This window comes from Idiotropiscis lumnitzeri, unplaced genomic scaffold (genome assembly GCF_059441095.1).
Source record: "Idiotropiscis lumnitzeri isolate Australia: NSW breed Sydney's pygmy pipehorse unplaced genomic scaffold, RoL_Ilum_1.0 HiC_scaffold_38, whole genome shotgun sequence".
Taxonomy (NCBI): Eukaryota; Metazoa; Chordata; class Actinopteri; order Syngnathiformes; family Syngnathidae; genus Idiotropiscis; species Idiotropiscis lumnitzeri.
Window position 1 is genome coordinate 762042 of NW_028283576.1, and position 288358 is coordinate 1050399.

Genomic DNA, 288358 nt, shown 5'->3' on the forward strand with positions numbered 1-288358 from the left:
ACTTTCAATGGGCTCTGTCTGAGGTGGGATTCGAACCCACGCCTCCTGTGGAGACTGCGACCTGAACGCAACGCCTTAGACCGCTCCGCTATGCTTGCAACTGGTAATGCTCTCTTGACTGTGTTTGCTTTGTTCTTGCTTGGTACTTTCAATGGGCACTGTCTGAGGTGGGATTTGAACCCACGCCTCCTGGGGAGACTGCGACCTGAACGCAACGCCTTAGACCGCTCTGCCATCTTATCATCTGGTAATGCTCTCTTGACTGTGTTTGCTTTGTTCTTGCTTGGTACTTTCAATGGGCTCTGTCTGAGGTGGGATTCGAACCCACGCCTCCTGGGGAGACTGCGACCTGAACGCAACGCCTTAGACCGCTCTGCCATCTTATCATCTGGTAATGCTCTCTTGACTGTGTTTGCTTTGTTCTTGCTTGGTACTTTCAATGGGCTCTGTCTGAGGTGGGATTCGAACCCACGCCTCCTGGGGAGACTGCGACCTGAACGCAACGCCTTAGACCGCTCCGCCATCCTGGCAACTGGTAATGCTCTCTTGACCGTGTTTCCTTTGTCATTGCTTGGTACTTTCAATGGGCTCGGTTTGAGGTGGGATTCGAACCCACGCCTCCTGGGGAGACTGCGACAATGAACGCAACGCCTTCGACCGCTCCGCCATCCTTGCAGCTGGTAATGCTCTCTTGACTGTCTTTGCTTTCTTCTTGCTTGGTACTTTCATTGGGCTCTGTCTGCTGCGGGATTTGAACCCACGCCTCCTGGGGAGACTGCGACCTTAACGCAGCGCCTTAGACCGCTCTGCCATCCTGGCAACTGGTAATACTCTCTTGAATGTGTTTGCTTTCTTCTTGCTTGGTACTTTCAATGGGCACTCTCTGAGGTGGGATTCGAACCCACGCCTCCTGGGGACACTGCGACCTGAACGCAACGCCTTAGACCGCTCCGCTATGCTGGCATCTGGTAATGCTCTCTTGACTGTGTTTGCTTTGTTCTTGCTTGGTACTTTCAATGGGCTCTGTCTGAGGTGGGATTCGAACCCACGCCTCCTGGGGAGACTGCGACCTGAACGCAACACCTTAGACCGCTCCGCCATCCTGGCAACTGGTAATGCTCTCTTGACTGTGTTTGCTTTGTTCTTGCTTGGTACTTTCAATGGGCACTGTCTGAGGTGGGATTCGAACCCACGCCTCCTGGGGACACTGCGACCTGAACGCAACGCCTTAGACCGCTCCGCTATGCTGGCATCTGGTAATGCTCTCTTGACTGTGTTTGCTTTGTTCTTGCTTGGTACTTTCAATGGTCACTGTCTGAGGTGGGATTTGAGCCCACGCCTCCTGGGGAGACTGCGACCTGAACGCAACGCCTTAGACCGCTCTGCCATCTTATCATCTGGTAATGCTCTCTTGACTGTGTTTGCTTTGTTCTTGCTTGGTACTTTCAATGGGCTCTGTCTGAGGTGGGATTCGAACCCACGCCTCCTGGGGAGACTGCGACCTGAACGCAGCGCCTTAGACCGCTCTGCCATCCTGGCAACTGGTAATGCTCTCTTGACTGTGTTTGCTTTGTTCTTGCTTGGTACTTTCAATGGGCTCTGTCTGAGGCGGGATTCGAACCCACGCCACCAGGGGAGACTGCGACCTGAACGCAACGCCTTAGACCGCTCTGCCATCCTGGCAACTGGTAATGCTCTCTTGACTGTGTTTGCTTTCTTCTTGCTTGGTACTTTCAATGGGCTCTGTCTGAGGCGGGATTCGAACCCACGCCGCCAGGGGTGACTGCGACCTGAACGCAACGCCTTAGACCGCTCTGCCATCCTGGCAGCTGGTAATGCTCTCTTGACTGTGTTTCCTTTGTTCTTGCTTGGTACTTTCAACGGGCTCTGTCTGAGGTGGGATTCGAACCCACGCCTCCTGTGGAGACTGCGACCTGAACGCAACGCCTTAGACCGCTCCGCCATCCTGGCAACTGGTAATGCTCTCTTGACCGTGTTTGTTTTGTTATTGCTAGGTACTTTCAATGGGCTCTGTCTGAGGTGGGATTCAAACCCACGCCTCCTGGGGAGACTGCGACCTGAACGCAACGCCTTCGACCGCTCCGCCATCCTTGCAGCTGGTAATGCTCTCTTGACTGTCTTTGCTTTCTTCTTGCTTGGTACTTTCAATGAGCTCTGTCTGCTGCGGGATTTGAACCCACGCCTCCTGGGGAGACTGCGACCTGAACGCAACGCCTTAGACCGCTCCGCCATCCTGGCACCTGGTAATGCTCTCTTTACTGTGTTTGCTTTGTTCTTGCTTGGTACTTTCAATGGGCTCTGTCTGAGGTGGGATTCGAACCCACGCCTCCTGGGGAGACTGCGACCTGAACGCAACGCCTTAGACCGCTCCGCCATCCTGGCACCTGGTAATGCTCTCTTTACTGTGTTTGCTTTGTTCTTGCTTGGTACTTTCAATGGGCTCTGTCTGAGGTGGGATTCGAACCCACGCCTCCTGGGGTACTGTGACCTGACCGCAACGCCTTAGACCGCTCCGCCATCCTGGCAACTGGTAATGCTCTCTTGACCGTGTTTCCTTGGTTATTGCTTGGTACTTTCAATGGGCTCTGTCTGAGGTGGGATTCGAACCCACGCCTCCTGGGGAGACTGTGACCTGAACGGAACGCCTTAGACCGCTCCGCCATCCTGGCAACTGGTAATGCTCTCTTGACCGTGTTTCCTTGGTTATTGCTTGGTACTTTCAATGGGCTCTGTCTGAGGTGGGATTCGAACCCACGCCTCCTGTGGAGACTGCGACCTGAACGCAACGCCTTAGACCGCTCCGCTATGCTTGCAACTGGTAATGCTCTCTTGACTGTGTTTGCTTTGTTCTTGCTTGGTACTTTCAATGGGCACTGTCTGAGGTGGGATTTGAACCCACGCCTCCTGGGGAGACTGCGACCTGAACGCAACGCCTTAGACCGCTCTGCCATCTTATCATCTGGTAATGCTCTCTTGACTGTGTTTGCTTTGTTCTTGCTTGGTACTTTCAATGGGCTCTGTCTGAGGTGGGATTCGAACCCACGCCTCCTGGGGAGACTGCGACCTGAACGCAACGCCTTAGACCGCTCTGCCATCTTATCATCTGGTAATGCTCTCTTGACTGTGTTTGCTTTGTTCTTGCTTGGTACTTTCAATGGGCTCTGTCTGAGGTGGGATTCGAACCCACGCCTCCTGGGGAGACTGCGACCTGAACGCAACGCCTTAGACCGCTCCGCCATCCTGGCAACTGGTAATGCTCTCTTGACCGTGTTTCCTTTGTCATTGCTTGGTACTTTCAATGGGCTCGGTTTGAGGTGGGATTCGAACCCACGCCTCCTGGGGAGACTGCGACAATGAACGCAACGCCTTCGACCGCTCCGCCATCCTTGCAGCTGGTAATGCTCTCTTGACTGTCTTTGCTTTCTTCTTGCTTGGTACTTTCATTGGGCTCTGTCTGCTGCGGGATTTGAACCCACGCCTCCTGGGGAGACTGCGACCTTAACGCAGCGCCTTAGACCGCTCTGCCATCCTGGCAACTGGTAATGCTCTCTTGAATGTGTTTGCTTTGTTCTTGCTTGGTACTTTCAATGGGCTCTGTCTGAGGTGGGATTCGAACCCACGCCTCCTGGGGAGACTGCGACCTGAACGCAACACCTTAGACCGCTCCGCCATCCTGGCAACTGGTAATGCTCTCTTGACTGTGTTTGCTTTGTTCTTGCTTGGTACTTTCAATGGGCACTGTCTGAGGTGGGATTCGAACCCACGCCTCCTGGGGACACTGCGACCTGAACGCAACGCCTTAGACCGCTCCGCTATGCTGGCATCTGGTATTGCTCTCTTGACTGTGTTTGCTTTGTTCTTGCTTGGTACTTTCAATGGTCACTGTCTGAGGTGGGATTTGAACCCACGCCTCCTGGGGAGACTGCGACCTGAACGCAACGCCTTAGACCGCTCTGCCATCTTATCATCTGGTAATGCTCTCTTGACTGTGTTTGCTTAGTTCTTGCTTGGTACTTTCAATGGGCTCTGTCTGAGGTGGGATTCGAACCCACGCCTCCTGGGGAGACTGCGACCTGAACGCAACGCCTTAGACCGCTCCGCCATCCTGGCAACTGGTAATGCTTTCTTGACTGTGTTTCCTTTGTTCTTGCTTGGTACTTTCAATGGGCTCTGTCTGAGGTGGGATTCAAACCCACGCCTCCTGGGGAGACTGCGACCAGAACGCAACGCCTTAGACCGCTCCGCTATGCTGGCATCTGGTAATGCTCTCTTGACTGTGTTTGCTTTCTTCTTGCTTGGTACTTTCAATGAGCTCTGTCTGCTGCAGGATTTGAACCCACGCCTCCTGGGGAGACTGCGACCTGAACGCAGCGCCTTAGACCGCTCTGCCATCCTGGCAACTGGTAATGCTCTCTTGAATGTGTTTGCTTAGTTCTTGCTTGGTACTTTCAATGGGCTCTGTCTGAGGTGGGATTCGAACCCACGCCTCCTGGGGAGACTGCGACCTGAACGCAACGCCTTAGACCGCTCCGCCATCCTGGCAACTGGTAATGCTTTCTTGACTGTGTTTCCTTTGTTCTTGCTTGGTACTTTCAATGGGCTCTGTCTGAGGTGGGATTCGAACCCACGCCTCCTGGGGAGACTGCGACCTGAACGCAACACCTTAGACCACTCCGCCATCCTGGCAACTGGTAATGCTCTCTTGACTGTGTTTGCTTTGTTCTTGCTTGGTACTTTCAATGGGCACTGTCTGAGGTGGGATTCGAATCCACGCCTCCTGGGGACACTGCGACCTGAACGCAACGCCTTAGACCGCTCCGCTATGCTGGCATCTGGTAATGCTCTCTTGACTGTGTTTGCTTTGTTCTTGCTTGGTACTTTCAATGGGCTCTGTCTGAGGTGGGATTCGAACCCACGCCTCCTGGGGAGACTGCGACCTGAACGCAACGCCTTAGACCGCTCCGCCATCCTGGCAACTGGTAATGCTTTCTTGACTGTGTTTCCTTTGTTCTTGCTTGGTACTTTCAATGGGCTCTGTCTGAGGTGGGATTCGAACCCACGCCTCCTGTGGAGACTGCGACCTGGACGCAACGCCTTAGACCGCTCCGCCATCCTGGCAACTGGTAATGCTCTCTTGAATGTGTTTGCTTTGTTCTTGCTTGGTACTTTCAATGGGCTCTGTCTGAGGTGGGATTCGAACCCACGCCTCCTGGGGAGACTGCGACCTGAACGCAACGCCTTAGACCGCTCCGCCATCCTGGCACCTGGTAATGCTCTCTTTACTGTGTTTGCTTTGTTCTTGCTTGGTACTTTCAATGGGCTCTGTCTGAGGTGGGATTCGAACCCACGCCTCCTGGGGTACTGTCACCTGAACGCAACGCCTTAGACCGCTCCGCCATCCTGGCAACTGGTAATGCTCTCTTGACCGTGTTTCCTTTGTCATTGCTTGGTACTTTCAATGGGCTCTGTCTGAGGTGGGATTCGAACCCACGCCTCCTGGGGAGACTGCGACCTGAACGCAACGCCTTAGACCGCTCTGCCATCTTATCATCTGGTAATGCTCTCTTGACTGTGTTTGCTTTGTTCTTGCTTGGTACTTTCAATGGGCTCTGTCTGAGGCGGGATTCGAACCCACGCCTCCAGGGGAGACTGCGACCTGAACGCAAAGCCTTAGACCGCTCCGCCATCCTGGCAACTGGTAATGCTCTCTTGACTGTGTTTCCTTTGTTCTTGCTTGGTACTTTCAATGGGCTCTGTCTGAGGTGGGATTCGAACCCACGCCTCCTGGGGAGACTGCGACCTGAACGCAACGCCTTAGACCGCTCCGCCATCCTGGCACCTGGTAATGCTCTCTTTACTGTGTTTGCTTTGTTCTTGCTTGGTACTTTCAATGGGCTCTGTCTGAGGTGGGATTCGAACCCACGCCTCCTGGGGTACTGTGACCTGACCGCAACGCCTTAGACCGCTCCGCCATCCTGGCAACTGGTAATGCTCTCTTGACCGTGTTTCCTTGGTTATTGCTTGGTACTTTCAATGGGCTCTGTCTGAGGTGGGATTCGAACCCACGCCTCCTGGGGAGACTGTGACCTGAACGGAACGCCTTAGACCGCTCCGCCATCCTGGCAACTGGTAATGCTCTCTTGACCGTGTTTCCTTGGTTATTGCTTGGTACTTTCAATGGGCTCTGTCTGAGGTGGGATTCGAACCCACGCCTCCTGTGGAGACTGCGACCTGAACGCAACGCCTTAGACCGCTCCGCTATGCTTGCAACTGGTAATGCTCTCTTGACTGTGTTTGCTTTGTTCTTGCTTGGTACTTTCAATGGGCACTGTCTGAGGTGGGATTTGAACCCACGCCTCCTGGGGAGACTGCGACCTGAACGCAACGCCTTAGACCGCTCTGCCATCTTATCATCTGGTAATGCTCTCTTGACTGTGTTTGCTTTGTTCTTGCTTGGTACTTTCAATGGGCTCTGTCTGAGGTGGGATTCGAACCCACGCCTCCTGGGGAGACTGCGACCTGAACGCAACGCCTTAGACCGCTCTGCCATCTTATCATCTGGTAATGCTCTCTTGACTGTGTTTGCTTTGTTCTTGCTTGGTACTTTCAATGGGCTCTGTCTGAGGTGGGATTCGAACCCACGCCTCCTGGGGAGACTGCGACCTGAACGCAACGCCTTAGACCGCTCCGCCATCCTGGCAACTGGTAATGCTCTCTTGACCGTGTTTCCTTTGTCATTGCTTGGTACTTTCAATGGGCTCGGTCTGAGGTGGGATTCGAACCCACGCCTCCTGGGGAGACTGCTACAATGAACGCAACGCCTTCGACCGCTCCGCCATCCTTGCAGCTGGTAATGCTCTCTTGACTGTCTTTGCTTTCTTCTTGCTTGGTACTTTCATTGGGCTCTGTCTGCTGCGGGATTTGAACCCACGCCTCCTGGGGAGACTGCGACCTTAACGCAGCGCCTTAGACCGCTCTGCCATCCTGGCAACTGGTAATACTCTCTTGAATGTGTTTGCTTTGTTCTTGCTTGGTACTTTCAATGGGCTCTGTCTGAGGTGGGATTCGAACCCACGCCTCCTGGGGAGACTGCGACCTGAACGCAACACCTTAGACCGCTCCGCCATCCTGGCACCTGGTAATGCTCTCTTTACTGTGTTTGCTTTGTTCTTGCTTGGTACTTTCAATGGGCACTGTCTGAGGTGGGATTCGAATCCACGCCTCGTGGGGACACTGCGACCTGAACGCAACGCCTTAGACCGCTCCGCTATGCTGGCATCTGGTAATGCTCTCTTGACTGTGTTTGCTTTGTTCTTGCTTGGTACTTTCAATGGGCTCTGTCTGAGGTGGGATTCGAACCCACGCCTCCTGGGGTACTGTGACCTGACCGCAACGCCTTAGACCGCTCCGCCATCCTGGCAACTGGTAATGCTCTCTTGACCGTGTTTCCTTGGTTATTGCTTGGTACTTTCAATGGGCTCTGTCTGAGGTGGGATTCGAACCCACGCCTCCTGGGGAGACTGTGACCTGAACGGAACGCCTTAGACCGCTCCGCCATCCTGGCAACTGGTAATGCTCTCTTGACCGTGTTTCCTTGGTTATTGCTTGGTACTTTCAATGGGCTCTGTCTGAGGTGGGATTCGAACCCACGCCTCCTGGGGAGACTGCGACCTGAACGCAACGCCTTAGACCGCTCTGCCATCTTATCATCTGGTAATGCTCTCTTGACTGTGTTTGCTTTGTTCTTGCTTGGTACTTTCAATGGGCTCTGTCTGAGGTGGGATTCGAACCCACGCCTCCTGGGGAGACTGCGACCTGAACGCAACGCCTTAGACCGCTCCGCCATCCTGGCAACTGGTAATGCTCTCTTGACCGTGTTTCCTTTGTCATTGCTTGGTACTTTCAATGGGCTCGGTCTGAGGTGGAATTCGAACCCACGCCTCCTGGGGAGACTGCTACAATGAACGCAACGCCTTCGACCGCTCCGCCATCCTTGCAGCTGGTAATGCTCTCTTGACTGTCTTTGCTTTCTTCTTGCTTGGTACTTTCATTGGGCTCTGTCTGCTGCGGGATTTGAACCCACGCCTCCTGGGGAGACTGCGACCTTAACGCAGCGCCTTAGACCGCTCTGCCATCCTGGCAACTGGTAATACTCTCTTGAATGTGTTTGCTTTGTTCTTGCTTGGTACTTTCAATGGGCTCTGTCTGAGGTGGGATTCGAACCCACGCCTCCTGGGGAGACTGCGACCTGAACGCAACACCTTAGACCGCTCCGCCATCCTGGCAACTGGTAATGCTCTCTTGACTGTGTTTGCTTTGTTCTTGCTTGGTACTTTCAATGGGCACTGTCTGAGGTGGGATTCGAACCCACGCCTCCTGGGGACACTGCGACCTGAACGCAACGCCTTAGACCGCTCCGCTATGCTGGCATCTGGTATTGCTCTCTTGACTGTGTTTGCTTTGTTCTTGCTTGGTACTTTCAATGGTCACTGTCTGAGGTGGGATTTGAACCCACGCCTCCTGGGGAGACTGCGACCTGAACGCAACGCCTTAGACCGCTCCGCTATGCTTGCAACTGGTAATGCTCTCTTGACTGTGTTTGCTTTGTTCTTGCTTGGTACTTTCAATGGGCACTGTCTGAGGTGGGATTTGAACCCACGCCTCCTGGGGAGACTGCGACCTGAACGCAACGCCTTAGACCGCTCTGCCATCTTATCATCTGGTAATGCTCTCTTGACTGTGTTTGCTTTGTTCTTGCTTGGTACTTTCAATGGGCTCTGTCTGAGGTGGGATTCGAACCCACGCCTCCTGGGGAGACTGCGACCTGAACGCAACGCCTTAGACCGCTCTGCCATCTTATCATCTGGTAATGCTCTCTTGACTGTGTTTGCTTTGTTCTTGCTTGGTACTTTCAATGGGCTCTGTCTGAGGTGGGATTCGAACCCACGCCTCCTGGGGAGACTGCGACCTGAACGCAACGCCTTAGACCGCTCCGCCATCCTGGCAACTGGTAATGCTCTCTTGACCGTGTTTCCTTAGTCATTGCTTGGTACTTTCAATGGGCTCGGTTTGAGGTGGGATTCGAACCCACGCCTCCTGGGGAGACTGCGACAATGAACGCAACGCCTTCGACCGCTCCGCCATCCTTGCAGCTGGTAATGCTCTCTTGACTGTCTTTGCTTTCTTCTTGCTTGGTACTTTCATTGGGCTCTGTCTGCTGCGGGATTTGAACCCACGCCTCCTGGGGAGACTGCGACCTTAACGCAGCGCCTTAGACCGCTCTGCCATCCTGGCAACTGGTAATACTCTCTTGAATGTGTTTGCTTTGTTCTTGCTTGGTACTTTCAATGGGCTCTGTCTGAGGTGGGATTCGAACCCACGCCTCCTGGGGAGACTGCGACCTGAACGCAACGCCTTAGACCGCTCCGCTATGCTGGCATCTGGTATTGCTCTCTTGACTGTGTTTGCTTTGTTCTTGCTTGGTACTTTCAATGGTCACTGTCTGAGGTGGGATTTGAACCCACGCCTCCTGGGGAGACTGCGACCTGAACGCAACGCCTTAGACCGCTCTGCCATCTTATCATCTGGTAATGCTCTCTTGACTGTGTTTGCTTAGTTCTTGCTTGGTACTTTCAATGGGCTCTGTCTGAGGTGGGATTCGAACCCACGCCTCCTGGGGAGACTGCGACCTGAACGCAACGCCTTAGACCGCTCCGCCATCCTGGCAACTGGTAATGCTTTCTTGACTGTGTTTCCTTTGTTCTTGCTTGGTACTTTCAATGGGCTCTGTCTGAGGTGGGATTCAAACCCACGCCTCCTGGGGAGACTGCGACCAGAACGCAACGCCTTAGACCGCTCCGCTATGCTGGCATCTGGTAATGCTCTCTTGACTGTGTTTGCTTTCTTCTTGCTTGGTACTTTCAATGAGCTCTGTCTGCTGCGGGATTTGAACCCACGCCTCCTGGGGAGACTGCGACCTGAACGCAGCGCCTTAGACCGCTCTGCCATCCTGGCAACTGGTAATGCTCTCTTGAATGTGTTTGCTTTGTTCTTGCTTGGTACTTTCAATGGGCTCTGTCTGAGGTGGGATTCGAACCCACGCCTCCTGGGGAGACTGCGACCTGAACGCAACACCTTAGACCACTCCGCCATCCTGGCAACTGGTAATGCTCTCTTGACTGTGTTTGCTTTGTTCTTGCTTGGTACTTTCAATGGGCACTGTCTGAGGTGGGATTCGAATCCACGCCTCCTGGGGACACTGCGACCTGAACGCAACGCCTTAGACCGCTCCGCTATGCTGGCATCTGGTAATGCTCTCTTGACTGTGTTTGCTTTGTTCTTGCTTGGTACTTTCAATGGGCTCTGTCTGAGGTGGGATTCGATCCCACGCCTCCTGGGGAGACTGCGACCTGAACGCAACGCCTTAGACCGCTCCGCCATCCTGGCAACTGGTAATGCTTTCTTGACTGTGTTTCCTTTGTTCTTGCTTGGTACTTTCAATGGGCTCTGTCTGAGGTGGGATTCGAACCCACGCCTCCTGTGGAGACTGCGACCTGGACGCAACGCCTTAGACCGCTCCGCTATGCTGGCAACTGGTAATGCACTGTTGACTGTGTTTGCTTTGTTCTTGCTTGGTACTTTCAATGGGCTCTGTCTGAGGCGGGATTCCAACCCACGCCTCCAGGGGAGACTGCGACCTGAACGCAAAGCCTTAGACCGCTCCGCCATCCTGGCAACTGGTAATGCTCTCTTGACTGTGTTTCCTTTGTTCTTGCTTGGTACTTTCAATGGGCTCTGTCTGAGGTGGGATTCGAACCCACGCCTCCTGGGGAGACTGCGACCTGAACGCAACGCCTTAGACCGCTCCGCCATCCTGGCACCTGGTAATGCTCTCTTTACTGTGTTTGCTTTGTTCTTGCTTGGTACTTTCAATGGGCTCTGTCTGAGGTGGGATTCGAACCCACGCCTCCTGGGGTACTGTCACCTGAACGCAACGCCTTAGACCGCTCCGCCATCCTGGCAACTGGTAATGCTCTCTTGACCGTGTTTCCTTTGTCATTGCTTGGTACTTTCAATGGGCTCTGTCTGAGGTGGGATTCGAACCCACGCCTCCTGGGGAGACTGCGACCTGAACGCAACGCCTTAGACCGCTCTGCCATCTTATCATCTGGTAATGCTCTCTTGACTGTGTTTGCTTTGTTCTTGCTTGGTACTTTCAATGGGCTCTGTCTGAGGCGGGATTCGAACCCACGCCTCCAGGGGAGACTGCGACCTGAACGCAAAGCCTTAGACCGCTCCGCCATCCTGGCAACTGGTAATGCTCTCTTGACTGTGTTTCCTTTGTTCTTGCTTGGTACTTTCAATGGGCTCTGTCTGAGGTGGGATTCGAACCCACGCCTCCTGGGGAGACTGCGACCTGAACGCAACGCCTTAGACCGCTCCGCCATCCTGGCACCTGGTAATGCTCTCTTTACTGTGTTTGCTTTGTTCTTGCTTGGTACTTTCAATGGGCTCTGTCTGAGGTGGGATTCGAACCCACGCCTCCTGGGGTACTGTGACCTGACCGCAACGCCTTAGACCGCTCCGCCATCCTGGCAACTGGTAATGCTCTCTTGACCGTGTTTCCTTGGTTATTGCTTGGTACTTTCAATGGGCTCTGTCTGAGGTGGGATTCGAACCCACGCCTCCTGGGGAGACTGTGACCTGAACGGAACGCCTTAGACCGCTCCGCCATCCTGGCAACTGGTAATGCTCTCTTGACCGTGTTTCCTTGGTTATTGCTTGGTACTTTCAATGGGCTCTGTCTGAGGTGGGATTCGAACCCACGCCTCCTGTGGAGACTGCGACCTGAACGCAACGCCTTAGACCGCTCCGCTATGCTTGCAACTGGTAATGCTCTCTTGACTGTGTTTGCTTTGTTCTTGCTTGGTACTTTCAATGGGCACTGTCTGAGGTGGGATTTGAACCCACGCCTCCTGGGGAGACTGCGACCTGAACGCAACGCCTTAGACCGCTCTGCCATCTTATCATCTGGTAATGCTCTCTTGACTGTGTTTGCTTTGTTCTTGCTTGGTACTTTCAATGGGCTCTGTCTGAGGTGGGATTCGAACCCTCGCCTCCTGGGGAGACTGCGACCTGAACGCAACGCCTTAGACCGCTCTGCCATCTTATCATCTGGTAATGCTCTCTTGACTGTGTTTGCTTTGTTCTTGCTTGGTACTTTCAATGGGCTCTGTCTGAGGTGGGATTCGAACCCACGCCTCCTGGGGAGACTGCGACCTGAACGCAACGCCTTAGACCGCTCCGCCATCCTGGCAACTGGTAATGCTCTCTTGACCGTGTTTCCTTGGTTATTGCTTGGTACTTTCAATGGGCTCTGTCTGAGGTGGGATTCGAACCCACGCCTCCTGGGGAGACTGCGACCTGAACGCAACGCCTTAGACCGCTCTGCCATCTTATCATCTGGTAATGCTCTCTTGACTGTGTTTGCTTTGTTCTTGCTTGGTACTTTCAATGGGCTCTGTCTGAGGTGGGATTCGAACCCACGCCTCCTGGGGAGACTGCGACCTGAACGCAACGCCTTAGACCGCTCCGCCATCCTGGCAACTGGTAATGCTCTCTTGACCGTGTTTCCTTTGTCATTGCTTGGTACTTTCAATGGGCTCGGTCTGAGGTGGAATTCGAACCCACGCCTCCTGGGGAGACTGCTACAATGAACGCAACGCCTTCGACCGCTCCGCCATCCTTGCAGCTGGTAATGCTCTCTTGACTGTCTTTGCTTTCTTCTTGCTTGGTACTTTCATTGGGCTCTGTCTGCTGCGGGATTTGAACCCACGCCTCCTGGGGAGACTGCGACCTTAACGCAGCGCCTTAGACCGCTCTGCCATCCTGGCAACTGGTAATACTCTCTTGAATGTGTTTGCTTTGTTCTTGCTTGGTACTTTCAATGGGCTCTGTCTGAGGTGGGATTCGAACCCACGCCTCCTGGGGAGACTGCGACCTGAACGCAACACCTTAGACCGCTCCGCCATCCTGGCAACTGGTAATGCTCTCTTGACTGTGTTTGCTTTGTTCTTGCTTGGTACTTTCAATGGGCACTGTCTGAGGTGGGATTCGAACCCACGCCTCCTGGGGACACTGCGACCTGAACGCAACGCCTTAGACCGCTCCGCTATGCTGGCATCTGGTATTGCTCTCTTGACTGTGTTTGCTTTGTTCTTGCTTGGTACTTTCAATGGTCACTGTCTGAGGTGGGATTTGAACCCACGCCTCCTGGGGAGACTGCGACCTGAACGCAACGCCTTAGACCGCTCCGCTATGCTTGCAACTGGTAATGCTCTCTTGACTGTGTTTGCTTTGTTCTTGCTTGGTACTTTCAATGGGCACTGTCTGAGGTGGGATTTGAACCCACGCCTCCTGGGGAGACTGCGACCTGAACGCAACGCCTTAGACCGCTCTGCCATCTTATCATCTGGTAATGCTCTCTTGACTGTGTTTGCTTTGTTCTTGCTTGGTACTTTCAATGGGCTCTGTCTGAGGTGGGATTCGAACCCACGCCTCCTGGGGAGACTGCGACCTGAACGCAACGCCTTAGACCGCTCTGCCATCTTATCATCTGGTAATGCTCTCTTGACTGTGTTTGCTTTGTTCTTGCTTGGTACTTTCAATGGGCTCTGTCTGAGGTGGGATTCGAACCCACGCCTCCTGGGGAGACTGCGACCTGAACGCAACGCCTTAGACCGCTCCGCCATCCTGGCAACTGGTAATGCTCTCTTGACCGTGTTTCCTTAGTCATTGCTTGGTACTTTCAATGGGCTCGGTTTGAGGTGGGATTCGAACCCACGCCTCCTGGGGAGACTGCGACAATGAACGCAACGCCTTCGACCGCTCCGCCATCCTTGCAGCTGGTAATGCTCTCTTGACTGTCTTTGCTTTCTTCTTGCTTGGTACTTTCATTGGGCTCTGTCTGCTGCGGGATTTGAACCCACGCCTCCTGGGGAGACTGCGACCTTAACGCAGCGCCTTAGACCGCTCTGCCATCCTGGCAACTGGTAATACTCTCTTGAATGTGTTTGCTTTGTTCTTGCTTGGTACTTTCAATGGGCTCTGTCTGAGGTGGGATTCGAACCCACGCCTCCTGGGGAGACTGCGACCTGAACGCAACGCCTTAGACCGCTCCGCTATGCTGGCATCTGGTATTGCTCTCTTGACTGTGTTTGCTTTGTTCTTGCTTGGTACTTTCAATGGTCACTGTCTGAGGTGGGATTTGAACCCACGCCTCCTGGGGAGACTGCGACCTGAACGCAACGCCTTAGACCGCTCTGCCATCTTATCATCTGGTAATGCTCTCTTGACTGTGTTTGCTTAGTTCTTGCTTGGTACTTTCAATGGGCTCTGTCTGAGGTGGGATTCGAACCCACGCCTCCTGGGGAGACTGCGACCTGAACGCAACGCCTTAGACCGCTCCGCCATCCTGGCAACTGGTAATGCTTTCTTGACTGTGTTTCCTTTGTTCTTGCTTGGTACTTTCAATGGGCTCTGTCTGAGGTGGGATTCAAACCCACGCCTCCTGGGGAGACTGCGACCAGAACGCAACGCCTTAGACCGCTCCGCTATGCTGGCATCTGGTAATGCTCTCTTGACTGTGTTTGCTTTCTTCTTGCTTGGTACTTTCAATGAGCTCTGTCTGCTGCGGGATTTGAACCCACGCCTCCTGGGGAGACTGCGACCTGAACGCAGCGCCTTAGACCGCTCTGCCATCCTGGCAACTGGTAATGCTCTCTTGAATGTGTTTGCTTTGTTCTTGCTTGGTACTTTCAATGGGCTCTGTCTGAGGTGGGATTCGAACCCACGCCTCCTGGGGAGACTGCGACCTGAACGCAACACCTTAGACCACTCCGCCATCCTGGCAACTGGTAATGCTCTCTTGACTGTGTTTGCTTTGTTCTTGCTTGGTACTTTCAATGGGCACTGTCTGAGGTGGGATTCGAATCCACGCCTCCTGGGGACACTGCGACCTGAACGCAACGCCTTAGACCGCTCCGCTATGCTGGCATCTGGTAATGCTCTCTTGACTGTGTTTGCTTTGTTCTTGCTTGGTACTTTCAATGGGCTCTGTCTGAGGTGGGATTCGATCCCACGCCTCCTGGGGAGACTGCGACCTGAACGCAACGCCTTAGACCGCTCCGCCATCCTGGCAACTGGTAATGCTTTCTTGACTGTGTTTCCTTTGTTCTTGCTTGGTACTTTCAATGGGCTCTGTCTGAGGTGGGATTCGAACCCACGCCTCCTGTGGAGACTGCGACCTGGACGCAACGCCTTAGACCGCTCCGCTATGCTGGCAACTGGTAATGCACTGTTGACTGTGTTTGCTTTGTTCTTGCTTGGTACTTTCAATGGGCTCTGTCTGAGGCGGGATTCCAACCCACGCCTCCAGGGGAGACTGCGACCTGAACGCAAAGCCTTAGACCGCTCCGCCATCCTGGCAACTGGTAATGCTCTCTTGACTGTGTTTCCTTTGTTCTTGCTTGGTACTTTCAATGGGCTCTGTCTGAGGTGGGATTCGAACCCACGCCTCCTGGGGAGACTGCGACCTGAACGCAACGCCTTAGACCGCTCCGCCATCCTGGCACCTGGTAATGCTCTCTTTACTGTGTTTGCTTTGTTCTTGCTTGGTACTTTCAATGGGCTCTGTCTGAGGTGGGATTCGAACCCACGCCTCCTGGGGTACTGTCACCTGAACGCAACGCCTTAGACCGCTCCGCCATCCTGGCAACTGGTAATGCTCTCTTGACCGTGTTTCCTTTGTCATTGCTTGGTACTTTCAATGGGCTCTGTCTGAGGTGGGATTCGAACCCACGCCTCCTGGGGAGACTGCGACCTGAACGCAACGCCTTAGACCGCTCTGCCATCTTATCATCTGGTAATGCTCTCTTGACTGTGTTTGCTTTGTTCTTGCTTGGTACTTTCAATGGGCTCTGTCTGAGGCGGGATTCGAACCCACGCCTCCAGGGGAGACTGCGACCTGAACGCAAAGCCTTAGACCGCTCCGCCATCCTGGCAACTGGTAATGCTCTCTTGACTGTGTTTCCTTTGTTCTTGCTTGGTACTTTCAATGGGCTCTGTCTGAGGTGGGATTCGAACCCACGCCTCCTGGGGAGACTGCGACCTGAACGCAACGCCTTAGACCGCTCCGCCATCCTGGCACCTGGTAATGCTCTCTTTACTGTGTTTGCTTTGTTCTTGCTTGGTACTTTCAATGGGCTCTGTCTGAGGTGGGATTCGAACCCACGCCTCCTGGGGTACTGTGACCTGACCGCAACGCCTTAGACCGCTCCGCCATCCTGGCAACTGGTAATGCTCTCTTGACCGTGTTTCCTTGGTTATTGCTTGGTACTTTCAATGGGCTCTGTCTGAGGTGGGATTCGAACCCACGCCTCCTGGGGAGACTGTGACCTGAACGGAACGCCTTAGACCGCTCCGCCATCCTGGCAACTGGTAATGCTCTCTTGACCGTGTTTCCTTGGTTATTGCTTGGTACTTTCAATGGGCTCTGTCTGAGGTGGGATTCGAACCCACGCCTCCTGTGGAGACTGCGACCTGAACGCAACGCCTTAGACCGCTCCGCTATGCTTGCAACTGGTAATGCTCTCTTGACTGTGTTTGCTTTGTTCTTGCTTGGTACTTTCAATGGGCACTGTCTGAGGTGGGATTTGAACCCACGCCTCCTGGGGAGACTGCGACCTGAACGCAACGCCTTAGACCGCTCTGCCATCTTATCATCTGGTAATGCTCTCTTGACTGTGTTTGCTTTGTTCTTGCTTGGTACTTTCAATGGGCTCTGTCTGAGGTGGGATTCGAACCCTCGCCTCCTGGGGAGACTGCGACCTGAACGCAACGCCTTAGACCGCTCTGCCATCTTATCATCTGGTAATGCTCTCTTGACTGTGTTTGCTTTGTTCTTGCTTGGTACTTTCAATGGGCTCTGTCTGAGGTGGGATTCGAACCCACGCCTCCTGGGGAGACTGCGACCTGAACGCAACGCCTTAGACCGCTCCGCCATCCTGGCAACTGGTAATGCTCTCTTGACCGTGTTTCCTTTGTCATTGCTTGGTACTTTCAATGGGCTCGGTCTGAGGTGGGATTCGAACCCACGCCTCCTGGGGAGACTGCTACAATGAACGCAACGCCTTCGACCGCTCCGCCATCCTTGCAGCTGGTAATGCTCTCTTGACTGTCTTTGCTTTCTTCTTGCTTGGTACTTTCATTGGGCTCTGTCTGCTGCGGGATTTGAACCCACGCCTCCTGGGGAGACTGCGACCTTAACGCAGCGCCTTAGACCGCTCTGCCATCCTGGCAACTGGTAATACTCTCTTGAATGTGTTTGCTTTGTTCTTGCTTGGTACTTTCAATGGGCTCTGTCTGAGGTGGGATTCGAACCCACGCCTCCTGGGGAGACTGCGACCTGAACGCAACACCTTAGACCGCTCCGCCATCCTGGCACCTGGTAATGCTCTCTTTACTGTGTTTGCTTTGTTCTTGCTTGGTACTTTCAATGGGCACTGTCTGAGGTGGGATTCGAATCCACGCCTCCTGGGGACACTGCGACCTGAACGCAACGCCTTAGACCGCTCCGCTATGCTGGCATCTGGTAATGCTCTCTTGACTGTGTTTGCTTTGTTCTTGCTTGGTACTTTCAATGGGCTCTGTCTGAGGTGGGATTCGAACCCACGCCTCCTGGGGTACTGTGACCTGACCGCAACGCCTTAGACCGCTCCGCCATCCTGGCAACTGGTAATGCTCTCTTGACCGTGTTTCCTTGGTTATTGCTTGGTACTTTCAATGGGCTCTGTCTGAGGTGGGATTCGAACCCACGCCTCCTGGGGAGACTGTGACCTGAACGGAACGCCTTAGACCGCTCCGCCATCCTGGCAACTGGTAATGCTCTCTTGACCGTGTTTCCTTGGTTATTGCTTGGTACTTTCAATGGGCTCTGTCTGAGGTGGGATTCGAACCCACGCCTCCTGGGGAGACTGCGACCTGAACGCAACGCCTTAGACCGCTCTGCCATCTTATCATCTGGTAATGCTCTCTTGACTGTGTTTGCTTTGTTCTTGCTTGGTACTTTCAATGGGCACTGTCTGAGGTGGGATTTGAACCCACGCCTCCTGGGGAGACTGCGACCTGAACGCAACGCCTTAGACCGCTCTGCCATCTTATCATCTGGTAATGCTCTCTTGACTGTGTTTGCTTTGTTCTTGCTTGGTACTTTCAATGGGCTCTGTCTGAGGTGGGATTCGAACCCACGCCTCCTGGGGAGACTGCGACCTGAACGCAACGCCTTAGACCGCTCTGCCATCTTATCATCTGGTAATGCTCTCTTGACTGTGTTTGCTTTGTTCTTGCTTGGTACTTTCAATGGGCTCTGTCTGAGGTGGGATTCGAACCCACGCCTCCTGGGGAGACTGCGACCTGAACGCAACGCCTTAGACCGCTCCGCCATCCTGGCAACTGGTAATGCTCTCTTGACCGTGTTTCCTTTGTCATTGCTTGGTACTTTCAATGGGCTCGGTTTGAGGTGGGATTCGAACCCACGCCTCCTGGGGAGACTGCGACAATGAACGCAACGCCTTCGACCGCTCCGCCATCCTTGCAGCTGGTAATGCTCTCTTGACTGTCTTTGCTTTCTTCTTGCTTGGTACTTTCATTGGGCTCTGTCTGCTGCGGGATTTGAACCCACGCCTCCTGGGGAGACTGCGACCTTAACGCAGCGCCTTAGACCGCTCTGCCATCCTGGCAACTGGTAATACTCTCTTGAATGTGTTTGCTTTCTTCTTGCTTGGTACTTTCAATGGGCACTGTCTGAGGTGGGATTCGAACCCACGCCTCCTGGGGACACTGCGACCTGAACGCAACGCCTTAGACCGCTCCGCTATGCTGGCATCTGGTAATGCTCTCTTGACTGTGTTTGCTTTGTTCTTGCTTGGTACTTTCAATGGGCTCTGTCTGAGGTGGGATTCGAACCCACGCCTCCTGGGGAGACTGCGACCTGAACGCAACACCTTAGACCGCTCCGCCATCCTGGCAACTGGTAATGCTCTCTTGACTGTGTTTGCTTTGTTCTTGCTTGGTACTTTCAATGGGCACTGTCTGAGGTGGGATTCGAACCCACGCCTCCTGGGGACACTGCGACCTGAACGCAACGCCTTAGACCGCTCCGCTATGCTGGCATCTGGTAATGCTCTCTTGACTGTGTTTGCTTTGTTCTTGCTTGGTACTTTCAATGGTCACTGTCTGAGGTGGGATTTGAGCCCACGCCTCCTGGGGAGACTGCGACCTGAACGCAACGCCTTAGACCGCTCTGCCATCTTATCATCTGGTAATGCTCTCTTGACTGTGTTTGCTTTGTTCTTGCTTGGTACTTTCAATGGGCTCTGTCTGAGGTGGGATTCGAACCCACGCCTCCTGGGGAGACTGCGACCTGAACGCAGCGCCTTAGACCGCTCTGCCATCCTGGCAACTGGTAATGCTCTCTTGACTGTGTTTGCTTTGTTCTTGCTTGGTACTTTCAATGGGCTCTGTCTGAGGCGGGATTCGAACCCACGCCACCAGGGGAGACTGCGACCTGAACGCAACGCCTTAGACCGCTCTGCCATCCTGGCAACTGGTAATGCTCTCTTGACTGTGTTTGCTTTCTTCTTGCTTGGTACTTTCAATGGGCTCTGTCTGAGGCGGGATTCGAACCCACGCCGCCAGGGGTGACTGCGACCTGAACGCAACGCCTTAGACCGCTCTGCCATCCTGGCAGCTGGTAATGCTCTCTTGACTGTGTTTCCTTTGTTCTTGCTTGGTACTTTCAACGGGCTCTGTCTGAGGTGGGATTCGAACCCACGCCTCCTGTGGAGACTGCGACCTGAACGCAACGCCTTAGACCGCTCCGCCATCCTGGCAACTGGTAATGCTCTCTTGACCGTGTTTGTTTTGTTATTGCTAGGTACTTTCAATGGGCTCTGTCTGAGGTGGGATTCAAACCCACGCCTCCTGGGGAGACTGCGACCTGAACGCAACGCCTTCGACCGCTCCGCCATCCTTGCAGCTGGTAATGCTCTCTTGACTGTCTTTGCTTCCTTCTTGCTTGGTACTTTCAATGAGCTCTGTCTGCTGCGGGATTTGAACCCACGCCTCCTGGGGAGACTGCGACCTGAACGCAACGCCTTAGACCGCTCCGCCATCCTGGCACCTGGTAATGCTCTCTTTACTGTGTTTGCTTTGTTCTTGCTTGGTACTTTCAATGGGCTCTGTCTGAGGTGGGATTCGAACCCACGCCTCCTGGGGAGACTGCGACCTGAACGCAACGCCTTAGACCGCTCCGCCATCCTGGCACCTGGTAATGCTCTCTTTACTGTGTTTGCTTTGTTCTTGCTTGGTACTTTCAATGGGCTCTGTCTGAGGTGGGATTCGAACCCACGCCTCCTGGGGTACTGTGACCTGACCGCAACGCCTTAGACCGCTCCGCCATCCTGGCAACTGGTAATGCTCTCTTGACCGTGTTTCCTTGGTTATTGCTTGGTACTTTCAATGGGCTCTGTCTGAGGTGGGATTCGAACCCACGCCTCCTGGGGAGACTGTGACCTGAACGGAACGCCTTAGACCGCTCCGCCATCCTGGCAACTGGTAATGCTCTCTTGACCGTGTTTCCTTGGTTATTGCTTGGTACTTTCAATGGGCTCTGTCTGAGGTGGGATTCGAACCCACGCCTCCTGTGGAGACTGCGACCTGAACGCAACGCCTTAGACCGCTCCGCTATGCTTGCAACTGGTAATGCTCTCTTGACTGTGTTTGCTTTGTTCTTGCTTGGTACTTTCAATGGGCACTGTCTGAGGTGGGATTTGAACCCACGCCTCCTGGGGAGACTGCGACCTGAACGCAACGCCTTAGACCGCTCTGCCATCTTATCATCTGGTAATGCTCTCTTGACTGTGTTTGCTTTGTTCTTGCTTGGTACTTTCAATGGGCTCTGTCTGAGGTGGGATTCGAACCCACGCCTCCTGGGGAGACTGCGACCTGAACGCAACGCCTTAGACCGCTCTGCCATCTTATCATCTGGTAATGCTCTCTTGACTGTGTTTGCTTTGTTCTTGCTTGGTACTTTCAATGGGCTCTGTCTGAGGTGGGATTCGAACCCACGCCTCCTGGGGAGACTGCGACCTGAACGCAACGCCTTAGACCGCTCCGCCATCCTGGCAACTGGTAATGCTCTCTTGACCGTGTTTCCTTTGTCATTGCTTGGTACTTTCAATGGGCTCGGTTTGAGGTGGGATTCGAACCCACGCCTCCTGGGGAGACTGCGACAATGAACGCAACGCCTTCGACCGCTCCGCCATCCTTGCAGCTGGTAATGCTCTCTTGACTGTCTTTGCTTTCTTCTTGCTTGGTACTTTCATTGGGCTCTGTCTGCTGCGGGATTTGAACCCACGCCTCCTGGGGAGACTGCGACCTTAACGCAGCGCCTTAGACCGCTCTGCCATCCTGGCAACTGGTAATACTCTCTTGAATGTGTTTGCTTTGTTCTTGCTTGGTACTTTCAATGGGCTCTGTCTGAGGTGGGATTCGAACCCACGCCTCCTGGGGAGACTGCGACCTGAACGCAACACCTTAGACCGCTCCGCCATCCTGGCAACTGGTAATGCTCTCTTGACTGTGTTTGCTTTGTTCTTGCTTGGTACTTTCAATGGGCACTGTCTGAGGTGGGATTCGAACCCACGCCTCCTGGGGACACTGCGACCTGAACGCAACGCCTTAGACCGCTCCGCTATGCTGGCATCTGGTATTGCTCTCTTGACTGTGTTTGCTTTGTTCTTGCTTGGTACTTTCAATGGTCACTGTCTTAGGTGGGATTTGAACCCACGCCTCCTGGGGAGACTGCGACCTGAACGCAACGCCTTAGACCGCTCTGCCATCTTATCATCTGGTAATGCTCTCTTGACTGTGTTTGCTTAGTTCTTGCTTGGTACTTTCAATGGGCTCTGTCTGAGGTGGGATTCGAACCCACGCCTCCTGGGGAGACTGCGACCTGAACGCAACGCCTTAGACCGCTCCGCCATCCTGGCAACTGGTAATGCTTTCTTGACTGTGTTTCCTTTGTTCTTGCTTGGTACTTTCAATGGGCTCTGTCTGAGGTGGGATTCAAACCCACGCCTCCTGGGGAGACTGCGACCAGAACGCAACGCCTTAGACCGCTCCGCTATGCTGGCATCTGGTAATGCTCTCTTGACTGTGTTTGCTTTCTTCTTGCTTGGTACTTTCAATGAGCTCTGTCTGCTGCAGGATTTGAACCCACGCCTCCTGGGGAGACTGCGACCTGAACGCAGCGCCTTAGACCGCTCTGCCATCCTGGCAACTGGTAATGCTCTCTTGAATGTGTTTGCTTTGTTCTTGCTTGGTACTTTCAATGGGCTCTGTCTGAGGTGGGATTCGAACCCACGCCTCCTGGGGAGACTGCGACCTGAACGCAACACCTTAGACCACTCCGCCATCCTGGCAACTGGTAATGCTCTCTTGACTGTGTTTGCTTTGTTCTTGCTTGGTACTTTCAATGGGCACTGTCTGAGGTGGGATTCGAATCCACGCCTCCTGGGGACACTGCGACCTGAACGCAACGCCTTAGACCGCTCCGCTATGCTGGCATCTGGTAATGCTCTCTTGACTGTGTTTGCTTTGTTCTTGCTTGGTACTTTCAATGGGCTCTGTCTGAGGTGGGATTCGATCCCACGCCTCCTGGGGAGACTGCGACCTGAACGCAACGCCTTAGACCGCTCCGCCATCCTGGCAACTGGTAATGCTTTCTTGACTGTGTTTCCTTTGTTCTTGCTTGGTACTTTCAATGGGCTCTGTCTGAGGTGGGATTCGAACCCACGCCTCCTGTGGAGACTGCGACCTGGACGCAACGCCTTAGACCGCTCCGCTATGCTGGCAACTGGTAATGCACTGTTGACTGTGTTTGCTTTGTTCTTGCTTGGTACTTTCAATGGGCTCTGTCTGAGGCGGGATTCCAACCCACGCCTCCAGGGGAGACTGCGACCTGAACGCAAAGCCTTAGACCGCTCCGCCATCCTGGCAACTGGTAATGCTCTCTTGACTGTGTTTCCTTTGTTCTTGCTTGGTACTTTCAATGGGCTCTGTCTGAGGTGGGATTCGAACCCACGCCTCCTGGGGAGACTGCGACCTGAACGCAACGCCTTAGACCGCTCCGCCATCCTGGCACCTGGTAATGCTCTCTTTACTGTGTTTGCTTTGTTCTTGCTTGGTACTTTCAATGGGCTCTGTCTGAGGTGGGATTCGAACCCACGCCTCCTGGGGTACTGTCACCTGAACGCAACGCCTTAGACCGCTCCGCCATCCTGGCAACTGGTAATGCTCTCTTGACCGTGTTTCCTTTGTCATTGCTTGGTACTTTCAATGGGCTCTGTCTGAGGTGGGATTAGAACCCACGCCTCCTGGGGAGACTGCGACCTGAACGCAACGCCTTAGACCGCTCTGCCATCTTATCATCTGGTAATGCTCTCTTGACTGTGTTTGCTTTGTTCTTGCTTGGTACTTTCAATGGGCTCTGTCTGAGGCGGGATTCGAACCCACGCCTCCAGGGGAGACTGCGACCTGAACGCAAAGCCTTAGACCGCTCCGCCATCCTGGCAACTGGTAATGCTCTCTTGACTGTGTTTCCTTTGTTCTTGCTTGGTACTTTCAATGGGCTCTGTCTGAGGTGGGATTCGAACCCACGCCTCCTGGGGAGACTGCGACCTGAACGCAACGCCTTAGACCGCTCCGCCATCCTGGCACCTGGTAATGCTCTCTTTACTGTGTTTGCTTTGTTCTTGCTTGGTACTTTCAATGGGCTCTGTCTGAGGTGGGATTCGAACCCACGCCTCCTGGGGTACTGTGACCTGACCGCAACGCCTTAGACCGCTCCGCCATCCTGGCAACTGGTAATGCTCTCTTGACCGTGTTTCCTTGGTTATTGCTTGGTACTTTCAATGGGCTCTGTCTGAGGTGGGATTCGAACCCACGCCTCCTGGGGAGACTGTGACCTGAACGGAACGCCTTAGACCGCTCCGCCATCCTGGCAACTGGTAATGCTCTCTTGACCGTGTTTCCTTGGTTATTGCTTGGTACTTTCAATGGGCTCTGTCTGAGGTGGGATTCGAACCCACGCCTCCTGTGGAGACTGCGACCTGAACGCAACGCCTTAGACCGCTCCGCTATGCTTGCAACTGGTAATGCTCTCTTGACTGTGTTTGCTTTGTTCTTGCTTGGTACTTTCAATGGGCACTGTCTGAGGTGGGATTTGAACCCACGCCTCCTGGGGAGACTGCGACCTGAACGCAACGCCTTAGACCGCTCTGCCATCTTATCATCTGGTAATGCTCTCTTGACTGTGTTTGCTTTGTTCTTTCTTGGTACTTTCAATGGGCTCTGTCTGAGGTGGGATTCGAACCCTCGCCTCCTGGGGAGACTGCGACCTGAACGCAACGCCTTAGACCGCTCTGCCATCTTATCATCTGGTAATGCTCTCTTGACTGTGTTTGCTTTGTTCTTGCTTGGTACTTTCAATGGGCTCTGTCTGAGGTGGGATTCGAACCCACGCCTCCTGGGGAGACTGCGACCTGAACGCAACGCCTTAGACCGCTCCGCCATCCTGGCAACTGGTAATGCTCTCTTGACCGTGTTTCCTTTGTCATTGCTTGGTACTTTCAATGGGCTCGGTCTGAGGTGGGATTCGAACCCACGCCTCCTGGGGAGACTGCTACAATGAACGCAACGCCTTCGACCGCTCCGCCATCCTTGCAGCTGGTAATGCTCTCTTGACTGTCTTTGCTTTCTTCTTGCTTGGTACTTTCATTGGGCTCTGTCTGCTGCGGGATTTGAACCCACGCCTCCTGGGGAGACTGCGACCTTAACGCAGCGCCTTAGACCGCTCTGCCATCCTGGCAACTGGTAATACTCTCTTGAATGTGTTTGCTTTGTTCTTGCTTGGTACTTTCAATGGGCTCTGTCTGAGGTGGGATTCGAACCCACGCCTCCTGGGGAGACTGCGACCTGAACGCAACACCTTAGACCGCTCCGCCATCCTGGCACCTGGTAATGCTCTCTTTACTGTGTTTGCTTTGTTCTTGCTTGGTACTTTCAATGGGCACTGTCTGAGGTGGGATTCGAATCCACGCCTCCTGGGGACACTGCGACCTGAACGCAACGCCTTAGACCGCTCCGCTATGCTGGCATCTGGTAATGCTCTCTTGACTGTGTTTGCTTTGTTCTTGCTTGGTACTTTCAATGGGCTCTGTCTGAGGTGGGATTCGAACCCACGCCTCCTGGGGTACTGTGACCTGACCGCAACGCCTTAGACCGCTCCGCCATCCTGGCAACTGGTAATGCTCTCTTGACCGTGTTTCCTTGGTTATTGCTTGGTACTTTCAATGGGCTCTGTCTGAGGTGGGATTCGAACCCACGCCTCCTGGGGAGACTGTGACCTGAACGGAACGCCTTAGACCGCTCCGCCATCCTGGCAACTGGTAATGCTCTCTTGACCGTGTTTCCTTGGTTATTGCTTGGTACTTTCAATGGGCTCTGTCTGAGGTGGGATTCGAACCCACGCCTCCTGGGGAGACTGCGACCTGAACGCAACGCCTTAGACCGCTCTGCCATCTTATCATCTGGTAATGCTCTCTTGACTGTGTTTGCTTTGTTCTTGCTTGGTACTTTCAATGGGCTCTGTCTGAGGTGGGATTCGAACCCACGCCTCCTGGGGAGACTGCGACCTGAACGCAACGCCTTAGACCGCTCCGCCATCCTGGCAACTGGTAATGCTCTCTTGACCGTGTTTCCTTTGTCATTGCTTGGTACTTTCAATGGGCTCGGTCTGAGGTGGGATTCGAACCCACGCCTCCTGGGGAGACTGCTACAATGAACGCAACGCCTTCGACCGCTCCGCCATCCTTGCAGCTGGTAATGCTCTCTTGACTGTCTTTGCTTTCTTCTTGCTTGGTACTTTCATTGGGCTCTGTCTGCTGCGGGATTTGAACCCACGCCTCCTGGGGAGACTGCGACCTTAACGCAGCGCCTTAGACCGCTCTGCCATCCTGGCAACTGGTAATACTCTCTTGAATGTGTTTGCTTTGTTCTTGCTTGGTACTTTCAATGGGCTCTGTCTGAGGTGGGATTCGAACCCACGCCTCCTGGGGAGACTGCGACCTGAACGCAACACCTTAGACCGCTCCGCCATCCTGGCAACTGGTAATGCTCTCTTGACTGTGTTTGCTTTGTTCTTGCTTGGTACTTTCAATGGGCACTGTCTGAGGTGGGATTCGAACCCACGCCTCCTGGGGACACTGCGACCTGAACGCAACGCCTTAGACCGCTCCGCTATGCTGGCATCTGGTATTGCTCTCTTGACTGTGTTTGCTTTGTTCTTGCTTGGTACTTTCAATGGTCACTGTCTGAGGTGGGATTTGAACCCACGCCTCCTGGGGAGACTGCGACCTGAACGCAACGCCTTAGACCGCTCTGCCATCTTATCATCTGGTAATGCTCTCTTGACTGTGTTTGCTTAGTTCTTGCTTGGTACTTTCAATGGGCTCTGTCTGAGGTGGGATTCGAACCCACGCCTCCTGGGGAGACTGCGACCTGAACGCAACGCCTTAGACCGCTCCGCCATCCTGGCAACTGGTAATGCTTTCTTGACTGTGTTTCCTTTGTTCTTGCTTGGTACTTTCAATGGGCTCTGTCTGAGGTGGGATTCGAACCCACGCCTCCTGGGGAGACTGCGACCAGAACGCAACGCCTTAGACCGCTCCGCTATGCTGGCATCTGGTAATGCTCTCTTGACTGTGTTTGCTTTCTTCTTGCTTGGTACTTTCAATGAGCTCTGTCTGCTGCGGGATTTGAACCCACGCCTCCTGGGGAGACTGCGACCTGAACGCAGCGCCTTAGACCGCTCTGCCATCCTGGCAACTGGTAATGCTCTCTTGAATGTGTTTGCTTTGTTCTTGCTTGGTACTTTCAATGGGCTCTGTCTGAGGTGGGATTCGAACCCACGCCTCCTGGGGAGACTGCGACCTGAACGCAACACCTTAGACCACTCCGCCATCCTGGCAACTGGTAATGCTCTCTTGACTGTGTTTGCTTTGTTCTTGCTTGGTACTTTCAATGGGCACTGTCTGAGGTGGGATTCGAACCCACGCCTCCTGGGGACACTGCGACCTGAACGCAACGCCTTAGACCGCTCCGCTATGCTGGCATCTGGTAATGCTCTCTTGACTGTGTTTGCTTTGTTCTTGCTTGGTACTTTCAATGGGCTCTGTCTGAGGTGGGATTCGAACCCACGCCTCCTGGGGAGACTGCGACCTGAACGCAACGCCTTAGACCGCTCCGCCATCCTGGCAACTGGTAATGCTTTCTTGACTGTGTTTCCTTTGTTCTTGCTTGGTACTTTCAATGGGCTCTGTCTGAGGTGGGATTCGAACCCACGCCTCCTGTGGAGACTGCGACCTGGACGCAACGCCTTAGACCGCTCCGCTATGCTGGCAACTGGTAATGCTCTCTTGACTGTGTTTGCTTTGTTCTTGCTTGGTACTTTCAATGGGCTCTGTCTGAGGCGGGATTCCAACCCACGCCTCCAGGGGAGACTGCGACCTGAACGCAAAGCCTTAGACCGCTCCGCCATCCTGGCAACTGGTAATGCTCTCTTTACTGTGTTTGCTTTGTTCTTGCTTGGTACTTTCAATGGGCTCTGTCTGAGGTGGGATTCGAACCCACGCCTCCTGGGGTACTGTCACCTGAACGCAACGCCTTAGACCGCTCCGCCATCCTGGCAACTGGTAATGCTCCCTTGACCGTGTTTCCTTTGTCATTGCTTGGTACTTTCAATGGGCTCTGTCTGAGGTGGGATTCGAATCCACGCCTCCTGGGGACACTGCGACCTGAACGCAACGCCTTAGACCGCTCCGCTATGCTGGCATCTGGTAATGCTCTCTTGACTGTGTTTGCTTTGTTCTTGCTTGGTACTTTCAATGGGCTCTGTCTGAGGTGGGATTCGAACCCACGCCTCCTGGGGTACTGTGACCTGACCGCAACGCCTTAGACCGCTCCGCCATCCTGGCAACTGGTAATGCTCTCTTGACCGTGTTTCCTTGGTTATTGCTTGGTACTTTCAATGGGCTCTGTCTGAGGTGGGATTCGAACCCACGCCTCCTGGGGAGACTGTGACCTGAACGGAACGCCTTAGACCGCTCCGCCATCCTGGCAACTGGTAATGCTCTCTTGACCGTGTTTCCTTGGTTATTGCTTGGTACTTTCAATGGGCTCTGTCTGAGGTGGGATTCGAACCCACGCCTCCTGGGGAGACTGCGACCTGAACGCAACGCCTTAGACCGCTCTGCCATCTTATCATCTGGTAATGCTCTCTTGACTGTGTTTGCTTTGTTCTTGCTTGGTACTTTCAATGGGCTCTGTCTGAGGTGGGATTCGAACCCACGCCTCCTGGGGAGACTGCGACCTGAACGCAACGCCTTAGACCGCTCCGCCATCCTGGCAACTGGTAATGCTCTCTTGACCGTGTTTCCTTTGTCATTGCTTGGTACTTTCAATGGGCTCGGTCTGAGGTGGGATTCGAACCCACGCCTCCTGGGGAGACTGCTACAATGAACGCAACGCCTTCGACCGCTCCGCCATCCTTGCAGCTGGTAATGCTCTCTTGACTGTCTTTGCTTTCTTCTTGCTTGGTACTTTCATTGGGCTCTGTCTGCTGCGGGATTTGAACCCACGCCTCCTGGGGAGACTGCGACCTTAACGCAGCGCCTTAGACCGCTCTGCCATCCTGGCAACTGGTAATACTCTCTTGAATGTGTTTGCTTTGTTCTTGCTTGGTACTTTCAATGGGCTCTGTCTGAGGTGGGATTCGAACCCACGCCTCCTGGGGAGACTGCGACCTGAACGCAACACCTTAGACCGCTCCGCCATCCTGGCAACTGGTAATGCTCTCTTGACTGTGTTTGCTTTGTTCTTGCTTGGTACTTTCAATGGGCACTGTCTGAGGTGGGATTCGAACCCACGCCTCCTGGGGACACTGCGACCTGAACGCAACGCCTTAGACCGCTCCGCTATGCTGGCATCTGGTATTGCTCTCTTGACTGTGTTTGCTTTGTTCTTGCTTGGTACTTTCAATGGTCACTGTCTGAGGTGGGATTTGAACCCACGCCTCCTGGGGAGACTGCGACCTGAACGCAACGCCTTAGACCGCTCTGCCATCTTATCATCTGGTAATGCTCTCTTGACTGTGTTTGCTTAGTTCTTGCTTGGTACTTTCAATGGGCTCTGTCTGAGGTGGGATTCGAACCCACGCCTCCTGGGGAGACTGCGACCTGAACGCAACGCCTTAGACCGCTCCGCCATCCTGGCAACTGGTAATGCTTTCTTGACTGTGTTTCCTTTGTTCTTGCTTGGTACTTTCAATGGGCTCTGTCTGAGGTGGGATTCGAACCCACGCCTCCTGGGGAGACTGCGACCAGAACGCAACGCCTTAGACCGCTCCGCTATGCTGGCATCTGGTAATGCTCTCTTGACTGTGTTTGCTTTCTTCTTGCTTGGTACTTTCAATGAGCTCTGTCTGCTGCGGGATTTGAACCCACGCCTCCTGGGGAGACTGCGACCTGAACGCAGCGCCTTAGACCGCTCTGCCATCCTGGCAACTGGTAATGCTCTCTTGAATGTGTTTGCTTTGTTCTTGCTTGGTACTTTCAATGGGCTCTGTCTGAGGTGGGATTCGAACCCACGCCTCCTGGGGAGACTGCGACCTGAACGCAACACCTTAGACCACTCCGCCATCCTGGCAACTGGTAATGCTCTCTTGACTGTGTTTGCTTTGTTCTTGCTTGGTACTTTCAATGGGCACTGTCTGAGGTGGGATTCGAACCCACGCCTCCTGGGGACACTGCGACCTGAACGCAACGCCTTAGACCGCTCCGCTATGCTGGCATCTGGTAATGCTCTCTTGACTGTGTTTGCTTTGTTCTTGCTTGGTACTTTCAATGGGCTCTGTCTGAGGTGGGATTCGAACCCACGCCTCCTGGGGAGACTGCGACCTGAACGCAACGCCTTAGACCGCTCCGCCATCCTGGCAACTGGTAATGCTTTCTTGACTGTGTTTCCTTTGTTCTTGCTTGGTACTTTCAATGGGCTCTGTCTGAGGTGGGATTCGAACCCACGCCTCCTGTGGAGACTGCGACCTGGACGCAACGCCTTAGACCGCTCCGCTATGCTGGCAACTGGTAATGCTCTCTTGACTGTGTTTGCTTTGTTCTTGCTTGGTACTTTCAATGGGCTCTGTCTGAGGCGGGATTCCAACCCACGCCTCCAGGGGAGACTGCGACCTGAACGCAAAGCCTTAGACCGCTCCGCCATCCTGGCAACTGGTAATGCTCTCTTTACTGTGTTTGCTTTGTTCTTGCTTGGTACTTTCAATGGGCTCTGTCTGAGGTGGGATTCGAACCCACGCCTCCTGGGGTACTGTCACCTGAACGCAACGCCTTAGACCGCTCCGCCATCCTGGCAACTGGTAATGCTCCCTTGACCGTGTTTCCTTTGTCATTGCTTGGTACTTTCAATGGGCTCTGTCTGAGGTGGGATTCGAATCCACGCCTCCTGGGGACACTGCGACCTGAACGCAACGCCTTAGACCGCTCCGCTATGCTGGCATCTGGTAATGCTCTCTTGACTGTGTTTGCTTTGTTCTTGCTTGGTACTTTCAATGGGCTCTGTCTGAGGTGGGATTCGAACCCACGCCTCCTGGGGTACTGTGACCTGACCGCAACGCCTTAGACCGCTCCGCCATCCTGGCAACTGGTAATGCTCTCTTGACCGTGTTTCCTTGGTTATTGCTTGGTACTTTCAATGGGCTCTGTCTGAGGTGGGATTCGAACCCACGCCTCCTGGGGAGACTGTGACCTGAACGGAACGCCTTAGACCGCTCCGCCATCCTGGCAACTGGTAATGCTCTCTTGACCGTGTTTCCTTGGTTATTGCTTGGTACTTTCAATGGGCTCTGTCTGAGGTGGGATTCGAACCCACGCCTCCTGGGGAGACTGCGACCTGAACGCAACGCCTTAGACCGCTCTGCCATCTTATCATCTGGTAATGCTCTCTTGACTGTGTTTGCTTTGTTCTTGCTTGGTACTTTCAATGGGCTCTGTCTGAGGTGGGATTCGAACCCACGCCTCCTGGGGAGACTGCGACCTGAACGCAACGCCTTAGACCGCTCCGCCATCCTGGCAACTGGTAATGCTCTCTTGACCGTGTTTCCTTTGTCATTGCTTGGTACTTTCAATGGGCTCGGTCTGAGGTGGGATTCGAACCCACGCCTCCTGGGGAGACTGCTACAATGAACGCAACGCCTTCGACCGCTCCGCCATCCTTGCAGCTGGTAATGCTCTCTTGACTGTCTTTGCTTTCTTCTTGCTTGGTACTTTCATTGGGCTCTGTCTGCTGCGGGATTTGAACCCACGCCTCCTGGGGAGACTGCGACCTTAACGCAGCGCCTTAGACCGCTCTGCCATCCTGGCAACTGGTAATACTCTCTTGAATGTGTTTGCTTTGTTCTTGCTTGGTACTTTCAATGGGCTCTGTCTGAGGTGGGATTCGAACCCACGCCTCCTGGGGAGACTGCGACCTGAACGCAACACCTTAGACCGCTCCGCCATCCTGGCAACTGGTAATGCTCTCTTGACTGTGTTTGCTTTGTTCTTGCTTGGTACTTTCAATGGGCACTGTCTGAGGTGGGATTCGAACCCACGCCTCCTGGGGACACTGCGACCTGAACGCAACGCCTTAGACCGCTCCGCTATGCTGGCATCTGGTATTGCTCTCTTGACTGTGTTTGCTTTGTTCTTGCTTGGTACTTTCAATGGTCACTGTCTGAGGTGGGATTTGAACCCACGCCTCCTGGGGAGACTGCGACCTGAACGCAACGCCTTAGACCGCTCTGCCATCTTATCATCTGGTAATGCTCTCTTGACTGTGTTTGCTTAGTTCTTGCTTGGTACTTTCATTGGGCTCTGTCTGAGGTGGGATTTGAACCCACGCCTCCTGGGGAGACTGCGACCTGAACGCAACGCCTTCGACCGCTCCGCCATCCTTGCAGCTGGTAATGCTCTCTTGACTGTCTTTGCTTTCTTCTTGCTTGGTACTTTCATTGGGCTCTGTCTGCTGCGGGATTTGAACCCACGCCTCCTGGGGAGACTGCGACCTTAACGCAGCGCCTTAGACCGCTCTGCCATCCTGGCAACTGGTAATACTCTCTTGAATGTGTTTGCTTTGTTCTTGCTTGGTACTTTCAATGGGCTCTGTCTGAGGTGGGATTCGAACCCACGCCTCCTGGGGAGACTGCGACCTGAACGCAACACCTTAGACCGCTCCGCCATCCTGGCAACTGGTAATGCTCTCTTGACTGTGTTTGCTTTGTTCTTGCTTGGTACTTTCAATGGGCTCTGTCTGAGGTGGGATTCGAACCCACGCCTCCTGGGGAGACTGCGACCAGAACGCAACGCCTTAGACCGCTCCGCTATGCTGGCATCTGGTAATGCTCTCTTGACTGTGTTTGCTTTCTTCTTGCTTGGTACTTTCAATGAGCTCTGTCTGCTGCGGGATTTGAACCCACGCCTCCTGGGGAGACTGCGACCTGAACGCAGCGCCTTAGACCGCTCTGCCATCCTGGCAACTGGTAATGCTCTCTTGAATGTGTTTGCTTTGTTCTTGCTTGGTACTTTCAATGGGCTCTGTCTGAGGTGGGATTCGAACCCACGCCTCCTGGGGAGACTGCGAACTGAACGCAACACCTTAGACCACTCCGCCATCCTGGCAACTGGTAATGCTCTCTTGACTGTGTTTGCTTTGTTCTTGCTTGGTACTTTCAATGGGCACTGTCTGAGGTGGGATTCGAACCCACGCCTCCTGGGGACACTGCGACCTGAACGCAACGCCTTAGACCGCTCCGCTATGCTGGCATCTGGTAATGCTCTCTTGACTGTGTTTGCTTTGTTCTTGCTTGGTACTTTCAATGGGCTCTGTCTGAGGTGGGATTCGAACCCACGCCTCCTGGGGAGACTGCGACCTGAACGCAACGCCTTAGACCGCTCCGCCATCCTGGCAACTGGTAATGCTTTCTTGACTGTGTTTCCTTTGTTCTTGCTTGGTACTTTCAATGGGCTCTGTCTGAGGTGGGATTCGAACCCACGCCTCCTGTGGAGACTGCGACCTGGACGCAACGCCTTAGACCGCTCCGCTATGCTGGCAACTGGTAATGCTCTCTTGACTGTGTTTGCTTTGTTCTTGCTTGGTACTTTCAATGGGCTCTGTCTGAGGCGGGATTCCAACCCACGCCTCCAGGGGAGACTGCGACCTGAACGCAAAGCCTTAGACCGCTCCGCCATCCTGGCAACTGGTAATGCTCTCTTTACTGTGTTTGCTTTGTTCTTGCTTGGTACTTTCAATGGGCTCTGTCTGAGGTGGGATTCGAACCCACGCCTCCTGGGGTACTGTCACCTGAACGCAACGCCTTAGACCGCTCCGCCATCCTGGCAACTGGTAATGCTCCCTTGACCGTGTTTCCTTTGTCATTGCTTGGTACTTTCAATGGGCTCTGTCTGAGGTGGGATTCGAATCCACGCCTCCTGGGGACACTGCGACCTGAACGCAACGCCTTAGACCGCTCCGCTATGCTGGCATCTGGTAATGCTCTCTTGACTGTGTTTGCTTTGTTCTTGCTTGGTACTTTCAATGGGCTCTGTCTGAGGTGGGATTCGAACCCACGCCTCCTGGGGTACTGTGACCTGACCGCAACGCCTTAGACCGCTCCGCCATCCTGGCAACTGGTAATGCTCTCTTGACCGTGTTTCCTTGGTTATTGCTTGGTACTTTCAATGGGCTCTGTCTGAGGTGGGATTCGAACCCACGCCTCCTGGGGAGACTGTGACCTGAACGGAACGCCTTAGACCGCTCCGCCATCCTGGCAACTGGTAATGCTCTCTTGACCGTGTTTCCTTGGTTATTGCTTGGTACTTTCAATGGGCTCTGTCTGAGGTGGGATTCGAACCCACGCCTCCTGGGGAGACTGCGACCTGAACGCAACGCCTTAGACCGCTCTGCCATCTTATCATCTGGTAATGCTCTCTTGACTGTGTTTGCTTTGTTCTTGCTTGGTACTTTCAATGGGCTCTGTCTGAGGTGGGATTCGAACCCACGCCTCCTGGGGAGACTGCGACCTGAACGCAACGCCTTAGACCGCTCCGCCATCCTGGCAACTGGTAATGCTCTCTTGACCGTGTTTCCTTTGTCATTGCTTGGTACTTTCAATGGGCTCGGTCTGAGGTGGGATTCGAACCCACGCCTCCTGGGGAGACTGCTACAATGAACGCAACGCCTTCGACCGCTCCGCCATCCTTGCAGCTGGTAATGCTCTCTTGACTGTCTTTGCTTTCTTCTTGCTTGGTACTTTCATTGGGCTCTGTCTGCTGCGGGATTTGAACCCACGCCTCCTGGGGAGACTGCGACCTTAACGCAGCGCCTTAGACCGCTCTGCCATCCTGGCAACTGGTAATACTCTCTTGAATGTGTTTGCTTTGTTCTTGCTTGGTACTTTCAATGGGCTCTGTCTGAGGTGGGATTCGAACCCACGCCTCCTGGGGAGACTGCGACCTGAACGCAACACCTTAGACCGCTCCGCCATCCTGGCAACTGGTAATGCTCTCTTGACTGTGTTTGCTTTGTTCTTGCTTGGTACTTTCAATGGGCACTGTCTGAGGTGGGATTCGAACCCACGCCTCCTGGGGACACTGCGACCTGAACGCAACGCCTTAGACCGCTCCGCTATGCTGGCATCTGGTATTGCTCTCTTGACTGTGTTTGCTTTGTTCTTGCTTGGTACTTTCAATGGTCACTGTCTGAGGTGGGATTTGAACCCACGCCTCCTGGGGAGACTGCGACCTGAACGCAACGCCTTAGACCGCTCTGCCATCTTATCATCTGGTAATGCTCTCTTGACTGTGTTTGCTTAGTTCTTGCTTGGTACTTTCAATGGGCTCTGTCTGAGGTGGGATTCGAACCCACGCCTCCTGGGGAGACTGCGACCTGAACGCAACGCCTTAGACCGCTCCGCCATCCTGGCAACTGGTAATGCTTTCTTGACTGTGTTTCCTTTGTTCTTGCTTGGTACTTTCAATGGGCTCTGTCTGAGGTGGGATTCGAACCCACGCCTCCTGGGGAGACTGCGACCAGAACGCAACGCCTTAGACCGCTCCGCTATGCTGGCATCTGGTAATGCTCTCTTGACTGTGTTTGCTTTCTTCTTGCTTGGTACTTTCAATGAGCTCTGTCTGCTGCGGGATTTGAACCCACGCCTCCTGGGGAGACTGCGACCTGAACGCAGCGCCTTAGACCGCTCTGCCATCCTGGCAACTGGTAATGCTCTCTTGAATGTGTTTGCTTTGTTCTTGCTTGGTACTTTCAATGGGCTCTGTCTGAGGTGGGATTCGAACCCACGCCTCCTGGGGAGACTGCGACCTGAACGCAACACCTTAGACCACTCCGCCATCCTGGCAACTGGTAATGCTCTCTTGACTGTGTTTGCTTTGTTCTTGCTTGGTACTTTCAATGGGCACTGTCTGAGGTGGGATTCGAACCCACGCCTCCTGGGGACACTGCGACCTGAACGCAACGCCTTAGACCGCTCCGCTATGCTGGCATCTGGTAATGCTCTCTTGACTGTGTTTGCTTTGTTCTTGCTTGGTACTTTCAATGGGCTCTGTCTGAGGTGGGATTCGAACCCACGCCTCCTGGGGAGACTGCGACCTGAACGCAACGCCTTAGACCGCTCCGCCATCCTGGCAACTGGTAATGCTTTCTTGACTGTGTTTCCTTTGTTCTTGCTTGGTACTTTCAATGGGCTCTGTCTGAGGTGGGATTCGAACCCACGCCTCCTGTGGAGACTGCGACCTGGACGCAACGCCTTAGACCGCTCCGCTATGCTGGCAACTGGTAATGCTCTCTTGACTGTGTTTGCTTTGTTCTTGCTTGGTACTTTCAATGGGCTCTGTCTGAGGCGGGATTCCAACCCACGCCTCCAGGGGAGACTGCGACCTGAACGCAAAGCCTTAGACCGCTCCGCCATCCTGGCAACTGGTAATGCTCTCTTTACTGTGTTTGCTTTGTTCTTGCTTGGTACTTTCAATGGGCTCTGTCTGAGGTGGGATTCGAACCCACGCCTCCTGGGGTACTGTCACCTGAACGCAACGCCTTAGACCGCTCCGCCATCCTGGCAACTGGTAATGCTCCCTTGACCGTGTTTCCTTTGTCATTGCTTGGTACTTTCAATGGGCTCTGTCTGAGGTGGGATTCGAACCCACGCCTCCTGGGGAGACTGCGACCTGAACGCAACACCTTAGACCGCTCCGCCATCCTGGCAACTGGTAATGCTCTCTTGACTGTGTTTGCTTTGTTCTTGCTTGGTACTTTCAATGGGCACTGTCTGAGGTGGGATTCGAACCCACGCCTCCTGGGGACACTGCGACCTGAACGCAACGCCTTAGACCGCTCCGCTATGCTGGCATCTGGTAATGCTCTCTTGACTGTGTTTGCTTTGTTCTTGCTTGGTACTTTCAATGGTCACTGTCTGAGGTGGGATTTGAACCCACGCCTCCTGGGGAGACTGCGACCTGAACGCAACGCCTTAGACCGCTCTGCCATCTTATCATCTGGTAATGCTCTCTTGACTGTGTTTGCTTTGTTCTTGCTTGGTACTTTCAATGGGCTCTGTCTGAGGTGGGATTCGAACCCACGCCTCCTGGGGAGACTGCGACCTGAACGCAACGCCTTAGACCGCTCCGCCATCCTGGCAACTGGTAATGCTCTCTTGACCGTGTTTCCTTTGTCATTGCTTGGTACTTTCAATGGGCTCGGTCTGAGGTGGGATTCGAACCCACGCCTCCTGGGGAGACTGCTACAATGAACGCAACGCCTTCGACCGCTCCGCCATCCTTGCAGCTGGTAATGCTCTCTTGACTGTCTTTGCTTTCTTCTTGCTTGGTACTTTCATTGGGCTCTGTCTGCTGCGGGATTTGAACCCACGCCTCCTGGGGAGACTGCGACCTTAACGCAGCGCCTTAGACCGCTCTGCCATCCTGGCAACTGGTAATACTCTCTTGAATGTGTTTGCTTTGTTCTTGCTTGGTACTTTCAATGGGCTCTGTCTGAGGTGGGATTCGAACCCACGCCTCCTGGGGAGACTGCGACCTGAACGCAACACCTTAGACCGCTCCGCCATCCTGGCAACTGGTAATGCTCTCTTGACTGTGTTTGCTTTGTTCTTGCTTGGTACTTTCAATGGGCACTGTCTGAGGTGGGATTCGAACCCACGCCTCCTGGGGACACTGCGACCTGAACGCAACGCCTTAGACCGCTCCGCTATGCTGGCATCTGGTATTGCTCTCTTGACTGTGTTTGCTTTGTTCTTGCTTGGTACTTTCAATGGTCACTGTCTGAGGTGGGATTTGAACCCACGCCTCCTGGGGAGACTGCGACCTGAACGCAACGCCTTAGACCGCTCTGCCATCTTATCATCTGGTAATGCTCTCTTGACTGTGTTTGCTTAGTTCTTGCTTGGTACTTTCATTGGGCTCTGTCTGAGGTGGGATTTGAACCCACGCCTCCTGGGGAGACTGCGACCTGAACGCAACGCCTTAGACCGCTCCGCTATGCTGGCATCTGGTAATGCTCTCTTGACTGTGTTTGCTTTGTTCTTGCTTGGTACTTTCAATGGGCTCTGTCTGAGGTGGGATTCGAACCCACGCCTCCTGGGGTACTGTGACCTGACCGCAACGCCTTAGACCGCTCCGCCATCCTGGCAACTGGTAATGCTCTCTTGACCGTGTTTCCTTGGTTATTGCTTGGTACTTTCAATGGGCTCTGTCTGAGGTGGGATTCGAACCCACGCCTCCTGGGGAGACTGTGACCTGAACGGAACGCCTTAGACCGCTCCGCCATCCTGGCAACTGGTAATGCTCTCTTGACCGTGTTTCCTTGGTTATTGCTTGGTACTTTCAATGGGCTCTGTCTGAGGTGGGATTCGAACCCACGCCTCCTGGGGAGACTGCGACCTGAACGCAACGCCTTAGACCGCTCTGCCATCTTATCATCTGGTAATGCTCTCTTGACTGTGTTTGCTTTGTTCTTGCTTGGTACTTTCAATGGGCTCTGTCTGAGGTGGGATTCGAACCCACGCCTCCTGGGGAGACTGCGACCTGAACGCAACGCCTTAGACCGCTCCGCCATCCTGGCAACTGGTAATGCTCTCTTGACCGTGTTTCCTTTGTCATTGCTTGGTACTTTCAATGGGCTCGGTCTGAGGTGGGATTCGAACCCACGCCTCCTGGGGAGACTGCTACAATGAACGCAACGCCTTCGACCGCTCCGCCATCCTTGCAGCTGGTAATGCTCTCTTGACTGTCTTTGCTTTCTTCTTGCTTGGTACTTTCATTGGGCTCTGTCTGCTGCGGGATTTGAACCCACGCCTCCTGGGGAGACTGCGACCTTAACGCAGCGCCTTAGACCGCTCTGCCATCCTGGCAACTGGTAATACTCTCTTGAATGTGTTTGCTTTGTTCTTGCTTGGTACTTTCAATGGGCTCTGTCTGAGGTGGGATTCGAACCCACGCCTCCTGGGGAGACTGCGACCTGAACGCAACACCTTAGACCGCTCCGCCATCCTGGCAACTGGTAATGCTCTCTTGACTGTGTTTGCTTTGTTCTTGCTTGGTACTTTCAATGGGCACTGTCTGAGGTGGGATTCGAACCCACGCCTCCTGGGGACACTGCGACCTGAACGCAACGCCTTAGACCGCTCCGCTATGCTGGCATCTGGTATTGCTCTCTTGACTGTGTTTGCTTTGTTCTTGCTTGGTACTTTCAATGGTCACTGTCTGAGGTGGGATTTGAACCCACGCCTCCTGGGGAGACTGCGACCTGAACGCAACGCCTTAGACCGCTCTGCCATCTTATCATCTGGTAATGCTCTCTTGACTGTGTTTGCTTAGTTCTTGCTTGGTACTTTCAATGGGCTCTGTCTGAGGTGGGATTCGAACCCACGCCTCCTGGGGAGACTGCGACCTGAACGCAACGCCTTAGACCGCTCCGCCATCCTGGCAACTGGTAATGCTTTCTTGACTGTGTTTCCTTTGTTCTTGCTTGGTACTTTCAATGGGCTCTGTCTGAGGTGGGATTCGAACCCACGCCTCCTGGGGAGACTGCGACCAGAACGCAACGCCTTAGACCGCTCCGCTATGCTGGCATCTGGTAATGCTCTCTTGACTGTGTTTGCTTTCTTCTTGCTTGGTACTTTCAATGAGCTCTGTCTGCTGCGGGATTTGAACCCACGCCTCCTGGGGAGACTGCGACCTGAACGCAGCGCCTTAGACCGCTCTGCCATCCTGGCAACTGGTAATGCTCTCTTGAATGTGTTTGCTTTGTTCTTGCTTGGTACTTTCAATGGGCTCTGTCTGAGGTGGGATTCGAACCCACGCCTCCTGGGGAGACTGCGACCTGAACGCAACACCTTAGACCACTCCGCCATCCTGGCAACTGGTAATGCTCTCTTGACTGTGTTTGCTTTGTTCTTGCTTGGTACTTTCAATGGGCACTGTCTGAGGTGGGATTCGAACCCACGCCTCCTGGGGACACTGCGACCTGAACGCAACGCCTTAGACCGCTCCGCTATGCTGGCATCTGGTAATGCTCTCTTGACTGTGTTTGCTTTGTTCTTGCTTGGTACTTTCAATGGGCTCTGTCTGAGGTGGGATTCGAACCCACGCCTCCTGGGGAGACTGCGACCTGAACGCAACGCCTTAGACCGCTCCGCCATCCTGGCAACTGGTAATGCTTTCTTGACTGTGTTTCCTTTGTTCTTGCTTGGTACTTTCAATGGGCTCTGTCTGAGGTGGGATTCGAACCCACGCCTCCTGTGGAGACTGCGACCTGGACGCAACGCCTTAGACCGCTCCGCTATGCTGGCAACTGGTAATGCTCTCTTGACTGTGTTTGCTTTGTTCTTGCTTGGTACTTTCAATGGGCTCTGTCTGAGGCGGGATTCCAACCCACGCCTCCAGGGGAGACTGCGACCTGAACGCAAAGCCTTAGACCGCTCCGCCATCCTGGCAACTGGTAATGCTCTCTTTACTGTGTTTGCTTTGTTCTTGCTTGGTACTTTCAATGGGCTCTGTCTGAGGTGGGATTCGAACCCACGCCTCCTGGGGTACTGTCACCTGAACGCAACGCCTTAGACCGCTCCGCCATCCTGGCAACTGGTAATGCTCCCTTGACCGTGTTTCCTTTGTCATTGCTTGGTACTTTCAATGGGCTCTGTCTGAGGTGGGATTCGAACCCACGCCTCCTGGGGAGACTGCGACCTGAACGCAACACCTTAGACCGCTCCGCCATCCTGGCAACTGGTAATGCTCTCTTGACTGTGTTTGCTTTGTTCTTGCTTGGTACTTTCAATGGGCACTGTCTGAGGTGGGATTCGAACCCACGCCTCCTGGGGACACTGCGACCTGAACGCAACGCCTTAGACCGCTCCGCTATGCTGGCATCTGGTAATGCTCTCTTGACTGTGTTTGCTTTGTTCTTGCTTGGTACTTTCAATGGTCACTGTCTGAGGTGGGATTTGAACCCACGCCTCCTGGGGAGACTGCGACCTGAACGCAACGCCTTAGACCGCTCTGCCATCTTATCATCTGGTAATGCTCTCTTGACTGTGTTTGCTTTGTTCTTGCTTGGTACTTTCAATGGGCTCTGTCTGAGGTGGGATTCGAACCCACGCCTCCTGGGGAGACTGCGACCTGAACGCAACGCCTTAGACCGCTCCGCCATCCTGGCAACTGGTAATGCTTTCTTGACTGTGTTTCCTTTGTTCTTGCTTGGTACTTTCAATGGGCTCTGTCTGAGTTGGGATTCGAACCCACGCCTCCTGGGGAGACTGCGACCTGAACGCAACGCCTTAGACCGCTCCGCTATGCTGGCATCTGGTAATGCTCTCTTGACTGTGTTTGCTTTCTTCTTGCTTGGTACTTTCAATGAGCTCTGTCTGCTGCGGGATTTGAACCCACGACTCCTGGGGAGACTGCGACCTGAACGCAGCGCCTTAGACCGCTCTGCCATCCTGGCAACTGGTAATGCTCTCTTGACTGTGTTTGCTTTGTTCTTGCTTGGTACTTTCAATGGGCACTGTCTGAGGTGGGATTCGAACCCACGCCTCCTGGGGACACTGCGACCTGAACGCAACGCCTTAGACCGCTCCGCTATGCTGGCATCTGGTAATGCTCTCTTGACTGTGTTTGCTTTGTTCTTGCTTGGTACTTTCAATGGGCTCTGTCTGAGGTGGGATTCGAACCCACGCCTCCTGGGGAGACTGCGACCTGAACGCAACACCTTAGACCGCTCCGCCATCCTGGCAACTGGTAATGCTCTCTTGACTGTGTTTGCTTTGTTCTTGCTTGGTACTTTCAATGGGCACTGTCTGAGGTGGGATTCGAACCCACGCCTCCTGGGGACACTGCGACCTGAACGCAACGCCTTAGACCGCTCCGCTATGCTGGCATCTGGTAATGCTCTCTTGACTGTGTTTGCTTTGTTCTTGCTTGGTACTTTCAATGGTCACTGTCTGAGGTGGGATTTGAGCCCACGCCTCCTGGGGAGACTGCGACCTGAACGCAACGCCTTAGACCGCTCTGCCATCTTATCATCTGGTAATGCTCTCTTGACTGTGTTTGCTTTGTTCTTGCTTGGTACTTTCAATGGGCTCTGTCTGAGGTGGGATTCGAACCCACGCCTCCTGGGGAGACTGCGACCTGAACGCAGCGCCTTAGACCGCTCTGCCATCCTGGCAACTGGTAATGCTCTCTTGACTGTGTTTGCTTTGTTCTTGCTTGGTACTTTCAATGGGCTCTGTCTGAGGCGGGATTCGAACCCACGCCACCAGGGGAGACTGCGACCTGAACGCAACGCCTTAGACCGCTCTGCCATCCTGGCAACTGGTAATGCTCTCTTGACTGTGTTTGCTTTCTTCTTGCTTGGTACTTTCAATGGGCTCTGTCTGAGGCGGGATTCGAACCCACGCCGCCAGGGGTGACTGCGACCTGAACGCAACGCCTTAGACCGCTCTGCCATCCTGGCAACTGGTAATGCTCTCTTGAATGTGTTTGCTTTGTTCTTGCTTGGTACTTTCAATGGGCTCTGTCTGAGGTGGGATTCGAACCCACGCCTCCTGGGGAGACTGCGACCTGAACGCAACACCTTAGACCACTCCGCCATCCTGGCAACTGGTAATGCTCTCTTGACTGTGTTTGCTTTGTTCTTGCTTGGTACTTTCAATGGGCACTGTCTGAGGTGGGATTCGAACCCACGCCTCCTGGGGACACTGCGACCTGAACGCAACGCCTTAGACCGCTCCGCTATGCTGGCATCTGGTAATGCTCTCTTGACTGTGTTTGCTTTGTTCTTGCTTGGTACTTTCAATGGGCTCTGTCTGAGGTGGGATTCGAACCCACGCCTCCTGGGGAGACTGCGACCTGAACGCAACGCCTTAGACCGCTCCGCCATCCTGGCAACTGGTAATGCTTTCTTGACTGTATTTCCTTTGTTCTTGCTTGGTACTTTCAATGGGCTCTGTCTGAGGTGGGATTCGAACCCACGCCTCCTGTGGAGACTGCGACCTGGACGCAACGCCTTAGACCGCTCCGCTATGCTGGCAACTGGTAATGCTGTCTTGACTGTGTTTGCTTTGTTCTTGCTTGGTACTTTCAATGGGCTCTGTCTGAGGCGGGATTCCAACCCACGCCTCCAGGGGAGACTGCGACCTGAACGCAAAGCCTTAGACCGCTCCGCCATCCTGGCAACTGGTAATGCTCTCTTGACTGTGTTTCCTTAGTTCTTGCTTGGTACTTTCAATGGGCTCTGTCTGAGGTGGGATTCGAACCCACACCTCCTGGGGAGACTGCGACCTGAACGCAACGCCTTAGACCGCTCCGCCATCCTGGCACCTGGTAATGCTCTCTTTACTGTGTTTGCTTTTTTCTTGCTTGGTACTTTCAATGGGCTCTGTCTGAGGTGGGATTCGAACCCACGCCTCCTGGGGTACTGTCACCTGAACGCAACGCCTTAGACCGCTCCGCCATCCTGGCAACTGGTAATGCTCTCTTGACCGTGTTTCCTTTGTCATTGCTTGGTACTTTCAATGGGCTCTGTCTGAGGTGGGATTCGAACCCACGCCTCCTGGGGAGACTGCGACCTGAACGCAACACCTTAGACCGCTCCGCCATCCTGGCAACTGGTAATGCTCTCTTGACTGTGTTTGCTTTGTTCTTGCTTGGTACTTTCAATGGGCACTGTCTGAGGTGGGATTCGAACCCACGCCTCCTGGGGACACTGCGACCTGAACGCAACGCCTGAGACCGCTCCGCTATGCTGGCATCTGGTAATGCTCTCTTGACTGTGTTTGCTTTGTTCTTGCTTGGTACTTTCAATGGTCACTGTCTGAGGTGGGATTTGAACCCACGCCTCCTGGGGAGACTGCGACCTGAACGCAACGCCTTAGACTGCTCTGCCATCTTATCATCTGGTAATGCTCTCTTGACTGTGTTTGCTTTGTTCTTGCTTGGTACTTTCAATGGGCTCTGTCTGAGGTGGGATTCGAACCCACGCCTCCTGGGGAGACTGCGACCTGAACGCAACGCCTTAGACCGCTCCGCCATCCTGGCAACTGGTAATGCTTTCTTGACTGTGTTTCCTTTGTTCTTGCTTGGTACTTTCAATGGGCTCTGTCTGAGTTGGGATTCGAACCCACGCCTCCTGGGGAGACTGCGACCTGAACGCAACGCCTTAGACCGCTCCGCTATGCTGGCATCTGGTAATGCTCTCTTGACTGTGTTTGCTTTCTTCTTGCTTGGTACTTTCAATGAGCTCTGTCTGCTGCGGGATTTGAACCCACGACTCCTGGGGAGACTGCGACCTGAACGCAGCGCCTTAGACCGCTCTGCCATCCTGGCAACTGGTAATGCTCTCTTGACTGTGTTTGCTTTGTTCTTGCTTGGTACTTTCAATGGGCACTGTCTGAGGTGGGATTCGAACCCACGCCTCCTGGGGACACTGCGACCTGAACGCAACGCCTTAGACCGCTCCGCTATGCTGGCATCTGGTAATGCTCTCTTGACTGTGTTTGCTTTGTTCTTGCTTGGTACTTTCAATGGGCTCTGTCTGAGGTGGGATTCGAACCCACGCCTCCTGGGGAGACTGCGACCTGAACGCAACACCTTAGACCGCTCCGCCATCCTGGCAACTGGTAATGCTCTCTTGACTGTGTTTGCTTTGTTCTTGCTTGGTACTTTCAATGGGCACTGTCTGAGGTGGGATTCGAACCCACGCCTCCTGGGGACACTGCGACCTGAACGCAACGCCTTAGACCGCTCCGCTATGCTGGCATCTGGTAATGCTCTCTTGACTGTGTTTGCTTTGTTCTTGCTTGGTACTTTCAATGGTCACTGTCTGAGGTGGGATTTGAGCCCACGCCTCCTGGGGAGACTGCGACCTGAACGCAACGCCTTAGACCGCTCTGCCATCTTATCATCTGGTAATGCTCTCTTGACTGTGTTTGCTTTGTTCTTGCTTGGTACTTTCAATGGGCTCTGTCTGAGGTGGGATTCGAACCCACGCCTCCTGGGGAGACTGCGACCTGAACGCAGCGCCTTAGACCGCTCTGCCATCCTGGCAACTGGTAATGCTCTCTTGACTGTGTTTGCTTTGTTCTTGCTTGGTACTTTCAATGGGCTCTGTCTGAGGCGGGATTCGAACCCACGCCACCAGGGGAGACTGCGACCTGAACGCAACGCCTTAGACCGCTCTGCCATCCTGGCAACTGGTAATGCTCTCTTGACTGTGTTTGCTTTCTTCTTGCTTGGTACTTTCAATGGGCTCTGTCTGAGGCGGGATTCGAACCCACGCCGCCAGGGGTGACTGCGACCTGAACGCAACGCCTTAGACCGCTCTGCCATCCTGGCAACTGGTAATGCTCTCTTGAATGTGTTTGCTTTGTTCTTGCTTGGTACTTTCAATGGGCTCTGTCTGAGGTGGGATTCGAACCCACGCCTCCTGGGGAGACTGCGACCTGAACGCAACACCTTAGACCACTCCGCCATCCTGGCAACTGGTAATGCTCTCTTGACTGTGTTTGCTTTGTTCTTGCTTGGTACTTTCAATGGGCACTGTCTGAGGTGGGATTCGAACCCACGCCTCCTGGGGACACTGCGACCTGAACGCAACGCCTTAGACCGCTCCGCTATGCTGGCATCTGGTAATGCTCTCTTGACTGTGTTTGCTTTGTTCTTGCTTGGTACTTTCAATGGGCTCTGTCTGAGGTGGGATTCGAACCCACGCCTCCTGGGGAGACTGCGACCTGAACGCAACGCCTTAGACCGCTCCGCCATCCTGGCAACTGGTAATGCTTTCTTGACTGTATTTCCTTTGTTCTTGCTTGGTACTTTCAATGGGCTCTGTCTGAGGTGGGATTCGAACCCACGCCTCCTGTGGAGACTGCGACCTGGACGCAACGCCTTAGACCGCTCCGCTATGCTGGCAACTGGTAATGCTGTCTTGACTGTGTTTGCTTTGTTCTTGCTTGGTACTTTCAATGGGCTCTGTCTGAGGCGGGATTCCAACCCACGCCTCCAGGGGAGACTGCGACCTGAACGCAAAGCCTTAGACCGCTCCGCCATCCTGGCAACTGGTAATGCTCTCTTGACTGTGTTTCCTTAGTTCTTGCTTGGTACTTTCAATGGGCTCTGTCTGAGGTGGGATTCGAACCCACACCTCCTGGGGAGACTGCGACCTGAACGCAACGCCTTAGACCGCTCCGCCATCCTGGCACCTGGTAATGCTCTCTTTACTGTGTTTGCTTTTTTCTTGCTTGGTACTTTCAATGGGCTCTGTCTGAGGTGGGATTCGAACCCACGCCTCCTGGGGTACTGTCACCTGAACGCAACGCCTTAGACCGCTCCGCCATCCTGGCAACTGGTAATGCTCTCTTGACCGTGTTTCCTTTGTCATTGCTTGGTACTTTCAATGGGCTCTGTCTGAGGTGGGATTCGAACCCACGCCTCCTGGGGAGACTGCGACCTGAACGCAACACCTTAGACCGCTCCGCCATCCTGGCAACTGGTAATGCTCTCTTGACTGTGTTTGCTTTGTTCTTGCTTGGTACTTTCAATGGGCACTGTCTGAGGTGGGATTCGAACCCACGCCTCCTGGGGACACTGCGACCTGAACGCAACGCCTGAGACCGCTCCGCTATGCTGGCATCTGGTAATGCTCTCTTGACTGTGTTTGCTTTGTTCTTGCTTGGTACTTTCAATGGTCACTGTCTGAGGTGGGATTTGAACCCACGCCTCCTGGGGAGACTGCGACCTGAACGCAACGCCTTAGACTGCTCTGCCATCTTATCATCTGGTAATGCTCTCTTGACTGTGTTTGCTTTGTTCTTGCTTGGTACTTTCAATGGGCTCTGTCTGAGGTGGGATTCGAACCCACGCCTCCTGGGGAGACTGCGACCTGAACGCAACGCCTTAGACCGCTCCGCCATCCTGGCAACTGGTAATGCTTTCTTGACTGTGTTTCCTTTGTTCTTGCTTGGTACTTTCAATGGGCTCTGTCTGAGTTGGGATTCGAACCCACGCCTCCTGGGGAGACTGCGACCTGAACGCAACGCCTTAGACCGCTCCGCTATGCTGGCATCTGGTAATGCTCTCTTGACTGTGTTTGCTTTCTTCTTGCTTGGTACTTTCAATGAGCTCTGTCTGCTGCGGGATTTGAACCCACGACTCCTGGGGAGACTGCGACCTGAACGCAGCGCCTTAGACCGCTCTGCCATCCTGGCAACTGGTAATGCTCTCTTGAATGTGTTTGCTTTGTTCTTGCTTGGTACTTTCAATGGGCTCTGTCTGAGGTGGGATTCGAACCCACGCCTCCTGGGGAGACTGCGACCTGAACGCAACACCTTAGACCGCTCCGCCATCCTGGCAACTGGTAATGCTCTCTTGACTGTGTTTGCTTTGTTCTTGCTTGGTACTTTCAATGGGCACTGTCTGAGGTGGGATTCGAACCCACGCCTCCTGGGGACACTGCGACCTGAACGCAACGCCTTAGACCGCTCCGCTATGCTGGCATCTGGTAATGCTCTCTTGACTGTGTTTGCTTTGTTCTTGCTTGGTACTTTCAATGGGCTCTGTCTGAGGTGGGATTCGAACCCACGCCTCCTGGGGAGACTGCGACCTGAACGCAACACCTTAGACCGCTCCGCCATCCTGGCAACTGGTAATGCTCTCTTGACTGTGTTTGCTTTGTTCTTGCTTGGTACTTTCAATGGGCACTGTCTGAGGTGGGATTCGAACCCACGCCTCCTGGGGACACTGCGACCTGAACGCAACGCCTTAGACCGCTCCGCTATGCTGGCATCTGGTAATGCTCTCTTGACTGTGTTTGCTTTGTTCTTGCTTGGTACTTTCAATGGTCACTGTCTGAGGTGGGATTTGAGCCCACGCCTCCTGGGGAGACTGCGACCTGAACGCAACGCCTTAGACCGCTCTGCCATCTTATCATCTGGTAATGCTCTCTTGACTGTGTTTGCTTTGTTCTTGCTTGGTACTTTCAATGGGCTCTGTCTGAGGTGGGATTCGAACCCACGCCTCCTGGGGAGACTGCGACCTGAACGCAGCGCCTTAGACCGCTCTGCCATCCTGGCAACTGGTAATGCTCTCTTGACTGTGTTTGCTTTGTTCTTGCTTGGTACTTTCAATGGGCTCTGTCTGAGGCGGGATTCGAACCCACGCCACCAGGGGAGACTGCGACCTGAACGCAAAGCCTTAGACCGCTCCGCCATCCTGGCAACTGGTAATGCTCTCTTGACTGTGTTTCCTTTGTTCTTGCTTGGTACTTTCAATGGGCTCTGTCTGAGGTGGGATTCGAACCCACGCCTCCTGGGGAGACTGCGACCTGAACGCAACGCCTTAGACCGCTCCGCCATCCTGGCACCTGGTAATGCTCTCTTTACTGTGTTTGCTTTGTTCTTGCTTGGTACTTTCAATGGGCTCTGTCTGAGGTGGGATTCGAACCCACGCCTCCTGGGGTACTGTCACCTGAACGCAACGCCTTAGACCGCTCCGCCATCCTGGCAACTGGTAATGCTCTCTTGACCGTGTTTCCTTTGTCATTGCTTGGTACTTTCAATGGGCTCTGTCTGAGGTGGGATTCGAACCCACGCCTCCTGGGGAGACTGCGACCTGAACGCAACACCTTAGACCGCTCCGCCATCCTGGCAACTGGTAATGCTCTCTTGACTGTGTTTGCTTTGTTCTTGCTTGGTACTTTCAATGGGCACTGTCTGAGGTGGGATTCGAACCCACGCCTCCTGGGGACACTGCGACCTGAACGCAACGCCTTAGACCGCTCCGCTATGCTGGCATCTGGTAATGCTCTCTTGACTGTGTTTGCTTTGTTCTTGCTTGGTACTTTCAATGGTCACTGTCTGAGGTGGGATTTGAACCCACGCCTCCTGGGGAGACTGCGACCTGAACGCAACGCCTTAGACCGCTCTGCCATCTTATCATCTGGTAATGCTCTCTTGACTGTGTTTGCTTTGTTCTTGCTTGGTACTTTCAATGGGCTCTGTCTGAGGTGGGATTCGAACCCACGCCTCCTGGGGAGACTGCGACCTGAACGCAACGCCTTAGACCGCTCCGCCATCCTGGCAACTGGTAATGCTTTCTTGACTGTGTTTCCTTTGTTCTTGCTTGGTACTTTCAATGGGCTCTGTCTGAGTTGGGATTCGAACCCACGCCTCCTGGGGAGACTGCGACCTGAACGCAACGCCTTAGACCGCTCCGCTATGCTGGCATCTGGTAATGCTCTCTTGACTGTGTTTGCTTTCTTCTTGCTTGGTACTTTCAATGAGCTCTGTCTGCTGCGGGATTTGAACCCACGACTCCTGGGGAGACTGCGACCTGAACGCAGCGCCTTAGACCGCTCCGCCATCCTGGCAACTGGTAATGCTCTCTTGACCGTGTTTCCTTGGTTATTGCTTGGTACTTTCAATGGTCACTGTCTGAGGTGGGATTTGAACCCACGCCTCCTGGGGAGACTGCGACCTGAACGCAACGCCTTAGACCGCTCCGCTATGCTGGCATCTGGTAATGCTCTCTTGACTGTGTTTGCTTTGTTCTTGCTTGGTACTTTCAATGGGCTCTGTCTGAGGTGGGATTCGAACCCACGCCTCCTGGGGAGACTGCGACCTGAACGCAACGCCTTAGACCGCTCCGCCATCCTGGCAACTGGTAATGCTTTCTTGACTGTGTTTCCTTTGTTCTTGCTTGGTACTTTCAATGGGCTCTGTCTGAGGTGGGATTCGAACCCACGCCTCCTGTGGAGACTGCGACCTGGACGCAACGCCTTAGACCGCTCCGCTATGCTGGCACCTGGTAATGCTCTCTTTACTGTGTTTGCTTTGTTCTTGCTTGGTACTTTCAATGGGCTCTGTCTGAGGTGGGATTCGAACCCACGCCTCCTGGGGTACTGTCACCTGAACGCAACGCCTTAGACCGCTCCGCCATCCTGGCAACTGGTAATGCTCTCTTGACCGTGTTTCCTTTGTCATTGCTTGGTACTTTCAATGGGCTCTGTCTGAGGTGGGATTCGAACCCACGCCTCCTGGGGAGACTGCGACCTGAACGCAACACCTTAGACCGCTCCGCCATCCTGGCAACTGGTAATGCTCTCTTGACTGTGTTTGCTTTGTTCTTGCTTGGTACTTTCAATGGGCACTGTCTGAGGTGGGATTCGAACCCACGCCTCCTGGGGACACTGCGACCTGAACGCAACGCCTTAGACCGCTCCGCTATGCTGGCATCTGGTAATGCTCTCTTGACTGTGTTTGCTTTGTTCTTGCTTGGTACTTTCAATGGTCACTGTCTGAGGTGGGATTTGAACCCACGCCTCCTGGGGAGACTGCGACCTGAACGCAACGCCTTAGACCGCTCTGCCATCTTATCATCTGGTAATGCTCTCTTGACTGTGTTTGCTTTGTTCTTGCTTGGTACTTTCAATGGGCTCTGTCTGAGGTGGGATTCGAACCCACGCCTCCTGGGGAGACTGCGACCTGAACGCAACGCCTTAGACCGCTCCGCCATCCTGGCAACTGGTAATGCTTTCTTGACTGTGTTTCCTTTGTTCTTGCTTGGTACTTTCAATGGGCTCTGTCTGAGTTGGGATTCGAACCCACGCCTCCTGGGGAGACTGCGACCTGAACGCAACGCCTTAGACCGCTCCGCTATGCTGGCATCTGGTAATGCTCTCTTGACTGTGTTTGCTTTGTTCTTGCTTGGTACTTTCAATGGTCACTGTCTGAGGTGGGATTTGAACCCACGACTCCTGGGGAGACTGCGACCTGAACGCAGCGCCTTAGACCGCTCTGCCATCCTGGCAACTGGTAATGCTCTCTTGAATGTGTTTGCTTTGTTCTTGCTTGGTACTTTCAATGGGCTCTGTCTGAGGTGGGATTCGAACCCACGCCTCCTGGGGAGACTGCGACCTGAACGCAACACCTTAGACCGCTCCGCCATCCTGGCAACTGGTAATGCTCTCTTGACTGTGTTTGCTTTGTTCTTGCTTGGTACTTTCAATGGGCACTGTCTGAGGTGGGATTCGAACCCACGCCTCCTGGGGACACTGCGACCTGAACGCAACGCCTTAGACCGCTCCGCTATGCTGGCATCTGGTAATGCTCTCTTGACTGTGTTTGCTTTGTTCTTGCTTGGTACTTTCAATGGGCTCTGTCTGAGGTGGGATTCGAACCCACGCCTCCTGGGGAGACTGCGACCTGAACGCAACACCTTAGACCGCTCCGCCATCCTGGCAACTGGTAATGCTCTCTTGACTGTGTTTGCTTTGTTCTTGCTTGGTACTTTCAATGGGCACTGTCTGAGGTGGGATTCGAACCCACGCCTCCTGGGGACACTGCGACCTGAACGCAACGCCTTAGACCGCTCCGCTATGCTGGCATCTGGTAATGCTCTCTTGACTGTGTTTGCTTTGTTCTTGCTTGGTACTTTCAATGGTCACTGTCTGAGGTGGGATTTGAGCCCACGCCTCCTGGGGAGACTGCGACCTGAACGCAACGCCTTAGACCGCTCTGCCATCTTATCATCTGGTAATGCTCTCTTGACTGTGTTTGCTTTGTTCTTGCTTGGTACTTTCAATGGGCTCTGTCTGAGGTGGGATTCGAACCCACGCCTCCTGGGGAGACTGCGACCTGAACGCAGCGCCTTAGACCGCTCTGCCATCCTGGCAACTGGTAATGCTCTCTTGACTGTGTTTGCTTTGTTCTTGCTTGGTACTTTCAATGGGCTCTGTCTGAGGCGGGATTCGAACCCACGCCACCAGGGGAGACTGCGACCTGAACGCAACGCCTTAGACCGCTCTGCCATCCTGGCAACTGGTAATGCTCTCTTGACTGTGTTTGCTTTCTTCTTGCTTGGTACTTTCAATGGGCTCTGTCTGCTGCGGGATTTGAACCCACGACTCCTGGGGAGACTGCGACCTGAACGCAGCGCCTTAGACCGCTCTGCCATCCTGGCAACTGGTAATGCTCTCTTGAATGTGTTTGCTTTGTTCTTGCTTGGTACTTTCAATGGGCTCTGTCTGAGGTGGGATTCGAACCCACGCCTCCTGGGGAGACTGCGACCTGAACGCAACACCTTAGACCGCTCCGCCATCCTGGCAACTGGTAATGCTCTCTTGACTGTGTTTGCTTTGTTCTTGCTTGGTACTTTCAATGGGCACTGTCTGAGGTGGGATTCGAACCCACGCCTCCTGGGGACACTGCGACCTGAACGCAACGCCTTAGACCGCTCCGCTATGCTGGCATCTGGTAATGCTCTCTTGACTGTGTTTGCTTTGTTCTTGCTTGGTACTTTCAATGGGCTCTGTCTGAGGTGGGATTCGAACCCACGCCTCCTGGGGAGACTGCGACCTGAACGCAACACCTTAGACCGCTCCGCCATCCTGGCAACTGGTAATGCTCTCTTGACTGTGTTTGCTTTGTTCTTGCTTGGTACTTTCAATGGGCACTGTCTGAGGTGGGATTCGAACCCACGCCTCCTGGGGACACTGCGACCTGAACGCAACGCTTTAGACCGCTCCGCTATGCTGGCATCTGGTAATGCTCTCTTGACTGTGTTTGCTTTGTTCTTGCTTGGTACTTTCAATGGTCACTGTCTGAGGTGGGATTTGAGCCCACGCCTCCTGGGGAGACTGCGACCTGAACGCAATGCCTTAGACCGCTCTGCCATCTTATCATCTGGTAATGCTCTCTTGACTGTGTTTGCTTTGTTCTTGCTTGGTACTTTCAATGGGCTCTGTCTGAGGTGGGATTCGAACCCACGCCTCCTGGGGAGACTGCGACCTGAACGCAGCGCCTTAGACCGCTCTGCCATCCTGGCAACTGGTAATGCTCTCTTGACTGTGTTTGCTTTGTTCTTGCTTGGTACTTTCAATGGGCTCTGTCTGAGGCGGGATTCGAACCCACGCCACCAGGGGAGACTGCGACCTGAACGCAACGCCTTAGACCGCTCTGCCATCCTGGCAACTGGTAATGCTCTCTTGACTGTGTTTGCTTTCTTCTTGCTTGGTACTTTCAATGGGCTCTGTCTGAGGCGGGATTCGAACCCACGCCGCCAGGGGTGACTGCGACCTGAACGCAACGCCTTAGACCGCTCTTCCATCCTGGCAACTGGTAATGCTCTCTTGAATGTGTTTGCTTTGTTCTTGCTTGGTACTTTCAATGGGCTCTGTCTGAGGTGGGATTCGAACCCACGCCTCCTGGGGAGACTGCGACCTGAACGCAACACCTTAGACCACTCCGCCATCCTGGCAACTGGTAATGCTCTCTTGACTGTGTTTGCTTTGTTCTTGCTTGGTACTTTCAATGGGCTCTGTCTGAGGCGGGATTCGAACCCACGCCACCAGGGGAGACTGCGACCTGAACGCAACGCCTTAGACCGCTCTGCCATCCTGGCAACTGGTAATGCTCTCTTGACTGTGTTTGCTTTCTTCTTGCTTGGTACTTTCAATGGGCTCTGTCTGAGGCGGGATTCGAACCCACGCCGCCAGGGGTGACTGCGACCTGAACGCAACGCCTTAGACCGCTCCGCCATCCTGGCAACTGGTAATGCTTTCTTGACTGTGTTTCCTTTGTTCTTGCTTGGTACTTTCAATGGGCTCTGTCTGAGGTGGGATTCGAACCCACGCCTCCTGTGGAGACTGCGACCTGGACGCAACGCCTTAGACCGCTCCGCTATGCTGGCAACTGGTAATGCTCTCTTGACTGTGTTTGCTTTGTTCTTGCTTGGTACTTTCAATGGGCTCTGTCTGAGGCGGGATTCCAACCCACGCCTCCAGGGGAGACTGCGACCTGAACGCAAAGCCTTAGACCGCTCCGCCATCCTGGCAACTGGTAATGCTCTCTTGACTGTGTTTCCTTTGTTCTTGCTTGGTACTTTCAATGGGCTCTGTCTGAGGTGGGATTCGAACCCACGCCTCCTGGGGAGACTGCGACCTGAACGCAACGCCTTAGACCGCTCCGCCATCCTGGCACCTGGTAATGCTCTCTTTACTGTGTTTGCTTTGTTCTTGCTTGGTACTTTCAATGGGCTCTGTCTGAGGTGGGATTCGAACCCACGCCTCCTGGGGTACTGTCACCTGAACGCAACGCCTTAGACCGCTCCGCCATCCTGGCAACTGGTAATGCTCTCTTGACCGTGTTTCCTTTGTCATTGCTTGGTACTTTCAATGGGCTCTGTCTGAGGTGGGATTCGAACCCACGCCTCCTGGGGAGACTGCGACCTGAACGCAACACCTTAGACCGCTCCGCCATCCTGGCAACTGGTAATGCTCTCTTGACTGTGTTTGCTTTGTTCTTGCTTGGTACTTTCAATGGGCACTGTCTGAGGTGGGATTCGAACCCACGCCTCCTGGGGACACTGCGACCTGAACGCAACGCCTTAGACCGCTCCGCTATGCTGGCATCTGGTAATGCTCTCTTGACTGTGTTTGCTTTGTTCTTGCTTGGTACTTTCAATGGTCACTGTCTGAGGTGGGATTTGAACCCACGCCTCCTGGGGAGACTGCGACCTGAACGCAACGCCTTAGACCGCTCTGCCATCTTATCATCTGGTAATGCTCTCTTGACTGTGTTTGCTTTGTTCTTGCTTGGTACTTTCAATGGGCTCTGTCTGAGGTGGGATTCGAACCCACGCCTCCTGGGGAGACTGCGACCTGAACGCAACGCCTTAGACCGCTCCGCCATCCTGGCAACTGGTAATGCTTTCTTGACTGTGTTTCCTTTGTTCTTGCTTGGTACTTTCAATGAGCTCTGTCTGCTGCGGGATTTGAACCCACGACTCCTGGGGAGACTGCGACCTGAACGCAGCGCCTTAGACCGCTCCGCTATGCTGGCATCTGGTAATGCTCTCTTGACTGTGTTTGCTTTGTTCTTGCTTGGTACTTTCAATGGGCTCTGTCTGAGGTGGGATTCGAACCCACGCCTCCTGGGGAGACTGCGACCTGAACGCAACACCTTAGACCGCTCCGCCATCCTGGCAACTGGTAATGCTCTCTTGACTGTGTTTGCTTTGTTCTTGCTTGGTACTTTCAATGGGCACTGTCTGAGGTGGGATTCGAACCCACGCCTCCTGGGGACACTGCGACCTGAACGCAACGCCTTAGACCGCTCCGCTATGCTGGCATCTGGTAATGCTCTCTTGACTGTGTTTGCTTTGTTCTTGCTTGGTACTTTCAATGGTCACTGTCTGAGGTGGGATTTGAGCCCACGCCTCCTGGGGAGACTGCGACCTGAACGCAACGCCTTAGACCGCTCTGCCATCTTATCATCTGGTAATGCTCTCTTGACTGTGTTTGCTTTGTTCTTGCTTGGTACTTTCAATGGGCTCTGTCTGAGGTGGGATTCGAACCCACGCCTCCTGGGGAGACTGCGACCTGAACGCAGCGCCTTAGACCGCTCTGCCATCCTGGCAACTGGTAATGCTCTCTTGACTGTGTTTGCTTTGTTCTTGCTTGGTACTTTCAATGGGCTCTGTCTGAGGCGGGATTCGAACCCACGCCACCAGGGGAGATTGCGACCTGAACGCAACGCCTTAGACCGCTCTGCCATCCTGGCAACTGGTAATGCTCTCTTGACTGTGTTTGCTTTCTTCTTGCTTGGTACTTTCAATGGGCTCTGTCTGAGGCGGGATTCGAACCCACGCCGCCAGGGGTGACTGCGACCTGAACGCAACGCCTTAGACCGCTCTGCCATCCTGGCAGCTGGTAATGCTCTCTTGACTGTGTTTCCTTTGTTCTTGCTTGGTACTTTCAATGGGCTCTGTCTGAGTTGGGATTCGAACCCACGCCTCCTGGGGAGACTGCGACCTGAACGCAACGCCTTAGACCGCTCCGCTATGCTGGCATCTGGTAATGCTCTCTTGACTGTGTTTGCTTTCTTCTTGCTTGGTACTTTCAATGAGCTCTGTCTGCTGCGGGATTTGAACCCACGACTCCTGGGGAGACTGCGACCTGAACGCAGCGCCTTAGACCGCTCTGCCATCCTGGCAACTGGTAATGCTCTCTTGAATGTGTTTGCTTTGTTCTTGCTTGGTACTTTCAATGGGCTCTGTCTGAGGTGGGATTCGAACCCACGCCTCCTGGGGAGACTGCGACCTGAACGCAACACCTTAGACCGCTCCGCCATCCTGGCAACTGGTAATGCTCTCTTGACTGTGTTTGCTTTGTTCTTGCTTGGTACTTTCAATGGGCACTGTCTGAGGTGGGATTCGAACCCACGCCTCCTGGGGACACTGCGACCTGAACGCAACGCCTTAGACCGCTCCGCTATGCTGGCATCTGGTAATGCTCTCTTGACTGTGTTTGCTTTGTTCTTGCTTGGTACTTTCAATGGGCTCTGTCTGAGGTGGGATTCGAACCCACGCCTCCTGGGGAGACTGCGACCTGAACGCAACACCTTAGACCGCTCCGCCATCCTGGCAACTGGTAATGCTCTCTTGACTGTGTTTGCTTTGTTCTTGCTTGGTACTTTCAATGGGCACTGTCTGAGGTGGGATTCGAACCCACGCCTCCTGGGGACACTGCGACCTGAACGCAACGCCTTAGACCGCTCCGCTATGCTGGCATCTGGTAATGCTCTCTTGACTGTGTTTGCTTTGTTCTTGCTTGGTACTTTCAATGGTCACTGTCTGAGGTGGGATTTGAGCCCACGCCTCCTGGGGAGACTGCGACCTGAACGCAACGCCTTAGACCGCTCTGCCATCTTATCATCTGGTAATGCTCTCTTGACTGTGTTTGCTTTGTTCTTGCTTGGTACTTTCAATGGGCTCTGTCTGAGGTGGGATTCGAACCCACGCCTCCTGGGGAGACTGCGACCTGAACGCAGCGCCTTAGACCGCTCTGCCATCCTGGCAACTGGTAATGCTCTCTTGACTGTGTTTGCTTTGTTCTTGCTTGGTACTTTCAATGGGCTCTGTCTGAGGCGGGATTCGAACCCACGCCACCAGGGGAGACTGCGACCTGAACGCAAAGCCTTAGACCGCTCCGCCATCCTGGCAACTGGTAATGCTCTCTTGACTGTGTTTCCTTTGTTCTTGCTTGGTACTTTCAATGGGCTCTGTCTGAGGTGGGATTCGAACCCACGCCTCCTGGGGAGACTGCGACCTGAACGCAACGCCTTAGACCGCTCCGCCATCCTGGCACCTGGTAATGCTCTCTTTACTGTGTTTGCTTTGTTCTTGCTTGGTACTTTCAATGGGCTCTGTCTGAGGTGGGATTCGAACCCACGCCTCCTGGGGTACTGTCACCTGAACGCAACGCCTTAGACCGCTCCGCCATCCTGGCAACTGGTAATGCTCTCTTGACCGTGTTTCCTTTGTCATTGCTTGGTACTTTCAATGGGCTCTGTCTGAGGTGGGATTCGAACCCACGCCTCCTGGGGAGACTGCGACCTGAACGCAACACCTTAGACCGCTCCGCCATCCTGGCAACTGGTAATGCTCTCTTGACTGTGTTTGCTTTGTTCTTGCTTGGTACTTTCAATGGGCACTGTCTGAGGTGGGATTCGAACCCACGCCTCCTGGGGACACTGCGACCTGAACGCAACGCCTTAGACCGCTCCGCTATGCTGGCATCTGGTAATGCTCTCTTGACTGTGTTTGCTTTGTTCTTGCTTGGAACTTTCAATGGTCACTGTCTGAGGTGGGATTTGAACCCACGCCTCCTGGGGAGACTGCGACCTGAACGCAACGCCTTAGACCGCTCTGCCATCTTATCATCTGGTAATGCTCTCTTGACTGTGTTTGCTTTGTTCTTGCTTGGTACTTTCAATGGGCTCAGTCTGAGGTGGGATTCGAACCCACGCCTCCTGGGGAGACTGCGACCTGAACGCAACGCCTTAGACCGCTCCGCCATCCTGGCAACTGGTAATGCTTTCTTGACTGTGTTTCCTTTGTTCTTGCTTGGTACTTTCAATGGGCTCTGTCTGAGTTGGGATTCGAACCCACGCCTCCTGGGGAGACTGCGACCTGAACGCAACGCCTTAGACCGCTCCGCTATGCTGGCATCTGGTAATGCTCTCTTGACTGTGTTTGCTTTGTTCTTGCTTGGTACTTTCAATGGTCACTGTCTGAGGTGGAATTTGAACCCACGACTCCTGGGGAGACTGCGACCTGAACGCAGCGCCTTAGACCGCTCTGCCATCCTGGCAACTGGTAATGCTCTCTTGAATGTGTTTGCTTTGTTCTTGCTTGGTACTTTCAATGGGCTCTGTCTGAGGTGGGATTCGAACCCACGCCTCCTGGGGAGACTGCGACCTGAACGCAACGCCTTAGACCGCTCCGCCATCCTGGCAACTGGTAATGCTTTCTTGACTGTGTTTCCTTTGTTCTTGCTTGGTACTTTCAATGAGCTCTGTCTGCTGCGGGATTTGAACCCACGACTCCTGGGGAGACTGCGACCTGAACGCAGCGCCTTAGACCGCTCTGCCATCCTGGCAACTGGTAATGCTCTCTTGAATGTGTTTGCTTTGTTCTTGCTTGGTACTTTCAATGGGCTCTGTCTGAGGTGGGATTCGAACCCACGCCTCCTGGGGAGACTGCGACCTGAACGCAACGCCTTAGACCGCTCCGCTATGCTGGCATCTGGTAATGCTCTCTTGACTGTGTTTGCTTTGTTCTTGCTTGGTACTTTCAATGGGCTCTGTCTGAGGTGGGATTCGAACCCACGCCTCCTGGGGAGACTGCGACCTGAACGCAACGCCTTAGACCGCTCCGCCATCCTGGCAACTGGTAATGCTTTCTTGACTGTGTTTCCTTTGTTCTTGCTTGGTACTTTCAATGGGCTCTGTCTGAGGTGGGATTCGAACCCACGCCTCCTGTGGAGACTGCGACCTGGACGCAACGCCTTAGACCGCTCCGCTATGCTGGCAACTGGTAATGCTCTCTTGACTGTGTTTGCTTTGTTCTTGCTTGGTACTTTCAATGGGCTCTGTCTGAGGCGGGATTCCAACCCACGCCTCCAGGGGAGACTGCGACCTGAACGCAAAGCCTTAGACCGCTCCGCCATCCTGGCAACTGGTAATGCTCTCTTGACTGTGTTTCCTTTGTTCTTGCTTGGTACTTTCAATGGGCTCTGTCTGAGGTGGGATTCGAACCCACGCCTCCTGGGGAGACTGCGACCTGAACGCAACGCCTTAGACCGCTCCGCCATCCTGGCACCTGGTAATGCTCTCTTTACTGTGTTTGCTTTGTTCTTGCTTGGTACTTTCAATGGGCTCTGTCTGAGGTGGGATTCGAACCCACGCCTCCTGGGGTACTGTCACCTGAACGCAACGCCTTAGACCGCTCCGCCATCCTGGCAACTGGTAATGCTCTCTTGACCGTGTTTCCTTTGTCATTGCTTGGTACTTTCAATGGGCTCTGTCTGAGGTGGGATTCGAACCCACGCCTCCTGGGGAGACTGCGACCTGAACGCAACACCTTAGACCGCTCCGCCATCCTGGCAACTGGTAATGCTCTCTTGACTGTGTTTGCTTTGTTCTTGCTTGGTACTTTCAATGGGCACTGTCTGAGGTGGGATTCGAACCCACGCCTCCTGGGGACACTGCGACCTGAACGCAACGCCTTAGACCGCTCCGCTATGCTGGCATCTGGTAATGCTCTCTTGACTGTGTTTGCTTTGTTCTTGCTTGGTACTTTCAATGGTCATTGTCTGAGGTGGGATTTGAACCCACGCCTCCTGGGGAGACTGCGACCTGAACGCAACGCCTTAGACCGCTCTGCCATCTTATCATCTGGTAATGCTCTCTTGACTGTGTTTGCTTTGTTCTTGCTTGGTACTTTCAATGGGCTCTGTCTGAGGTGGGATTCGAACCCACGCCTCCTGGGGAGACTGCGACCTGAACGCAACGCCTTAGACCGCTCCGCCATCCTGGCAACTGGTAATGCTTTCTTGACTGTGTTTCCTTTGTTCTTGCTTGGTACTTTCAATGGGCTCTGTCTGAGTTGGGATTCGAACCCACGCCTCCTGGGGAGACTGCGACCTGAACGCAACGCCTTAGACCGCTCCGCTATGCTGGCATCTGGTAATGCTCTCTTGACTGTGTTTGCTTTCTTCTTGCTTGGTACTTTCAATGAGCTCTGTCTGCTGCGGGATTTGAACCCACGACTCCTGGGGAGACTGCGACCTGAACGCAGCGCCTTAGACCGCTCTGCCATCCTGGCAACTGGTAATGCTCTCTTGAATGTGTTTGCTTTGTTCTTGCTTGGTACTTTCAATGGGCTCTGTCTGAGGTGGGATTCGAACCCACGCCTCCTGGGGAGACTGCGACCTGAACGCAACACCTTAGACCGCTCCGCCATCCTGGCAACTGGTAATGCTCTCTTGACTGTGTTTGCTTTGTTCTTGCTTGGTACTTTCAATGGGCACTGTCTGAGGTGGGATTCGAACCCACGCCTCCTGGGGACACTGCGACCTGAACGCAACGCCTTAGACCGCTCCGCTATGCTGGCATCTGGTAATGCTCTCTTGACTGTGTTTGCTTTGTTCTTGCTTGGTACTTTCAATGGGCTCTGTCTGAGGTGGGATTCGAACCCACGCCTCCTGGGGAGACTGCGACCTGAACGCAACACCTTAGACCGCTCCGCCATCCTGGCAACTGGTAATGCTCTCTTGACTGTGTTTGCTTTGTTCTTGCTTGGTACTTTCAATGGGCACTGTCTGAGGTGGGATTCGAACCCACGCCTCCTGGGGACACTGCGACCTGAACGCAACGCCTTAGACCGCTCCGCTATGCTGGCATCTGGTAATGCTCTCTTGACTGTGTTTGCTTTGTTCTTGCTTGGTACTTTCAATGGTCACTGTCTGAGGTGGGATTTGAGCCCACGCCTCCTGGGGAGACTGCGACCTGAACGCAACGCCTTAGACCGCTCTGCCATCTTATCATCTGGTAATGCTCTCTTGACTGTGTTTGCTTTGTTCTTGCTTGGTACTTTCAATGGGCACTGTCTGAGGTGGGATTCGAACCCACGCCTCCTGGGGACACTGCGACCTGAACGCAACGCCTTAGACCGCTCCGCTATGCTGGCATCTGGTAATGCTCTCTTGACTGTGTTTGCTTTGTTCTTGCTTGGTACTTTCAATGGGCTCTGTCTGAGGCGGGATTCGAACCCACGCCACCAGGGGAGACTGCGACCTGAACGCAACGCCTTAGACCGCTCTGCCATCCTGGCAACTGGTAATGCTCTCTTGACTGTGTTTGCTTTCTTCTTGCTTGGTACTTTCAATGGGCTCTGTCTGAGGCGGGATTCGAACCCACGCCGCCAGGGGTGACTGCGACCTGAACGCAACGCCTTAGACCGCTCTGCCATCCTGGCAACTGGTAATGCTCTCTTGAATGTGTTTGCTTTGTTCTTGCTTGGTACTTTCAATGGGCTCTGTCTGAGGTGGGATTCGAACCCACGCCTCCTGGGGAGACTGCGACCTGAACGCAACACCTTAGACCACTCCGCCATCCTGGCAACTGGTAATGCTCTCTTGACTGTGTTTGCTTTGTTCTTGCTTGGTACTTTCAATGGGCACTGTCTGAGGTGGGATTCGAACCCACGCCTCCTGGGGACACTGCGACCTGAACGCAACGCCTTAGACCGCTCCGCTATGCTGGCATCTGGTAATGCTCTCTTGACTGTGTTTGCTTTGTTCTTGCTTGGTACTTTCAATGGGCTCTGTCTGAGGTGGGATTCGAACCCACGCCTCCTGGGGAGACTGCGACCTGAACGCAACGCCTTAGACCGCTCCGCCATCCTGGCAACTGGTAATGCTTTCTTGACTGTGTTTCCTTTGTTCTTGCTTGGTACTTTCAATGGGCTCTGTCTGAGGTGGGATTCGAACCCACGCCTCCTGAGGAGACTGCGACCTGGACGCAACGCCTTAGACCGCTCCGCTATGCTGGCAACTGGTAATGCTCTCTTGACTGTGTTTGCTTTGTTCTTGCTTGGTACTTTCAATGGGCTCTGTCTGAGGCGGGATTCCAACCCACGCCTCCAGGGGAGACTGCGACCTGAACGCAAAGCCTTAGACCGCTCCGCCATCCTGGCAACTGGTAATGCTCTCTTGACTGTGTTTCCTTTGTTCTTGCTTGGTACTTTCAATGGGCTCTGTCTGAGGTGGGATTCGAACCCACGCCTCCTGGGGAGACTGCGACCTGAACGCAACGCCTTAGACCGCTCCGCCATCCTGGCACCTGGTAATGCTCTCTTTACTGTGTTTGCTTTGTTCTTGCTTGGTACTTTCAATGGGCTCTGTCTGAGGTGGGATTCGAACCCACGCCTCCTGGGGTACTGTCACCTGAACGCAACGCCTTAGACCGCTCCGCTATGCTGGCATCTGGTAATGCTCTCTTGACTGTGTTTGCTTTGTTCTTGCTTGGTACTTTCAATGGGCTCTGTCTGAGGTGGGATTCGAACCCACGCCTCCTGGGGAGACTGCGACCTGAACGCAACACCTTAGACCGCTCCGCCATCCTGGCAACTGGTAATGCTCTCTTGACTGTGTTTGCTTTGTTCTTGCTTGGTACTTTCAATGGGCACTGTCTGAGGTGGGATTCGAACCCACGCCTCCTGGGGACACTGCGACCTGAACGCAACGCCTTAGACCGCTCCGCTATGCTGGCATCTGGTAATGCTCTCTTGACTGTGTTTGCTTTGTTCTTGCTTGGTACTTTCAATGGTCACTGTCTGAGGTGGGATTTGAGCCCACGCCTCCTGGGGAGACTGCGACCTGAACGCAACGCCTTAGACCGCTCTGCCATCTTATCATCTGGTAATGCTCTCTTGACTGTGTTTGCTTTGTTCTTGCTTGGTACTTTCAATGGGCTCTGTCTGAGGTGGGATTCGAACCCACGCCTCCTGGGGAGACTGCGACCTGAACGCAGCGCCTTAGACCGCTCTGCCATCCTGGCAACTGGTAATGCTCTCTTGACTGTGTTTGCTTTGTTCTTGCTTGGTACTTTCAATGGGCTCTGTCTGAGGCGGGATTCGAACCCACGCCACCAGGGGAGACTGCGACCTGAACGCAACGCCTTCGACCGCTCTGCCATCCTGGCAACTGGTAATGCTCTCTTGACTGTGTTTGCTTTCTTCTTGCTTGGTACTTTCAATGGGCTCTGTCTGAGGCGGGATTCGAACCCACGCCGCCAGGGGTGACTGCGACCTGAACGCAACGCCTTAGACCGCTCTGCCATCCTGGCAACTGGTAATGCTCTCTTGAATGTGTTTGCTTTGTTCTTGCTTGGTACTTTCAATGGGCTCTGTCTGAGGTGGGATTCGAACCCACGCCTCCTGGGGAGACTGCGGCCTGAACGCAACACCTTAGACCACTCCGCCATCCTGGCAACTGGTAATGCTCTCTTGACTGTGTTTGCTTTGTTCTTGCTTGGTACTTTCAATGGGCACTGTCTGAGGTGGGATTCGAACCCACGCCTCCTGGGGACACTGCGACCTGAACGCAACGCCTTAGACCGCTCCGCTATGCTGGCATCTGGTAATGCTCTCTTGACTGTGTTTGCTTTGTTCTTGCTTGGTACTTTCAATGGGCTCTGTCTGAGGTGGGATTCGAACCCACGCCTCCTGGGGAGACTGCGACCTGAACGCAACGCCTTAGACCGCTCCTCCATCCTGGCAACTGGTAATGCTTTCTTGACTGTGTTTCCTTTGTTCTTGCTTGGTACTTTCAATGGGCTCTGTCTGAGGTGGGATTCGAACCCACGCCTCCTGTGGAGACTGCGACCTGGACGCAACGCCTTAGACCGCTCCGCTATGCTGGCAACTGGTAATGCTCTCTTGACTGTGTTTGCTTTGTTCTTGCTTGGTACTTTCAATGGGCTCTGTCTGAGGCGGGATTCCAACCCACGCCTCCAGGGGAGACTGCGACCTGAACGCAAAGCCTTAGACCGCTCCGCCATCCTGGCAACTGGTAATGCTCTCTTGACTGTGTTTCCTTTGTTCTTGCTTGGTACTTTCAATGGGCTCTGTCTGAGGTGGGATTCGAACCCACGCCTCCTGGGGAGACTGCGACCTGAACGCAACGCCTTAGACCGCTCCGCCATCCTGGCACCTGGTAATGCTCTCTTTACTGTGTTTGCTTTGTTCTTGCTTGGTACTTTCAATGGGCTCTGTCTGAGGTGGGATTCGAACCCACGCCTCCTGGGGTACTGTCACCTGAACGCAACGCCTTAGACCGCTCCGCCATCCTGGCAACTGGTAATGCTCTCTTGACCGTGTTTCCTTTGTCATTGCTTGGTACTTTCAATGGGCTCTGTCTGAGGTGGGATTCGAACCCACGCCTCCTGGGGAGACTGCGACCTGAACGCAACACCTTAGACCGCTCCGCCATCCTGGCAACTGGTAATGCTCTCTTGACTGTGTTTGCTTTGTTCTTGCTTGGTACTTTCAATGGGCACTGTCTGAGGTGGGATTCGAACCCACGCCTCCTGGGGACACTGCGACCTGAACGCAACGCCTTAGACCGCTCCGCTATGCTGGCATCTGGTAATGCTCTCTTGACTGTGTTTGCTTTGTTCTTGCTTGGTACTTTCAATGGTCACTGTCTGAGGTGGGATTTGAACCCACGCCTCCTGGGGAGACTGCGACCTGAACGCAACGCCTTAGACCGCTCTGCCATCTTATCATCTGGTAATGCTCTCTTGACTGTGTTTGCTTTGTTCTTGCTTGGTACTTTCAATGGGCTCTGTCTGAGGTGGGATTCGAACCCACGCCTCCTGGGGAGACTGCGACCTGAACGCAACGCCTTAGACCGCTCCGCCATCCTGGCAACTGGTAATGCTTTCTTGACTGTGTTTCCTTTGTTCTTGCTTGGTACTTTCAATGGGCTCTGTCTGAGTTGGGATTCGAACCCACGCCTCCTGGGGAGACTGCGACCTGAACGCAACGCCTTAGACCGCTCCGCTATGCTGGCATCTGGTAATGCTCTCTTGACTGTGTTTGCTTTCTTCTTGCTTGGTACTTTCAATGAGCTCTGTCTGCTGCGGGATTTGAACCCACGACTCCTGGGGAGACTGCGACCTGAACGCAGCGCCTTAGACCGCTCTGCCATCCTGGCAACTGGTAATGCTCTCTTGAATGTGTTTGCTTTGTTCTTGCTTGGTACTTTCAATGGGCTCTGTCTGAGGTGGGATTCGAACCCACGCCTCCTGGGGAGACTGCGACCTGAACGCAACACCTTAGACCGCTCCGCCATCCTGGCACCTGGTAATGCTCTCTTTACTGTGTTTGCTTTGTTCTTGCTTGGTACTTTCAATGGGCTCTGTCTGAGGTGGGATTCGAACCCACGCCTCCTGGGGTACTGTCACCTGAACGCAACGCCTTAGACCGCTCCGCCATCCTGGCAACTGGTAATGCTCTCTTGACCGTGTTTCCTTTGTCATTGCTTGGTACTTTCAATGGGCTCTGTCTGAGGTGGGATTCGAACCCACGCCTCCTGGGGAGACTGCGACCTGAACGCAACACCTTAGACCGCTCCGCCATCCTGGCAACTGGTAATGCTCTCTTGACTGTGTTTGCTTTGTTCTTGCTTGGTACTTTCAATGGGCACTGTCTGAGGTGGGATTCGAACCCACGCCTCCTGGGGACACTGCGACCTGAACGCAACGCCTTAGACCGCTCCGCTATGCTGGCATCTGGTAATGCTCTCTTGACTGTGTTTGCTTTGTTCTTGCTTGGTACTTTCAATGGTCACTGTCTGAGGTGGGATTTGAACCCACGCCTCCTGGGGAGACTGCGACCTGAACGCAACGCCTTAGACCGCTCTGCCATCTTATCATCTGGTAATGCTCTCTTGACTGTGTTTGCTTTGTTCTTGCTTGGTACTTTCAATGGGCTCTGTCTGAGGTGGGATTCGAACCCACGCCTCCTGGGGAGACTGCGACCTGAACGCAACGCCTTAGACCGCTCCGCCATCCTGGCAACTGGTAATGCTTTCTTGACTGTGTTTCCTTTGTTCTTGCTTGGTACTTTCAATGGGCTCTGTCTGAGTTGGGATTCGAACCCACGCCTCCTGGGGAGACTGCGACCTGAACGCAACGCCTTAGACCGCTCCGCTATGCTGGCATCTGGTAATGCTCTCTTGACTGTGTTTGCTTTCTTCTTGCTTGGTACTTTCAATGAGCTCTGTCTGCTGCGGGATTTGAACCCACGACTCCTGGGGAGACTGCGACCTGAACGCAGCGCCTTAGACCGCTCTGCCATCCTGGCAACTGGTAATGCTCTCTTGAATGTGTTTGCTTTGTTCTTGCTTGGTACTTTCAATGGGCTCTGTCTGAGGTGGGATTCGAACCCACGCCTCCTGGGGAGACTGCGACCTGAACGCAACACCTTAGACCGCTCCGCCATCCTGGCAACTGGTAATGCTCTCTTGACTGTGTTTGCTTTGTTCTTGCTTGGTACTTTCAATGGGCACTGTCTGAGGTGGGATTCGAACCCACGCCTCCTGGGGACACTGCGACCTGAACGCAACGCCTTAGACCGCTCCGCTATGCTGGCATCTGGTAATGCTCTCTTGACTGTGTTTGCTTTGTTCTTGCTTGGTACTTTCAATGGGCTCTGTCTGAGGTGGGATTCGAACCCACGCCTCCTGGGGAGACTGCGACCTGAACGCAGCGCCTTAGACCGCTCTGCCATCCTGGCAACTGGTAATGCTCTCTTGACTGTGTTTGCTTTGTTCTTGCTTGGTACTTTCAATGGGCTCTGTCTGAGGCGGGATTCGAACCCACGCCACCAGGGGAGACTGCGACCTGAACGCAACGCCTTAGACCGCTCTGCCATCCTGGCAACTGGTAATGCTCTCTTTACTGTGTTTGCTTTGTTCTTGCTTGGTACTTTCAATGGGCTCTGTCTGAGGTGGGATTCGAACCCACGCCTCCTGGGGTACTGTCACCTGAACGCAACGCCTTAGACCGCTCCGCCATCCTGGCAACTGGTAATGCTCTCTTGACCGTGTTTCCTTTGTCATTGCTTGGTACTTTCAATGGGCTCTGTCTGAGGTGGGATTCGAACCCACGCCTCCTGGGGAGACTGCGACCTGAACGCAACACCTTAGACCGCTCCGCCATCCTGGCAACTGGTAATGCTCTCTTGACTGTGTTTGCTTTGTTCTTGCTTGGTACTTTCAATGGGCACTGTCTGAGGTGGGATTCGAACCCACGCCTCCTGGGGACACTGCGACCTGAACGCAACGCCTTAGACCGCTCCGCTATGCTGGCATCTGGTAATGCTCTCTTGACTGTGTTTGCTTTGTTCTTGCTTGGTACTTTCAATGGTCACTGTCTGAGGTGGGATTTGAACCCACGCCTCCTGGGGAGACTGCGACCTGAACGCAACGCCTTAGACCGCTCTGCCATCTTATCATCTGGTAATGCTCTCTTGACTGTGTTTGCTTTGTTCTTGCTTGGTACTTTCAATGGGCTCTGTCTGAGGTGGGATTCGAACCCACGCCTCCTGGGGAGACTGCGACCTGTACGCAACGCCTTAGACCGCTCCGCCATCCTGGCAACTGGTAATGCTTTCTTGACTGTGTTTCCTTTGTTCTTGCTTGGTACTTTCAATGGGCTCTGTCTGAGTTGGGATTCGAACCCACGCCTCCTGGGGAGACTGCGACCTGAACGCAACGCCTTAGACCGCTCCGCTATGCTGGCATCTGGTAATGCTCTCTTGACTGTGTTTGCTTTCTTCTTGCTTGGTACTTTCAATGAGCTCTGTCTGCTGCGGGATTTGAACCCACGACTCCTGGGGAGACTGCGACCTGAACGCAGCGCCTTAGACCGCTCTGCCATCCTGGCAACTGGTAATGCTCTCTTGAATGTGTTTGCTTTGTTCTTGCTTGGTACTTTCAATGGGCTCTGTCTGAGGTGGGATTCGAACCCACGCCTCCTGGGGAGACTGCGACCTGAACGCAACACCTTAGACCGCTCCGCCATCCTGGCAACTGGTAATGCTCTCTTGACTGTGTTTGCTTTGTTCTTGCTTGGTACTTTCAATGGGCACTGTCTGAGGTGGGATTCGAACCCACGCCTCCTGGGGACACTGCGACCTGAACGCAACGCCTTAGACCGCTCCGCTATGCTGGCATCTGGTAATGCTCTCTTGACTGTGTTTGCTTTGTTCTTGCTTGGTACTTTCAATGGGCTCTGTCTGAGGTGGGATTCGAACCCACGCCTCCTGGGGAGACTGCGACCTGAACGCAGCGCCTTAGACCGCTCTGCCATCCTGGCAACTGGTAATGCTCTCTTGACTGTGTTTGCTTTGTTCTTGCTTGGTACTTTCAATGGGCTCTGTCTGAGGCGGGATTCGAACCCACGCCACCAGGGGAGACTGCGACCTGAACGCAACGCCTTAGACCGCTCTGCCATCCTGGCAACTGGTAATGCTCTCTTGACTGTGTTTGCTTTCTTCTTGCTTGGTACTTTCAATGGGCTCTGTCTGAGGCGGGATTCGAACCCACGCCGCCAGGGGTGACTGCGACCTGAACGCAACGCCTTAGACCGCTCTGCCATCCTGGCAGCTGGTAATGCTCTCTTGACTGTGTTTCCTTTGTTCTTGCTTGGTACTTTCAACGGGCTCTGTCTGAGGTGGGATTCGAACCCACGCCTCCTGTGGAGACTGCGACCTGAACGCAACGCCTTAGACCGCTCCGCCATCCTGGCAACTGGTAATGCTCTCTTGACCGTGTTTGTTTTGTTATTGCTAGGTACTTTCAATGGGCTCTGTCTGAGGTGGGATTCAAACCCACGCCTCCTGGGGAGACTGCGACCTGAACGCAACGCCTTCGACCGCTCCGCCATCCTTGCAGCTGGTAATGCTCTCTTGACTGTCTTTGCTTTCTTCTTGCTTGGTACTTTCAATGAGCTCTGTCTGCTGCGGGATTTGAACCCACGCCTCCTGGGGAGACTGCGACCTGAACGCAGCGCCTTAGACCGCTCTGCCATCCTGGCAACTGGTAATGCTCTCTTGAATGTGTTTGCTTTGTTCTTGCTTGGTACTTTCAATGGGCTCTGTCTGAGGTGGGATTCGAACCCACGCCTCCTGGGGAGACTGCGACCTGAACGCAACACCTTAGACCGCTCCGCCATCCTGGCAACTGGTAATGCTCTCTTGACTGTGTTTGCTTTGTTCTTGCTTGGTACTTTCAATGGGCTCTGTCTGAGGTGGGATTCAAACCCACGCCTCCTGGGGAGACTGCGACCTGAACGCAACGCCTTAGACCGCTCCGCCATCCTGGCAACTGGTAATGCTTTCTTGACTGTGTTTCTTTTGTTCTTGCTTGGTACTTTCAATGGGCTCAGTCTGAGGTGGGATTCGAACCCACGCCTCCTGGGGAGACTGCAACCTGAACGCAACGCCTTAGACCGCTCCACCATCCTGGCACCTGGTAATGCTCTCTTTACTGTGTTTGCTTTGTTCTTGCTTGGTACTTTCAATGGGCTCTGTCTGAGGTGGGATTCGAACCCACGCCTCCTGGGGAGACTGTGACCTGAACGCAACGCCTTAGACCGCTCCGCCATCCTGGCAACTGGTAATGCTCTCTTGACCGTGTTTCCTTGGTTATTGCTTGGTACTTTCAATGGTCACTGTCTGAGGTGGGATTTGAACCCACGCCTCCTGGGGAGACTGCGACCTGAACGCAACGCCTTAGACCGCTCCGCTATGCTGGCATCTGGTAATGCTCTCTTGACTGTGTTTGCTTTGTTCTTGCTTGGTACTTTCAATGGGCACTGTCTGAGGTGGGATTCGAACCCACGCCTCCTGGGGACACTGCGACCTGAACGCAACGCCTTAGACCGCTCCGCTATGCTGGCATCTGGTAATGCTCTCTTGACTGTGTTTGCTTTGTTCTTGCTTGGTACTTTCAATGGTCACTGTCTGAGGTGGGATTTGAACCCACGCCTCCTGGGGAGACTGCGACCTGAACGCAACGCCTTAGACCGCTCTGCCATCTTATCATCTGGTAATGCTCTCTTGACTGTGTTTGCTTTGTTCTTGCTTGGTACTTTCAATGGGCTCTGTCTGAGGTGGGATTCGAACCCACGCCTCCTGGGGAGACTGCGACCTGTACGCAACGCCTTAGACCGCTCCGCCATCCTGGCAACTGGTAATGCTTTCTTGACTGTGTTTCCTTTGTTCTTGCTTGGTACTTTCAATGGGCTCTGTCTGAGTTGGGATTCGAACCCACGCCTCCTGGGGAGACTGCGACCTGAACGCAACGCCTTAGACCGCTCCGCTATGCTGGCATCTGGTAATGCTCTCTTGACTGTGTTTGCTTTCTTCTTGCTTGGTACTTTCAATGAGCTCTGTCTGCTGCGGGATTTGAACCCACGACTCCTGGGGAGACTGCGACCTGAACGCAGCGCCTTAGACCGCTCTGCCATCCTGGCAACTGGTAATGCTCTCTTGAATGTGTTTGCTTTGTTCTTGCTTGGTACTTTCAATGGGCTCTGTCTGAGGTGGGATTCGAACCCACGCCTCCTGGGGAGACTGCGACCTGAACGCAACACCTTAGACCGCTCCGCCATCCTGGCAACTGGTAATGCTCTCTTGACTGTGTTTGCTTTGTTCTTGCTTGGTACTTTCAATGGGCACTGTCTGAGGTGGGATTCGAACCCACGCCTCCTGGGGACACTGCGACCTGAACGCAACGCCTTAGACCGCTCCGCTATGCTGGCATCTGGTAATGCTCTCTTGACTGTGTTTGCTTTGTTCTTGCTTGGTACTTTCAATGGGCTCTGTCTGAGGTGGGATTCGAACCCACGCCTCCTGGGGAGACTGCGACCTGAACGCAGCGCCTTAGACCGCTCTGCCATCCTGGCAACTGGTAATGCTCTCTTGACTGTGTTTGCTTTGTTCTTGCTTGGTACTTTCAATGGGCTCTGTCTGAGGCGGGATTCGAACCCACGCCACCAGGGGAGACTGCGACCTGAACGCAACGCCTTAGACCGCTCTGCCATCCTGGCAACTGGTAATGCTCTCTTGACTGTGTTTGCTTTCTTCTTGCTTGGTACTTTCAATGGGCTCTGTCTGAGGCGGGATTCGAACCCACGCCGCCAGGGGTGACTGCGACCTGAACGCAACGCCTTAGACCGCTCTGCCATCCTGGCAGCTGGTAATGCTCTCTTGACTGTGTTTCCTTTGTTCTTGCTTGGTACTTTCAACGGGCTCTGTCTGAGGTGGGATTCGAACCCACGCCTCCTGTGGAGACTGCGACCTGAACGCAACGCCTTAGACCGCTCCGCCATCCTGGCAACTGGTAATGCTCTCTTGACCGTGTTTGTTTTGTTATTGCTAGGTACTTTCAATGGGCTCTGTCTGAGGTGGGATTCAAACCCACGCCTCCTGGGGAGACTGCGACCTGAACGCAACGCCTTCGACCGCTCCGCCATCCTTGCAGCTGGTAATGCTCTCTTGACTGTCTTTGCTTTCTTCTTGCTTGGTACTTTCAATGAGCTCTGTCTGCTGCGGGATTTGAACCCACGCCTCCTGGGGAGACTGCGACCTGAACGCAGCGCCTTAGACCGCTCTGCCATCCTGGCAACTGGTAATGCTCTCTTGAATGTGTTTGCTTTGTTCTTGCTTGGTACTTTCAATGGGCTCTGTCTGAGGTGGGATTCGAACCCACGCCTCCTGGGGAGACTGCGACCTGAACGCAACACCTTAGACCGCTCCGCCATCCTGGCAACTGGTAATGCTCTCTTGACTGTGTTTGCTTTGTTCTTGCTTGGTACTTTCAATGGGCTCTGTCTGAGGTGGGATTCAAACCCACGCCTCCTGGGGAGACTGCGACCTGAACGCAACGCCTTAGACCGCTCCGCCATCCTGGCAACTGGTAATGCTTTCTTGACTGTGTTTCTTTTGTTCTTGCTTGGTACTTTCAATGGGCTCAGTCTGAGGTGGGATTCGAACCCACGCCTCCTGGGGAGACTGCAACCTGAACGCAACGCCTTAGACCGCTCCACCATCCTGGCACCTGGTAATGCTCTCTTTACTGTGTTTGCTTTGTTCTTGCTTGGTACTTTCAATGGGCTCTGTCTGAGGTGGGATTCGAACCCACGCCTCCTGGGGAGACTGTGACCTGAACGCAACGCCTTAGACCGCTCCGCCATCCTGGCAACTGGTAATGCTCTCTTGACCGTGTTTCCTTGGTTATTGCTTGGTACTTTCAATGGTCACTGTCTGAGGTGGGATTTGAACCCACGCCTCCTGGGGAGACTGCGACCTGAACGCAACGCCTTAGACCGCTCCGCTATGCTGGCATCTGGTAATGCTCTCTTGACTGTGTTTGCTTTGTTCTTGCTTGGTACTTTCAATGGGCTCTGTCTGAGGTGGGATTCGAACCCACGCCTCCTGGGGAGACTGCGACCTGAACGCAACGCCTTAGACCGCTCCGCCATCCTGGCAACTGGTAATGCTTTCTTGACTGTGTTTCCTTTGTTCTTGCTTGGTACTTTCAATGGGCTCTGTCTGAGTTGGGATTCGAACCCACGCCTCCTGGGGAGACTGCGACCTGAACGCAACGCCTTAGACCGCTCCGCTATGCTGGCATCTGGTAATGCTCTCTTGACTGTGTTTGCTTTCTTCTTGCTTGGTACTTTCAATGAGCTCTGTCTGCTGCGGGATTTGAACCCACGACTCCTGGGGAGACTGCGACCTGAACGCAGCGCCTTAGACCGCTCTGCCATCCTGGCAACTGGTAATGCTCTCTTGAATGTGTTTGCTTTGTTCTTGCTTGGTACTTTCAATGGGCTCTGTCTGAGGTGGGATTCGAACCCACGCCTCCTGGGGAGACTGCGACCTGAACGCAACACCTTAGACCGCTCCGCCATCCTGGCAACTGGTAATGCTCTCTTGACTGTGTTTGCTTTGTTCTTGCTTGGTACTTTCAATGGGCACTGTCTGAGGTGGGATTCGAACCCACGCCTCCTGGGGACACTGCGACCTGAACGCAACGCCTTAGACCGCTCCGCTATGCTGGCATCTGGTAATGCTCTCTTGACTGTGTTTGCTTTGTTCTTGCTTGGTACTTTCAATGGGCTCTGTCTGAGGTGGGATTCGAACCCACGCCTCCTGGGGAGACTGCGACCTGAACGCAGCGCCTTAGACCGCTCTGCCATCCTGGCAACTGGTAATGCTCTCTTGACTGTGTTTGCTTTGTTCTTGCTTGGTACTTTCAATGGGCTCTGTCTGAGGCGGGATTCGAACCCACGCCACCAGGGGAGACTGCGACCTGAACGCAACGCCTTAGACCGCTCTGCCATCCTGGCAACTGGTAATGCTCTCTTTACTGTGTTTGCTTTGTTCTTGCTTGGTACTTTCAATGGGCTCTGTCTGAGGTGGGATTCGAACCCACGCCTCCTGGGGTACTGTCACCTGAACGCAACGCCTTAGACCGCTCCGCCATCCTGGCAACTGGTAATGCTCTCTTGACCGTGTTTCCTTTGTCATTGCTTGGTACTTTCAATGGGCTCTGTCTGAGGTGGGATTCGAACCCACGCCTCCTGGGGAGACTGCGACCTGAACGCAACACCTTAGACCGCTCCGCCATCCTGGCAACTGGTAATGCTCTCTTGACTGTGTTTGCTTTGTTCTTGCTTGGTACTTTCAATGGGCACTGTCTGAGGTGGGATTCGAACCCACGCCTCCTGGGGACACTGCGACCTGAACGCAACGCCTTAGACCGCTCCGCTATGCTGGCATCTGGTAATGCTCTCTTGACTGTGTTTGCTTTGTTCTTGCTTGGTACTTTCAATGGTCACTGTCTGAGGTGGGATTTGAACCCACGCCTCCTGGGGAGACTGCGACCTGAACGCAACGCCTTAGACCGCTCTGCCATCTTATCATCTGGTAATGCTCTCTTGACTGTGTTTGCTTTGTTCTTGCTTGGTACTTTCAATGGGCTCTGTCTGAGGTGGGATTCGAACCCACGCCTCCTGGGGAGACTGCGACCTGAACGCAACGCCTTAGACCGCTCCGCCATCCTGGCAACTGGTAATGCTTTCTTGACTGTGTTTCCTTTGTTCTTGCTTGGTACTTTCAATGGGCTCTGTCTGAGTTGGGATTCGAACCCACGCCTCCTGGGGAGACTGCGACCTGAACGCAACGCCTTAGACCGCTCCGCTATGCTGGCATCTGGTAATGCTCTCTTGACTGTGTTTGCTTTCTTCTTGCTTGGTACTTTCAATGAGCTCTGTCTGCTGCGGGATTTGAACCCACGACTCCTGGGGAGACTGCGACCTGAACGCAGCGCCTTAGACCGCTCTGCCATCCTGGCAACTGGTAATGCTCTCTTGAATGTGTTTGCTTTGTTCTTGCTTGGTACTTTCAATGGGCTCTGTCTGAGGTGGGATTCGAACCCACGCCTCCTGGGGAGACTGCGACCTGAACGCAACACCTTAGACCGCTCCGCCATCCTGGCAACTGGTAATGCTCTCTTGACTGTGTTTGCTTTGTTCTTGCTTGGTACTTTCAATGGGCACTGTCTGAGGTGGGATTCGAACCCACGCCTCCTGGGGACACTGCGACCTGAACGCAACGCCTTAGACCGCTCCGCTATGCTGGCATCTGGTAATGCTCTCTTGACTGTGTTTGCTTTGTTCTTGCTTGGTACTTTCAATGGGCTCTGTCTGAGGTGGGATTCGAACCCACGCCTCCTGGGGAGACTGCGACCTGAACGCAGCGCCTTAGACCGCTCTGCCATCCTGGCAACTGGTAATGCTCTCTTGACTGTGTTTGCTTTGTTCTTGCTTGGTACTTTCAATGGGCTCTGTCTGAGGCGGGATTCGAACCCACGCCACCAGGGGAGACTGCGACCTGAACGCAACGCCTTAGACCGCTCTGCCATCCTGGCAACTGGTAATGCTCTCTTGACTGTGTTTGCTTTCTTCTTGCTTGGTACTTTCAATGGGCTCTGTCTGAGGCGGGATTCGAACCCACGCCGCCAGGGGTGACTGCGACCTGAACGCAACGCCTTAGACCGCTCTGCCATCCTGGCAGCTGGTAATGCTCTCTTGACTGTGTTTCCTTTGTTCTTGCTTGGTACTTTCAACGGGCTCTGTCTGAGGTGGGATTCGAACCCACGCCTCCTGTGGAGACTGCGACCTGAACGCAACGCCTTAGACCGCTCCGCCATCCTGGCAACTGGTAATGCTTTCTTGACTGTGTTTCCTTTGTTCTTGCTTGGTACTTTCAATGGGCTCTGTCTGAGGTGGGATTCGAACCCACGCCTCCTGTGGAGACTGCGACCTGGACGCAACGCCTTAGACCGCTCCGCTATGCTGGCAACTGGTAATGCTCTCTTGACTGTGTTTGCTTTGTTCTTGCTTGGTACTTTCAATGGGCTCTGTCTGAGGCGGGATTCCAACCCACGCCTCCAGGGGAGACTGCGACCTGAACGCAAAGCCTTAGACCGCTCCGCCATCCTGGCAACTGGTAATGCTCTCTTGACTGTGTTTCCTTTGTTCTTGCTTGGTACTTTCAATGGGCTCTGTCTGAGGTGGGATTCGAACCCACGCCTCCTGGGGAGACTGCGACCTGAACGCAACGCCTTAGACCGCTCCGCCATCCTGGCACCTGGTAATGCTCTCTTTACTGTGTTTGCTTTGTTCTTGCTTGGTACTTTCAATGGGCTCTGTCTGAGGTGGGATTCGAACCCACGCCTCCTGGGGTACTGTCACCTGAACGCAACGCCTTAGACCGCTCCGCCATCCTGGCAACTGGTAATGCTCTCTTGACCGTGTTTCCTTTGTCATTGCTTGGTACTTTCAATGGGCTCTGTCTGAGGTGGGATTCGAACCCACGCCTCCTGGGGAGACTGCGACCTGAACGCAACACCTTAGACCGCTCCGCCATCCTGGCAACTGGTAATGCTCTCTTGACTGTGTTTGCTTTGTTCTTGCTTGGTACTTTCAATGGGCACTGTCTGAGGTGGGATTCGAACCCACGCCTCCTGGGGACACTGCGACCTGAACGCAACGCCTTAGACCGCTCCGCTATGCTGGCATCTGGTAATGCTCTCTTGACTGTGTTTGCTTTGTTCTTGCTTGGTACTTTCAATGGTCACTGTCTGAGGTGGGATTTGAACCCACGCCTCCTGGGGAGACTGCGACCTGAACGCAACGCCTTAGACCGCTCTGCCATCTTATCATCTGGTAATGCTCTCTTGACTGTGTTTGCTTTGTTCTTGCTTGGTACTTTCAATGGGCTCTGTCTGAGGTGGGATTCGAACCCACGCCTCCTGGGGAGACTGCGACCTGAACGCAACGCCTTAGACCGCTCCGCCATCCTGGCAACTGGTAATGCTTTCTTGACTGTGTTTCCTTTGTTCTTGCTTGGTACTTTCAATGGGCTCTGTCTGAGTTGGGATTCGAACCCACGCCTCCTGGGGAGACTGCGAACTGAACGCAACGCCTTAGACCGCTCCGCTATGCTGGCATCTGGTAATGCTCTCTTGACTGTGTTTGCTTTCTTCTTGCTTGGTACTTTCAATGAGCTCTGTCTGCTGCGGGATTTGAACCCACGACTCCTGGGGAGACTGCGACCTGAACGCAGCGCCTTAGACCGCTCTGCCATCCTGGCAACTGGTAATGCTCTCTTGAATGTGTTTGCTTTGTTCTTGCTTGGTACTTTCAATGGGCTCTGTCTGAGGTGGGATTCGAACCCACGCCTCCTGGGGAGACTGCGACCTGAACGCAACACCTTAGACCGCTCCGCCATCCTGGCAACTGGTAATGCTCTCTTGACTGTGTTTGCTTTGTTCTTGCTTGGTACTTTCAATGGGCACTGTCTGAGGTGGGATTCGAACCCACGCCTCCTGGGGACACTGCGACCTGAACGCAACGCCTTAGACCGCTCCGCTATGCTGGCATCTGGTAATGCTCTCTTGACTGTGTTTGCTTTGTTCTTGCTTGGTACTTTCAATGGGCTCTGTCTGAGGTGGGATTCGAACCCACGCCTCCTGGGGAGACTGCGACCTGAACGCAGCGCCTTAGACCGCTCTGCCATCCTGGCAACTGGTAATGCTCTCTTGACTGTGTTTGCTTTGTTCTTGCTTGGTACTTTCAATGGGCTCTGTCTGAGGCGGGATTCGAACCCACGCCACCAGGGGAGACTGCGACCTGAACGCAACGCCTTAGACCGCTCTGCCATCCTGGCAACTGGTAATGCTCTCTTTACTGTGTTTGCTTTGTTCTTGCTTGGTACTTTCAATGGGCTCTGTCTGAGGTGGGATTCGAACCCACGCCTCCTGGGGTACTGTCACCTGAACGCAACGCCTTAGACCGCTCCGCCATCCTGGCAACTGGTAATGCTCTCTTGACCGTGTTTCCTTTGTCATTGCTTGGTACTTTCAATGGGCTCTGTCTGAGGTGGGATTCGAACCCACGCCTCCAGGGGAGACTGCGACCTGAACGCAACACCTTAGACCGCTCCGCCATCCTGGCAACTGGTAATGCTCTCTTGACTGTGTTTGCTTTGTTCTTGCTTGGTACTTTCAATGGGCACTGTCTGAGGTGGGATTCGAACCCACGCCTCCTGGGGACACTGCGACCTGAACGCAACGCCTTAGACCGCTCCGCTATGCTGGCATCTGGTAATGCTCTCTTGACTGTGTTTGCTTTGTTCTTGCTTGGTACTTTCAATGGTCACTGTCTGAGGTGGGATTTGAACCCACGCCTCCTGGGGAGACTGCGACCTGAACGCAACGCCTTAGACCGCTCTGCCATCTTATCATCTGGTAATGCTCTCTTGACTATGTTTGCTTTGTTCTTGCTTGGTACTTTCAATGGGCTCTGTCTGAGGTGGGATTCGAACCCACGCCTCCTGGGGAGACTGCGACCTGAACGCAACGCCTTAGACCGCTCCGCCATCCTGGCAACTGGTAATGCTTTCTTGACTGTGTTTCCTTTGTTCTTGCTTGGTACTTTCAATGGGCTCTGTCTGAGTTGGGATTCGAACCCACGCCTCCTGGGGAGACTGCGACCTGAACGCAACGCCTTAGACCGCTCCGCTATGCTGGCATCTGGTAATGCTCTCTTGACTGTGTTTGCTTTCTTCTTGCTTGGTACTTTCAATGAGCTCTGTCTGCTGCGGGATTTGAACCCACGACTCCTGGGGAGACTGCGACCTGAACGCAGCGCCTTAGACCGCTCTGCCATCCTGGCAACTGGTAATGCTCTCTTGAATGTGTTTGCTTTGTTCTTGCTTGGTACTTTCAATGGGCTCTGTCTGAGGTGGGATTCGAACCCACGCCTCCTGGGGAGACTGCGACCTGAACGCAACACCTTAGACCGCTCCGCCATCCTGGCAACTGGTAATGCTCTCTTGACTGTGTTTGCTTTGTTCTTGCTTGGTACTTTCAATGGGCACTGTCTGAGGTGGGATTCGAACCCACGCCTCCTGGGGACACTGCGACCTGAACGCAACGCCTTAGACCGCTCCGCTATGCTGGCATCTGGTAATGCTCTCTTGACTGTGTTTGCTTTGTTCTTGCTTGGTACTTTCAATGGGCTCTGTCTGAGGTGGGATTCGAACCCACGCCTCCTGGGGAGACTGCGACCTGAACGCAGCGCCTTAGACCGCTCTGCCATCCTGGCAACTGGTAATGCTCTCTTGACTGTGTTTGCTTTGTTCTTGCTTGGTACTTTCAATGGGCTCTGTCTGAGGCGGGATTCGAACCCACGCCACCAGGGGAGACTGCGACCTGAACGCAACGCCTTAGACCGCTCTGCCATCCTGGCAACTGGTAATGCTCTCTTGACTGTGTTTGCTTTCTTCTTGCTTGGTACTTTCAATGGGCTCTGTCTGAGGCGGGATTCGAACCCACGCCGCCAGGGGTGACTGCGACCTGAACGCAACGCCTTAGACCGCTCTGCCATCCTGGCAGCTGGTAATGCTCTCTTGACTGTGTTTCCTTTGTTCTTGCTTGGTACTTTCAACGGGCACTGTCTGAGGTGGGATTCGAACCCACGCCTCCTGGGGAGACTGCGACCTGAACGCAACGCCTTAGACCGCTCTGCCATCTTATCATCTGGTAATGCTCTCTTGACTATGTTTGCTTTGTTCTTGCTTGGTACTTTCAATGGGCTCTGTCTGAGGTGGGATTCGAACCCACGCCTCCTGGGGAGACTGCGACCTGAACGCAACGCCTTAGACCGCTCCGCCATCCTGGCAACTGGTAATGCTTTCTTGACTGTGTTTCCTTTGTTCTTGCTTGGTACTTTCAATGGGCTCTGTCTGAGTTGGGATTCGAACCCACGCCTCCTGGGGAGACTGCGACCTGAACGCAACGCCTTAGACCGCTCCGCTATGCTGGCATCTGGTAATGCTCTCTTGACTGTGTTTGCTTTCTTCTTGCTTGGTACTTTCAATGAGCTCTGTCTGCTGCGGGATTTGAACCCACGACTCCTGGGGAGACTGCGACCTGAACGCAGCGCCTTAGACCGCTCTGCCATCCTGGCAACTGGTAATGCTCTCTTGAATGTGTTTGCTTTGTTCTTGCTTGGTACTTTCAATGGGCTCTGTCTGAGGTGGGATTCGAACCCACGCCTCCTGGGGAGACTGCGACCTGAACGCAACACCTTAGACCGCTCCGCCATCCTGGCAACTGGTAATGCTCTCTTGACTGTGTTTGCTTTGTTCTTGCTTGGTACTTTCAATGGGCACTGTCTGAGGTGGGATTCGAACCCACGCCTCCTGGGGACACTGCGACCTGAACGCAACGCCTTAGACCGCTCCGCTATGCTGGCATCTGGTAATGCTCTCTTGACTGTGTTTGCTTTGTTCTTGCTTGGTACTTTCAATGGGCTCTGTCTGAGGTGGGATTCGAACCCACGCCTCCTGGGGAGACTGCGACCTGAACGCAGCGCCTTAGACCGCTCTGCCATCCTGGCAACTGGTAATGCTCTCTTGACTGTGTTTGCTTTGTTCTTGCTTGGTACTTTCAATGGGCTCTGTCTGAGGCGGGATTCGAACCCACGCCACCAGGGGAGACTGCGACCTGAACGCAACGCCTTAGACCGCTCTGCCATCCTGGCAACTGGTAATGCTCTCTTGACTGTGTTTGCTTTCTTCTTGCTTGGTACTTTCAATGGGCTCTGTCTGAGGCGGGATTCGAACCCACGCCGCCAGGGGTGACTGCGACCTGAACGCAACGCCTTAGACCGCTCTGCCATCCTGGCAGCTGGTAATGCTCTCTTGACTGTGTTTCCTTTGTTCTTGCTTGGTACTTTCAACGGGCTCTGTCTGAGGTGGGATTCGAACCCACGCCTCCTGTGGAGACTGCGACCTGAACGCAACGCCTTAGACCGCTCCGCCATCCTGGCAACTGGTAATGCTCTCTTGACCGTGTTTGTTTTGTTATTGCTAGGTACTTTCAATGGGCTCTGTCTGAGGTGGGATTCAAACCCACGCCTCCTGGGGAGACTGCGACCTGAACGCAACGCCTTCGACCGCTCCGCCATCCTTGCAGCTGGTAATGCTCTCTTGACTGTCTTTGCTTTCTTCTTGCTTGGTACTTTCAATGAGCTCTGTCTGCTGCGGGATTTGAACCCACGCCTCCTGGGGAGACTGCGACCTGAACGCAGCGCCTTAGACCGCTCTGCCATCCTGGCAACTGGTAATGCTCTCTTGAATGTGTTTGCTTTGTTCTTGCTTGGTACTTTCAATGGGCTCTGTCTGAGGTGGGATTCGAACCCACGCCTCCTGGGGAGACTGCGACCTGAACGCAACACCTTAGACCGCTCCGCCATCCTGGCAACTGGTAATGCTCTCTTGACTGTGTTTGCTTTGTTCTTGCTTGGTACTTTCAATGGGCTCTGTCTGAGGTGGGATTCAAACCCACGCCTCCTGGGGAGACTGCGACCTGAACGCAACGCCTTAGACCGCTCCGCCATCCTGGCAACTGGTAATGCTTTCTTGACTGTGTTTCTTTTGTTCTTGCTTGGTACTTTCAATGGGCTCAGTCTGAGGTGGGATTCGAACCCACGCCTCCTGGGGAGACTGCAACCTGAACGCAACGCCTTAGACCGCTCCACCATCCTGGCACCTGGTAATGCTCTCTTTACTGTGTTTGCTTTGTTCTTGCTTGGTACTTTCAATGGGCTCTGTCTGAGGTGGGATTCGAACCCACGCCTCCTGGGGTACTGTCACCTGAACGCAACGCCTTAGACCGCTCCGCCATCCTGGCAACTGGTAATGCTCTCTTGACCGTGTTTCCTTGGTTATTGCTTGGTACTTTCAATGGTCACTGTCTGAGGTGGGATTCGAACCCACGCCTCCTGGGGAGACTGCGACCTGAACGCAACGCCTTAGACCGCTCCGCCATCCTGGCAACTGGTAATGCTTTCTTGACTGTGTTTGCTTTGTTCTTGCTTGGTACTTTCAATGGGCTCTGTCTGAGGCGGGATTCCAACCCACGCCTCCAGGGGAGACTGCGACCTGAACGCAAAGCCTTAGACCGCTCCGCCATCCTGGCAACTGGTAATGCTCTCTTGACTGTGTTTCCTTTGTTCTTGCTTGGTACTTTCAATGGGCTCTGTCTGAGGTGGGATTCGAACCCACGCCTCCTGGGGAGACTGCGACCTGAACGCAACGCCTTAGACCGCTCCGCCATCCTGGCACCTGGTAATGCTCTCTTTACTGTGTTTGCTTTGTTCTTGCTTGGTACTTTCAATGGGCTCTGTCTGAGGTGGGATTCGAACCCACGCCTCCTGGGGTACTGTCACCTGAACGCAACGCCTTAGACCGCTCCGCCATCCTGGCAACTGGTAATGCTCTCTTGACCGTGTTTCCTTTGTCATTGCTTGGTACTTTCAATGGGCTCTGTCTGAGGTGGGATTCGAACCCACGCCTCCTGGGGAGACTGCGACCTGAACGCAACACCTTAGACCGCTCCGCTATGCTGGCATCTGGTAATGCTCTCTTGACTGTGTTTGCTTTGTTCTTGCTTGGTACTTTCAATGGTCACTGTCTGAGGCGGGATTCGAACCCACGCCTCCTGGGGAGACTGCGACCTGAACGCAACACCTTAGACCGCTCCGCCATCCTGGCAACTGGTAATGCTCTCTTGACTGTGTTTGCTTTGTTCTTGCTTGGTACTTTCAATGGGCACTGTCTGAGGTGGGATTCGAACCCACGCCTCCTGGGGACACTGCGACCTGAACGCAACGCCTTAGACCGCTCCGCTATGCTGGCATCTGGTAATGCTCTCTTGACTGTGTTTGCTTTGTTCTTGCTTGGTACTTTCAATGGTCACTGTCTGAGGTGGGATTTGAGCCCATGCCTCCTGGGGAGACTGCGACCTGAACGCAACGCCTTAGACCGCTCTGCCATCTTATCATCTGGTAATGCTCTCTTGACTGTGTTTGCTTTGTTCTTGCTTGGTACTTTCAATGGGCACTGTCTGAGGTGGGATTCGAACCCACGCCTCCTGGGGACACTGCGACCTGAACGCAACGCCTTAGACCGCTCCGCTATGCTGGCATCTGGTAATGCTCTCTTGACTGTGTTTGCTTTGTTCTTGCTTGGTACTTTCAATGGGCTCTGTCTGAGGCAGGATTCGAACCCACGCCACCAGGGGAGACTGCGACCTGAACGCAACGCCTTAGACCGCTCTGCCATCCTGGCAACTGGTAATGCTCTCTTGACTGTGTTTGCTTTCTTCTTGCTTGGTACTTTCAATGGGCTCTGTCTGAGGCGGGATTCGAACCCACGCCACCAGGGGTGACTGCGACCTGAACGCAACGCCTTAGACCGCTCTGCCATCCTGGCAACTGGTAATGCTCTCTTGAATGTGTTTGCTTTGTTCTTGCTTGGTACTTTCAATGGGCTCTGTCTGAGGTGGGATTCGAACCCACGCCTCCTGGGGAGACTGCGACCTGAACGCAACACCTTAGACCACTCCGCCATCCTGGCAACTGGTAATGCTCTCTTGACTGTGTTTGCTTTGTTCTTGCTTGGTACTTTCAATGGGCACTGTCTGAGGTGGGATTCGAACCCACGCCTCCTGGGGACACTGCGACCTGAACGCAACGCCTTAGACCGCTCCGCTATGCTGGCATCTGGTAATGCTCTCTTGACTGTGTTTGCTTTGTTCTTGCTTGGTACTTTCAATGGGCTCTGTCTGAGGTGGGATTCGAACCCACGCCTCCTGGGGAGACTGCGACCTGAACGCAACGCCTTAGACCGCTCCGCCATCCTGGCAACTGGTAATGCTTTCTTGACTGTGTTTCCTTTGTTCTTGCTTGGTACTTTCAATGGGCTCTGTCTGAGGTGGGATTCGAACCCACGCCTCCTGTGGAGACTGCGACCTGGACGCAACGCCTTAGACCGCTCCGCTATGCTGGCAACTGGTAATGCTCTCTTGACTGTGTTTGCTTTGTTCTTGCTTGGTACTTTCAATGGGCTCTGTCTGAGGCGGGATTCCAACCCACGCCTCCAGGGGAGACTGCGACCTGAACGCAAAGCCTTAGACCGCTCCGCCATCCTGGCAACTGGTAATGCTCTCTTGACTGTGTTTCCTTTGTTCTTGCTTGGTACTTTCAATGGGCTCTGTCTGAGGTGGGATTCGAACCCACGCCTCCTGGGGAGACTGCGACCTGAACGCAACGCCTTAGACCGCTCCGCCATCCTGGCACCTGGTAATGCTCTCTTTACTGTGTTTGCTTTGTTCTTGCTTGGTACTTTCAATGGGCTCTGTCTGAGGTGGGATTCGAACCCACGCCTCCTGGGGTACTGTCACCTGAACGCAACGCCTTAGACCGCTCCGCTATGCTGGCATCTGGTAATGCTCTCTTGACTGTGTTTGCTTTGTTCTTGCTTGGTACTTTCAATGGGCTCTGTCTGAGGTGGGATTCGAACCCACGCCTCCTGGGGAGACTGCGACCTGAACGCAACACCTTAGACCGCTCCGCCATCCTGGCAACTGGTAATGCTCTCTTGACTGTGTTTGCTTTGTTCTTGCTTGGTACTTTCAATGGGCACTGTCTGAGGTGGGATTCGAACCCACGCCTCCTGGGGACACTGCGACCTGAACGCAACGCCTTAGACCGCTCCGCTATGCTGGCATCTGGTAATGCTCTCTTGACTGTGTTTGCTTTGTTCTTGCTTGGTACTTTCAATGGGCTCTGTCTGAGGTGGGATTCGAACCCACGCCTCCTGGGGAGACTGCGACCTGAACGCAACGCCTTAGACCGCTCCGCCATCCTGGCAACTGGTAATGCTTTCTTGACTGTGTTTCCTTTGTTCTTGCTTGGTACTTTCAATGGGCTCTGTCTGAGGTGGGATTCGAACCCACGCCTCCTGTGGAGACTGCGACCTGGACGCAACGCCTTAGACCGCTCCGCTATGCTGGCAACTGGTAATGCTCTCTTGACTGTGTTTGCTTTGTTCTTGCTTGGTACTTTCAATGGGCTCTGTCTGAGGCGGGATTCCAACCCACGCCTCCAGGGGAGACTGCGACCTGAACGCAAAGCCTTAGACCGCTCCGCCATCCTGGCAACTGGTAATGCTCTCTTGACTGTGTTTCCTTTGTTCTTGCTTGGTACTTTCAATGGGCTCTGTCTGAGGTGGGATTCGAACCCACGCCTCCTGGGGAGACTGCGACCTGAACGCAACGCCTTAGACCGCTCCGCCATCCTGGCACCTGGTAATGCTCTCTTTACTGTGTTTGCTTTGTTCTTGCTTGGTACTTTCAATGGGCTCTGTCTGAGGTGGGATTCGAACCCACGCCTCCTGGGGTACTGTCACCTGAACGCAACGCCTTAGACCGCTCCGCTATGCTGGCATCTGGTAATGCTCTCTTGACTGTGTTTGCTTTGTTCTTGCTTGGTACTTTCAATGGGCTCTGTCTGAGGTGGGATTCGAACCCACGCCTCCTGGGGAGACTGCGACCTGAACGCAACACCTTAGACCGCTCCGCCATCCTGGCAACTGGTAATGCTCTCTTGACTGTGTTTGCTTTGTTCTTGCTTGGTACTTTCAATGGGCACTGTCTGAGGTGGGATTCGAACCCACGCCTCCTGGGGACACTGCGACCTGAACGCAACGCCTTAGACCGCTCCGCTATGCTGGCATCTGGTAATGCTCTCTTGACTGTGTTTGCTTTGTTCTTGCTTGGTACTTTCAATGGTCACTGTCTGAGGTGGGATTTGAGCCCACGCCTCCTGGGGAGACTGCGACCTGAACGCAACGCCTTAGACCGCTCTGCCATCTTATCATCTGGTAATGCTCTCTTGACTGTGTTTGCTTTGTTCTTGCTTGGTACTTTCAATGGGCTCTGTCTGAGGTGGGATTCGAACCCACGCCTCCTGGGGAAACTGCGACCTGAACGCAACGCCTTAGACCGCTCCGCCATCCTGGCACCTGGTAATGCTCTCTTTACTGTGTTTGCTTTGTTCTTGCTTGGTACTTTCAATGGGCTCTGTCTGAGGTGGGATTCGAACCCACGCCTCCTGGGGTACTGTCACCTGAACGCAACGCCTTAGACCGCTCCGCCATCCTGGCAACTGGTAATGCTCTCTTGACCGTGTTTCCTTTGTCATTGCTTGGTACTTTCAATGGGCTCTGTCTGAGGTGGGATTCGAACCCACGCCTCCTGGGGAGACTGCGACCTGAACGCAACACCTTAGACCGCTCCGCCATCCTGGCAACTGGTAATGCTCTCTTGACTGTGTTTGCTTTGTTCTTGCTTGGTACTTTCAATGGGCACTGTCTGAGGTGGGATTCGAACCCACGCCTCCTGGGGACACTGCGACCTGAACGCAACGCCTTAGACCGCTCCGCTATGCTGGCATCTGGTAATGCTCTCTTGACTGTGTTTGCTTTGTTCTTGCTTGGTACTTTCAATGGTCACTGTCTGAGGTGGGATTTGAACCCACGCCTCCTGGGGAGACTGCGACCTGAACGCAACGCCTTAGACCGCTCTGCCATCTTATCATCTGGTAATGCTCTCTTGACTGTGTTTGCTTTGTTCTTGCTTGGTACTTTCAATGGGCTCTGTCTGAGGTGGGATTCGAACCCACGCCTCCTGGGGAGACTGCGACCTGAACGCAACGCCTTAGACCGCTCCGCCATCCTGGCAACTGGTAATGCTTTCTTGACTGTGTTTCCTTTGTTCTTGCTTGGTACTTTCAATGGGCTCTGTCTGAGTTGGGATTCGAACCCACGCCTCCTGGGGAGACTGCGACCTGAACGCAACGCCTTAGACCGCTCCGCTATGCTGGCATCTGGTAATGCTCTCTTGACTGTGTTTGCTTTCTTCTTGCTTGGTACTTTCAATGAGCTCTGTCTGCTGCGGGATTTGAACCCACGACTCCTGGGGAGACTGCGACCTGAACGCAGCGCCTTAGACCGCTCTGCCATCCTGGCAACTGGTAATGCTCTCTTGAATGTGTTTGCTTTGTTCTTGCTTGGTACTTTCAATGGGCTCTGTCTGAGGTGGGATTCGAACCCACGCCTCCTGGGGAGACTGCGACCTGAACGCAACACCTTAGACCGCTCCGCCATCCTGGCACCTGGTAATGCTCTCTTTACTGTGTTTGCTTTGTTCTTGCTTGGTACTTTCAATGGGCTCTGTCTGAGGTGGGATTCGAACCCACGCCTCCTGGGGTACTGTCACCTGAACGCAACGCCTTAGACCGCTCCGCCATCCTGGCAACTGGTAATGCTCTCTTGACCGTGTTTCCTTTGTCATTGCTTGGTACTTTCAATGGGCTCTGTCTGAGGTGGGATTCGAACCCACGCCTCCTGGGGAGACTGCGACCTGAACGCAACACCTTAGACCGCTCCGCCATCCTGGCAACTGGTAATGCTCTCTTGACTGTGTTTGCTTTGTTCTTGCTTGGTACTTTCAATGGGCACTGTCTGAGGTGGGATTCGAACCCACGCCTCCTGGGGACACTGCGACCGGAACGCAACGCCTTAGACCGCTCCGCTATGCTGGCATCTGGTAATGCTCTCTTGACTGTGTTTGCTTTGTTCTTGCTTGGTACTTTCAATGGTCACTGTCTGAGGTGGGATTTGAACCCACGCCTCCTGGGGAGACTGCGACCTGAACGCAACGCCTTAGACCGCTCTGCCATCTTATCATCTGGTAATGCTCTCTTGACTGTGTTTGCTTTGTTCTTGCTTGGTACTTTCAATGGGCTCTGTCTGAGGTGGGATTCGAACCCACGCCTCCTGGGGAGACTGCGACCTGAACGCAACGCCTTAGACCGCTCCGCCATCCTGGCAACTGGTAATGCTTTCTTGACTGTGTTTCCTTTGTTCTTGCTTGGTACTTTCAATGGGCTCTGGCTGAGTTGGGATTCGAACCCACGCCTCCTGGGGAGACTGCGACCTGAACGCAACGCCTTAGACCGCTCCGCTATGCTGGCATCTGGTAATGCTCTCTTGACTGTGTTTGCTTTCTTCTTGCTTGGTACTTTCAATGAGCTCTGTCTGCTGCGGGATTTGAACCCACGACTCCTGGGGAGACTGCGACCTGAACGCAGCGCCTTAGACCGCTCTGCCATCCTGGCAACTGGTAATGCTCTCTTGAATGTGTTTGCTTTGTTCTTGCTTGGTACTTTCAATGGGCTCTGTCTGAGGTGGGATTCGAACCCACGCCTCCTGGGGAGACTGCGACCTGAACGCAACACCTTAGACCGCTCCGCCATCCTGGCAACTGGTAATGCTCTCTTGACTGTGTTTGCTTTGTTCTTGCTTGGTACTTTCAATGGGCACTGTCTGAGGTGGGATTCGAACCCACGCCTCCTGGGGACACTGCGACCTGAACGCAACGCCTTAGACCGCTCCGCTATGCTGGCATCTGGTAATGCTCTCTTGACTGTGTTTGCTTTGTTCTTGCTTGGTACTTTCAATGGGCTCTGTCTGAGGTGGGATTCGAACCCACGCCTCCTGGGGAGACTGCGACCTGAACGCAGCGCCTTAGACCGCTCTGCCATCCTGGCAACTGGTAATGCTCTCTTGACTGTGTTTGCTTTGTTCTTGCTTGGTACTTTCAATGGGCTCTGTCTGAGGCGGGATTCGAACCCACGCCACCAGGGGAGACTGCGACCTGAACGCAACGCCTTAGACCGCTCTGCCATCCTGGCAACTGGTAATGCTCTCTTTACTGTGTTTGCTTTGTTCTTGCTTGGTACTTTCAATGGGCTCTGTCTGAGGTGGGATTCGAACCCACGCCTCCTGGGGTACTGTCACCTGAACGCAACGCCTTAGACCGCTCCGCCATCCTGGCAACTGGTAATGCTCTCTTGACCGTGTTTCCTTTGTCATTGCTTGGTACTTTCAATGGGCTCTGTCTGAGGTGGGATTCGAACCCACGCCTCCTGGGGAGACTGCGACCTGAACGCAACACCTTAGACCGCTCCGCCATCCTGGCAACTGGTAATGCTCTCTTGACTGTGTTTGCTTTGTTCTTGCTTGGTACTTTCAATGGGCACTGTCTGAGGTGGGATTCGAACCCACGCCTCCTGGGGACACTGCGACCTGAACGCAACGCCTTAGACCGCTCCGCTATGCTGGCATCTGGTAATGCTCTCTTGACTGTGTTTGCTTTGTTCTTGCTTGGTACTTTCAATGGTCACTGTCTGAGGTGGGATTTGAACCCACGCCTCCTGGGGAGACTGCGACCTGAACGCAACGCCTTAGACCGCTCTGCCATCTTATCATCTGGTAATGCTCTCTTGACTGTGTTTGCTTTGTTCTTGCTTGGTACTTTCAATGGGCTCTGTCTGAGGTGGGATTCGAACCCACGCCTCCTGGGGAGACTGCGACCTGAACGCAACGCCTTAGACCGCTCCGCCATCCTGGCAACTGGTAATGCTTTCTTGACTGTGTTTCCTTTGTTCTTGCTTGGTACTTTCAATGGGCTCTGTCTGAGTTGGGATTCGAACCCACGCCTCCTGGGGAGACTGCGACCTGAACGCAACGCCTTAGACCGCTCCGCTATGCTGGCATCTGGTAATGCTCTCTTGACTGTGTTTGCTTTCTTCTTGCTTGGTACTTTCAATGAGCTCTGTCTGCTGCGGGATTTGAACCCACGACTCCTGGGGAGACTGCGACCTGAACGCAGCGCCTTAGACCGCTCTGCCATCCTGGCAACTGGTAATGCTCTCTTGAATGTGTTTGCTTTGTTCTTGCTTGGTACTTTCAATGGGCTCTGTCTGAGGTGGGATTCGAACCCACGCCTCCTGGGGAGACTGCGACCTGAACGCAACACCTTAGACCGCTCCGCCATCCTGGCAACTGGTAATGCTCTCTTGACTGTGTTTGCTTTGTTCTTGCTTGGTACTTTCAATGGGCACTGTCTGAGGTGGGATTCGAACCCACGCCTCCTGGGGACACTGCGACCTGAACGCAACGCCTTAGACCGCTCCGCTATGCTGGCATCTGGTAATGCTCTCTTGACTGTGTTTGCTTTGTTCTTGCTTGGTACTTTCAATGGGCTCTGTCTGAGGTGGGATTCGAACCCACGCCTCCTGGGGAGACTGCGACCTGAACGCAGCGCCTTAGACCGCTCTGCCATCCTGGCAACTGGTAATGCTCTCTTGACTGTGTTTGCTTTGTTCTTGCTTGGTACTTTCAATGGGCTCTGTCTGAGGCGGGATTCGAACCCACGCCACCAGGGGAGACTGCGACCTGAACGCAACGCCTTAGACCGCTCTGCCATCCTGGCAACTGGTAATGCTCTCTTGACTGTGTTTGCTTTCTTCTTGCTTGGTACTTTCAATGGGCTCTGTCTGAGGCGGGATTCGAAACCACGCCGCCAGGGGTGACTGCGACCTGAACGCAACGCCTTAGACCGCTCTGCCATCCTGGCAACTGGTAATGCTCTCTTGAATGTGTTTGCTTTGTTCTTGCTTGGTACTTTCAATGGGCTCTGTCTGAGGTGGGATTCGAACCCACGCCTCCTGGGGAGACTGCGACCTGAACGCAACACCTTAGACCACTCCGCCATCCTGGCAACTGGTAATGCTCTCTTGACTGTGTTTGCTTTGTTCTTGCTTGGTACTTTCAATGGGCTCTGTCTGAGGTGGGATTCGAACCCACGCCTCCTGGGGAGACTGCGACCTGAACGCAACGCCTTAGACCGCTCCGCCATCCTGGCAACTGGTAATGCTTTCTTGACTGTGTTTCCTTTGTTCTTGCTTGGTACTTTCAATGGGCTCTGTCAGAGTTGGGATTCGAACCCACGCCTCCTGGGGAGACTGCGACCTGAACGCAACGCCTTAGACCGCTCCGCCATCCTGGCAACTGGTAATGCTTTCTTGACTGTGTTTCCTTTGTTCTTGCTTGGTACTTTCAATGGGCTCTGTCTGAGGTGGGATTCGAACCCACGCCTCCTGTGGAGACTGCGACCTGGACGCAACGCCTTAGACCGCTCCGCTATGCTGGCAACTGGTAATGCTCTCTTGACTGTGTTTGCTTTGTTCTTGCTTGGTACTTTCAATGGGCTCTGTCTGAGGCGGGATTCCAACCCACGCCTCCAGGGGAGACTGCGACCTGAACGCAAAGCCTTAGACCGCTCCGCCATCCTGGCAACTGGTAATGCTCTCTTGACTGTGTTTCCTTTGTTCTTGCTTGGTACTTTCAATGGGCTCTGTCTGAGGTGGGATTCGAACCCACGCCTCCTGGGGAGACTGCGACCTGAACGCAACGCCTTAGACCGCTCCGCCATCCTGGCACCTGGTAATGCTCTCTTTACTGTGTTTGCTTTGTTCTTGCTTGGTACTTTCAATGGGCTCTGTCTGAGGTGGGATTCGAACCCACGCCTCCTGGGGTACTGTCACCTGAACGCAACGCCTTAGACCGCTCCGCCATCCTGGCAACTGGTAATGCTCTCTTGACCGTGTTTCCTTTGTCATTGCTTGGTACTTTCAATGGGCTCTGTCTGAGGTGGGATTCGAACCCACGCCTCCTGGGGAGACTGCGACCTGAACGCAACACCTTAGACCGCTCCGCCATCCTGGCAACTGGTAATGCTCTCTTGACTGTGTTTGCTTTGTTCTTGCTTGGTACTTTCAATGGGCACTGTCTGAGGTGGGATTCGAACCCACGCCTCCTGGGGACACTGCGACCTGAACGCAACGCCTTAGACCGCTCCGCTATGCTGGCATCTGGTAATGCTCTCTTGACTGTGTTTGCTTTGTTCTTGCTTGGTACTTTCAATGGTCACTGTCTGAGGTGGGATTTGAACCCACGCCTCCTGGGGAGACTGCGACCTGAACGCAACGCCTTAGACCGCTCTGCCATCTTATCATCTGGTAATGCTCTCTTGACTGTGTTTGCTTTGTTCTTGCTTGGTACTTTCAATGGGCTCTGTCTGAGGCGGGATTCGAACCCACGCCACCAGGGGAGACTGCGACCTGAACGCAACGCCTTAGACCGCTCTGCCATCCTGGCAACTGGTAATGTTCTCTTTACTGTGTTTGCTTTGTTCTTGCTTGGTACTTTCAATGGGCTCTGTCTGAGGTGGGATTCGAACCCACGCCTCCTGGGGTACTGTCACCTGAACGCAACGCCTTAGACCGCTCCGCCATCCTGGCAACTGGTAATGCTCTCTTGACCGTGTTTCCTTTGTCATTGCTTGGTACTTTCAATGGGCTCTGTCTGAGGTGGGATTCGAACCCACGCCTCCTGGGGAGACTGCGACCTGAACGCAACACCTTAGACCGCTCCGCCATCCTGGCAACTGGTAATGCTCTCTTGACTGTGTTTGCTTTGTTCTTGCTTGGTACTTTCAATGGGCACTGTCTGAGGTGGGATTCGAACCCACGCCTCCTGGGGACACTGCGACCTGAACGCAACGCCTTAGACCGCTCCGCTATGCTGGCATCTGGTAATGCTCTCTTGACTGTGTTTGCTTTGTTCTTGCTTGGTACTTTCAATGGTCACTGTCTGAGGTGGGATTTGAACCCACGCCTCCTGGGGAGACTGCGACCTGAACGCAACGCCTTAGACCGCTCTGCCATCTTATCATCTGGTAATGCTCTCTTGACTGTGTTTGCTTTGTTCTTGCTTGGTACTTTCAATGGGCACTGTCTGAGGTGGGATTCGAACCCACGCCTCCTGGGGACACTGCGACCTGAACGCAACGCCTTAGACCGCTCCGCTATTCTGGCATCTGGTAATGCTCTCTTGACTGTGTTTGCTTTGTTCTTGCTTGGTACTTTCAATGGGCTCTGTCTGAGGTGGGATTCGAACCCACGCCTCCTGGGGAGACTGCGACCTGAACGCAACGCCTTAGACCGCTCCGCCATCCTGGCAACTGGTAATGCTTTCTTGACTGTGTTTCCTTTGTTCTTGCTTGGTACTTTCAATGGGCTCTGTCTGAGGTGGGATTCGAACCCACGCCTCCTGTGGAGACTGCGACCTGGACGCAACGCCTTAGACCGCTCCGCTATGCTGGCAACTGGTAATGCTCTCTTGACTGTGTTTGCTTTGTTCTTGCTTGGTACTTTCAATGGGCTCTGTCTGAGGCGGGATTCCAACCCACGCCTCCAGGGGAGACTGCGACCTGAACGCAAAGCCTTAGACCGCTCCGCCATCCTGGCAACTGGTAATGCTCTCTTGACTGTGTTTCCTTTGTTCTTGCTTGGTACTTTCAATGGGCTCTGTCTGAGGTGGGATTCGAACCCACGCCTCCTGGGGAGACTGCGACCTGAACGCAACGCCTTAGACCGCTCCGCCATCCTGGCACCTGGTAATGCTCTCTTTACTGTGTTTGCTTTGTTCTTGCTTGGTACTTTCAATGGGCTCTGTCTGAGGTGGGATTCGAACCCACGCCTCCTGGGGTACTGTCACCTGAACGCAACGCCTTAGACCGCTCCGCCATCCTGGCAACTGGTAATGCTCTCTTGACCGTGTTTCCTTTGTCATTGCTTGGTACTTTCAATGGGCTCTGTCTGAGGTGGGATTCGAACCCACGCCTCCTGGGGAGACTGCGACCTGAACGCAACACCTTAGACCGCTCCGCCATCCTGGCAACTGGTAATGCTCTCTTGACTGTGTTTGCTTTGTTCTTGCTTGGTACTTTCAATGGGCACTGTCTGAGGTGGGATTCGAACCCACGCCTCCTGGGGACACTGCGACCTGAACGCAACGCCTTAGACCGCTCCGCTATGCTGGCATCTGGTAATGCTCTCTTGACTGTGTTTGCTTTGTTCTTGCTTGGTACTTTCAATGGTCACTGTCTGAGGTGGGATTTGAACCCACGCCTCCTGGGGAGACTGCGACCTGAACGCAACGCCTTAGACCGCTCTGCCATCTTATCATCTGGTAATGCTCTCTTGACTGTGTTTGCTTTGTTCTTGCTTGGTACTTTCAATGGGCTCTGTCTGAGGTGGGATTCGAACCCACGCCTCCTGGGGAGACTGCGACCTGAACGCAACGCCTTAGACCGCTCCGCCATCCTGGCAACTGGTAATGCTTTCTTGACTGTGTTTCCTTTGTTCTTGCTTGGTACTTTCAATGGGCTCTGTCTGAGTTGGGATTCGAACCCACGCCTCCTGGGGAGACTGCGACCTGAACGCAACGCCTTAGACCGCTCCGCTATGCTGGCATCTGGTAATGCTCTCTTGACTGTGTTTGCTTTCTTCTTGCTTGGTACTTTCAATGAGCTCTGTCTGCTGCGGGATTTGAACCCACGACTCCTGGGGAGACTGCGACCTGAACGCAGCGCCTTAGACCGCTCTGCCATCCTGGCAACTGGTAATGCTCTCTTGAATGTGTTTGCTTTGTTCTTGCTTGGTACTTTCAATGGGCTCTGTCTGAGGTGGGATTCGAACCCACGCCTCCTGGGGAGACTGCGACCTGAACGCAACACCTTAGACCGCTCCGCCATCCTGGCACCTGGTAATGCTCTCTTTACTGTGTTTGCTTTGTTCTTGCTTGGTACTTTCAATGGGCTCTGTCTGAGGTGGGATTCGAACCCACGCCTCCTGGGGTACTGTCACCTGAACGCAACGCCTTAGACCGCTCCGCCATCCTGGCAACTGGTAATGCTCTCTTGACCGTGTTTCCTTTGTCATTGCTTGGTACTTTCAATGGGCTCTGTCTGAGGTGGGATTCGAACCCACGCCTCCTGGGGAGACTGCGACCTGAACGCAACACCTTAGACCGCTCCGCCATCCTGGCAACTGGTAATGCTCTCTTGACTGTGTTTGCTTTGTTCTTGCTTGGTACTTTCAATGGGCACTGTCTGAGGTGGGATTCGAACCCACGCCTCCTGGGGACACTGCGACCGGAACGCAACGCCTTAGACCGCTCCGCTATGCTGGCATCTGGTAATGCTCTCTTGACTGTGTTTGCTTTGTTCTTGCTTGGTACTTTCAATGGTCACTGTCTGAGGTGGGATTTGAACCCACGCCTCCTGGGGAGACTGCGACCTGAACGCAACGCCTTAGACCGCTCTGCCATCTTATCATCTGGTAATGCTCTCTTGACTGTGTTTGCTTTGTTCTTGCTTGGTACTTTCAATGGGCTCTGTCTGAGGTGGGATTCGAACCCACGCCTCCTGGGGAGACTGCGACCTGAACGCAACGCCTTAGACCGCTCCGCCATCCTGGCAACTGGTAATGCTTTCTTGACTGTGTTTCCTTTGTTCTTGCTTGGTACTTTCAATGGGCTCTGGCTGAGTTGGGATTCGAACCCACGCCTCCTGGGGAGACTGCGACCTGAACGCAACGCCTTAGACCGCTCCGCTATGCTGGCATCTGGTAATGCTCTCTTGACTGTGTTTGCTTTCTTCTTGCTTGGTACTTTCAATGAGCTCTGTCTGCTGCGGGATTTGAACCCACGACTCCTGGGGAGACTGCGACCTGAACGCAGCGCCTTAGACCGCTCTGCCATCCTGGCAACTGGTAATGCTCTCTTGAATGTGTTTGCTTTGTTCTTGCTTGGTACTTTCAATGGGCTCTGTCTGAGGTGGGATTCGAACCCACGCCTCCTGGGGAGACTGCGACCTGAACGCAACACCTTAGACCGCTCCGCCATCCTGGCAACTGGTAATGCTCTCTTGACTGTGTTTGCTTTGTTCTTGCTTGGTACTTTCAATGGGCACTGTCTGAGGTGGGATTCGAACCCACGCCTCCTGGGGACACTGCGACCTGAACGCAACGCCTTAGACCGCTCCGCTATGCTGGCATCTGGTAATGCTCTCTTGACTGTGTTTGCTTTGTTCTTGCTTGGTACTTTCAATGGGCTCTGTCTGAGGTGGGATTCGAACCCACGCCTCCTGGGGAGACTGCGACCTGAACGCAGCGCCTTAGACCGCTCTGCCATCCTGGCAACTGGTAATGCTCTCTTGACTGTGTTTGCTTTGTTCTTGCTTGGTACTTTCAATGGGCTCTGTCTGAGGCGGGATTCGAACCCACGCCACCAGGGGAGACTGCGACCTGAACGCAACGCCTTAGACCGCTCTGCCATCCTGGCAACTGGTAATGCTCTCTTTACTGTGTTTGCTTTGTTCTTGCTTGGTACTTTCAATGGGCTCTGTCTGAGGTGGGATTCGAACCCACGCCTCCTGGGGTACTGTCACCTGAACGCAACGCCTTAGACCGCTCCGCCATCCTGGCAACTGGTAATGCTCTCTTGACCGTGTTTCCTTTGTCATTGCTTGGTACTTTCAATGGGCTCTGTCTGAGGTGGGATTCGAACCCACGCCTCCTGGGGAGACTGCGACCTGAACGCAACACCTTAGACCGCTCCGCCATCCTGGCAACTGGTAATGCTCTCTTGACTGTGTTTGCTTTGTTCTTGCTTGGTACTTTCAATGGGCACTGTCTGAGGTGGGATTCGAACCCACGCCTCCTGGGGACACTGCGACCTGAACGCAACGCCTTAGACCGCTCCGCTATGCTGGCATCTGGTAATGCTCTCTTGACTGTGTTTGCTTTGTTCTTGCTTGGTACTTTCAATGGTCACTGTCTGAGGTGGGATTTGAACCCACGCCTCCTGGGGAGACTGCGACCTGAACGCAACGCCTTAGACCGCTCTGCCATCTTATCATCTGGTAATGCTCTCTTGACTGTGTTTGCTTTGTTCTTGCTTGGTACTTTCAATGGGCTCTGTCTGAGGTGGGATTCGAACCCACGCCTCCTGGGGAGACTGCGACCTGAACGCAACGCCTTAGACCGCTCCGCCATCCTGGCAACTGGTAATGCTTTCTTGACTGTGTTTCCTTTGTTCTTGCTTGGTACTTTCAATGGGCTCTGTCTGAGTTGGGATTCGAACCCACGCCTCCTGGGGAGACTGCGACCTGAACGCAACGCCTTAGACCGCTCCGCTATGCTGGCATCTGGTAATGCTCTCTTGACTGTGTTTGCTTTCTTCTTGCTTGGTACTTTCAATGAGCTCTGTCTGCTGCGGGATTTGAACCCACGACTCCTGGGGAGACTGCGACCTGAACGCAGCGCCTTAGACCGCTCTGCCATCCTGGCAACTGGTAATGCTCTCTTGAATGTGTTTGCTTTGTTCTTGCTTGGTACTTTCAATGGGCTCTGTCTGAGGTGGGATTCGAACCCACGCCTCCTGGGGAGACTGCGACCTGAACGCAACACCTTAGACCGCTCCGCCATCCTGGCAACTGGTAATGCTCTCTTGACTGTGTTTGCTTTGTTCTTGCTTGGTACTTTCAATGGGCACTGTCTGAGGTGGGATTCGAACCCACGCCTCCTGGGGACACTGCGACCTGAACGCAACGCCTTAGACCGCTCCGCTATGCTGGCATCTGGTAATGCTCTCTTGACTGTGTTTGCTTTGTTCTTGCTTGGTACTTTCAATGGGCTCTGTCTGAGGTGGGATTCGAACCCACGCCTCCTGGGGAGACTGCGACCTGAACGCAGCGCCTTAGACCGCTCTGCCATCCTGGCAACTGGTAATGCTCTCTTGACTGTGTTTGCTTTGTTCTTGCTTGGTACTTTCAATGGGCTCTGTCTGAGGCGGGATTCGAACCCACGCCACCAGGGGAGACTGCGACCTGAACGCAACGCCTTAGACCGCTCTGCCATCCTGGCAACTGGTAATGCTCTCTTGACTGTGTTTGCTTTCTTCTTGCTTGGTACTTTCAATGGGCTCTGTCTGAGGCGGGATTCGAAACCACGCCGCCAGGGGTGACTGCGACCTGAACGCAACGCCTTAGACCGCTCTGCCATCCTGGCAACTGGTAATGCTCTCTTGAATGTGTTTGCTTTGTTCTTGCTTGGTACTTTCAATGGGCTCTGTCTGAGGTGGGATTCGAACCCACGCCTCCTGGGGAGACTGCGACCTGAACGCAACACCTTAGACCACTCCGCCATCCTGGCAACTGGTAATGCTCTCTTGACTGTGTTTGCTTTGTTCTTGCTTGGTACTTTCAATGGGCTCTGTCTGAGGTGGGATTCGAACCCACGCCTCCTGGGGAGACTGCGACCTGAACGCAACGCCTTAGACCGCTCCGCCATCCTGGCAACTGGTAATGCTTTCTTGACTGTGTTTCCTTTGTTCTTGCTTGGTACTTTCAATGGGCTCTGTCAGAGTTGGGATTCGAACCCACGCCTCCTGGGGAGACTGCGACCTGAACGCAACGCCTTAGACCGCTCCGCCATCCTGGCAACTGGTAATGCTTTCTTGACTGTGTTTCCTTTGTTCTTGCTTGGTACTTTCAATGGGCTCTGTCTGAGGTGGGATTCGAACCCACGCCTCCTGTGGAGACTGCGACCTGGACGCAACGCCTTAGACCGCTCCGCTATGCTGGCAACTGGTAATGCTCTCTTGACTGTGTTTGCTTTGTTCTTGCTTGGTACTTTCAATGGGCTCTGTCTGAGGCGGGATTCCAACCCACGCCTCCAGGGGAGACTGCGACCTGAACGCAAAGCCTTAGACCGCTCCGCCATCCTGGCAACTGGTAATGCTCTCTTGACTGTGTTTCCTTTGTTCTTGCTTGGTACTTTCAATGGGCTCTGTCTGAGGTGGGATTCGAACCCACGCCTCCTGGGGAGACTGCGACCTGAACGCAACGCCTTAGACCGCTCCGCCATCCTGGCACCTGGTAATGCTCTCTTTACTGTGTTTGCTTTGTTCTTGCTTGGTACTTTCAATGGGCTCTGTCTGAGGTGGGATTCGAACCCACGCCTCCTGGGGTACTGTCACCTGAACGCAACGCCTTAGACCGCTCCGCCATCCTGGCAACTGGTAATGCTCTCTTGACCGTGTTTCCTTTGTCATTGCTTGGTACTTTCAATGGGCTCTGTCTGAGGTGGGATTCGAACCCACGCCTCCTGGGGAGACTGCGACCTGAACGCAACACCTTAGACCGCTCCGCCATCCTGGCAACTGGTAATGCTCTCTTGACTGTGTTTGCTTTGTTCTTGCTTGGTACTTTCAATGGGCACTGTCTGAGGTGGGATTCGAACCCACGCCTCCTGGGGACACTGCGACCTGAACGCAACGCCTTAGACCGCTCCGCTATGCTGGCATCTGGTAATGCTCTCTTGACTGTGTTTGCTTTGTTCTTGCTTGGTACTTTCAATGGTCACTGTCTGAGGTGGGATTTGAACCCACGCCTCCTGGGGAGACTGCGACCTGAACGCAACGCCTTAGACCGCTCTGCCATCTTATCATCTGGTAATGCTCTCTTGACTGTGTTTGCTTTGTTCTTGCTTGGTACTTTCAATGGGCTCTGTCTGAGGCGGGATTCGAACCCACGCCACCAGGGGAGACTGCGACCTGAACGCAACGCCTTAGACCGCTCTGCCATCCTGGCAACTGGTAATGCTCTCTTTACTGTGTTTGCTTTGTTCTTGCTTGGTACTTTCAATGGGCTCTGTCTGAGGTGGGATTCGAACCCACGCCTCCTGGGGTACTGTCACCTGAACGCAACGCCTTAGACCGCTCCGCCATCCTGGCAACTGGTAATGCTCTCTTGACCGTGTTTCCTTTGTCATTGCTTGGTACTTTCAATGGGCTCTGTCTGAGGTGGGATTCGAACCCACGCCTCCTGGGGAGACTGCGACCTGAACGCAACACCTTAGACCGCTCCGCCATCCTGGCAACTGGTAATGCTCTCTTGACTGTGTTTGCTTTGTTCTTGCTTGGTACTTTCAATGGGCACTGTCTGAGGTGGGATTCGAACCCACGCCTCCTGGGGACACTGCGACCTGAACGCAACGCCTTAGACCGCTCCGCTATGCTGGCATCTGGTAATGCTCTCTTGACTGTGTTTGCTTTGTTCTTGCTTGGTACTTTCAATGGTCACTGTCTGAGGTGGGATTTGAACCCACGCCTCCTGGGGAGACTGCGACCTGAACGCAACGCCTTAGACCGCTCTGCCATCTTATCATCTGGTAATGCTCTCTTGACTGTGTTTGCTTTGTTCTTGCTTGGTACTTTCAATGGGCACTGTCTGAGGTGGGATTCGAACCCACGCCTCCTGGGGACACTGCGACCTGAACGCAACGCCTTAGACCGCTCCGCTATTCTGGCATCTGGTAATGCTCTCTTGACTGTGTTTGCTTTGTTCTTGCTTGGTACTTTCAATGGGCTCTGTCTGAGGTGGGATTCGAACCCACGCCTCCTGGGGAGACTGCGACCTGAACGCAACGCCTTAGACCGCTCCGCCATCCTGGCAACTGGTAATGCTTTCTTGACTGTGTTTCCTTTGTTCTTGCTTGGTACTTTCAATGGGCTCTGTCTGAGGTGGGATTCGAACCCACGCCTCCTGTGGAGACTGCGACCTGGACGCAACGCCTTAGACCGCTCCGCTATGCTGGCAACTGGTAATGCTCTCTTGACTGTGTTTGCTTTGTTCTTGCTTGGTACTTTCAATGGGCTCTGTCTGAGGCGGGATTCCAACCCACGCCTCCAGGGGAGACTGCGACCTGAACGCAAAGCCTTAGACCGCTCCGCCATCCTGGCAACTGGTAATGCTCTCTTGACTGTGTTTCCTTTGTTCTTGCTTGGTACTTTCAATGGGCTCTGTCTGAGGTGGGATTCGAACCCACGCCTCCTGGGGAGACTGCGACCTGAACGCAACGCCTTAGACCGCTCCGCCATCCTGGCACCTGGTAATGCTCTCTTTACTGTGTTTGCTTTGTTCTTGCTTGGTACTTTCAATGGGCTCTGTCTGAGGTGGGATTCGAACCCACGCCTCCTGGGGTACTGTCACCTGAACGCAACGCCTTAGACCGCTCCGCCATCCTGGCAACTGGTAATGCTCTCTTGACCGTGTTTCCTTTGTCATTGCTTGGTACTTTCAATGGGCTCTGTCTGAGGTGGGATTCGAACCCACGCCTCCTGGGGAGACTGCGACCTGAACGCAACACCTTAGACCGCTCCGCCATCCTGGCAACTGGTAATGCTCTCTTGACTGTGTTTGCTTTGTTCTTGCTTGGTACTTTCAATGGGCACTGTCTGAGGTGGGATTCGAACCCACGCCTCCTGGGGACACTGCGACCTGAACGCAACGCCTTAGACCGCTCCGCTATGCTGGCATCTGGTAATGCTCTCTTGACTGTGTTTGCTTTGTTCTTGCTTGGTACTTTCAATGGTCACTGTCTGAGGTGGGATTTGAACCCACGCCTCCTGGGGAGACTGCGACCTGAACGCAACGCCTTAGACCGCTCTGCCATCTTATCATCTGGTAATGCTCTCTTGACTGTGTTTGCTTTGTTCTTGCTTGGTACTTTCAATGGGCTCTGTCTGAGGTGGGATTCGAACCCACGCCTCCTGGGGAGACTGCGACCTGAACGCAACGCCTTAGACCGCTCCGCCATCCTGGCAACTGGTAATGCTTTCTTGACTGTGTTTCCTTTGTTCTTGCTTGGTACTTTCAATGGGCTCTGTCTGAGTTGGGATTCGAACCCACGCCTCCTGGGGAGACTGCGACCTGAACGCAACGCCTTTGACCGCTCCGCTATGCTGGCATCTGGTAATGCTCTCTTGACTGTGTTTGCTTTCTTCTTGCTTGGTACTTTCAATGAGCTCTGTCTGCTGCGGGATTTGAACCCACGACTCCTGGGGAGACTGCGACCTGAACGCAGCGCCTTAGACCGCTCTGCCATCCTGGCAACTGGTAATGCTCTCTTGAATGTGTTTGCTTTGTTCTTGCTTGGTACTTTCAATGGGCTCTGTCTGAGGTGGGATTCGAACCCACGCCTCCTGGGGAGACTGCGACCTGAACGCAACACCTTAGACCGCTCCGCCATCCTGGCACCTGGTAATGCTCTCTTTACTGTGTTTGCTTTGTTCTTGCTTGGTACTTTCAATGGGCTCTGTCTGAGGTGGGATTCGAACCCACGCCTCCTGGGGTACTGTCACCTGAACGCAACGCCTTAGACCGCTCCGCCATCCTGGCAACTGGTAATGCTCTCTTGACCGTGTTTCCTTTGTCATTGCTTGGTACTTTCAATGGGCTCTGTCTGAGGTGGGATTCGAACCCACGCCTCCTGGGGAGACTGCGACCTGAACGCAACACCTTAGACCGCTCCGCCATCCTGGCAACTGGTAATGCTCTCTTGACTGTGTTTGCTTTGTTCTTGCTTGGTACTTTCAATGGGCACTGTCTGAGGTGGGATTCGAACCCACGCCTCCTGGGGACACTGCGACCGGAACGCAACGCCTTAGACCGCTCCGCTATGCTGGCATCTGGTAATGCTCTCTTGACTGTGTTTGCTTTGTTCTTGCTTGGTACTTTCAATGGGCTCTGTCTGAGGTGGGATTCGAACCCACGCCTCCTGGGGAGACTGCGACCTGAACGCAGCGCCTTAGACCGCTCTGCCATCCTGGCAACTGGTAATGCTCTCTTGACTGTGTTTGCTTTGTTCTTGCTTGGTACTTTCAATGGGCACTGTCTGAGGTGGGATTCGAACCCACGCCTCCTGGGGAGACTGCGACCTGAACGCAACACCTTAGACCGCTCCGCCATCCTGGCAACTGGTAATGCTCTCTTGACTGTGTTTGCTTTGTTCTTGCTTGGTACTTTCAATGGGCACTGTCTGAGGTGGGATTCGAACCCACGCCTCCTGGGGACACTGCGACCTGAACGCAACGCCTTAGACCGCTCCGCTATGCTGGCATCTGGTAATGCTCTCTTGACTGTGTTTGCTTTGTTCTTGCTTGGTACTTTCAATGGGCTCTGTCTGAGGCGGGATTCGAACCCACGCCGCCAGGGGTGACTGCGACCTGAACGCAACGCCTTAGACCGCTCTGCCATCCTGGCAGCTGGTAATGCTCTCTTGACTGTGTTTCCTTTGTTCTTGCTTGGTACTTTCAACGGGCTCTGTCTGAGGTGGGATTCGAACCCACGCCTCCTGTGGAGACTGCGACCTGAACGCAACGCCTTAGACCGCTCCGCCATCCTGGCAACTGGTAATGCTCTCTTGACCGTGTTTGTTTTGTTATTGCTAGGTACTTTCAATGGGCTCTGTCTGAGGTGGGATTCAAACCCACGCCTCCTGGGGAGACTGCGACCTGAACGCAACGCCTTCGACCGCTCCGCCATCCTTGCAGCTGGTAATGCTCTCTTGACTGTCTTTGCTTTCTTCTTGCTTGGTACTTTCAATGAGCTCTGTCTGCTGCGGGATTTGAACCCACGCCTCCTGGGGAGACTGCGACCTGAACGCAGCGCCTTAGACCGCTCTGCCATCCTGGCAACTGGTAATGCTCTCTTGAATGTGTTTGCTTTGTTCTTGCTTGGTACTTTCAATGGGCTCTGTCTGAGGTGGGATTCGAACCCACGCCTCCTGGGGAGACTGCGACCTGAACGCAACACCTTAGACCGCTCCGCCATCCTGGCAACTGGTAATGCTCTCTTGACTGTGTTTGCTTTGTTCTTGCTTGGTACTTTCAATGGGCTCTGTCTGAGGTGGGATTCAAACCCACGCCTCCTGGGGAGACTGCGACCTGAACGCAACGCCTTAGACCGCTCCGCCATCCTGGCAACTGGTAATGCTTTCTTGACTGTGTTTCTTTTGTTCTTGCTTGGTACTTTCAATGGGCTCAGTCTGAGGTGGGATTCGAACCCACGCCTCCTGGGGAGACTGCAACCTGAACGCAACGCCTTAGACCGCTCCACCATCCTGGCACCTGGTAATGCTCTCTTTACTGTGTTTGCTTTGTTCTTGCTTGGTACTTTCAATGGGCTCTGTCTGAGGTGGGATTCGAACCCACGCCTCCTGGGGAGACTGTGACCTGAACGCAACGCCTTAGACCGCTCCGCCATCCTGGCAACTGGTAATGCTCTCTTGACCGTGTTTCCTTGGTTATTGCTTGGTACTTTCAATGGTCACTGTCTGAGGTGGGATTTGAACCCACTCCTCCTGGGGAGACTGCGACCTGAACGCAACGCCTTAGACCGCTCCGCTATGCTGGCATCTGGTAATGCTCTCTTGACTGTGTTTGCTTTGTTCTTGCTTGGTACTTTCAATGGGCTCTGTCTGAGGTGGGATTCGAACCCACGCCTCCTGGGGAGACTGCGACCTGAACGCAACGCCTTAGACCGCTCCGCCATCCTGGCAACTGGTAATGCTTTCTTGACTGTGTTTGCTTTGTTCTTGCTTGGTACTTTCAATGGGCTCTGTCTGAGGCGGGATTCCAACCCACGCCTCCAGGGGAGACTGCGACCTGAACGCAAAGCCTTAGACCGCTCCGCCATCCTGGCAACTGGTAATGCTCTCTTGACTGTGTTTCCTTTGTTCTTGCTTGGTACTTTCAATGGGCTCTGTCTGAGGTGGGATTCGAACCCACGCCTCCTGGGGAGACTGCGACCTGAACGCAACGCCTTAGACCGCTCCGCCATCCTGGCACCTGGTAATGCTCTCTTTACTGTGTTTGCTTTGTTCTTGCTTGGTACTTTCAATGGGCTCTGTCTGAGGTGGGATTCGAACCCACGCCTCCTGGGGTACTGTCACCTGAACGCAACGCCTTAGACCGCTCCGCCATCCTGGCAACTGGTAATGCTCTCTTGACCGTGTTTCCTTTGTCATTGCTTGGTACTTTCAATGGGCTCTGTCTGAGGTGGGATTCGAACCCACGCCTCCTGGGGAGACTGCGACCTGAACGCAACACCTTAGACCGCTCCGCCATCCTGGCAACTGGTAATGCTCTCTTGACTGTGTTTGCTTTGTTCTTGCTTGGTACTTTCAATGGGCACTGTCTGAGGTGGGATTCGAACCCACGCCTCCTGGGGACACTGCGACCTGAACGCAACGCCTTAGACCGCTCCGCTATGCTGGCATCTGGTAATGCTCTCTTGACTGTGTTTGCTTTGTTCTTGCTTGGTACTTTCAATGGTCACTGTCTGAGGTGGGATTTGAACCCACGCCTCCTGGGGAGACTGCGACCTGAACGCAACGCCTTAGACCGCTCTGCCATCTTATCATCTGGTAATGCTCTCTTGACTGTGTTTGCTTTGTTCTTGCTTGGTACTTTCAATGGGCTCTGTCTGAGGTGGGATTCGAACCCACGCCTCCTGGGGAGACTGCGACCTGAACGCAACGCCTTAGACCGCTCCGCCATCCTGGCAACTGGTAATGCTTTCTTGACTGTGTTTCCTTTGTTCTTGCTTGGTACTTTCAATGGGCTCTGTCTGAGTTGGGATTCGAACCCACGCCTCCTGGGGAGACTGCGACCTGAACGCAACGCCTTAGACCGCTCCGCTATGCTGGCATCTGGTAATGCTCTCTTGACTGTGTTTGCTTTCTTCTTGCTTGGTACTTTCAATGAGCTCTGTCTGCTGCGGGATTTGAACCCACGACTCCTGGGGAGACTGCGACCTGAACGCAGCGCCTTAGACCGCTCTGCCATCCTGGCAACTGGTAATGCTCTCTTGAATGTGTTTGCTTTGTTCTTGCTTGGTACTTTCAATGGGCTCTGTCTGAGGTGGGATTCGAACCCACGCCTCCTGGGGAGACTGCGACCTGAACGCAACACCTTAGACCGCTCCGCCATCCTGGCAACTGGTAATGCTCTCTTGACTGTGTTTGCTTTGTTCTTGCTTGGTACTTTCAATGGGCACTGTCTGAGGTGGGATTCGAACCCACGCCTCCTGGGGACACTGCGACCTGAACGCAACGCCTTAGACCGCTCCGCTATGCTGGCATCTGGTAATGCTCTCTTGACTGTGTTTGCTTTGTTCTTGCTTGGTACTTTCAATGGGCTCTGTCTGAGGTGGGATTCGAACCCACGCCTCCTGGGGAGACTGCGACCTGAACGCAACACCTTAGACCGCTCCGCCATCCTGGCAACTGGTAATGCTCTCTTGACTGTGTTTGCTTTGTTCTTGCTTGGTACTTTCAATGGGCACTGTCTGAGGTGGGATTCGAACCCACGCCTCCTGGGGACACTGCGACCTGAACGCAACGCCTTAGACCGCTCCGCTATGCTGGCATCTGGTAATGCTCTCTTGACTGTGTTTGCTTTGTTCTTGCTTGGTACTTTCAATGGGCTCTGTCTGAGGTGGGATTCGAACCCACGCCTCCTGGGGAGACTGCGACCTGAACGCAACACCTTAGACCGCTCCGCCATCCTGGCAACTGGTAATGCTCTCTTGACTGTGTTTGCTTTGTTCTTGCTTGGTACTTTCAATGGTCACTGTCTGAGGTGGGATTCGAACCCACGCCTCCTGGGGAGACTGCGACCTGAACGCAACGCCTTAGACCGCTCTGCCATCTTATCATCTGGTAATGCTCTCTTGACTGTGTTTGCTTTGTTCTTGCTTGGTACTTTCAATGGGCTCTGTCTGAGGTGGGATTCGAACCCACGCCTCCTGGGGAGACTGCGACCTGAACGCAGCGCCTTAGACCGCTCTGCCATCCTGGCAACTGGTAATGCTCTCTTGACTGTGTTTGCTTTGTTCTTGCTTGGTACTTTCAATGGGCTCTGTCTGAGGCGGGATTCGAACCCACGCCACCAGGGGAGACTGCGACCTGAACGCAACGCCTTAGACCGCTCTGCCATCCTGGCAACTGGTAATGCTCTCTTGACTGTGTTTGCTTTCTTCTTGCTTGGTACTTTCAATGGGCTCTGTCTGAGGCGGGATTCGAACCCACGCCGCCAGGGGTGACTGCGACCTGAACGCAACGCCTTAGACCGCTCTGCCATCCTGGCAGCTGGTAATGCTCTCTTGACTGTGTTTCCTTTGTTCTTGCTTGGTACTTTCAACGGGCTCTGTCTGAGGTGGGATTCGAACCCACGCCTCCTGTGGAGACTGCGACCTGAACGCAACGCCTTAGACCGCTCCGCCATCCTGGCAACTGGTAATGCTCTCTTGACCGTGTTTGTTTTGTTATTGCTAGGTACTTTCAATGGGCTCTGTCTGAGGTGGGATTCAAACCCACGCCTCCTGGGGAGACTGCGACCTGAACGCAACGCCTTCGACCGCTCCGCCATCCTTGCAGCTGGTAATGCTCTCTTGACTGTCTTTGCTTTCTTCTTGCTTGGTACTTTCAATGAGCTCTGTCTGCTGCGGGATTTGAACCCACGCCTCCTGGGGAGACTGCGACCTGAACGCAGCGCCTTAGACCGCTCTGCCATCCTGGCAACTGGTAATGCTCTCTTGAATGTGTTTGCTTTGTTCTTGCTTGGTACTTTCAATGGGCTCTGTCTGAGGTGGGATTCGAACCCACGCCTCCTGGGGAGACTGCGACCTGAACGCAACACCTTAGACCGCTCCGCCATCCTGGCAACTGGTAATGCTCTCTTGACTGTGTTTGCTTTGTTCTTGCTTGGTACTTTCAATGGGCTCTGTCTGAGGTGGGATTCAAACCCACGCCTCCTGGGGAGACTGCGACCTGAACGCAACGCCTTAGACCGCTCCGCCATCCTGGCAACTGGTAATGCTTTCTTGACTGTGTTTCTTTTGTTCTTGCTTGGTACTTTCAATGGGCTCAGTCTGAGGTGGGATTCGAACCCACGCCTCCTGGGGAGACTGCAACCTGAACGCAACGCCTTAGACCGCTCCGCCATCCTGGCAACTGGTAATGCTCTCTTGACTGTGTTTGCTTTGTTCTTGCTTGGTACTTTCAATGGGCTCTGTCTGAGGCGGGATTCCAACCCACGCCTCCAGGGGAGACTGCGACCTGAACGCAACGCCTTAGACCGCTCCGCTATGCTGGCATCTGGTAATGCTCTCTTGACTGTGTTTGCTTTCTTCTTGCTTGGTACTTTCAATGAGCTCTGTCTGCTGCGGGATTTGAACCCACGACTCCTGGGGAGACTGCGACCTGAACGCAGCGCCTTAGACCGCTCTGCCATCCTGGCAACTGGTAATGCTCTCTTGAATGTGTTTGCTTTGTTCTTGCTTGGTACTTTCAATGGGCTCTGTCTGAGGTGGGATTCGAACCCACGCCTCCTGGGGAGACTGCGACCTGAACGCAACACCTTAGACCGCTCCGCCATCCTGGCAACTGGTAATGCTCTCTTGACTGTGTTTGCTTTGTTCTTGCTTGGTACTTTCAATGGGCACTGTCTGAGGTGGGATTCGAACCCACGCCTCCTGGGGACACTGCGACCTGAACGCAACGCCTTAGACCGCTCCGCTATGCTGGCATCTGGTAATGCTCTCTTGACTGTGTTTGCTTTGTTCTTGCTTGGTACTTTCAATGGGCTCTGTCTGAGGTGGGATTCGAACCCACGCCTCCTGGGGAGACTGCGACCTGAACGCAGCGCCTTAGACCGCTCTGCCATCCTGGCAACTGGTAATGCTCTCTTGACTGTGTTTGCTTTGTTCTTGCTTGGTACTTTCAATGGGCTCTGTCTGAGGCGGGATTCGAACCCACGCCACCAGGGGAGACTGCGACCTGAACGCAACGCCTTAGACCGCTCTGCCATCCTGGCAACTGGTAATGCTCTCTTGACTGTGTTTGCTTTCTTCTTGCTTGGTACTTTCAATGGGCTCTGTCTGAGGCGGGATTCGAACCCACGCCGCCAGGGGTGACTGCGACCTGAACGCAACGCCTTAGACCGCTCTGCCATCCTGGCAGCTGGTAATGCTCTCTTGACTGTGTTTCCTTTGTTCTTGCTTGGTACTTTCAACGGGCTCTGTCTGAGGTGGGATTCGAACCCACGCCTCCTGTGGAGACTGCGACCTGAACGCAACGCCTTAGACCGCTCCGCCATCCTGGCAACTGGTAATGCTCTCTTGACCGTGTTTGTTTTGTTATTGCTAGGTACTTTCAATGGGCTCTGTCTGAGGTGGGATTCAAACCCACGCCTCCTGGGGAGACTGCGACCTGAACGCAACGCCTTCGACCGCTCCGCCATCCTTGCAGCTGGTAATGCTCTCTTGACTGTCTTTGCTTTCTTCTTGCTTGGTACTTTCAATGAGCTCTGTCTGAGGTGGGATTCAAACCCACGCCTCCTGGGGAGACTGCGACCTGAACGCAACGCCTTAGACCGCTCCGCCATCCTGGCAACTGGTAATGCTTTCTTGACTGTGTTTCTTTTGTTCTTGCTTGGTACTTTCAATGGGCTCAGTCTGAGGTGGGATTCGAACCCACGCCTCCTGGGGAGACTGCAACCTGAACGCAACGCCTTAGACCGCTCCACCATCCTGGCACCTGGTAATGCTCTCTTTACTGTGTTTGCTTTGTTCTTGCTTGGTACTTTCAATGGGCTCTGTCTGAGGTGGGATTCGAACCCACGCCTCCTGGGGAGACTGTGACCTGAACGCAACGCCTTAGACCGCTCCGCCATCCTGGCAACTGGTAATGCTCTCTTGACCGTGTTTCCTTGGTTATTGCTTGGTACTTTCAATGGTCACTGTCTGAGGTGGGATTTGAACCCACGCCTCCTGGGGAGACTGCGACCTGAACGCAACGCCTTAGACCGCTCCGCCATCCTGGCAACTGGTAATGCTCTCTTGACTGTGTTTGCTTTGTTCTTGCTTGGTACTTTCAATGGGCACTGTCTGAGGTGGGATTCGAACCCACGCCTCCTGGGGACACTGCGACCTGAACGCAACGCCTTAGACCGCTCCGCTATGCTGGCATCTGGTAATGCTCTCTTGACTGTGTTTGCTTTGTTCTTGCTTGGTACTTTCAATGGGCTCTGTCTGAGGTGGGATTCGAACCCACGCCTCCTGGGGAGACTGCGACCTGAACGCAGCGCCTTAGACCGCTCTGCCATCCTGGCAACTGGTAATGCTCTCTTGACTGTGTTTGCTTTGTTCTTGCTTGGTACTTTCAATGGGCACTGTCTGAGGTGGGATTCGAACCCACGCCTCCTGGGGAGACTGCGACCTGAACGCAACACCTTAGACCGCTCCGCCATCCTGGCAACTGGTAATGCTCTCTTGACTGTGTTTGCTTTGTTCTTGCTTGGTACTTTCAATGGGCACTGTCTGAGGTGGGATTCGAACCCACGCCTCCTGGGGACACTGCGACCTGAACGCAACGCCTTAGACCGCTCCGCTATGCTGGCATCTGGTAATGCTCTCTTGACTGTGTTTGCTTTGTTCTTGCTTGGTACTTTCAATGGTCACTGTCTGAGGTGGGATTTGAACCCACGCCTCCTGGGGAGACTGCGACCTGAACGCAACGCCTTAGACCGCTCTGCCATCTTATCATCTGGTAATGCTCTCTTGACTGTGTTTGCTTTGTTCTTGCTTGGTACTTTCAATGGGCTCTGTCTGAGGTGGGATTCGAACCCACGCCTCCTGGGGAGACTGCGACCTGAACGCAACGCCTTAGACCGCTCCGCCATCCTGGCAACTGGTAATGCTTTCTTGACTGTGTTTCCTTTGTTCTTGCTTGGTACTTTCAATGGGCTCTGTCTGAGTTGGGATTCGAACCCACGCCTCCTGGGGAGACTGCGACCTGAACGCAACGCCTTAGACCGCTCCGCTATGCTGGCATCTGGTAATGCTCTCTTGACTGTGTTTGCTTTCTTCTTGCTTGGTACTTTCAATGAGCTCTGTCTGCTGCGGGATTTGAACCCACGACTCCTGGGGAGACTGCGACCTGAACGCAGCGCCTTAGACCGCTCTGCCATCCTGGCAACTGGTAATGCTCTCTTGAATGTGTTTGCTTTGTTCTTGCTTGGTACTTTCAATGGGCTCTGTCTGAGGTGGGATTCGAACCCACGCCTCCTGGGGAGACTGCGACCTGAACGCAACACCTTAGACCGCTCCGCCATCCTGGCAACTGGTAATGCTCTCTTGACTGTGTTTGCTTTGTTCTTGCTTGGTACTTTCAATGGGCACTGTCTGAGGTGGGATTCGAACCCACGCCTCCTGGGGACACTGCGACCTGAACGCAACGCCTTAGACCGCTCCGCTATGCTGGCATCTGGTAATGCTCTCTTGACTGTGTTTGCTTTGTTCTTGCTTGGTACTTTCAATGGGCTCTGTCTGAGGTGGGATTCGAACCCACGCCTCCTGGGGAGACTGCGACCTGAACGCAGCGCCTTAGACCGCTCTGCCATCCTGGCAACTGGTAATGCTCTCTTGACTGTGTTTGCTTTCTTCTTGCTTGGTACTTTCAATGGGCTCTGTCTGAGGCGGGATTCGAACCCACGCCGCCAGGGGTGACTGCGACCTGAACGCAACGCCTTAGACCGCTCTGCCATCCTGGCAGCTGGTAATGCTCTCTTGACTGTGTTTCCTTTGTTCTTGCTTGGTACTTTCAACGGGCTCTGTCTGAGGTGGGATTCGAACCCACGCCTCCTGTGGAGACTGCGACCTGAACGCAACGCCTTAGACCGCTCCGCCATCCTGGCAACTGGTAATGCTCTCTTGACCGTGTTTGTTTTGTTATTGCTAGGTACTTTCAATGGGCTCTGTCTGAGGTGGGATTCAAACCCACGCCTCCTGGGGAGACTGCGACCTGAACGCAACGCCTTCGACCGCTCCGCCATCCTTGCAGCTGGTAATGCTCTCTTGACTGTCTTTGCTTTCTTCTTGCTTGGTACTTTCAATGAGCTCTGTCTGCTGCGGGATTTGAACCCACGCCTCCTGGGGAGACTGCGACCTGAACGCAGCGCCTTAGACCGCTCTGCCATCCTGGCAACTGGTAATGCTCTCTTGAATGTGTTTGCTTTGTTCTTGCTTGGTACTTTCAATGGGCTCTGTCTGAGGTGGGATTCGAACCCACGCCTCCTGGGGAGACTGCGACCTGAACGCAACACCTTAGACCGCTCCGCCATCCTGGCAACTGGTAATGCTCTCTTGACTGTGTTTGCTTTGTTCTTGCTTGGTACTTTCAATGGGCTCTGTCTGAGGTGGGATTCAAACCCACGCCTCCTGGGGAGACTGCGACCTGAACGCAACGCCTTAGACCGCTCCGCCATCCTGGCAACTGGTAATGCTTTCTTGACTGTGTTTCTTTTGTTCTTGCTTGGTACTTTCAATGGGCTCAGTCTGAGGTGGGATTCGAACCCACGCCTCCTGGGGAGACTGCAACCTGAACGCAACGCCTTAGACCGCTCCACCATCCTGGCACCTGGTAATGCTCTCTTTACTGTGTTTGCTTTGTTCTTGCTTGGTACTTTCAATGGGCTCTGTCTGAGGTGGGATTCGAACCCACGCCTCCTGGGGAGACTGTGACCTGAACGCAACGCCTTAGACCGCTCCGCCATCCTGGCAACTGGTAATGCTCTCTTGACCGTGTTTCCTTGGTTATTGCTTGGTACTTTCAATGGTCACTGTCTGAGGTGGGATTTGAACCCACGCCTCCTGGGGAGACTGCGACCTGAACGCAACGCCTTAGACCGCTCCGCTATGCTGGCATCTGGTAATGCTCTCTTGACTGTGTTTGCTTTGTTCTTGCTTGGTACTTTCAATGGGCTCTGTCTGAGGTGGGATTCGAACCCACGCCTCCTGGGGAGACTGCGACCTGAACGCAACGCCTTAGACCGCTCCGCCATCCTGGCAACTGGTAATGCTTTCTTGACTGTGTTTGCTTTGTTCTTGCTTGGTACTTTCAATGGGCTCTGTCTGAGGCGGGATTCCAACCCACGCCTCCAGGGGAGACTGCGACCTGAACGCAAAGCCTTAGACCGCTCCGCCATCCTGGCAACTGGTAATGCTCTCTTGACTGTGTTTCCTTTGTTCTTGCTTGGTACTTTCAATGGGCTCTGTCTGAGGTGGGATTCGAACCCACGCCTCCTGGGGAGACTGCGACCTGAACGCAACGCCTTAGACCGCTCCGCCATCCTGGCACCTGGTAATGCTCTCTTTACTGTGTTTGCTTTGTTCTTGCTTGGTACTTTCAATGGGCTCTGTCTGAGGTGGGATTCGAACCCACGCCTCCTGGGGTACTGTCACCTGAACGCAACGCCTTAGACCGCTCCGCCATCCTGGCAACTGGTAATGCTCTCTTGACCGTGTTTCCTTTGTCATTGCTTGGTACTTTCAATGGGCTCTGTCTGAGGTGGGATTCGAACCCACGCCTCCTGGGGAGACTGCGACCTGAACGCAACACCTTAGACCGCTCCGCCATCCTGGCAACTGGTAATGCTCTCTTGACTGTGTTTGCTTTGTTCTTGCTTGGTACTTTCAATGGGCACTGTCTGAGGTGGGATTCGAACCCACGCCTCCTGGGGACACTGCGACCTGAACGCAACGCCTTAGACCGCTCCGCTATGCTGGCATCTGGTAATGCTCTCTTGACTGTGTTTGCTTTGTTCTTGCTTGGTACTTTCAATGGTCACTGTCTGAGGTGGGATTTGAACCCACGCCTCCTGGGGAGACTGCGACCTGAACGCAACGCCTTAGACCGCTCTGCCATCTTATCATCTGGTAATGCTCTCTTGACTGTGTTTGCTTTGTTCTTGCTTGGTACTTTCAATGGGCTCTGTCTGAGGTGGGATTCGAACCCACGCCTCCTGGGGAGACTGCGACCTGAACGCAACACCTTAGACCGCTCTGCCATCCTGGCAGCTGGTAATGCTCTCTTGACTGTGTTTCCTTTGTTCTTGCTTGGTACTTTCAACGGGCTCTGTCTGAGGCGGGATTCGAACCCACGCCGCCAGGGGTGACTGCGACCTGAACGCAACGCCTTAGACCGCTCTGCCATCCTGGCAGCTGGTAATGCTCTCTTGACTGTGTTTCCTTTGTTCTTGCTTGGTACTTTCAACGGGCTCTGTCTGAGGTGGGATTCGAACCCACGCCTCCTGTGGAGACTGCGACCTGAACGCAACGCCTTAGACCGCTCCGCCATCCTGGCAACTGGTAATGCTCTCTTGACCGTGTTTGTTTTGTTATTGCTAGGTACTTTCAATGGGCTCTGTCTGAGGTGGGATTCAAACCCACGCCTCCTGGGGAGACTGCGACCTGAACGCAACGCCTTCGACCGCTCCGCCATCCTTGCAGCTGGTAATGCTCTCTTGACTGTCTTTGCTTTCTTCTTGCTTGGTACTTTCAATGAGCTCTGTCTGCTGCGGTATTTGAACCCACGCCTCCTGGGGAGACTGCGACCTGAACGCAGCGCCTTAGACCGCTCTGCCATCCTGGCAACTGGTAATGCTCTCTTGAATGTGTTTGCTTTGTTCTTGCTTGGTACTTTCAATGGGCTCTGTCTGAGGTGGGATTCGAACCCACGCCTCCTGGGGAGACTGCGACCTGAACGCAACACCTTAGACCGCTCCGCCATCCTGGCAACTGGTAATGCTCTCTTGACTGTGTTTGCTTTGTTCTTGCTTGGTACTTTCAATGGGCTCTGTCTGAGGTGGGATTCAAACCCACGCCTCCTGGGGAGACTGCGACCTGAACGCAACGCCTTAGACCGCTCCGCCATCCTGGCAACTGGTAATGCTTTCTTGACTGTGTTTCTTTTGTTCTTGCTTGGTACTTTCAATGGGCTCAGTCTGAGGTGGGATTCGAACCCACGCCTCCTGGGGAGACTGCAACCTGAACGCAACGCCTTAGACCGCTCCGCCATCCTGGCAACTGGTAATGCTCTCTTGACTGTGTTTGCTTTGTTCTTGCTTGGTACTTTCAATGGGCACTGTCTGAGGTGGGATTCGAACCCACGCCTCCTGGGGACACTGCGACCTGAACGCAACGCCTTAGACCGCTCCGCTATGCTGGCATCTGGTAATGCTCTCTTGACTGTGTTTGCTTTGTTCTTGCTTGGTACTTTCAATGGTCACTGTCTGAGGTGGGATTTGAACCCACGCCTCCTGGGGAGACTGCGACCTGAACGCAACGCCTTAGACCGCTCTGCCATCTTATCATCTGGTAATGCTCTCTTGACTGTGTTTGCTTTGTTCTTGCTTGGTACTTTCAATGGGCTCTGTCTGAGGTGGGATTCGAACCCACGCCTCCTGGGGAGACTGCGACCTGAACGCAACGCCTTAGACCGCTCCGCCATCCTGGCAACTGGTAATGCTTTCTTGACTGTGTTTCCTTTGTTCTTGCTTGGTACTTTCAATGGGCTCTGTCTGAGTTGGGATTCGAACCCACGCCTCCTGGGGAGACTGCGACCTGAACGCAACGCCTTAGACCGCTCCGCTATGCTGGCATCTGGTAATGCTCTCTTGACTGTGTTTGCTTTCTTCTTGCTTGGTACTTTCAATGAGCTCTGTCTGCTGCGGGATTTGAACCCACGACTCCTGGGGAGACTGCGACCTGAACGCAGCGCCTTAGACCGCTCTGCCATCCTGGCAACTGGTAATGCTCTCTTGAATGTGTTTGCTTTGTTCTTGCTTGGTACTTTCAATGGGCTCTGTCTGAGGTGGGATTCGAACCCACGCCTCCTGGGGAGACTGCGACCTGAACGCAACACCTTAGACCGCTCCGCCATCCTGGCAACTGGTAATGCTCTCTTGACTGTGTTTGCTTTGTTCTTGCTTGGTACTTTCAATGGGCACTGTCTGAGGTGGGATTCGAACCCACGCCTCCTGGGGACACTGCGACCTGAACGCAACGCCTTAGACCGCTCCGCTATGCTGGCATCTGGTAATGCTCTCTTGACTGTGTTTGCTTTGTTCTTGCTTGGTACTTTCAATGGGCTCTGTCTGAGGTGGGATTCGAACCCACGCCTCCTGGGGAGACTGCGACCTGAACGCAGCGCCTTAGACCGCTCTGCCATCCTGGCAACTGGTAATGCTCTCTTGACTGTGTTTGCTTTGTTCTTGCTTGGTACTTTCAATGGGCTCTGTCTGAGGCGGGATTCGAACCCACGCCACCAGGGGAGACTGCGACCTGAACGCAACGCCTTAGACCGCTCTGCCATCCTGGCAACTGGTAATGCTCTCTTGACTGTGTTTGCTTTCTTCTTGCTTGGTACTTTCAATGGGCTCTGTCTGAGGCGGGATTCGAACCCACGCCGCCAGGGGTGACTGCGACCTGAACGCAACGCCTTAGACCGCTCTGCCATCCTGGCAGCTGGTAATGCTCTCTTGACTGTGTTTCCTTTGTTCTTGCTTGGTACTTTCAACGGGCTCTGTCTGAGGTGGGATTCGAACCCACGCCTCCTGTGGAGACTGCGACCTGAACGCAACGCCTTAGACCGCTCCGCCATCCTGGCAACTGGTAATGCTCTCTTGACCGTGTTTGTTTTGTTATTGCTAGGTACTTTCAATGGGCTCTGTCTGAGGTGGGATTCAAACCCACGCCTCCTGGGGAGACTGCGACCTGAACGCAACGCCTTCGACCGCTCCGCCATCCTTGCAGCTGGTAATGCTCTCTTGACTGTCTTTGCTTTCTTCTTGCTTGGTACTTTCAATGAGCTCTGTCTGCTGCGGGATTTGAACCCACGCCTCCTGGGGAGACTGCGACCTGAACGCAGCGCCTTAGACCGCTCTGCCATCCTGGCAACTGGTAATGCTCTCTTGAATGTGTTTGCTTTGTTCTTGCTTGGTACTTTCAATGGGCTCTGTCTGAGGTGGGATTCGAACCCACGCCTCCTGGGGAGACTGCGACCTGAACGCAACACCTTAGACCGCTCCGCCATCCTGGCAACTGGTAATGCTCTCTTGACTGTGTTTGCTTTGTTCTTGCTTGGTACTTTCAATGGGCTCTGTCTGAGGTGGGATTCAAACCCACGCCTCCTGGGGAGACTGCGACCTGAACGCAACGCCTTAGACCGCTCCGCCATCCTGGCAACTGGTAATGCTTTCTTGACTGTGTTTCTTTTGTTCTTGCTTGGTACTTTCAATGGGCTCAGTCTGAGGTGGGATTCGAACCCACGCCTCCTGGGGAGACTGCAACCTGAACGCAACGCCTTAGACCGCTCCACCATCCTGGCACCTGGTAATGCTCTCTTTACTGTGTTTGCTTTGTTCTTGCTTGGTACTTTCAATGGGCTCTGTCTGAGGTGGGATTCGAACCCACGCCTCCTGGGGAGACTGTGACCTGAACGCAACGCCTTAGACCGCTCCGCCATCCTGGCAACTGGTAATGCTCTCTTGACCGTGTTTCCTTGGTTATTGCTTGGTACTTTCAATGGTCACTGTCTGAGGTGGGATTTGAACCCACGCCTCCTGGGGAGACTGAGACCTGAACGCAACGCCTTAGACCGCTCCGCTATGCTGGCATCTGGTAATGCTCCCTTGACTGTGTTTGCTTTGTTCTTGCTTGGTACTTTCAATGGGCTCTGTCTGAGGTGGGATTCGAACCCACGCCTCCTGGGGAGACTGCGACCTGAACGCAACGCCTTAGACCGCTCCGCCATCCTGGCAACTGGTAATGCTTTCTTGACTGTGTTTGCTTTGTTCTTGCTTGGTACTTTCAATGGGCTCTGTCTGAGGCGGGATTCCAACCCACGCCTCCAGGGGAGACTGCGACCTGAACGCAAAGCCTTAGACCGCTCCGCCATCCTGGCAACTGGTAATGCTCTCTTGACTGTGTTTCCTTTGTTCTTGCTTGGTACTTTCAATGGGCTCTGTCTGAGGTGGGATTCGAACCCACGCCTCCTGGGGAGACTGCGACCTGAACGCAACGCCTTAGACCGCTCCGCCATCCTGGCACCTGGTAATGCTCTCTTTACTGTGTTTGCTTTGTTCTTGCTTGGTACTTTCAATGGGCTCTGTCTGAGGTGGGATTCGAACCCACGCCTCCTGGGGTACTGTCACCTGAACGCAACGCCTTAGACCGCTCCGCCATCCTGGCAACTGGTAATGCTCTCTTGACCGTGTTTCCTTTGTCATTGCTTGGTACTTTCAATGGGCTCTGTCTGAGGTGGGATTCGAACCCACGCCTCCTGGGGAGACTGCGACCTGAACGCAACACCTTAGACCGCTCCGCCATCCTGGCAACTGGTAATGCTCTCTTGACTGTGTTTGCTTTGTTCTTGCTTGGTACTTTCAATGGGCACTGTCTGAGGTGGGATTCGAACCCACGCCTCCTGGGGACACTGCGACCTGAACGCAACGCCTTAGACCGCTCCGCTATGCTGGCATCTGGTAATGCTCTCTTGACTGTGTTTGCTTTGTTCTTGCTTGGTACTTTCAATGGTCACTGTCTGAGGTGGGATTTGAACCCACGCCTCCTGGGGAGACTGCGACCTGAACGCAACGCCTTAGACCGCTCTGCCATCTTATCATCTGGTAATGCTCTCTTGACTGTGTTTGCTTTGTTCTTGCTTGGTACTTTCAATGGGCTCTGTCTGAGGTGGGATTCGAACCCACGCCTCCTGGGGAGACTGCGACCTGAACGCAACGCCTTAGACCGCTCCGCCATCCTGGCAACTGGTAATGCTTTCTTGACTGTGTTTCCTTTGTTCTTGCTTGGTACTTTCAATGGGCTCTGTCTGAGTTGGGATTCGAACCCACGCCTCCTGGGGAGACTGCGACCTGAACGCAACGCCTTAGACCGCTCCGCTATGCTGGCATCTGGTAATGCTCTCTTGACTGTGTTTGCTTTCTTCTTGCTTGGTACTTTCAATGAGCTCTGTCTGCTGCGGGATTTGAACCCACGACTCCTGGGGAGACTGCGACCTGAACGCAGCGCCTTAGACCGCTCTGCCATCCTGGCAACTGGTAATGCTCTCTTGAATGTGTTTGCTTTGTTCTTGCTTGGTACTTTCAATGGGCTCTGTCTGAGGTGGGATTCGAACCCACGCCTCCTGGGGAGACTGCGACCTGAACGCAACACCTTAGACCGCTCCGCCATCCTGGCAACTGGTAATGCTCTCTTGACTGTGTTTGCTTTGTTCTTGCTTGGTACTTTCAATGGGCACTGTCTGAGGTGGGATTCGAACCCACGCCTCCTGGGGAGACTGCGACCTGAACGCAACGCCTTAGACCGCTCCGCCATCCTGGCACCTGGTAATGCTCTCTTTACTGTGTTTGCTTTGTTCTTGCTTGGTACTTTCAATGGGCTCTGTCTGAGGTGGGATTCGAACCCACGCCTCCTGGGGTACTGTCACCTGAACGCAACGCCTTACACCGCTTCGCCATCCTGGCAACTGGTAATGCTCTCTTGACTGTGTTTCCTTTGTTATTGCTTGGTACTTTCAATGGGCTCTGTCTGAGGTGGGATTCGAACCCACGCCTCCTGGGGAGACTGCGACCTGAACGCAACACCTTAGACCGCTCCGCCATCCTGGCAACTGGTAATGCTCTCTTGACTGTGTTTGCTTTGTTCTTGCTTGGTACTTTCAATGGGCTCTGTCTGAGGTGGGATTCAAACCCACGCCTCCTGGGGAGACTGCGACCTGAACGCAACGCCTTAGACCGCTCCGCCATCCTGGCAACTGGTAATGCTTTCTTGACTGTGTTTCTTTTGTTCTTGCTTGGTACTTTCAATGGGCTCAGTCTGAGGTGGGATTCGAACCCACGCCTCCTGGGGAGACTGCAACCTGAACGCAACGCCTTAGACCGCTCCACCATCCTGGCACCTGGTAATGCTCTCTTTACTGTGTTTGCTTTGTTCTTGCTTGGTACTTTCAATGGGCTCTGTCTGAGGTGGGATTCGAACCCACGCCTCCTGGGGAGACTGTGACCTGAACGCAACGCCTTAGACCGCTCCGCCATCCTGGCAACTGGTAATGCTCTCTTGACCGTGTTTCCTTGGTTATTGCTTGGTACTTTCAATGGTCACTGTCTGAGGTGGGATTTGAACCCACGCCTCCTGGGGAGACTGAGACCTGAACGCAACGCCTTAGACCGCTCCGCTATGCTGGCATCTGGTAATGCTCCCTTGACTGTGTTTGCTTTGTTCTTGCTTGGTACTTTCAATGGGCTCTGTCTGAGGTGGGATTCGAACCCACGCCTCCTGGGGAGACTGCGACCTGAACGCAACGCCTTAGACCGCTCCGCCATCCTGGCAACTGGTAATGCTTTCTTGACTGTGTTTGCTTTGTTCTTGCTTGGTACTTTCAATGGGCTCTGTCTGAGGCGGGATTCCAACCCACGCCTCCAGGGGAGACTGCGACCTGAACGCAAAGCCTTAGACCGCTCCGCCATCCTGGCAACTGGTAATGCTCTCTTGACTGTGTTTCCTTTGTTCTTGCTTGGTACTTTCAATGGGCTCTGTCTGAGGTGGGATTCGAACCCACGCCTCCTGGGGAGACTGCGACCTGAACGCAACGCCTTAGACCGCTCCGCCATCCTGGCACCTGGTAATGCTCTCTTTACTGTGTTTGCTTTGTTCTTGCTTGGTACTTTCAATGGGCTCTGTCTGAGGTGGGATTCGAACCCACGCCTCCTGGGGTACTGTCACCTGAACGCAACGCCTTAGACCGCTCCGCCATCCTGGCAACTGGTAATGCTCTCTTGACCGTGTTTCCTTTGTCATTGCTTGGTACTTTCAATGGGCTCTGTCTGAGGTGGGATTCGAACCCACGCCTCCTGGGGAGACTGCGACCTGAACGCAACACCTTAGACCGCTCCGCCATCCTGGCAACTGGTAATGCTCTCTTGACTGTGTTTGCTTTGTTCTTGCTTGGTACTTTCAATGGGCTCTGTCTGAGGTGGGATTCAAACCCACGCCTCCTGGGGAGACTGCGACCTGAACGCAACGCCTTAGACCGCTCCGCCATCCTGGCAACTGGTAATGCTTTCTTGACTGTGTTTCTTTTGTTCTTGCTTGGTACTTTCAATGGGCTCAGTCTGAGGTGGGATTCGAACCCACGCCTCCTGGGGAGACTGCAACCTGAACGCAACGCCTTAGACCGCTCCACCATCCTGGCACCTGGTAATGCTCTCTTTACTGTGTTTGCTTTGTTCTTGCTTGGTACTTTCAATGGGCTCTGTCTGAGGTGGGATTCGAACCCACGCCTCCTGGGGAGACTGTGACCTGAACGCAACGCCTTAGACCGCTCCGCCATCCTGGCAACTGGTAATGCTCTCTTGACCGTGTTTCCTTGGTTATTGCTTGGTACTTTCAATGGTCACTGTCTGAGGTGGGATTTGAACCCACGCCTCCTGGGGAGACTGAGACCTGAACGCAACGCCTTAGACCGCTCCGCTATGCTGGCATCTGGTAATGCTCCCTTGACTGTGTTTGCTTTGTTCTTGCTTGGTACTTTCAATGGGCTCTGTCTGAGGTGGGATTCGAACCCACGCCTCCTGGGGAGACTGCGACCTGAACGCAACGCCTTAGACCGCTCCGCCATCCTGGCAACTGGTAATGCTTTCTTGACTGTGTTTGCTTTGTTCTTGCTTGGTACTTTCAATGGGCTCTGTCTGAGGCGGGATTCCAACCCACGCCTACAGGGGAGACTGCGACCTGAACGCAAAGCCTTAGACCGCTCCGCCATCCTGGCAACTGGTAATGCTCTCTTGACTGTGTTTCCTTTGTTCTTGCTTGGTACTTTCAATGGGCTCTGTCTGAGGTGGGATTCGAACCCACGCCTCCTGGGGAGACTGCGACCTGAACGCAACGCCTTAGACCGCTCCGCCATCCTGGCACCTGGTAATGCTCTCTTTACTGTGTTTGCTTTGTTCTTGCTTGGTACTTTCAATGGGCTCTGTCTGAGGTGGGATTCGAACCCACGCCTCCTGGGGTACTGTCACCTGAACGCAACGCCTTAGACCGCTCCGCCATCCTGGCAACTGGTAATGCTCTCTTGACCGTGTTTCCTTTGTCATTGCTTGGTACTTTCAATGGGCTCTGTCTGAGGTGGGATTCGAACCCACGCCTCCTGGGGAGACTGCGACCTGAACGCAACACCTTAGACCGCTCCGCCATCCTGGCAACTGGTAATGCTCTCTTGACTGTGTTTGCTTTGTTCTTGCTTGGTACTTTCAATGGGCACTGTCTGAGGTGGGATTCGAACCCACGCCTCCTGGGGACACTGCGACCTGAACGCAACGCCTTAGACCGCTCCGCTATGCTGGCATCTGGTAATGCTCTCTTGACTGTGTTTGCTTTGTTCTTGCTTGGTACTTTCAATGGTCACTGTCTGAGGTGGGATTTGAACCCACGCCTCCTGGGGAGACTGCGACCTGAACGCAACGCCTTAGACCGCTCTGCCATCTTATCATCTGGTAATGCTCTCTTGACTGTGTTTGCTTTGTTCTTGCTTGGTACTTTCAATGGGCTCTGTCTGAGGTGGGATTCGAACCCACGCCTCCTGGGGAGACTGCGACCTGAACGCAACGCCTTAGACCGCTCCGCCATCCTGGCAACTGGTAATGCTTTCTTGACTGTGTTTCCTTTGTTCTTGCTTGGTACTTTCAATGGGCTCTGTCTGAGTTGGGATTCGAACCCACGCCTCCTGGGGAGACTGCGACCTGAACGCAACGCCTTAGACCGCTCCGCTATGCTGGCATCTGGTAATGCTCTCTTGACTGTGTTTGCTTTCTTCTTGCTTGGTACTTTCAATGAGCTCTGTCTGCTGCGGGATTTGAACCCACGACTCCTGGGGAGACTGCGACCTGAACGCAGCGCCTTAGACCGCTCTGCCATCCTGGCAACTGGTAATGCTCTCTTGAATGTGTTTGCTTTGTTCTTGCTTGGTACTTTCAATGGGCTCTGTCTGAGGTGGGATTCGAACCCACGCCTCCTGGGGAGACTGCGACCTGAACGCAACACCTTAGACCGCTCCGCCATCCTGGCAACTGGTAATGCTCTCTTGACTGTGTTTGCTTTGTTCTTGCTTGGTACTTTCAATGGGCACTGTCTGAGGTGGGATTCGAACCCACGCCTCCTGGGGACACTGCGACCTGAACGCAACGCCTTAGACCGCTCCGCTATGCTGGCATCTGGTAATGCTCTCTTGACTGTGTTTGCTTTGTTCTTGCTTGGTACTTTCAATGGGCTCTGTCTGAGGTGGGATTCGAACCCACGCCTCCTGGGGAGACTGCGACCTGAACGCAACACCTTAGACCGCTCCGCCATCCTGGCAACTGGTAATGCTCTCTTGACTGTGTTTGCTTTGTTCTTGCTTGGTACTTTCAATGGGCACTGTCTGAGGTGGGATTCGAACCCACGCCTCCTGGGGACACTGCGACCTGAACGCAACGCCTTAGACCGCTCCGCTATGCTGGCATCTGGTAATGCTCTCTTGACTGTGTTTGCTTTGTTCTTGCTTGGTACTTTCAATGGTCACTGTCTGAGGTGGGATTTGAGCCCACGCCTCCTGGGGAGACTGCGACCTGAACGCAACGCCTTAGACCGCTCTGCCATCTTATCATCTGGTAATGCTCTCTTGACTGTGTTTGCTTTGTTCTTGCTTGGTACTTTCAATGGGCTCTGTCTGAGGTGGGATTCGAACCCACGCCTCCTGGGGAGACTGCGACCTGAACGCAGCGCCTTAGACCGCTCTGCCATCCTGGCAACTGGTAATGCTCTCTTGACTGTGTTTGCTTTGTTCTTGCTTGGTACTTTCAATGGGCTCTGTCTGAGGCGGGATTCGAACCCACGCCACCAGGGGAGACTGCGACCTGAACGCAACGCCTTAGACCGCTCTGCCATCCTGGCAACTGGTAATGCTCTCTTGACTGTGTTTGCTTTCTTCTTGCTTGGTACTTTCAATGGGCTCTGTCTGAGGCGGGATTCGAACCCACGCCGCCAGGGGTGACTGCGACCTGAACGCAACGCCTTAGACCGCTCTGCCATCCTGGCAGCTGGTAATGCTCTCTTGACTGTGTTTCCTTTGTTCTTGCTTGGTACTTTCAACGGGCTCTGTCTGAGGTGGGATTCGAACCCACGCCTCCTGTGGAGACTGCGACCTGAACGCAACGCCTTAGACCGCTCCGCCATCCTGGCAACTGGTAATGCTCTCTTGACCGTGTTTGTTTTGTTATTGCTAGGTACTTTCAATGGGCTCTGTCTGAGGTGGGATTCAAACCCACGCCTCCTGGGGAGACTGCGACCTGAACGCAACGCCTTCGACCGCTCCGCCATCCTTGCAGCTGGTAATGCTCTCTTGACTGTCTTTGCTTTCTTCTTGCTTGGTACTTTCAATGAGCTCTGTCTGCTGCGGGATTTGAACCCACGCCTCCTGGGGAGACTGCGACCTGAACGCAGCGCCTTAGACCGCTCTGCCATCCTGGCAACTGGTAATGCTCTCTTGAATGTGTTTGCTTTGTTCTTGCTTGGTACTTTCAATGGGCTCTGTCTGAGGTGGGATTCGACCCCACGCCTCCTGGGGAGACTGCGACCTGAACGCAACGCCTTAGACCGCTCCGCCATCCTGGCAACTGGTAATGCTTTCTTGACTGTGTTTCTTTTGTTCTTGCTTGGTACTTTCAATGGGCTCAGTCTGAGGTGGGATTCGAACCCACGCCTCCTGGGGAGACTGCAACCTGAACGCAACGCCTTAGACCGCTCCACCATCCTGGCAGCTGGTAATGCTCTCTTTACTGTGTTTGCTTTGTTCTTGCTTGGTACTTTCAATGGGCTCTGTCTGAGGTGGGATTCGAACCCACGCCTCCTGGGGAGACTGTGACCTGAACGCAACGCCTTAGACCGCTCCGCCATCCTGGCAACTGGTAATGCTCTCTTGACCGTGTTTCCTTGGTTATTGCTTGGTACTTTCAATGAGCTCTGTCTGAGGTGGAATTCGAACCCACGCCTCCTGTGGAGACTGCGACCTGGACGCAACGCCTTAGACCGCTCCGCTATGCTGGCAACTGGTAATGCTCTCTTGACTGTGTTTGCTTTGTTCTTGCTTGGTACTTTCAATGGGCACTGTCTGAGGTGGGATTTGAACCCACGCCTCCTGGGGAGACTGCGACCTGAACGCAACGCCTTAGACCGCTCTGCCATCTTATCATCTGGTAATGCTCTCTTGACTGTGTTTGCTTTGTTCTTGCTTGGTACTTTCAATGGGCTCTGTCTGAGGCGGGATTCGAACCCACGCCTCCAGGGGAGACTGCGACCTGAACGCAAAGCCTTAGACCGCTCTGCCATCCTGGCAACTGGTAATGCTCTCTTGACTGTGTTTCCTTTGTTCTTGCTTGGTACTTTCAATGGGCTCTGTCTGAGGTGGGATTCGAACCCACGCCTCCTGGGGAGACTGCGACCTGAACGCAACGCCTTAGACCGCTCCGCCATCCTGGCACCTGGTAATGCTCTCTTTACTGTGTTTGCTTTGTTCTTGCTTGGTACTTTCAATGGGCTCTGTCTGAGGTGGGATTCGAACCCACGCCTCCTGGGGTACTGTGACCTGACCGCAACGCCTTAGACCGCTCCGCCATCCTGGCAACTGGTAATGCTCTCTTGACCGTGTTTCCTTGGTTATTGCTTGGTACTTTCAATGGGCTCTGTCTGAGGTGGGATTCGAACCCACGCCTCCTGGGGAGACTGTGACCTGAACGGAACGCCTTAGACCGCTCCGCCATCCTGGCAACTGGTAATGCTCTCTTGACCGTGTTTCCTTGGTTATTGCTTGGTACTTTCAATGGGCTCTGTCTGAGGTGGGATTCGAACCCACGCCTCCTGTGGAGACTGCGACCTGAACGCAATGCCTTAGACCGCTCCGCTATGCTTGCAACTGGTAATGCTCTCTTGACTGTGTTTGCTTTGTTCTTGCTTGGTACTTTCAATGGGCACTGTCTGAGGTGGGATTTGAACCCACGCCTCCTGGGGAGACTGCGACCTGAACGCAACGCCTTAGACCGCTCTGCCATCTTATCATCTGGTAATGCTCTCTTGACTGTGTTTGCTTTGTTCTTGCTTGGTACTTTCAATGGGCTCTGTCTGAGGTGGGATTCGAACCCACGCCTCCTGGGGAGACTGCGACCTGAACGCAACGCCTTAGACCGCTCTGCCATCTTATCATCTGGTAATGCTCTCTTGACTGTGTTTGCTTTGTTCTTGCTTGGTACTTTCAATGGGCTCTGTCTGAGGTGGGATTCGAACCCACGCCTCCTGGGGAGACTGCGACCTGAACGCAACGCCTTAGACCGCTCCGCCATCCTGGCAACTGGTAATGCTCTCTTGACCGTGTTTCCTTTGTCATTGCTTGGTACTTTCAATGGGCTCTGTCTGAGGTGGGATTCGAACCCACGCCTCCTGGGGAGACTGCGACAATGAACGCAACGCCTTCGACCGCTCCGCCATCCTTGCAGCTGGTAATGCTCTCTTGACTGTCTTTGCTTTCTTCTTGCTTGGTACTTTCATTGGGCTCTGTCTGCTGCGGGATTTGAACCCACGCCTCCTGGGGAGACTGCGACCTGAACGCAGCGCCTTAGACCGCTCTGCCATCCTGGCAACTGGTAATGCTCTCTTGAATGTGTTTGCTTTGTTCTTGCTTGGTACTTTCAATGGGCTCTGTCTGAGGTGGGATTCGAACCCACGCCTCCTGGGGAGACTGCGACCTGAACGCAACGCCTTAGACCGCTCCGCTATGCTGGCATCTGGTAATGCTCTCTTGACTGTGTTTGCTTTGTTCTTGCTTGGTACTTTCAATGGTCACTGTCTGAGGTGGGATTTGAACCCACGCCTCCTGGGGAGACTGCGACCTGAACGCAACGCCTTAGACCGCTCTGCCATCTTATCATCTGGTAATGCTCTCTTGACTGTGTTTGCTTTGTTCTTGCTTGGTACTTTCAATGGGCTCTGTCTGAGGTGGGATTCGAACCCACGCCTCCTGGGGAGACTGCGACCTGAACGCAACGCCTTAGACCGCTCCGCCATCCTGGCAACTGGTAATGCTTTCTTGACTGAGTTTCCTTTGTTCTTGCTTGGTACTTTCAATGAGCTCTGTCTGAGGTGGGATTCGAACCCACGCCTCCTGGGGAGACTGCGACCTGAACGCAACGCCTTAGACCGCTCCGCTATGCTGGCATCTGGTAATGCTCTCTTGACTGTGTTTGCTTTCTTCTTGCTTGGTACTTTCAATGAGCTCTGTCTGCTGCGGGATTTGAACCCACGCCTCCTGGGGAGACTGCGACCTGAACGCAGCGCCTTAGACCGCTCTGCCATCCTGGCAACTGGTAATGCTCTCTTGAATGTGTTTGCTTTGTTCTTGCTTGGTACTTTCAATGGGCTCTGTCTGAGGTGGGATTCGAACCCACGCCTCCTGGGGAGACTGCGACCTGAACGCAACACCTTAGACCGCTCCGCCATCCTGGCAACTGGTAATGCTCTCTTGACTGTGTTTGCTTTGTTCTTGCTTGGTACTTTCAATGGGCACTGTCTGAGGTGGGATTCGAACCCACGCCTCCTGGGGACACTGCGACCTGAACGCAACGCCTTAGACGGCTCCGCTATGCTGGCATCTGGTAATGCTCTCTTGACTGTGTTTGCTTTGTTCTTGCTTGGTACTTTCAATGGGCTCTGTCTGAGGTGGGATTCGAACCCACGCCTCCTGGGGAGACTGCGACCTGAACGCAACGCCTTAGACCGCTCCGCCATCCTGGCAACTGGTAATGCTTTCTTGACTGTGTTTCCTTTGTTCTTGCTTGGTACTTTCAATGGGCTCTGTCTGAGGTGGGATTCGAACCCACGCCTCCTGTGGAGACTGCGACCTGGACGCAACGCCTTAGACCGCTCCGCTATGCTGGCAACTGGTAATGCTCTCTTGACTGTGTTTGCTTTGTTCTTGCTTGGTACTTTCAATGGGCACTGTCTGAGGTGGGATTTGAACCCACGCCTCCTGGGGAGACTGCGACCTGAACGCAACGCCTTAGACCGCTCTGCCATCTTATCATCTGGTAATGCTCTCTTGACTGTGTTTGCTTTGTTCTTGCTTGGTACTTTCAATGGGCTCTGTCTGAGGCGGGATTCCAACCCACGCCTCCAGGGGAGACTGCGACCTGAACGCAAAGCCTTAGACCGCTCCGCCATCCTGGCAACTGGTAATGCTCTCTTGACTGTGTTTCCTTTGTTCTTGCTTGGTACTTTCAATGGGCTCTGTCTGAGGTGGGATTCGAACCCACGCCTCCTGGGGAGACTGCGACCTGAACGCAACGCCTTAGACCGCTCCGCCATCCTGGCACCTGGTAATGCTCTCTTTACTGTGTTTGCTTTGTTCTTGCTTGGTACTTTCAATGGGCTCTGACTGAGGTGGGATTCGAACCCACGCCTCCTGGGGTACTGTCACCTGAACGCAACGCCTTAGACCGCTCCGCCATCCTGGCAACTGGTAATGCTCTCTTGACTGTGTTTCCTTTGTCATTGCTTGGTACTTTCAATGGGCTCTGTCTGAGGTGGGATTCGAACCCACGCCTCCTGGGGAGACTGCGACAATGAACGCAACGCCTTCGACCGCTCCGCCATCCTTGCAGCTGGTAATGCTCTCTTGACTGTCTTTGCTTTGTTCTTGCTTGGTACTTTCAATGGGCTCTGTCTGAGGCGGGATTCGAACCCACGCCTCCAGGGGAGACTGCGACCTGAACGCAAAGCCTTAGACCGCTCCGCCATCCTGGCAACTGGTAATGCTCTCTTGAATGTGTTTATTTTGTTCTTGCTTGGTACTTTCAATGGGCTCTGTCTGAGGTGGGATTCGAACCCACGCCTCCTGGGGAGACTGCGACCTGAACGCAACACCTTAGACCGCTCCGCCATCCTGGCAACTGGTAATGCTCTCTTGACTGTGTTTGCTTTGTTCTTGCTTGGTACTTTCAATGGGCACTGTCTGAGGTGGGATTCGAACCCACGCCTCCTGGGGACACTGCGACCTGAACGCAACGCCTTAGACCGCTCCGCTATGCTGGCATCTGGTAATGCTCTCTTGACTGTGTTTGCTTTGTTCTTGCTTGGTACTTTCAATGGTCACTGTCTGAGGTGGGATTTGAACCCACGCCTCCTGGGGAGACTGCGACCTGAACGCAACGCCTTAGACCGCTCTGCCATCTTATCTTCTGGTAATGCTCTCTTGACTGTGTTTGCTTTGTTCTTGCTTGGTACTTTCAATGGGCTCTGTCTGAGGTGGGATTCAAACCCACGCCTCCTGGGGAGACTGCGACCTGAACGCAACGCCTTAGACCGCTCCGCCATCCTGGCAACTGGTAATGCTTTCTTGACTGTGTTTCCTTTGTTCTTGCTTGGTACTTTCAATGGGCTCTGTCTGAGGTGGGATTCGAACCCACGCCTCCTGGGGAGACTGCGACCTGAACGCAACGCCTTAGACCGCTCCGCTATGCTGGCATCTGGTAATGCTCTCTTGACTGTGTTTGCTTTCTTCTTGCTTGGTACTTTCAATGAGCTCTGTCTGCTGCGGGATTTGAACCCACGCCTCCTGGGGAGACTGCGACCTGAACGCAACGCCTTAGACCGCTCTGCCATCTTATCATCTGGTAATGCTCTCTTGACTGTGTTTGCTTTGTTCTTGCTTGGTACTTTCAATGGGCTCTGTCTGAGGCGGGATTCGAACCCACGCCTCCAGGGGAGACTGCGACCTGAACGCAAAGCCTTAGACCGCTCCGCCATCCTGGCAACTGGTAATGCTCTCTTGACTGTGTTTCCTTTGTTCTTGCTTGGTACTTTCAATGGGCTCTGTCTGAGGTGGGATTCGAACCCACGCCTCCTGGGGAGACTGCGACCTGAACGCAACGCCTTAGACCGCTCCGCCATCCTGGCACCTGGTAATGCTCTCTTTACTGTGTTTGCTTTGTTCTTGCTTGGTACTTTCAATGGGCTCTGTCTGAGGTGGGATTCGAACCCACGCCTCCTGGGGTACTGTCACCTGAACGCAACGCCTTAGACCGCTCCGCCATCCTGGCAACTGGTAATGCTCTCTTGACCGTGTTTCCTTTGTCATTGCTTGGTACTTTCAATGGGCTCTGTCTGAGGTGGGATTCGAACCCACGCCTCCTGGGGAGACTGCGACAATGAACGCAACGCCTTCGACCGCTCCGCCATCCTTGCAGCTGGTAATGCTCTCTTGACTGTCTTTGCTTTCTTCTTGCTTGGTACTTTCATTGGGCTCTGTCTGCTGCGGGATTTGAACCCACGCCTCCTGGGGAGACTGCGACCTGAACGCAGCGCCTTAGACCGCTCTGCCATCCTGGCAACTGGTAATGCTTTCTTGAATGTGTTTGCTTTGTTCTTGCTTGGTACTTTCAATGGGCTCTGTCTGAGGTGGGATTCGAACCCACGCCTCCTGGGGAGACTGCGACCTGAACGCAACACCTTAGACCGCTCCGCCATCCTGGCAACTGGTAATGCTTTCTTGACTGTGTTTCCTTTGTTCTTGCTTGGTACTTTCAATGGGCTCTGTCTGAGGTGGGATTCGAACCCACGCCTCCTGGGGAGACTGCGACCTGAACGGAACGCCTTAGACCGCTCCGCCATCCTGGCAACTGGTAATGCTTTCTTGACTGTGTTTGCTTTGTTCTTGCTTGGTACTTTCAATGGGCACTGTCTGAGGTGGGATTTGAACCCACGCCTCCTGGGGAGACTGCGACCTGAACGCAACGCCTTAGACCGCTCCGCCATCCTGGCAACTGGTAATGCTCTCTTGAATGTGTTTGTTTTGTTCTTGCTTGGTACTTTCAATGGGCTCTGTCTGAGGTGGGATTCGAACCCACGCCTCCTGGGGAGACTGCGACCTGAACGCAACACCTTAGACCGCTCCGCCATCCTGGCAACTGGTAATGCTCTCTTGACTGTGTTTGCTTTGTTCTTGCTTGGTACTTTCAATGGGCACTGTCTGAGGTGGGATTCGAACCCACGCCTCCTGGGGACACTGCGACCTGAACGCAACGCCTTAGACCGCTCCGCTATGCTGGCATCTGGTAATGCTCTCTTGACTGTGTTTGCTTTGTTCTTGCTTGGTACTTTCAATGGTCACTGTCTGAGGTGGGATTTGAACCCACGCCTCCTGGGGAGACTGCGACCTGAACGCAACGCCTTAGACCGCTCTGCCATCTTATCTTCTGGTAATGCTCTCTTGACTGTGTTTGCTTTGTTCTTGCTTGGTACTTTCAATGGGCTCTGTCTGAGGTGGGATTCAAACCCACGCCTCCTGGGGAGACTGCGACCTGAACGCAACGCCTTAGACCGCTCCGCCATCCTGGCAACTGGTAATGCTTTCTTGACTGTGTTTCCTTTGTTCTTGCTTGGTACTTTCAATGGGCTCTGTCTGAGGTGGGATTCGAACCCACACCTCCTGGGGAGACTGCGACCTGAACGCAACGCCTTAGACCGCTCCGCTATGCTGGCATCTGGTAATGCTCTCTTGACTGTGTTTGCTTTCTTCTTGCTTGGTACTTTCAATGAGCTCTGTCTGCTGCGGGATTTGAACCCACGCCTCCTGGGGAGACTGCGACCTGAACGCAACGCCTTAGACCGCTCTGCCATCTTATCATCTGGTAATGCTCTCTTGACTGTGTTTGCTTTGTTCTTGCTTGGTACTTTCAATGGGCTCTGTCTGAGGCGGGATTCGAACCCACGCCTCCAGGGGAGACTGCGACCTGAACGCAAAGCCTTAGACCGCTCCGCCATCCTGGCAACTGGTAATGCTCTCTTTACTGTGTTTCCTTTGTTCTTGCTTGGTACTTTCAATGGGCTCTGTCTGAGGTGGGATTCGAACCCACGCCTCCTGGGGAGACTGCGACCTGAACGCAACGCCTTAGACCGCTCCGCCATCCTGGCACCTGGTAATGCTCTCTTTACTGTGTTTGCTTTGTTCTTGCTTGGTACTTTCAATGGGCTCTGTCTGAGGTGGGATTCGAACCCACGCCTCCTGGGGTACTGTCACCTGAACGCAACGCCTTAGACCGCTCCGCCATCCTGGCAACTGGTAATGCTCTCTTGACCGTGTTTCCTTTGTCATTGCTTGGTACTTTCAATGGGCTCTGTCTGAGGTGGGATTCGAACCCACGCCTCCTGGGGAGACTGCGACAATGAACGCAACGCCTTCGACCGCTCCGCCATCCTTGCAGCTGGTAATGCTCTCTTGACTGTCTTTGCTTTCTTCTTGCTTGGTACTTTCATTGGGCTCTGTCTGCTGCGGGATTTGAACCCACGCCTCCTGGGGAGACTGCGACCTGAACGCAGCGCCTTAGACCGCTCTGCCATCCTGGCAACTGGTAATGCTTTCTTGAATGTGTTTGCTTTGTTCTTGCTTGGTACTTTCAATGGGCTCTGTCTGAGGTGGGATTCGAACCCACGCCTCCTGGGGAGACTGCGACCTGAACGCAACACCTTAGACCGCTCCGCCATCCTGGCAACTGGTAATGCTTTCTTGACTGTGTTTCCTTTGTTCTTGCTTGGTACTTTCAATGGGCTCTGTCTGAGGTGGGATTCGAACCCACGCCTCCTGGGGAGACTGCGACCTGAACGGAACGCCTTAGACCGCTCCGCCATCCTGGCAACTGGTAATGCTTTCTTGACTGTGTTTGCTTTGTTCTTGCTTGGTACTTTCAATGGGCACTGTCTGAGGTGGGATTTGAACCCACGCCTCCTGGGGAGACTGCGACCTGAACGCAACGCCTTAGACCGCTCTGCCATCTTATCATCTGGTAATGCTCTCTTGACTGTGTTTGCTTTGTTCTTGCTTGGTACTTTCAATGGGCTCTGTCTGAGGTGGGATTCGAACCCACGCCTCCTGGGGAGACTGCGACCTGAACGCAACGCCTTAGACCGCTCTGCCATCTTATCATCTGGTAATGCTCTCTTGACTGTGTTTGCTTTGTTCTTGCTTGGTACTTTCAATGGGCTCTGTCTGAGGTGGGATTCGAACCCACGCCTCCTGGGGAGACTGCGACCTGAACGCAACGCCTTAGACCGCTCCGCCATCCTGGCAACTGGTAATGCTCTCTTGACCGTGTTTCCTTTGTCATTGCTTGGTACTTTCAATGGGCTCTGTCTGAGGTGGGATTCGAACCCACGCCTCCTGGGGAGACTGCGACAATGAACGCAACGCTTTCGACCGCTCCGCCATCCTTGCAGCTGGTAATGCTCTCTTGACTGTCTTTGCTTTCTTCTTGCTTGGTACTTTCATTGGGCTCTGTCTGCTGCGGGATTTGAACCCACGCCTCCTGGGGAGACTGCGACCTGAACGCAGCGCCTTAGACCGCTCTGACATCCTGGCAACTGGTAATGCTCTCTTGAATGTGTTTGCTTTGTTCTTGCTTGGTACTTTCAATGGGCTCTGTCTGAGGTGGGATTCGAACCCACGCCTGCTGGGGAGACTGCGACCTGAACGCAACGCCTTAGACCGCTCCGCTATGCTGGCATCTGGTAATGCTCTCTTGACTGTGTTTGCTTTGTTCTTGCTTGGTACTTTCAATGGTCACTGTCTGAGGTGGGATTTGAACCCACGCCTCCTGGGGAGACTGCGACCTGAACGCAACGCCTTAGACCGCTCTGCCATCTTATCATCTGGTAATGCTCTCTTGACTGTGTTTGCTTTGTTCTTGCTTGGTACTTTCAATGGGCTCTGTCTGAGGTGGGATTCGAACCCACGCCTCCTGGGGAGACTGCGACCTGAACGCAACGCCTTAGACCGCTCCGCCATCCTGGCAACTGGTAATGCTTTCTTGACTGAGTTTCCTTTGTTCTTGCTTGGTACTTTCAATGAGCACCGTCTGAGGTGGGATTCGAACCCACGCCTCCTGGGGAGACTGCGACCTGAACGCAACGCCTTAGACCGCTCCGCTATGCTGGCATCTGGTAATGCTCTCTTGACTGTGTTTGCTTTCTTCTTGCTTGGTACTTTCAATGAGCTCTGTCTGCTGCGGGATTTGAACCCACGCCTCCTGGGGAGACTGCGACCTGAACGCAGCGCCTTAGACCGCTCTGCCATCCTGGCAACTGGTAATGCTCTCTTGAATGTGTTTGCTTTGTTCTTGCTTGGTACTTTCAATGGGCTCTGTCTGAGGTGGGATTCGAACCCACGCCTCCTGGGGAGACTGCGACCTGAACGCAACACCTTAGACCGCTCCGCCATCCTGGCAACTGGTAATGCTCTCTTGACTGTGTTTGCTTTGTTCTTGCTTGGTACTTTCAATGGGCACTGTCTGAGGTGGGATTCGAACCCACGCCTCCTGGGGACACTGCGACCTGAACGCAAAGCCTTAGACCGCTCCGCCATCCTGGCAACTGGTAATGCTCTCTTGACTGTGTTTCCTTTGTTCTTGCTTGGTACTTTCAATGGGCTCTGTCTGAGGTGGGATTCGAACCCACGCCTCCTGGGGAGACTGCGACCTGAACGCAACGCCTTAGACCGCTCCGCCATCCTGGCACCTGGTAATGCTCTCTTTACTGTGTTTGCTTTGTTCTTGCTTGGTACTTTCAATGGGCTCTGTCTGAGGTGGGATTCGAACCCACGCCTCCTGTGGAGACTGCGACCTGGACGCAACGCCTTAGACCGCTCCGCTATGCTGGCAACTGGTAATGCTCTCTTGACTGTGTTTGCTTTGTTCTTGCTTGGTACTTTCAATGGGCACTGTCTGAGGTGGGATTTGAACCCACGCCTCCTGGGGAGACTGCGACCTGAACGCAACGCCTTAGACCGCTCTGCCATCTTATCATCTGGTAATGCTCTCTTGACTGTGTTTGCTTTGTTCTTGCTTGGTACTTTCAATGGGCTCTGTCTGAGGCGGGATTCCAACCCACGCCTCCAGGGGAGACTGCGACCTGAACGCAAAGCCTTAGACCGCTCCGCCATCCTGGCAACTGGTAATGCTCTCTTGACTGTGTTTGCTTTCTTCTTGCTTGGTACTTTCAATGGGCTCTGTCTGAGGTGGGATTCGAACCCACGCCTCCTGGGGAGACTGCGACCTGAACGCAACGCCTTAGACCGCTCCGCCATCCTGGCACCTGGTAATGCTCTCTTTACTGTGTTTGCTTTGTTCTTGCTTGGTACTTTCAATGGGCTCTGTCTGAGGTGGGATTCGAACCCACGCCTCCTGGGGTACTGTCACCTGAACGCAACGCCTTAGACCGCTCCGCCATCCTGGCACCTGGTAATGCTCTCTTTACTGTGTTTGCTTTGTTCTTGCTTGGTACTTTCAATGGGCTCTGTCTGAGGTGGGATTCGAACCCACGCCTCCTGTGGAGACTGCGACCTGGACGCAACGCCTTAGACCGCTCCGCTATGCTGGCAACTGGTAATGCTCTCTTGACTGTGTTTGCTTTGTTCTTGCTTGGTACTTTCAATGGGCACTGTCTGAGGTGGGATTTGAACCCACGCCTCCTGGGGAGACTGCGACCTGAACGCAACGCCTTAGACCGCTCTGCCATCTTATCATCTGGTAATGCTCTCTTGACTGTGTTTGCTTTGTTCTTGCTTGGTACTTTCAATGGGCTCTGTCTGAGGCGGGATTCCAACCCACGCCTCCAGGGGAGACTGCGACCTGAACGCAAAGCCTTAGACCGCTCCGCCATCCTGGCAACTGGTAATGCTCTCTTGACTGTGTTTGCTTTCTTCTTGCTTGGTACTTTCAATGGGCTCTGTCTGAGGTGGGATTCGAACCCACGCCTCCTGGGGAGACTGCGACCTGAACGCAACGCCTTAGACCGCTCCGCCATCCTGGCACCTGGTAATGCTCTCTTTACTGTGTTTGCTTTGTTCTTGCTTGGTACTTTCAATGGGCTCTGTCTGAGGTGGGATTCGAACCCACGCCTCCTGGGGTACTGTCACCTGAACGCAACGCCTTAGACCGCTCCGCCATCCTGGCAACTGGTAATGCTCTCTTGACTGTGTTTCCTTTGTCATTGCTTGGTACTTTCAATGGGCTCTGTCTGAGGTGGGATTCGAACCCACGCCTCCTGGGGAGACTGCGACAATGAACGCAACGCCTTCGACCGCTCCGCCATCCTTGCAGCTGGTAATGCTCTCTTGACTGTCTTTGCTTTCTTCTTGCTTGGTACTTTCATTGGGCTCTGTCTGCTGCGGGATTTGAACCCACGCCTCCTGGGGAGACTGCGACCTGAACGCAGCGCCTTAGACCGCTCTGCCATCCTGGCAACTGGTAATGCTCTCTTGAATGTGTTTGTTTTGTTCTTGCTTGGTACTTTCAATGGGCTCTTTCTGAGGTGGGATTCGAACCCACGCCTCCTGGGGAGACTGCGACCTGAACACAACACCTTAGACCGCTCCGCCATCCTGGCAACTGGTAATGCTCTCTTGACTGTGTTTGCTTTGTTCTTGCTTGGTACTTTCAATGGGCACTGTCTGAGGTGGGATTCGAACCCACGCCTCCTGGGGACACTGCGACCTGAACGCAACGCCTTAGACCGCTCCGCTATGCTGGCATCTGGTAATGCTCTCTTGACTGTGTTTGCTTTGTTCTTGCTTGGTACTTTCAATGGTCACTGTCTGAGGTGGGATTTGAACCCACGCCTCCTGGGGAGACTGCGACCTGAACGAAACGCCTTAGACCGCTCTGCCATCTTATCTTCTGGTAATGCTCTCTTGACTGTGTTTGCTTTGTTCTTGCTTGGTACTTTCAATGGGCTCTGTCTGATGTGGGATTCAAACCCACGCCTCCTGGGGAGACTGCGACCTGAACGCAACGCCTTAGACCGCTCCGCCATCCTGGCAACTGGTAATGCTTTCTTGACTGTGTTTCCTTTGTTCTTGCTTGGTACTTTCAATGGGCTCTGTCTGAGGTGGGATTCGAACCCACGCCTCCTGGGGAGACTGCGACCTGAACGCAACGCCTTAGACCGCTCCGCTATGCTGGCATCTGGTAATGCTCTCTTGACTGTGTTTGCTTTCTTCTTGCTTGGTACTTTCAATGAGCTCTGTCTGCTGCGGGATTTGAACCCACGCCTCCTGGGGAGACTGCGACCTGAACGCAGCGCCTTAGACCGCTCTGCCATCCTGGCAACTGGTAATGCTCTCTTGAATGTGTTTGCTTTGTTCTTGCTTGGTACTTTCAATGGGCTCTGTCTGAGGTGGGATTCGAACCCACGCCTCCTGGGGAGACTGCGACCTGAACGCAACACCTTAGACTGCTCCGCCATCCTGGCAACTGGTAATGCTCTCTTGACTGTGTTTGCTTTGTTCTTGCTTGGTACTTTCAATGGGCTCTGTCTGAGGTGGGATTCGAACCCACGCCTCCTGGGGAGACTGCGACCTGAACGCAACACCTTAGACCGCTCCGCCATCCTGGCAACTGGTAATGCTCTCTTGACTGTGTTTGCTTTGTTCTTGCTTGGTACTTTCAATGGGCTCTGTCTGAGGTGGGATTCGAACCCACGCCTCCTGGGGAGACTGCGACCTGAACGCAACGCCTTAGACCGCTCCGCCATCCTGGCAACTGGTAATGCTTTCTTGACTGTGTTTCCTTTGTTCTTGCTTGGTACTTTCAATGGGCTCTGTCTGAGGTGGGATTCGAACCCACGCCTCCTGTGGAGACTGCGACCTGGACGCAACGCCTTAGACCGCTCCGCTATGCTGGCAACTGGTAATGCTCTCTTGACTGTGTTTGCTTTGTTCTTGCTTGGTACTTTCAATGGGCACTGTCTGAGGTGGGATTTGAACCCACGCCTCCTGGGGAGACTGCGACCTGAACGCAACGCCTTAGACCGCTCTGCCATCTTATCATCTGGTAATGCTCTCTTGACTGTGTTTGCTTTGTTCTTGCTTGGTACTTTCAATGGGCTCTGTCTGAGGCGGGATTCGAACCCACGCCTCCAGGGGAGACTGCGACCTGAACGCAAAGCCTTAGACCGCTCCGCCATCCTGGCAACTGGTAATGCTCTCTTGACTGTGTTTCCTTTGTTCTTGCTTGGTACTTTCAATGGGCTCTGTCTGAGGTGGGATTCGAACCCACGCCTCCTGGGGAGACTGCGACCTGAACGCAACGCCTTAGACCGCTCCGCCATCCTGGCACCTGGTAATGCTCTCTTTACTGTGTTTGCTTTGTTCTTGCTTGGTACTTTCAATGGGCTCTGTCTGAGGTGGGATTCGAACCCACGCCTCCTGGGGTACTGTCACCTGAACGCAACGCCTTAGACCGCTCCGCCATCCTGGCAACTGGTAATGCTCTCTTGACCGTGTTTCCTTTGTCATTGCTTGGTACTTTCAATGGGCTCTGTCTGAGGTGGGATTCGAACCCACGCCTCCTGGGGAGACTGCGACAATGAACGCAACGCCTTCGACCGCTCCGCCATCCTTGCAGCTGGTAATGCTCTCTTGACTGTCTTTGCTTTCTTCTTGCTTGGTACTTTCATTGGGCTCTGTCTGCTGCGGGATTTGAACCCACGCCTCCTGGGGAGACTGCGACCTGAACGCAGCGCCTGAGACCGCTCTGCCATCCTGGCAACTGGTAATGCTTTCTTGAATGTGTTTGCTTTGTTCTTGCTTGGTACTTTCAATGGGCTCTGTCTGAGGTGGGATTCGAACCCACGCCTCCTGGGGAGACTGCGACCTGAACGCAACACCTTAGACCGCTCCGCCATCCTGGCAACTGGTAATGCTTTCTTGACTGTGTTTCCTTTGTTCTTGCTTGGTACTTTCAATGGGCTCTGTCTGAGGTGGGATTCGAACCCACGCCTCCTGGGGAGACTGCGACCTGAACGCAACGCCTTAGACCGCTCCGCCATCCTGGCAACTGGTAATGCTTTCTTGACTGTGTTTGCTTTGTTCTTGCTTGGTACTTTCAATGGGCACTGTCTGAGGTGGGATTTGAACCCACGCCTCCTGGGGAGACTGCGACCTGAACGCAACGCCTTAGACCGCTCTGCCATCTTATCATCTGGTAATGCTCTCTTGACTGTGTTTGCTTTGTTCTTGCTTGGTACTTTCAATGGGCTCTGTCTGAGGTGGGATTCGAACCCACGCCTCCTGGGGAGACTGCGACCTGAACGCAACGCCTTAGACCGCTCCGCCATCCTGGCACCTGGTAATGCTCTCTTTACTGTGTTTGCTTTGTTCTTGCTTGGTACTTTCAATGGGCTCTGTCTGAGGTGGGATTCGAACCCACGCCTCCTGGGGAGACTGTGACCTGACCGCAACGCCTTAGACCGCTCCGCCATCCTGGCAACTGGTAATGCTCTCTTGACCGTGTTTCCTTGGTTATTGCTTGGTACTTTCAATGGGCTCTGTCTGAGGTGGGATTCGAACCCACGCCTCCTGTGGAGACTGCGTCCTGAACGCAACGCCTTAGACCGCTCCGCCATCCTGGCAACTGGTAATGCTCTCTTGACCGTGTTTGCTTTGTTCTTGCTTGGTACTTTCAATGGGCTCTGTCTGAGGTGGGATTCGAACCCACGCCTCCTGGGGAGACTGCGACCTGAACGCAACGCCTTAGACCGCTCCGCCATCCTGGCAACTGGTAATGCTTTCTTGACTGTGTTTCCTTTGTTCTTGCTTGGTACTTTCAATGGGCTCTGTCTGAGGTGGGATTCGAACCCACGCCTCCTGGGGAGACTGCGACCTGAACGCAACGCCTTAGACCGCTCCGCCATCCTGGCAACTGGTAATGCTTTCTTGACTGTGTTTCCTTTGTTCTTGCTTGGTACTTTCAATGGGCTCTGTCTGAGGTGGGATTCGAACCCACGCCTCCTGTGGAGACTGCGACCTGGACGCAACGCCTTAGACCGCTCCGCTATGCTGGCAACTGGTAATGCTCTCTTGACTGTGTTTGCTTTGTTCTTGCTTGGTACTTTCAATGGGCACTGTCTGAGGTGGGATTTGAACCCACGCCTCCTGGGGAGACTGCGACCTGAACGCAACGCCTTAGACCGCTCTGCCATCTTATCATCTGGTAATGCTCTCTTGACTGTGTTTGCTTTGTTCTTGCTTGGTACTTTCAATGGGCTCTGTCTGAGGTGGGATTCGAACCCACGCCTCCTGGGGTACTGTCACCTGAACGCAACGCCTTAGACCGCTCCGCCATCCTGGCAACTGGTAATGCTCTCTTGACCGTGTTTCCTTTGTCATTGCTTGGTACTTTCAATGGGCTCTGTCTGAGGTGGGATTCGAACCCACGCCTCCTGGGGAGACTGCGACAATGAACGCAACGCCTTCGACCGCTCCGCCATCCTTGCAGCTGGTAATGCTCTCTTGACTGTCTTTGCTTTCTTCTTGCTTGGTACTTTCATTGGGCTCTGTCTGCTGCGGGATTCGAACCCACGCCTCCTGGGGAGACTGCGACCTGAACGCAACGCCTTAGACCGCTCCGCTATGCTGGCATCTGGTAATGCTCTCTTGACTGTGTTTGCTTTCTTCTTGCTTGGTACTTTCAATGAGCTCTGTCTGCTGCGGGATTTGAACCCACGCCTCCTGGGGAGACTGCGACCTGAACGCAGCGCCTTAGACCGCTCTGCCATCCTGGCAACTGGTAATGCTCTCTTGAATGTGTTTGCTTTGTTCTTGCTTGGTACTTTCAATGGGCTCTGTCTGAGGTGGGATTCGAACCCACGCCTCCTGGGGAGACTGCGACCTGAACGCAACACCTTAGACTGCTCCGCCATCCTGGCAACTGGTAATGCTCTCTTGACTGTGTTTGCTTTGTTCTTGCTTGGTACTTTCAATGGGCTCTGTCTGAGGTGGGATTCGAACCCACGCCTCCTGGGGAGACTGCGACCTGAACGCAACACCTTAGACCGCTCCGCCATCCTGGCAACTGGTAATGCTCTCTTGACTGTGTTTGCTTTGTTCTTGCTTGGTACTTTCAATGGGCTCTGTCTGAGGTGGGATTCGAACCCACGCCTCCTGGGGAGACTGCGACCTGAACGCAACGCCTTAGACCGCTCCGCCATCCTGGCAACTGGTAATGCTTTCTTGACTGTGTTTCCTTTGTTCTTGCTTGGTACTTTCAATGGGCTCTGTCTGAGGTGGGATTCGAACCCACGCCTCCTGTGGAGACTGCGACCTGGACGCAACGCCTTAGACCGCTCCGCTATGCTGGCAACTGGTAATGCTCTCTTGACTGTGTTTGCTTTGTTCTTGCTTGGTACTTTCAATGGGCACTGTCTGAGGTGGGATTTGAACCCACGCCTCCTGGGGAGACTGCGACCTGAACGCAACGCCTTAGACCGCTCTGCCATCTTATCATCTGGTAATGCTCTCTTGACTGTGTTTGCTTTGTTCTTGCTTGGTACTTTCAATGGGCTCTGTCTGAGGCGGGATTCGAACCCACGCCTCCAGGGGAGACTGCGACCTGAACGCAAAGCCTTAGACCGCTCCGCCATCCTGGCAACTGGTAATGCTCTCTTGACTGTGTTTCCTTTGTTCTTGCTTGGTACTTTCAATGGGCTCTGTCTGAGGTGGGATTCGAACCCACGCCTCCTGGGGAGACTGCGAACTGAACGCAACGCCTTAGACCGCTCCGCCATCCTGGCACCTGGTAATGCTCTCTTTACTGTGTTTGCTTTGTTCTTGCTTGGTACTTTCAATGGGCTCTGTCTGAGGTGGGATTCGAACCCACGCCTCCTGGGGTACTGTCACCTGAACGCAACGCCTTAGACCGCTCCGCCATCCTGGCAACTGGTAATGCTCTCTTGACCGTGTTTCCTTTGTCATTGCTTGGTACTTTCAATGGGCTCTGTCTGAGGTGGGATTCGAACCCACGCCTCCTGGGGAGACTGCGACAATGAACGCAACGCCTTCGACCGCTCCGCCATCCTTGCAGCTGGTAATGCTCTCTTGACTGTCTTTGCTTTCTTCTTGCTTGGTACTTTCATTGGGCTCTGTCTGCTGCGGGATTTGAACCCACGCCTCCTGGGGAGACTGCGACCTGAACGCAGCGCCTGAGACCGCTCTGCCATCCTGGCAACTGGTAATGCTTTCTTGAATGTGTTTGCTTTGTTCTTGCTTGGTACTTTCAATGGGCTCTGTCTGAGGTGGGATTCGAACCCACGCCTCCTGGGGAGACTGCGACCTGAACGCAACACCTTAGACCGCTCCGCCATCCTGGCAACTGGTAATGCTTTCTTGACTGTGTTTCCTTTGTTCTTGCTTGGTACTTTCAATGGGCTCTGTCTGAGGTGGGATTCGAACCCACGCCTCCTGGGGAGACTGCGACCTGAACGCAACGCCTTAGACCGCTCCGCCATCCTGGCAACTGGTAATGCTTTCTTGACTGTGTTTGCTTTGTTCTTGCTTGGTACTTTCAATGGGCACTGTCTGAGGTGGGATTTGAACCCACGCCTCCTGGGGAGACTGCGACCTGAACGCAACGCCTTAGACCGCTCTGCCATCTTATCATCTGGTAATGCTCTCTTGACTGTGTTTGCTTTGTTCTTGCTTGGTACTTTCAATGGGCTCTGTCTGAGGTGGGATTCGAACCCACGCCTCCTGGGGAGACTGCGACCTGAACGCAACGCCTTAGACCGCTCCGCCATCCTGGCACCTGGTAATGCTCTCTTTACTGTGTTTGCTTTGTTCTTGCTTGGTACTTTCAATGGGCTCTGTCTGAGGTGGGATTCGAACCCACGCCTCCTGGGGAGACTGTGACCTGACCGCAACGCCTTAGACCGCTCCGCCATCCTGGCAACTGGTAATGCTCTCTTGACCGTGTTTCCTTGGTTATTGCTTGGTACTTTCAATGGGCTCTGTCTGAGGTGGGATTCGAACCCACGCCTCCTGTGGAGACTGCGTCCTGAACGCAACGCCTTAGACCGCTCCGCCATCCTGGCAACTGGTAATGCTCTCTTGACCGTGTTTGCTTTGTTCTTGCTTGGTACTTTCAATGGGCTCTGTCTGAGGTGGGATTCGAACCCACGCCTCCTGGGGAGACTGCGACCTGAACGCAACGCCTTAGACCGCTCCGCCATCCTGGCAACTGGTAATGCTTTCTTGACTGTGTTTCCTTTGTTCTTGCTTGGTACTTTCAATGGGCTCTGTCTGAGGTGGGATTCGAACCCACGCCTCCTGGGGAGACTGCGACCTGAACGCAACGCCTTAGACCGCTCCGCCATCCTGGCAACTGGTAATGCTTTCTTGACTGTGTTTCCTTTGTTCTTGCTTGGTACTTTCAATGGGCTCTGTCTGAGGTGGGATTCGAACCCACGCCTCCTGTGGAGACTGCGACCTGGACGCAACGCCTTAGACCGCTCCGCTATGCTGGCAACTGGTAATGCTCTCTTGACTGTGTTTGCTTTGTTCTTGCTTGGTACTTTCAATGGGCACTGTCTGAGGTGGGATTTGAACCCACGCCTCCTGGGGAGACTGCGACCTGAACGCAACGCCTTAGACCGCTCTGCCATCTTATCATCTGGTAATGCTCTCTTGACTGTGTTTGCTTTGTTCTTGCTTGGTACTTTCAATGGGCTCTGTCTGAGGCGGGATTCGAACCCACGCCTCCAGGGGAGACTGCGACCTGAACGCAAAGCCTTAGACCGCTCCGCCATCCTGGCAACTGGTAATGCTCTCTTGACTGTGTTTCCTTTGTTCTTGCTTGGTACTTTCAATGGGCTCTGTCTGAGGTGGGATTCGAACCCACGCCTCCTGGGGAGACTGCGACCTGAACGCAACGCCTTAGACCGCTCCGCCATCCTGGCACCTGGTAATGCTCTCTTTACTGTGTTTGCTTTGTTCTTGCTTGGTACTTTCAATGGGCTCTGTCTGAGGTGGGATTCGAACCCACGCCTCCTGGGGTACTGTCACCTGAACGCAACGCCTTAGACCGCTCCGCCATCCTGGCAACTGGTAATGCTCTCTTGACCGTGTTTCCTTTGTCATTGCTTGGTACTTTCAATGGGCTCTGTCTGAGGTGGGATTCGAACCCACGCCTCCTGGGGAGACTGCGACAATGAACGCAACGCCTTCGACCGCTCCGCCATCCTTGCAGCTGGTAATGCTCTCTTGACTGTCTTTGCTTTCTTCTTGCTTGGTACTTTCATTGGGCTCTGTCTGCTGCGGGATTTGAACCCACGCCTCCTGGGGAGACTGCGACCTGAACGCAGCGCCTGAGACCGCTCTGCCATCCTGGCAACTGGTAATGCTTTCTTGAATGTGTTTGCTTTGTTCTTGCTTGGTACTTTCAATGGGCTCTGTCTGAGGTGGGATTCGAACCCACGCCTCCTGGGGAGACTGCGACCTGAACGCAACACCTTAGACCGCTCCGCCATCCTGGCAACTGGTAATGCTTTCTTGACTGTGTTTCCTTTGTTCTTGCTTGGTACTTTCAATGGGCTCTGTCTGAGGTGGGATTCGAACCCACGCCTCCTGGGGAGACTGCGACCTGAACGCAACGCCTTAGACCGCTCCGCCATCCTGGCAACTGGTAATGCTTTCTTGACTGTGTTTGCTTTGTTCTTGCTTGGTACTTTCAATGGGCACTGTCTGAGGTGGGATTTGAACCCACGCCTCCTGGGGAGACTGCGACCTGAACGCAACGCCTTAGACCGCTCTGCCATCTTATCATCTGGTAATGCTCTCTTGACTGTGTTTGCTTTGTTCTTGCTTGGTACTTTCAATGGGCTCTGTCTGAGGTGGGATTCGAACCCACGCCTCCTGGGGAGACTGCGACCTGAACGCAACGCCTTAGACCGTTCCGCCATCCTGGCACCTGGTAATGCTCTCTTTACTGTGTTTGCTTTGTTCTTGCTTGGTACTTTCAATGGGCTCTGTCTGAGGTGGGATTCGAACCCACGCCTCCTGGGGAGACTGTGACCTGACCGCAACGCCTTAGACCGCTCCGCCATCCTGGCAACTGGTAATGCTCTCTTGACCGTGTTTCCTTGGTTATTGCTTGGTACTTTCAATGGGCTCTGTCTGAGGTGGGATTCGAACCCACGCCTCCTGTGGAGACTGCGTCCTGAACGCAACGCCTTAGACCGCTCCGCCATCCTGGCAACTGGTAATGCTCTCTTGACTGTGTTTCCTTTGTTCTTGCTTGGTACTTTCAATGGGCTCTGTCTGAGGTGGGATTCGAACCCACGCCTCCTGGGGAGACTGCGACCTGAACGCAACGCCTTAGACCGCTCCGCCATCCTGGCAACTGGTAATGCTTTCTTGACTGTGTTTCCTTTGTTCTTGCTTGGTACTTTCAATGGGCTCTGTCTGAGGTGGGATTCGAACCCACGCCTCCTGTGGAGACTGCGACCTGGACGCAACGCCTTAGACCGCTCCGCTATGCTGGCAACTGGTAATGCTCTCTTGACTGTGTTTGCTTTGTTCTTGCTTGGTACTTTCAATGGGCACTGTCTGAGGTGGGATTTGAACCCACGCCTCCTGGGGAGACTGCGACCTGAACGCAACGCCTTAGACCGCTCTGCCATCTTATCATCTGGTAATGCTCTCTTGACTGTGTTTGCTTTGTTCTTGCTTGGTACTTTCAATGGGCTCTGTCTGAGGCGGGATTCGAACCCACGCCTCCAGGGGAGACTGCGACCTGAACGCAAAGCCTTAGACCGCTCCGCCATCCTGGCAACTGGTAATGCTCTCTTGACTGTGTTTCCTTTGTTCTTGCTTGGTACTTTCAATGGGCTCTGTCTGAGGTGGGATTCGAACCCACGCCTCCTGGGGAGACTGCGACCTGAACGCAACGCCTTAGACCGCTCCGCCATCCTGGCACCTGGTAATGCTCTCTTTACTGTGTTTGCTTTGTTCTTGCTTGGTACTTTCAATGGGCTCTGTCTGAGGTGGGATTCGAACCCACGCCTCCTGGGGAGACTGCGACAATGAACGCAACGCCTTCGACCGCTCCGCCATCCTTGCAGCTGGTAATGCTCTCTTGACTGTCTTTGCTTTCTTCTTGCTTGGTACTTTCATTGGGCTCTGTCTGCTGCGGGATTTGAACCCACGCCTCCTGGGGAGACTGCGACCTGAACGCAGCGCCTTAGACCGCTCTGCCATCCTGGCAACTGGTAATGCTCTCTTGAATGTGTTTGCTTTGTTCTTGCTTGGTACTTTCAATGGGCTCTGTCTGAGGTGGGATTCGAACCCACGCCTCCTGGGGAGACTGCGACCTGAACGCAACACCTTAGACCGCTCCGCCATCCTGGCAACTGGTAATGCTCTCTTGACTGTGTTTGCTTTGTTCTTGCTTGGTACTTTCAATGGTCACTGTCTGAGGTGGGATTTGAACCCACGCCTCCTGGGGAGACTACGACCTGAACGCAACGCCTTAGACCGCTCCGCCATCCTGGCACCTGGTAATGCTCTCTTTACTGTGTTTGCTTTGTTCTTGCTTGGTACTTTCAATGGGCTCTGTCTGAGGTGGGATTCGAACCCACGCCTCCTGGGGAGACTGTGACCTGAACGCAACGCCTTAGACCGCTCCGCCATCCTGGCAACTGGTAATGCTCTCTTGACCGTGTTTCCTTGGTTATTGCTTGGTACTTTCAATGGGCTCTGTCTGAGGTGGGATTCGAACCCACGCCTCCTGTGGAGACTGCGACCTGAACGCAACGCCTTAGACCGCTCCGCTATGCTTGCAACTGGTAATGCTCTCTTGACTGTGTTTGCTTTGTTCTTGCTTGGTACTTTCAATGGGCACTGTCTGAGGTGGGATTTGAACCCACGCCTCCTGGGGAGACTGCGACCTGAACGCAACGCCTTAGACCGCTCTGCCATCTTATCATCTGGTAATGCTCTCTTGACTGTGTTTGCTTTGTTCTTGCTTGGTACTTTCAATGGGCTCTGTCTGAGGTGGGATTCGAACCCACGCCTCCTGGGGAGACTGCGACCTGAACGCAACGCCTTAGACCGCTCCGCCATCCTGGCAACTGGTAATGCTCTCTTGACCGTGTTTCCTTTGTCATTGCTTGGTACTTTCAATGGGCTCTGTCTGAGGTGGGATTCGAACCCACGCCTCCTGTGGAGACTGCGTCCTGAACGCAACGCCTTAGACCGCTCCGCCATCCTGGCAACTGGTAATGCTCTCTTGACCGTGTTTGCTTTGTTCTTGCTTGGTACTTTCAATGGGCTCTGTCTGAGGTGGGATTCGAACCCACGCCTCCTGGGGAGACTGCGACCTGAACGCAACGCCTTAGACCGCTCCGCCATCCTGGCAACTGGTAATGCTTTCTTGACTGTGTTTCCTTTGTTCTTGCTTGGTACTTTCAATGGGCTCTGTCTGAGGTGGGATTCGAACCCACGCCTCCTGTGGAGACTGCGACCTGGACGCAACGCCTTAGACCGCTCCGCTATGCTGGCAACTGGTAATGCTCTCTTGACTGTGTTTGCTTTGTTCTTGCTTGGTACTTTCAATGGGCACTGTCTGAGGTGGGATTTGAACCCACGCCTCCTGGGGAGACTGCGACCTGAACGCAACGCCTTAGACCGCTCTGCCATCTTATCATCTGGTAATGCTCTCTTGACTGTGTTTGCTTTGTTCTTGCTTGGTACTTTCAATGGGCTCTGTCTGAGGCGGGATTCGAACCCACGCCTCCAGGGGAGACTGCGACCTGAACGCAAAGCCTTAGACCGCTCCGCCATCCTGGCAACTGGTAATGCTCTCTTGACTGTGTTTCCTTTGTTCTTGCTTGGTACTTTCAATGGGCTCTGTCTGAGGTGGGATTCGAACCCACGCCTCCTGGGGAGACTGCGACCTGAACGCAACGCCTTAGACCGCTCCGCCATCCTGGCACCTGGTAATGCTCTCTTTACTGTGTTTGCTTTGTTCTTGCTTGGTACTTTCAATGGGCTCTGTCTGAGGTGGGATTCGAACCCACGCCTCCTGGGGTACTGTCACCTGAACGCAACGCCTTAGACCGCTCCGCCATCCTGGCAACTGGTAATGCTCTCTTGACCGTGTTTCCTTTGTCATTGCTTGGTACTTTCAATGGGCTCTGTCTGAGGTGGGATTCGAACCCACGCCTCCTGGGGAGACTGCGACAATGAACGCAACGCCTTCGACCGCTCCGCCATCCTTGCAGCTGGTAATGCTCTCTTGACTGTCTTTGCTTTCTTCTTGCTTGGTACTTTCATTGGGCTCTGTCTGCTGCGGGATTTGAACCCACGCCTCCTGGGGAGACTGCGACCTGAACGCAGCGCCTGAGACCGCTCTGCCATCCTGGCAACTGGTAATGCTTTCTTGAATGTGTTTGCTTTGTTCTTGCTTGGTACTTTCAATGGGCTCTGTCTGAGGTGGGATTCGAACCCACGCCTCCTGGGGAGACTGCGACCTGAACGCAACACCTTAGACCGCTCCGCCATCCTGGCAACTGGTAATGCTTTCTTGACTGTGTTTCCTTTGTTCTTGCTTGGTACTTTCAATGGGCTCTGTCTGAGGTGGGATTCGAACCCACGCCTCCTGGGGAGACTGCGACCTGAACGCAACGCCTTAGACCGCTCCGCCATCCTGGCAACTGGTAATGCTTTCTTGACTGTGTTTGCTTTGTTCTTGCTTGGTACTTTCAATGGGCACTGTCTGAGGTGGGATTCGAACCCACGCCTCCTGGGGAGACTGTGACCTGACCGCAACGCCTTAGACCGCTCCGCCATCCTGGCAACTGGTAATGCTCTCTTGACCGTGTTTCCTTGGTTATTGCTTGGTACTTTCAATGGGCTCTGTCTGAGGTGGGATTCGAACCCACGCCTCCTGTGGAGACTGCGACCTGGACGCAACGCCTTAGACCGCTCCGCTATGCTGGCAACTGGTAATGCTCTCTTGACTGTGTTTGCTTTGTTCTTGCTTGGTACTTTCAATGGGCACTGTCTGAGGTGGGATTTGAACCCACGCCTCCTGGGGAGACTGCGACCTGAACGCAACGCCTTAGACCGCTCTGCCATCTTATCATCTGGTAATGCTCTCTTGACTGTGTTTGCTTTGTTCTTGCTTGGTACTTTCAATGGGCTCTGTCTGAGGCGGGATTCGAACCCACGCCTCCAGGGGAGACTGCGACCTGAACGCAAAGCCTTAGACCGCTCCGCCATCCTGGCAACTGGTAATGCTCTCTTGACTGTGTTTCCTTTGTTCTTGCTTGGTACTTTCAATGGGCTCTGTCTGAGGTGGGATTCGAACCCACGCCTCCTGGGGAGACTGCGACCTGAACGCAACGCCTTAGACCGCTCCGCCATCCTGGCAACTGGTAATGCTCTCTTGACCGTGTTTCCTTTGTCATTGCTTGGTACTTTCAATGGGCTCTGTCTGAGGTGGGATTCGAACCCACGCCTCCTGGGGAGACTGCGACAATGAACGCAACGCCTTCGACCGCTCCGCCATCCTTGCAGCTGGTAATGCTCTCTTGACTGTCTTTGCTTTCTTCTTGCTTGGTACTTTCATTGGGCTCTGTCTGCTGCGGGATTTGAACCCACGCCTCCTGGGGAGACTGCGACCTGAACGCAGCGCCTTAGACCGCTCTGCCATCCTGGCAACTGGTAATGCTCTCTTGAATGTGTTTGCTTTGTTCTTGCTTGGTACTTTCAATGGGCTCTGTCTGAGGTGGGATTCGAACCCACGCCTCCTGGGGAGACTGCGACCTGAACGCAACACCTTAGACCGCTCCGCCATCCTGGCAACTGGTAATGCTCTCTTGACTGTGTTTGCTTTGTTCTTGCTTGGTACTTTCAATGGTCACTGTCTGAGGTGGGATTTGAACCCACGCCTCCTGGGGAGACTACGACCTGAACGCAACGCCTTAGACCGCTCCGCCATCCTGGCACCTGGTAATGCTCTCTTTACTGTGTTTGCTTTGTTCTTGCTTGGTACTTTCAATGGGCTCTGTCTGAGGTGGGATTCGAACCCACGCCTCCTGGGGAGACTGCGACCTGAACGCAACGCCTTAGACCGCTCCGCCATCCTGGCAACTGGTAATGCTTTCTTGACTGTGTTTGCTTTGTTCTTGCTTGGTACTTTCAATGGGCACTGTCTGAGGTGGGATTTGAACCCACGCCTCCTGGGGAGACTGCGACCTGAACGCAACGCCTTAGACCGCTCTGCCATCTTATCATCTGGTAATGCTCTCTTGACTGTGTTTGCTTTGTTCTTGCTTGGTACTTTCAATGGGCTCTGTCTGAGGTGGGATTCGAACCCACGCCTCCTGGGGAGACTGCGACCTGAACGCAACGCCTTAGACCGTTCCGCCATCCTGGCACCTGGTAATGCTCTCTTTACTGTGTTTGCTTTGTTCTTGCTTGGTACTTTCAATGGGCTCTGTCTGAGGTGGGATTCGAACCCACGCCTCCTGGGGAGACTGTGACCTGACCGCAACGCCTTAGACCGCTCCGCCATCCTGGCAACTGGTAATGCTCTCTTGACCGTGTTTCCTTGGTTATTGCTTGGTACTTTCAATGGGCTCTGTCTGAGGTGGGATTCGAACCCACGCCTCCTGGGGAGACTGCGACCTGAACGCAACGCCTTAGACCGCTCCGCCATCCTGGCAACTGGTAATGCTTTCTTGACTGTGTTTGCTTTGTTCTTGCTTGGTACTTTCAATGGGCACTGTCTGAGGTGGGATTTGAACCCACGCCTCCTGGGGAGACTGCGACCTGAACGCAACGCCTTAGACCGCTCTGCCATCTTATCATCTGGTAATGCTCTCTTGACTGTGTTTGCTTTGTTCTTGCTTGGTACTTTCAATGGGCTCTGTCTGAGGTGGGATTCGAACCCACGCCTCCTGGGGAGACTGCGACCTGAACGCAACGCCTTAGACCGTTCCGCCATCCTGGCACCTGGTAATGCTCTCTTTACTGTGTTTGCTTTGTTCTTGCTTGGTACTTTCAATGGGCTCTGTCTGAGGTGGGATTCGAACCCACGCCTCCTGGGGAGACTGTGACCTGACCGCAACGCCTTAGACCGCTCCGCCATCCTGGCAACTGGTAATGCTCTCTTGACCGTGTTTCCTTGGTTATTGCTTGGTACTTTCAATGGGCTCTGTCTGAGGTGGGATTCGAACCCACGCCTCCTGTGGAGACTGCGTCCTGAACGCAACGCCTTAGACCGCTCCGCCATCCTGGCAACTGGTAATGCTCTCTTGACTGTGTTTCCTTTGTTCTTGCTTGGTACTTTCAATGGGCTCTGTCTGAGGTGGGATTCGAACCCACGCCTCCTGGGGAGACTGCGACCTGAACGCAACGCCTTAGACCGCTCCGCCATCCTGGCAACTGGTAATGCTTTCTTGACTGTGTTTCCTTTGTTCTTGCTTGGTACTTTCAATGGGCTCTGTCTGAGGTGGGATTCGAACCCACGCCTCCTGTGGAGACTGCGACCTGGACGCAACGCCTTAGACCGCTCCGCTATGCTGGCAACTGGTAATGCTCTCTTGACTGTGTTTGCTTTGTTCTTGCTTGGTACTTTCAATGGGCACTGTCTGAGGTGGGATTTGAACCCACGCCTCCTGGGGAGACTGCGACCTGAACGCAACGCCTTAGACCGCTCTGCCATCTTATCATCTGGTAATGCTCTCTTGACTGTGTTTGCTTTGTTCTTGCTTGGTACTTTCAATGGGCTCTGTCTGAGGCGGGATTCGAACCCACGCCTCCAGGGGAGACTGCGACCTGAACGCAAAGCCTTAGACCGCTCCGCCATCCTGGCAACTGGTAATGCTCTCTTGACTGTGTTTCCTTTGTTCTTGCTTGGTACTTTCAATGGGCTCTGTCTGAGGTGGGATTCGAACCCACGCCTCCTGGGGAGACTGCGACCTGAACGCAACGCCTTAGACCGCTCCGCCATCCTGGCACCTGGTAATGCTCTCTTTACTGTGTTTGCTTTGTTCTTGCTTGGTACTTTCAATGGGCTCTGTCTGAGGTGGGATTCGAACCCACGCCTCCTGGGGAGACTGCGACAATGAACGCAACGCCTTCGACCGCTCCGCCATCCTTGCAGCTGGTAATGCTCTCTTGACTGTCTTTGCTTTCTTCTTGCTTGGTACTTTCATTGGGCTCTGTCTGCTGCGGGATTTGAACCCACGCCTCCTGGGGAGACTGCGACCTGAACGCAGCGCCTTAGACCGCTCTGCCATCCTGGCAACTGGTAATGCTCTCTTGAATGTGTTTGCTTTGTTCTTGCTTGGTACTTTCAATGGGCTCTGTCTGAGGTGGGATTCGAACCCACGCCTCCTGGGGAGACTGCGACCTGAACGCAACACCTTAGACCGCTCCGCCATCCTGGCAACTGGTAATGCTCTCTTGACTGTGTTTGCTTTGTTCTTGCTTGGTACTTTCAATGGTCACTGTCTGAGGTGGGATTTGAACCCACGCCTCCTGGGGAGACTACGACCTGAACGCAACGCCTTAGACCGCTCCGCCATCCTGGCACCTGGTAATGCTCTCTTTACTGTGTTTGCTTTGTTCTTGCTTGGTACTTTCAATGGGCTCTGTCTGAGGTGGGATTCGAACCCACGCCTCCTGGGGAGACTGTGACCTGAACGCAACGCCTTAGACCGCTCCGCCATCCTGGCAACTGGTAATGCTCTCTTGACCGTGTTTCCTTGGTTATTGCTTGGTACTTTCAATGGGCTCTGTCTGAGGTGGGATTCGAACCCACGCCTCCTGTGGAGACTGCGACCTGAACGCAACGCCTTAGACCGCTCCGCTATGCTTGCAACTGGTAATGCTCTCTTGACTGTGTTTGCTTTGTTCTTGCTTGGTACTTTCAATGGGCACTGTCTGAGGTGGGATTTGAACCCACGCCTCCTGGGGAGACTGCGACCTGAACGCAACGCCTTAGACCGCTCTGCCATCTTATCATCTGGTAATGCTCTCTTGACTGTGTTTGCTTTGTTCTTGCTTGGTACTTTCAATGGGCTCTGTCTGAGGTGGGATTCGAACCCACGCCTCCTGGGGAGACTGCGACCTGAACGCAACGCCTTAGACCGCTCCGCCATCCTGGCAACTGGTAATGCTCTCTTGACCGTGTTTCCTTTGTCATTGCTTGGTACTTTCAATGGGCTCTGTCTGAGGTGGGATTCGAACCCACGCCTCCTGTGGAGACTGCGTCCTGAACGCAACGCCTTAGACCGCTCCGCCATCCTGGCAACTGGTAATGCTCTCTTGACCGTGTTTGCTTTGTTCTTGCTTGGTACTTTCAATGGGCTCTGTCTGAGGTGGGATTCGAACCCACGCCTCCTGGGGAGACTGCGACCTGAACGCAACGCCTTAGACCGCTCCGCCATCCTGGCAACTGGTAATGCTTTCTTGACTGTGTTTCCTTTGTTCTTGCTTGGTACTTTCAATGGGCTCTGTCTGAGGTGGGATTCGAACCCACGCCTCCTGTGGAGACTGCGACCTGGACGCAACGCCTTAGACCGCTCCGCTATGCTGGCAACTGGTAATGCTCTCTTGACTGTGTTTGCTTTGTTCTTGCTTGGTACTTTCAATGGGCACTGTCTGAGGTGGGATTTGAACCCACGCCTCCTGGGGAGACTGCGACCTGAACGCAACGCCTTAGACCGCTCTGCCATCTTATCATCTGGTAATGCTCTCTTGACTGTGTTTGCTTTGTTCTTGCTTGGTACTTTCAATGGGCTCTGTCTGAGGCGGGATTCGAACCCACGCCTCCAGGGGAGACTGCGACCTGAACGCAAAGCCTTAGACCGCTCCGCCATCCTGGCAACTGGTAATGCTCTCTTGACTGTGTTTCCTTTGTTCTTGCTTGGTACTTTCAATGGGCTCTGTCTGAGGTGGGATTCGAACCCACGCCTCCTGGGGAGACTGCGACCTGAACGCAACGCCTTAGACCGCTCCGCCATCCTGGCACCTGGTAATGCTCTCTTTACTGTGTTTGCTTTGTTCTTGCTTGGTACTTTCAATGGGCTCTGTCTGAGGTGGGATTCGAACCCACGCCTCCTGGGGTACTGTCACCTGAACGCAACGCCTTAGACCGCTCCGCCATCCTGGCAACTGGTAATGCTCTCTTGACCGTGTTTCCTTTGTCATTGCTTGGTACTTTCAATGGGCTCTGTCTGAGGTGGGATTCGAACCCACGCCTCCTGGGGAGACTGCGACAATGAACGCAACGCCTTCGACCGCTCCGCCATCCTTGCAGCTGGTAATGCTCTCTTGACTGTCTTTGCTTTCTTCTTGCTTGGTACTTTCATTGGGCTCTGTCTGCTGCGGGATTTGAACCCACGCCTCCTGGGGAGACTGCGACCTGAACGCAGCGCCTGAGACCGCTCTGCCATCCTGGCAACTGGTAATGCTTTCTTGAATGTGTTTGCTTTGTTCTTGCTTGGTACTTTCAATGGGCTCTGTCTGAGGTGGGATTCGAACCCACGCCTCCTGGGGAGACTGCGACCTGAACGCAACACCTTAGACCGCTCCGCCATCCTGGCAACTGGTAATGCTTTCTTGACTGTGTTTCCTTTGTTCTTGCTTGGTACTTTCAATGGGCTCTGTCTGAGGTGGGATTCGAACCCACGCCTCCTGGGGAGACTGCGACCTGAACGCAACGCCTTAGACCGCTCCGCCATCCTGGCAACTGGTAATGCTTTCTTGACTGTGTTTGCTTTGTTCTTGCTTGGTACTTTCAATGGGCACTGTCTGAGGTGGGATTCGAACCCACGCCTCCTGGGGAGACTGTGACCTGACCGCAACGCCTTAGACCGCTCCGCCATCCTGGCAACTGGTAATGCTCTCTTGACCGTGTTTCCTTGGTTATTGCTTGGTACTTTCAATGGGCTCTGTCTGAGGTGGGATTCGAACCCACGCCTCCTGTGGAGACTGCGACCTGGACGCAACGCCTTAGACCGCTCCGCTATGCTGGCAACTGGTAATGCTCTCTTGACTGTGTTTGCTTTGTTCTTGCTTGGTACTTTCAATGGGCACTGTCTGAGGTGGGATTTGAACCCACGCCTCCTGGGGAGACTGCGACCTGAACGCAACGCCTTAGACCGCTCTGCCATCTTATCATCTGGTAATGCTCTCTTGACTGTGTTTGCTTTGTTCTTGCTTGGTACTTTCAATGGGCTCTGTCTGAGGCGGGATTCGAACCCACGCCTCCAGGGGAGACTGCGACCTGAACGCAAAGCCTTAGACCGCTCCGCCATCCTGGCAACTGGTAATGCTCTCTTGACTGTGTTTCCTTTGTTCTTGCTTGGTACTTTCAATGGGCTCTGTCTGAGGTGGGATTCGAACCCACGCCTCCTGGGGAGACTGCGACCTGAACGCAACGCCTTAGACCGCTCCGCCATCCTGGCAACTGGTAATGCTCTCTTGACCGTGTTTCCTTTGTCATTGCTTGGTACTTTCAATGGGCTCTGTCTGAGGTGGGATTCGAACCCACGCCTCCTGGGGAGACTGCGACAATGAACGCAACGCCTTCGACCGCTCCGCCATCCTTGCAGCTGGTAATGCTCTCTTGACTGTCTTTGCTTTCTTCTTGCTTGGTACTTTCATTGGGCTCTGTCTGCTGCGGGATTTGAACCCACGCCTCCTGGGGAGACTGCGACCTGAACGCAGCGCCTTAGACCGCTCTGCCATCCTGGCAACTGGTAATGCTCTCTTGAATGTGTTTGCTTTGTTCTTGCTTGGTACTTTCAATGGGCTCTGTCTGAGGTGGGATTCGAACCCACGCCTCCTGGGGAGACTGCGACCTGAACGCAACACCTTAGACCGCTCCGCCATCCTGGCAACTGGTAATGCTCTCTTGACTGTGTTTGCTTTGTTCTTGCTTGGTACTTTCAATGGTCACTGTCTGAGGTGGGATTTGAACCCACGCCTCCTGGGGAGACTACGACCTGAACGCAACGCCTTAGACCGCTCCGCCATCCTGGCACCTGGTAATGCTCTCTTTACTGTGTTTGCTTTGTTCTTGCTTGGTACTTTCAATGGGCTCTGTCTGAGGTGGGATTCGAACCCACGCCTCCTGGGGAGACTGCGACCTGAACGCAACGCCTTAGACCGCTCCGCCATCCTGGCAACTGGTAATGCTTTCTTGACTGTGTTTGCTTTGTTCTTGCTTGGTACTTTCAATGGGCACTGTCTGAGGTGGGATTTGAACCCACGCCTCCTGGGGAGACTGCGACCTGAACGCAACGCCTTAGACCGCTCTGCCATCTTATCATCTGGTAATGCTCTCTTGACTGTGTTTGCTTTGTTCTTGCTTGGTACTTTCAATGGGCTCTGTCTGAGGTGGGATTCGAACCCACGCCTCCTGGGGAGACTGCGACCTGAACGCAACGCCTTAGACCGTTCCGCCATCCTGGCACCTGGTAATGCTCTCTTTACTGTGTTTGCTTTGTTCTTGCTTGGTACTTTCAATGGGCTCTGTCTGAGGTGGGATTCGAACCCACGCCTCCTGGGGAGACTGTGACCTGACCGCAACGCCTTAGACCGCTCCGCCATCCTGGCAACTGGTAATGCTCTCTTGACCGTGTTTCCTTGGTTATTGCTTGGTACTTTCAATGGGCTCTGTCTGAGGTGGGATTCGAACCCACGCCTCCTGTGGAGACTGCGTCCTGAACGCAACGCCTTAGACCGCTCCGCCATCCTGGCAACTGGTAATGCTCTCTTGACTGTGTTTCCTTTGTTCTTGCTTGGTACTTTCAATGGGCTCTGTCTGAGGTGGGATTCGAACCCACGCCTCCTGGGGAGACTGCGACCTGAACGCAACGCCTTAGACCGCTCCGCCATCCTGGCAACTGGTAATGCTTTCTTGACTGTGTTTCCTTTGTTCTTGCTTGGTACTTTCAATGGGCTCTGTCTGAGGTGGGATTCGAACCCACGCCTCCTGTGGAGACTGCGACCTGGACGCAACGCCTTAGACCGCTCCGCTATGCTGGCAACTGGTAATGCTCTCTTGACTGTGTTTGCTTTGTTCTTGCTTGGTACTTTCAATGGGCACTGTCTGAGGTGGGATTTGAACCCACGCCTCCTGGGGAGACTGCGACCTGAACGCAACGCCTTAGACCGCTCTGCCATCTTATCATCTGGTAATGCTCTCTTGACTGTGTTTGCTTTGTTCTTGCTTGGTACTTTCAATGGGCTCTGTCTGAGGCGGGATTCGAACCCACGCCTCCAGGGGAGACTGCGACCTGAACGCAAAGCCTTAGACCGCTCCGCCATCCTGGCAACTGGTAATGCTCTCTTGACTGTGTTTCCTTTGTTCTTGCTTGGTACTTTCAATGGGCTCTGTCTGAGGTGGGATTCGAACCCACGCCTCCTGGGGAGACTGCGACCTGAACGCAACGCCTTAGACCGCTCCGCCATCCTGGCACCTGGTAATGCTCTCTTTACTGTGTTTGCTTTGTTCTTGCTTGGTACTTTCAATGGGCTCTGTCTGAGGTGGGATTCGAACCCACGCCTCCTGGGGTACTGTCACCTGAACGCAACGCCTTAGACCGCTCCGCCATCCTGGCAACTGGTAATGCTCTCTTGACCGTGTTTCCTTTGTCATTGCTTGGTACTTTCAATGGGCTCTGTCTGAGGTGGGATTCGAACCCACGCCTCCTGGGGAGACTGCGACAATGAACGCAACGCCTTCGACCGCTCCGCCATCCTTGCAGCTGGTAATGCTCTCTTGACTGTCTTTGCTTTCTTCTTGCTTGGTACTTTCATTGGGCTCTGTCTGCTGCGGGATTTGAACCCACGCCTCCTGGGGAGACTGCGACCTGAACGCAGCGCCTTAGACCGCTCTGCCATCCTGGCAACTGGTAATGCTCTCTTGAATGTGTTTGCTTTGTTCTTGCTTGGTACTTTCAATGGGCTCTGTCTGAGGTGGGATTCGAACCCACGCCTCCTGGGGAGACTGCGACCTGAACGCAACACCTTAGACCGCTCCGCCATCCTGGCAACTGGTAATGCTCTCTTGACTGTGTTTGCTTTGTTCTTGCTTGGTACTTTCAATGGTCACTGTCTGAGGTGGGATTTGAACCCACGCCTCCTGGGGAGACTACGACCTGAACGCAACGCCTTAGACCGCTCCGCCATCCTGGCACCTGGTAATGCTCTCTTTACTGTGTTTGCTTTGTTCTTGCTTGGTACTTTCAATGGGCTCTGTCTGAGGTGGGATTCGAACCCACGCCTCCTGGGGAGACTGTGACCTGAACGCAACGCCTTAGACCGCTCCGCCATCCTGGCAACTGGTAATGCTCTCTTGACCGTGTTTCCTTGGTTATTGCTTGGTACTTTCAATGGGCTCTGTCTGAGGTGGGATTCGAACCCACGCCTCCTGTGGAGACTGCGACCTGAACGCAACGCCTTAGACCGCTCCGCTATGCTTGCAACTGGTAATGCTCTCTTGACTGTGTTTGCTTTGTTCTTGCTTGGTACTTTCAATGGGCACTGTCTGAGGTGGGATTTGAACCCACGCCTCCTGGGGAGACTGCGACCTGAACGCAACGCCTTAGACCGCTCTGCCATCTTATCATCTGGTAATGCTCTCTTGACTGTGTTTGCTTTGTTCTTGCTTGGTACTTTCAATGGGCTCTGTCTGAGGTGGGATTCGAACCCACGCCTCCTGGGGAGACTGCGACCTGAACGCAACGCCTTAGACCGCTCCGCCATCCTGGCAACTGGTAATGCTCTCTTGACCGTGTTTCCTTTGTCATTGCTTGGTACTTTCAATGGGCTCTGTCTGAGGTGGGATTCGAACCCACGCCTCCTGTGGAGACTGCGTCCTGAACGCAACGCCTTAGACCGCTCCGCCATCCTGGCAACTGGTAATGCTCTCTTGACCGTGTTTGCTTTGTTCTTGCTTGGTACTTTCAATGGGCTCTGTCTGAGGTGGGATTCGAACCCACGCCTCCTGGGGAGACTGCGACCTGAACGCAACGCCTTAGACCGCTCCGCCATCCTGGCAACTGGTAATGCTTTCTTGACTGTGTTTCCTTTGTTCTTGCTTGGTACTTTCAATGGGCTCTGTCTGAGGTGGGATTCGAACCCACGCCTCCTGTGGAGACTGCGACCTGGACGCAACGCCTTAGACCGCTCCGCTATGCTGGCAACTGGTAATGCTCTCTTGACTGTGTTTGCTTTGTTCTTGCTTGGTACTTTCAATGGGCACTGTCTGAGGTGGGATTTGAACCCACGCCTCCTGGGGAGACTGCGACCTGAACGCAACGCCTTAGACCGCTCTGCCATCTTATCATCTGGTAATGCTCTCTTGACTGTGTTTGCTTTGTTCTTGCTTGGTACTTTCAATGGGCTCTGTCTGAGGCGGGATTCGAACCCACGCCTCCAGGGGAGACTGCGACCTGAACGCAAAGCCTTAGACCGCTCCGCCATCCTGGCAACTGGTAATGCTCTCTTGACTGTGTTTCCTTTGTTCTTGCTTGGTACTTTCAATGGGCTCTGTCTGAGGTGGGATTCGAACCCACGCCTCCTGGGGAGACTGCGACCTGAACGCAACGCCTTAGACCGCTCCGCCATCCTGGCACCTGGTAATGCTCTCTTTACTGTGTTTGCTTTGTTCTTGCTTGGTACTTTCAATGGGCTCTGTCTGAGGTGGGATTCGAACCCACGCCTCCTGGGGTACTGTCACCTGAACGCAACGCCTTAGACCGCTCCGCCATCCTGGCAACTGGTAATGCTCTCTTGACCGTGTTTCCTTTGTCATTGCTTGGTACTTTCAATGGGCTCTGTCTGAGGTGGGATTCGAACCCACGCCTCCTGGGGAGACTGCGACAATGAACGCAACGCCTTCGACCGCTCCGCCATCCTTGCAGCTGGTAATGCTCTCTTGACTGTCTTTGCTTTCTTCTTGCTTGGTACTTTCATTGGGCTCTGTCTGCTGCGGGATTTGAACCCACGCCTCCTGGGGAGACTGCGACCTGAACGCAGCGCCTGAGACCGCTCTGCCATCCTGGCAACTGGTAATGCTTTCTTGAATGTGTTTGCTTTGTTCTTGCTTGGTACTTTCAATGGGCTCTGTCTGAGGTGGGATTCGAACCCACGCCTCCTGGGGAGACTGCGACCTGAACGCAACACCTTAGACCGCTCCGCCATCCTGGCAACTGGTAATGCTTTCTTGACTGTGTTTCCTTTGTTCTTGCTTGGTACTTTCAATGGGCTCTGTCTGAGGTGGGATTCGAACCCACGCCTCCTGGGGAGACTGCGACCTGAACGCAACGCCTTAGACCGCTCCGCCATCCTGGCAACTGGTAATGCTTTCTTGACTGTGTTTGCTTTGTTCTTGCTTGGTACTTTCAATGGGCACTGTCTGAGGTGGGATTCGAACCCACGCCTCCTGGGGAGACTGTGACCTGACCGCAACGCCTTAGACCGCTCCGCCATCCTGGCAACTGGTAATGCTCTCTTGACCGTGTTTCCTTGGTTATTGCTTGGTACTTTCAATGGGCTCTGTCTGAGGTGGGATTCGAACCCACGCCTCCTGTGGAGACTGCGACCTGGACGCAACGCCTTAGACCGCTCCGCTATGCTGGCAACTGGTAATGCTCTCTTGACTGTGTTTGCTTTGTTCTTGCTTGGTACTTTCAATGGGCACTGTCTGAGGTGGGATTTGAACCCACGCCTCCTGGGGAGACTGCGACCTGAACGCAACGCCTTAGACCGCTCTGCCATCTTATCATCTGGTAATGCTCTCTTGACTGTGTTTGCTTTGTTCTTGCTTGGTACTTTCAATGGGCTCTGTCTGAGGCGGGATTCGAACCCACGCCTCCAGGGGAGACTGCGACCTGAACGCAAAGCCTTAGACCGCTCCGCCATCCTGGCAACTGGTAATGCTCTCTTGACTGTGTTTCCTTTGTTCTTGCTTGGTACTTTCAATGGGCTCTGTCTGAGGTGGGATTCGAACCCACGCCTCCTGGGGAGACTGCGACCTGAACGCAACGCCTTAGACCGCTCTGCCATCCTGGCACCTGGTAATGCTCTCTTTACTGTGTTTGCTTTGTTCTTGCTTGGTACTTTCAATGGGCTCTGTCTGAGGTGGGATTCGAACCCACGCCTCCTGGGGTACTGTCACCTGAACGCAACGCCTTAGACCGCTCCGCCATCCTGGCAACTGGTAATGCTCTCTTGACCGTGTTTCCTTTGTCATTGCTTGGTACTTTCAATGGGCTCTGTCTGAGGTGGGATTCGAACCCACGCCTCCTGGGGAGACTGCGACAATGAACGCAACGCCTTCGACCGCTCCGCCATCCTTGCAGCTGGTAATGCTCTCTTGACTGTCTTTGCTTTCTTCTTGCTTGGTACTTTCATTGGGCTCTGTCTGCTGCGGGATTTGAACCCACGCCTCCTGGGGAGACTGCGACCTGAACGCAGCGCCTTAGACCGCTCTGCCATCCTGGCAACTGGTAATGCTCTCTTGAATGTGTTTGCTTTGTTCTTGCTTGGTACTTTCAATGGGCTCTGTCTGAGGTGGGATTCGAACCCACGCCTCCTGGGGAGACTGCGACCTGAACGCAACACCTTAGACCGCTCCGCCATCCTGGCAACTGGTAATGCTCTCTTGACTGTGTTTGCTTTGTTCTTGCTTGGTACTTTCAATGGTCACTGTCTGAGGTGGGATTTGAACCCACGCCTCCTGGGGAGACTACGACCTGAACGCAACGCCTTAGACCGCTCCGCCATCCTGGCACCTGGTAATGCTCTCTTTACTGTGTTTGCTTTGTTCTTGCTTGGTACTTTCAATGGGCTCTGTCTGAGGTGGGATTCGAACCCACGCCTCCTGGGGAGACTGTGACCTGAACGCAACGCCTTAGACCGCTCCGCCATCCTGGCAACTGGTAATGCTCTCTTGACCGTGTTTCCTTGGTTATTGCTTGGTACTTTCAATGGGCTCTGTCTGAGGTGGGATTCGAACCCACGCCTCCTGTGGAGACTGCGACCTGAACGCAACGCCTTAGACCGCTCCGCTATGCTTGCAACTGGTAATGCTCTCTTGACTGTGTTTGCTTTGTTCTTGCTTGGTACTTTCAATGGGCACTGTCTGAGGTGGGATTTGAACCCACGCCTCCTGGGGAGACTGCGACCTGAACGCTACGCCTTAGACCGCTCTGCCATCTTATCATCTGGTAATGCTCTCTTGACTGTGTTTGCTTTGTTCTTGCTTGGTACTTTCAATGGGCTCTGTCTGAGGTGGGATTCGAACCCACGCCTCCTGGGGAGACTGCGACCTGAACGCAACGCCTTAGACCGCTCCGCCATCCTGGCACCTGGTAATGCTCTCTTTACTGTGTTTGCTTTGTTCTTGCTTGGTACTTTCAATGGGCTCTGTCTGAGGTGGGATTCGAACCCACGCCTCCTGGGGAGACTGTGACCTGACCGCAACGCCTTAGACCGCTCCGCCATCCTGGCAACTGGTAATGCTCTCTTGACCGTGTTTCCTTGGTTATTGCTTGGTACTTTCAATGGGCTCTGTCTGAGGTGGGATTCGAACCCACGCCTCCTGTGGAGACTGCGTCCTGAACGCAACGCCTTAGACCGCTCCGCCATCCTGGCAACTGGTAATGCTCTCTTGACCGTGTTTGCTTTGTTCTTGCTTGGTACTTTCAATGGGCTCTGTCTGAGGTGGGATTCGAACCCACGCCTCCTGGGGAGACTGCGACCTGAACGCAACGCCTTAGACCGCTCCGCCATCCTGGCAACTGGTAATGCTTTCTTGACTGTGTTTCCTTTGTTCTTGCTTGGTACTTTCAATGGGCTCTGTCTGAGGTGGGATTCGAACCCACGCCTCCTGGGGATACTGTGACCTGAACGCAACGCCTTAGACCGCTCCGCCATCCTGGCAACTGGTAATGCTCTCTTGACCGTGTTTCCTTGGTTATTGCTTTGTACTTTCAATGGGCTCTGTCTGAGGTGGGATTCGAACCCACGCCTCCTGTGCAGACTGCGACCTGAACGCAACGCCTTAGACCGCTCCGCTATGCTGGCATCTGGTAATGCTCTCTTGACTGTGTTTGCTTTGTTCTTGCTTGGTACTTTCAATGGGCACTGTCTGAGGTGGGATTTGAACCCACGCCTCCTGGGGAGACTGCGACCTGAACGCAACGCCTTAGACCGCTCTGCCATCTTATCATCTGGTAATGCTCTCTTGACTGTGTTTGCTTTGTTCTTGCTTGGTACTTTCAATGGGCTCTGTCTGAGGCGGGATTCGAACCCACGCCTCCAGGGGAGACTGCGACCTGAACGCAAAGCCTTAGACCGCTCCGCCATCCTGGCAACTGGTAATGCTCTCTTGACTGTGTTTCCTTTGTTCTTGCTTGGTACTTTCAATGGGCTCTGTCTGAGGTGGGATTCGAACCCACGCCTCCTGGGGAGACTGCGACCTGAACGCAACACCTTAGACCGCTCCGCCATCCTGGCAACTGGTAATGCTTTCTTGACTGTGTTTCCTTTGTTCTTGCTTGGTACTTTCAATGGGCTCTGTCTGAGGTGGGATTCGAACCCACGCCTCCTGGGGAGACTGCGACCTGAACGCAACGCCTTAGACCTCTCCGCCATCCTGGCAACTGGTAATGCTTTCTTGACTGTGTTTGATTTGTTCTTGCTTGGTACTTTCAATGGGCACTGTCTGAGGTGGGATTTGAACCCACGCCTCCTGGGGAGACTGCGACCTGAACGCAACGCCTTAGACCGCTCTGCCATCTTATCATCTGGTAATGCTCTCTTGACTGTGTTTGCTTTGTTCTTGCTTGGTACTTTCAATGGGCTCTGTCTGAGGTGGGATTCGAACCCACGCCTCCTGGGGAGACTGCGACCTGAACGCAACGCCTTAGACCGCTCCGCCATCCTGGCACCTGGTAATGCTCTTTTTACTGTGTTTGCTTTGTTCTTGCTTGGTACTTTCAATGGGCTCTGTCTGAGGTGGGATTCGAACCCACGCCTCCTGGGGAGACTGTGACCTGACCGCAACGCCTTAGACCGCTCCGCCATCCTGGCAACTGGTAATGCTCTCTTGACCGTGTTTCCTTGGTTATTGCTTGGTACTTTCAATGGGCTCTGTCTGAGGTGGGATTCGAACCCACGCCTCCTGTGGAGACTGCGTCCTGAACGCAACGCCTTAGACCGCTCCGCCATCCTGGCAACTGGTAATGCTCTCTTGACCGTGTTTGCTTTGTTCTTGCTTGGTACTTTCAATGGGCTCTGTCTGAGGTGGGATTCGAACCCACGCCTCCTGGGGAGACTGCGACCTGAACGCAACGCCTTAGACCGCTCCGCCATCCTGGCAACTGGTAATGCTTTCTTGACTGTGTTTCCTTTGTTCTTGCTTGGTACTTTCAATGGGCTCTGTCTGAGGTGGGATTCGAACCCACGCCTCCTGGGGAGACTGCGACCTGAACGCAACGCCTTAGACCGCTCCGCCATCCTGGCAACTGGTAATGCTTTCTTGACTGTGTTTCCTTTGTTCTTGCTTGGTACTTTCAATGGGCTCTGTCTGAGGTGGGATTCGAACCCACGCCTCCTGTGGAGACTGCGACCTGGACGCAACGCCTTAGACCGCTCCGCTATGCTGGCAACTGGTAATGCTCTCTTGACTGTGTTTGCTTTGTTCTTGCTTGGTACTTTCAATGGGCACTGTCTGAGGTGGGATTTGAACCCACGCCTCCTGGGGAGACTGCGACCTGAACGCAACGCCTTAGACCGCTCTGCCATCTTATCATCTGGTAATGCTCTCTTGACTGTGTTTGCTTTGTTCTTGCTTGGTACTTTCAATGGGCTCTGTCTGAGGCGGGATTCGAACCCACGCCTCCAGGGGAGACTGCGACCTGAACGCAAAGCCTTAGACCGCTCCGCCATCCTGGCAACTGGTAATGCTCTCTTGACTGTGTTTCCTTTGTTCTTGCTTGGTACTTTCAATGGGCTCTGTCTGAGGTGGGATTCGAACCCACGCCTCCTGTGGAGACTGCGACCTGAACGCAACGCCTTAAACCGCTCCGCCATCCTGGCACCTGGTAATGCTCTCTTTACTGTGTTTGCTTTGTTCTTGCTTGGTACTTTCAATGGGCTCTGTCTGAGGTGGGATTCGAACCCACGCCTCCTGGGGTACTGTCACCTGAACGCAACGCCTTAGACCGCTCCGCCATCCTGGCAACTGGTAATGCTCTCTTGACCGTGTTTCCTTTGTCATTGCTTGGTACTTTCAATGGGCTCTGTCTGAGGTGGGATTCGAACCCACGCCTCCTGGGGAGACTGCGACAATGAACGCAACGCCTTCGACCGCTCCGCCATCCTTGCAGCTGGTAATGCTCTCTTGACTGTCTTTGCTTTCTTCTTGCTTGGTACTTTCATTGGGCTCTGTCTGCTGCGGGATTTGAACCCACGCCTCCTGGGGAGACTGCGACCTGAACGCAGCGCCTTAGACCGCTCTGCCATCCTGGCAACTGGTAATGCTCTCTTGAATGTGTTTGCTTTGTTCTTGCTTGGTACTTTCAATGGGCTCTGTCTGAGGTGGGATTCGAACCCACGCCTCCTGGGGAGACTGCGACCTGAACGCAACACCTTAGACCGCTCCGCCATCCTGGCAACTGGTAATGCTCTCTTGACTGTGTTTGCTTTGTTCTTGCTTGGTACTTTCAATGGTCACTGTCTGAGGTGGGATTTGAACCCACGCCTCCTGGGGAGACTGCGACCTGAACGCAACGCCTTAGACCGCTCCGCCATCCTGGCACCTGGTAATGCTCTCTTTACTGTGTTTGCTTTGTTCTTGCTTGGTACTTTCAATGGGCTCTGTCTGAGGTGGGATTCGAACCCACGCCTCCTGGGGAGACTGTGACCTGAACGCAACGCCTTAGACCGCTCCGCCATCCTGGCAACTGGTAATGCTCTCTTGACCGTGTTTCCTTGGTTATTGCTTGGTACTTTCAATGGGCTCTGTCTGAGGTGGGATTCGAACCCACGCCTCCTGTGGAGACTGCGACCTGAACGCAACGCCTTAGACCGCTCCGCTATGCTTGCAACTGGTAATGCTCTCTTGACTGTGTTTGCTTTGTTCTTGCTTGGTACTTTCAATGGGCACTGTCTGAGGTGGGATTTGAACCCACGCCTCCTGGGGAGACTGCGACCTGAACGCAACGCCTTAGACCGCTCTGCCATCTTATCATCTGGTAATGCTCTCTTGACTGTGTTTGCTTTGTTCTTGCTTGGTACTTTCAATGGGCTCTGTCTGAGGTGGGATTCGAACCCACGCCTCCTGGGGAGACTGCGACCTGAACGCAACGCCTTAGACCGCTCCGCCATCCTGGCACCTGGTAATGCTCTCTTTACTGTGTTTGCTTTGTTCTTGCTTGGTACTTTCAATGGGCTCTGTCTGAGGTGGGATTCGAACCCACGCCTCCTGGGGAGACTGTGACCTGACCGCAACGCCTTAGACCGCTCCGCCATCCTGGCAACTGGTAATGCTCTCTTGACCGTGTTTCCTTGGTTATTGCTTGGTACTTTCAATGGGCTCTGTCTGAGGTGGGATTCGAACCCACGCCTCCTGTGGAGACTGCGTCCTGAACGCAACGCCTTAGACCGCTCCGCCATCCTGGCAACTGGTAATGCTCTCTTGACCGTGTTTGCTTTGTTCTTGCTTGGTACTTTCAATGGGCTCTGTCTGAGGTGGGATTCGAACCCACGCCTCCTGGGGAGACTGCGACCTGAACGCAACGCCTTAGACCGCTCCGCCATCCTGGCAACTGGTAATGCTTTCTTAACTGTGTTTCCTTTGTTCTTGCTTGGTACTTTCAATGGGCTCTGTCTGAGGTGGGATTCGAACCCACGCCTCCTGGGGAGACTGTGACCTGAACGCAACGCCTTAGACCGCTCCGCCATCCTGGCAACTGGTAATGCTCTCTTGACCGTGTTTCCTTGGTTATTGCTTGGTACTTTCAATGGGCTCTGTCTGAGGTGGGATTCGAACCCACGCCTCCTGTGCAGACTGCGACCTGAACGCAACGCCTTAGACCGCTCCGCTATGCTGGCATCTGGTAATGCTCTCTTGACTGTGTTTGCTTTCTTCTTGCTTGGTACTTTCAATGAGCTCTGTCTGCTGCGGGATTTGAACCCACGCCTCCTGGGGAGACTGCGACCTGAACGCAGCGCCTTAGACCGCTCTGCCATCCTGGCAACTGGTAATGCTCTCTTGAATGTGTTTGCTTTGTTCTTGCTTGGTACTTTCAATGGGCTCTGTCTGAGGTGGGATTCGAACCCACGCCTCCTGGGGAGACTGCGACCAGAACGCAACACCTTAGACCGCTCCGCCATCCTGGCAACTGGTAATGCTCTCTTGACTGTGTTTGCTTTGTTCTTGCTTGGTACTTTCAATGGGCTCTGTCTGAGGTGGGATTCGAACCCACGCCTCCTGGGGAGACTGCGACCTGAACGCAACACCTTAGACCGCTCCGCCATCCTGGCAACTGGTAATGCTCTCTTGACTGTGTTTGCTTTGTTCTTGCTTGGTACTTTCAATGGGCTCTGTCTGAGGTGGGATTCGAACCCACGCCTCCTGGGGAGACTGCGACCTGAACGCAACGCCTTAGACCGCTCCGCCATCCTGGCAACTGGTAATGCTTTCTTGACTGTGTTTCCTTTGTTCTTGCTTGGTACTTTCAATGGGCTCTGTCTGAGGTGGGATTCGAACCCACGCCTCCTGTGGAGACTGCGACCTGGACGCAACGCCTTAGACCGCTCCGCTATGCTGGCAACTGGTAATGCTCTCTTGACTGTGTTTGCTTTGTTCTTGCTTGGTACTTTCAATGGGCACTGTCTGAGGTGGGATTTGAACCCACGCCTCCTGGGGAGACTGCGACCTGAACGCAACGCCTTAGACCGCTCTGCCATCTTATCATCTGGTAATGCTCTCTTGACTGTGTTTGCTTTGTTCTTGCTTGGTACTTTCAATGGGCTCTGTCTGAGGCGGGATTCGAACCCACGCCTCCAGGGGAGACTGCGACCTGAACGCAAAGCCTTAGACCGCTCCGCCATCCTGGCAACTGGTAATGCTCTCTTGACTGTGTTTCCTTTGTTCTTGCTTGGTACTTTCAATGGGCTCTGTCTGAGGTGGGATTCGAACCCACGCCTCCTGGGGAGACTGCGACCTGAACGCAACGCCTTAGACCGCTCCGCCATCCTGGCACCTGGTAATGCTCTCTTTACTGTGTTTGCTTTGTTCTTGCTTGGTACTTTCAATGGGCTCTGTCTGAGGTGGGATTCGAACCCACGCCTCCTGGGGTACTGTCACCTGAACGCAACGCCTTAGACCGCTCCGCCATCCTGGCAACTGGTAATGCTCTCTTGACCGTGTTTCCTTTGTCATTGCTTGGTACTTTCAATGGGCTCTGTCTGAGGTGGGATTCGAACCAACGCCTCCTGGGGAGACTGCGACAATGAACGCAACGCCTTCGACCGCTCCGCCATCCTTGCAGCTGGTAATGCTCTCTTGACTGTCTTTGCTTTCTTCTTGCTTGGTACTTTCATTGGGCTCTGTCTGCTGCGGGATTTGAACCCACGCCTCCTGGGGAGACTGCGACCTGAACGCAGCGCCTTAGACCGCTCTGCCATCCTGGCAACTGGTAATGCTCTCTTGAATGTGTTTGCTTTGTTCTTGCTTGGTACTTTCAATGGGCACTGTCTGAGGTGGGATTCGAACCCACGCCTCCTGGGGACACTGCGACCTGAACGCAACGCCTTAGACCGCTCCGCTATGCTGGCATCTGGTAATGCTCTCTTGACTGTGTTTGCTTTGTTCTTGCTTGGTACTTTCAATGGTCACTGTCTGAGGTGGGATTTGAACCCACGCCTCCTGGGGAGACTGCGACCTGAACGCAACGCCTTAGACCGCTCTGCCATCTTATCATCTGGTAATGCTCTCTTGACTGTGTTTGCTTTGTTCTTGCTTGGTACTTTCAATGGGCTCTGTCTGAGGTGGGATTCGAACCCACGCCTCCTGGGGAGACTGCGACCTGAACGCAACGCCTTAGACCGCTCCGCCATCCTGGCAACTGGTAATGCTTTCTTGACTGTGTTTCCTTTGTTCTTGCTTGGTACTTTCAATGGGCTCTGTCTGAGGTGGGATTCGAACCCACGCCTCCTGGGGAGACTGCGACCTGAACGCAACGCCTTAGACCGCTCCGCCATCCTGGCACCTGGTAATGCTCTCTTTACTGTGTTTGCTTTGTTCTTGCTTGGTACTTTCAATGGGCTCTGTCTGAGGTGGGATTCGAACCCACGCCTCCTGGGGAGACTGTGACCTGAACGCAACGCCTTAGACCGCTCCGCCATCCTGGCAACTGGTAATGCTCTCTTGACCGTGTTTCCTTGGTTATTGCTTGGTACTTTCAATGGGCTCTGTCTGAGGTGCGATTCGAACCCACGCCTCCTGTGGAGACTGCGACCTGAACGCAACGCCTTAGACCGCTCCGCTATGCTTGCAACTGGTAATGCTCTCTTGACTGTGTTTGCTTTGTTCTTGCTTGGTACTTTCAATGGGCACTGTCTGAGGTGGGATTTGAACCCATGCCTCCTGGGGAGACTGCGACCTGAACGCAACGCCTTAGACCGCTCTGCCATCTTATCATCTGGTAATGCTCTCTTGACTGTGTTTGCTTTGTTCTTGCTTGGTACTTTCAATGGGCTCTGTCTGAGGTGGGATTCGAACCCACGCCTCCTGGGGAGACTGCGACCTGAACGCAACGCCTTAGACCGCTCCGCCATCCTGGCACCTGGTAATGCTCTCTTTACTGTGTTTGCTTTGTTCTTGCTTGGTACTTTCAATGGGCTCTGTCTGAGGTGGGATTCGAACCCACGCCTCCTGGGGAGACTGTGACCTGACCGCAACGCCTTAGACCGCTCCGCCATCCTGGCAACTGGTAATGCTCTCTTGACCATGTTTCCTTGGTTATTGCTTGGTACTTTCAATGGGCTCTGTCTGAGGTGGGATTCGAACCCACGCCTCCTGTGGAGACTGCGTCCTGAACGCAACGCCTTAGACCGCTCCGCCATCCTGGCAACTGGTAATGCTCTTTTGACCGTGTTTGCTTTGTTCTTGCTTGGTACTTTCAATGGGCTCTGTCTGAGGTGGGATTCGAACCCACGCCTCCTGGGGAGACTGCGACCTGAACGCAACGCCTTAGACCGCTCCGCCATCCTGGCAACTGGTAATGCTTTCTTGACTGTGTTTCCTTTGTTCTTGCTTGGTACTTTCAATGGGCTCTGTCTGAGGTGGGATTCGAACCCACGCCTCCTGGGGAGACTGTGACCTGACCGCAACGCCTTAGACCGCTCCGCCATCCTGGCAACTGGTAATGCTTTCTTGACTGTGTTTCCTTTGTTCTTGCTTGGTACTTTCAATGGGCTCTGTCTGAGGTGGGATTCGAACCCACGCCTCCTGGGGAGACTGCGACCTGAACGCAACGCCTTAGACCGCTCCGCCATCCTGGCACCTGGTAATGCTCTCTTTACTGTGTTTGCTTTGTTCTTGCTTGGTACTTTCAATGGGCTCTGTCTGAGGTGGGATTCGAACCCACGCCTCCTGGGGAGACTGTGACCTGAACGCAACGCCTTAGACCGCTCCGCCATCCTGGCAACTGGTAATGCTCTCTTGACTGTGTTTCCTTGGTTATTGCTTGGTACTTTCAATGGGCTCTGTCTGAGGTGGGATTCGAACCCACGCCTCCTGTGGAGACTGCGACCTGGACGCAACGCCTTAGACCGCTCCGCTATGCTGGCAACTGGTAATGCTCTCTTGACTGTGTTTGCTTTGTTCTTGCTTGGTACTTTCAATGGGCACTGTCTGAGGTGGGATTTGAACCCACGCCTCCTGGGGAGACTGCGACATGAACGCAACGCCTTAGACCGCTCTGCCATCCTGGCACCTGGTAATGCTCTCTTTACTGTGTTTGCTTTGTTCTTGCTTGGTACTTTCAATGGGCTCTGTCTGTGGTGGGATTCGAACCCACGTCTCCTGGGGAGACTGTCACCTGAACGCAACGCCTTAGACCGCTCCGCCATCCTGGCAACTGGTAATGCTCTCTTGACCGTTTTTCCTTTGTCATTGCTTAGTACTTTCAATGGGCTCTGTCTGAGGTGGGATTCGAACCCACGCCTCCTGGGGAGACTGCGACCTGAACGCAACGCCTTCGACCGCTCCGCCATCCTTGCAGCTGGTAATGCTCTCTTGACTGTCTTTGCTTTCTTCTTGCTTGGTACTTTCATTGGGCTCTGTCTGCTGCGGGATTTGAACCCACGCCTCCTGGGGAGACTGCGACCTGAACGCAGCGCCTTAGACCGCTCTGCCATCCTGGCAACTGGTAATGCTCTCTTGAATGTGTTTGCTTTGTTCTTGCTTGGTACTTTCAATGGGCTCTGTCTGAGGTGGGATTCGAACCCACGCCTGCTGGGGAGACTGCGACCTGAACGCAACACCTTAGACCGCTCCGCCATCCTGGCAACTGGTAATGCTCTCTTGACTGTGTTTGCTTTGTTCTTGCTTGGTACTTTCAATGGGCACTGTCTGAGGTGGGATTCGAACCCACGCCTCCTGGGGACACTGCGACCTGAACGCAACGCCTTAGACCGCTCCGCTATGCTGGCATCTGGTAATGCTCTCTTGACTGTGTTTGCTTTGTTCTTGCTTGGTACTTTCAATGGTCACTGTCTGAGGTGGGATTTGAACCCACGCCTCCTGGGGAGACTGCGACCTGAACGCAACGCCTTAGACCGCTCTGCCATCTTATCATCTGGTAATGCTCTCTTGACTGTGTTTGCTTTGTTCTTGCTTGGTACTTTCAATGGGCTCTGTCTGAGGCGGGATTCGAACCCACGCCTCCAGGGGAGACTGCGACCTGAACGCAAAGCCTTAGACCGCTCCGCCATCCTGGCAACTGGTAATGCTCTCTTGACTGTGTTTCCTTTGTTCTTGCTTGGTACTTTCAATGGGCTCTGTCTGAGGTGGGATTCGAACCCACGCCTCCTGGGGAGACTGCGACCTGAACGCAACGCCTTAGACCGCTCCGCCATCCTGGCACCTGGTAATGCTCTCTTTACTGTGTTTGCTTTGTTCTTGCTTGGTACTTTCAATGGGCTCTGTCTGAGGTGGGATTCGAACCCACGCCTCCTGGGGTACTGTCACCTGAACGCAACGCCTTAGACCGCTCCGCCATCCTGGCAACTGGTAATGCTCTCTTGACCGTGTTTCCTTTGTCATTGCTTGGTACTTTCAATGGGCTCTGTCTGAGGTGGGATTCGAACCCACGCCTCCTGGGGAGACTGCGACAATGAACGCAACGCCTTCGACCGCTCCGCCATCCTTGCAGCTGGTAATGCTCTCTTGACTGTCTTTGCTTTCTTCTTGCTTGGTACTTTCATTGGGCTCTGTCTTCTGCGGGATTTGAACCCACGCCTCCTGGGGAGACTGCGACCTGAACGCAGCGCCTTAGACCGCTCTGCCATCCTGGCAACTGGTAATGCTCTCTTGAATGTGTTTGCTTTGTTCTTGCTTGGTACTTTCAATGGGCTCTGTCTGAGGTGGGATTCGAACCCACGCCTCCTGGGGAGACTGCGACCTGAACGCAACACCTTAGACCGCTCCGCCATCCTGGCAACTGGTAATGCTCTCTTGACTGTGTTTGCTTTGTTCTTGCTTGGTACTTTCAATGGGCACTGTCTGAGGTGGGATTCGAACCCACGCCTCCTGGGGACACTGCGACCTGAACGCAACGCCTTAGACCGCTCCGCTATGCTGGCATCTGGTAATGCTCTCTTGACTGTGTTTGCTTTGTTCTTGCTTGGTACTTTCAATGGTCACTGTCTGAGGTGGGATTTGAACCCACGCCTCCTGGGGAGACTGCGACCTGAACGCAACGCCTTAGACCGCTCTGCCATCTTATCATCTGGTAATGCTCTCTTGACTGTGTTTGCTTTGTTCTTGCTTGGTACTTTCAATGGGCTCTGTCTGAGGTGGGATTCGAACCCACGCCTCCTGGGGAGACTGCGACCTGAACGCAACGCCTTAGACCGCTCCGCCATCCTGGCAACTGGTAATGCTTTCTTGACTGTGTTTCCTTTGTTCTTGCTTGGTACTTTCAATGGGCTCTGTCTGAGGTGGGATTCGAACCCACGCCTCCTGGGGAGACTGCGACCTGAACGCAACGCCTTAGACCGCTCCGCCATCCTGGCACCTGGTAATGCTCTCTTTACTGTGTTTGCTTTGTTCTTGCTTGGTACTTTCAATGGGCTCTGTCTGAGGTGGGATTCGAACCCACGCCTCCTGGGGAGACTGTGACCTGAACGCAACGCCTTAGACCGCTCCGCCATCCTGGCAACTGGTAATGCTCTCTTGACCGTGTTTCCTTGGTTATTGCTTGGTACTTTCAATGGGCTCTGTCTGAGGTGCGATTCGAACCCACGCCTCCTGTGGAGACTGCGACCTGAACGCAACGCCTTAGACCGCTCCGCTATGCTTGCAACTGGTAATGCTCTCTTGACTGTGTTTGCTTTGTTCTTGCTTGGTACTTTCAATGGGCACTGTCTGAGGTGGGATTTGAACCCATGCCTCCTGGGGAGACTGCGACCTGAACGCAACGCCTTAGACCGCTCTGCCATCTTATCATCTGGTAATGCTCTCTTGACTGTGTTTGCTTTGTTCTTGCTTGGTACTTTCAATGGGCTCTGTCTGAGGTGGGATTCGAACCCACGCCTCCTGGGGAGACTGCGACCTGAACGCAACGCCTTAGACCGCTCCGCCATCCTGGCACCTGGTAATGCTCTCTTTACTGTGTTTGCTTTGTTCTTGCTTGGTACTTTCAATGGGCTCTGTCTGAGGTGGGATTCGAACCCACGCCTCCTGGGGAGACTGTGACCTGACCGCAACGCCTTAGACCGCTCCGCCATCCTGGCAACTGGTAATGCTCTCTTGACCGTGTTTCCTTGGTTATTGCTTGGTACTTTCAATGGGCTCTGTCTGAGGTGGGATTCGAACCCACGCCTCCTGTGGAGACTGCGTCCTGAACGCAACGCCTTAGACCGCTCCGCCATCCTGGCAACTGGTAATGCTCTTTTGACCGTGTTTGCTTTGTTCTTGCTTGGTACTTTCAATGGGCTCTGTCTGAGGTGGGATTCGAACCCACGCCTCCTGGGGAGACTGCGACCTGAACGCAACGCCTTAGACCGCTCCGCCATCCTGGCAACTGGTAATGCTTTCTTGACTGTGTTTCCTTTGTTCTTGCTTGGTACTTTCAATGGGCTCTGTCTGAGGTGGGATTCGAACCCACGCCTCCTGGGGAGACTGTGACCTGACCGCAATGCCTTAGACCGCTCCGCCATCCTGGCACCTGGTAATGCTCTCTTTACTGTGTTTGCTTTGTTCTTGCTTGGTACTTTCAATGGGCTCTGTCTGAGGTGGGATTCGAACCCACGCCTCCTGGGGAGACTGTGACCTGAACGCAACGCCTTAGACCGCTCCGCCATCCTGGCAACTGGTAATGCTCTCTTGACCGTGTTTCCTTGGTTATTGCTTGGTACTTTCAATGGGCTCTGTCTGAGGTGGGATTCGAACCCACGCCTCCTGTGGAGACTGCGACCTGAACGCAACGCCTTAGACCGCTCCGCTATGCTTGCAACTGGTAATGCTCTCTTGACTGTGTTTGCTTTGTTCTTGCTTGGTACTTTCAATGGGCACTGTCTGAGGTGGGATTTGAACCCATGCCTCCTGGGGAGACTGCGACCTGAACGCAACGCCTTAGACCGCTCTGCCATCTTATCATCTGGTAATGCTCTCTTGACTGTGTTTGCTTTGTTCTTGCTTGGTACTTTCAATGGGCTCTGTCTGAGGTGGGATTCGAACCCACGCCTCCTGGGGAGACTGCGACCTGAACGCAACGCCTTAGACCGCTCCGCCATCCTGGCACCTGGTAATGCTCTCTTTACTGTGTTTGCTTTGTTCTTGCTTGGTACTTTCAATGGGCTCTGTCTGAGGTGGGATTCGAACCCACGCCTCCTGGGGAAACTGTGACCTGACCGCAACGCCTTAGACCGCTCCGCCATCCTGGCAACTGGTAATGCTCTCTTGACCGTGTTTCCTTGGTTATTGCTTGGTACTTTCAATGGGCTCTGTCTGAGGTGGGATTCGAACCCACGCCTCCTGTGGAGACTGCGTCCTGAACGCAACGCCTTAGACCGCTCCGCCATCCTGGCAACTGGTAATGCTCTTTTGACCGTGTTTGCTTTGTTCTTGCTTGGTACTTTCAATGGGCTCTGTCTGAGGTGGGATTCGAACCCACGCCTCCCGGGGAGACTGCGACCTGAACGCAACGCCTTAGACCGCTCCGCCATCCTGGCAACTGGTAATGCTTTCTTGACTGTGTTTCCTTTGTTCTTGCTTGGTACTTTCAATGGGCTCTGTCTGAGGTGGGATTCGAACCCACGCCTCCTGGGGAGACTGCAACCTGAACGCAACGCCTTAGACCGCTCCACCATCCTGGCACCTGGTAATGCTCTCTTTACTGTGTTTGCTTTGTTCTTGCTTGGTACTTTCAATGGGCTCTGTCTGAGGTGGGATTCGAACCCACGCCTCCTGGGGAGACTGTGACCTGAACGCAACGCCTTAGACCGCTCCGCCATCCTGGCAACTGGTAATGCTCTCTTGACCGTGTTTCCTTGGTTATTGCTTGGTACTTTCAATGGGCTCTGTCTGAGGTGGGATTTGAACCCACGCCTCCTGTGGAGACTGCGACCTGGACGCAACGCCTTAGACCGCTCCGCTATGCTGGCAACTGGTAATGCTCTCTTGACTGTGTTTGCTTTGTTCTTGCTTGGTACTTTCAATGGGCACTGTCTGAGGTGGGATTTGAACCCACGCCTCCTGGGGAGACTGCGACATGAACGCAACGCCTTAGACCGCTCTGCCATCTTATCATCTGGTAATGCTCTTTTGACTGTGTTTGCTTTGTTCTTGCTTGGTACTTTCAATGGGCTCTGTCTGAGGCGGGATTCGAACCCACGCCTCCAGGGGAGACTGCGACCTGAACGCAAAGCCTTAGACCGCTCCGCCATCCTGGCAACTGGTAATGCTCTCTTGACTGTGTTTCCTTTGTTCTTGCTTGGTACTTTCAATGGGCTCTGTCTGAGGTGGGATTCGAACCCACGCCTCCTGGGGAGACTGCGACCTGAACGCAACGCCTTAGACCGCTCCGCCATCCTGGCACCTGGTAATGCTCTCTTTACTGTGTTTGCTTTGTTCTTGCTTGGTACTTTCAATGGGCTCTGTCTGTGGTGGGATTCGAACCCACGTCTCCTGGGGAGACTGTCACCTGAACGCAACGCCTTAGACCGCTCCGCCATCCTGGCAACTGGTAATGCTCTCTTGACCGTTTTTCCTTTGTCATTGCTTAGTACTTTCAATGGGCTCTGTCTGAGGTGGGATTCGAACCCACGCCTCCTGGGGAGACTGCGACCTGAACGCAACGCCTTCGACCGCTCCGCCATCCTTGCAGCTGGTAATGCTCTCTTGACTGTCTTTGCTTTCTTCTTGCTTGGTACTTTCATTGGGCTCTGTCTGCTGCGGGATTTGAACCCACGCCTCCTGGGGAGACTGCGACCTGAACGCAGCGCCTTAGACCGCTCTGCCATCCTGGCAACTGGTAATGCTCTCTTGAATGTGTTTGCTTTGTTCTTGCTTGGTACTTTCAATGGGCTCTGTCTGAGGTGGGATTCGAACCCACGCCTCCTGGGGAGACTGCGACCTGAACGCAACGCCTTAGACCGCTCCGCCATCCTGGCAACTGGTAATGCTTTCTTGACTGAGTTTCCTTTGTTCTTGCTTGGTACTTTCAATGAGCTCTGTCTGAGGTGGGATTCGAACCCACGCCTCCTGGGGAGACTGCGACCTGAACGCAACGCCTTAGACCGCTCCGCTATGCTGGCATCTGGTAATGCTCTCTTGACTGTGTTTGCTTTCTTCTTGCTTGGTACTTTCAATGAGCTCTGTCTGCTGCGGGATTTGAACCCACGCCTCCTGGGGAGACTGCGACCTGAACGCAGCGCCTTAGACCGCTCTGCCATCCTGGCAACTGGTAATGCTCTCTTGAATGTGTTTGCTTTGTTCTTGCTTGGTACTTTCAATGGGCTCTGTCTGAGGTGGGATTCGAACCCACGCCTCCTGGGGAGACTGCGACCTGAAGGCAACGCCTTAAACCGCTCCGCTATGCTGGCATCTGGTAATGCTCTCTTGACTGTGTTTGCTTTGTTCTTGCTTGGTACTTTCAATGGTCACTGTCTGAGGTGGGATTCGAACCCACGCCTCCTGGGGAGACTGCGACCTGAACGCAACGCCTTAGACCGCTCTGCCATCTTATCATCTGGTAATGCTCTCTTGACTGTGTTTGCTTTGTTCTTGCTTGGTACTTTCAATGGGCTCTGTCTGAGGTGGGATTCGAACCCACGCCTCCTGGGGAGACTGCGACCTGAACGCAACGCCTTAGACCGCTCCGCCATCCTGGCAACTGGTAATGCTTTCTTGACTGTGTTTCCTTTGTTCTTGCTTGGTACTTTCAATGGGCTCTGTCTGAGGTGGGATTCGAACCCACGCCTCCTGGGGAGACTGCGACCTGAACGCAACGCCTTAGACCGCTCCGCCATCCTGGCACCTGGTAATGCTCTCTTTACTGTGTTTGCTTTGTTCTTGCTTGGTACTTTCAATGGGCTCTGTCTGAGGTGGGATTCGAACCCACGCCTCCTGGGGAGACTGTGACCTGAACGCAACGCCTTAGACCGCTCCGCCATCCTGGCAACTGGTAATGCTCTCTTGACCGTGTTTCCTTGGTTATTGCTTGGTACTTTCAATGGGCTCTGTCTGAGGTGCGATTCGAACCCACGCCTCCTGTGGAGACTGCGACCTGAACGCAACGCCTTAGACCGCTCCGCTATGCTTGCAACTGGTAATGCTCTCTTGACTGTGTTTGCTTTGTTCTTGCTTGGTACTTTCAATGGGCACTGTCTGAGGTGGGATTTGAACCCATGCCTCCTGGGGAGACTGCGACCTGAACGCAACGCCTTAGACCGCTCTGCCATCTTATCATCTGGTAATGCTCTCTTGACTGTGTTTGCTTTGTTCTTGCTTGGTACTTTCAATGGGCTCTGTCTGAGGTGGGATTCGAACCCACGCCTCCTGGGGAGACTGCGACCTGAACGCAACGCCTTAGACCGCTCCGCCATCCTGGCACCTGGTAATGCTCTCTTTACTGTGTTTGCTTTGTTCTTGCTTGGTACTTTCAATGGGCTCTGTCTGAGGTGGGATTCGAACCCACGCCTCCTGGGGAGACTGTGACCTGACCGCAACGCCTTAGACCGCTCCGCCATCCTGGCAACTGGTAATGCTCTCTTGACCGTGTTTCCTTGGTTATTGCTTGGTACTTTCAATGGGCTCTGTCTGAGGTGGGATTCGAACCCACGCCTCCTGTGGAGACTGCGTCCTGAACGCAACGCCTTAGACCGCTCCGCCATCCTGGCAACTGGTAATGCTCTTTTGACCGTGTTTGCTTTGTTCTTGCTTGGTACTTTCAATGGGCTCTGTCTGAGGTGGGATTCGAACCCACGCCTCCTGGGGAGACTGCGACCTGAACGCAACGCCTTAGACCGCTCCGCCATCCTGGCAACTGGTAATGCTCTCTTTACTGTGTTTGCTTTGTTCTTGCTTGGTACTTTCAATGGGCTCTGTCTGAGGTGGGATTCGAACCCACGCCTCCTGGGGAGACTGTGACCTGAACGCAACGCCTTAGACCGCTCCGCCATCCTGGCAACTGGTAATGCTCTCTTGACCGTGTTTCCTTGGTTATTGCTTGGTACTTTCAATGGGCTCTGTCTGAGGTGGGATTCGAACCCACGCCTCCTGTGGAGACTGCGACCTGAACGCAACGCCTTAGACCGCTCTGCCATCTTATCATCTGGTAATGCTCTCTTGACTGTGTTTGCTTTGTTCTTGCTTGGTACTTTCAATGGGCACTGTCTGAGGTGGGATTTGAACCCATGCCTCCTGGGGAGACTGCGACCTGAACGCAACGCCTTAGACCGCTCTGCCATCTTATCATCTGGTAATGCTCTCTTGACTGTGTTTGCTTTGTTCTTGCTTGGTACTTTCAATGGGCTCTGTCTGAGGTGGGATTCGAACCCACGCCTCCTGGGGAGACTGCGACCTGAACGCAACGCCTTAGACCGCTCCGCCATCCTGGCACCTGGTAATGCTCTCTTTACTGTGTTTGCTTTGTTCTTGCTTGGTACTTTCAATGGGCTCTGTCTGAGGTGGGATTCGAACCCACGCCTCCTGGGGAAACTGTGACCTGACCGCAACGCCTTAGACCGCTCCGCCATCCTGGCAACTGGTAATGCTCTCTTGACCGTGTTTCCTTGGTTATTGCTTGGTACTTTCAATGGGCTCTGTCTGAGGTGGGATTCGAACCCACGCCTCCTGTGGAGACTGCGTCCTGAACGCAACGCCTTAGACCGCTCCGCCATCCTGGCAACTGGTAATGCTCTTTTGACCGTGTTTGCTTTGTTCTTGCTTGGTACTTTCAATGGGCTCTGTCTGAGGTGGGATTCGAACCCACGCCTCCCGGGGAGACTGCGACCTGAACGCAACGCCTTAGACCGCTCCGCCATCCTGGCAACTGGTAATGCTTTCTTGACTGTGTTTCCTTTGTTCTTGCTTGGTACTTTCAATGGGCTCTGTCTGAGGTGGGATTCGAACCCACGCCTCCTGGGGAGACTGCAACCTGAACGCAACGCCTTAGACCGCTCCACCATCCTGGCACCTGGTAATGCTCTCTTTACTGTGTTTGCTTTGTTCTTGCTTGGTACTTTCAATGGGCTCTGTCTGAGGTGGGATTCGAACCCACGCCTCCTGGGGAGACTGTGACCTGAACGCAACGCCTTAGACCGCTCCGCCATCCTGGCAACTGGTAATGCTCTCTTGACCGTGTTTCCTTGGTTATTGCTTGGTACTTTCAATGGGCTCTGTCTGAGGTGGGATTTGAACCCACGCCTCCTGTGGAGACTGCGACCTGGACGCAACGCCTTAGACCGCTCCGCTATGCTGGCAACTGGTAATGCTCTCTTGACTGTGTTTGCTTTGTTCTTGCTTGGTACTTTCAATGGGCACTGTCTGAGGTGGGATTTGAACCCACGCCTCCTGGGGAGACTGCGACATGAACGCAACGCCTTAGACCGCTCTGCCATCTTATCATCTGGTAATGCTCTTTTGACTGTGTTTGCTTTGTTCTTGCTTGGTACTTTCAATGGGCTCTGTCTGAGGCGGGATTCGAACCCACGCCTCCAGGGGAGACTGCGACCTGAACGCAAAGCCTTAGACCGCTCCGCCATCCTGGCAACTGGTAATGCTCTCTTGACTGTGTTTCCTTTGTTCTTGCTTGGTACTTTCAATGGGCTCTGTCTGAGGTGGGATTCGAACCCACGCCTCCTGGGGAGACTGCGACCTGAACGCAACGCCTTAGACCGCTCCGCCATCCTGGCACCTGGTAATGCTCTCTTTACTGTGTTTGCTTTGTTCTTGCTTGGTACTTTCAATGGGCTCTGTCTGTGGTGGGATTCGAACCCACGTCTCCTGGGGAGACTGTCACCTGAACGCAACGCCTTAGACCGCTCCGCCATCCTGGCAACTGGTAATGCTCTCTTGACCGTTTTTCCTTTGTCATTGCTTAGTACTTTCAATGGGCTCTGTCTGAGGTGGGATTCGAACCCACGCCTCCTGGGGAGACTGCGACCTGAACGCAACGCCTTCGACCGCTCCGCCATCCTTGCAGCTGGTAATGCTCTCTTGACTGTCTTTGCTTTCTTCTTGCTTGGTACTTTCATTGGGCTCTGTCTGCTGCGGGATTTGAACCCACGCCTCCTGGGGAGACTGCGACCTGAACGCAGCGCCTTAGACCGCTCTGCCATCCTGGCAACTGGTAATGCTCTCTTGAATGTGTTTGCTTTGTTCTTGCTTGGTACTTTCAATGGGCTCTGTCTGAGGTGGGATTCGAACCCACGCCTCCTGGGGAGACTGCGACCTGAACGCAACGCCTTAGACCGCTCCGCCATCCTGGCAACTGGTAATGCTTTCTTGACTGAGTTTCCTTTGTTCTTGCTTGGTACTTTCAATGAGCTCTGTCTGAGGTGGGATTCGAACCCACGCCTCCTGGGGAGACTGCGACCTGAACGCAACGCCTTAGACCGCTCCGCTATGCTGGCATCTGGTAATGCTCTCTTGACTGTGTTTGCTTTCTTCTTGCTTGGTACTTTCAATGAGCTCTGTCTGCTGCGGGATTTGAACCCACGCCTCCTGGGGAGACTGCGACCTGAACGCAGCGCCTTAGACCGCTCTGCCATCCTGGCAACTGGTAATGCTCTCTTGAATGTGTTTGCTTTGTTCTTGCTTGGTACTTTCAATGGGCTCTGTCTGAGGTGGGATTCGAACCCACGCCTCCTGGGGAGACTGCGACCTGAAGGCAACGCCTTAAACCGCTCCGCTATGCTGGCATCTGGTAATGCTCTCTTGACTGTGTTTGCTTTGTTCTTGCTTGGTACTTTCAATGGTCACTGTCTGAGGTGGGATTCGAACCCACGCCTCCTGGGGAGACTGCGACCTGAACGCAACGCCTTAGACCGCTCTGCCATCTTATCATCTGGTAATGCTCTCTTGACTGTGTTTGCTTTGTTCTTGCTTGGTACTTTCAATGGGCTCTGTCTGAGGTGGGATTCGAACCCACGCCTCCTGGGGAGACTGCGACCTGAACGCAACGCCTTAGACCGCTCCGCCATCCTGGCAACTGGTAATGCTTTCTTGACTGTGTTTCCTTTGTTCTTGCTTGGTACTTTCAATGGGCTCTGTCTGAGGTGGGATTTGAACCCACGCCTCCTGGGGAGACTGCGACCTGAACGCAACGCCTTAGACCGCTCCACCATCCTGGCACCTGGTAATGCTCTCTTTACTGTGTTTGCTTTGTTCTTGCTTGGTACTTTCAATGGGCTCTGTCTGAGGTGGGATTCGAACCCACGCCTCCTGGGGAGACTGTGACCTGAACGCAACGCCTTAGACCGCTCAGCCATCCTGGCAACTGGTAATGCTCTCTTGACCGTGTTTCCTTGGTTATTGCTTGGTACTTTCAATGGGCTCTGTCTGAGGTGGGATTCGAACCCACGCCTCCTGTGGAGACTGCGACCTGAACGCAACGCCTTAGACCGCTCCGCTATGCTTGCAACTGGTAATGCTCTCTTGACTGTGTTTGCTTTGTTCTTGCTTGGTACTTTCAATGGGCACTGTCTGAGGTGGGATTTGAACCCACGCCTCCTGTGGAGACTGCGACCTGAACGCAACGCCTTAGACCGCTCCGCCATCCTGGCACCTGGTAATGCTCTCTTTACTGTGTTTGCTTTGTTCTTGCTTGGTACTTTCAATGGGCTCTGTCTGAGGTGGGATTCGAACCCACGCCTCCTAGGGAGACTGTGACCTGACCGCAACGCCTTAGACCGCTCCGCAATCCTGGCAACTGGTAATGCTCTCTTGACCGTGTTTCCTTGGTTATTGCTTGGTACTTTCAATGGGCTCTGTCTGAGGTGGGATACGAACCCACGCCTCCTGTGGAGACTGCGTCCTGAACGCAACGCCTTAGACCGCTCCGCCATCCTGGCAACTGGTAATGCTCTCTTGACCGTGTTTGCTTTGTTCTTGCTTGGTACTTTCAATGGGCTCTGTCTGAGGTGGGATTTGAACCCACGCCTCCTGGGGAGACTGCGACCTGAACGCAACGCCTTAGACCGCTCCGCCATCCTGGCAACTGGTAATGCTTTCTTGACTGTGTTTCCTTTGTTCTTGCTTGGTACTTTCAATGGGCTCTGTCTGAGGTGGGATTCGAACCCACGCCTCTTGGGGAGACTGCAACCTGAACGCAACGCCTTAGACCGCTCCACCATCCTGGCACCTGGTAATGCTCTCTTTACTGTGTTTGCTTTGTTCTTGCTTGGTACTTTCAATGGGCTCTGTCTGAGGTGGGATTCGAACCCACGCCTCCTGGGGAGACTGTGACCTGAACGCAACGCCTTAGACCGCTCCGCCATCCTGGCACCTGGTAATGCTCTCTTTACTGTGTTTGCTTTGTTCTTGCTTGGTACTTTCAATGGGCTCTGTCTGAGGTGGGATTCGAACCCACGTCTCCTGGGGAGACTGTCACCTGAACGCAACGCCTTAGACCGCTCCGCCATCCTGGCAACTGGTAATGCTCTCTTGACCGTGTTTCCTTTGTCATTGCTTAGTACTTTCAATGGGCTCTGTCTGAGGTGGGATTCGAACCCACGCCTCCTGGGGAGACTGCGACCTGAACGCAACGCCTTAGACCGCTCCGCCATCCTGGCAACTGGTAATGCTTTCTTGACTGAGTTTCCTTTGTTCTTGCTTGGTACTTTCAATGAGCTCTGTCTGAGGTGGGATTCGAACCCACGCCTCCTGGGGAGACTGCGACCTGAACGCAACGCCTTAGACCGCTCCGCTATGCTGGCATCTGGTAATGCTCTCTTGACTGTGTTTGCTTTCTTCTTGCTTGGTACTTTCAATGAGCTCTGTCTGCTGCGGGATTTGAACCCACGCCTCCTGGGGAGACTGCGACCTGAACGCAGCGCCTTAGACCGCTCTGCCATCCTGGCAACTGGTAATGCTCTCTTGAATGTGTTTGCTTTGTTCTTGCTTGGTACTTTCAATGGGCTCTGTCTGAGGTGGGATTCGAACCCACGCCTCCTGGGGAGACTGCGACCTGAAGGCAACGCCTTAAACCGCTCCGCTATGCTGGCATCTGGTAATGCTCTCTTGACTGTGTTTGCTTTGTTCTTGCTTGGTACTTTCAATGGTCACTGTCTGAGGTGGGATTCGAACCCACGCCTCCTGGGGAGACTGCGACCTGAACGCAACGCCTTAGACCGCTCTGCCATCTTATCATCTGGTAATGCTCTCTTGACTGTGTTTGCTTTGTTCTTGCTTGGTACTTTCAATGGGCTCTGTCTGAGGTGGGATTCGAACCCACGCCTCCTGGGGAGACTGCGACCTGAACGCAACGCCTTAGACCGCTCCGCCATCCTGGCAACTGGTAATGCTTTCTTGACTGTGTTTCCTTTGTTCTTGCTTGGTACTTTCAATGGGCTCTGTCTGAGGTGGGATTTGAACCCACGCCTCCTGGGGAGACTGCGACCTGAACGCAACGCCTTAGACCGCTCCACCATCCTGGCACCTGGTAATGCTCTCTTTACTGTGTTTGCTTTGTTCTTGCTTGGTACTTTCAATGGGCTCTGTCTGAGGTGGGATTCGAACCCACGCCTCCTGGGGAGACTGTGACCTGAACGCAACGCCTTAGACCGCTCAGCCATCCTGGCAACTGGTAATGCTCTCTTGACCGTGTTTCCTTGGTTATTGCTTGGTACTTTCAATGGGCTCTGTCTGAGGTGGGATTCGAACCCACGCCTCCTGTGGAGACTGCGACCTGAACGCAACGCCTTAGACCGCTCCGCTATGCTTGCAACTGGTAATGCTCTCTTGACTGTGTTTGCTTTGTTCTTGCTTGGTACTTTCAATGGGCACTGTCTGAGGTGGGATTTGAACCCACGCCTCCTGTGGAGACTGCGACCTGAACGCAACGCCTTAGACCGCTCCGCCATCCTGGCACCTGGTAATGCTCTCTTTACTGTGTTTGCTTTGTTCTTGCTTGGTACTTTCAATGGGCTCTGTCTGAGGTGGGATTCGAACCCACGCCTCCTAGGGAGACTGTGACCTGACCGCAACGCCTTAGACCGCTCCGCCATCCTGGCAACTGGTAATGCTCTCTTGACCGTGTTTCCTTGGTTATTGCTTGGTACTTTCAATGGGCTCTGTCTGAGGTGGGATACGAACCCACGCCTCCTGTGGAGACTGCGTCCTGAACGCAACGCCTTAGACCGCTCCGCCATCCTGGCAACTGGTAATGCTCTCTTGACCGTGTTTGCTTTGTTCTTGCTTGGTACTTTCAATGGGCTCTGTCTGAGGTGGGATTTGAACCCACGCCTCCTGGGGAGACTGCGACCTGAACGCAACGCCTTAGACCGCTCCGCCATCCTGGCAACTGGTAATGCTTTCTTGACTGTGTTTCCTTTGTTCTTGCTTGGTACTTTCAATGGGCTCTGTCTGAGGTGGGATTCGAACCCACGCCTCTTGGGGAGACTGCAACCTGAACGCAACGCCTTAGACCGCTCCACCATCCTGGCACCTGGTAATGCTCTCTTTACTGTGTTTGCTTTGTTCTTGCTTGGTACTTTCAATGGGCTCTGTCTGAGGTGGGATTCGAACCCACGCCTCCTGGGGAGACTGTGACCTGAACGCAACGCCTTAGACCGCTCCGCCATCCTGGCACCTGGTAATGCTCTCTTTACTGTGTTTGCTTTGTTCTTGCTTGGTACTTTCAATGGGCTCTGTCTGAGGTGGGATTCGAACCCACGTCTCCTGGGGAGACTGTCACCTGAACGCAACGCCTTAGACCGCTCCGCCATCCTGGCAACTGGTAATGCTCTCTTGACCGTGTTTCCTTTGTCATTGCTTAGTACTTTCAATGGGCTCTGTCTGAGGTGGGATTCGAACCCACGCCTCCTGGGGAGACTGCGACCTGAACGCAACGCCTTCGACCGCTCCGCCATCCTTGCAGCTGGTAATGCTCTCTTGACTGTCTTTGCTTTCTTCTTGCTTGGTACTTTCATTGGGCTCTGTCTGCTGCGGGATTTGAACCCACGCCTCCTGGGGAGACTGCGACCTGAACGCAGCGCCTTAGACCGCTCCGCCATCCTGGCAACTGGTAATGCTTTCTTGACTGTGTTTCCTTTGTTCTTGCTTGGTACTTTCAATGGGCTCTGTCTGAGGTGGGATTCGAACCCACGCCTCCTGTGGAGACTGCGACCTGGACGCAACGCCTTAGACCGCTCCGCTATGCTGGCAACTGGTAATGCTCTCTTGACTGTGTTTGCTTTGTTCTTGCTTGGTACTTTCAATGGGCACTGTCTGAGGTGGGATTTGAACCCACGCCTCCTGGGGAGACTGCGACCTGAACGCAACGCCTTAGACCGCTCTGCCATCTTATCATCTGGTAATGCTCTCTTGACTGTGTTTGCTTTGTTCTTGCTTGGTACTTTCAATGGGCTCTGTCTGAGGCGGGATTCGAACCCACGCCTCCAGGGGAGACTGCGACCTGAACGCAAAGCCTTAGACCGCTCCGCCATCCTGGCAACTGGTAATGCTCTCTTGACTGTGTTTCCTTTGTTCTTGCTTGGTACTTTCAATGGGCTCTGTCTGAGGTGGGATTCGAACCCACGCCTCCTGGGGAGACTGCGACCTGAACGCAACGCCTTAGACCGCTCCGCCATCCTGGCACCTGGTAATGCTCTCTTTACTGTGTTTGCTTTGTTCTTGCTTGGTACTTTCAATGGGCTCTGTCTGAGGTGGGATTCGAACCCACGCCTCCTGGGGTACTGTCACCTGAACGCAACGCCTTAGACCGCTCCGCCATCCTGGCAACTGGTAATGCTCTCTTGACCGTGTTTCCTTTGTCATTGCTTGGTACTTTCAATGGGCTCTGTCTGAGGTGGGATTCGAACCAACGCCTCCTGGGGAGACTGCGACAATGAACGCAACGCCTTCGACCGCTCCGCCATCCTTGCAGCTGGTAATGCTCTCTTGACTGTCTTTGCTTTCTTCTTGCTTGGTACTTTCATTGGGCTCTGTCTGCTGCGGGATTTGAACCCACGCCTCCTGGGGAGACTGCGACCTGAACGCAGCGCCTTAGACCGCTCTGCCATCCTGGCAACTGGTAATGCTCTCTTGAATGTGTTTGCTTTGTTCTTGCTTGGTACTTTCAATGGGCACTGTCTGAGGTGGGATTCGAACCCACGCCTCCTGGGGACACTGCGACCTGAACGCAACGCCTTAGACCGCTCCGCTATGCTGGCATCTGGTAATGCTCTCTTGACTGTGTTTGCTTTGTTCTTGCTTGGTACTTTCAATGGTCACTGTCTGAGGTGGGATTTGAACCCACGCCTCCTGGGGAGACTGCGACCTGAACGCAACGCCTTAGACCGCTCTGCCATCTTATCATCTGGTAATGCTCTCTTGACTGTGTTTGCTTTGTTCTTGCTTGGTACTTTCAATGGGCTCTGTCTGAGGTGGGATTCGAACCCACGCCTCCTGGGGAGACTGCGACCTGAACGCAACGCCTTAGACCGCTCCGCCATCCTGGCAACTGGTAATGCTTTCTTGACTGTGTTTCCTTTGTTCTTGCTTGGTACTTTCAATGGGCTCTGTCTGAGGTGGGATTCGAACCCACGCCTCCTGGGGAGACTGCGACCTGAACGCAACGCCTTAGACCGCTCCGCCATCCTGGCACCTGGTAATGCTCTCTTTACTGTGTTTGCTTTGTTCTTGCTTGGTACTTTCAATGGGCTCTGTCTGAGGTGGGATTCGAACCCACGCCTCCTGGGGAGACTGTGACCTGAACGCAACGCCTTAGACCGCTCCGCCATCCTGGCAACTGGTAATGCTCTCTTGACCGTGTTTCCTTGGTTATTGCTTGGTACTTTCAATGGGCTCTGTCTGAGGTGCGATTCGAACCCACGCCTCCTGTGGAGACTGCGACCTGAACGCAACGCCTTAGACCGCTCCGCTATGCTTGCAACTGGTAATGCTCTCTTGACTGTGTTTGCTTTGTTCTTGCTTGGTACTTTCAATGGGCACTGTCTGAGGTGGGATTTGAACCCATGCCTCCTGGGGAGACTGCGACCTGAACGCAACGCCTTAGACCGCTCTGCCATCTTATCATCTGGTAATGCTCTCTTGACTGTGTTTGCTTTGTTCTTGCTTGGTACTTTCAATGGGCTCTGTCTGAGGTGGGATTCGAACCCACGCCTCCTGGGGAGACTGCGACCTGAACGCAACGCCTTAGACCGCTCCGCCATCCTGGCACCTGGTAATGCTCTCTTTACTGTGTTTGCTTTGTTCTTGCTTGGTACTTTCAATGGGCTCTGTCTGAGGTGGGATTCGAACCCACGCCTCCTGGGGAGACTGTGACCTGACCGCAACGCCTTAGACCGCTCCGCCATCCTGGCAACTGGTAATGCTCTCTTGACCGTGTTTCCTTGGTTATTGCTTGGTACTTTCAATGGGCTCTGTCTGAGGTGGGATTCGAACCCACGCCTCCTGTGGAGACTGCGTCCTGAACGCAACGCCTTAGACCGCTCCGCCATCCTGGCAACTGGTAATGCTCTTTTGACCGTGTTTGCTTTGTTCTTGCTTGGTACTTTCAATGGGCTCTGTCTGAGGTGGGATTCGAACCCACGCCTCCTGGGGAGACTGCGACCTGAACGCAACGCCTTAGACCGCTCCGCCATCCTGGCAACTGGTAATGCTTTCTTGACTGTGTTTCCTTTGTTCTTGCTTGGTACTTTCAATGGGCTCTGTCTGAGGTGGGATTCGAACCCACGCCTCCTGGGGAGACTGTGACCTGACCGCAACGCCTTAGACCGCTCCGCCATCCTGGCAACTGGTAATGCTTTCTTGACTGTGTTTCCTTTGTTCTTGCTTGGTACTTTCAATGGGCTCTGTCTGAGGTGGGATTCGAACCCACGCCTCCTGGGGAGACTGCGACCTGAACGCAACGCCTTAGACCGCTCCGCCATCCTGGCACCTGGTAATGCTCTCTTTACTGTGTTTGCTTTGTTCTTGCTTGGTACTTTCAATGGGCTCTGTCTGAGGTGGGATTCGAACCCACGCCTCCTGGGGAGACTGTGACCTGAACGCAACGCCTTAGACCGCTCCGCCATCCTGGCAACTGGTAATGCTCTCTTGACCGTGTTTCCTTGGTTATTGCTTGGTACTTTCAATGGGCTCTGTCTGAGGTGGGATTCGAACCCACGCCTCCTGTGGAGACTGCGACCTGGACGCAACGCCTTAGACCGCTCCGCTATGCTGGCAACTGGTAATGCTCTCTTGACTGTGTTTGCTTTGTTCTTGCTTGGTACTTTCAATGGGCACTGTCTGAGGTGGGATTTGAACCCACGCCTCCTGGGGAGACTGCGACATGAACGCAACGCCTTAGACCGCTCTGCCATCCTGGCACCTGGTAATGCTCTCTTTACTGTGTTTGCTTTGTTCTTGCTTGGTACTTTCAATGGGCTCTGTCTGTGGTGGGATTCGAACCCACGTCTCCTGGGGAGACTGTCACCTGAACGCAACGCCTTAGACCGCTCCGCCATCCTGGCAACTGGTAATGCTCTCTTGACCGTTTTTCCTTTGTCATTGCTTAGTACTTTCAATGGGCTCTGTCTGAGGTGGGATTCGAACCCACGCCTCCTGGGGAGACTGCGACCTGAACGCAACGCCTTCGACCGCTCCGCCATCCTTGCAGCTGGTAATGCTCTCTTGACTGTCTTTGCTTTCTTCTTGCTTGGTACTTTCATTGGGCTCTGTCTGCTGCGGGATTTGAACCCACGCCTCCTGGGGAGACTGCGACCTGAACGCAGCGCCTTAGACCGCTCTGCCATCCTGGCAACTGGTAATGCTCTCTTGAATGTGTTTGCTTTGTTCTTGCTTGGTACTTTCAATGGGCTCTGTCTGAGGTGGGATTCGAACCCACGCCTGCTGGGGAGACTGCGACCTGAACGCAACACCTTAGACCGCTCCGCCATCCTGGCAACTGGTAATGCTCTCTTGACTGTGTTTGCTTTGTTCTTGCTTGGTACTTTCAATGGGCACTGTCTGAGGTGGGATTCGAACCCACGCCTCCTGGGGACACTGCGACCTGAACGCAACGCCTTAGACCGCTCCGCTATGCTGGCATCTGGTAATGCTCTCTTGACTGTGTTTGCTTTGTTCTTGCTTGGTACTTTCAATGGTCACTGTCTGAGGTGGGATTTGAACCCACGCCTCCTGGGGAGACTGCGACCTGAACGCAACGCCTTAGACCGCTCTGCCATCTTATCATCTGGTAATGCTCTCTTGACTGTGTTTGCTTTGTTCTTGCTTGGTACTTTCAATGGGCTCTGTCTGAGGCGGGATTCGAACCCACGCCTCCAGGGGAGACTGCGACCTGAACGCAAAGCCTTAGACCGCTCCGCCATCCTGGCAACTGGTAATGCTCTCTTGACTGTGTTTCCTTTGTTCTTGCTTGGTACTTTCAATGGGCTCTGTCTGAGGTGGGATTCGAACCCACGCCTCCTGGGGAGACTGCGACCTGAACGCAACGCCTTAGACCGCTCCGCCATCCTGGCACCTGGTAATGCTCTCTTTACTGTGTTTGCTTTGTTCTTGCTTGGTACTTTCAATGGGCTCTGTCTGAGGTGGGATTCGAACCCACGCCTCCTGGGGTACTGTCACCTGAACGCAACGCCTTAGACCGCTCCGCCATCCTGGCAACTGGTAATGCTCTCTTGACCGTGTTTCCTTTGTCATTGCTTGGTACTTTCAATGGGCTCTGTCTGAGGTGGGATTCGAACCCACGCCTCCTGGGGAGACTGCGACAATGAACGCAACGCCTTCGACCGCTCCGCCATCCTTGCAGCTGGTAATGCTCTCTTGACTGTCTTTGCTTTCTTCTTGCTTGGTACTTTCATTGGGCTCTGTCTTCTGCGGGATTTGAACCCACGCCTCCTGGGGAGACTGCGACCTGAACGCAGCGCCTTAGACCGCTCTGCCATCCTGGCAACTGGTAATGCTCTCTTGAATGTGTTTGCTTTGTTCTTGCTTGGTACTTTCAATGGGCTCTGTCTGAGGTGGGATTCGAACCCACGCCTCCTGGGGAGACTGCGACCTGAACGCAACACCTTAGACCGCTCCGCCATCCTGGCAACTGGTAATGCTCTCTTGACTGTGTTTGCTTTGTTCTTGCTTGGTACTTTCAATGGGCACTGTCTGAGGTGGGATTCGAACCCACGCCTCCTGGGGACACTGCGACCTGAACGCAACGCCTTAGACCGCTCCGCTATGCTGGCATCTGGTAATGCTCTCTTGACTGTGTTTGCTTTGTTCTTGCTTGGTACTTTCAATGGTCACTGTCTGAGGTGGGATTTGAACCCACGCCTCCTGGGGAGACTGCGACCTGAACGCAACGCCTTAGACCGCTCTGCCATCTTATCATCTGGTAATGCTCTCTTGACTGTGTTTGCTTTGTTCTTGCTTGGTACTTTCAATGGGCTCTGTCTGAGGTGGGATTCGAACCCACGCCTCCTGGGGAGACTGCGACCTGAACGCAACGCCTTAGACCGCTCCGCCATCCTGGCAACTGGTAATGCTTTCTTGACTGTGTTTCCTTTGTTCTTGCTTGGTACTTTCAATGGGCTCTGTCTGAGGTGGGATTCGAACCCACGCCTCCTGGGGAGACTGCGACCTGAACGCAACGCCTTAGACCGCTCCGCCATCCTGGCACCTGGTAATGCTCTCTTTACTGTGTTTGCTTTGTTCTTGCTTGGTACTTTCAATGGGCTCTGTCTGAGGTGGGATTCGAACCCACGCCTCCTGGGGAGACTGTGACCTGAACGCAACGCCTTAGACCGCTCCGCCATCCTGGCAACTGGTAATGCTCTCTTGACCGTGTTTCCTTGGTTATTGCTTGGTACTTTCAATGGGCTCTGTCTGAGGTGCGATTCGAACCCACGCCTCCTGTGGAGACTGCGACCTGAACGCAACGCCTTAGACCGCTCCGCTATGCTTGCAACTGGTAATGCTCTCTTGACTGTGTTTGCTTTGTTCTTGCTTGGTACTTTCAATGGGCACTGTCTGAGGTGGGATTTGAACCCATGCCTCCTGGGGAGACTGCGACCTGAACGCAACGCCTTAGACCGCTCTGCCATCTTATCATCTGGTAATGCTCTCTTGACTGTGTTTGCTTTGTTCTTGCTTGGTACTTTCAATGGGCTCTGTCTGAGGTGGGATTCGAACCCACGCCTCCTGGGGAGACTGCGACCTGAACGCAACGCCTTAGACCGCTCCGCCATCCTGGCACCTGGTAATGCTCTCTTTACTGTGTTTGCTTTGTTCTTGCTTGGTACTTTCAATGGGCTCTGTCTGAGGTGGGATTCGAACCCACGCCTCCTGGGGAGACTGTGACCTGACCGCAACGCCTTAGACCGCTCCGCCATCCTGGCAACTGGTAATGCTCTCTTGACCGTGTTTCCTTGGTTATTGCTTGGTACTTTCAATGGGCTCTGTCTGAGGTGGGATTCGAACCCACGCCTCCTGTGGAGACTGCGTCCTGAACGCAACGCCTTAGACCGCTCCGCCATCCTGGCAACTGGTAATGCTCTTTTGACCGTGTTTGCTTTGTTCTTGCTTGGTACTTTCAATGGGCTCTGTCTGAGGTGGGATTCGAACCCACGCCTCCTGGGGAGACTGCGACCTGAACGCAACGCCTTAGACCGCTCCGCCATCCTGGCAACTGGTAATGCTTTCTTGACTGTGTTTCCTTTGTTCTTGCTTGGTACTTTCAATGGGCTCTGTCTGAGGTGGGATTCGAACCCACGCCTCCTGGGGAGACTGTGACCTGACCGCAATGCCTTAGACCGCTCCGCCATCCTGGCACCTGGTAATGCTCTCTTTACTGTGTTTGCTTTGTTCTTGCTTGGTACTTTCAATGGGCTCTGTCTGAGGTGGGATTCGAACCCACGCCTCCTGGGGAGACTGTGACCTGAACGCAACGCCTTAGACCGCTCCGCCATCCTGGCAACTGGTAATGCTCTCTTGACCGTGTTTCCTTGGTTATTGCTTGGTACTTTCAATGGGCTCTGTCTGAGGTGGGATTCGAACCCACGCCTCCTGTGGAGACTGCGACCTGAACGCAACGCCTTAGACCGCTCCGCTATGCTTGCAACTGGTAATGCTCTCTTGACTGTGTTTGCTTTGTTCTTGCTTGGTACTTTCAATGGGCACTGTCTGAGGTGGGATTTGAACCCATGCCTCCTGGGGAGACTGCGACCTGAACGCAACGCCTTAGACCGCTCTGCCATCTTATCATCTGGTAATGCTCTCTTGACTGTGTTTGCTTTGTTCTTGCTTGGTACTTTCAATGGGCTCTGTCTGAGGTGGGATTCGAACCCACGCCTCCTGGGGAGACTGCGACCTGAACGCAACGCCTTAGACCGCTCCGCCATCCTGGCACCTGGTAATGCTCTCTTTACTGTGTTTGCTTTGTTCTTGCTTGGTACTTTCAATGGGCTCTGTCTGAGGTGGGATTCGAACCCACGCCTCCTGGGGAAACTGTGACCTGACCGCAACGCCTTAGACCGCTCCGCCATCCTGGCAACTGGTAATGCTCTCTTGACCGTGTTTCCTTGGTTATTGCTTGGTACTTTCAATGGGCTCTGTCTGAGGTGGGATTCGAACCCACGCCTCCTGTGGAGACTGCGTCCTGAACGCAACGCCTTAGACCGCTCCGCCATCCTGGCAACTGGTAATGCTCTTTTGACCGTGTTTGCTTTGTTCTTGCTTGGTACTTTCAATGGGCTCTGTCTGAGGTGGGATTCGAACCCACGCCTCCCGGGGAGACTGCGACCTGAACGCAACGCCTTAGACCGCTCCGCCATCCTGGCAACTGGTAATGCTTTCTTGACTGTGTTTCCTTTGTTCTTGCTTGGTACTTTCAATGGGCTCTGTCTGAGGTGGGATTCGAACCCACGCCTCCTGGGGAGACTGCAACCTGAACGCAACGCCTTAGACCGCTCCACCATCCTGGCACCTGGTAATGCTCTCTTTACTGTGTTTGCTTTGTTCTTGCTTGGTACTTTCAATGGGCTCTGTCTGAGGTGGGATTCGAACCCACGCCTCCTGGGGAGACTGTGACCTGAACGCAACGCCTTAGACCGCTCCGCCATCCTGGCAACTGGTAATGCTCTCTTGACCGTGTTTCCTTGGTTATTGCTTGGTACTTTCAATGGGCTCTGTCTGAGGTGGGATTCGAACCCACGCCTCCTGTGGAGACTGCGACCTGGACGCAACGCCTTAGACCGCTCCGCTATGCTGGCAACTGGTAATGCTCTCTTGACTGTGTTTGCTTTGTTCTTGCTTGGTACTTTCAATGGGCACTGTCTGAGGTGGGATTTGAACCCACGCCTCCTGGGGAGACTGCGACATGAACGCAACGCCTTAGACCGCTCTGCCATCTTATCATCTGGTAATGCTCTTTTGACTGTGTTTGCTTTGTTCTTGCTTGGTACTTTCAATGGGCTCTGTCTGAGGCGGGATTCGAACCCACGCCTCCAGGGGAGACTGCGACCTGAACGCAAAGCCTTAGACCGCTCCGCCATCCTGGCAACTGGTAATGCTCTCTTGACTGTGTTTCCTTTGTTCTTGCTTGGTACTTTCAATGGGCTCTGTCTGAGGTGGGATTCGAACCCACGCCTCCTGGGGAGACTGCGACCTGAACGCAACGCCTTAGACCGCTCCGCCATCCTGGCACCTGGTAATGCTCTCTTTACTGTGTTTGCTTTGTTCTTGCTTGGTACTTTCAATGGGCTCTGTCTGTGGTGGGATTCGAACCCACGTCTCCTGGGGAGACTGTCACCTGAACGCAACGCCTTAGACCGCTCCGCCATCCTGGCAACTGGTAATGCTCTCTTGACCGTTTTTCCTTTGTCATTGCTTAGTACACGCATTGTGTACTGGACTACATCAAGTTCTGCATGGAAACTGTGTCCCAACATAAGACTATACGGACCTTTCCAAACGCGAAGCCCTGGATGTCCAGCAGGGTTCGCTCTCTCCTCAAGGCCCGTGACGCTGCCTTCAGGTCAGGCGACAAAGCCCAGTACAGGGTGGCTCGTGCTGACCTGAGCAAAGGCATCAAGCTAGCCAAGGCAACCTACAAGGGGAGGCTGGAGGCCCACCTTGCCAGTAACAGGCCACGGGAGGTGTGGCAGGGTCTACGGAGCATCACCAACTTCCGTGGCAGCAGCACGACCTCTGTAGACCCGAGTGCATCGCTGGCAGAGGAGCTTAACTGCTTCTTCGCTCGCTTTGACTCGCCCCAACCGTCACACCCCCGCACTTCAAGCTCCAACTCCCCCCCACTCATCGTAGAGGAACACGATGTGAGGCGCGCGCTCCTGGCGGTCAACCCCAGGAAAGCTACTGGACCCGACGGAATACCAGGCAAGGTCCTCAGAGCATGTGCCCACCAACTGTCACATGTTTTCTGCAGGATCTTCAACCGCTCCCTGGCTCAGGCAGTCATCCCCTCCTGCTTGAAAACTTCCACCATTATTCCTGTCCCCAAAAAGTCACCAGCCGTCCACCTGAATGACTACCGTCCTGTTGCTCTCACACCAGTCATTATGAAGTGCTTCGAGAGGCTGGTTCTCCAGCACATCAGGGACTGCCTTCCTCCCACTCTGGACCCCTACCAGTTTGCATACCGGGCTAACAGATCCACTGAGGACGCCATCGACACTGCTCTGCATGTTGTGCTGGGCCACCTGGAACGACAGCAGAGCTATGCAAGGATGCTCTTTGTGGACTACAGCTCGGCATTCAACACGATCATCCCAGACATCCTCGTCGCCAAACTGGACACTCTCGGCCTCCCTGCCCTCACACGCATCTGGATTAAGGACTTTCTGACCAACAGACCCCAGACTGTGTTGCTCGGCCCCTACACGTCCTCCACCCTCATGCTGAGCACCGGTTCCCCCCAAGGATGCGTGCTGAGCCCTCTCCTGTACGCCCTCTACACCTACGACTGCAGCCCGGCCCACGGCAACAACACCATCGTCAAGTTTGCTGACGACACGACAGTGGTCGGTCTGATCTCGGAAGGTGACGAGACAGCCTACAGAGAGGAGGTAAAGAGACTGACAACTTGGTGCAAGGACAACAGACTGCACCTTAACTCTGCTAAAACAAAGGAGATTGTCGTCGACTTCAGGAGGAACAAGACTCTGCCGCCCCCCCTCTGCATCGAAGGCGTGTGTGTGGAGAGGGTCCACACGTTCAAGTTCCTGGGAGTACAGATCTCCGATGACCTTTCTTGGAGTCACAACACCACAGCAGTGGTAAAGAAGGTCCGCCAACGTCTGCACTTCCTGAGAGTCCTCAGGAAATTCAACCTGGACAGGAAGCTGCTGCTGGCCTTCTACCACTCGTCCATCGAGAGCCTGCTGACGTACTGTGTCTCCACCTGGTACAGCGGCTGCACTGAGGCGGACAGAGTGAGGCTCCAGAGGACAGTCAAAACAGCGCAAAGGATTATTGGCTGCCCTCTCCCCCCACTGTCGGACATCTACACCGCCCGGTGCCTCAGAAGGGCTCTCAACATCGTCAATGACAATACCCACCCAAACTCACACCTGTTCGACATGTTGCCCTCTGGCAGGCGCTACAGATGCATCAAATCAAGGACCAATAGACTGAGAAACAGTTTCTTTCCGAGAGCCATCTCCATACTGAACTCTCACACACACACGAGACCACCCTAACCTCGCAAAACAGCATTGTGATGTGTTTCTATATGCCCTATTCAGTACTGAATTCCATTGCACTGTCTTCTTTATTTATCTAATTTATATATTTGTCTGTATTATTGTTGTATTGCACTGGAGAGGGGAGCCCTCTAATCTCGTTGCACACTTGAGTACAATGACAATAAAGGGATTTCTATTCTATTCTATTCTATTCTATTCTACTTTCAATGGGCTCTGTCTGAGGTGGGATTCGAACCCACGCCTCCTGGGGAGACTGCGACCTGAACGCAACGCCTTCGACCGCTCCGCCATCCTTGCAGCTGGTAATGCTCTCTTGACTGTCTTTGCTTTCTTCTTGCTTGGTACTTTCATTGGGCTCTGTCTGCTGCGGGATTTGAACCCACGCCTCCTGGGGAGACTGCGACCTGAACGCAGCGCCTTAGACCGCTCTGCCATCCTGGCAACTGGTAATGCTCTCTTGAATGTGTTTGCTTTGTTCTTGCTTGGTACTTTCAATGGGCTCTGTCTGAGGTGGGATTCGAACCCACGCCTGCTGGGGAGACTGCGACCTGAACGCAACACCTTAGACCGCTCCGCCATCCTGGCAACTGGTAATGCTCTCTTGACTGTGTTTGCTTTGTTCTTGCTTGGTACTTTCAATGGGCACTGTCTGAGGTGGGATTCGAACCCACGCCTCCTGGGGACACTGCGACCTGAACGCAACGCCTTAGACCGCTCCGCTATGCTGGCATCTGGTAATGCTCTCTTGACTGTGTTTGCTTTGTTCTTGCTTGGTACTTTCAATGGTCACTGTCTGAGGTGGGATTTGAACCCACGCCTCCTGGGGAGACTGCGACCTGAACGCAGCGCCTTAGACCGCTCTGCCATCCTGGCAACTGGTAATGCTCTCTTGACTGTGTTTGCTTTGTTCTTGCTTGGTACTTTCAATGGGCTCTGTCTGAGGTGGGATTCGAACCCACGCCTCCTGGGGAGACTGCGACCTGAACGCAACGCCTTAGACCGCTCCGCCATCCTGGCAACTGGTAATGCTTTCTTGACTGTGTTTCCTTTGTTCTTGCTTGGTACTTTCAATGGGCTCTGTCTGAGGTGGGATTCGAACCCACGCCTCCTGGGGAGACTGCGACCTGAACGCAACGCCTTAGACCACGCTGCCATCTTATCATCTGGTAATGCTCTCTTGACTGTGTTTGCTTTGTTCTTGCTTGGTACTTTCAATGGGCTCTGTCTGAGGCGGGATTCGAACCCACGCCACCAGGGGAGACTGCGACCTGAACGCAACGCCTTAGACCGCTCTGCCATCCTGGCAACTGGTAATGCTCTCTTGACTGTGTTTGCTTTCTTCTTGCTTGGTACTTTCAATGGGCTCTGTCTGAGGCGGGATTCGAACCCACGCCTCCAGGGGTGACTGCGACCTGAACGCAACGCCTTAGACCGCTCTGCCATCCTGGCAGCTGGTAATGCTCTCTTGACTGTGTTTGCTTTGTTCTTGCTTGGTACTTTCAACGGGCTCTGTCTGAGGTGGGATTCAAACCCACGCCTCCAGGGGAGACTGCGACCTGAACGCAACGCCTTAGACCGCTCCGCCATCCTGGCAGCTGGTAATGCTCTCTTGACTGTGTTTGCTTTGTTATTGCTTGGTACTTTCAATGGGCTCTGTCTGAGGTGGGATTCGAACCCACGCCTCCTGTGGAGACTGCGACCTGAACGCAACGCCTTAGACCGCTCCGCTATGCTTGCAACTGGTAATGCTCTCTTGACTGTGTTTGCTTTGTTCTTGCTTGGTACTTTCAATGGGCACTGTCTGAGGTGGGATTTGAACCCACGCCTCCTGGGGAGACTGCGACCTGAACGCAACGCCTTAGACCGCTCCGCCATCCTGGCAACTGGTAATGCTCTCTTGACCGTGTTTCCTTGGTTATTGCTTGGTACTTTCAATGGGCTCTGTCTGAGGTGGGATTTGAACCCACGCCTCCTGGGGAGACTGCGACCTGTACGCAACGCCTAAGACCGCTCTGCCATCCTTGCAGCTGGTAATGCTCTCTTGACTGTGTTTGCTTTGTTCTTGCTTGGTACTTTCAATGGGCTCTGTCTGAGGTGGGATTCGAACCCACGCCTCCTGGGGAGACTGCGACCTGAACGCAACGCCTTAGACCGCTCCGCCATCCTGGCAACTGGTAATGCTTTCTTGACTGTGTTTCCTTTGTTCTTGCTTGGTACTTTCAATGGGCTCTGTCTGAGGTGGGATTCGAACCCACGCCTCCTGGGGAGACTGCAACCTGAACGGAACGCCTTAGACCGCTCCACCATCCTGGCACCTGGTAATGCTCTCTTTACTGTGTTTGCTTTGTTCTTGCTTGGTACTTTCAATGGGCTCTGTCTGAGGTGGGATTCGAACCCACGCCTCCTGGGGAGACTGTAACCTGAACGCAACACCTTAGACCGCTCCGCCATCCTGGCAACTGGTAATGCTCTCTTGACCGTGTTTCCTTGGTTATTGCTTGGTACTTTCAATGGGCTCTGTCTGAGGAGGGATTCGAACCCACGCCTCCTGTGGAGACTGCGACCTGGACGCAACGCCTTAGACCGCTCCGCTATGCTGGCAACTGGTAATGCTCTCTTGACTGTGTTTGCTTTGTTCTTGCTTGGTACTTTCAATGGGCACTGTCTGAGGTGGGATTTGAACCCACGCCTCCTGGGGAGACTGCGACCTGAACGCAACGCCTTAGACCGCTCTGCCATCTTATCATCTGGTAATGCTCTCTTGACTGTGTTTGCTTTGTTCTTGCTTGGTACTTTCAATGGGCTCTGTCTGAGGCTGGATTCGAACCCACGCCTCCAGGGGAGACTGCGACCTGAACGCAAAGCCTTAGACCGCTCCGCCATCCTGGCAACTGGTAATGCTCTCTTGACTGTGTTTCCTTTGTTCTTGCTTGGTACTTTCAATGGGCTCTGTCTGAGGTGGGATTCGAACCCACGCCTCCTGGGGAGACTGCGACCTGAACGCAACGCCTTAGACCGCTCCGCCATCCTGGCACCTGGTAATGCTCTCTTTACTGTGTTTGCTTTGTTCTTGCTTGGTACTTTCAATGGGCTCTGTCTGAGGTGGGATTCGAACCCACGCCTCCTGGGGTACTGTGACCTGACCGCAACGCCTTAGACCGCTCCGCCATCCTGGCAACTGGTAATGCTCTCTTGACCGTGTTTCCTTGGTTATTGCTTGATACTTTCAATGGGCTCTGTCTGAGGTGGGATTCGAACCCACGCCTCCTGGGGAGACTGTGACCTGAACGCAACGCCTTAGACCGCTCTGCCATCCTGGCAACTGGTAATGCTCTCTTGACCGTGTTTCCTTGGTTATTGCTTGGTACTTTCAATGGGCTCTGTCTGAGGTGGGATTCGAACCCACGCCTCCTGTGGAGACTGCGACCTGAACGCAACGCCTTAGACCGCTCCGCTATGCTTGCAACTGGTAATGCTCTCTTGACTGTGTTTGCTTTGTTCTTGCTTGGTACTTTCAATGGGCACTGTCTGAGGTGGGTTTTTAACCCACGCCTCCTGGGGAGACTGCGACCTGAACGCAACGCCTTAGACCGCTCTGCCATCTTATCATCTGGTAATGCTCTCTTGACTGTGTTTGCTTTGTTCTTGCTTGGTACTTTCAATGGGCTCTGTCTGAGGTGGGATTCGAACCCACGCCTCCTGGGGAGACTGCGACCTGAACGCAACGCCTTAGACCGCTCTGCCATCTTATCATCTGGTAATGCTCTCTTGACTGTGTTTGCTTTGTTCTTGCTTGGTACTTTCAATGGGCTCTGTCTGAGGTGGGATTCGAACCCACGCCTCCTGGGGAGACTGCGACCTGAACGCAACGCCTTAGACCGCTCCGCCATCCTGGCAACTGGTAATGCTCTCTTGACCGTGTTTCCTTTGTCATTGCTTGGTACTTTCAATGGGCTCTGTCTGAGGTGGGATTCGAACCCACGCCTCCTGGGGAGACTGCGACCTGAACGCAACACCTTAGACCGCTCCGCCATCCTGGCAACTGGTAATGCTCTCTTGACTGTGTTTGCTTTGTTCTTGCTTGGTACTTTCAATGGGCACTGTCTGAGGTGGGATTCGAACCCACGCCTCCTGGGGACACTGCGACCTGAATGCAACGCCTTAGACCGCTCCGCTATGCTGGCATCTGGTAATGCTCTCTTGACTGTGTTTGCTTTGTTCTTGCTTGGTACTTTCAATGGTCACTGTCTGAGGTGGGATTTGAACCCACGCCTCCTGGGGAGACTGCGACCTGAACGCAACGCCTTAGACCGCTCTGCCATCTTATCATCTGGTAATGCTCTCTTGACTGTGTTTGCTTTGTTCTTGCTTGGTACTTTCAATGGGCTCTGTCTGAGGTGGGATTCGAACCCACGCCTCCTGGGGAGACTGCGACCTGAACGCAACGCCTTAGACCGCTCCGCCATCCTGGCAACTGGTAATGCTTTCTTGACTGTGTTTCCTTTGTTCTTGCTTGGTACTTTCAATGGGCTCTGTCTGAGGTGGGATTCGAACCCACGCCTCCTGGGGAGACTGCGACCTGAACGCATTGCCTTAGACCGCTCCGCTATGCTGGCATCTGGTAATGCTCTCTTGACTGTGTTTGCTTTCTTCTTGCTTGGTACTTTCAATGAGCTCTGTCTGCTGCGGGATTTGAACCCACGCCTCCTGGGGAGACTGCGACCTGAACGCAGCGCCTTAGACCGCTCTGCCATCCTGGCAACTGGTAATGCTCTCTTGAATGTGTTTGCTTTGTTCTTGCTTGGTACTTTCAATGGGCTCTGTCTGAGGTGGGATTCGAACCCACGCCTCCTGGGGAGACTGCGACCTGAAGGCAACGCCTTAAACCGCTCCGCTATGCTGGCATCTGGTAATGCTCTCTTGACTGTGTTTGCTTTGTTCTTGCTTGGTACTTTCAATGGTCACTGTCTGAGGTGGGATTCGAACCCACGCCTCCTGGGGAGACTGCGACCTGAACGCAACGCCTTAGACCGCTCTGCCATCTTATCATCTGGTAATGCTCTCTTGACTGTGTTTGCTTTGTTCTTGCTTGGTACTTTCAATGGGCTCTGTCTGAGGTGGGATTCGAACCCACGCCTCCTGGGGAGACTGCGACCTGAACGCAACGCCTTAGACCGCTCCGCCATCCTGGCAACTGGTAATGCTTTCTTGACTGTGTTTCCTTTGTTCTTGCTTGGTACTTTCAATGGGCTCTGTCTGAGGTGGGATTTGAACCCACGCCTCCTGGGGAGACTGCGACCTGAACGCAACGCCTTAGACCGCTCCACCATCCTGGCACCTGGTAATGCTCTCTTTACTGTGTTTGCTTTGTTCTTGCTTGGTACTTTCAATGGGCTCTGTCTGAGGTGGGATTCGAACCCACGCCTCCTGGGGAGACTGTGACCTGAACGCAACGCCTTAGACCGCTCAGCCATCCTGGCAACTGGTAATGCTCTCTTGACCGTGTTTCCTTGGTTATTGCTTGGTACTTTCAATGGGCTCTGTCTGAGGTGGGATTCGAACCCACGCCTCCTGTGGAGACTGCGACCTGAACGCAACGCCTTAGACCGCTCCGCTATGCTTGCAACTGGTAATGCTCTCTTGACTGTGTTTGCTTTGTTCTTGCTTGGTACTTTCAATGGGCACTGTCTGAGGTGGGATTTGAACCCACGCCTCCTGTGGAGACTGCGACCTGAACGCAACGCCTTAGACCGCTCCGCCATCCTGGCACCTGGTAATGCTCTCTTTACTGTGTTTGCTTTGTTCTTGCTTGGTACTTTCAATGGGCTCTGTCTGAGGTGGGATTCGAACCCACGCCTCCTAGGGAGACTGTGACCTGACCGCAACGCCTTAGACCGCTCCGCCATCCTGGCAACTGGTAATGCTCTCTTGACCGTGTTTCCTTGGTTATTGCTTGGTACTTTCAATGGGCTCTGTCTGAGGTGGGATTCGAACCCACGCCTCCTGTGGAGACTGCGTCCTGAACGCAACGCCTTAGACCGCTCCGCCATCCTGGCAACTGGTAATGCTCTCTTGACCGTGTTTGCTTTGTTCTTGCTTGGTACTTTCAATGGGCTCTGTCTGAGGTGGGATTTGAACCCACGCCTCCTGGGGAGACTGCGACCTGAACGCAACGCCTTAGACCGCTCCGCCATCCTGGCAACTGGTAATGCTTTCTTGACTGTGTTTCCTTTGTTCTTGCTTGGTACTTTCAATGGGCTCTGTCTGAGGTGGGATTCGAACCCACGCCTCTTGGGGAGACTGCAACCTGAACGCAACGCCTTAGACCGCTCCACCATCCTGGCACCTGGTAATGCTCTCTTTACTGTGTTTGCTTTGTTCTTGCTTGGTACTTTCAATGGGCTCTGTCTGAGGTGGGATTCGAACCCACGCCTCCTGGGGAGACTGTGACCTGAACGCAACGCCTTAGACCGCTCCGCCATCCTGGCACCTGGTAATGCTCTCTTTACTGTGTTTGCTTTGTTCTTGCTTGGTACTTTCAATGGGCTCTGTCTGAGGTGGGATTCGAACCCACGTCTCCTGGGGAGACTGTCACCTGAACGCAACGCCTTAGACCGCTCCGCCATCCTGGCAACTGGTAATGCTCTCTTGACCGTGTTTGCTTTGTTCTTGCTTGGTACTTTCAATGGGCTCTGTCTGAGGTGGGATTCGAACCCACGCCTCCTGGGGAGACTGCGACCTGGACGCAACGCCTTAGACCGCTCCGCCATCCTGGCAACTGGTAATGCTCTCTTGACTGTGTTTGCTTTGTTCTTGCTTGGTACTTTCAATGGGCACTGTCTGAGGTGGGATTTGAACCCACGCCTCCTGGGGAGACTGCGACCTGAACGCAACGCCTTAGACCGCTCTGCCATCTTATCATCTGGTAATGCTCTCTTGACTGTGTTTGCTTTGTTCTTGCTTGGTACTTTCAATGGGCTCTGTCTGAGGCTGGATTCGAACCCACGCCTCCAGGGGAGACTGCGACCTGAACGCAAAGCCTTAGACCGCTCCGCCATCCTGGCAACTGGTAATGCTCTCTTGACTGTGTTTCCTTTGTTCTTGCTTGGTACTTTCAATGGGCTCTGTCTGAGGTGGGATTCGAACCCACGCCTCCTGGGGAGACTGCGACCTGAACGCAACGCCTTAGACCGCTCCGCCATCCTGGCACCTGGTAATGCTCTCTTTACTGTGTTTGCTTTGTTCTTGCTTGGTACTTTCAATGGGCTCTGTCTGAGGTGGGATTCGAACCCACGCCTCCTGGGGTACTGTGACCTGACCGCAACGCCTTAGACCGCTCCGCCATCCTGGCAACTGGTAATGCTCTCTTGACCGTGTTTCCTTGGTTATTGCTTGATACTTTCAATGGGCTCTGTCTGAGGTGGGATTCGAACCCACGCCTCCTGGGGAGACTGTGACCTGAACGCAACGCCTTAGACCGCTCCGCCATCCTGGCAACTGGTAATGCTCTCTTGACCGTGTTTCCTTGGTTATTGCTTGGTACTTTCAATGGGCTCTGTCTGAGGTGGGATTCGAACCCACGCCTCCTGTGGAGACTGCGACCTGAACGCAACGCCTTAGACGGCTCCGCTATGCTTGCAACTGGTAATGCTCTCTTGACTGTGTTTGCTTTGTTCTTGCTTGGTACTTTCAATGGGCACTGTCTGAGGTGGGTTTTTAACCCACGCCTCCTGGGGAGACTGCGACCTGAACGCAACGCCTTAGACCGCTCTGCCATCTTATCATCTGGTAATGCTCTCTTGACTGTGTTTGCTTTGTTCTTGCTTGGTACTTTCAATGGGCTCTGTCTGAGGTGGGATTCGAACCCACGCCTCCTGGGGAGACTGCGACCTGAACGCAACGCCTTAGACCGCTCTGCCATCTTATCATCTGGTAATGCTCTCTTGACTGTGTTTGCTTTGTTCTTGCTTGGTACTTTCAATGGGCTCTGTCTGAGGTGGGATTCGAACCCATGCCTCCTGGGGAGACTGCGACCTGAACGCAACGCCTTAGACCGCTCCGCAATCCTGGCAACTGGTAATGCTCTCTTGACCGTGTTTCCTTTGTCATTGCTTGGTACTTTCAATGGGCTCTGTCTGAGGTGGGATTCGAACCCACGCCTCCTGGGGAGACTGCGACAATGAACGCAACGCCTTCGACCGCTCCGCCATCCTTGCAGCTGGTAATGCTCTCTTGACTGTCTTTGCTTTCTTCTTGCTTGGTACTTTCAATGGGCTCTGTCTGAGGTGGGATTCGAACCCACGCCTCCTGGGGAGACTGCGACCTGAACGCAACACCTTAGACCGCTCCGCCATCCTGGCAACTTGTAATGCTCTCTTGACTGTGTTTGCTTTGTTCTTGCTTGGTACTTTCAATGGGCACTGTCTGAGGTGGGATTCGAACCCACGCCTCCTGGGGACACTGCGACCTGAATGCAACGCCTTAGACCGCTCCGCTATGCTGGCATCTGGTAATGCTCTCTTGACTGTGTTTGCTTTGTTCTTGCTTGGTACTTTCAATGGTCACTGTCTGAGGTGGGATTTGAACCCACGCCTCCTGGGGAGACTGCGACCTGAACGCAACGCCTTAGACCGCTCTGCCATCTTATCATCTGGTAATGCTCTCTTGACTGTGTTTGCTTTGTTCTTGCTTGGTACTTTCAATGGGCTCTGTCTGAGGTGGGATTTGAACCCACGCCTCCTGGGGAGACTGCGACCTGAACGCAACGCCTTAGACCGCTCCACCATCCTGGCACCTGGTAATGCTCTCTTTACTGTGTTTGCTTTGTTCTTGCTTGGTACTTTCAATGGGCTCTGTCTGAGGTGGGATTCGAACCCACGCCTCCTGGGGAGACTGTGACCTGAACGCAACGCCTTAGACCGCTCCGCTATGCTGGCATCTGGTAATGCTCTCTTGACTGTGTTTGCTTTGTTCTTGCTTGGTACTTTCAATGGTCACTGTCTGAGGTGGGATTTGAACCCACGCCTCCTGGGGAGACTGCGACCTGAACGCAACGCCTTAGACCGCTCTGCCATCTTATCATCTGGTAATGCTCTCTTGACTGTGTTTGCTTTGTTCTTGCTTGGTACTTTCAATGGGCTCTGTATGAGGTGGGATTCGAACCCACGCCTCCTGGGGAGACTGCGACCTGAACGCAACGCCTTAGACCGCTCCACCATCCTGGCACCTGGTAATGCTCTCTTTACTGTTTTTGCTTTGTTCTTGCTTGGTACTTTCAATGGGCTCTGTCTGAGGTGGGATTCGAACCCACGCCTCCTGGGGAGACTGTGACCTGAACGCAACGCCTTAGACCGCTCCGCCATCCTGGCAACTGGTAATGCTCTCTTGACCGTGTTTCCTTGGTTATTGCTTGGTACTTTCAATGGGCTCTGTCTGAGGTGGGATTCGAACCCACGCCTCCTGTGGAGACTGCGACCTGAACGCAACGCCTTAGACCGCTCCGCTATGCTTGCAACTGGTAATGCTCTCTTGACTGTGTCTGCTTTGTTCTTGCTTGGTACTTTCAATGGGCACTGTATGAGGTGGGATTTGAACCCACGCCTCCTGGGGAGACTGCGACCTGAACGCAACGCCTCAGACCGCTCTGCCATCTTATCATCTGGTAATGCTCTCTTGACTGTGTTTGCTTTGTTCTTGCTTGGTACTTTCAATGGGCTCTGTCTGAGGTGGGATTCGAACCCACGCCTCCTGGGGAGACTGCGACCTGAACGCAACGCCTTAGACCGCTCCGCCATCCTGGCACCTGGTAATGCTCTCTTTACTGTGTTTGCTTTGTTCTTGCTTGGTACTTTCAATGGGCTCTGTCTGAGGTGGGATTCGAACCCACATCTCCTGGGGAGACTGTGACCTGACCGCAACGCCTTAGACCGCTCCGCCATCCTGGCAACTGGTAATGCTCTCTTGACCGTGTTTCCTTGGTTATTGCTTGGTACTTTCAATGGGCTCTGTCTGAGGTGGGATTCGAACCCACGCCTCCTGTGGAGACTGCGTCCTGAACGCAACGCCTTAGACCGCTCCGCCATCCTGGCAACTGGTAATGCTCTCTTGACCGTGTTTGCTTTGTTCTTGCTTGGTACTTTCAATGGGCTCTGTCTGAGGTGGGATTCGAACCCACGCCTCCTGGGGAGACTGCGACCTGAACGCAACGCCTTAGACCGCTCCGCCATCCTGGCAACTGGTAATGCTTTCTTGACTGTGTTTCCTTTGTTCTTGCTTGGTACTTTCAATGGGCTCTGTCTGAGGTGGGATTCGAACCCATGCCTCCTGGGGAGACTGCAACCTGAACGCAACGCCTTAGACCGCTCCACCATCCTGGCACCTGGTAATGCTCTCTTTACTGTGTTTGCTTTGTTCTTGCTTGGTACTTTCAATGGGCTCTGTCTGAGGTGGGATTCGAACCCACGCCTCCTGGGGAGACTGTGACCTGAACGCAACGCCTTAGACCGCTCCGCCATCCTGGCAACTGGTAATGCTCTCTTGACCGTGTTTCCTTGGTTATTGCTTGGTACTTTCAATGGGCTCTGTCTGAGGTGGGATTCGAACCCACGCCTCCTGGGGAGACTGCGACCTGAACGCAACGCCTTAGACCACTCTGCCATCTTATCATCTGGTAATGCTCTCTTGACTGTGTTTGCTTTGTTCTTGCTTGGTACTTTCAATGGGCTCTGTCTGAGGTGGGATTCGAACCCACGCCTCCTGGGGAGACTGCGACCTGAACGCAACGCCTTAGACCGCTCCGCCATCCTGGCAACTGGTAATGCTCTCTTGACCGTGTTTCCTTTGTCATTGCTTGGTACTTTCAATGGGCTCTGTCTGAGGTGGGATTCGAACCCACGCCTCCTGGGGAGACTGCGACAATGAACGCAACGCCTTCGACCGCTCCGCCATCCTTGCAGCTGGTAATGCTCTCTTGACTGTCTTTGCTTTCTTCTTGCTTGGTACTTTCATTGGGCTCTGTCTGCTGCGGGATTTGAACCCACGCCTCCTGGGGAGACTGCGACCTGAACGCAGCGCCTTAGACCGCTCTGCCATCCTGGCAACTGGTAATGCTCTCTTGAATGTGTTTGCTTTGTTCTTGCTTGGTACTTTCAATGGGCTCTGTCTGAGGTGGGATTCAAACCCACGCCTCCTGGGGAGACTGCGACCTGAACGCAACACCTTAGACCGCTCCGCCATCCTGGCAACTGGTAATGCTCTCTTGACTGTGTTTGCTTTGTTCTTGCTTGGTACTTTCAATGGGCACTGTCTGAGGTGGGATTCGAACCCACGCCTCCTGGGGACACTGCGACCTGAACGCAACGCCTTAGACCGCTCCGCTATGCTGGCATCTGGTAATGCTCTCTTGACTGTGTTTGCTTTGTTCTTGCTTGGTACTTTCAATGGTCACTGTCTGAGGTGGGATTTGAACCCACGCCTCCTGGGGAGACTGCGACCTGAACGCAACGCCTTAGACCGCTCTGCCATCTTATCATCTGGTAATGCTCTCTTGACTGTGTTTGCTTTGTTCTTGCTTGGTACTTTCAATGGGCTCTGTCTGAGGTGGGATTCGAACCCACGCCTCCTGGGGAGACTGCGACCTGAACGCAACGCCTTAGACCGCTCCGCCATCCTGGCAACTGGTAATGCTTTCTTGACTGTGTTTCCTTTGTTCTTGCTTGGTACTTTCAATGGGCTCTGTCTGAGGTGGGATTCGAACCCACGCCTCCTGGGGAGACTGCGACCTGAACGCAACGCCTTAGACCGCTCCGCCATCCTGGCACCTGGTAATGCTCTCTTTACTGTGTTTGCTTTGTTCTTGCTTGGTACTTTCAATGTGCTCTGTCTGAGGTGGGATTCGAACCCACGCCTCCTGGGGAGACTGTGACCTGAACGCAACGCCTTAGACCGCTCCGCCATCCTGGCAACTGGTAATGCTCTCTTGACCGTGTTTCCTTGGTTATTGCTTGGTACTTTCAATGGGCTCTGTCTGAGGTGGGATTCGAACCCACGCCTCCTGTGGAGACTGCGACCTGAACGCAACGCCTTAGACCGCTCCGCTATGCTTGCAACTGGTAATGCTCTCTTGACTGTGTTTGCTTTGTTCTTGCTTGGTACTTTCAATGGGCACTGTCTGAGGTGGGATTTGAACCCACGCCTCCTGGGGAGACTGCGACCTGGACGCAACGCCTTAGACCGCTCCGCTATGCTGGCAACTGGTAATGCTCTCTTGACTGTGTTTGCTTTGTTCTTGCTTGGTACTTTCAATGGGCTCTGTCTGAGGTGGGATTCGAACCCACGCCTCCTGGGGAGACTGCAACCTGAACGCAACGCCTTAGACCGCTCCACCATCCTGGCACCTGGTAATGCTCTCTTTACTGTGTTTGCTTTGTTCTTGCTTGGTACTTTCAATGGGCTCTGTCTGAGGTGGGATTCGAACCCACGCCTCCTGGGGAGACTGTGACCTGAACGCAACGCCTGAGACCGCTCCGCCATCCTGGCAACTGGTAATGCTCTCTTGACCGTGTTTCCTTGGTTATTGCTTGGTACTTTCAATGGGCTCTGTCTGAGGTGGGATTCGAACCCACGCCTCCTGTGGAGACTGCGACCTGGACGCAACGCCTTAGACCGCTCCGCTATGCTGGCAACTGGTAATGCTCTCTTGACTGTGTTTGCTTTGTTCTTGCTTGGTACTTTCAATGGGCACTGTCTGAGGTGGGATTTGAACCCACGCCTCCTGGGGAGACTGCGACCTGGACGCAACGCCTTAGACCACTCTGCCATCTTATCATCTGGTAATGCTCTCTTGACTGTGTTTGCTTTGTTCTTGCTTGGTACTTTCAATGGGCTCTGTCTGAGGTGGGATTCGAACCCACGCCTCCTGGGGAGACTGCGACCTGAACGCAACGCCTTAGACCGCTCCGCCATCCTGGCAACTGGTAATGCTCTCTTGACCGTGTTTCCTTTGTCATTGCTTGGTACTTTCAATGGGCTCTGTCTGAGGTGGGATTCGAACCCACGCCTCCTGGGGAGACTGCGACCTGAACGCAACGCCTTAGACCGCTCCGCCATCCTGGCAACTGGTAATGCTTTCTTGACTGTGTTTCCTTTGTTCTTGCTTGGTACTTTCAATGGGCTCTGTCTGAGGTGGGATTCGAACCCACGCCTCCTGGGGAGACTGCGACCTGAACGCAACGCCTTAGACCGCTCCGCCATCCTGGCACCTGGTAATGCTCTCTTTACTGTGTTTGCTTTGTTCTTGCTTGGTACTTTCAATGTGCTCTGTCTGAGGTGGGATTCGAACCCACGCCTCCTGGGGAGACTGTGACCTGAACGCAACGCCTTAGACCGCTCCGCCATCCTGGCAACTGGTAATGCTCTCTTGACCGTGTTTCCTTGGTTATTGCTTGGTACTTTCAATGGGCTCTGTCTGAGGTGGGATTCGAACCCACGCCTCCTGTGGAGACTGCGACCTGAACGCAACGCCTTAGACCGCTCCGCTATGCTTGCAACTGGTAATGCTCTCTTGACTGTGTTTGCTTTGTTCTTGCTTGGTACTTTCAATGGGCACTGTCTGAGGTGGGATTTGAACCCACGCCTCCTGGGGAGACTGCGACCTGGACGCAACGCCTTAGACCGCTCCGCTATGCTGGCAACTGGTAATGCTCTCTTGACTGTGTTTGCTTTGTTCTTGCTTGGTACTTTCAATGGGCTCTGTCTGAGGTGGGATTCGAACCCACGCCTCCTGGGGAGACTGCAACCTGAACGCAACGCCTTAGACCGCTCCACCATCCTGGCACCTGGTAATGCTCTCTTTACTGTGTTTGCTTTGTTCTTGCTTGGTACTTTCAATGGGCTCTGTCTGAGGTGGGATTCGAACCCACGCCTCCTGGGGAGACTGTGACCTGAACGCAACGCCTGAGACCGCTCCGCCATCCTGGCAACTGGTAATGCTCTCTTGACCGTGTTTCCTTGGTTATTGCTTGGTACTTTCAATGGGCTCTGTCTGAGGTGGGATTCGAACCCACGCCTCCTGTGGAGACTGCGACCTGGACGCAACGCCTTAGACCGCTCCGCTATGCTGGCAACTGGTAATGCTCTCTTGACTGTGTTTGCTTTGTTCTTGCTTGGTACTTTCAATGGGCACTGTCTGAGGTGGGATTTGAACCCACGCCTCCTGGGGAGACTGCGACCTGGACGCAACGCCTTAGACCACTCTGCCATCTTATCATCTGGTAATGCTCTCTTGACTGTGTTTGCTTTGTTCTTGCTTGGTACTTTCAATGGGCTCTGTCTGAGGTGGGATTCGAACCCACGCCTCCTGGGGAGACTGCGACCTGAACGCAACGCCTTAGACCGCTCCGCCATCCTGGCAACTGGTAATGCTCTCTTGACCGTGTTTCCTTTGTCATTGCTTGGTACTTTCAATGGGCTCTGTCTGAGGTGGGATTCGAACCCACGCCTCCTGGGGAGACTGCGACAATGAACGCAACGCCTTCGACCGCTCCGCCATCCTTGCAGCTGGTAATGCTCTCTTGACTGTCTTTGCTTTCTTCTTGCTTGATACTTTCATTGGGCTCTGTCTGCTGCGGGATTTGAACCCACGCCTCCTGGGGAGACTGCGACCTGAACGCAGCGCCTTAGACCGCTCTGCCATCCTGGCAACTGGTAATGCTCTCTTGAATGTGTTTGCTTTGTTCTTGCTTGGTACTTTCAATGGGCTCTGTCTGAGGTGGGATTCAAACCCACGCCTCCTGGGGAGACTGCGACCTGAACGCAACACCTTAGACCGCTCCGCCATCCTGGCAACTGGTAATGCTCTCTTGACTGTGTTTGCTTTGTTCTTGCTTGGTACTTTCAATGGGCACTGTCTGAGGTGGGATTCGAACCCACGCCTCCTGGGGACACTGCGACCTGAACGCAACGCCTTAGACCGCTCCGCTATGCTGGCATCTGGTAATGCTCTCTTGACTGTGTTTGCTTTGTTCTTGCTTGGTACTTTCAATGGTCACTGTCTGAGGTGGGATTTGAACCCACGCCTCCTGGGGAGACTGCGACCTGAACGCAACGCCTTAGACCGCTCTGCCATCTTATCATCTGGTAATGCTCTCTTGACTGTGTTTGCTTTGTTCTTGCTTGGTACTTTCAATGGGCTCTGTCTGAGGTGGGATTCGAACCCACGCCTCCTGGGGAGACTGCGACCTGAACGCAACGCCTTAGACCGCTCCGCCATCCTGGCAACTGGTAATGCTTTCTTGACTGTGTTTCCTTTGTTCTTGCTTGGTACTTTCAATGGGCTCTGTCTGAGGTGGGATTCGAACCCACGCCTCCTGGGGAGACTGCGACCTGAACGCAACGCCTTAGACCGCTCCGCCATCCTGGCACCTGGTAATGCTCTCTTTACTGTGTTTGCTTTGTTCTTGCTTGGTACTTTCAATGTGCTCTGTCTGAGGTGGGATTCGAACCCACGCCTCCTGGGGAGACTGTGACCTGAACGCAACGCCTTAGACCGCTCCGCCATCCTGGCAACTGGTAATGCTCTCTTGACCGTGTTTCCTTGGTTATTGCTTGGTACTTTCAATGGGCTCTGTCTGAGGTGGGATTCGAACCCACGCCTCCTGTGGAGACTGCGACCTGAACGCAACGCCTTAGACCGCTCCGCTATGCTTGCAACTGGTAATGCTCTCTTGACTGTGTTTGCTTTGTTCTTGCTTGGTACTTTCAATGGGCACTGTCTGAGGTGGGATTTGAACCCACGCCTCCTGGGGAGACTGCGACCTGGACGCAACGCCTTAGACCGCTCCGCTATGCTGGCAACTGGTAATGCTCTCTTGACTGTGTTTGCTTTGTTCTTGCTTGGTACTTTCAATGGGCTCTGTCTGAGGTGGGATTCGAACCCACGCCTCCTGGGGAGACTGCAACCTGAACGCAACGCCTTAGACCGCTCCACCATCCTGGCACCTGGTAATGCTCTCTTTACTGTGTTTGCTTTGTTCTTGCTTGGTACTTTCAATGGGCTCTGTCTGAGGTGGGATTCGAACCCACGCCTCCTGGGGAGACTGTGACCTGAACGCAACGCCTGAGACCGCTCCGCCATCCTGGCAACTGGTAATGCTCTCTTGACCGTGTTTCCTTGGTTATTGCTTGGTACTTTCAATGGGCTCTGTCTAAGGTGGGATTCGAACCCACGCCTCCTGTGGAGACTGCGACCTGGACGCAACGCCTTAGACCGCTCCGCTATGCTGGCAACTGGTAATGCTCTCTTGACTGTGTTTGCTTTGTTCTTGCTTGGTACTTTCAATGGGCACTGTCTGAGGTGGGATTTGAACCCACGCCTCCTGGGGAGACTGCGACCTGAACGCAACGCCTTAGACCGCTCTGCCATCTTATCATCTGGTAATGCTCTCTTGACTGTGTTTGCTTTGTTCTTGCTTGGTACTTTCAATGGGCACTGTCTGAGGTGGGATTCGAACCCACGCCTCCTGGGGACACTGCGACCTGAACGCAACGCCTTAGACCGCTCCGCCATCCTGGCAACTGGTAATGCTTTCTTGACTGTGTTTCCTTTGTTCTTGCTTGGTACTTTCAATGGGCTCTGTCTGAGGTGGGATTCGAACCCACGCCTCCTGTGGAGACTGCGACCTGGACGCAACGCCTTAGACCGCTCCGCTATGCTGGCAACTGGTAATGCTCTCTTGACTGTGTTTGCTTTGTTCTTGCTTGGTTCTTTCAATGGGCACTGTCTGAGGTGGGATTTGAACCCACGCCTCCTGGGGAGACTGCGACCTGAACGCAACGCCTTAGACCGCTCCGCCATCCTGGCAACTGGTAATGCTCTCTTGACCGTGTTTCCTTGGTTATTGCTTGGTACTTTCAATGGGCTCTGTCTGAGGTGGGATTCGAACCCACGCCTCCTGGGGAGACTGCGACCTGAACGCAACGCCTTAGACCGCTCCGCCATCCTGGCAACTGGTAATGCTCTCTTGACCGTGTTTGCTTTGTTCTTGCTTGGTACTTTCAATGTGCTCTGTCTGAGGTGGGATTCGAACCCACGCCTCCTGGGGAGACTGTGACCTGAACGCAACGCCTTAGACCGCTCTGCCATCTTATCATCTGGTAATGCTCTCTTGACTGTGTTTGCTTTGTTCTTGCTTGGTACTTTCAATGTGCTCTGTCTGAGGTGGGATTCGAACCCACGCCTCCTGGGGAGACTGTGACCTGAACGCAACGCCTTAGACCGCTCCGCCATCCTGGCAACTGGTAATGCTCTCTTTACTGTGTTTGCTTTGTTCTTGCTTGGTACTTTCAATGGGCTCTGTCTGAGGTGGGATTCGAACCCACGACTCCTGGGGAGACTGTGACCTGACCGCAACGCCTTAGACCGCTCCGCCATCCTGGCAACTGGTAATGCTCTCTTGACCGTGTTTCCTTGGTTATTGCTTGGTACTTTCAATGGGCTCTGTCTGAGGTGGGATTCGAACCCACGCCTCCTGTGGAGACTGCGTCCTGAACGCAACGCCTTAGACCGCTCCGCCATCCTGGCAACTGGTAATGCTCTCTTGACCGTGTTTGCTTTGTTCTTGCTTGGTACTTTCAATGGGCTCTGTCTGAGGTGGGATTCGAACCCACGCCTCCTGGGGAGACTGCGACCTGAACGCAACGCCTTAGACCGCTCCGCCATCCTGGCAACTGGTAATGCTTTCTTGACTGTGTTTCCTTTGTTCTTGCTTGGTACTTTCAATGGGCTCTGTCTGAGGTGGGATTCGAACCCATGCCTCCTGGGGAGACTGCAACCTGAACGCAACGCCTTAGACCGCTCCACCATCCTGGCACCTGGTAATGCTCTCTTTACTGTGTTTGCTTTGTTCTTGCTTGGTACTTTCAATGGGCTCTGTCTGAGGTGGGATTCGAACCCACGCCTCCTGGGGAGACTGTGACCTGAACGCAACGCCTTAGACCGCTCCGCCATCCTGGCAACTGGTAATGCTCTCTTGACCGTGTTTCCTTGGTTATTGCTTGGTACTTTCAATGGGCTCTGTCTGAGGTGGGATTCGAACCCACGCCTCCTGGGGAGACTGCGACCTGAACGCAACGCCTTAGACCACTCTGCCATCTTATCATCTGGTAATGCTCTCTTGACTGTGTTTGCTTTGTTCTTGCTTGGTACTTTCAATGGGCTCTGTCTGAGGTGGGATTCGAACCCACGCCTCCTGGGGAGACTGCGACCTGAACGCAACGCCTTAGACCGCTCCGCCATCCTGGCAACTGGTAATGCTCTCTTGACCGTGTTTCCTTTGTCATTGCTTGGTACTTTCAATGGGCTCTGTCTGAGGTGGGATTCGAACCCACGCCTCCTGGGGAGACTGCGACAATGAACGCAACGCCTTCGACCGCTCCGCCATCCTTGCAGCTGGTAATGCTCTCTTGACTGTCTTTGCTTTCTTCTTGCTTGGTACTTTCATTGGGCTCTGTCTGCTGCGGGATTTGAACCCACGCCTCCTGGGGAGACTGCGACCTGAACGCAACGCCTTAGACCGCTCTGCCATCTTATCATCTGGTAATGCTCTCTTGACTGTGTTTGCTTTGTTCTTGCTTGGTACTTTCAATGGGCTCTGTCTGAGGTGGGATTCGAACCCACGCCTCCTGGGGAGACTGCGACCTGAACGCAACGCCTTAGACCGCTCCGCCATCCTGGCAACTGGTAATGCTTTCTTGACTGTGTTTCCTTTGTTCTTGCTTGGTACTTTCAATGGGCTCTGTCTGAGGTGGGATTCGAACCCACGCCTCCTGTGGAGACTGCGACCTGAACGCAACGCCTTAGACCGCTCCGCTATGCTTGCAACTGGTAATGCTCTCTTGACTGTGTTTGCTTTGTTCTTGCTTGGTACTTTCAATGGGCACTGTCTGAGGTGGGATTTGAACCCACGCCTCCTGGGGAGACTGCGACCTGGACGCAACGCCTTAGACCGCTCCGCTATGCTGGCAACTGGTAATGCTCTCTTGACTGTGTTTGCTTTGTTCTTGCTTGGTACTTTCAATGGGCTCTGTCTGAGGTGGGATTCGAACCCACGCCTCCTGGGGAGACTGCAACCTGAACGCAACGCCTTAGACCGCTCCACCATCCTGGCACCTGGTAATGCTCTCTTTAATGTGTTTGCTTTGTTCTTGCTTGGTACTTTCAATGGGCTCTGTCTGAGGTGGGATTCGAACCCACGCCTCCTGGGGAGACTGTGACCTGAACGCAACGCCTGAGACCGCTCCGCCATCCTGGCAACTGGTAATGCTCTCTTGACCGTGTTTCCTTGGTTATTGCTTGGTACTTTCAATGGGCTCTGTCTGAGGTGGGATTCGAACCCACGCCTCCTGTGGAGACTGCGACCTGGACGCAACGCCTTAGACCGCTCCGCTATGCTGGCAACTGGTAATGCTCTCTTGACTGTGTTTGCTTTGTTCTTGCTTGGTACTTTCAATGGGCACTGTCTGAGGTGGGATTTGAACCCACGCCTCCTGGGGAGACTGCGACCTGGACGCAACGCCTTAGACCACTCTGCCATCTTATCATCTGGTAATGCTCTCTTGACTGTGTTTGCTTTGTTCTTGCTTGGTACTTTCAATGGGCTCTGTCTGAGGTGGGATTCGAACCCACGCCTCCTGGGGAGACTGCGACCTGAACGCAACGCCTTAGACCGCTCCGCCATCCTGGCAACTGGTAATGCTCTCTTGACCGTGTTTCCTTTGTCATTGCTTGGTACTTTCAATGGGCTCTGTCTGAGGTGGGATTCGAACCCACGCCTCCTGGGGAGACTGCGACAATGAACGCAACGCCTTCGACCGCTCCGCCATCCTTGCAGCTGGTAATGCTCTCTTGACTGTCTTTGCTTTCTTCTTGCTTGGTACTTTCATTGGGCTCTGTCTGCTGCGGGATTTGAACCCACGCCTCCTGGGGAGACTGCGACCTGAACGCAGCGCCTTAGACCGCTCTGCCATCCTGGCAACTGGTAATGCTCTCTTGAATGTGTTTGCTTTGTTCTTGCTTGGTACTTTCAATGGGCTCTGTCTGAGGTGGGATTCAAACCCACGCCTCCTGGGGAGACTGCAACCTGAACGCAACACCTTAGACCGCTCCGCCATCCTGGCAACTGGTAATGCTCTCTTGACTGTGTTTGCTTTGTTCTTGCTTGGTACTTTCAATGGGCACTGTCTGAGGTGGGATTCGAACCCACGCCTCCTGGGGACACTGCGACCTGAACGCAACGCCTTAGACCGCTCCGCTATGCTGGCATCTGGTAATGCTCTCTTGACTGTGTTTGCTTTGTTCTTGCTTGGTACTTTCAATGGTCACTGTCTGAGGTGGGATTTGAACCCACGCCTCCTGGGGAGACTGCGACCTGAACGCAACGCCTTAGACCGCTCTGCCATCTTATCATCTGGTAATGCTCTCTTGACTGTGTTTGCTTTGTTCTTGCTTGGTACTTTCAATGGGCTCTGTCTGAGGTGGGATTCGAACCCACGCCTCCTGGGGAGACTGCGACCTGAACGCAACGCCTTAGACCGCTCCGCCATCCTGGCAACTGGTAATGCTTTCTTGACTGTGTTTCCTTTGTTCTTGCTTGGTACTTTCAATGGGCTCTGTCTGAGGTGGGATTCGAACCCACGCCTCCTGGGGAGACTGCGACCTGAACGCAACGCCTTAGACCGCTCCGCCATCCTGGCACCTGGTAATGCTCTCTTTACTGTGTTTGCTTTGTTCTTGCTTGGTACTTTCAATGTGCTCTGTCTGAGGTGGGATTCGAACCCACGCCTCCTGGGGAGACTGTGACCTGAACGCAACGCCTTAGACCGCTCCGCCATCCTGGCAACTGGTAATGCTCTCTTGACCGTGTTTCCTTGGTTATTGCTTGGTACTTTCAATGGGCTCTGTCTGAGGTGGGATTCGAACCCACGCCTCCTGTGGAGACTGCGACCTGAACGCAACGCCTTAGACCGCTCCGCTATGCTTGCAACTGGTAATGCTCTCTTGACTGTGTTTGCTTTGTTCTTGCTTGGTACTTTCAATGGGCACTGTCTGAGGTGGGATTTGAACCCACGCCTCCTGGGGAGACTGCGACCTGGACGCAACGCCTTAGACCGCTCCGCTATGCTGGCAACTGGTAATGCTCTCTTGACTGTGTTTGCTTTGTTCTTGCTTGGTACTTTCAATGGGCTCTGTCTGAGGTGGGATTCGAACCCACGCCTCCTGGGGAGACTGCAACCTGAACGCAACGCCTTAGACCGCTCCACCATCCTGGCACCTGGTAATGCTCTCTTTACTGTGTTTGCTTTGTTCTTGCTTGGTACTTTCAATGGGCTCTGTCTGAGGTGGGATTCGAACCCACGCCTCCTGGGGAGACTGTGACCTGAACGCAACGCCTGAGACCGCTCCGCCATCCTGGCAACTGGTAATGCTCTCTTGACCGTGTTTCCTTGGTTATTGCTTGGTACTTTCAATGGGCTCTGTCTGAGGTGGGATTCGAACCCACGCCTCCTGTGGAGACTGCGACCTGGACGCAACGCCTTAGACCGCTCCGCAATGCTGGCAACTGGTAATGCTCTCTTGACTGTGTTTGCTTTGTTCTTGCTTGGTACTTTCAATGGGCACTGTCTGAGGTGGGATTTGAACCCACGCCTCCTGGGGAGACTGCGACCTGAACGCAACGCCTTAGACCGCTCTGCCATCTTATCATCTGGTAATGCTCTCTTGACTGTGTTTGCTTTGTTCTTGCTTGGTACTTTCAATGGGCACTGTCTGAGGTGGGATTCGAACCCACGCCTCCTGGGGACACTGCGACCTGAACGCAACGCCTTAGACCGCTCCGCCATCCTGGCAACTGGTAATGCTTTCTTGACTGTGTTTCCTTTGTTCTTGCTTGGTACTTTCAATGGGCTCTGTCTGAGGTGGGATTCGAACCCACGCCTCCTGTGGAGACTGCGACCTGGACGCAACGCCTTAGACCGCTCCGCTATGCTGGCAACTGGTAATGCTCTCTTGACTGTGTTTGCTTTGTTCTTGCTTGGTTCTTTCAATGGGCACTGTCTGAGGTGGGATTTGAACCCACGCCTCCTGGGGAGACTGCCACCTGAACGCAACGCCTTAGACCGCTCCGCCATCCTGGCAACTGGTAATGCTCTCTTGACCGTGTTTCCTTGGTTATTGCTTGGTACTTTCAATGGGCTCTGTCTGAGGTGGGATTCGAACCCACGCCTCCTGGGGAGACTGCGACCTGAACGCAACGCCTTAGACCGTTCCGCCATCCTGGCAACTGGTAATGCTCTCTTGACCGTGTTTGCTTTGTTCTTGCTTGGTACTTTCAATGTGCTCTGTCTGAGGTGGGATTCGAACCCACGCCTCCTGGGGAGACTGTGACCTGAACGCAACGCCTTAGACCGCTCTGCCATCTTATCATCTGGTAATGCTCTCTTGACTGTGTTTGCTTTGTTCTTGCTTGGTACTTTCAATGTGCTCTGTCTGAGGTGGGATTCGAACCCACGCCTCCTGGGGAGACTGTGACCTGAACGCAACGCCTTAGACCGCTCCGCCATCCTGGCAACTGGTAATGCTCTCTTGACCGTGTTTCCTTGGTTATTGCTTGGTACTTTCAATGGGCTCTGTCTGAGGTGGGATTCGAACCCACGCCTCCTGGGGAGACTGCGACCTGAACGCAACGCCTTAGACCGCTCCGCCATCCTGGCAACTGGTAATGCTTTCTTGACTGTGTTTCCTTTGTTCTTGCTTGGTACTTTCAATGGGCTCTGTCTGAGGTGGGATTCGAACCCACGCCTCCTGTGGAGACTGCGACCTGGACGCAACGCCTTAGACCGCTCCGCTATGCTGGCAACTGGTAATGCTCTCTTGACTGTGTTTGCTTTGTTCTTGCTTGGTACTTTCAATGGGCACTGTCTGAGGTGGGATTTGAACCCACGCCTCCTGGGGAGACTGCGACCTGAACGCAACGCCTTAGACCGCTCTGCCATCTTATCATCTGGTAATGCTCTCTTGACTGTGTTTGCTTTGTTCTTGCTTGGTACTTTCAATGGGCTCTGTCTGAGGCGGGATTCGAACCCACGCCTCCAGGGGAGACTGCGACCTGAACGCAAAGCCTTAGACCGCTCCGCCATCCTGGCAACTGGTAATGCTCTCTTGACTGTGTTTCCTTTGTTCTTGCTTGGTACTTTCAATGGGTTCTGTCTGAGGTGGGATTCGAACCCACGCCTCCTGGGGAGACTGCGACCTGAACGCAACGCCTTAGACCGCTCCGCCATCCTGGCACCTGGTAATGCTCTCTTTACTGTGTTTGCTTTGTTCTTGCTTGGTACTTTCAATGGGCTCTGTCTGAGGTGGGATTCGAACCCACGCCTCCTGGGGTACTGTCACCTGAACGCAACGCCTTAGACCGCTCCGCCATCCTGGCAACTGGTAATGCTCTCTTGACCGTGTTTCCTTTGTCATTGCTTGGTACTTTCAATGGGCTCTGTCTGAGGTGGGATTCGAACCCACGCCTCCTGGGGAGACTGCGACAATGAACGCAACGCCTTCGACCGCTCCGCCATCCTTGCAGCTGGTAATGCTCTCTTGACTGTCTTTGCTTTCTTCTTGCTTGGTACTTTCATTGGGCTCTGTCTGCTGCGGGATTTGAACCCACGCCTCCTGGGGAGACTGCGACCTGAACGCAGCGCCTTAGACCGCTCTGCCATCCTGGCAACTGGTAATGCTCTCTTGACTGTGTTTGCTTTGTTCTTGCTTGGTACTTTCAATGGTCACTGTCTGAGGTGGGATTCGAACCCACGCCTCCTGGGGAGACTGCGACCTGAACGCAGCGCCTTAGACCGCTCTGCCATCCTGGCAACTGGTAATGCTCTCTTGAATGTGTTTGCTTTGTTCTTGCTTGGTACTTTCAATGGGCTCTGTCTGAGGTGGGATTCGAACCCACGCCTCCTGGGGAGACTGCGACCTGAACGCAACGCCTTAGACCGCTCCGCTATGCTGGCATCTGGTAATGCTCTCTTGACTGTGTTTGCTTTCTTCTTGCTTGGTACTTTCAATGAGCTCTGTCTGCTGCGGGATTTGAACCCACGCCTCCTGGGGAGACTGCGACCTGAACGCAGCGCCTTAGACCGCTCTGCCATCCTGGCAACTGGTAATGCTCTCTTGAATGTGTTTGCTTTGTTCTTGCTTGGTACTTTCAATGGGCTCTGTCTGAGGTGGGATTCGAACCCACGCCTCCTGGGGAGACTGCGACCTGAACGCAACGCCTTAGACCGCTCCGCTATGCTGGCATCTGGTAATGCTCTCTTGACTGTGTTTGCTTTGTTCTTGCTTGGTACTTTCAATGGTCACTGTCTGAGGTGGGATTTGAACCCACGCCTCCTGGGGAGACTGCGACCTGAACGCAACGCCTTAGACCGCTCTACCATCTTATCATCTGGTAATGCTCTCTTGACTGTGTTTGCTTTGTTCTTGCTTGGTACTTTCAATGGGCTCTGTCTGAGGTGGGATTCGAACCCACGCCTCCTGGGGAAACTGCGACCTGAACGCAACGCCTTAGACCGCTCCGCCATCCTGGCAACTGGTAATGCTTTCTTGACTGTGTTTCCTTTGTTCTTGCTTGGTACTTTCAATGGGCTCTGTCTGAGGTGGGATTTGAACCCACGCCTCCTGGGGAGACTGCGACCTGAACGCAACGCCTTAGACCGCTCCGCCATCCTGGCAACTGGTAATGCTCTCTTGACCGTGTTTCCTTGGTTATTGCTTGGTACTTTCAATGGGCTCTGTCTGAGGTGGGATTCGAACCCACGCCTCCTGGGGAGACTGCGACCTGAACGCAACGCCTTAGACCGCTCCGCCATCCTGGCAACTGGTAATGCTCTCTTGACCGTGTTTGCTTTGTTCTTGCTTGGTACTTTCAATGTGCTCTGTCTGAGGTGGGATTCGAACCCACGCCTCCTGGGGAGACTGTGACCTGAACGCAACGCCTTAGACCGCTCTGCCATCTTATCATCTGGTAATGCTCTCTTGACTGTGTTTGCTTTGTTCTTGCTTGGTACTTTCAATGTGCTCTGTCTGAGGTGGGATTCGAACCCACGCCTCCTGGGGAGACTGTGACCTGAACGCAACGCCTTAGACCGCTCCGCCATCCTGGCAACTGGTAATGCTCTCTTGACCGTGTTTCCTTGGTTATTGCTTGGTACTTTCAATGGGCTCTGTCTGAGGTGGGATTCGAACCCACGCCTCCTGTGGAGACTGCGACCTGGACGCAACGCCTTAGACCGCTCCGCTATGCTGGCAACTGGTAATGCTCTCTTGACTGTGTTTGCTTTGTTCTTGCTTGGTACTTTCAATGGGCACTGTCTGAGGTGGGATTTGAACCCACGCCTCCTGGGGAGACTGCGACCTGAACGCAACGCCTTAGACCGCTCTGCCATCTTATCATCTGGTAATGCTCTCTTGACTGTGTTTGCTTTGTTCTTGCTTGGTACTTTCAATGGGCTCTGTCTGAGGCGGGATTCGAACCCACGCCTCCAGGGGAGACTGCGACCTGAACGCAAAGCCTTAGACCGCTCCGCCATCCTGGCAACTGGTAATGCTCTCTTGACTGTGTTTCCTTTGTTCTTGCTTGGTACTTTCAATGGGTTCTGTCTGAGGTGGGATTCGAACCCACGCCTCCTGGGGAGACTGCGACCTGAACGCAACGCCTTAGACCGCTCCGCCATCCTGGCACCTGGTAATGCTCTCTTTACTGTGTTTGCTTTGTTCTTGCTTGGTACTTTCAATGGGCTCTGTCTGAGGTGGGATTCGAACCCACGCCTCCTGGGGTACTGTCACCTGAACGCAACGCCTTAGACCGCTCCGCCATCCTGGCAACTGGTAATGCTCTCTTGACCGTGTTTCCTTTGTCATTGCTTGGTACTTTCAATGGGCTCTGTCTGAGGTGGGATTCGAACCCACGCCTCCTGGGGAGACTGCGACAATGAACGCAACGCCTTCGACCGCTCCGCCATCCTTGCAGCTGGTAATGCTCTCTTGACTGTCTTTGCTTTCTTCTTGCTTGGTACTTTCATTGGGCTCTGTCTGCTGCGGGATTTGAACCCACGCCTCCTGGGGAGACTGCGACCTGAACGCAGCGCCTTAGACCGCTCTGCCATCCTGGCAACTGGTAATGCTCTCTTGACTGTGTTTGCTTTGTTCTTGCTTGGTACTTTCAATGGTCACTGTCTGAGGTGGGATTCGAACCCACGCCTCCTGGGGAGACTGCGACCTGAACGCAGCGCCTTAGACCGCTCTGCCATCCTGGCAACTGGTAATGCTCTCTTGAATGTGTTTGCTTTGTTCTTGCTTGGTACTTTCAATGGGCTCTGTCTGAGGTGGGATTCGAACCCACGCCTCCTGGGGAGACTGCGACCTGAACGCAACGCCTTAGACCGCTCCGCTATGCTGGCATCTGGTAATGCTCTCTTGACTGTGTTTGCTTTCTTCTTGCTTGGTACTTTCAATGAGCTCTGTCTGCTGCGGGATTTGAACCCACGCCTCCTGGGGAGACTGCGACCTGAACGCAGCGCCTTAGACCGCTCTGCCATCCTGGCAACTGGTAATGCTCTCTTGAATGTGTTTGCTTTGTTCTTGCTTGGTACTTTCAATGGGCTCTGTCTGAGGTGGGATTCGAACCCACGCCTCCTGGGGAGACTGCGACCTGAACGCAACGCCTTAGACCGCTCCGCTATGCTGGCATCTGGTAATGCTCTCTTGACTGTGTTTGCTTTGTTCTTGCTTGGTACTTTCAATGGTCACTGTCTGAGGTGGGATTTGAACCCACGCCTCCTGGGGAGACTGCGACCTGAACGCAACGCCTTAGACCGCTCTGCCATCTTATCATCTGGTAATGCTCTCTTGACTGTGTTTGCTTTGTTCTTGCTTGGTACTTTCAATGGGCTCTGTCTGAGGTGGGATTCGAACCCACGCCTCCTGGGGAAACTGCGACCTGAACGCAACGCCTTAGACCGCTCCGCCATCCTGGCAACTGGTAATGCTTTCTTGACTGTGTTTCCTTTGTTCTTGCTTGGTACTTTCAATGGGCTCTGTCTGAGGTGGGATTTGAACCCACGCCTCCTGGGGAGACTGCGACCTGAACGCAACGCCTTAGACCGCTCCGCCATCCTGGCAACTGGTAATGCTCTCTTGACCGTGTTTCCTTGGTTATTGCTTGGTACTTTCAATGGGCTCTGTCTGAGGTGGGATTCGAACCCACGCCTCCTGGGGAGACTGCGACCTGAACGCAACGCCTTAGACCGCTCCGCCATCCTGGCAACTGGTAATGCTCTCTTGACCGTGTTTGCTTTGTTCTTGCTTGGTACTTTCAATGTGCTCTGTCTGAGGTGGGATTCGAACCCACGCCTCCTGGGGAGACTGTGACCTGAACGCAACGCCTTAGACCGCTCTGCCATCTTATCATCTGGTAATGCTCTCTTGACTGTGTTTGCTTTGTTCTTGCTTGGTACTTTCAATGTGCTCTGTCTGAGGTGGGATTCGAACCCACGCCTCCTGGGGAGACTGTGACCTGAACGCAACGCCTTAGACCGCTCCGCCATCCTGGCAACTGGTAATGCTCTCTTGACCGTGTTTCCTTGGTTATTGCTTGGTACTTTCAATGGGCTCTGTCTGAGGTGGGATTCGAACCCACGCCTCCTGTGGAGACTGCGACCTGGACGCAACGCCTTAGACCGCTCCGCTATGCTGGCAACTGGTAATGCTCTCTTGACTGTGTTTGCTTTGTTCTTGCTTGGTACTTTCAATGGGCACTGTCTGAGGTGGGATTTGAACCCACGCCTCCTGGGGAGACTGCGACCTGAACGCAACGCCTTAGACCGCTCTGCCATCTTATCATCTGGTAATGCTCTCTTGACTGTGTTTGCTTTGTTCTTGCTTGGTACTTTCAATGGGCTCTGTCTGAGGCGGGATTCGAACCCACGCCTCCAGGGGAGACTGCGACCTGAACGCAAAGCCTTAGACCGCTCCGCCACCCTGGCAACTGGTAATGCTCTCTTGACTGTGTTTCCTTTGTTCTTGCTTGGTACTTTCAATGGGTTCTGTCTGAGGTGGGATTCGAACCCACGCCTCCTGGGGAGACTGCGACCTGAACGCAACGCCTTAGACCGCTCCGCCATCCTGGCACCTGGTAATGCTCTCTTTACTGTGTTTGCTTTGTTCTTGCTTGGTACTTTCAATGGGCTCTGTCTGAGGTGGGATTCGAACCCACGCCTCCTGGGGTACTGTCACCTGAACGCAACGCCTTAGACCGCTCCGCCATCCTGGCAACTGGTAATGCTCTCTTGACCGTGTTTCCTTTGTCATTGCTTGGTACTTTCAATGGGCTCTGTCTGAGGTGGGATTCGAACCCACGCCTCCTGGGGAGACTGCGACAATGAACGCAACGCCTTCGACCGCTCCGCCATCCTTGCAGCTGGTAATGCTCTCTTGACTGTCTTTGCTTTCTTCTTGCTTGGTACTTTCATTGGGCTCTGTCTGCTGCGGGATTTGAACCCACGCCTCCTGGGGAGACTGCGACCTGAACGCAGCGCCTTAGACCGCTCTGCCATCCTGGCAACTGGTAATGCTCTCTTGACTGTGTTTGCTTTGTTCTTGCTTGGTACTTTCAATGGTCACTGTCTGAGGTGGGATTCGAACCCACGCCTCCTGGGGAGACTGCGACCTGAACGCAACGCCTTAGACCGCTCCGCCATCCTGGCAACTGGTAATGCTTTCTTGACTGTGTTTCCTTTGTTCTTGCTTGGTACTTTCAATGGGCTCTGTCTGAGGTGGGATTTGAACCCACGCCTCCTGGGGAGACTGCGACCTGAACGCAACGCCTTAGACCGCTCCGCCATCCTGGCAACTGGTAATGCTCTCTTGACCGTGTTTGCTTTGTTCTTGCTTGGTACTTTCAATGGGCTCTGTCTGAGGTGGGATTCGAACCCACGCCTCCTGGGGAGACTGCGACCTGAACGCAACGCCTTAGACCGCTCCGCCATCCTGGCAACTGGTAATGCTCTCTTGACCGTGTTTCCTTTGTCATTGCTTGGTACTTTCAATGGGCTCTGTCTGAGGTGGGATTCGAACCCACGCCTCCTGGGGAGACTGCGACCTGAACGCAACGCCTTAGACCGCTCCGCCATCCTGGCAACTGGTAATGCTCTCTTGACCGTGTTTCCTTTGTCATTGCTTGGTACTTTCAATGGGCTCTGTCTGAGGTGGGATTCGAACCCACGCCTCCTGGGGAGACTGCGACAATGAACGCAACGCCTTCGACCGCTCCGCCATCCTTGCAGCTGGTAATGCTCTCTTGACTGTCTTTGATTTCTTCTTGCTTGGTACTTTCATTGGGCTCGGTCTGCTGCGGGATTCGAACCCACGCCTCCTGTGGAGACTGCGACCTGAACGCAACGCCTTAGACCGCTCCGCTATGCTTGCAACTGGTAATGCTCTCTTGACTGTGTTTGCTTTGTTCTTGCTTGGTACTTTCAATGGGCACTGTCTGAGGTGGGATTTGAACCCACGCCTCCTGGGGAGACTGCGACCTGGACGCAACGCCTTAGACCGCTCCGCTATGCTGGCAACTGGTAATGCTCTCTTGACTGTGTTTGCTTTGTTCTTGCTTGGTACTTTCAATGGGCTCTGTCTGAGGTGGGATTCGAACCCACGCCTCCTGGGGAGACTGCAACCTGAACGCAACGCCTTAGACCGCTCCACCATCCTGGCACCTGGTAATGCTCTCTTTACTGTGTTTGCTTTGTTCTTGCTTGGTACTTTCAATGGGCTCTGTCTGAGGTGGGATTCGAACCCACGCCTCCTGGGGAGACTGTGACCTGAACGCAACGCCTGAGACCGCTCCGCCATCCTGGCAACTGGTAATGCTCTCTTGACCGTGTTTCCTTGGTTATTGCTTGGTACTTTCAATGGGCTCTGTCTGAGGTGGGATTCGAACCCACGCCTCCTGTGGAGACTGCGACCCGGACGCAACGCCTTAGACCGCTCCGCTATGCTGGCAACTGGTAATGCTCTCTTGACTGTGTTTGCTTTGTTCTTGCTTGGTACTTTCAATGGGCACTGTCTGAGGTGGGATTTGAACCCACGCCTCCTGGGGAGACTGCGACCTGAACGCAACGCCTTAGACCGCTCTGCCATCTTATCATCTGGTAATGCTCTCTTGACTGTGTTTGCTTTGTTCTTGCTTGGTACTTTCAATGGGCACTGTCTGAGGTGGGATTCGAACCCACGCCTCCTGGGGACACTGCGACCTGAACGCAACGCCTTAGACCGCTCCGCCATCCTGGCAACTGGTAATGCTTTCTTGACTGTGTTTCCTTTGTTCTTGCTTGGTACTTTCAATGGGCTCTGTCTGAGGTGGGATTCGAACCCACGCCTCCTGGGGAGACTGCGACAATGAACGCAACGCCTTCGACCGCTCCGCTATGCTGGCAACTGGTAATGCTCTCTTGACTGTGTTTGCTTTGTTCTTGCTTGGTTCTTTCAATGGGCTCTGTCTGAGGTGGGATTCGAACCCACGCCTCCTGGGGAGACTGCGACCTGAACGCAACGCCTTAGACCGCTCCGCCATCCTGGCAACTGGTAATGCTCTCTTGACCGTGTTTGCTTTGTTCTTGCTTGGTACTTTCAATGTGCTCTGTCTGAGGTGGGATTCGAACCCACGCCTCCTGGGGAGACTGTGACCTGAACGCAACGCCTTAGACCGCTCTGCCATCTTATCATCTGGTAATGCTCTCTTGACTGTGTTTGCTTTGTTCTTGCTTGGTACTTTCAATGTGCTCTGTCTGAGGTGGGATTCGAACCCACGCCTCCTGGGGAGACTGTGACCTGAACGCAACGCCTTAGACCGCTCCGCCATCCTGGCAACTGGTAATGCTCTCTTGACCGTGTTTCCTTGGTTATTGCTTGGTACTTTCAATGGGCTCTGTCTGAGGTGGGATTCGAACCCACGCCTCCTGGGGAGACTGCGACCTGAACGCAACGCCTTAGACCGCTCCGCCATCCTGGCAACTGGTAATGCTTTCTTGACTGTGTTTCCTTTGTTCTTGCTTGGTACTTTCAATGGGCTCTGTCTGAGGTGGGATTCGAACCCACGCCTCCTGTGGAGACTGCGACCTGGACGCAACGCCTTAGACCGCTCCGCTATGCTGGCAACTGGTAATGCTCTCTTGACTGTGTTTGCTTTGTTCTTGCTTGGTACTTTCAATGGGCACTGTCTGAGGTGGGATTTGAACCCACGCCTCCTGGGGAGACTGCGACCTGAACGCAACGCCTTAGACCGCTCTGCCATCTTATCATCTGGTAATGCTCTCTTGACTGTGTTTGCTTTGTTCTTGCTTGGTACTTTCAATGGGCTCTGTCTGAGGCGGGATTCGAACCCACGCCTCCAGGGGAGACTGCGACCTGAACGCAAAGCCTTAGACCGCTCCGCCATCCTGGCAACTGGTAATGCTCTCTTGACTGTGTTTCCTTTGTTCTTGCTTGGTACTTTCAATGGGTTCTGTCTGAGGTGGGATTCGAACCCACGCCTCCTGGGGAGACTGCGACCTGAACGCAACGCCTTAGACCGCTCCGCCATCCTGGCACCTGGTAATGCTCTCTTTACTGTGTTTGCTTTGTTCTTGCTTGGTACTTTCAATGGGCTCTGTCTGAGGTGGGATTCGAACCCACGCCTCCTGGGGTACTGTCACCTGAACGCAACGCCTTAGACCGCTCCGCCATCCTGGCAACTGGTAATGCTCTCTTGACCGTGTTTCCTTTGTCATTGCTTGGTACTTTCAATGGGCTCTGTCTGAGGTGGGATTCGAACCCACGCCTCCTGGGGAGACTGCGACAATGAACGCAACGCCTTCGACCGCTCCGCCATCCTTGCAGCTGGTAATGCTCTCTTGACTGTCTTTGCTTTCTTCTTGCTTGGTACTTTCATTGGGCTCTGTCTGCTGCGGGATTTGAACCCACGCCTCCTGGGGAGACTGCGACCTGAACGCAGCGCCTTAGACCGCTCTGCCATCCTGGCAACTGGTAATGCTCTCTTGACTGTGTTTGCTTTGTTCTTGCTTGGTACTTTCAATGGTCACTGTCTGAGGTGGGATTCGAACCCACGCCTCCTGGGGAGACTGCGACCTGAACGCAGCGCCTTAGACCGCTCTGCCATCCTGGCAACTGGTAATGCTCTCTTGAATGTGTTTGCTTTGTTCTTGCTTGGTACTTTCAATGGGCTCTGTCTGAGGTGGGATTCGAACCCACGCCTCCTGGGGAGACTGCGACCTGAACGCAACGCCTTAGACCGCTCCGCTATGCTGGCATCTGGTAATGCTCTCTTGACTGTGTTTGCTTTCTTCTTGCTTGGTACTTTCAATGAGCTCTGTCTGCTGCGGGATTTGAACCCACGCCTCCTGGGGAGACTGCGACCTGAACGCAGCGCCTTAGACCGCTCTGCCATCCTGGCAACTGGTAATGCTCTCTTGAATGTGTTTGCTTTGTTCTTGCTTGGTACTTTCAATGGGCTCTGTCTGAGGTGGGATTCGAACCCACGCCTCCTGGGGAGACTGCGACCTGAACGCAACGCCTTAGACCGCTCCGCTATGCTGGCATCTGGTAATGCTCTCTTGACTGTGTTTGCTTTGTTCTTGCTTGGTACTTTCAATGGTCACTGTCTGAGGTGGGATTTGAACCCACGCCTCCTGGGGAGACTGCGACCTGAACGCAACGCCTTAGACCGCTCTGCCATCTTATCATCTGGTAATGCTCTCTTGACTGTGTTTGCTTTGTTCTTGCTTGGTACTTTCAATGGGCTCTGTCTGAGGTGGGATTCGAACCCACGCCTCCTGGGGAAACTGCGACCTGAACGCAACGCCTTAGACCGCTCCGCCATCCTGGCAACTGGTAATGCTTTCTTGACTGTGTTTCCTTTGTTCTTGCTTGGTACTTTCAATGGGCTCTGTCTGAGGTGGGATTTGAACCCACGCCTCCTGGGGAGACTGCGACCTGAACGCAACGCCTTAGACCGCTCCACCATCCTGGCACCTGGTAATGCTCTCTTTACTGTGTTTGCTTTGTTCTTGCTTGGTACTTTCAATGGGCTCTGTCTGAGGTGGGATTCGAACCCACGCCTCCTGGGGAGACTGTGACCTGAACGCAACGCCTTAGACCGCTCCGCCATCCAGGCAACTGATAATGCTCTCTTGACCGTGTTTCCTTGGTTATTGCTTGGTACTTTCAATGGGCTCTGTCTGAGGTGGGATTCGAACCCACGCCTCCTGTGGAGACTGCGTCCTGAACGCAACGCCTTAGACCGCTCCGCCATCCTGGCAACTGGTAATGCTCTCTCGACCGTGTTTGCTTTGTTCTTGCTTGGTACTTTCAATGGGCTCTGTCTGAGGTGGGATTCGAACCCACGCCTCCTGGGGAGACTGCGACCTGAACGCAACGCCTTAGACCGCTCCGCCATCCTGGCAACTGGTAATGCTTTCTTGACTGTGTTTCCTTTGTTCTTGCTTGGTACTTTCAATGGGCTCTGTCTGAGGTGGGATTCGAACCCACGCCTCCTGGGGAGACTGCAACCTGAACGCAACGCCTTAGACCGCTCCACCATCCTGGCACCTGGTAATGCTCTCTTTACTGTGTTTGCTTTGTTCTTGCTTGGTACTTTCAATGGGCTCTGTCTGAGGTGGGATTCGAACCCACGCCTCCTGGGGAGACTGTGACCTGAACGCAACGCCTTAGACCGCTCCGCCATCCTGGCAACTGGTAATGCTCTCTTGACCATGTTTCCTTGGTTATTGCTTGGTACTTTCAATGGGCTCTGTCTGAGGTGGGATTCGAACCCACGCCTCCTGTGGAGACTGCGACCTGGACGCAACGCCTTAGACCGCTCCGCTATGCTGGCAACTGGTAATGCTCTCTTGACTGTGTTTGCTTTGTTCTTGCTTGGTACTTTCAATGGGCACTGTCTGAGGTGGGATTTGAACCCACGCCTCCTGGGGAGACTGCGACCTGAACGCAACGCCTTAGACCGCTCTGCCATCTTATCATCTGGTAATGCTCTCTTGACTGTGTTTGCTTTGTTCTTGCTTGGTACTTTCAATGGGCTCTGTCTGAGGTGGGATTCGAACCCACGCCTCCTGGGGAGACTGCGACCTGAACGCAACGCCTTAGACCGCTCCGCCATCCTGGCAACTGGTAATGCTCTCTTGACCGTGTTTCCTTTGTCATTGCTTGGTACTTTCAATGGGCTCTGTCTGAGGTGGGATTCGAACCCACGCCTCCTGGGGAGACTGCGACCTGAACGCAACGCCTTAGACCGCTCCGCCATCCTGGCAACTGGTAATGCTCTCTTGACCGTGTTTCCTTTGTCATTGCTTGGTACTTTCAATGGGCTCTGTCTGAGGTGGGATTCGAACCCACGCCTCCTGGGGAGACTGCGACAATGAACGCAACGCCTTCGACCGCTCCGCCATCCTTGCAGCTGGTAATGCTCTCTTGACTGTCTTTGATTTCTTCTTGCTTGGTACTTTCATTGGGCTCGGTCTGCTGCGGGATTTGAACCCACGCCTCCTGGGGAGACTGCGACCTGAACGCAGCGCCTTAGACGGCTCTGCCATCCTGGCAACTGGTAATGCTCTCTTGAATGTGTTTGCTTTGTTCTTGCTTGGTACTTTCAATGGGCTCTGTCTGAGATGGGATTCGAACCCACGCCTCCTGGGGAGACTGCGACCTGAACGCAACACCTTAGACCGCTCCGCCATCCTGGCAACTGGTAATGCTCTCTTGACTGTGTTTGCTTTGTTCTTGCTTGGTACTTTCAATGGGCACTGTCTGAGGTGGGATTCGAACCCACGCCTCCTGGGGACACTGCGACCTGAACGCAACGCCTTAGACCGCTCCGCTATGCTGGCATCTGGTAATGCTCTCTTGACTGTGTTTGCTTTGTTCTTGCTTGGTACTTTCAATGGTCACTGTCTGAGGTGGGATTTGAACCCACGCCTCCTGGGGAGACTGCGACCTGAACGCAACGCCTTAGACCGCTCTACCATCTTATCATCTGGTAATGCTCTCTTGACTGTGTTTGCTTTGTTCTTGCTTGGTACTTTCAATGGGCTCTGTCTGAGGTGGGATTCGAACCCACGACTCCTGGGGAGACTGCGACCTGAACGCAACGCCTTAGACCGCTCTGCCATCTTATCATCTGGTAATGCTCTCTTGACTGTGTTTGCTTTGTTCTTGCTTGGTACTTTCAATGGGCTCTGTCTGAGGTGGGATTCGAACCCACGCCTCCTGGGGAGACTGTGACCTGAACGCAACGCCTTAGACCGTTCCGCCATCCTGGCAACTGGTAATGCTCTCTTGACCGTGTTTGCTTTGTTCTTGCTTGGTACTTTCAATGTGCTCTGTCTGAGGTGGGATTCGAACCCACGCCTCCTGGGGAGACTGTGACCTGAACGCAACGCCTTAGACCGCTCTGCCATCTTATCATCTGGTAATGCTCTCTTGACTGTGTTTGCTTTGTTCTTGCTTGGTACTTTCAATGTGCTCTGTCTGAGGTGGGATTCGAACCCACGCCTCCTGGGGAGACTGTGACCTGAACGCAACGCCTTAGACCGCTCCGCCATCCTGGCAACTGGTAATGCTCTCTTGACCGTGTTTCCTTGGTTATTGCTTGGTACTTTCAATGGGCTCTGTCTGAGGTGGGATTCGAACCCACGCCTCCTGGGGAGACTGCGACCTGAACGCAACGCCTTAGACCGCTCCGCCATCCTGGCAACTGGTAATGCTTTCTTGACTGTGTTTCCTTTGTTCTTGCTTGGTACTTTCAATGGGCTCTGTCTGAGGTGGGATTCGAACCCACGCCTCCTGTGGAGACTGCGACCTGGACGCAACGCCTTAGACCGCTCCGCTATGCTGGCAACTGGTAATGCTCTCTTGACTGTGTTTGCTTTGTTCTTGCTTGGTACTTTCAATGGGCACTGTCTGAGGTGGGATTTGAACCCACGCCTCCTGGGGAGACTGCGACCTGAACGCAACGCCTTAGACCGCTCTGCCATCTTATCATCTGGTAATGCTCTCTTGACTGTGTTTGCTTTGTTCTTGCTTGGTACTTTCAATGGGCTCTGTCTGAGGCGGGATTCGAACCCACGCCTCCAGGGGAGACTGCGACCTGAACGCAAAGCCTTAGACCGCTCCGCCATCCTGGCAACTGGTAATGCTCTCTTGACTGTGTTTCCTTTGTTCTTGCTTGGTACTTTCAATGGGTTCTGTCTGAGGTGGGATTCGAACCCACGCCTCCTGGGGAGACTGCGACCTGAACGCAACGCCTTAGACCGCTCCGCCATCCTGGCACCTGGTAATGCTCTCTTTACTGTGTTTGCTTTGTTCTTGCTTGGTACTTTCAATGGGCTCTGTCTGAGGTGGGATTCGAACCCACGCCTCCTGGGGTACTGTCACCTGAACGCAACGCCTTAGACCGCTCCGCCATCCTGGCAACTGGTAATGCTCTCTTGACCGTGTTTCCTTTGTCATTGCTTGGTACTTTCAATGGGCTCTGTCTGAGGTGGGATTCGAACCCACGCCTCCTGGGGAGACTGCGACAATGAACGCAACGCCTTCGACCGCTCCGCCATCCTTGCAGCTGGTAATGCTCTCTTGACTGTCTTTGCTTTCTTCTTGCTTGGTACTTTCATTGGGCTCTGTCTGCTGCGGGATTTGAACCCACGCCTCCTGGGGAGACTGCGACCTGAACGCAGCGCCTTAGACCGCTCTGCCATCCTGGCAACTGGTAATGCTCTCTTGACTGTGTTTGCTTTGTTCTTGCTTGGTACTTTCAATGGTCACTGTCTGAGGTGGGATTCGAACCCACGCCTCCTGGGGAGACTGCGACCTGAACGCAGCGCCTTAGACCGCTCTGCCATCCTGGCAACTGGTAATGCTCTCTTGAATGTGTTTGCTTTGTTCTTGCTTGGTACTTTCAATGGGCTCTGTCTGAGGTGGGATTCGAACCCACGCCTCCTGGGGAGACTGCGACCTGAACGCAACGCCTTAGACCGCTCCGCCATCCTGGCAACTGGTAATGCTTTCTTGACTGTGTTTCCTTTGTTCTTGCTTGGTACTTTCAATGGGCTCTGTCTGAGGTGGGATTCGAACCCACGCCTCCTGTGGAGACTGCGACCTGGACGCAACGCCTTAGACCGCTCCGCTATGCTGGCAACTGGTAATGCTCTCTTGACTGTGTTTGCTTTGTTCTTGCTTGGTACTTTCAATGGGCACTGTCTGAGGTGGGATTTGAACCCACGCCTCCTGGGGAGACTGCGACCTGAACGCAACGCCTTAGACCGCTCTGCCATCTTATCATCTGGTAATGCTCTCTTGACTGTGTTTGCTTTGTTCTTGCTTGGTACTTTCAATGGGCTCTGTCTGAGGCGGGATTCGAACCCACGCCTCCAGGGGAGACTGCGACCTGAACGCAAAGCCTTAGACCGCTCCGCCATCCTGGCAACTGGTAATGCTCTCTTGACTGTGTTTCCTTTGTTCTTGCTTGGTACTTTCAATGGGTTCTGTCTGAGGTGGGATTCGAACCCACGCCTCCTGGGGAGACTGCGACCTGAACGCAACGCCTTAGACCGCTCCGCCATCCTGGCACCTGGTAATGCTCTCTTTACTGTGTTTGCTTTGTTCTTGCTTGGTACTTTCAATGGGCTCTGTCTGAGGTGGGATTCGAACCCACGCCTCCTGGGGTACTGTCACCTGAACGCAACGCCTTAGACCGCTCCGCCATCCTGGCAACTGGTAATGCTCTCTTGACCGTGTTTCCTTTGTCATTGCTTGGTACTTTCAATGGGCTCTGTCTGAGGTGGGATTCGAACCCACGCCTCCTGGGGAGACTGCGACAATGAACGCAACGCCTTCGACCGCTCCGCCATCCTTGCAGCTGGTAATGCTCTCTTGACTGTCTTTGCTTTCTTCTTGCTTGGTACTTTCATTGGGCTCTGTCTGCTGCGGGATTTGAACCCACGCCTCCTGGGGAGACTGCGACCTGAACGCAGCGCCTTAGACCGCTCTGCCATCCTGGCAACTGGTAATGCTCTCTTGACTGTGTTTGCTTTGTTCTTGCTTGGTACTTTCAATGGTCACTGTCTGAGGTGGGATTCGAACCCACGCCTCCTGGGGAGACTGCGACCTGAACGCAGCGCCTTAGACCGCTCTGCCATCCTGGCAACTGGTAATGCTCTCTTGAATGTGTTTGCTTTGTTCTTGCTTGGTACTTTCAATGGGCTCTGTCTGAGGTGGGATTCGAACCCACGCCTCCTGGGGAGACTGCGACCTGAACGCAACGCCTTAGACCGCTCCGCTATGCTGGCATCTGGTAATGCTCTCTTGACTGTGTTTGCTTTCTTCTTGCTTGGTACTTTCAATGAGCTCTGTCTGCTGCGGGATTTGAACCCACGCCTCCTGGGGAGACTGCGACCTGAACGCAGCGCCTTAGACCGCTCTGCCATCCTGGCAACTGGTAATGCTCTCTTGAATGTGTTTGCTTTGTTCTTGCTTGGTACTTTCAATGGGCTCTGTCTGAGGTGGGATTCGAACCCACGCCTCCTGGGGAGACTGCGACCTGAACGCAACGCCTTAGACCGCTCCGCTATGCTGGCATCTGGTAATGCTCTCTTGACTGTGTTTGCTTTGTTCTTGCTTGGTACTTTCAATGGTCACTGTCTGAGGTGGGATTTGAACCCACGCCTCCTGGGGAGACTGCGACCTGAACGCAACGCCTTAGACCGCTCTGCCATCTTATCATCTGGTAATGCTCTCTTGACTGTGTTTGCTTTGTTCTTGCTTGGTACTTTCAATGGGCTCTGTCTGAGGTGGGATTCGAACCCACGCCTCCTGGGGAAACTGCGACCTGAACGCAACGCCTTAGACCGCTCCGCCATCCTGGCAACTGGTAATGCTTTCTTGACTGTGTTTCCTTTGTTCTTGCTTGGTACTTTCAATGGGCTCTGTCTGAGGTGGGATTTGAACCCACGCCTCCTGGGGAGACTGCGACCTGAACGCAACGCCTTAGACCGCTCCACCATCCTGGCACCTGGTAATGCTCTCTTTACTGTGTTTGCTTTGTTCTTGCTTGGTACTTTCAATGGGCTCTGTCTGAGGTGGGATTCGAACCCACGCCTCCTGGGGAGACTGTGACCTGAACGCAACGCCTTAGACCGCTCCGCCATCCAGGCAACTGATAATGCTCTCTTGACCGTGTTTCCTTGGTTATTGCTTGGTACTTTCAATGGGCTCTGTCTGAGGTGGGATTCGAACCCACGCCTCCTGTGGAGACTGCGTCCTGAACGCAACGCCTTAGACCGCTCCGCCATCCTGGCAACTGGTAATGCTCTCTCGACCGTGTTTGCTTTGTTCTTGCTTGGTACTTTCAATGGGCTCTGTCTGAGGTGGGATTCGAACCCACGCCTCCTGGGGAGACTGCGACCTGAACGCAACGCCTTAGACCGCTCCGCCATCCTGGCAACTGGTAATGCTTTCTTGACTGTGTTTCCTTTGTTCTTGCTTGGTACTTTCAATGGGCTCTGTCTGAGGTGGGATTCGAACCCACGCCTCCTGGGGAGACTGCAACCTGAACGCAACGCCTTAGACCGCTCCACCATCCTGGCACCTGGTAATGCTCTCTTTACTGTGTTTGCTTTGTTCTTGCTTGGTACTTTCAATGGGCTCTGTCTGAGGTGGGATTCGAACCCACGCCTCCTGGGGAGACTGTGACCTGAACGCAACGCCTTAGACCGCTCCGCCATCCTGGCAACTGGTAATGCTCTCTTGACCATGTTTCCTTGGTTATTGCTTGGTACTTTCAATGGGCTCTGTCTGAGGTGGGATTCGAACCCACGCCTCCTGTGGAGACTGCGACCTGGACGCAACGCCTTAGACCGCTCCGCTATGCTGGCAACTGGTAATGCTCTCTTGACTGTGTTTGCTTTGTTCTTGCTTGGTACTTTCAATGGGCACTGTCTGAGGTGGGATTTGAACCCACGCCTCCTGGGGAGACTGCGACCTGAACGCAACGCCTTAGACCGCTCTGCCATCTTATCATCTGGTAATGCTCTCTTGACTGTGTTTGCTTTGTTCTTGCTTGGTACTTTCAATGGGCTCTGTCTGAGGTGGGATTCGAACCCACGCCTCCTGGGGAGACTGCGACCTGAACGCAACGCCTTAGACCGCTCCGCCATCCTGGCAACTGGTAATGCTCTCTTGACCGTGTTTCCTTTGTCATTGCTTGGTACTTTCAATGGGCTCTGTCTGAGGTGGGATTCGAACCCACGCCTCCTGGGGAGACTGCGACCTGAACGCAACGCCTTAGACCGCTCCGCCATCCTGGCAACTGGTAATGCTCTCTTGACCGTGTTTCCTTTGTCATTGCTTGGTACTTTCAATGGGCTCTGTCTGAGGTGGGATTCGAACCCACGCCTCCTGGGGAGACTGCGACAATGAACGCAACGCCTTCGACCGCTCCGCCATCCTTGCAGCTGGTAATGCTCTCTTGACTGTCTTTGATTTCTTCTTGCTTGGTACTTTCATTGGGCTCGGTCTGCTGCGGGATTTGAACCCACGCCTCCTGGGGAGACTGCGACCTGAACGCAGCGCCTTAGACGGCTCTGCCATCCTGGCAACTGGTAATGCTCTCTTGAATGTGTTTGCTTTGTTCTTGCTTGGTACTTTCAATGGGCTCTGTCTGAGATGGGATTCGAACCCACGCCTCCTGGGGAGACTGCGACCTGAACGCAACACCTTAGACCGCTCCGCCATCCTGGCAACTGGTAATGCTCTCTTGACTGTGTTTGCTTTGTTCTTGCTTGGTACTTTCAATGGGCACTGTCTGAGGTGGGATTCGAACCCACGCCTCCTGGGGACACTGCGACCTGAACGCAACGCCTTAGACCGCTCCGCTATGCTGGCATCTGGTAATGCTCTCTTGACTGTGTTTGCTTTGTTCTTGCTTGGTACTTTCAATGGTCACTGTCTGAGGTGGGATTTGAACCCACGCCTCCTGGGGAGACTGCGACCTGAACGCAACGCCTTAGACCGCTCTACCATCTTATCATCTGGTAATGCTCTCTTGACTGTGTTTGCTTTGTTCTTGCTTGGTACTTTCAATGGGCTCTGTCTGAGGTGGGATTCGAACCCACGACTCCTGGGGAGACTGCGACCTGAACGCAACGCCTTAGACCGCTCTGCCATCTTATCATCTGGTAATGCTCTCTTGACTGTGTTTGCTTTGTTCTTGCTTGGTACTTTCAATGGGCTCTGTCTGAGGTGGGATTCGAACCCACGCCTCCTGGGGAGACTGTGACCTGAACGCAACGCCTTAGACCGCTCCGCCATCCTGGCAACTGGTAATGCTCTCTTGACCGTGTTTCCTTGGTTATTGCTTGGTACTTTCAATGGGCTCTGTCTGAGGTGGGATTCGAACCCACGCCTCCTGTGGAGACTGCGACCTGGACGCAACGCCTTAGACCGCTCCGCTATGCTGGCAACTGGTAATGCTCTCTTGACTGTGTTTGCTTTGTTCTTGCTTGGTACTTTCAATGGGCACTGTCTGAGGTGGGATTTGAACCCACACCTCCTGGGGAGACTGCGACCTGAACGCAACGCCTTAGACCGCTCTGCCATCTTATCATCTGGTAATGCTCTCTTGACTGTGTTTGCTTTGTTCTTGCTTGGTACTTTCAATGGGCTCTGTCTGAGGTGGGATTCGAACCCACGCCTCCTGGGGAGACTGCGACCTGAACGCAACGCCTTAGACCGCTCCGCCATCCTGGCAACTGGTAATGCTCTCTTGACCGTGTTTCCTTTGTCATTGCTTGGTACTTTCAATGGGCTCTGTCTGAGGTGGGATTCGAACCCACGCCTCCTGGGGAGACTGCGACAATGAACGCAACGCCTTCGACCGCTCCGCCATCCTTGCAGCTGGTAATGCTCTCTTGACTGTCTTTGATTTCTTCTTGCTTGGTACTTTCATTGGGCTCTGTCTGCTGCGGGATTTGAACCCACGCCTCCTGGGGAGACTGCGACCTGAACGCAGCGCCTTAGACCGCTCTGCCATCCTGGCAACTGGTAATGCTCTCTTTACTGTGTTTGCTTTGTTCTTGCTTGGTACTTTCAATGGGCTCTGTCTGAGGTGGGATTCGAACCCACGCCTCCTGGGGTACTGTCAACTGAACGCAACGCCTTAGACCGCTCCGCCATCCTGGCAACTGGTAATGCTCTCTTGACCGTGTTTCCTTTGTCATTGCTTGGTACTTTCAATGGGCTCTGTCTGAGGTGGGATTCGAACCCACGCCTCCTGGGGAGACTGCGACAATGAACGCAACGCCTTCGACCGCTCCGCCATCCTTGCAGCTGGTAATGCTCTCTTGACTGTCTTTGCTTTCTTCTTGCTTGGTACTTTCATTGGGCTCTGTCTGCTGCGGGATTTGAACCCACGCCTCCTGGGGAGACTGCGACCTGAACGCAGCGCCTTAGACCGCTCTGCCATCCTGGCAACTGGTAAAGCTCTCTTGAATGTGTTTGCTTTGTTCTTGCTTGGTACTTTCAATGGGCACTGTCTGAGGTGGGATTTGAACCCACGCCTCCTGGGGAGACTGCGACCTGAACGCAACGCCTCAGACCGCTCTGCCATCTTATCATCTGGTAATGCTCTCTTGACTGTGTTTGCTTTGTTCTTGCTTGGTACTTTCAATGGGCTCTGTCTGAGGTGGGATTCGAACCCACGCCTCCTGGGGAGACTGCGACCTGAACGCAACGCCTTAGACCGCTCTGCCATCTTATCATCTGGTAATGCTCTCTTGACTGTGTTTGCTTTGTTCTTGCTTGGTACTTTCAATGGGCTCTGTCTGAGGTGGGATTCGAACCCACGCCTCCTGGGGAGACTGCGACCTGAACGCAACGCCTTAGACCGCTCCACCATCCTGGCACCTGGTAATGCTCTCTTTACTGTGTTTGCTTTGTTCTTGCTTGGTACTTTCAATGGGCTCTGTCTGAGGTGGGATTCGAACCCACGCCTCCTGGGGAGACTGTGACCTGAACGCAACGCCTTAGACCGCTCCGCCATCCTGGCAACTGGTAATGCTCTCTTGACCGTGTTTCCTTGGTTATTGCTTGGTACTTTCAATGGGCTCTGTCTGAGGTGGGATTCGAACCCACGCCTCCTGTGGAGACTGCGACCTGGACGCAACGCCTTAGACCGCTCCGCTATGCTGGCAACTGGTAATGCTCTCTTGACTGTGTTTGCTTTGTTCTTGCTTGGTACTTTCAATGGGCACTGTCTGAGGTGGGATTTGAACCCACGCCTCCTGGGGAGACTGCGACCTGAACGCAACGCCTTAGACCGCTCCGCCATCCTGGCAACTGGTAATGCTTTCTTGACTGTGTTTCCTTTGTTCTTGCTTGGTACTTTCAATGGTCACTGTCTGAGGTGGGATTTGAACCCACGCCTCCTGGGGAGACTGCGACCTGAACGCAACGCCTTAGACCGCTCTGCCATCTTATCATCTGGTAATGCTCTCTTGACTGTGTTTGCTTTGTTCTTGCTTGGTACTTTCAATGGGCTCTGTCTGAGGTGGGATTCGAACCCACGCCTCCTGGGGAAACTGCGACCTGAACGCAACGCCTTAGACCGCTCCGCCATCCTGGCAACTGGTAATGCTTTCTTGACTGTGTTTCCTTTGTTCTTGCTTGGTACTTTCAATGGGCTCTGTCTGAGGTGGGATTTGAACCCACGCCTCCTGGGGAGACTGCGACCTGAACGCAACGCCTTAGACCGCTCCACCATCCTGGCACCTGGTAATGCTCTCTTTACTGTGTTTGCTTTGTTCTTGCTTGGTACTTTCAATGGGCTCTGTCTGAGGTGGGATTCGAACCCACGCCTCCTGGGGAGACTGTGACCTGAACGCAACGCCTTAGACCGCTCCGCCATCCAGGCAACTGATAATGCTCTCTTGACCGTGTTTCCTTGGTTATTGCTTGGTACTTTCAATGGGCTCTGTCTGAGGTGGGATTCGAACCCACGCCTCCTGTGGAGACTGCGTCCTGAACGCAACGCCTTAGACCGCTCCGCCATCCTGGCAACTGGTAATGCTCTCTCGACCGTGTTTGCTTTGTTCTTGCTTGGTACTTTCAATGGGCTCTGTCTGAGGTGGGATTCGAACCCACGCCTCCTGGGGAGACTGCGACCTGAACGCAACGCCTTAGACCGCTCCGCCATCCTGGCAACTGGTAATGCTTTCTTGACTGTGTTTCCTTTGTTCTTGCTTGGTACTTTCAATGGGCTCTGTCTGAGGTGGGATTCGAACCCACGCCTCCTGGGGAGACTGCAACCTGAACGCAACGCCTTAGACCGCTCCACCATCCTGGCACCTGGTAATGCTCTCTTTACTGTGTTTGCTTTGTTCTTGCTTGGTACTTTCAATGGGCTCTGTCTGAGGTGGGATTCGAACCCACGCCTCCTGGGGAGACTGTGACCTGAACGCAACGCCTTAGACCGCTCCGCCATCCTGGCAACTGGTAATGCTCTCTTGACCATGTTTCCTTGGTTATTGCTTGGTACTTTCAATGGGCTCTGTCTGAGGTGGGATTCGAACCCACGCCTCCTGTGGAGACTGCGACCTGGACGCAACGCCTTAGACCGCTCCGCTATGCTGGCAACTGGTAATGCTCTCTTGACTGTGTTTGCTTTGTTCTTGCTTGGTACTTTCAATGGGCACTGTCTGAGGTGGGATTTGAACCCACGCCTCCTGGGGAGACTGCGACCTGAACGCAACGCCTTAGACCGCTCTGCCATCTTATCATCTGGTAATGCTCTCTTGACTGTGTTTGCTTTGTTCTTGCTTGGTACTTTCAATGGGCTCTGTCTGAGGTGGGATTCGAACCCACGCCTCCTGGGGAGACTGCGACCTGAACGCAACGCCTTAGACCGCTCCGCCATCCTGGCAACTGGTAATGCTCTCTTGACCGTGTTTCCTTTGTCATTGCTTGGTACTTTCAATGGGCTCTGTCTGAGGTGGGATTCGAACCCACGCCTCCTGGGGAGACTGCGACCTGAACGCAACGCCTTAGACCGCTCCGCCATCCTGGCAACTGGTAATGCTCTCTTGACCGTGTTTCCTTTGTCATTGCTTGGTACTTTCAATGGGCTCTGTCTGAGGTGGGATTCGAACCCACGCCTCCTGGGGAGACTGCGACAATGAACGCAACGCCTTCGACCGCTCCGCCATCCTTGCAGCTGGTAATGCTCTCTTGACTGTCTTTGATTTCTTCTTGCTTGGTACTTTCATTGGGCTCGGTCTGCTGCGGGATTTGAACCCACGCCTCCTGGGGAGACTGCGACCTGAACGCAGCGCCTTAGACGGCTCTGCCATCCTGGCAACTGGTAATGCTCTCTTGAATGTGTTTGCTTTGTTCTTGCTTGGTACTTTCAATGGGCTCTGTCTGAGATGGGATTCGAACCCACGCCTCCTGGGGAGACTGCGACCTGAACGCAACACCTTAGACCGCTCCGCCATCCTGGCAACTGGTAATGCTCTCTTGACTGTGTTTGCTTTGTTCTTGCTTGGTACTTTCAATGGGCACTGTCTGAGGTGGGATTCGAACCCACGCCTCCTGGGGACACTGCGACCTGAACGCAACGCCTTAGACCGCTCCGCTATGCTGGCATCTGGTAATGCTCTCTTGACTGTGTTTGCTTTGTTCTTGCTTGGTACTTTCAATGGTCACTGTCTGAGGTGGGATTTGAACCCACGCCTCCTGGGGAGACTGCGACCTGAACGCAACGCCTTAGACCGCTCTACCATCTTATCATCTGGTAATGCTCTCTTGACTGTGTTTGCTTTGTTCTTGCTTGGTACTTTCAATGGGCTCTGTCTGAGGTGGGATTCGAACCCACGACTCCTGGGGAGACTGCGACCTGAACGCAACGCCTTAGACCGCTCTGCCATCTTATCATCTGGTAATGCTCTCTTGACTGTGTTTGCTTTGTTCTTGCTTGGTACTTTCAATGGGCTCTGTCTGAGGTGGGATTCGAACCCACGCCTCCTGGGGAGACTGTGACCTGAACGCAACGCCTTAGACCGCTCCGCCATCCTGGCAACTGGTAATGCTCTCTTGACCGTGTTTCCTTGGTTATTGCTTGGTACTTTCAATGGGCTCTGTCTGAGGTGGGATTCGAACCCACGCCTCCTGTGGAGACTGCGACCTGGACGCAACGCCTTAGACCGCTCCGCTATGCTGGCAACTGGTAATGCTCTCTTGACTGTGTTTGCTTTGTTCTTGCTTGGTACTTTCAATGGGCACTGTCTGAGGTGGGATTTGAACCCACACCTCCTGGGGAGACTGCGACCTGAACGCAACGCCTTAGACCGCTCTGCCATCTTATCATCTGGTAATGCTCTCTTGACTGTGTTTGCTTTGTTCTTGCTTGGTACTTTCAATGGGCTCTGTCTGAGGTGGGATTCGAACCCACGCCTCCTGGGGAGACTGCGACCTGAACGCAACGCCTTAGACCGCTCCGCCATCCTGGCAACTGGTAATGCTCTCTTGACCGTGTTTCCTTTGTCATTGCTTGGTACTTTCAATGGGCTCTGTCTGAGGTGGGATTCGAACCCACGCCTCCTGGGGAGACTGCGACAATGAACGCAACGCCTTCGACCGCTCCGCCATCCTTGCAGCTGGTAATGCTCTCTTGACTGTCTTTGATTTCTTCTTGCTTGGTACTTTCATTGGGCTCTGTCTGCTGCGGGATTTGAACCCACGCCTCCTGGGGAGACTGCGACCTGAACGCAGCGCCTTAGACCGCTCTGCCATCCTGGCAACTGGTAATGCTCTCTTTACTGTGTTTGCTTTGTTCTTGCTTGGTACTTTCAATGGGCTCTGTCTGAGGTGGGATTCGAACCCACGCCTCCTGGGGTACTGTCAACTGAACGCAACGCCTTAGACCGCTCCGCCATCCTGGCAACTGGTAATGCTCTCTTGACCGTGTTTCCTTTGTCATTGCTTGGTACTTTCAATGGGCTCTGTCTGAGGTGGGATTCGAACCCACGCCTCCTGGGGAGACTGCGACAATGAACGCAACGCCTTCGACCGCTCCGCCATCCTTGCAGCTGGTAATGCTCTCTTGACTGTCTTTGCTTTCTTCTTGCTTGGTACTTTCATTGGGCTCTGTCTGCTGCGGGATTTGAACCCACGCCTCCTGGGGAGACTGCGACCTGAACGCAGCGCCTTAGACCGCTCTGCCATCCTGGCAACTGGTAAAGCTCTCTTGAATGTGTTTGCTTTGTTCTTGCTTGGTACTTTCAATGGGCACTGTCTGAGGTGGGATTTGAACCCACGCCTCCTGGGGAGACTGCGACCTGAACGCAACGCCTCAGACCGCTCTGCCATCTTATCATCTGGTAATGCTCTCTTGACTGTGTTTGCTTTGTTCTTGCTTGGTACTTTCAATGGGCTCTGTCTGAGGTGGGATTCGAACCCACGCCTCCTGGGGAGACTGCGACCTGAACGCAACGCCTTAGACCGCTCTGCCATCTTATCATCTGGTAATGCTCTCTTGACTGTGTTTGCTTTGTTCTTGCTTGGTACTTTCAATGGGCTCTGTCTGAGGTGGGATTCGAACCCACGCCTCCTGGGGAGACTGCGACCTGAACGCAACGCCTTAGACCGCTCCACCATCCTGGCACCTGGTAATGCTCTCTTTACTGTGTTTGCTTTGTTCTTGCTTGGTACTTTCAATGGGCTCTGTCTGAGGTGGGATTCGAACCCACGCCTCCTGGGGAGACTGTGACCTGAACGCAACGCCTTAGACCGCTCCGCCATCCTGGCAACTGGTAATGCTCTCTTGACCGTGTTTCCTTGGTTATTGCTTGGTACTTTCAATGGGCTCTGTCTGAGGTGGGATTCGAACCCACGCCTCCTGTGGAGACTGCGACCTGGACGCAACGCCTTAGACCGCTCCGCTATGCTGGCAACTGGTAATGCTCTCTTGACTGTGTTTGCTTTGTTCTTGCTTGGTACTTTCAATGGGCACTGTCTGAGGTGGGATTTGAACCCACGCCTCCTGGGGAGACTGCGACCTGAACGCAACGCCTTAGACCGCTCTGCCATCTTATCATCTGGTAATGCTCTCTTGACTGTGTTTGCTTTGTTCTTGCTTGGTACTTTCAATGGGCTCTGTCTGAGGTGGGATTCGAACCCACGCCTCCTGGGGAGACTGCGACCTGAACGCAACGCCTTAGACCGCTCCGCCATCCTGGCAACTGGTAATGCTCTCTTGACCGTGTTTCCTTTGTCATTGCTTGGTACTTTCAATGGGCTCTGTCTGAGGTGGGATTCGAACCCACGCCTCCTGGGGAGACTGCGACAATGAACGCAACGCCTTCGACCGCTCCGCCATCCTTGCAGCTGGTAATGCTCTCTTGACTGTCTTTGATTTCTTCTTGCTTGGTACTTTCATTGGGCTCTGTCTGCTGCGGGATTTGAACCCACGCCTCCTGGGGAGACTGCGACCTGAACGCAGCGCCTTAGACCGCTCTGCCATCCTGGCAACTGGTAATGCTCTCTTTACTGTGTTTGCGTTGTTCTTGCTTGGTACTTTCAATGGGCTCTGTCTGAGGTGGGATTCGAACCCACGCCTCCTGGGGTACTGTCAACTGAACGCAACGCCTTAGACCGCTCCGCCATCCTGGCAACTGGTAATGCTCTCTTGACCGTGTTTCCTTTGTCATTGCTTGGTACTTTCAATGGGCTCTGTCTGAGGTGGGATTCGAACCCACGCCTCCTGGGGAGACTGCGACCTGAACGCAACGCCTTAGACCGCTCCGCCATCCTGGCACCTGGTAATGCTCTCTTTACTGTGTTTGCTTTGTTCTTGCTTGGTACTTTCAATGTGCTCTGTCTGAGGTGGGATTCGAACCCACGCCTCCTGGGGTACTGTCACCTGAACGCAACGCCTTAGACCGCTCCGCTATGCTGGCATCTGGTAATGCTCTCTTGACTGTGTTTGCTTTCTTCTTGCTTGGTACTTTCAATGAGCTCTGTCTGCTGCGGGATTTGAACCCACGCCTCCTGGGGAGACTGCGACCTGAACGCAGCGCCTTAGACCGCTCTGCCATCCTGGCAACTGGTCATGCTCTCTTGAATGTGTTTGCTTTGTTCTTGCTTGGTACTTTCAATGGGCTCTGTCTGAGGTGGGATTCGAACCCACGCCTCCTGGGGAGACTGCGACCTGAACGCAACGCCTTAGACCGCTCCGCTATGCTGGCATCTGGTAATGCTCTCTTGACTGTGTTTGCTTTGTTCTTGCTTGGTACTTTCAATGGTCACTGTCTGAGGTGGGATTTGAACCCACGCCTCCTGGGGAGACTGCGACCTGAACGCAACGCCTTAGACCGCTCTGCCATCTTATCATCTGGTAATGCTCTCTTGACTGTGTTTGCTTTGTTCTTGCTTGGTACTTTCAATGGGCTCTGTCTGAGGTGGGATTCAAACCCACGCCTCCTGGGGAGACTGCGACCTGAACGCAACGCCTTAGACCGCTCCGCCATCCTGGCACCTGGTAATGCTCTCTTGAATGTGTTTGCTTTGTTCTTCCTTGGTACTTTCAATGGGCTCTGTCTGAGGTGGGATTAGAACCCACGCCTCCTGGGGAGACTGCGACCTGAACGCAACGCCTTAGACCGCTCCGCCATCCTGGCACCTGGTAATGCTCTCTTGAATGTGTTTGCTTTGTTCTTGCTTGGTACTTTCAATAGGGTCTGTCTGAGGTGGGATTCGAACCCACGCCTCCTGGGGAGACTGCGACCTGAACGCAACGCCTTAGACCGCTCCGCCATCCTGGCAACTGGTAATGCTCTCTTGACTGTGTTTGCTTTGTTCTTGCTTGGTACTTTCAATGGGCACTGTCTGAGGTGGGATTTTAACCCACGCCTCCTGGGGAGACTGCGACCTGAACGCAACGGCTTAGACCGCTCTGCCATCTTATCATCTGGTAATGCTCTTTTGAATGTGTTTGCTTTGTTCTTGCTTGGTACTTTCAATGGGCTCTGTCTGAGGTGGGATTCAAACCCACGCCTCCTGGGGAGACTGCGACCTGAACGCAACGCCTTAGACCGCTCCGCCATCCAGGCAACTGGTAATGCTCTCTTGACCGTGTTTCCTTTGTTATTGCTTGGTACTTTCAATGGGCTCTGTCTGAGGTGGGATTCGAAGCCACGTCACCTGGGGAGACTGCGACCTGAACGCAACGCCTTAGACCGCTCCGCCATCCTGGCACCTGGTAATGCTCTCTTGAATGTGTTTGCTTTGTTCTTCCTTGGTACTTTCAATGGGCTCTGTCTGAGGTGGGATTCGAACCCACGCCTCCTGTGGAGACTGCGACCTGGACGCAACGCCTTAGACCGCTCCGCTATGCTGGCAACTGGTAATGCTCTCTTGACTGTGTTTGCTTTGTTCTTGCTTGGTTCTTTCAATGGGCACTGTCTGAGGTGGGATTTGAACCCACGCCTCCTGGGGAGACTGCGACCTGAACGCAACGCCTTAGACCGCTCCGCCATCCTGGCAACTGGTAATGCTCTCTTGACCGTGTTTCCTTGGTTATTGCTTGGTACTTTCAATGGGCTCTGTCTGAGGTGGGATTCGAACCCACGCCTCCTGGGGAGACTGCGACCTGAACGCAACGCCTTAGACCGCTCCGCCATCCTGGCAACTGGTAATGCTCTCTTGACCGTGTTTGCTTTGTTCTTGCTTGGTACTTTCAATGTGCTCTGTCTGAGGTGGGATTCGAACCCACGCCTCCTGGGGAGACTGTGACCTGAACGCAACGCCTTAGACCGCTCTGCCATCTTATCATCTGGTAATGCTCTCTTGACTGTGTTTGCTTTGTTCTTGCTTGGTACTTTCAATGTGCTCTGTCTGAGGTGGGATTCGAACCCACGCCTCCTGGGGAGACTGTGACCTGAACGCAACGCCTTAGACCGCTCCGCCATCCTGGCAACTGGTAATGCTCTCTTGACCGTGTTTCCTTGGTTATTGCTTGGTACTTTCAATGGGCTCTGTCTGAGGTGGGATTCGAACCCACGCCTCCTGGGGAGACTGCGACCTGAACGCAACGCCTTAGACCGCTCCGCTATGCTGGCAACTGGTAATGCTCTCTTGACTGTGTTTGCTTTGTTCTTGCTTGGTACTTTCAATGGGCACTGTCTGAGGTGGGATTTGAACCCACGCCTCCTGGGGAGACTGCGACCTGAACGCAACGCCTTAGACCGCTCTGCCATCTTATCATCTGGTAATGCTCTCTTGACTGTGTTTGCTTTGTTCTTGCTTGGTACTTTCAATGGGCTCTGTCTGAGGCGGGATTCGAACCCACGCCTCCAGGGGAGACTGCGACCTGAACGCAAAGCCTTAGACCGCTCCGCCATCCTGGCAACTGGTAATGCTCTCTTGACTGTGTTTCCTTTGTTCTTGCTTGGTACTTTCAATGGGTTCTGTCTGAGGTGGGATTCGAACCCACGCCTCCTGGGGAGACTGCGACCTGAACGCAACGCCTTAGACCGCTCCGCCATCCTGGCACCTGGTAATGCTCTCTTTACTGTGTTTGCTTTGTTCTTGCTTGGTACTTTCAATGGGCTCTGTCTGAGGTGGGATTCGAACCCACGCCTCCTGGGGTACTGTCACCTGAACGCAACGCCTTAGACCGCTCCGCCATCCTGGCAACTGGTAATGCTCTCTTGACCGTGTTTCCTTTGTCATTGCTTGGTACTTTCAATGGGCTCTGTCTGAGGTGGGATTCGAACCCACGCCTCCTGGGGAGACTGCGACAATGAACGCAACGCCTTCGACCGCTCCGCCATCCTTGCAGCTGGTAATGCTCTCTTGACTGTCTTTGCTTTCTTCTTGCTTGGTACTTTCATTGGGCTCTGTCTGCTGCGGGATTTGAACCCACGCCTCCTGGGGAGACTGCGACCTGAACGCAGCGCCTTAGACCGCTCTGCCATCCTGGCAACTGGTAATGCTCTCTTGACTGTGTTTGCTTTGTTCTTGCTTGGTACTTTCAATGGTCACTGTCTGAGGTGGGATTCGAACCCACGCCTCCTGGGGAGACTGCGACCTGAACGCAGCGCCTTAGACCGCTCTGCCATCCTGGCAACTGGTAATGCTCTCTTGAATGTGTTTGCTTTGTTCTTGCTTGGTACTTTCATTGGGCTCTGTCTGAGGTGGGATTCGAACCCACGCCTCCTGGGGAGACTGCGACCTGAACGCAACGCCTTAGACCGCTCCGCTATGCTGGCATCTGGTAATGCTCTCTTGACTGTGTTTGCTTTCTTCTTGCTTGGTACTTTCAATGAGCTCTGTCTGCTGCGGGATTTGAACCCACGCCTCCTGGGGAGACTGCGACCTGAACGCAGCGCCTTAGACCGCTCTGCCATCCTGGCAACTGGTAATGCTCTCTTGAATGTGTTTGCTTTGTTCTTGCTTGGTACTTTCAATGGGCTCTGTCTGAGGTGGGATTCGAACCCACGCCTCCTGGGGAGACTGCGACCTGAACGCAACGCCTTAGACCGCTCCGCTATGCTGGCATCTGGTAATGCTCTCTTGACTGTGTTTGCTTTGTTCTTGCTTGGTACTTTCAATGGTCACTGTCTGAGGTGGGATTTGAACCCACGCCTCCTGGGGAGACTGCGACCTGAACGCAACGCCTTAGACCGCTCTGCCATCTTATCATCTGGTAATGCTCTCTTGACTGTGTTTGCTTTGTTCTTGCTTGGTACTTTCAATGGGCTCTGTCTGAGGTGGGATTCGAACCCACGCCTCCTGGGGAAACTGCGACCTGAACGCAACGCCTTAGACCGCTCCGCCATCCTGGCAACTGGTAATGCTCTCTTGACCGTGTTTCCTTGGTTATTGCTTGGTACTTTCAATGGGCTCTGTCTGAGGTGGGATTCGAACCCACGCCTCCTGGGGAGACTGCGACCTGAACGCAACGCCTTAGTCCGCTCCGCCATCCTGGCAACTGGTAATGCTTTCTTGACTGTGTTTCCTTTGTTCTTGCTTGGTACTTTCAATGGGCTCTGTCTGAGGTGGGATTCGAACCCACGCCTCCTGTGGAGACTGCGACCTGGACGCAACGCCTTAGACCGCTCCGCTATGCTGGCAACTGGTAATGCTCTCTTGACTGTGTTTGCTTTGTTCTTGCTTGGTACTTTCAATGGGCACTGTCTGAGGTGGGATTTGAACCCACGCCTCCTGGGGAGACTGCGACCTGAACGCAACGCCTTAGACCGCTCTGCCATCTTATCATCTGGTAATGCTCTCTTGACTGTGTTTGCTTTGTTCTTGCTTGGTACTTTCAATGGGCTCTGTCTGAGGCGGGATTCGAACCCACGCCTCCAGGGGAGACTGCGACCTGAACGCAAAGCCTTAGACCGCTCCGCCATCCTGGCAACTGGTAATGCTCTCTTGACTGTGTTTCCTTTGTTCTTGCTTGGTACTTTCAATGGGTTCTGTCTGAGGTGGGATTCGAACCCACGCCTCCTGGGGAGACTGCGACCTGAACGCAACGCCTTAGACCGCTCCGCCATCCTGGCACCTGGTAATGCTCTCTTTACTGTGTTTGCTTTGTTCTTGCTTGGTACTTTCAATGGGCTCTGTCTGAGGTGGGATTCGAACCCACGCCTCCTGGGGTACTGTCACCTGAACGCAACGCCTTAGACCGCTCCGCCATCCTGGCAACTGGTAATGCTCTCTTGACCGTGTTTCCTTTGTCATTGCTTGGTACTTTCAATGGGCTCTGTCTGAGGTGGGATTCGAACCCACGCCTCCTGGGGAGACTGCGACAATGAACGCAACGCCTTCGACCGCTCCGCCATCCTTGCAGCTGGTAATGCTCTCTTGACTGTCTTTGCTTTCTTCTTGCTTGGTACTTTCATTGGGCTCTGTCTGCTGCGGGATTTGAACCCACGCCTCCTGGGGAGACTGCGACCTGAACGCAGCGCCTTAGACCGCTCTGCCATCCTGGCAACTGGTAATGCTCTCTTGACTGTGTTTGCTTTGTTCTTGCTTGGTACTTTCAATGGTCACTGTCTGAGGTGGGATTCGAACCCACGCCTCCTGGGGAGACTGCGACCTGAACGCAGCGCCTTAGACCGCTCTGCCATCCTGGCAACTGGTAATGCTCTCTTGAATGTGTTTGCTTTGTTCTTGCTTGGTACTTTCAATGGGCTCTGTCTGAGGTGGGATTCGAACCCACGCCTCCTGGGGAGACTGCGACCTGAACGCAACGCCTTAGACCGCTCCGCTATGCTGGCATCTGGTAATGCTCTCTTGACTGTGTTTGCTTTCTTCTTGCTTGGTACTTTCAATGAGCTCTGTCTGCTGCGGGATTTGAACCCACGCCTCCTGGGGAGACTGCGACCTGAACGCAGCGCCTTAGACCGCTCTGCCATCCTGGCAACTGGTAATGCTCTCTTGAATGTGTTTGCTTTGTTCTTGCTTGGTACTTTCAATGGGCTCTGTCTGAGGTGGGATTCGAACCCACGCCTCCTGGGGAGACTGCGACCTGAACGCAACGCCTTAGACCGCTCCGCTATGCTGGCATCTGGTAATGCTCTCTTGACTGTGTTTGCTTTGTTCTTGCTTGGTACTTTCAATGGTCACTGTCTGAGGTGGGATTTGAACCCACGCCTCCTGGGGAGACTGCGACCTGAACGCAACGCCTTAGACCGCTCTGCCATCTTATCATCTGGTAATGCTCTCTTGACTGTGTTTGCTTTGTTCTTGCTTGGTACTTTCAATGGGCTCTGTCTGAGGTGGGATTCGAACCCACGCCTCCTGGGGAAACTGCGACCTGAACGCAACGCCTTAGACCGCTCCGCCATCCTGGCAACTGGTAATGCTTTCTTGACTGTGTTTCCTTTGTTCTTGCTTGGTACTTTCAATGGGCTCTGTCTGAGGTGGGATTTGAACCCACGCCTCCTGGGGAGACTGCGACCTGAACGCAACGCCTTAGACCGCTCCACCATCCTGGCACCTGGTAATGCTCTCTTTACTGTGTTTGCTTTGTTCTTGCTTGGTACTTTCAATGGGCTCTGTCTGAGGTGGGATTCGAACCCACGCCTCCTGGGGAGACTGTGACCTGAACGCAACGCCTTAGACCGCTCCGCCATCCTGGCAACTGATAATGCTCTCTTGACCGTGTTTCCTTGGTTATTGCTTGGTACTTTCAATGGGCTCTGTCTTAGGTGGGATTCGAACCCACGCCTCCTGTGGAGACTGCGTCCTGAACGCAACGCCTTAGACCGCTCCGCCATCCTGGCAACTGGTAATGCTCTCTTGACCGTGTTTGCTTTGTTCTTGCTTGGTACTTTCAATGGGCTCTGTCTGAGGTGGGATTCGAACCCACGCCTCCTGGGGAGACTGCGACCTGAACGCAACGCCTTAGACCGCTCCGCCATCCTGGCAACTGGTAATGCTTTCTTGACTGTGTTTCCTTTGTTCTTGCTTGGTACTTTCAATGGGCTCTGTCTGAGGTGGGATTCGAACACACGCCTCCTGGGGAGACTGCAACCTGAACGCAACGCCTTAGACCGCTCCACCATCCTGGCACCTGGTAATGCTCTCTTTACTGTGTTTGCTTTGTTCTTGCTTGGTACTTTCAATGGGCTCTGTCTGAGGTGGGATTCGAACCCACGCCTCCTGGGGAGACTGTGACCTGAACGCAACGCCTTAGACCGCTCCGCCATCCTGGCAACTGGTAATGCTCTCTTGACCGTGTTTCCTTGGTTATTGCTTGGTACTTTCAATGGGCTCTGTCTGAGGTGGGATTCGAACCCACGCCTCCTGGGGAGACTGCGACCTGGACGCAACGCCTTAGACCGCTCCGCTATGCTGGCAACTGGTAATGCTCTCTTGACTGTGTTTGCTTTGTTCTTGCTTGGTACTTTCAATGGGCACTGTCTGAGGTGGGATTTGAACCCACGCCTCCTGGGGAGACTGCGACCTGAACGCAACGCCTTAGACCGCTCTGCCATCTTATCATCTGGTAATGCTCTCTTGACTGTGTTTGCTTTGTTCTTGCTTGGTACTTTCAATGGGCTCTGTCTGAGGTGGGATTCGAACCCACGCCTCCTGGGGAGACTGTGACCTGAACGCAACGCCTTAGACCGCTCCGCCATCCTGGCAACTGGTAATGCTCTCTTGACCGTGTTTCCTTGGTTATTGCTTGGTACTTTCAATGGGCTCTGTCTGAGGTGGGATTCGAACCCACGCCTCCTGGGGAGACTGTGACCTGAACGCAACGCCTTAGACCGCTCCGCCATCCTGGCAACTGGTAATGCTCTCTTGACCATGTTTCCTTGGTTATTGCTTGGTACTTTCAATGGGCTCTGTCTGAGGTGGGATTCGAACCCTCGCCTCCTGTGGAGACTGCGACCTGGACGCAACGCCTTAGACCGCTCCGCTATGCTGGCAACTGGTAATGCTCTCTTGACTGTGTTTGCTTTGTTCTTGCTTGGTACTTTCAATGGGCACTGTCTGAGGTGGGATTTGAACCCACGCCTCCTGGGGAGACTGCGACCTGAACGCAACGCCTTAGACCGCTCTGCCATCTTATCATCTGGTAATGCTCTCTTGACTGTGTTTGCTTTGTTCTTGCTTGGTACTTTCAATGGGCTCTGTCTGAGGTGGGATTCGAACCCACGCCTCCTGGGGAGACTGCGACCTGAACGCAACGCCTTAGACCGCTCCGCCATCCTGGCAACTGGTAATGCTCTCTTGACCGTGTTTCCTTTGTCATTGCTTGGTACTTTCAATGGGCTCTGTCTGAGGTGGGATTCGAACCCACGCCTCCTGGGGAGACTGCGACCTGAACGCAACGCCTTAGACCGCTCCGCCATCCTGGCAACTGGTAATGCTCTCTTGACCGTGTTTCCTTTGTCATTGCTTGGTACTTTCAATGGGCTCTGTCTGAGGTGGGATTCGAACCCACGCCTCCTGGGGAGACTGCGACAATGAACGCAACGCCTTCGACCGCTCCGCCATCCTTGCAGCTGGTAATGCTCTCTTGACTGTCTTTGATTTCTTCTTGCTTGGTACTTTCATTGGGCTCGGTCTGCTGCGGGATTTGAACCCACGCCTCCTGGGGAGACTGCGACCTGAACGCAGCGCCTTAGACGGCTCTGCCATCCTGGCAACTGGTAATGCTCTCTTGAATGTGTTTGCTTTGTTCTTGCTTGGTACTTTCAATGGGCTCTGTCTGAGATGGGATTCGAACCCACGCCTCCTGGGGAGACTGCGACCTGAACGCAACACCTTAGACCGCTCCGCCATCCTGGCAACTGGTAATGCTCTCTTGACTGTGTTTGCTTTGTTCTTGCTTGGTACTTTCAATGGGCACTGTCTGAGGTGGGATTCGAACCCACGCCTCCTGGGGACACTGCGACCTGAACGCAACGCCTTAGACCGCTCCGCTATGCTGGCATCTGGTAATGCTCTCTTGACTGTGTTTGCTTTGTTCTTGCTTGGTACTTTCAATGGTCACTGTCTGAGGTGGGCTTTGAACCCACGCCTCCTGGGGAGACTGCGACCTGAACGCAACGCCTTAGACCGCTCTACCATCTTATCATCTGGTAATGCTCTCTTGACTGTGTTTGCTTTGTTCTTGCTTGGTACTTTCAATGGGCTCTGTCTGAGGTGGGATTCGAACCCACGACTCCTGGGGAGACTGCGACCTGAACGCAACGCCTTAGACCGCTCTGCCATCTTATCATCTGGTAATGCTCTCTTGACTGTGTTTGCTTTGTTCTTGCTTGGTACTTTCAATGGGCTCTGTCTGAGGTGGGATTCGAACCCACGCCTCCTGGGGAGACTGTGACCTGAACGCAACGCCTTAGACCGCTCCGCCATCCTGGCAACTGGTAATGCTCTCTTGACCGTGTTTCCTTGGTTATTGCTTGGTACTTTCAATGGGCTCTGTCTGAGGTGGGATTCGAACCCACGCCTCCTGTGGAGACTGCGACCTGGACGCAACGCCTTAGACCGCTCCGCTATGCTGGCAACTGGTAATGCTCTCTTGACTGTGTTTGCTTTGTTCTTGCTTGGTACTTTCAATGGGCACTGTCTGAGGTGGGATTTGAACCCACACCTCCTGGGGAGACTGCGACCTGAACGCAACGCCTTAGACCGCTCTGCCATCTTATCATCTGGTAATGCTCTCTTGACTGTGTTTGCTTTGTTCTTGCTTGGTACTTTCAATGGGCTCTGTCTGAGGTGGGATTCGAACCCACGCCTCCTGGGGAGACTGCGACCTGAACGCAACGCCTTAGACCGCTCCGCCATCCTGGCAACTGGTAATGCTCTCTTGACCGTGTTTCCTTTGTCATTGCTTGGTACTTTCAATGGGCTCTGTCTGAGGTGGGATTCGAACCCACGCCTCCTGGGGAGACTGCGACAATGAACGCAACGCCTTCGACCGCTCCGCCATCCTTGCAGCTGGTAATGCTCTCTTGACTGTCTTTGATTTCTTCTTGCTTGGTACTTTCATTGGGCTCTGTCTGCTGCGGGATTTGAACCCACGCCTCCTGGGGAGACTGCGACCTGAACGCAGCGCCTTAGACCGCTCTGCCATCCTGGCAACTGGTAATGCTCTCTTTACTGTGTTTGCTTTGTTCTTGCTTGGTACTTTCAATGGGCTCTGTCTGAGGTGGGATTCGAACCCACGCCTCCTGGGGTACTGTCAACTGAACGCAACGCCTTAGACCGCTCCGCCATCCTGGCAACTGGTAATGCTCTCTTGACCGTGTTTCCTTTGTCATTGCTTGGTACTTTCAATGGGCTCTGTCTGAGGTGGGATTCGAACCCACGCCTCCTGGGGAGACTGCGACAATGAACGCAACGCCTTCGACCGCTCCGCCATCCTTGCAGCTGGTAATGCTCTCTTGACTGTCTTTGCTTTCTTCTTGCTTGGTACTTTCATTGGGCTCTGTCTGCTGCGGGATTTGAACCCACGCCTCCTGGGGAGACTGCGACCTGAACGCAGCGCCTTAGACCGCTCTGCCATCCTGGCAACTGGTAAAGCTCTCTTGAATGTGTTTGCTTTGTTCTTGCTTGGTACTTTCAATGGGCACTGTCTGAGGTGGGATTTGAACCCACGCCTCCTGGGGAGACTGCGACCTGAACGCAACGCCTCAGACCGCTCTGCCATCTTATCATCTGGTAATGCTCTCTTGACTGTGTTTGCTTTGTTCTTGCTTGGTACTTTCAATGGGCTCTGTCTGAGGTGGGATTCGAACCCACGCCTCCTGGGGAGACTGCGACCTGAACGCAACGCCTTAGACCGCTCTGCCATCTTATCATCTGGTAATGCTCTCTTGACTGTGTTTGCTTTGTTCTTGCTTGGTACTTTCAATGGGCTCTGTCTGAGGTGGGATTCGAACCCACGCCTCCTGGGGAGACTGCGACCTGAACGCAACGCCTTAGACCGCTCCACCATCCTGGCACCTGGTAATGCTCTCTTTACTGTGTTTGCTTTGTTCTTGCTTGGTACTTTCAATGGGCTCTGTCTGAGGTGGGATTCGAACCCACGCCTCCTGGGGAGACTGTGACCTGAACGCAACGCCTTAGACCGCTCCGCCATCCTGGCAACTGGTAATGCTCTCTTGACCGTGTTTCCTTGGTTATTGCTTGGTACTTTCAATGGGCTCTGTCTGAGGTGGGATTCGAACCCACGCCTCCTGTGGAGACTGCGACCTGGACGCAACGCCTTAGACCGCTCCGCTATGCTGGCAACTGGTAATGCTCTCTTGACTGTGTTTGCTTTGTTCTTGCTTGGTACTTTCAATGGGCACTGTCTGAGGTGGGATTTGAACCCACGCCTCCTGGGGAGACTGCGACCTGAACGCAACGCCTTAGACCGCTCTGCCATCTTATCATCTGGTAATGCTCTCTTGACTGTGTTTGCTTTGTTCTTGCTTGGTACTTTCAATGGGCTCTGTCTGAGGTGGGATTCGAACCCACGCCTCCTGGGGAGACTGCGACCTGAACGCAACGCCTTAGACCGCTCCGCCATCCTGGCAACTGGTAATGCTCTCTTGACCGTGTTTCCTTTGTCATTGCTTGGTACTTTCAATGGGCTCTGTCTGAGGTGGGATTCGAACCCACGCCTCCTGGGGAGACTGCGACAATGAACGCAACGCCTTCGACCGCTCCGCCATCCTTGCAGCTGGTAATGCTCTCTTGACTGTCTTTGATTTCTTCTTGCTTGGTACTTTCATTGGGCTCTGTCTGCTGCGGGATTTGAACCCACGCCTCCTGGGGAGACTGCGACCTGAACGCAGCGCCTTAGACCGCTCTGCCATCCTGGCAACTGGTAATGCTCTCTTTACTGTGTTTGCGTTGTTCTTGCTTGGTACTTTCAATGGGCTCTGTCTGAGGTGGGATTCGAACCCACGCCTCCTGGGGTACTGTCAACTGAACGCAACGCCTTAGACCGCTCCGCCATCCTGGCAACTGGTAATGCTCTCTTGACCGTGTTTCCTTTGTCATTGCTTGGTACTTTCAATGGGCTCTGTCTGAGGTGGGATTCGAACCCACGCCTCCTGGGGAGACTGCGACCTGAACGCAACGCCTTAGACCGCTCCGCCATCCTGGCACCTGGTAATGCTCTCTTTACTGTGTTTGCTTTGTTCTTGCTTGGTACTTTCAATGTGCTCTGTCTGAGGTGGGATTCGAACCCACGCCTCCTGGGGTACTGTCACCTGAACGCAACGCCTTAGACCGCTCCGCTATGCTGGCATCTGGTAATGCTCTCTTGACTGTGTTTGCTTTCTTCTTGCTTGGTACTTTCAATGAGCTCTGTCTGCTGCGGGATTTGAACCCACGCCTCCTGGGGAGACTGCGACCTGAACGCAGCGCCTTAGACCGCTCTGCCATCCTGGCAACTGGTCATGCTCTCTTGAATGTGTTTGCTTTGTTCTTGCTTGGTACTTTCAATGGGCTCTGTCTGAGGTGGGATTCGAACCCACGCCTCCTGGGGAGACTGCGACCTGAACGCAACGCCTTAGACCGCTCCGCTATGCTGGCATCTGGTAATGCTCTCTTGACTGTGTTTGCTTTGTTCTTGCTTGGTACTTTCAATGGTCACTGTCTGAGGTGGGATTTGAACCCACGCCTCCTGGGGAGACTGCGACCTGAACGCAACGCCTTAGACCGCTCTGCCATCTTATCATCTGGTAATGCTCTCTTGACTGTGTTTGCTTTGTTCTTGCTTGGTACTTTCAATGGGCTCTGTCTGAGGTGGGATTCAAACCCACGCCTCCTGGGGAGACTGCGACCTGAACGCAACGCCTTAGACCGCTCCGCCATCCTGGCACCTGGTAATGCTCTCTTGAATGTGTTTGCTTTGTTCTTCCTTGGTACTTTCAATGGGCTCTGTCTGAGGTGGGATTAGAACCCACGCCTCCTGGGGAGACTGCGACCTGAACGCAACGCCTTAGACCGCTCCGCCATCCTGGCACCTGGTAATGCTCTCTTGAATGTGTTTGCTTTGTTCTTGCTTGGTACTTTCAATAGGGTCTGTCTGAGGTGGGATTCGAACCCACGCCTCCTGGGGAGACTGCGACCTGAACGCAACGCCTTAGACCGCTCCGCCATCCTGGCAACTGGTAATGCTCTCTTGACTGTGTTTGCTTTGTTCTTGCTTGGTACTTTCAATGGGCACTGTCTGAGGTGGGATTTTAACCCACGCCTCCTGGGGAGACTGCGACCTGAACGCAACGGCTTAGACCGCTCTGCCATCTTATCATCTGGTAATGCTCTTTTGAATGTGTTTGCTTTGTTCTTGCTTGGTACTTTCAATGGGCTCTGTCTGAGGTGGGATTCAAACCCACGCCTCCTGGGGAGACTGCGACCTGAACGCAACGCCTTAGACCGCTCCGCCATCCAGGCAACTGGTAATGCTCTCTTGACCGTGTTTCCTTTGTTATTGCTTGGTACTTTCAATGGGCTCTGTCTGAGGTGGGATTCGAAGCCACGTCACCTGGGGAGACTGCGACCTGAACGCAACGCCTTAGACCGCTCCGCCATCCTGGCACCTGGTAATGCTCTCTTGAATGTGTTTGCTTTGTTCTTCCTTGGTACTTTCAATGGGCTCTGTCTGAGGTGGGATTCGAACCCACGCCTCCTGTGGAGACTGCGACCTGGACGCAACGCCTTAGACCGCTCCGCTATGCTGGCAACTGGTAATGCTCTCTTGACTGTGTTTGCTTTGTTCTTGCTTGGTTCTTTCAATGGGCACTGTCTGAGGTGGGATTTGAACCCACGCCTCCTGGGGAGACTGCGACCTGAACGCAACGCCTTAGACCGCTCCGCCATCCTGGCAACTGGTAATGCTCTCTTGACCGTGTTTCCTTGGTTATTGCTTGGTACTTTCAATGGGCTCTGTCTGAGGTGGGATTCGAACCCACGCCTCCTGGGGAGACTGCGACCTGAACGCAACGCCTTAGACCGCTCCGCCATCCTGGCAACTGGTAATGCTCTCTTGACCGTGTTTGCTTTGTTCTTGCTTGGTACTTTCAATGTGCTCTGTCTGAGGTGGGATTCGAACCCACGCCTCCTGGGGAGACTGTGACCTGAACGCAACGCCTTAGACCGCTCTGCCATCTTATCATCTGGTAATGCTCTCTTGACTGTGTTTGCTTTGTTCTTGCTTGGTACTTTCAATGTGCTCTGTCTGAGGTGGGATTCGAACCCACGCCTCCTGGGGAGACTGTGACCTGAACGCAACGCCTTAGACCGCTCCGCCATCCTGGCAACTGGTAATGCTCTCTTGACCGTGTTTCCTTGGTTATTGCTTGGTACTTTCAATGGGCTCTGTCTGAGGTGGGATTCGAACCCACGCCTCCTGGGGAGACTGCGACCTGAACGCAACGCCTTAGTCCGCTCCGCCATCCTGGCAACTGGTAATGCTTTCTTGACTGTGTTTCCTTTGTTCTTGCTTGGTACTTTCAATGGGCTCTGTCTGAGGTGGGATTCGAACCCACGCCTCCTGTGGAGACTGCGACCTGGACGCAACGCCTTAGACCGCTCCGCTATGCTGGCAACTGGTAATGCTCTCTTGACTGTGTTTGCTTTGTTCTTGCTTGGTACTTTCAATGGGCACTGTCTGAGGTGGGATTTGAACCCACGCCTCCTGGGGAGACTGCGACCTGAACGCAACGCCTTAGACCGCTCTGCCATCTTATCATCTGGTAATGCTCTCTTGACTGTGTTTGCTTTGTTCTTGCTTGGTACTTTCAATGGGCTCTGTCTGAGGCGGGATTCGAACCCACGCCTCCAGGGGAGACTGCGACCTGAACGCAAAGCCTTAGACCGCTCCGCCATCCTGGCAACTGGTAATGCTCTCTTGACTGTGTTTCCTTTGTTCTTGCTTGGTACTTTCAATGGGTTCTGTCTGAGGTGGGATTCGAACCCACGCCTCCTGGGGAGACTGCGACCTGAACGCAACGCCTTAGACCGCTCCGCCATCCTGGCACCTGGTAATGCTCTCTTTACTGTGTTTGCTTTGTTCTTGCTTGGTACTTTCAATGGGCTCTGTCTGAGGTGGGATTCGAACCCACGCCTCCTGGGGTACTGTCACCTGAACGCAACGCCTTAGACCGCTCCGCCATCCTGGCAACTGGTAATGCTCTCTTGACCGTGTTTCCTTTGTCATTGCTTGGTACTTTCAATGGGCTCTGTCTGAGGTGGGATTCGAACCCACGCCTCCTGGGGAGACTGCGACAATGAACGCAACGCCTTCGACCGCTCCGCCATCCTTGCAGCTGGTAATGCTCTCTTGACTGTCTTTGCTTTCTTCTTGCTTGGTACTTTCATTGGGCTCTGTCTGCTGCGGGATTTGAACCCACGCCTCCTGGGGAGACTGCGACCTGAACGCAGCGCCTTAGACCGCTCTGCCATCCTGGCAACTGGTAATGCTCTCTTGACTGTGTTTGCTTTGTTCTTGCTTGGTACTTTCAATGGTCACTGTCTGAGGTGGGATTCGAACCCACGCCTCCTGGGGAGACTGCGACCTGAACGCAGCGCCTTAGACCGCTCTGCCATCCTGGCAACTGGTAATGCTCTCTTGAATGTGTTTGCTTTGTTCTTGCTTGGTACTTTCAATGGGCTCTGTCTGAGGTGGGATTCGAACCCACGCCTCCTGGGGAGACTGCGACCTGAACGCAACGCCTTAGACCGCTCCGCTATGCTGGCATCTGGTAATGCTCTCTTGACTGTGTTTGCTTTCTTCTTGCTTGGTACTTTCAATGAGCTCTGTCTGCTGCGGGATTTGAACCCACGCCTCCTGGGGAGACTGCGACCTGAACGCAGCGCCTTAGACCGCTCTGCCATCCTGGCAACTGGTAATGCTCTCTTGAATGTGTTTGCTTTGTTCTTGCTTGGTACTTTCAATGGGCTCTGTCTGAGGTGGGATTCGAACCCACGCCTCCTGGGGAGACTGCGACCTGAACGCAACGCCTTAGACCGCTCCGCTATGCTGGCATCTGGTAATGCTCTCTTGACTGTGTTTGCTTTGTTCTTGCTTGGTACTTTCAATGGTCACTGTCTGAGGTGGGATTTGAACCCACGCCTCCTGGGGAGACTGCGACCTGAACGCAACGCCTTAGACCGCTCTGCCATCTTATCATCTGGTAATGCTCTCTTGACTGTGTTTGCTTTGTTCTTGCTTGGTACTTTCAATGGGCTCTGTCTGAGGTGGGATTCGAACCCACGCCTCCTGGGGAAACTGCGACCTGAACGCAACGCCTTAGACCGCTCCGCCATCCTGGCAACTGGTAATGCTTTCTTGACTGTGTTTCCTTTGTTCTTGCTTGGTACTTTCAATGGGCTCTGTCTGAGGTGGGATTTGAACCCACGCCTCCTGGGGAGACTGCGACCTGAACGCAACGCCTTAGACCGCTCCACCATCCTGGCACCTGGTAATGCTCTCTTTACTGTGTTTGCTTTGTTCTTGCTTGGTACTTTCAATGGGCTCTGTCTGAGGTGGGATTCGAACCCACGCCTCCTGGGGAGACTGTGACCTGAACGCAACGCCTTAGACCGCTCCGCCATCCTGGCAACTGATAATGCTCTCTTGACCGTGTTTCCTTGGTTATTGCTTGGTACTTTCAATGGGCTCTGTCTGAGGTGGGATTCGAACCCACGCCTCCTGTGGAGACTGCGTCCTGAACGCAACGCCTTAGACCGCTCCGCCATCCTGGCAACTGGTAATGCTCTCTTGACCGTGTTTGCTTTGTTCTTGCTTGGTACTTTCAATGGGCTCTGTCTGAGGTGGGATTCGAACCCACGCCTCCTGGGGAGACTGCGACCTGAACGCAACGCCTTAGACCGCTCCGCCATCCTGGCAACTGGTAATGCTTTCTTGACTGTGTTTCCTTTGTTCTTGCTTGGTACTTTCAATGGGCTCTGTCTGAGGTGGGATTCGAACACACGCCTCCTGGGGAGACTGCAACCTGAACGCAACGCCTTAGACCGCTCCACCATCCTGGCACCTGGTAATGCTCTCTTTACTGTGTTTGCTTTGTTCTTGCTTGGTACTTTCAATGGGCTCTGTCTGAGGTGGGATTCGAACCCACGCCTCCTGGGGAGACTGTGACCTGAACGCAACGCCTTAGACCGCTCCGCCATCCTGGCAACTGGTAATGCTCTCTTGACCGTGTTTCCTTGGTTATTGCTTGGTACTTTCAATGGGCTCTGTCTGAGGTGGGATTCGAACCCACGCCTCCTGGGGAGACTGCGACCTGGACGCAACGCCTTAGACCGCTCCGCTATGCTGGCAACTGGTAATGCTCTCTTGACTGTGTTTGCTTTGTTCTTGCTTGGTACTTTCAATGGGCACTGTCTGAGGTGGGATTTGAACCCACGCCTCCTGGGGAGACTGCGACCTGAACGCAACGCCTTAGACCGCTCTGCCATCTTATCATCTGGTAATGCTCTCTTGACTGTGTTTGCTTTGTTCTTGCTTGGTACTTTCAATGGGCTCTGTCTGAGGTGGGATTCGAACCCACGCCTCCTGGGGAGACTGCGACCTGAACGCAACGCCTTAGACCGCTCCGCCATCCTGGCAACTGGTAATGCTCTCTTGACCGTGTTTCCTTTGTCATTGCTTGGTACTTTCAATGGGCTCTGTCTGAGGTGGGATTCGAACCCACGCCTCCTGGGGAGACTGCGACAATGAACGCAACGCCTTCGACCGCTCCGCCATCCTTGCAGCTGGTAATGCTCTCTTGACTGTCTTTGATTTCTTCTTGCTTGGTACTTTCATTGGGCTCGGTCTGCTGCGGGATTTGAACCCACGCCTCCTGGGGAGACTGCGACCTGAACGCAGCGCCTTAGACGGCTCTGCCATCCTGGCAACTGGTAATGCTCTCTTGAATGTGTTTGCTTTGTTCTTGCTTGGTACTTTCAATGGGCTCTGTCTGAGATGGGATTCGAACCCACGCCTCCTGGGGAGACTGCGACCTGAACGCAACACCTTAGACCGCTCCGCCATCCTGGCAACTGGTAATGCTCTCTTGACTGTGTTTGCTTTGTTCTTGCTTGGTACTTTCAATGGGCACTGTCTGAGGTGGGATTCGAACCCATGCCTCCTGGGGACACTGCGACCTGAACGCAACGCCTTAGACCGCTCCGCTATGCTGGCATCTGGTAATGCTCTCTTGACTGTGTTTGCTTTGTTCTTGCTTGGTACTTTCAATGGTCACTGTCTGAGGTGGGATTTGAACCCACGCCTCCTGGGGAGACTGCGACCTGAACGCAACGCCTTAGACCGCTCTGCCATCTTATCATCTGGTAATGCTCTCTTGACTGTGTTTGCTTTGTTCTTGCTTGGTACTTTCAATGGGCTCTGTCTGAGGTGGGATTCGAACCCACGCCTCCTGGGGAGACTGCGACCTGAACGCAACGCCTTAGACCGCTCTGCCATCTTATCATCTGGTAATGCTCTCTTGACTGTGTTTGCTTTGTTCTTGCTTGGTACTTTCAATGGGCTCTGTCTGAGGTGGGATTCGAACCCACGCCTCCTGGGGAGACTGTGACCTGAACGCAACGCCTTAGACCGCTCCGCCATCCTGGCAACTGGTAATGCTCTCTTGACCGTGTTTCCTTGGTTATTGCTTGGTACTTTCAATGGGCTCTGTCTGAGGTGGGATTCGAACCCACGCCTCCTGTGGAGACTGCGACCTGGACGCAACGCCTTAGACCGCTCCGCTATGCTGGCAACTGGTAATGCTCTCTTGACTGTGTTTGCTTTGTTCTTGCTTGGTACTTTCAATGGGCACTGTCTGAGGTGGGATTTGAACCCACACCTCCTGGGGAGACTGCGACCTGAACGCAACGCCTTAGACCACTCTGCCATCTTATCATCTGGTAATGCTCTCTTGACTGTGTTTGCTTTGTTCTTGCTTGGTACTTTCAATGGGCTCTGTCTGAGGTGGGATTCGAACCCACGCCTCCTGGGGAGACTGCGACCTGAACGCAACGCCTTAGACCGCTCCGCCATCCTGGCAACTGGTAATGCTCTCTTGACCGTGTTTCCTTTGTCATTGCTTGGTACTTTCAATGGGCTCTGTCTGAGGTGGGATTCGAACCCACGCCTCCTGGGGAGACTGCGACAATGAACGCAACGCCTTCGACCGCTCCGCCATCCTTGCAGCTGGTAATGCTCTCTTGACTGTCTTTGATTTCTTCTTGCTTAGTACTTTCATTGGGCTCTGTCTGCTGCGGGATTTGAACCCACGCCTCCTGGGGAGACTGCGACCTGAACGCAGCGCCTTAGACCGCTCTGCCATCCTGGCAACTGGTAATGCTCTCTTTACTGTGTTTGCTTTGTTCTTGCTTGGTACTTTCAATGGGCTCTGTCTGAGGTGGGATTCGAACCCACGCCTCCTGGGGTACTGTCAACTGAACGCAACGCCTTAGACCGCTCCGCCATCCTGGCAACTGGTAATGCTCTCTTGACCGTGTTTCCTTTGTCATTGCTTGGTACTTTCAATGGGCTCTGTCTGAGGTGGGATTCGAACCCACGCCTCCTGGGGAGACTGCGACAATGAACGCAACGCCTTCGACCGCTCCGCCATCCTTGCAGCTGGTAATGCTCTCTTGACTGTCTTTGCTTTCTTCTTGCTTGGTACTTTCATTGGGCTCTGTCTGCTGCGGGATTTGAACCCACGCCTCCTGGGGAGACTGCGACCTGAACGCAGCGCCTTAGACCGCTCTGCCATCCTGGCAACTGGTAAAGCTCTCTTGAATGTGTTTGCTTTGTTCTTGCTTGGTACTTTCAATGGGCACTGTCTGAGGTGGGATTTGAACCCACGCCTCCTGGGGAGACTGCGACCTGAACGCAACGCCTCAGACCGCTCTGCCATCTTATCATCTGGTAATGCTCTCTTGACTGTGTTTGCTTTGTTCTTGCTTGGTACTTTCAATGGGCTCTGTCTGAGGTGGGATTCGAACCCACGCCTCCTGGGGAGACTGCGACCTGAACGCAACGCCTTAGACCGCTCCGCCATCCTGGCAACTGGTAATGCTCTCTTGACCGTGTTTCCTTTGTCATTGCTTGGTACTTTCAATGGGCTCTGTCTGAGGTGGGATTCGAACCCACGCCTCCTGGGGAGACTGCGACAATGAACGCAACGCCTTCGACCGCTCCGCCATCCTTGCAGCTGGTAATGCTCTCTTGACTGTCTTTGCTTTCTTCTTGCTTGGTACTTTCATTGGGCTCTGTCTGCTGCGGGATTTGAACCCACGCCTCCTGGGGAGACTGCGACCTGAACGCAGCGCCTTAGACCGCTCTGCCATCCTGGCATCTGGTAATGCTCTCTTGACTGTGTTTGCTTTCTTCTTGCTTGGTACTTTCAATGAGCTCTGTCTGCTGCGGGATTTGAACCCACGCCTCCTGGGGAGACTGCGACCTGAACGCAGCGCCTTAGACCGCTCTGCCATCCTGGCAACTGGTAATGCTCTCTTGAATGTGTTTGCTTTGTTCTTGCTTGGTACTTTCAATGGGCTCTGTCTGAGGTGGGATTCGAACCCACGCCTCCTGGGGAGACTGCGACCTGAACGCAACGCCTTAGACCGCTCCGCTATGCTGGCATCTGGTAATGCTCTCTTGACTGTGTTTGCTTTGTTCTTGCTTGGTACTTTCAATGGTCACTGTCTGAGGTGGGATTTGAACCCACGCCTCCTGGGGAGACTGCGACCTGAACGCAACGCCTTAGACCGCTCTGCCATCTTATCATCTGGTAATGCTCTCTTGACTGTGTTTGCTTTGTTCTTGCTTGGTACTTTCAATGGGCTCTGTCTGAGGTGGGATTCGAACCCACGCCTCCTGGGGAAACTGCGACCTGAACGCAACGCCTTAGACCGCTCCGCCATCCTGGCAACTGGTAATGCTTTCTTGACTGTGTTTCCTTTGTTCTTGCTTGGTACTTTCAATGGGCTCTGTCTGAGGTGGGATTTGAACCCACGCCTCCTGGGGAGACTGCGACCTGAACGCAACGCCTTAGACCGCTCCACCATCCTGGCACCTGGTAATGCTCTCTTTACTGTGTTTGCTTTGTTCTTGCTTGGTACTTTCAATGGGCTCTGTCTGAGGTGGGATTCGAACCCACGCCTCCTGGGGAGACTGTGACCTGAACGCAACGCCTTAGACCGCTCCGCCATCCTGGCAACTGATAATGCTCTCTTGACCGTGTTTCCTTGGTTATTGCTTGGTACTTTCAATGGGCTCTGTCTGAGGTGGGATTCGAACCCACGCCTCCTGTGGAGACTGCGTCCTGAACGCAACGCCTTAGACCGCTCCGCCATCCTGGCAACTGGTAATGCTCTCTTGACCGTGTTTGCTTTGTTCTTGCTTGGTACTTTCAATGGGCTCTGTCTGAGGTGGGATTCGAACCCACGCCTCCTGGGGAGACTGCGACCTGAACGCAACGCCTTAGACCGCTCCGCCATCCTGGCAACTGGTAATGCTTTCTTGACTGTGTTTCCTTTGTTCTTGCTTGGTACTTTCAATGGGCTCTGTCTGAGGTGGGATTCGAACACACGCCTCCTGGGGAGACTGCAACCTGAACGCAACGCCTTAGACCGCTCCACCATCCTGGCACCTGGTAATGCTCTCTTTACTGTGTTTGCTTTGTTCTTGCTTGGTACTTTCAATGGGCTCTGTCTGAGGTGGGATTCGAACCCACGCCTCCTGGGGAGACTGTGACCTGAACGCAACGCCTTAGACCGCTCCGCCATCCTGGCAACTGGTAATGCTCTCTTGACCGTGTTTCCTTGGTTATTGCTTGGTACTTTCAATGGGCTCTGTCTGAGGTGGGATTCGAACCCACGCCTCCTGGGGAGACTGCGACCTGGACGCAACGCCTTAGACCGCTCCGCTATGCTGGCAACTGGTAATGCTCTCTTGACTGTGTTTGCTTTGTTCTTGCTTGGTACTTTCAATGGGCACTGTCTGAGGTGGGATTTGAACCCACGCCTCCTGGGGAGACTGCGACCTGAACGCAACGCCTTAGACCGCTCTGCCATCTTATCATCTGGTAATGCTCTCTTGACTGTGTTTGCTTTGTTCTTGCTTGGTACTTTCAATGGGCTCTGTCTGAGGTGGGATTCGAACCCACGCCTCCTGGGGAGACTGCGACCTGAACGCAACGCCTTAGACCGCTCCGCCATCCTGGCAACTGGTAATGCTCTCTTGACCGTGTTTCCTTTGTCATTGCTTGGTACTTTCAATGGGCTCTGTCTGAGGTGGGATTCGAACCCACGCCTCCTGGGGAGACTGCGACAATGAACGCAACGCCTTCGACCGCTCCGCCATCCTTGCAGCTGGTAATGCTCTCTTGACTGTCTTTGATTTCTTCTTGCTTGGTACTTTCATTGGGCTCGGTCTGCTGCGGGATTTGAACCCACGCCTCCTGGGGAGACTGCGACCTGAACGCAGCGCCTTAGACGGCTCTGCCATCCTGGCAACTGGTAATGCTCTCTTGAATGTGTTTGCTTTGTTCTTGCTTGGTACTTTCAATGGGCTCTGTCTGAGATGGGATTCGAACCCACGCCTCCTGGGGAGACTGCGACCTGAACGCAACACCTTAGACCGCTCCGCCATCCTGGCAACTGGTAATGCTCTCTTGACTGTGTTTGCTTTGTTCTTGCTTGGTACTTTCAATGGGCACTGTCTGAGGTGGGATTCGAACCCATGCCTCCTGGGGACACTGCGACCTGAACGCAACGCCTTAGACCGCTCCGCTATGCTGGCATCTGGTAATGCTCTCTTGACTGTGTTTGCTTTGTTCTTGCTTGGTACTTTCAATGGTCACTGTCTGAGGTGGGATTTGAACCCACGCCTCCTGGGGAGACTGCGACCTGAACGCAACGCCTTAGACCGCTCTGCCATCTTATCATCTGGTAATGCTCTCTTGACTGTGTTTGCTTTGTTCTTGCTTGGTACTTTCAATGGGCTCTGTCTGAGGTGGGATTCGAACCCACGCCTCCTGGGGAGACTGCGACCTGAACGCAACGCCTTAGACCGCTCTGCCATCTTATCATCTGGTAATGCTCTCTTGACTGTGTTTGCTTTGTTCTTGCTTGGTACTTTCAATGGGCTCTGTCTGAGGTGGGATTCGAACCCACGCCTCCTGGGGAGACTGTGACCTGAACGCAACGCCTTAGACCGCTCCGCCATCCTGGCAACTGGTAATGCTCTCTTGACCGTGTTTCCTTGGTTATTGCTTGGTACTTTCAATGGGCTCTGTCTGAGGTGGGATTCGAACCCACGCCTCCTGTGGAGACTGCGACCTGGACGCAACGCCTTAGACCGCTCCGCTATGCTGGCAACTGGTAATGCTCTCTTGACTGTGTTTGCTTTGTTCTTGCTTGGTACTTTCAATGGGCACTGTCTGAGGTGGGATTTGAACCCACACCTCCTGGGGAGACTGCGACCTGAACGCAACGCCTTAGACCACTCTGCCATCTTATCATCTGGTAATGCTCTCTTGACTGTGTTTGCTTTGTTCTTGCTTGGTACTTTCAATGGGCTCTGTCTGAGGTGGGATTCGAACCCACGCCTCCTGGGGAGACTGCGACCTGAACGCAACGCCTTAGACCGCTCCGCCATCCTGGCAACTGGTAATGCTCTCTTGACCGTGTTTCCTTTGTCATTGCTTGGTACTTTCAATGGGCTCTGTCTGAGGTGGGATTCGAACCCACGCCTCCTGGGGAGACTGCGACAATGAACGCAACGCCTTCGACCGCTCCGCCATCCTTGCAGCTGGTAATGCTCTCTTGACTGTCTTTGATTTCTTCTTGCTTAGTACTTTCATTGGGCTCTGTCTGCTGCGGGATTTGAACCCACGCCTCCTGGGGAGACTGCGACCTGAACGCAGCGCCTTAGACCGCTCTGCCATCCTGGCAACTGGTAATGCTCTCTTTACTGTGTTTGCTTTGTTCTTGCTTGGTACTTTCAATGGGCTCTGTCTGAGGTGGGATTCGAACCCACGCCTCCTGGGGTACTGTCAACTGAACGCAACGCCTTAGACCGCTCCGCCATCCTGGCAACTGGTAATGCTCTCTTGACCGTGTTTCCTTTGTCATTGCTTGGTACTTTCAATGGGCTCTGTCTGAGGTGGGATTCGAACCCACGCCTCCTGGGGAGACTGCGACAATGAACGCAACGCCTTCGACCGCTCCGCCATCCTTGCAGCTGGTAATGCTCTCTTGACTGTCTTTGCTTTCTTCTTGCTTGGTACTTTCATTGGGCTCTGTCTGCTGCGGGATTTGAACCCACGCCTCCTGGGGAGACTGCGACCTGAACGCAGCGCCTTAGACCGCTCTGCCATCCTGGCAACTGGTAAAGCTCTCTTGAATGTGTTTGCTTTGTTCTTGCTTGGTACTTTCAATGGGCACTGTCTGAGGTGGGATTTGAACCCACGCCTCCTGGGGAGACTGCGACCTGAACGCAACGCCTCAGACCGCTCTGCCATCTTATCATCTGGTAATGCTCTCTTGACTGTGTTTGCTTTGTTCTTGCTTGGTACTTTCAATGGGCTCTGTCTGAGGTGGGATTCGAACCCACGCCTCCTGGGGAGACTGCGACCTGAACGCAACGCCTTAGACCGCTCTGCCATCTTATCATCTGGTAATGCTCTCTTGACTGTGTTTGCTTTGTTCTTGCTTGGTACTTTCAATGGGCTCTGTCTGAGGTGGGATTCGAACCCACGCCTCCTGGGGAGACTGCGACCTGAACGCAACGCCTTAGACCGCTCCACCATCCTGGCACCTGGTAATGCTCTCTTTACTGTGTTTGCTTTGTTCTTGCTTGGTACTTTCAATGGGCTCTGTCTGAGGTGGGATTCGAACCCACGCCTCCTGGGGAGACTGTGACCTGAACGCAACGCCTTAGACCGCTCCGCCATCCTGGCAACTGGTAATGCTCTCTTGACCGTGTTTCCTTGGTTATTGCTTGGTACTTTCAATGGGCTCTGTCTGAGGTGGGATTCGAACCCACGCCTCCTGTGGAGACTGCGACCTGGACGCAACGCCTTAGACCGCTCCGCTATGCTGGCAACTGGTAATGCTCTCTTGACTGTGTTTGCTTTGTTCTTGCTTGGTACTTTCAATGGGCACTGTCTGAGGTGGGATTTGAACCCACGCCTCCTGGGGAGACTGCGACCTGAACGCAACGCCTTAGACCGCTCTGCCATCTTATCATCTGGTAATGCTCTCTTGACTGTGTTTGCTTTGTTCTTGCTTGGTACTTTCAATGGGCTCTGTCTGAGGTGGGATTCGAACCCACGCCTCCTGGGGAGACTGCGACCTGAACGCAACGCCTTAGACCGCTCCGCCATCCTGGCAACTGGTAATGCTCTCTTGACCGTGTTTCCTTTGTCATTGCTTGGTACTTTCAATGGGCTCTGTCTGAGGTGGGATTCGAACCCACGCCTCCTGGGGAGACTGCGACAATGAACGCAACGCCTTCGACCGCTCCGCCATCCTTGCAGCTGGTAATGCTCTCTTGACTGTCTTTGATTTCTTCTTGCTTGGTACTTTCATTGGGCTCTGTCTGCTGCGGGATTTGAACCCACGCCTCCTGGGGAGACTGCGACCTGAACGCAGCGCCTTAGACCGCTCTGCCATCCTGGCAACTGGTAATGCTCTCTTTACTGTGTTTGCGTTGTTCTTGCTTGGTACTTTCAATGGGCTCTGTCTGAGGTGGGATTCGAACCCACGCCTCCTGGGGTACTGTCAACTAAACGCAACGCCTTAGACCGCTCCGCCATCCTGGCAACTGGTAATGCTCTCTTGACCGTGTTTCCTTTGTCATTGCTTGGTACTTTCAATGGGCTCTGTCTGAGGTGGGATTCGAACCCACGCCTCCTGGGGAGACTGCGACCTGAACGCAACGCCTTAGACCGCTCCGCCATCCTGGCACCTGGTAATGCTCTCTTTACTGTGTTTGCTTTGTTCTTGCTTGGTACTTTCAATGTGCTCTGTCTGAGGTGGGATTCGAACCCACGCCTCCTGGGGAGACTGTGACCTGAACGCAACGCCTTAGACCGCTCCGCTATGCTGGCATCTGGTAATGCTCTCTTGACTGTGTTTGCTTTCTTCTTGCTTGGTACTTTCAATGAGCTCTGTCTGCTGCGGGATTTGAACCCACGCCTCCTGGGGAGACTGCGACCTGAACGCAGCGCCTTAGACCGCTCTGCCATCCTGGCAACTGGTAATGCTCTCTTGAATGTGTTTGCTTTGTTCTTGCTTGGTACTTTCAATGGGCTCTGTCTGAGGTGGGATTCGAACCCACGCCTCCTGGGGAGACTGCGACCTGAACGCAACGCCTTAGACCGCTCCGCTATGCTGGCATCTGGTAATGCTCTCTTGACTGTGTTTGCTTTGTTCTTGCTTGGTACTTTCAATGGTCACTGTCTGAGGTGGGATTTGAACCCACGCCTCCTGGGGAGACTGCGACCTGAACGCAACGCCTTAGACCGCTCTGCCATCTTATCATCTGGTAATGCTCTCTTGACTGTGTTTGCTTTGTTCTTGCTTGGTACTTTCAATGGGCTCTGTCTGAGGTGGGATTGAACCCACGCCTCCTGGGGAAACTGCGACCTGAACGCAACGCCTTAGACCGCTCCGCCATCCTGGCAACTGGTAATGCTTTCTTGACTGTGTTTCCTTTGTTCTTGCTTGGTACTTTCAATGGGCTCTGTCTGAGGTGGGATTTGAACCCACGCCTCCTGGGGAGACTGCGACCTGAACGCAACGCCTTAGACCGCTCCACCATCCTGGCACCTGGTAATGCTCTCTTTACTGTGTTTGCTTTGTTCTTGCTTGGTACTTTCAATGGGCTCTGTCTGAGGTGGGATTCGAACCCACGCCTCCTGGGGAGACTGTGACCTGAACGCAACGCCTTAGACCGCTCCGCCATCCTGGCAACTGATAATGCTCTCTTGACCGTGTTTCCTTGGTTATTGCTTGGTACTTTCAATGGGCTCTGTCTGAGGTGGGATTCGAACCCACGCCTCCTGTGGAGACTGCGTCCTGAACGCAACGCCTTAGACCGCTCCGCCATCCTGGCAACTGGTAATGCTCTCTTGACCGTGTTTGCTTTGTTCTTGCTTGGTACTTTCAATGGGCTCTGTCTGAGGTGGGATTCGAACCCACGCCTCCTGGGGAGACTGCGACCTGAACGCAACGCCTTAGACCGCTCCGCCATCCTGGCAACTGGTAATGCTTTCTTGACTGTGTTTCCTTTGTTCTTGCTTGGTACTTTCAATGGGCTCTGTCTGAGGTGGGATTCGAACCCACGCCTCCTGGGGAGACTGCAACCTGAACGCAACGCCTTAGACCGCTCCACCATCCTGGCACCTGGTAATGCTCTCTTTACTGTGTTTGCTTTGTTCTTGCTTGGTACTTTCAATGGGCTCTGTCTGAGGTGAGATTCGAACCCACGCCTCCTGGGGAGACTGTGACCTGAACGCAACGCCTTAGACCGCTCCGCCATCCTGGCAACTGGTAATGCTCTCTTGACCGTGTTTCCTTGGTTATTGCTTGGTACTTTCAATGGGCTCTGTCTGAGGTGGGATTCGAACCCACGCCTCCTGTGGAGACTGCGACCTGGACGCAACGCCTTAGACCGCTCCGCTATGCTGGCAACTGGGAATGCTCTCTTGACTGTGTTTGCTTTGTTCTTGCTTGGTACTTTCAATGGGCACTGTCTGAGGTGGGATTTGAACCCACGCCTCCTGGGGAGACTGCGACCTGAACGCAACGCCTTAGACCGCTCTGCCATCTTATCATCTGGTAATGCTCTCTTGACTGTGTTTGCTTTGTTCTTGCTTGGTACTTTCAATGGGCTCTGTCTGAGGTGGGATTCGAACCCACGCCTCCTGGGGAGACTGCGACCTGAACGCAACGCCTTAGACCGCTCCACCATCCTGGCACCTGGTAATGCTCTCTTTACTGTGTTTGCTTTGTTCTTGCTTGGTACTTTCAATGGGCTCTGTCTGAGGTGAGATTCGAACCCACGCCTCCTGGGGAGACTGTGACCTGAACGCAACGCCTTAGACCGCTCCGCCATCCTGGCAACTGGTAATGCTCTCTTGACCGTGTTTCCTTGGTTATTGCTTGGTACTTTCAATGGGCTCTGTCTGAGGTGGGATTCGAACCCACGCCTCCTGTGGAGACTGCGACCTGGACGCAACGCCTTAGACCGCTCCGCTATGCTGGCAACTGGGAATGCTCTCTTGACTGTGTTTGCTTTGTTCTTGCTTGGTACTTTCAATGGGCACTGTCTGAGGTGGGATTTGAACCCACGCCTCCTGGGGAGACTGCGACCTGAACGCAACGCCTTAGACCGCTCTGCCATCTTATCATCTGGTAATGCTCTCTTGACTGTGTTTGCTTTGTTCTTGCTTGGTACTTTCAATGGGCTCTGTCTGAGGTGGGATTCGAACCCACGCCTCCTGGGGAGACTGCGACCTGAACGCAACGCCTTAGACCGCTCCGCCATCCTGGCAACTGGTAATGCTCTCTTGACCGTGTTTCCTTTGTCATTGCTTGGTACTTTCAATGGGCTCTGTCTGAGGTGGGATTCGAACCCACGCCTCCTGGGGAGACTGCGACCTGAACGCAACACCTTAGACCGCTCCGCCATCCTGGCAACTGGTAATGCTCTCTTGACTGTGTTTGCTTTGTTCTTGCTTGGTACTTTCAATGGGCACTGTCTGAGGTGGGATTCGAACCCACGCCTCCTGGGGACACTGCGACCTGAACGCAACGCCTTAGACCGCTCCGCTATGCTGGCATCTGGTAATGCTCTCTTGACTGTGTTTGCTTTGTTCTTGCTTGGTACTTTCAATGGTCACTGTCTGAGGTGGGATTTGAACCCACGCCTCCTGGGGAGACTGCGACCTGAACGCAACGCCTTAGACCGCTCTGCCATCTTATCATCTGGTAATGCTCTCTTGACTGTGTTTGCTTTGTTCTTGCTTGGTACTTTCAATGGGCTCTGTCTGAGGTGGGATTCGAACCCACGCCTCCTGGGGAGACTGCGACCTGAACGCAACGCCTTAGACCGCTCTGCCATCTTATCATCTGGTAATGCTCTCTTGACTGTGTTTGCTTTGTTCTTGCTTGGTACTTTCAATGGGCTCTGTCTGAGGTGGGATTCGAACCCACGCCTCCTGGGGAGACTGTGACCTGAACGCAACGCCTTAGACCGCTCCGCCATCCTGGCAACTGGTAATGCTCTCTTGACCGTGTTTCCTTGGTTATTGCTTGGTACTTTCAATGGGCTCTGTCTGAGGTGGGATTCGAACCCACGCCTCCTGTGGAGACTGCGACCTGGACGCAACGCCTTAGACCGCTCCGCTATGCTGGCAACTGGTAATGCTCTCTTGACTGTGTTTGCTTTGTTCTTGCTTGGTACTTTCAATGGGCACTGTCTGAGGTGGGATTTGAACCCACACCTCCTGGGGAGACTGCGACCTGAACGCAACGCCTTAGACCGCTCTGCCATCTTATCATCTGGTAATGCTCTCTTGACTGTGTTTGCTTTGTTCTTGCTTGGTACTTTCAATGGGCTCTGTCTGAGGTGGGATTCGAACCCACGCCTCCTGGGGAGACTGCGACCTGAACGCAACGCCTTAGACCGCTCCGCCATCCTGGCAACTGGTAATGCTCTCTTGACCGTGTTTCCTTTGTCATTGCTTGGTACTTTCAATGGGCTCTGTCTGAGGTGGGATTCGAACCCACGCCTCCTGGGGAGACTGCGACAATGAACGCAACGCCTTCGACCGCTCCGCCATCCTTGCAGCTGGTAATGCTCTCTTGACTGTCTTTGATTTCTTCTTGCTTGGTACTTTCATTGGGCTCTGTCTGCTGCGGGATTTGAACCCACGCCTCCTGGGGAGACTGCGACCTGAACGCAGCGCCTTAGACCGCTCTGCCATCCTGGCAACTGGTAATGCTCTCTTTACTGTGTTTGCTTTGTTCTTGCTTGGTACTTTCAATGGGCTCTGTCTGAGGTGGGATTCGAACCCACGCCTCCTGGGGTACTGTCAACTGAACGCAACGCCTTAGACCGCTCCGCCATCCTGGCAACTGGTAATGCTCTCTTGACCGTGTTTCCTTTGTCATTGCTTGGTACTTTCAATGGGCTCTGTCTGAGGTGGGATTCGAAACCACGCCTCCTGGGGAGACTGCGACAATGAACGCAACGCCTTCGACCGCTCCGCCATCCTTGCAGCTGGTAATGCTCTCTTGACTGTCTTTGCTTTCTTCTTGCTTGGTACTTTCATTGGGCTCTGTCTGCTGCGGGATTTGAACCCACGCCTCCTGGGGAGACTGCGACCTGAACGCAGCGCCTTAGACCGCTCTGCCATCCTGGCAACTGGTAAAGCTCTCTTGAATGTGTTTGCTTTGTTCTTGCTTGGTACTTTCAATGGGCACTGTCTGAGGTGGGATTTGAACCCACGCCTCCTGGGGAGACTGCGACCTGAACGCAACGCCTCAGACCGCTCTGCCATCTTATCATCTGGTAATGCTCTCTTGACTGTGTTTGCTTTGTTCTTGCTTGGTACTTTCAATGGGCTCTGTCTGAGGTGGGATTCGAACCCACGCCTCCTGGGGAGACTGCGACCTGAACGCAACGCCTTAGACCGCTCTGCCATCTTATCATCTGGTAATGCTCTCTTGACTGTGTTTGCTTTGTTCTTGCTTGGTACTTTCAATGGGCTCTGTCTGAGGTGGGATTCGAACCCACGCCTCCTGGGGAGACTGCGACCTGAACGCAACGCCTTAGACCGCTCCACCATCCTGGCACCTGGTAATGCTCTCTTTACTGTGTTTGCTTTGTTCTTGCTTGGTACTTTCAATGGGCTCTGTCTGAGGTGGGATTCGAACCCACGCCTCCTGGGGAGACTGTGACCTGAACGCAACGCCTTAGACCGCTCCGCCATCCTGGCAACTGATAATGCTCTCTTGACCGTGTTTCCTTGGTTATTGCTTGGTACTTTCAATGGGCTCTGTCTGAGGTGGGATTCGAACCCACGCCTCCTGTGGAGACTGCGTCCTGAACGCAACGCCTTAGACCGCTCCGCCATCCTGGCAACTGGTAATGCTCTCTTGACCGTGTTTGCTTTGTTCTTGCTTGGTACTTTCAATGGGCTCTGTCTGAGGTGGGATTCGAACCCACGCCTCCTGGGGAGACTGCGACCTGAACGCAACGCCTTAGACCGCTCCACCATCCTGGCACCTGGTAATGCTCTCTTTACTGTGTTTGCTTTGTTATTGCTTGGTACTTTCAATGGGCTCTGTCTGAGGTGGGATTCGAACCCACGCCTCCTGGGGAGACTGTGACCTGAACGCAACGCCTTAGACCGCTCCGCCATCCTGGCAACTGGTAATGCTCTCTTGACCGTGTTTCCTTGGTTATTGCTTGGTACTTTCAATGGGCTCTGTCTGAGGTGGGATTCGAACCCACGCCTCCTGTGGAGACTGCGACCTGGACGCAACGCCTTAGACCGCTCCGCTATGCTGGCAACTGGTAATGCTCTCTTGACTGTGTTTGCTTTGTTCTTGCTTGGTACTTTCAATGGGCACTGTCTGAGGTGGGATTTGAACCCACGCCTCCTGGGGAGACTGCGACCTGAACGCAACGCCTTAGACCGCTCTGCCATCTTATCATCTGGTAATGCTCTCTTGACTGTGTTTGCTTTGTTCTTGCTTGGTACTTTCAATGGGCTCTGTCTGAGGTGGGATTCGAACCCACGCCTCCTGGGGAGACTGCGACCTGAACGCAACGCCTTAGACCGCTCCGCCATCCTGGCAACTGGTAATGCTCTCTTGACCGTGTTTCCTTTGTCATTGCTTGGTACTTTCAATGGGCTCTGTCTGAGGTGGGATTCGAACCCACGCCTCCTGGGGAGACTGCGACAATGAACGCAACGCCTTCGACCGCTCCGCCATCCTTGCAGCTGGTAATGCTCTCTTGACTGTCTTTGATTTCTTCTTGCTTGGTACTTTCATTGGGCTCGGTCTGCTGCGGGATTTGAACCCACGCCTCCTGGGGAGACTGCGACCTGAACGCAGCGCCTTAGACGGCTCTGCCATCCTGGCAACTGGTAATGCTCTCTTGAATGTGTTTGCTTTGTTCTTGCTTGGTACTTTCAATGGGCTCTGTCTGAGATGGGATTCGAACCCACGCCTCCTGGGGAGACTGCGACCTGAACGCAACACCTTAGACCGCTCCGCCATCCTGGCAACTGGTAATGCTCTCTTGACTGTGTTTGCTTTGTTCTTGCTTGGTACTTTCAATGGGCACTGTCTGAGGTGGGATTCGAACCCACGCCTCCTGGGGACACTGCGACCTGAACGCAACGCCTTAGACCGCTCCGCTATGCTGGCATCTGGTAATGCTCTCTTGACTGTGTTTGCTTTGTTCTTGCTTGGTACTTTCAATGGTCACTGTCTGAGGTGGGATTTGAACCCACGCCTCCTGGGGAGACTGCGACCTGAACGCAACGCCTTAGACCGCTCTGCCATCTTATCATCTGGTAATGCTCTCTTGACTGTGTTTGCTTTGTTCTTGCTTGGTACTTTCAATGGGCTCTGTCTGAGGTGGGATTCGAACCCACGCCTCCTGGGGAGACTGCGACCTGAACGCAACGCCTTAGACCGCTCTGCCATCTTATCATCTGGTAATGCTCTCTTGACTGTGTTTGCTTTGTTCTTGCTTGGTACTTTCAATGGGCTCTGTCTGAGGTGGGATTCGAACCCACGCCTCCTGGGGAGACTGTGACCTGAACGCAACGCCTTAGACCGCTCCGCCATCCTGGCAACTGGTAATGCTCTCTTGACCGTGTTTCCTTGGTTATTGCTTGGTACTTTCAATGGGCTCTGTCTGAGGTGGGATTCGAACCCACGCCTCCTGTGGAGACTGCGACCTGGACGCAACGCCTTAGACCGCTCCGCTATGCTGGCAACTGGTAATGCTCTCTTGACTGTGTTTGCTTTGTTCTTGCTTGGTACTTTCAATGGGCACTGTCTGAGGTGGGATTTGAACCCACACCTCCTGGGGAGACTGCGACCTGAACGCAACGCCTTAGACCGCTCTGCCATCTTATCATCTGGTAATGCTCTCTTGACTGTGTTTGCTTTGTTCTTGCTTGGTACTTTCAATGGGCTCTGTCTGAGGTGGGATTCGAACCCACGCCTCCTGGGGAGACTGCGACCTGAACGCAACGCCTTAGACCGCTCCGCCATCCTGGCAACTGGTAATGCTCTCTTGACCGTGTTTCCTTTGTCATTGCTTGGTACTTTCAATGGGCTCTGTCTGAGGTGGGATTCGAACCCACGCCTCCTGGGGAGACTGCGACAATGAACGCAACGCCTTCGACCGCTCCGCCATCCTTGCAGCTGGTAATGCTCTCTTGACTGTCTTTGATTTCTTCTTGCTTGGTACTTTCATTGGGCTCTGTCTGCTGCGGGATTTGAACCCACGCCTCCTGGGGAGACTGCGACCTGAACGCAGCGCCTTAGACCGCTCTGCCATCCTGGCAACTGGTAATGCTCTCTTTACTGTGTTTGCTTTGTTCTTGCTTGGTACTTTCAATGGGCTCTGTCTGAGGTGGGATTCGAACCCACGCCTCCTGGGGTACTGTCAACTGAACGCAACGCCTTAGACCGCTCCGCCATCCTGGCAACTGGTAATGCTCTCTTGACCGTGTTTCCTTTGTCATTGCTTGGTACTTTCAATGGGCTCTGTCTGAGGTGGGATTCGAACCCACGCCTCCTGGGGAGACTGCGACAATGAACGCAACGCCTTCGACCGCTCCGCCATCCTTGCAGCTGGTAATGCTCTCTTGACTGTCTTTGCTTTCTTCTTGCTTGGTACTTTCATTGGGCTCTGTCTGCTGCGGGATTTGAACCCACGCCTCCTGGGGAGACTGCGACCTGAACGCAGCGCCTTAGACCGCTCTGACATCCTGGCAACTGGTAAAGCTCTCTTGAATGTGTTTGCTTTGTTCTTGCTTGGTACTTTCAATGGGCACTGTCTGAGGTGGGATTTGAACCCACGCCTCCTGGGGAGACTGCGACCTGAACGCAACGCCTCAGACCGCTCTGCCATCTTATCATCTGGTAATGCTCTCTTGACTGTGTTTGCTTTGTTCTTGCTTGGTACTTTCAATGGGCTCTGTCTGAGGTGGGATTCGAACCCACGCCTCCTGGGGAGACTGCGACCTGAACGCAACGCCTTAGACCGCTCTGCCATCTTATCATCTGGTAATGCTCTCTTGACTGTGTTTGCTTTGTTCTTGCTTGGTACTTTCAATGGGCTCTGTCTGAGGTGGGATTCGAACCCACGCCTCCTGGGGAGACTGCGACCTGAACGCAACGCCTTAGACCGCTCCACCATCCTGGCACCTGGTAATGCTCTCTTTACTGTGTTTGCTTTGTTCTTGCTTGGTACTTTCAATTGGCTCTGTCTGAGGTGGGATTCGAACCCACGCCTCCTGGGGAGACTGTGACCTGAACGCAACGCCTTAGACCGCTCCGCCATCCTGGCAACTGGTAATGCTCTCTTGACCGTGTTTCCTTGGTTATTGCTTGGTACTTTCAATGGGCTCTGTCTGAGGTGGGATTCGAACCCACGCCTCCTGTGGAGACTGCGACCTGGACGCAACGCCTTAGACCGCTCCGCTATGCTGGCAACTGGTAATGCTCTCTTGACTGTGTTTGCTTTGTTCTTGCTTGGTACTTTCAATGGGCACTGTCTGAGGTGGGATTTGAACCCACGCCTCCTGGGGAGACTGCGACCTGAACGCAACGCCTTAGACCGCTCTGCCATCTTATCATCTGGTAATGCTCTCTTGACTGTGTTTGCTTTGTTCTTGCTTGGTACTTTCAATGGGCTCTGTCTGAGGTGGGATTCGAACCCACGCCTCCTGGGGAGACTGCGACCTGAACGCAACGCCTTAGACCGCTCCGCCATCCTGGCAACTGGTAATGCTCTCTTGACCGTGTTTCCTTTGTCATTGCTTGGTACTTTCAATGGGCTCTGTCTGAGGTGGGATTCGAACCCACGCCTCCTGGGGAGACTGCGACAATGAACGCAACGCCTTCGACCGCTCCGCCATCCTTGCAGCTGGTAATGCTCTCTTGACTGTCTTTGATTTCTTCTTGCTTGGTACTTTCATTGGGCTCTGTCTGCTGCGGGATTTGAACCCACGCCTCCTGGGGAGACTGCGACCTGAACGCAGCGCCTTAGACCGCTCTGCCATCCTGGCAACTGGTAATGCTCTCTTTACTGTGTTTGCGTTGTTCTTGCTTGGTACTTTCAATGGGCTCTGTCTGAGGTGGGATTCGAACCCACGGCTCCTGGGGTACTGTCAACTGAACGCAACGCCTTAGACCGCTCCGCCATCCTGGCAACTGGTAATGCTCTCTTGACCGTGTTTCCTTTGTCATTGCTTGGTACTTTCAATGGGCTCTGTCTGAGGTGGGATTCGAACCCACGCCTCCTGGGGAGACTGCGACAATGAACGCAACGCCTTCGACCGCTCCGCCATCCTTGCAGCTGGTAATGCTCTCTTGACTGTCTTTGCTTTCTTCTTGCTTGGTACTTTCATTGGGCTCTGTCTGCTGCGGGATTTGAACCCACGCCTCCTGGGGAGACTGCGACCTGAACGCAGCGCCTTAGACCGCTCTGCCATCCTGGCAACTGGTAATGCTCTCTTGAATGTGTTTGCTTTGTTCTTGCTTGGTACTTTCAATGGGCACTGTCTGAGGTGGGATTCGAACCCACGCCTCCTGGGGACACTGCGACCTGAACGCAACGCCTTAGACCGCTCCGCTATGCTGGCATCTGGTAATGCTCTCTTGACTGTGTTTGCTTTGTTCTTGCTTGGTACTTTCAATGGTCACTGTCTGAGGTGGGATTTGAACCCACGCCTCCTGGGGAGACTGCGACCTGAACGCAACGCCTTAGACCGCTCTGCCATCTTATCATCTGGTAATGCTCCCTTGACTGTGTTTGCTTTGTTCTTGCTTGGTACTTTCAATGGGCTCTGTCTGAGGTGGGATTCGAACCCACGCCTCCTGGGGAGACTGCGACCTGAACGCAACGCCTTAGACCGCTCCGCCATCCTGGCAACTGGTAATGCTTTCTTGACTGTGTTTCCTTTGTTCTTGCTTGGTACTTTCAATGGGCTCTGTCTGAGGTGGGATTCGAACCCACGCCTCCTGGGGAGACTGCGACCTGAACGCAACACCTTAGACCGCTCCGCCATCCTGGCAACTGGTAATGCTCTCTTGACTGTGTTTGCTTTGTTCTTGCTTGGTACTTTCAATGGGCACTGTCTGAGGTGGGATTCGAACCCACGCCTCCTGGGGACACTGCGACCTGAATGCAACGCCTTAGACCGCTCCGCCATCCTGGCAACTGGTAATGCTCTCTTGACCGTGTTTCCTTGGTTATTGCTTGGTACTTTCAATGGGCTCTGTCTGAGGTGGGATTCGAACCCACGCCTCCTGTGGAGACTGCGACCTGGACGCAACGCCTTAGACCGCTCCGCTATGCTGGCAACTGGTAATGCTCTCTTGACTGTGTTTGCTTTGTTCTTGCTTGGTACTTTCAATGGGCACTGTCTGAGGTGGGATTTGAACCCACACCTCCTGGGGAGACTGCGACCTGAACGCAACGCCTTAGACCGCTCTGCCATCTTATCATCTGGTAATGCTCTCTTGACTGTGTTTGCTTTGTTCTTGCTTGGTACTTTCAATGGGCTCTGTCTGAGGTGGGATTCGAACCCACGCCTCCTGGGGAGACTGCGACCTGAACGCAACGCCTTAGACCGCTCCGCCATCCTGGCAACTGGTAATGCTCTCTTGACCGTGTTTCCTTTGTCATTGCTTGGTACTTTCAATGGGCTCTGTCTGAGGTGGGATTCGAACCCACGCCTCCTGGGGAGACTGCGACAATGAACGCAACGCCTTCGACCGCTCCGCCATCCTTGCAGCTGGTAATGCTCTCTTGACTGTCTTTGATTTCTTCTTGCTTGGTACTTTCATTGGGCTCTGTCTGCTGCGGGATTTGAACCCACGCCTCCTGGGGAGACTGCGACCTGAACGCAGCGCCTTAGACCGCTCTGCCATCCTGGCAACTGGTAATGCTCTCTTTACTGTGTTTGCTTTGTTCTTGCTTGGTACTTTCAATGGGCTCTGTCTGAGGTGGGATTCGAACCCACGCCTCCTGGGGTACTGTCAACTGAACGCAACGCCTTAGACCGCTCCGCCATCCTGGCAACTGGTAATGCTCTCTTGACTGTGTTTGCTTTATTCTTGCTTGGTACTTTCAATGGGCACTGTCTGAGGTGGGATTCGAACCCACGCCTCCTGGGGACACTGCGACCTGAATGCAACGCCTTAGACCGCTCCGCCATCCTGGCAACTGGTAATGCTCTCTTGACCGTGTTTCCTTGGTTATTGCTTGGTACTTTCAATGGGCTCTGTCTGAGGTGGGATTCGAACCCACGCCTCCTGTGGAGACTGCGACCTGGACGCAACGCCTTAGACCGCTCCGCCATCCTGGCAACTGGTAATGCTTTCTTGACTGTGTTTCCTTTGTTCTTGCTTGGTACTTTCAATGGGCTCTGTCTGAGGTGGGATTCGAACCCACGCCTCCTGGGGAGACTGCGACCTGAACGCAACACCTTAGACCGCTCCGCCATCCTGGCAACTGGTAATGCTCTCTTGACTGTGTTTGCTTTGTTCTTGCTTGGTACTTTCAATGGGCACTGTCTGAGGTGGGATTCGAACCCACGCCTCCTGGGGACACTGCGACCTGAATGCAACGCCTTAGACCGCTCCGCTATGCTGGCATCTGGTAATGCTCTCTTGACTGTGTTTGCTTTGTTCTTGCTTGGTACTTTCAATGGTCACTGTCTGAGGTGGGATTTGAACCCACGCCTCCTGGGGAGACTGCGACCTGAACGCAACGCCTTAGACCGCTCTGCCATCTTATCATCTGGTAATGCTCTCTTGACTGTGTTTGCTTTGTTCTTGCTTGGTACTTTCAATGGGCTCTGTCTGAGGTGGGATTCGAACCCACGCCTCCTGGGGAGACTGCGACCTGAACGCAACGCCTTAGACCGCTCCGCCATCCTGGCAACTGGTAATGCTTTCTTGACTGTGTTTCCTTTGTTCCTGCTTGGTACTTTCAATGGGCTCTGTCTGAGGTGGGATTCGAACCCACGCCTCCTGGGGAGACTGCGACCTGAACGCAACGCCTTAGACCGCTCCGCCATCCTGGCACCTTGTAATGCTCTCTTTACTGTGTTTGCTTTGTTCTTGCTTGGTACTTTCAATGGGCTCTGTCTGAGGTGGGATTCGAACCCACGCCTCCTGGGGAGACTGTGACCTGAACGCAACGCCTTAGACCGCTCCGCCATCCTGGCACCTGGTAATGCTCTCTTTACTGTGTTTGCTTTGTTCTTGCTTGGTACTTTCAATGGGCTCTGTCTGAGGTGGGATTCGAACCCACGCCTCCTAGGGAGACTGTGACCTGACCGCAACGCCTTAGACCGCTCCGCCATCCTGGCAACTGGTAATGCTCTCTTGACCGTGTTTCCTTGGTTATTGCTTGGTACTTTCAATGGGCTCTGTCTGAGGTGGGATTCGAACCCACGCCTCCTGTGGAGACTGCGTCCTGAACGCAACGCCTTAGACCGCTCCGCCATCCTGGCAACTGGTAATGCTCTCTTGACCGTGTTTGCTTTGTTCTTGCTTGGTACTTTCAATGGGCTCTGTCTGAGGTGGGATTCGAACCCACGCCTCCTGGGGAGACTGCGACCTGAACGCAACACCTTAGACCGCTCCGCCATCCTGGCAACTGGTAATGCTTTCTTGACTGTGTTTCCTTTGTTCTTGCTTGGTACTTTCAATGGGCTCTGTCTGAGGTGGGATTCGAACCCACGCCTCCTGGGGAGACTGCAACCTGAACGCAACGCCTTAGACCGCTCCACCATCCTGGCACCTGGTAATGCTCTCTTTACTGTGTTTGCTTTGTTCTTGCTTGGTACTTTCAATGGGCTCTGTCTGAGGTGGGATTCGAACCCACGCCTCCTGGGGAGACTGTGACCTGAACGCAACGCCTTAGACCGCTCCGCCATCCTGGCAACTGGTAATGCTCTCTTGACCGTGTTTCCTTGGTTATTGCTTGGTACTTTCAATGGGCTCTGTCTGAGGTGGGATTCGAACCCACGCCTCCTGTGGAGACTGCGACCTGAACGCAACGCCTTAGACCGCTCCGCTATGCTGGCAACTGGTAATGCTCTCTTGACTGTGTTTGCTTTGTTCTTGCTTGGTACTTTCAATGGGCACTGTCTGAGGTGGGATTTGAACCCACGCCTCCTGGGGAGACTGCGACCTGAACGCAACGCCTTAGACCGCTCTGCCATCTTATCATCTGGTACTGCTCTCTTGACTGTGTTTGCTTTGTTCTTGCTTGGTACTTTCAATGGGCTCTGTCTGAGGTGGGATTCGAACCCACGCCTCCTGGGGAGACTGCGACCTGAACGCAACGCCTTAGACCGCTCCGCCATCCTGGCAACTGGTAATGCTCTCTTGACCGTGTTTCCTTTGTCATTGCTTGGTACTTTCATTGGGCTCTGTCTGCTGCGGGATTTGAACCCACGCCTCCTGGGGAGACTGCGACCTGAACGCAGCGCCTTAGACCGCTCTGCCATCCTGGCAACTGGTAATGCTCTCTTGAATGTGTTTGCTTTGTTCTTGCTTGGTACTTTCAATGGGCTCTGTCTGAGGTGGGATTCGAACCCACGCCTCCTGGGGAGACTGCGACCTGAACGCAACGCCTTAGACCGCTCCGCCATCCTGGCAACTGGTAATGCTCTCTTGACCGTGTTTCCTTTGTCATTGCTTGGTACTTTCAATGGGCTCTGTCTGAGGTGGGATTCGAACCCACGCCTCCTGGGGAGACTGCGACAATGAACGCAACGCCTTCGACCGCTCCGCCATCCTTGCAGCTGGTAATGCTCTCTTGACTGTCTTTGATTTCTTCTTGCTTGGTACTTTCATTGGGCTCTGTCTGCTGCGGGATTTGAACCCACGCCTCCTGGGGAGACTGCGACCTGAACGCAGCGCCTTAGACCGCTCTGCCATCCTGGCAACTGGTAATGCTCTCTTTACTGTGTTTGCTTTGTTCTTGCTTGGTACTTTCAATGGGCTCTGTCTGAGGTGGGATTCGAACCCACGCCTCCTGGGGTACTGTCAACTGAACGCAACGCCTTAGACCGCTCCGCCATCCTGGCAACTGGTAATGCTCTCTTGACTGTGTTTGCTTTGTTCTTGCTTGGTACTTTCAATGGGCACTGTCTGAGGTGGGATTCGAACCCACGCCTCCTGGGGACACTGCGACCTGAATGCAACGCCTTAGACCGCTCCGCCATCCTGGCAACTGGTAATGCTCTCTTGACCGTGTTTCCTTGGTTATTGCTTGGTACTTTCAATGGGCTCTGTCTGAGGTGGGATTCGAACCCACGCCTCCTGTGGAGACTGCGACCTGGACGCAACGCCTTAGACCGCTCCGCCATCCTGGCAACTGGTAATGCTTTCTTGACTGTGTTTCCTTTGTTCTTGCTTGGTACTTTCAATGGGCTCTGTCTGAGGTGGGATTCGAACCCACGCCTCCTGGGGAGACTGCGACCTGAACGCAACACCTTAGACCGCTCCGCCATCCTGGCAACTGGTAATGCTCTCTTGACTGTGTTTGCTTTGTTCTTGCTTGGTACTTTCAATGGGCACTGTCTGAGGTGGGATTCGAACCCACGCCTCCTGGGGACACTGCGACCTGAATGCAACGCCTTAGACCGCTCCGCTATGCTGGCATCTGGTAATGCTCTCTTGACTGTGTTTGCTTTGTTCTTGCTTGGTACTTTCAATGGTCACTGTCTGAGGTGGGATTTGAACCCACGCCTCCTGGGGAGACTGCGACCTGAACGCAACGCCTTAGACCGCTCTGCCATCTTATCATCTGGTAATGCTCTCTTGACTGTGTTTGCTTTGTTCTTGCTTGGTACTTTCAATGGGCTCTGTCTGAGGTGGGATTCGAACCCACGCCTCCTGGGGAGACTGCGACCTGAACGCAACGCCTTAGACCGCTCCGCCATCCTGGCAACTGGTAATGCTTTCTTGACTGTGTTTCCTTTGTTCCTGCTTGGTACTTTCAATGGGCTCTGTCTGAGGTGGGATTCGAACCCACGCCTCCTGGGGAGACTGCGACCTGAACGCAACGCCTTAGACCGCTCCGCCATCCTGGCACCTTGTAATGCTCTCTTTACTGTGTTTGCTTTGTTCTTGCTTGGTACTTTCAATGGGCTCTGTCTGAGGTGGGATTCGAACCCACGCCTCCTGGGGAGACTGTGACCTGAACGCAACGCCTTAGACCGCTCCGCCATCCTGGCACCTGGTAATGCTCTCTTTACTGTGTTTGCTTTGTTCTTGCTTGGTACTTTCAATGGGCTCTGTCTGAGGTGGGATTCGAACCCACGCCTCCTAGGGAGACTGTGACCTGACCGCAACGCCTTAGACCGCTCCGCCATCCTGGCAACTGGTAATGCTCTCTTGACCGTGTTTCCTTGGTTATTGCTTGGTACTTTCAATGGGCTCTGTCTGAGGTGGGATTCGAACCCACGCCTCCTGTGGAGACTGCGTCCTGAACGCAACGCCTTAGACCGCTCCGCCATCCTGGCAACTGGTAATGCTCTCTTGACCGTGTTTGCTTTGTTCTTGCTTGGTACTTTCAATGGGCTCTGTCTGAGGTGGGATTCGAACCCACGCCTCCTGGGGAGACTGCGACCTGAACGCAACACCTTAGACCGCTCCGCCATCCTGGCAACTGGTAATGCTTTCTTGACTGTGTTTCCTTTGTTCTTGCTTGGTACTTTCAATGGGCTCTGTCTGAGGTGGGATTCGAACCCACGCCTCCTGGGGAGACTGCAACCTGAACGCAACGCCTTAGACCGCTCCACCATCCTGGCACCTGGTAATGCTCTCTTTACTGTGTTTGCTTTGTTCTTGCTTGGTACTTTCAATGGGCTCTGTCTGAGGTGGGATTCGAACCCACGCCTCCTGGGGAGACTGTGACCTGAACGCAACGCCTTAGACCGCTCCGCCATCCTGGCAACTGGTAATGCTCTCTTGACCGTGTTTCCTTGGTTATTGCTTGGTACTTTCAATGGGCTCTGTCTGAGGTGGGATTCGAACCCACGCCTCCTGTGGAGACTGCGACCTGAACGCAACGCCTTAGACCGCTCCGCTATGCTGGCAACTGGTAATGCTCTCTTGACTGTGTTTGCTTTGTTCTTGCTTGGTACTTTCAATGGGCACTGTCTGAGGTGGGATTTGAACCCACGCCTCCTGGGGAGACTGCGACCTGAACGCAACGCCTTAGACCGCTCTGCCATCTTATCATCTGGTACTGCTCTCTTGACTGTGTTTGCTTTGTTCTTGCTTGGTACTTTCAATGGGCTCTGTCTGAGGTGGGATTCGAACCCACGCCTCCTGGGGAGACTGCGACCTGAACGCAACGCCTTAGACCGCTCCGCCATCCTGGCAACTGGTAATGCTCTCTTGACCGTGTTTCCTTTGTCATTGCTTGGTACTTTCATTGGGCTCTGTCTGCTGCGGGATTTGAACCCACGCCTCCTGGGGAGACTGCGACCTGAACGCAGCGCCTTAGACCGCTCTGCCATCCTGGCAACTGGTAATGCTCTCTTGAATGTGTTTGCTTTGTTCTTGCTTGGTACTTTCAATGGGCTCTGTCTGAGGTGGGATTCGAACCCACGCCTCCTGGGGAGACTGCGACCTGAACGCAACTCCTTAGACCGCTCCGCCATCCTGGCAACTGGTAATGCTCTCTTGACTGTGTTTGCTTTGTTCTTGCTTGGTACTTTCAATGGGCACTGTCTGAGGTGGGATTCGAACCCACGCCTCCTGGGGTCACTGCGACCTGAATGCAACGCCTTAGACCGCTCCGCTATGCTGGCATCTGGTAATGCTTTCTTGACTGTGTTTCCTTTGTTCCTGCTTGGTACTTTCAATGGGCTCTGTCTGAGGTGGGATTCGAACCCACGCCTCCTGGGGAGACTGCGACCTGAACGCAACGCCTTAGACCGCTCCGCCATCCTGGCACCTTGTAATGCTCTCTTTACTGTGTTTGCTTTGTTCTTGCTTGGTACTTTCAATGGGCTCTGTCTGAGGTGGGATTCGAACCCACGCCTCCTGGGGAGACTGAGACCTGAACGCAACGCCTTAGACCGCTCCGCCATCCTGGCACCTGGTAATGCTCTCTTTACTGTGTTTGCTTTCTTCTTGCTTGGTACTTTCAATGGGCTCTGTCTGAGGTGGGATTCGAACCCACGCCTCCTGGGGAGACTGAGACCTGAACGCAACGCCTTAGACCGCTCCGCCATCCTGGCACCTGGTAATGCTCTCTTTACTGTGTTTGCTTTCTTCTTGCTTGGTACTTTCAATGGGCTCTGTCTGAGGTGGGATTCGAACCCACGCCTCCTAGGGAGACTGTGACCTGACCGCAACGCCTTAGACCGCTCCGCCATCCTGGCAACTGGTAATGCTCTCTTGACCGTGTTTCCTTGGTTATTGCTTGGTACTTTCAATGGGCTCTGTCTGAGGTGGGATTCGAACCCACGCCTCCTGTGGAGACTGCGTCCTGAACGCAACGCCTTAGACCGCTCCGCCATCCTGGCAACTGGTAATGCTCTCTTGACCGTGTTTGCTTTGTTCTTGCTTGGTACTTTCAATGGGCTCTGTCTGAGGTGGGATTCGAACCCACGCCTCCTGGGGAGACTGCGACCTGAACGCAACACCTTAGACCGCTCCGCCATCCTGGCAACTGGTAATGCTTTCTTGACTGTGTTTCCTTTGTTCCTGCTTGGTACTTTCAATGGGCTCTGTCTGAGGTGGGATTCGAACCCACGCCTCCTGGGGAGACTGCAACCTGAACGCAACGCCTTAGACCGCTCCACCATCCTGGCACCTGGTAATGCTCTCTTTACTGTGTTTGCTTTGTTCTTGCTTGGTACTTTCAATGGGCTCTGTCTGAGGTGGGATTCGAACCCACGCCTCCTGGGGAGACTGTGACCTGAACGCAACGCCTTAGACCGCTCCGCCATCCTGGCAACTGGTAATGCTCTCTTGACCGTGTTTCCTTGGTTATTGCTTGGTACTTTCAATGGGCTCTGTCTGAGGTGGGATTCGAACCCACGCCTCCTGTGGAGACTGCGACCTGAACGCAACGCCTTAGACCGCTCCGCTATGCTGGCAACTGGTAATGCTCTCTTGACTGTGTTTGCTTTGTTCTTGCTTGGTACTTTCAATGGGCACTGTCTGAGGTGGGATTTGAACCCACGCCTCCTGGGGAGACTGCGACCTGAACGCAACGC